Genomic DNA, 283,982 nt, shown 5'->3' on the forward strand with positions numbered 1-283,982 from the left:
TAACTTTTGTAACTAATGCAACAGATGAAGTTCGGGTATCTGGAAATAAGGGAGATTACTGATGAGCTTTCTCTTCAAGTTGGTCTGAGGAAGTGCTGAAGTATATAGGTAAGAGCTGTCCCTCAGCCCCATTCACAAGTACTGAGGACTTGCAGAAGTTACACAGCCTGTCCTCAGCACACAATTTCTTTGCATTCAGCTTCAGGAGGAACATGTATATGCATTGCAGAAAGGTATTTGGTTGCCTGAGCCATGACCAGTATTGTTTGTATACCAAGAACATCACTTTCTTACTATGAAGTCTTATGCTGTAATTACTGTGCTCTGTGACTGAAGGGGAAAAAAAGACCAAAAACCTAAAAGTCCACAGTGTGTCACTAAGGTCTGAAGTGGGGAATGCAAGTGTAATGTCTCTGAAGACAATGCTAAATGCTTTGGGATATGTTCTTTAAGTAGAAGCAACTGTTTCTGTTACTGTGTTGTGGGTTTCCTTTTTTTTTTTTTTTAATAATGTGGATTACTTTCCATGGTGAAGATGAAGGGGAACAATACAATCTGCAATATCTTTTCTATAAACCACCCCAAGAAAAATCAGAAAATGCTCCGTTGTGCTAGTAAGTTTTATTGTTTGCTATGTTGATACAATTAGTTAGGATTCTACTGGATAAAACGGTCTACAGAGAGAAAATAAGGCTTGCACTGTAAAGTTCCTTCATCATAAAACTTGAGATTGAACAACTGGGCTTCTTGGAAATATTCAATCTGTACACTTCCGAGAATAGCATTCACACTGAGAGGCAGAAGGGATGTAATGCTGCACCACCGTTCCATTGGCACACTGGAGGGGAATTGTGACTATGGTTGTTTGAGTGGCGGTACAGCAGCTGCACAGGTCTTCCCATTTCCCTGTCTGAACAGAGTATCTGGTATTGCTTCTGCACTTGCCCTAAATGGAAACAAGAGATACCAGTTTGAACAGTGCCAGACCTCAGTGCAATCAGAATCCAGGTTCTTCCCTTCAAAACATCCATGCACGACTTCGCCTGGAGTTCAGTGCTTTGCTGTAAACCACAAACTCAGAAACAGGTATCTGATTCCAGAGTGTGGGGTGCTGGTCAAAGAGTAATGTCTCATGAGCATAAGTATAGGAAAGGAGAGGTGAAGGAACCGGTCACACAAAAAAAGCCTATAATTTAAAATATCATAGGTGATGTCCAGGGCTATTGTGTTGGCTTCTAAGCACATATGGTCATTGTCTCAGCTGTATGAGATCATGCAGTCAGAAAGTGCTTTAGCACAAATGTTGCAAGCCACACATCCGCTGTTGTCCTGCTGGTTGCTATTTTTCCTTGTTCTACTTGTCTGTCTACTTTACTAATTTAGACCGAGCTGTCAATGCCTGTAGCTATATGCTTTCATGATGTAAGAACAAATGGCCCACATCAAACTCTGTCAGAGTCCATTTTTTTTTTTTGTGCCTCTGTGTTCTTATTTCCGAGATTAATTTTAAAAATTGCATAGCATTATCAGGGAGGACTTCAGAAAAAATGTACTCAATACCAACGATAGCAGGAGTATTTACTTTACTCAATATATGGCCAGATTCACAAAACAAAATCTGTACTTTTGCAGGGGAAACTTCAATACATATGACTTTATGGCTAAAGACCTGATTACCACTGACTTTGTGGACAGAACAAGCAGTCAAGAATTTGTTTTTATTTTTTCTTTAATGAAAAATAAGTGTTTTTGTTGTTGTTCTTAAAGCTTCCACTCTTATTAAGACTTATGTAGCAAATGAAGGTCCTTTGCCAGGTGGCTATCTGAAAAGCCTGGGCATGTATGCTCTTAATACTTTTCCTCCCTGTTCCCCTTCTTTTCCCAGTAGCTACGGGAAAGATAGAGACTCATTTTGCCTACTGCCTTAACTAAAGGGAATATTCAAGGGGCTGGGTGTAACCCATCTTCTTGACAGACATCCTTGTATGCCATAGTTTGGATTATGTACAAGGGTTGTATACAATCCTTGTATGAAACATGGTTATCTCAGATTGAGCAGTTGTCCTGCTATAATCCAGTCTGGGAAGAGAATGTCATCTTTGGTTCCCAATCTTAGAGAGATGGGAACATCCAGAAGGGAAGCTATGTTCCTGTTTCAAATGGAATTTGCTCTATAAGGTGTAAGCAGTGATGGGTAGGAAATTAAACTTTTAATCTGATTATGGAAGAAATGCACAAGACATGCAGAACACAACAGCTTAGTGAGCAGACTAATGGAGGAGTCATAGAGCTTATAGAACACAGAAGTCAAATCATAGCGCTCAAGTTTAAATGTCTGTTAAAGTATCATGCAGCTAAATAACTATTTACACTCTCGCAAATCAACTTCAGAGCCTGAAGAGGGATATGCTTCTGATGGAACCAAGGAAGAGTGGTATGAACAAAGCCTTTATGCCTTAGTGTATGTGTCTTTTTTCATGCTGGCTTGGATAGGGAAAATTCAGGATCACCAAATTACTTTAGGAAATAAGTGCCAATGAGGTTTACACTGTTTGGGTGAATCAATGAGAAGGACAGAAACTGATGTGTCACTTATTGAAGTGAAGCCATAGTGGAGGCAAAGGTTTCCCTTGTGGAAGAGAGAAAGGGGGCAAGGTCAGGTCTTGGGGCTGGGGGGTGCTTTTGTTATTTACCTCACAATGAGAAATAGGCACTTCCTTTTCAGCCATACATCCATTGATATTCCTATACTGCAGTCTGGTACTTACTGGTCGACATTCCACTTCCACACCTACCAAGTTAAAAAAAAAAGAAAAAAAAAGTGTTTGACAGTGCTGACAATTGCTTTTTTTAACTCCCTTCCCCTTATTACTGAAATTGCTGTTAGTGACATGTCATTACTGGTAAGATCCCTAGCATGAGAATTAGGTGTGTCTCCTTAGAGTAATTAATGTAGGGCTGTGTGACTATATCACACTACAGCCCTAAAATTCCACTGGAGAGCAGGATTTCCCTCATGTTTCTTTTCAATTGACTGCTTTGTTTTAAAGTCACCTTGCCACCTAACGTCTGCCTTTTACCTATTGGCTTCTGTGTTAAGATAACTCTCCCTCTAACGATAGCTCAATGGTACATCGGGCAAGCAGGTGCACAGGAAAAAAGATGACACACATGGGAACCCAAATAACCTGATCACAGAAACAGAGCACCCTGACCTGGCTATTCCGGGGGCTGTCACAGGAGACAGATCCCATTGTCTTGGGATGATGCCCTTCAAGATGAGTTAGTGGGAGCAGCTCTCCAGATCACTTTACAGACTGAGGTGGGTCACTGCCTTCAGGACTGTGTGGGGTGGGAGTCCTTATGCGATGGGGATAGGGAAGAACATTTTGGGATTCTACAAGACTTACTTATCATTGGATTTTTAGGGGAGGAACCAAAAGTAGGGGAAGAGAGGGATTAAGGCGGTTTGGTGAGGAACAAGCATGGGAAAATGGATGGATAAAGGCATAAAGGGGGCTGGTTGCATGTTAAACAGCCGCTGGTCCATACTTTTGTCTGATCTTGCCCTACGTTTGATCACTGCAGTCTGTCCTGTCTTCTTACTAAACTCCATTTCTAACTACTTGTCCTGCGTGATGGACTCTCTGTTCTGTGTGGATGTGTGTGTATGGAGGTGTAAGTGCCAGCAACTGGAATTGGACCACAGGTCATGGGGCCCATGAGTCTAGGTTAGCAGGGATGCAGGACCAGTTACTGGACAGATGTGAGTGCCTAAGACCACTAAGGGCCTTCATCCTGATCAGCCAGAGGGGAGATCTGGATGAGAATGTGGGTGCCGTTTGTGTTTGCCAGAGTACTCTGTGTTTCTGTGTGTGTACGTAAAGAATGGGTGTGTGCATGTTGTATACATGTGTTTGTGACTATTATACATGCTCAGCCTCACTGTTGCCTGGACCTGGGGACATGGAGCTGTGGCAGCCTCGCCTCTATCAGGCTCCTACATTTGACAACTTCTAATAGTCCTTGCACGTGTGGTGGATTTTGCAGAAAACTAACGTGGCAAAAAGAAAAACTAGGAAAAAAAAAATTAGAAAACTAATTCTGTGAAAATCTAACTTTGGGTCAATGGGAATTTTTCCATTGTCTTCAGTAAGTCATGAAATACTCTGATACTTGTTTTCCAATACTTTTTGCTCTTAGTGTTAGGTAAATTCTCCCTGGTTTTTTCCATCTAATGAGGAAGCCACACAAGAGGCAGTAGGTCTGGATTTGTTATGTGTGGAGGGTGCAAGCTGAAGGAATCTGCTGATGCCTCTTTGTGAAGTGAGGTTGGTTTGCTATGATCTGTTAACTGCGGTAGTCGACAGTGGCTCCGCTCCTCCGCTTTTGAAGGGAACCTCACCATTGACATGCTCAAATATAGATTAATCCAGAATGTTTTGTTCTGAACACTCTTGTTTGTTTTGGTCCACATCTAAAGACTTATGAAGGAGCTAATGCTTTAAGTGGATATTTTATGCATTGCAAACAACAGTTCTTTGTAGTGTTAATATAGTCCTATGACTCTGTGTAAAGACAGGCTCCTACTTTTACTCATTTCTAGCTAACCAATGGAATTTCTGTATTTCCCAGAATACTGGACTATTTTTTACGTACTACACAACAGCATTTCAGGAAGCTGAAGGAATTCAGCTGGCCAACTGCACAACTAAGTAGATACATAAATTGAAGAGAAATGTATCCATCTTCCTAGCAGCAAACATAGCTTTCAATACCTTTTCCATGGGAATGTTAGTACCAAATTGGCTCTGTGCCTTGCTAAGGCTTTACATTTACTTAAAAAAAAAAAAAAAAAAAAGCAGCTTGAAAAGTGTTTCTGGCTCCAGGGCTGGAACTGCCAGTTCTCTTTTAATGATTTCACCACTTCATTTGATAAAACTTGTCCACCTGGAAGGAATACACAATTGTGTCCGCTCAACTGAAAACCCCAAACAAAATAATTGTCATCAGACTCAACACACCTTCATCACCTTTTTGATCCTGAATTACCGACTTGTTCTTGAGTTACTTTACTACTCTCATTTATTTTTTTTGTAGACTCTGCCTCCTTTGCAAAGGCAAGTGCTTGTAACTTAACAAGACATATGTAATTGAGATCAACAGGGAAAAGAGTTAAGAAGCGGAGATGCCACTTTTTTGTTAAGTGGGAAAATAAGGAACATCCTTTGCAAATAATCAAGTCCTTTGCTAGTACCACAAAAATCTAATGAGAAAATAAGCCTGTTCACTTATGTGCTCCTACGTACTTAAAACCTGGAACAATGCCCTCAGACACACTAATGAACTCCAATTGCCAAGGCATAACATAGAAAGGGAAACTGGCTTCTTAAACAACCTTTGCTCAAAGCCACATAGGACTCTACTGAACCAAAGGCATCACCCTGAACTGTGCTTTGAACTTGAGAGAACAAGTTCTTGGCCCAATTCTTTATGGTACTGAGGTGTCTGAAAGACAAACTCTCTCAAGACCTAGGAAGGCAATGTAACCTATATCTGTCTCTGTGTCCATGAGAAACTGATTATTTTCTTATCTGACTTTTAAGAATAATTAAATTAGTCTGGTTTTACAGTAGCTTTGCCAAACCTTGGTGTTCCTTGTAGAGTATGTAACAGACTGCATGTTGCTACTGAGTGCCCTGGTGGAAAGATATAAATACAGAGGAGAGAGAAAGAGAGTTTGGTATCTAGAAGTATCTGTTTGATTCAAAGCTATGTGTTAATCACCGTCCTTCAATTGCTAACCCATGGTTAGTTGGCTAGATGCAGTGTGTTGGCTTTTTCCTTATGAAGGGTCCTGAATAGAGAAGCGACCAGGAATAGGACTGCACTGTAATACATGACTTCTCAGTTTTGAGCTATATCCAGGCAAACATCAATGGGAATAAGGATTTGAAGGCCCATACAATATGAACAGTTTTAAGCACGTGATATTTCACTTAGATCAGTTTGCTTTTGCTGCTGCAAGGAGGTATCACTTTTAGATCACTGTAACTGTTAAATAAATATATGTATTGAGCTGTGCTCATTTGGAACTGGGTTTCTCCTCTCAATTGCAGTGACAGGCGTTCTCAATTAGTAGAGCCTGCCCACCACCCTGTCTTTTAAATGTTAAAATCTGTTTTTGTTAATAAATAATTTTCAGTATTCCTTACTTGAGGTCTGGTAGATTAACGCTCTCTTAACTAAATTACCTGTTTCAGCCATTTGATGACAGTCTATCTCAACAGCTTTCTGACTTCTATTTCTCAAGCCAGAACTCAGTGATTATACAGACAGACAATGGTTGCAAACTCTCTAGGAGTTAACGTCCTTCATCAGGGGTATTATTACAGCAGTTACTGTGCCAGTATGGTGATGGGCTGCTATGCTGGCCATCTTTTATTTATTAGCACATACATAGAGGGAAAAAAAAAAAAAAAAAAGAGACAACGGAACACAGGCAAGATGTTGATATTCTGACCTTAAAAGAGAATATCAATCTTATTACTTTTTTTTTTATTTTAAATGAGCTACAGGATTATTAATTTTTTGCTTACGAAGGAGAAAACTGAGAAGTTGTCTGTTCACAAAAGCATCAGAGATTCATTTTAGAAATGAGAACCCAACCCTGCAATCCTTCCTCATGTAAGCAAACCCTTGCTACACTCACAGCCTGACTGACATTTGGATTATCTACACAATGATGCATGAAATTAAGAGTTGCAGGACTGACTCCTAAACTGCTGAATTTAAGATGCAGGCTGTTCAATAGGAATGCACCTTTGACAAGCATTTCCCCTACCATTTTTTGGTTATTACATTATCAAAAACCAATCAAAATTACATTACTGCCACCAGGGTTTTTTTGCTAAGTTCATTTTAAGTTGATTGATTATTCATTAAGTGGTTGCCTCACATATTCAGTATCAGGTTATGTGACTTGTCAACTGGTGTGTGCAATACTGTTTCTGTTATCTTTAGATGAACAATAAAATAAAACATTCATAATTAACACCTGCATAAAATGTGGAGAGTATCTATTTCTTTCTAAGCACTTGTGAATACTGTCAAAACATGTGTTCTAGTGGACAAAACATGACAGCAGTATCCCAATCAGAGGGCGGACTTGTTCAATGGTTTCTTTTAACCACATTGCTTACCTCTGTTTCATTAAACTGCATCTTATGCAAAAAGTAGCTCCTTACCCAATAGCTTACAGTGTCTGCAATTTCCATACAAGACTTTTGGCTTATTTACTTACATGTGTCACAGCAGGTATTGCCAATTTTTGCAATTCTGCCCTAAAACAATAAAAAAAACCTTCTGTTTTCGCACAAGTAATACACATTTGTTCTGCTGGAAGAATATAAAGGTATGTTTAAAACAGGTTATTAGGCAAGAAAATTGTATTTCTATATTGTACAAAAATATAAATCTACATTAGTAATCATCTCTTTATCCATTTTACGGTTTTGAACTTGTGATTGTATTTGTTGATAGCTGATTGGAAATAATTGACTATATTAGCAAGTTCAACACCTGAAAATATTGCTTTCACCTTATATTAGGAGATTTCTAAAGTAAGGACACTGAATACAAATAAATTTCTGGGAACCAGAGTGCTAAAGCCAATAGCATTCAAGTCTTATGTCTGTTTAAGAAAGGCAGTTAAACAGTCCCTCTTGATTTTTTTAGCAATATAGATGAAAGCATGCCTATTCCACAACAGCTGAAAATGTACAGGCAAATCGTCATACAATATCACATCTATCAAATAAGTTTTAACGGCCAAAAATTTTATTTTTCTTGTTCCATTACTACCATGTAGAAAATAATTCTCAGAAATACACGTATGGTGGAAAACTACTGAAAACCCATAGTGAAAGGAAAAATGGAGAAATATTTATACTGCAGGGTGATGCCATTGTTGCACTAAACACCTGAACTTACATGCAAAATTTTGGAGGCTTTTTTAATTAAAAACCCAAAACTTTCCATCTGTAACTAGATGAAAACCACTAATTTTATAGGTGAAATAGTTCATTTTTTTGATGGGAGGAGAATAAATGTGATTTGGGAAGTTCTGGTTAAAAAGTAAACTATTCTTCACTGATTTTCAAGGAAGACCTTTAGAATATGATAACAACCCGAAGCCTGTAACATAATCCAGCATTTTTCTAAATCTTTGTTTGCATAACAAAACTGTGTGTGCTATACTGATTTCACAAAGTGAGAAATGCAGTGTAGAAGCTTTATTCTTCCTGCATTATACAAATCAAATCCTCCATTTGCTTGATGTGTAGGTAGAGAGGTTTGGGCACAAGCTTTGTTAAAGATTTCCTGCTTCCTGTCGTGCCCAAGAAAATGGGGACAGGCAGATATAAATACCTGTGTGATGCTAGATGAGCAAAAGCAGGACCCTATATGTGCTACACCGCAACCTGCACTCTGTTCCTCAGTGTATGGCTAATCTCAAATCACAGGAAAGACAGGTGGACATGTTGAGCGGGGTTTTTATTATACTATTATACCAAACAACCGCAAATGTGGAAGTTTGAGCTCTTCCTACAGCATTGTGAAAATTCCTTTCCATAACCTCATACAAGGGTAGAGAAAAAATGTCTTAGCATTTCATATGCAAATTCATAGAAAAAAAAGGGCTGATCTGACTGTTTTCTCAGTTTGTGTAATTATCCACACAGTTTTGCTCTGGATACCAACCTGAAAACATTGTTAGAACAACAATTTTCTTATGTTTGCTGCTTCATATGGAACAGAATTACTGCAAGCTCAGCATCTCCCCTGCAGTATGGTCCCACATAAAACCAGCATTTAAAAATATATAAAATATATAAAATATATATAAAATAAAGAAAACTTAGATTTTTCTGAATTTCATAGAAAGTTCAAATTCAGTTTAGCCAAGGTGCTGGGAGAGGGTTGGGGTTTCCCACCCTAATACACATAAGGTACTTATATACAGAACCATAACAGAGTCTATTAGGAAACCTGGAAACAGGACCCATTTCACTACTTACTCCTTCAGCCAAACATCTTCTGGCATCAAATGGAGGACAGCCAGTGATTCTCCTTTCCCAGATAAATTCCCCTTTCTCATTTACTTTGCAGGAGTGACTATCACAGCCATCCTGAAGTGATTCATTTGGCTGTAAAGATTTAAGGGCTGTTAGCTTTACACAGAAACAACACGGGACAGTAAGTTTTCAGGATACTATACAACTTGACTATTCCTTTACTGATATTTCAATTAAAGTACCATGGTGGTGAAGTTTATAAAACAGGGAAATCTTTAGTAAACAGAATTATTTATCAGCAAAGTCATCATCTTCTATTTACTTCCATAGCCATATTGATTACAGCTCGGTCAAGACTGCCAAAACCTGACCTTTTTCAGCTCTTAACAGGGAAGACATTTCCATTAACTTAAAAGAAAAACTTGTCTAAGAGAGAGAGCTGGGATTTTGGCCTATGAACTGTCTTTTAAAGAGACATATATATGAATATTTAACTTCTGGCTGAGTTGGGAGCTTCTTTAAAAAAATACATAAAACCACTCCTCCACCCAGAATCATAGCATCATTTAGGTTGGAAAAAACCTTTAAGATCATCAAGTCCAACCATAAACCTAACACTGCCAAGTCCATCACTAAACCATGTCCCTAAATGCCACATCTACATGTCTTCTAAATACCTCCAGGGATGGTGACTCAACCACTTCCCTGGGCAGCCTGTTCCAATGCTTGCCAACTCTTTTGGTGAAGAAATTTTTCCTAATATCCAATCTAAACCTCTCCTGGTGCAACTTGAGGCCATTTCCTCTCGTCCTATCACTTGTTACTTGGGAAAAGAGACCAACACCCACCTCGCTACAACCTCCTTTCAGGTAGCTGTAGAGAGTGATAAGGTCTCCCCTGAGCCTCCTTTTCTCCAGACTAAACAACCCCAGTTCCCTCAGCTGCTCCTCATAAGACTTATGCTCTAGACCCTTCAACAGCTTTGTTGCTCTTCCCATACTCTCCCCATCTAAAACTTAGATCAGGAATGGAATAAAATAAAATGTTATATGCTGTTTCTTATGACAAGCTGATGGGTTTTAACCAGAAAAATACCCACTCCTGTTTAAGAACCTATCATGCTGGAGAAATTTTTCAAAATTCACATTTTCAACTTAAATTATCCATTTCTCATTTAAAATGAGAGGTTTTTAATTTCCTCTAAGTAGTTGTTTGAGCTCATATTCCAGTTAAAGTTCCTTAATAATAGTCATGCTTGCAGGTGTATCTAGAATGTCCCTCTAGAATTTTGCACTGTGGTATGAAGTTGCCTTTTTTTCATTTACAAACAACAACAAAAAAAGAACTTTCTTGAGAAACCATTCTGAGATAAAAAAGAAAAGGCACTAGTAATACCATGCTGCCTAACCAAAAAGGAGGAAAAAAAATCACTTTCCTTGGGTTCACCAGAAGTCTGTGCTACATTTACATTTAGTCATAAACAAATAAAAGAAAGAGTTCTTAAAACTTACCTGAAGGTATTTAAGCCTTCCGTCTCTCAGCCTGATGCCACATGAAGTTGGCACACATTTTCCACAGCAAGAGCCAGGGATTTCCTGCCTTCTGTAATTCTAGAAGGTAAAGGACATTTTTCTGGGTTTATTTTGTTTTAAGCATGCTTCCTACACTTATTTGTAGAGGGTTTTTTTTTTTTTTAAATTCAGTGGACAAAGTGATAGCCAGCAAAATGCTTTTTTAAACAGTAGGACTAGACTAGCTTAATCTAATTAGTTGCATACTTCTGATTTCTGTTTTATAAAGGCTGGCATTAATCCTTGTACTGATTTATTATTCAATAGGGAGAAAAGTTTATTTCTAAGTACAAAGCCTCCTGCATCCACTAAATTCAATATTCTTTGACTGTAACAGTTGCAAAGTCAGGTCCACTAAACAACACATGACAGTCAGAGAGGGTAAGAAACTTATTTAAATGTTTTGAGTGACATACAGTTCACATTTGTGGTGTGCAGGAGCTTCTCTGTAAAGCTAACTACACAGTTCAACTTGGAAAAGTAGTTTGAAGTGCTTAAACTAGGAGAAAAGGGCAAGATAACCAGTAAGCAGTGGGCAGGGAAAGGGGAGCATAAGGCTAAGGTGGAAAATTTGGACTATGGAAAAAAAAAGAAAATGACCTGATAAAACAAGAAAGTAAAAAAGAGCATCAGAGAGGGCATGATATAATAAAATGAAAAATGAGAGAAAGAAAGAAAGAAAAGAGGAATAATGGAGCCCCACAAATGGCACAGGAAGGAAAAAACAGTCGCAGGGAAAGGAGCATGGGAGAATGAGCAGCACTAGATGGAGAGGAAGAAAGGTATAGAGTGGGTAATGGAAATTAAAAAAAAAAAAAACAGAAAGGAACTGAGTTAACACATGAAGTGTCCCACAGTAACGTCTCCAGCTGCTATACATAACCAACAGCTGCTTATGATGAGCTGAACTTTTTTAAGACAACAAACACTTTCTGGTTGAGTGAAGGCATGCATGTTATCCATATGTTTTTTATAGAAAAAGAATTTGGGGAGGGTGGGGGGTTACTATTAAATCATTGGAAGAAAACATAGTTCATTGTTATTTAGGTGAACTTGCTCTACTAGCAAAAGTGTGAGCACCTGAAGTAGGTCATAAAATGACCAAAAAAAATGACCCTGATGAGCAGGATATGCTGCAGTTGGCTGCACTTCAATTACCAGTGCATTTACTTTCACAGCTTCAGCATCCAGCAGGTGCTCTTGAGAGAGTATATACTCTTAACTCATGATTTTATCCATTATGAAGGAATTGCTTTTAATCTGGGTATACCATGAAATCAATGACTCTGAGACAGGAAAGATCCCAAGTATGTGTGTGAATCCCACTGGCCTTAGGGGGATGAAGACATTCTGTATCTTATTTGATATTTTTTTCCCCTCAAGCTCCGCAGATTCATTACAATGGCTACAAAGGGATACATACACCTAGACCTGCAACCTCCCTTGGGTAGCTGCACATCTCCTAAACACAAGTTCATAGTGCTTAATAAGCCCAACTGGAAATTACCCTTTCTTCAGGGTTTTTTGTTTAGTCTGTACTTTTGGGTCAGGTGGGGGAAAGGAGCTGTTTGGGAATTGTGTGGGTGGTGAAAGAAGCAGGAGAGGAATGTTCCCCCATTTTTTTACCATGTATTTTAGTGATTCCTCTACCTTTAATTTCTACAGCTGGCTTCTTGCATTGAAAAGCAAGAATTGATGTTTGTGTATTTTTGTGTGGGAATATACATATGCACACATGTTTCTGGCCACAGATTCATTCTAGTGTATCTGGGTTTTTTTCATTGATCTGCCAGATTGTATTTTGTGGAAGTGAGGAAGATGCTCAGCATTGAGCTTGGCCATTTATTTTCCTTTCAGAAGCCTGTGTCTGTAATCATACCTTACAGAAGGGGTGATATTAGCATCCAGAACCACACGAAGTATTCCAGATTCTCCCTTTTGTCACAGGCTACATCCATACCAGCAAATAAAGGGAGTCAAGGCCAGTTTTGTGGCCCTGCAGACAAGTGGAACGCGTATGTATGTCTAAGCTGCATTCTCCCCACAAAACAGGCTGGCCTTGGGTTGTCCTAACCCCTGACTTGTGCCTGGGCATTATTTGGAAGTTTGCTAGTTAGAACAGGCCAGCTGAGACACTGCTGACAATTCTTCAAGATAAGTGGTTGCAGGACATAATTTGAGCCTGCAGTCTCACTCTGTTTAATTTATTAGTGCAGATGAAACCTCAGAAACTTGACTTACTACATTGTCCTTTCCAGTTCTTCTTAGGGAATGAAAACTGGACTTATCCAAAACTCTGTCCCTCTCTTTTGCAGGGACCCTATCAATGTATGCCTCTCCTCGATATCAGCCAGGAATCCCATATGATCATGTTAGAGATGTCGCTTTTTGGTGCAACGGCCACTGCTTGCACAGGCCCTGGGTTTGCTTGGGCCCATTGGGCTCCATCCATTATCCAGGGAAAGGCAGAAGAGGAAGGGGCATTTAAGCCTTTTTCTGTGAAACTTAGCTGCTGGTCTGTGCTCTTCAGACAGGGGGAGATTAAGCCAGCCTCTGCAACTTGCTTAGGTCTCCTTCTACTTGAGGTATTGGTGCTAAAAGAGAAAACTACATGACTGAACAGAACTAGTCCGGCACTTCGGTCACACTGTTGGTCAGTGGAGTAAAAATGGGAGCTATTTGCCTCTGGCTTTCCCAGCCAAGCTCATTCCTTGCAGATGATGGCAGCAAAGCAGCAGCAGAGACTTCAGAAAGGCTAGTGGAACTTATGGGGACAATCACCTCAAATCACCTAAGGCATGGCTGGGAACCAAACAGAAATATTATTGAGCCCGGCTATTAGACAGTTTGCAATAGTCATAGGAAAGCCCTGAAGCATGGAGATCTGGCTGAGCTGCTGGTCCCTGGAGGGACAGTAATACTGTAGGAAAGGAGACACAGCAGTTTCTGTTGTAAATGATTTGCCAAACCTTATTTTGCCCTAAAGGTAAGTAGTCTAAAATACACAATAAAATGTGCCTGTGGATCTGAGTACTATGAAAAGTTACCTTTCCTACACTGTGGATTTAGATCACATTTGGTATATTTCATCTAATTCAGGGAAAGAAGAACACACGGCCATGACTCCTCAGAAAAACTTGAAGAAATGCAACAGGTCCCAGAGTTGTACAGAACATAAATTGGTGTATACGATGAAGAACACAACCTTCTCATCAGACACATTCTTAACCAGAACATCCAGACCACTTGCACTTACTATTGGGCATGGTTCACAGCTTAATTTTGTACATGTCAGACTATATCTCTGAGAAGATGTTGACTGGAGGGAGCAGAAACATGTTGTGCATTGATCCACCATCAGGCGTCTCCATGGCTGAAACATTAGAACCAGTTTGTAAGTCAGTGACTGTCTCTTCAGCAAAACTGAAATAAATGAGCAATTTTATCTAGGTTAAATCTCTTTCTTCAAATCTTGCATTGCAATTCTTTGCAAGAGAAAACAGAAAACTGATGCCTCCACTTTCCAGAGACCCAAATTTTTGCATCTGTAATTCCACAACAAGCAGCATAGCGTGAGGTTATTTTTCAAGTAAGCCCTTTAGAATTCCTTAATCTGCGAAATGGCATTGGCATTTCTTACTTCGTTGCTTACAAAGCTGGCAAGCAAGCAAGAAACCCTTGAAAGTGATGAGGAAGATTTTGTCGTGAGCTATCCTGACTATGTGTTAGGTGGTTGCCACCAGTTCATTTTTCCTGAGTGTAATGCATGGGTTTGCCAACAAGTTTTTATTCTTGAGTCATCACAACCCACAGATCATAGGCAGAAATTACTTGTTATTGTTCTTGTAGTAATCCTGCTTAGAATCTCTAGAGGCCTAAAAGCTTAAAATTGAGAAAGGAGAAAGAAAAGCAAAACCAGCACCAGAATTACTGAGTGAAGAACAGGACTTGTCCATAGTTACAAGCAAATCAGTGGCTGAGCTGGCACACAATTCAAATTCCCTGAGCTCTTCACCAGCACCTTATTTGCTGGATCCCATCACCTTTTCAAAGCTAGCAAAAATGGCATTTAAAATGTAGAGCAAAAATGCCAAACTATTAAATGGGAAACAAAAGGATGTGGAGTTAGTAACTGGATTCCTAGCATTGAAAGGAATTCCAAATACAAAGTCTTTCTGCCTCCCAAGTGCACAGCCTTTCATTTCAACCCCAAAATAACAAACCACTATGGCTGAGGGGACAAAATGGGAGGAGTCTATTCAAGATTTTCACAAAGAACTTCTAAAACCTAATAAACAAAGTAAACAGACACTGAATATTGCTAGATTATAAAAGCTTTGAGTTGTGCTTCAAAAGTCAATGGAATGTCACTGTTCACTTCATTTGGAACTGGAATTTCCCATGCTACATACTATGCATAGCCTCAAATTCCATTTTTTTTTTTTTGTTGCACACTAGTAAACACTCATGGAACAAATGGAGCAAAACTAAGAAGCTAGCCAGAGTAACACTGTAAAGGTAATGTGTTTATGGGTAGTTCAGAGCCAATACTCCGACACATACACTGAAGGACAAATGTTCTGATTAAAGAATTCTAATTACATTGTTACTCTGCACCCCAGCACAACAGAGGTCCTCAGGCCTCAGTGGTTTTCTATAAAGCACCAGCAATAGCAATGACTTTTTTCTTGTTTTGTGGAGGTCTAGCAAAAAGATCCTCCACATACAGCATGATGGAGGTGGTAATAGCAATGGGGAGATCCCTGTCTTTTAACAACTCAGCCTGAGACCTCGACACGGGACTCTTCAGCTTTCTTGGTTTAACCTGTTATAGTGAATATTCGGTCATTAATCTGGAGGGTTAAAAGACCTCAATGGTTGCAGACACGAGGACACACTCATAACATTTTCCTATGGGAGAGGGACGGATAGCAAATGTCATATGAAAGTCCAGACTTCTTGTTTACTCTCAACATTGGAAAGCATTCAGGTACCAAAGTGATAGTTCTAGTACAGACTACATGGCCTCACAAGGGCATTCAATCCACTGACACTAGTATTGCTCTACTGGTTAGTAGCTCCACACAGGCATGTGCACGTACACACAAAAGCCTTGCAAATCCGGGAGATGTCCTCATCATGTTGACCTGTTTCAAAATACGTTAGGGTTTGTTCTGTTTACTATCATAATCATACTTAATTCAGGCCCTCTAGAAGTAAATGCTTATCACAGAATGCCTCAGTAGCTCTAGGCTTTCACATCATGAAGAATTGATATTACAATTGATATCCTCATTGGATCTTCTAATAGTTCTAACATTCCAATTAAATACAAAAAAGATAGATAAAGTTGAGTTTATACTAAAATCACTGTTACAGGCAGGAACATAGGGCTTACTAGAGACATATTGAAACAAAATCCTCACACACAAATGCCTTGAACTTTTGGCGGAAGGTCTTACCTTGATCCAAAGTTTGCATCACAGCTTAGTCCTATGATATTTATTTAATGTATTTAGGGATCAGCATGCAAATGGCTTTAACAATGGCTTTCTGCAAACAAACATAGCTTAACATGACAGAAATGAGTGAAATAATGGATTGATACATCTTTTTCCCTTTATATAATACACCTATCGTGTTTTCTTGGCTAACTTCGAATGAAATGTCAACATCTGCTAACCCAGTGTTAGTCAGTGAAACCAAAATAACCTGCATAAAGCCCAAATGCACTCAGATCTCCTTCAAAAATGCCACTCAGTAAAAGCCTGGGAAAACAGATGAGTGATATAGATAATCCTTTTGGTAAATACAGCCACCTGCTTGGAAGTCTGCAGTTAAAGCCCACAGCATTGTTAAGAACAGCAGGGTGAATGCAATACACCAAATTACTGGAATATAATATTGGTAACCAGATACAAGACAAAAATGTAAAGGGATTAAGGACACAGTCAGTTAACAGAACTGCAGTAAAAGACTCAAAACTTGGAACTATTCAGTGAATGAGTTAATGGAGCAACGTTTTCCCTTGATATAAAATGAAACTTGAAACCTATTCTTAAAGGACCCAGAATAAAGGTTTTGAAATCCAGGAAGTATAAACTTCTGTGGACACCACATCTTCCTTCCTGACCAGAACTCTGGAACAGTCATTGAAGTAGAGAATAGTGTAAGACAAAGCTGTAGTAACGCCAGCTGCTCAAAAGCTTTCAGACATATAGCTAATTAGCTTACAATAAGTCATTAAATGACGCTAGTTTAATTGAAAAGTTCATTAATTTAAGACAAGTTCTAATATAAACTCTAATTTTTTTTTTTTTTAAATCAAAATGGCCACTTTGTTTAGAAATCTTCCAAGATTATATCTCAACTTGAATTTCACACTCTCCATCCTGAGAAAATATTTTGGTAACTGTGTTGTTGAATGCTAACTTCAGTAATGCTTGACATTTGCAACAGCAAGAGCACAGAAGTAACGTAACAGCTGGGGCCTACCTACACCCTCAAATCTTGCACAGGCAGTGTTTGATAAAATGACCAATTGTCAGGAAGAAAAATAACACATTTTAAAAGTTGTATTAAAAGAAAAGAAAAAGAAAAACATTTTAAAGAAAGCTTTTATATATAGCCAGATGGCAAATAAGAATGAGTCAAAATGTAGTTTTGTGTCAGCTGAAACACTTTATGAATTCATTCCAAATTGGGAAAATTGTATTAAGAATTTTTTTCCAATATTGTAGAAGCTGAAATATACTTTATTTTTAAGTCTTCAAAATACAGATACTTCTCATTTTGCCTTTAACATGCCATTTTGTTTCAAAATTTGCTTATGCTTCATTTTAAAGTATTTTAAAATATTTTAAAATACTTGAAAATAGAACAAAGACTTTACTTGACAGGTCAGGTAGACATTTTGTTGGAAGAGAAAAAAATTAGTTGTTCATGAAAAGAACAGCATGCAACTGGAAAGACACCTTCTTTTTGCAACACAGAATATATATATATGCATATCCTATATAACAGAAGGTGGCAGGAGCTGGCAATTACTATACTGCATGACATTCTCTACAAGTATGGTCTTTATAAAATGCTACAACTAATTTTGACAACATAATATAGAGGAGACAAATAGAGGAATCAAAGAGAAAGCAGATTATTTCAGATTTTAGCACTTTAAAAGCCTTCTCCCAGTGTTCTGACAAGAAAGGCAGAGTTGTTCCTTGGATTTAATTCTACAGGGAAGTAATCCGCACACAGAATGATGGATCCTTGATGACAGGGCTTTAGCTCTAACAAACTGATAAACTTATGCCTATCAACTATGAAAAAAATCAAACCCAGAAGAAATAGGTGGAGAAAGGTTCTCTCTGCCACACCTCAAAAGTCCAAAGAAATTTGGGCAAACTTACCTTTTAAATAAATGAAAAAGAAAGACATACGTTGACAATGCAGGAATACATAGGTTAAAACTTAGGTTAAATGACTAAAGAGGACCTGTTTCCCTGGGGGATGATGAGAATATTTAGAGCTCTTTGACACCAGAGGTGCTGCCAGAATATGGATTTAGGGAAACAATGGACAATTGACAGAGCTCTCCAAAGATAAATTCGGCATAAATGAGATCAGATGCTTAACTCCCATCATTCCCACTGTCATGGGCTGGGTTAAACATGTCTTAATCTATCCATTAAATATGCAGTTGAGAAAAAATTTCCTCTGAGGGTATATCAGCAGGGATCTTGAAAGGGGACAGAGGTCAAACAGCGAGGAAGCTCAGCTTTCCTGTTCCTGCTAATAGCCAAGGAGGGATACCCCTCCATCCACACAGGTGGAGCAAGAGTCTCCATCCTCTTTTAATCTGCCTTATCCTCTAGGTAGAATACGGGAAGTTTTTGCTTCCCTGAAGTGGGCAAGGATCATTTCTGAGATTATCCCTCGCAGATAGTTTCCTGTGTGTTTGGTAGCCTGCAAGTCATTACACAACGCAGATTACCACAGTTTCTAAGCACTTTTCTCAAGCATCCTTTCAAGATAAGGAAACATTACTGTCCCCATTTTGCACAGACACTCATTGTCATATAGGAAGACTGTGGCAGGGTCATGAACTGGACCTACACGTGCTGAGCCCCTTGCCATTCCTTTTACCCCAAGGTCTCACTTGCAGAGATTCTGTCTGAACAAAGCTGCCCTGTATGCTTTTGTGTATTCTGGCAAGTTTGTGTTCTTCAAAAGCTCATTCATATATCTAAATATCTTACCATCACAGCAAATAAAAGGAATTGTGTCTTACCCCAATAACAGTGCCATTCAAAGGACAACCATTCAGGGGTACTGAAAAAGAAGATAATATTCCATTTAGCATTAGCATTATCATGACATTACCAAGATTTAATAAACCACAGGTATGCTTTTTTGACTTATTGGAGTTCCAACTGAGGACATTTAGATCCAGTTTCACTGTAAAGACGCATAATTGAGCCTTCTTACATTATACCTTGAAAGATAGCAATTTGCCAGTTACCCTGAATTCCACCTCCAAATATCTCTTGCTGAGCTGTTTTCTAACAAGTACGTGGCACAGTATAAATTTTCCCCTCCAGTTCAAGCCTCGCACTCTCAGAAGATGCACTCAGGTTTTCTGCAAGTTACAGTGCGTATTTCCCCTCCTCTCCCACTACTAGCTCCTCACCCTGTGGTTGTAACTTGTCAGTTAAACATGACTGGGAGACTTCCCAGACTGAGGCCAATTAGCCAAATCTTCTGATTTGGACTTTTGACCCAAGTCTATGCTAGGAAATGGCCACAGCCACAATGCTCAGAGACATGCAGAAGACAGCATGGCTGCATGCAAACTCCCTGTTCATAGCAGGCACTGGGGAGAGTGTTGAACCTTCCTAGGCCGACAGCATCTCAAGACCTCTTTTAAATGCTTAACAATGCAGGCTAGAGCTGTAGAAGTATAGCCTGGTCTGTCTCTCTGAAGCAATGCAAAATAGCTTCAACAGTACGTAGTTCAAGAGGCGACAGCGAACATCAGTTGGAAAGAGAAAGTAATAGCAACAGGTGCTATTGTACTCAATGTCTAAATTATACAGGAGAGCTTCAAAGTAGTACTATACTGGCATAACATGGACTTTTGAAATTGCTGTTGAAAAACAGGAGATCAACACTTGAAGTGATTCATTCTCTAGTGATTCCGTTTCTCATACACAAAACCTTACCACATCTGCAGGAAGGACAGCAGTCTATTATTTGGTCACAGCGTAGTTCAGTTCCCTCTGGACAGTCAGGCACATCCATTTGAGAGCAAGAAAGATTCTTTTGCTGCACGAAAACCTCATTGTTCACCTGGACACACTCATTGATAATGCAATGGTTGAAGGGGGATCGCCACTCTGTGCCGACCTGATGGGAAATTATAAAAGGATTATAGGCAGCAGTATTTGTGCCACTGGATAGAGGGAAGACCCCCACAGCCAGCATGCTGGTTTGTAAAAAGCACGTTCACTGCATCAGGAACAGTCTGTCACTCAACCGTTCTCCATAAATCCTTACCACAACAATCAGTTTATAGAACAGTCTGCTGCTTGGTGTGTAGAGTATAGGAGTTACAGGAGTATCCTTAAGGTGAAAAATAAAGGGGCAGGTGAAGAATAAAAAGCACTCTTAACTAGATTTAAGTCTACATTTGTTAGCCGGTAGCTGGCTGCACTGTATTGCGCTGTAGCCAAGCTGAACCTGTTTTTGCTGGAACCTGCTGCAAATCAGCTCTACTAAGCCCAAAGGAGGCTTTGGCAATAGGCTCTCGACCTGAAAATACTTGCTAATGTAGAAGAGATCGATTCTGTTGACAGTCCTACTGATTATAATCACCCATGGGTCAGAGAAGGTGGGAACTTCAAAAGCTATTATGGGAAGAGACATCACCACAGGCCAGAAAGAAGATGCTGTCACAGTTCAACGCTGGGAGGAGCTGATCACTGCTTTGAAGCTGTGTGCCTCCACTGTTAACACCCTTTGAATACACTTCAAGAACAGTGAAAGTGAAAATCAGATCCCCAACTCCAGTAAACTCAAACATCTTTGCTCAGAAAGTTAGGGAATACTTTCCTCTCATATGTTAAATACTTAGTTCTTTGTGAATGACAAGAGTTGAAAGACGACACAGCAAGAAAGAGACAGCAGAGTATAAGGATCTATTACTTCATTAGGACAACAGAAATCAGTAAGACATGGTGGGTCATTAAAATAGGCCTTCTGAAGGTTTGTTTTAGGAAGCAGAGAAGAATATTGATCCACATTAAGAAATACCCTTGGTAAAATCAGGGAAGAGGCAGGCTGCAAAATGATACATTAACATTTTTTAAGACAGCAGCAGACTGCCTTTGTAAAAGAAGCAATTAAAAAGTTAATATTAAATATGTGAACAGGAGATGTAGACGAAAATGCAGACACATTATAAAGAACAACACTTAGGGAAGAAAAGATGGGGAGAAGCTCTATTATTTTAAACATATTTAACTTACTGTTCATGCCTTTGTTGAATCCAAAGCTCTGCATAGGATTAAGCAATTTAATGCTACTGGGGCAGGCAAAGGCTTGCCAAGGGTGGTTGGGTTAGGGACAGAACAAACTGAATAGCCTGAAAGAATTAAAAATGTAGGCAAGAAAAGAAACAAATATCCACGTAGCTTTCCAGAGTGGTAGGGTATCTGCAGTGCATTTTACGTGGCTGTTGCATGCACTTACTTCCCGTTGGGTCTTTGAACCCAAAGGGGTTAGGGGTTCCCCTAAAGGAAGAGGTACACTGCTGAAAATAAGCTGTTATTCTGAGCAGAAAATAAGTGTGGCCTGGACTACTGCAGTCTGATCTGACATGCAGCAATCATCTTTAGCAAACAGAGAATAATTCATGTTTCTATCCTCATTTACTTCCTGATATTTCAGTGTGTACCAAATAGGATATGCTATTTGAAAAGGACTGTGAAATTCAAGCAATCCACTACCCCATCTGCCTGCTATCCAGAGAGTAATACAAATTAATTGGCATAATTTAAACAAATAGCCTACAGCCAGAGAAGCATTGTGTCCCATTAACATTCTTTTGAGCTACCATTTGTGAAATTACTAATTTTACACAAAAATATTGCTTCCTTACAGCCCGAAAAGGGTGGGGAGGGTTTGCTTCTTAGAACCAAGTAAGTCACGTGCCCCAAAAAAACATTTTTTTCAAGCGCTGCTTGATGTATAGAAGAAATAGCTCATATCTTCATCACCTTCTTCCGTGGAACACAAAATAATTCCAGGGCACTTCTGCTAGGAGAGGAAGTGTCCACGCCACCGCCACCTCACCTCATGCAAAAGAGGATCTGCATCACCCCGAGACCAGAATAGCTGCTCCTCACAGGCAGTCTTCTGGCATCTCCCACAACACTCCCCTTCTTGGACGATATACTTGTAACCCTGTAGGAGAAAAGAAAAGGACTGACTGATCCAGGAACAGGAGACAAATGAGAAGATTAATCTTAAAAGAAAACACTGGGATAAATGTTTAATGTTAGCAACTTTTTATGGAAAGGGGAGTTTGAAAACAGAACTGTAAGGCCACACACTGCTATTACAAAACAAACAAGTGGTCCACTCAGCTCAGCATCCTGTTAAATGGTTAACATTATCTGTCAGAAAAAATAAATTAAAATGCACACAATATTAAGAGCAGAAATTCTTATCTCATTAGTTCCTGCTTAATATATATTTTGAAGACATATTCACTTCAGCTACATGGACTAACTCTAGGTACTATCCTCACTCCGGTCATGCCAATCAGCTAATGGGCCTTGTGAGGATATCAGCTTCTCTAGTGTGGTATGGAGCACCCCTTCTTGGGGTACAGAAAATGTTGATGGTGCCTAACACTAAAAAAAAAAAAAAAAAAGAAAGAAAGAAATCTGAAATCACCCAGGAACATCTTCCTTTTGCTAGGATCTGCTCAAATACATAATAGCACAAAGATTTGCCACAAGACAGAAAAGAACAACGACATAAACAGGCAGAAATGGAAAGGGAAGAGGTAAAAGAAAAATGCTTTCAGAGGACCCTGAGCTATTTCAACAGCATTAAGCAGCAGTCATTTCCAAATATTAGTTTATTGTATGTGAGCAGTTTCTTTCATGCATTAGCAAATTGTAAAGAGCAAGTCTTTCCAATAATATGGCCCTACAGAGGAGTGCAAAAGGAAAAAGAAGTAAGTCCACTTCTAAGGGTCAGAATTGCCATGTTATTTGGTAGATTTTGAGAGAAAAATATATGTGAATGTTAAGAACCCCATTTAAAAAAGATCGTTACATTAAATCACCTGTTTTTACATATGAGTCATATATAAGAATTTTTCTTTGGTATTTAAAAAATCTTTTTTATATATAGAATACTATTTCACAAAAGAAAATGAAAGGTAAAAATTGTTCTAGTGGCATCTTGGACGTTAATCAGCACTCACAACTCCCCTTCCCACCCCTGAGATTTGAAGGTTAGGATTCAGTCTGAGCACATTCAGACATCTGACTGCCCTGTGCTGAAGCAGAGGGAAGGAGGTGGTCAGACATGTAGTCCAGGGACCAGTTTTGACTGATCATTTCATCTTTTCATCTCCTGAAGCAACTAGCCAAATATTCAAACATTGGAATATCTAAGTGAAAGAAAGCAAGGAGCTTTAATGTAACTAGAAATAATATATTCTACATTTAATAGCTAGGCAGTCTCCAAGGGGCAAAATGTAACTCCGATTTCAATACAGAGTTGAAGGAAAGATGTTTTGTCAAAGAAAATATAGTTCATGTGAAAAATGTCTATGAAAATAAGCACCATTTTATTTTGGTCAACCCCTTTGAAATGAATTGCTGAAGTATTCCCAGCTGCTCCCTCCCTTCATGAATTGTCCTTGATTTGCAATATGAAGCACATTAGCAAACCTCAATAATCAGCAGACTTTCACATGGAAGTGCATTTTGTATAATGTCATAAAATGTAATACCAGAGTTTGACCTAGCTTTGTGGGAAAAGTTGTGCTGTTGAGCATTTCATTTTATATGACTTTTATCTGCTAAAAACGTCTGAAGCATCTGAAGTATTGGATACAACTTTTCATTTGTGTGGCAAACTCAGAGAAGTAAAAATCCATGAGCTGTTTGTGCCCAGAATAAAGCAAAATCCAGCTGCAGGACCCAAATTTCACTAAGTTGGTTTGAACAGAGTCCTCTAAAGTGCAAACAAAAAGGTGCTATGCAGCAGACTCTAGGGGTGATTTGCACCCCTAAGGCACTGACAAAGATGTTGGTTTTGGACAGTTCAACCTGCCTGAGTCGCTCTTTTGGTGCTCAGCGCATTCAAAATCTGGGGGCTCTGACTCCTAAGGGAAAGAAACACAGGAGACCACAGCTCCCGACCGCAGCGCCTGCTGAGCTTCTCCTAACACAGCTCCTGAACCACCATAGACTACAAACCTGTCTCAGAAGACAGTCCTGCAGACTGCAGCAGTCTACGAGCTCCTCAAAAAGCAGAGCATCCATCTGTACTTGAGGAGTAAGGTGGACAGTGATTGCCCGCTGTCACAGATCCTCCACAGCATGAGAAATATTTCACCATCAGAAAATCCCACCTTTTATACCTCACACTATGGAAATTTGGGCCCACAGGAATAAAGAAAGTTTTATTTTATGTTTAATTCTAAAGGTGGTAATATTTAAGGTTACTTCTAAGAAAAGGAAAATGTATTGTGCATTTTGATGTGGTTTTTTATTGTGGGGTTGTTGGGGTTTTTTTCAAGTTAGATGACTCATGTACAAAGAGCATATGCTACCAGGATTATTCCTGAGCTACACAGTCTATGAACATGAACATCTGACAAGTCTCAGATACTGTGCTGTTGAAGGTTAATGTTAGACTTCCTTCATTATTTTTTCATTTTCTAGCGTATAGACACTAGCATATAGAGATGCCAGTGTTTCCCATGGTTTGTTCAAGAATCCACTTATAGTCAATATTCTGCTTGTCCCCTGCTTTTTCTGGGCTGGATCCGCTGCTTTATTCCTCCTCCGTATCTTGCCTTTTTTTTTTTTTTTTTTAAACACAGAGTTCTCAAACAGGGAATTAAAATTCAGAAGAAGCCCTCAGTAACTGTCTGACTGTCCATCACGCTGAGAGGCAGATCACAGTCTACAGGACTATAAAAATCCCCATGCCCCAGGAGGTAAGGGATAAGGCAACACAAGGCACCCCTCGCATTTGAACAGGTGCATGTGGCTGACTTGGGAGTGATAATCAGCAGCTGCAATGGAGAACCTGACAAGTGCTCAGTTATGCTGCCAGATCAGGCTGTTTTATCAAACACAAATGTGGAGATAAAGCTGATCTACTGCACGGAGGGTGAAAGCATACAGATTAAGACATTCTACTTGGGGGGGGGAAATTTTGCACGCTTTTGAACCGGAGCTTGGCTTGCGACAAACAAAAGAGGAATGCAGATTAATTCTGTAGCATTCAGAGAACGCACATTTTTATTTCATCACCTACTCAAGGCTACTGGAGGCATCTGCATAGGCTATGGCTTGGCATATCTGTGCATTCTCTCTTTTGTTCTAGTGTTGCTCAGGATACATAGTTCATCTTTTCACAGGTTTCACAGGTGCTAGGTTTTTGGCCAGAAAACCCTGACAGCTGCCTTTTGCCCACCAAAGCAGGAAAGAAAGAACAGAGATTATTCCTCAACATAGTATTTTTAAGAAGGCTCCAGTATTTGCCTTTTACATATTGAGATGATAGTATATAGAGAGGGTTGGAGGAACCAAAGAGAATGAAAATGGCAACAGTAGACCAAGAAAAACCCAGTAGGACGGATATATATCAACTTGAAATGCTGAAAGCAAAATCTTCAGTGGCGATGAATCAGCACAATTGTAGAGATTTCCCTGGAGCTGCACTCATTTACCCCAGGTGAGGACTTAATTCTCTGTTTGTAAGCCTCTAGAACATTTCCATAATAAACTATGCTTTAAAATGCAAGCAGGATGTTTGAAATTATCTCCTAACAAGACTTTCACAGTTTTTAAATGAGATCCTGCACATCTAATATTCAAACAGCAGCCTTCCTTTTACATTAGTTTCTTTGACCTCCTTAATACACACTATTAAGCCATTTACTACCATGCTTTACATGCTACTTCAAAGGAAAATTTCCGTTTGAAATATTGGAGATTAAAGGCATAGCTTTTGTAGTCAGCATCTATTACAACCATCATTCACTATGCTTTTGCATGTAGGGTGCAAACGTTCTTTATTTTAATTTAATTAATCAAGAGGCTTGAAAATCTAACCTAATTAATTTACACACACTTAGCCAAATGGCTTTGTCTTAAACACTCATCCCAGAAAATTATGCTTCATTCTTCTCATAATCATCTAATACTTTAAATTATCCAATACTTTAAACCACACTCTTTTATATCACTTACAAAGTACCTAACTCCAAGAACATTGACAGAAATTAAGCAAAGCAAGTGCTCCCTTCATATCAGTATATTAGTGATTTTAAGATGTTCTGAAAGCTGTTATCCATTTTATCATCACGATTCTCTGAAGGGATGTAGTCTGATGTACTCTCAGAGAAATAATTTCTGAAGAAGCTCCAGGAGGGAGACACCACTCCTCCTTGTGGCACATGCAATAATTGCAGCAACTACCTGCTTTCTCAAAACTTTGGTAAGAGAAAGATAAAAGAGGACAGAAAAAGTGAGGGGATTCTGCCATATAATGAAGGAAACCCACATCTGGTTTGCAAGTAAGAAGTCTGTATTTGCTGTTAACCTCCTCAGAGAACTGTGGGATTGGTTCATTTAAATGAAACATCCACTTTTTTTCCATAGCATTTCTTTACGTTCTAAAACTACAGATACAAATTGAGTTTGATTTTGCATGCTCAGGAGAACAGTAGCACCGTTCATTCATCAGTGTGAAGGAGCTAGTACATGTGTTATGGTTTTTTTCTCTTTTTGTGTAGCTAGATAAAAAAACTGTAAGCTGTTTTCACAGAAGTCAGATGACACAGTTGACAATGATACTGCACAACTTTAAGACCTGGCAATGGAATTAATAACCATGAGCAGCAGAGAGTTTAAACATCATCTTAGTAATGATCCATGATTAAAGTATGTCTTTAATGTCAATACAACTTTCAATGCCATCTCATATGAACTGAAAAATAAGCTTTAAGGCCAATTCAAACTGGATTACAGAACTTCTGCGATCCTTGATATGTATACCCATTGAATCAGGAATAAGCAAAGGAAAAAAGAAAATCTGAGCTATCCACGTTCTCCAATAGCTACGGTTTTGGTTGTACAACTTTGATAACCATTAAAGGCACAGAAGAAATGGCAGATTCCCAAAAAGAACTAGCATGGTTTCCACCAAGGCTTTTTGTTTGTTTTAAAAAAGCTTTTTGACACTGCAATGCTTAAGGCTGATTTGTCAAGAAACTGTAGCTCTGCATTAATGATACTTTATTAGAATAACAAATTATTGATAAAGTTATGGCTATGAGCCAAAACATAGCCAGATACTTTAGATCTAATATTTCATAATAATTGCCATACTAGAAACAAGTCTCTTCTACAAATGGAAATCGAAGGGATTCTCTTGCAACAGCTGAAAGCTCTCACATCTACCCTCATGGTTTTCACTGCATTGGGCATCCTCAAGCTTTCTCACCAAACTCTACACTTGCAGAAAGAGAACTAGTTAGGTTTGTTGGGTTTTTTAAAATTGATTGGTTTTTTGCTCTGGTCCTAGGGAATTATGCAGCTTTTAAGAAACAGCAGAGGAAAATATTATTAAAAAAAAGTTTATATTTTGTTCACACCTTCTCAAGTGCACACATATATATGCTGTCCAGGCTTGTTCTGATACAGAGGCTGTAAGCTAAATGATATTGAAATACAGTGGTATCAAGGCATTTGAAATTCTTTGAAAACCAAGGCACAATTAGCTTAAAAGAGTTCAGAAAAAAGAATTGCTTTTCAGATATTGGTTTGTTTAACTGAAACATTCATAGTCAAATTTTAATACATAGTTAACTGTTTTAAAATACATATTAGTGTAAATTCAAATGAGAATTTAAAACAAGTCAGACAATGCAGGGTTTCTACAACAACGTTAACTCAGCCATAAGGTGCTGCGCATATATGCTCTAAGCCCAAGGTCAGCCTTTGACTCCAGACACATTATTAATGATGTCTTTCCGAAAGCAAAAAGAACACCTTTAACTTCTCACAGTTGTATATACAAGGTTTGCTAACGAAGAGCTTTCTTCCAAATGGAACTGAACAAAAGCAAGGAGGAAGAAGAGATATCATGTGTTGATTTTTCTTACCCTCTGTTCTGAATTCAACTGCATAAATGGGACTCATTCCAAAAAAAAGGCAGACTTTAAAACCAGTTAAAAGGTTTAGGAAGAATAGTGGGAAACAGGCTGCAAAGATTTGGAGACTTGGTGGAGGAGGGGAATGTACATGACATATTTGTTTGGAGATTCACTGTATTTCCAGCAAGAAGAGAAAAACCTACTCCTGGAGCAGAAAAAAGCAAGTGAATCTGGTCTCACATGCAGCACTAGAAAACCCAGAACATCACAGTAGTATCCCAGTCAGCACAGTGAATCAAGTACAGAAGCAGCACGTGTCCCTCAGTTAAAGAAAGACTTTTGCAGTTATTGCTGTAGTATGCCCTCCTTTGCATTTCCCACTGACAAATTCCAGCTGGTCACCTGTAATGACACCAGGGCAGTCTGCTGAGTCACAGGCCAACATGCAGACTTTTATCAGCTATTGGACCACTGAAAGCACCGATGTTAAAACACACATTTGGAAACACTTGCTGCTTGGTCAACTGTTTGAATTTTGTGTGGGCTAATGCGATATATAGCCTAATATAAGCATTTAAAAAGCAACTTGGAGATTTGAATAGCATTAACTAGCTCATCCTTGCTTCTGCACTGAGGAAAAAAACAAATTGGCTTCTCCTGGGCTTCACTTCATGGTTCAGGGAAGAACAAACCCATGGGGAAAACTCTGGGTCAGCAAAAGACCTGCAGAGAATATTCTGAATCCCAGACAGCCACATCTAGTTGCTCCACATGGACCCCGCGCAGCCTACTGAACTTGCAGATTGTGCACACACCAGACCACGCACTAAGGAGGAGCTGCTTCAAGTCAGATGTGCCTTTTCCTGAATGGAATTGGCTAATACCATCAAGAACAATCTCAATTAATCCATGTATATACTGAAAGCTTTACAAAGAGGTAGCTTCTGATGTTTGCAGCACAACTTCTCTGGCCACATGGCAGTTGGTAAGGGCTGTGGGTTGTCAGCCCTTAGCTGGGCTGGGCAAACTCTTCTGCCATCTGCTTTTTCTGCAGACCCAAGCTGTGTGTTTCCACTGTCCTCACTGACTGACCCATCTATGCTAACCTCATGGAGCAAGGACATGGGAATGCTCAGGATTATGGGTACAAGGTGCTAGATACCAAAGCAAAATGCAACTCTAGGGCATCACATTTAATTTTACAGTGATTTTTTACTTCCTTATTCTCCACATTATGTTAAGGTGAGGAATGTTAGGGATGTAAATTGGGTAGTTTAAAGGAAGTATAAAAAACATTTGAACTTTTGTTTGCACAAATCATGTTATGGTCAAAGTCTTCTAATCTATGACACTGGCAAGTGCTGCTGACTTTTAACCAATTCCTTTGACCCTTCTAGAATTCTTCTACCAATTTTTTGTACCAAGTATCTGTCTCCTCCTGCTTGACCAGCTATGTCAATATAACAAAGCAGCTCATACTTCCTTTGCGGGCTTCCAAAAGTAGACCACATAATTTTATAGCATGTAGCAGATGTCTGAGCATAATAAAGGCCACAGCATGTGGTGTTATTACTGCTATAATGGGCAGAGCTGAGCAATAGACAGATCTGAAATGTTCTCTTCAGAAAGTGAACTTCAGCTAGAACAGTCATGTGAAATCAAACTTCAGACATCATGAGTACTTATTGTGCAAGTGCTGTAAATGATAGACACTTCAGGATGCAGTTCTCCTTTTATTGAAATATAAAATAAACTTGTCACTGATTTCCTTGGCAGCAGGATATGATCCTAAAACAATAACCCTAAAATAAAGTCAGTAATGCTTAGGCCCTCTTAGACTCTATTCCCAAGATAATTCGTTGCTACAACACTTATTTTCTATTTTTCTCTGGTTTCTCTAAACATGCAGGTTTAAAAGTAATCATTTCAGATCTCCATCAGGGCTCTGCTGGCTAATGCACTGGTTTAAATGTTACTCACCCGAGAGCAGAACGTGTCACATGCTTTGTCGTGACACTCCATCATCTGAAGTCCTGTAACATCATCCCTCATACTAGTGCAAGAGCATTCCCTGCAACCATCTTCCCAGGTTGTCCCAATGGGGTAGACAATGTTGTTGTGCACACACACCTATTGAATGCAACAATTAATACATGAAAGAGCGCGCTGCTGCTGTAAGGGCACACTGCTGGCTCCAAAAGGCTGCTTTTTAAGATGTGAAACCTACCATAAATTTTACAGAATATTTTGAACCCAGTATAATGCTACAGGTCTTAAAATTGTGGCCTCTCTGTTGAGGAAAGGAAAATAAGTGCAACCAAAGCTGCTGTTTTATAAAGAATAAATTGGAGAATTTTATCTGCAGTTGGTGGAATTGCCCAGGGTCTGACTCAGTCTCCCTGGAAGTATAATGTGACCCAATATTTAGAGATAATAAACAGTGACTCCTGTAGAAGGAGCTGTGCACGCAAAACTTCTTCCAGCTAAATCAGCTGATCTGAAAAGATCCTACTTTGAGCTACAAGCATTCATTCTCTTGTACCCTTAGGCCATCACAGCTACCACAAAAGTAGTGTCATCTCTTATATTGCACTTTCTATTAGTAAATTTTACAGCATGTTATTAAAGAGATGAACATCATTTATTTTTATAGATATAGCGACTAAGTCACAGAGGCATAAAATGACTTATGCAAGGTCATGAACTACTTTTAGCAACAGAAAATAAAGGCTAGATCTCCTGAGCTGCAAGACAGTGTAACCCTACGTTAAGCTGTTTGTTAGGTAAGGTTGCTTCAATGAAAAGGTTACATTGCCTTGCAACCTCTCCTCTAAGCAACCTTATCTTAAAGGTTAACATAATATAACAACTTAATAAAAGGTTGGCAAAATGAGGAAAAATATATCCTGGTGAAGCTTTAATAGACTCAGGTATTAATTTGGCAAAAATTTAAAAGTAGCAATATAGTTCGTATAAGATACAGTGCCTCCTCAGGCAGAGGCAAAGGTAATCAATGGGCACAAGGAGTTTAGGTCTAAGGTGTCCCAAATATTTCAATAAAGTTAGTACAGGATTGAAAGAATATATAGTAACTGTACTGACCCAAAAGCATGTACCTCTGTTATCCAGAAACAAATAAAAAATTTTAAAATTACCTCTGAAATTCCTAATGCCTGAATGACCTTGAAGTTTCAAATGGTTTTGGTGGTCTTTTTTATATATATATATATATATATATATATATATAAAAAATCTGATTATCTCAAAGTCAGAAAAAATGGGTTGGTTATGTCAGAATAAATGACTGTAATAAAGCAAGCAACAGTGCGATGCAACAGTGTATTTCTCTCAGACACATGTAAATTAAAAATGCCCTGGCATCACTATCTGGTAGTCTCGTGGGTTTGTTAATAACTAGCTACCCACTTACTTTGGTGCTGTCACTCCATGTATAAAAGATACCATCATCTGTGGAAATGACACTTCATTCCCCTTACCTTGCCTGGAACACAGGTGGTAGATACACAGCCGCAGTCATTGGTGAGAGATCTGGATAGATACCCCAGAGGGCAGCTCACTGTTGAGTTCATACAGCTGCAGGTACACTCATATTCATCACAGCACTCGGTCTTCTTAACAGTCAGCTCTCGATGCGGTGGGCAGGAAGGTCTTTGAACTAAGCTGCATGCCTCTCTGTTACACTCTAGCAGAAAAAGGTAGGTACTATGTCAAGCACACGGCATTTCAGAGTGCTGCAACTGAACAAGACAGTTCTCTGGCAGCAAGGCACTAATTGCTAATGCAAACTGTTATAAATCTACTTAAAGACTAAGAAGTAATGCAGATATAAAAGACCCAGGTCAAAGATTGTGCTGCAGGTTCAGGAAAAGTTCCTACCCTGCCAAAAAAATTCTTGTCTCATATACAAGCAAAAAGATTTATAAAATAAGCATAAGGGTCAGAGCACACACGTCCAAGAGCAAAGTGTTTCTCTTTTCCTTAATTCAAAAGTGTATTCAGGAAGTGCCAACAATACCCTTCTTCCAAGTCTGTGAAATCATTAAATGTCCGTTGGCTCCAAAATTAAACCTTTCAGAGGGAAAAAATAATGTCTAAAGGAAATTGTCAGTGTTGGTCAAATGCAATGTTCCAGTGTCACTCCCAGCTAAAAAAAAAAAATCTTACCACATGTGTAATTTGGTCTGCATTCTCCAGGGTTGGTCAGGGTAAGCTGCAGGCCAAACTCACAGACAGGGGCAGGAGGCAAATCACAGGAAACCAGATCACAGACTAAGAAGAGAAATCAAGAGAGTGTTTAAGACCATGCCTGACTAGTTAGTCCTCAAGAAAAGACGCACACGCATGCACGTCCCCATTAAACTTTTTTTCCCTACACTCAGTTGCTATCCTAAAATATGAAGTAAGTTAGAGTTCAGCAGGTCAGAGTTTGTTTTCAAAATAGCTTAGGGAACAGTTCAAGCTTGGGTTATGAGGATTAGGGTTCTACTGTTATATTTAATGTGCAAATATAGACCATGCACAAATAGATACTTGTGAAAAGACCATTCTAATGTCATTTAGACAAAAACAAATTGCTCCATTCCCTTCCTCATCTCTTACAGAAAGAGGGACAAAGTCAAGTTCAAAGTGAATGGAGACTCACATCCTCAGGAGCTGTTTGTGTTTCCACACAGATGACTGTATAGTCATTCAGTAGTTTCAAAAATGGAGCATTGCATTAAATAAAAAAAGGGATTGTATACCTTTGAAGCATCTGGTAAAAATATGGACCAAGAAGATTCCAACAGTTTATGAGAACCTACCACACTCATACTCGGTGCAGCATTGGCCGGGGTCCCTGCGCAGTTGAGGGACTTCACAGGGACCACACTGAACAGCTGGAGTAAGAAGAAAACATCCATAAAACAAGTTTGGATAAGAACTAGAAAACCAGGTAACAAAAACATCAATTCAAGTCCAATCATACTTAGAGCTAAACCGATTTACGTTTGGCAGTAGGGCAAGGTCGGACCGTGCAGTTTACTTTCTTGTTATCAAGACACGTGCAGATCTTGCAAGGCTCATTGGCTGGAATCCATGTTTCCATGTGCTGCATGAAAAAAACCCAGATTGTTAGAAAGAAATCAAATATTCTGGTCACGGGTATGTTAGTGATGGGACTGGGTGAGGGTGAGTAACAATTTGGAAAACCAGAAGACTCTATGCAGGATTGGTTGGTTGCTCCGTTAACAGTAAGAACCTAAGGAGACACATAATTCTGAAATGACTGTAGTGTACCAGTTTAGCAAAAGTTGTAAAGAATGCTTGAATAGGATGAGGAATTACTATTTTTTTAAGCATGAAAAATGCTCAGATGTTATAAATGCAATTGTAGGCTATTGTGAGTAACAGTGGACCCGTGCAACTACATACCATGATTGGATGTTCAGTGGTAATAAGGGAAACAACAATATTTTGGGAAATACATAGAAGTGGCTGCTTTCCCAAATTAGTAGTACATAAACACAGAGAAATAAACAGTGCATATTTTTTAAGAATATGTGGGGTGTCATCACTTGATTTCCCAGTGGACTGAAGACTGGAAAAGCACTCTAGCAACCCCAAATCTGAAACCATCACTGTGGTGATTACATGGAGGTAATAAGCACATTCAGAAACTGCCAGTAAAATGTATCATTATTCAACCACTGCTCCTTCTCATGAGAGAGAGGGAGATCATTGATGTTAAAGATGTAGTTACCTATAAAGAACTATCCACATTTAACACCCATGTGAATAGGGAGGTAAGAGTGAAAAGATGCACTATGGGACGATAACATTAATTTGCACAGTCTATCCAGGTTCTGGGTGAGAACATGTAGAGTAGGTTAGGATGCCACAAAGGGAAAAGGTGTCTTCCAGAAAACTCTGGAGTGCAGTCTAAAAATAACAGTCTGCCAAGGCCTTTAGTAATAAGAAGAAAGGAAGGAAATATCTAAGCATACTGCCACTGTACCCAGAGATATCTATGTATTTTAAGCCATCGCAAGAGTCTGAAAAGACATTTTACTTTCAAAGGTTAACAGCATGGCAAGGATAAGACACCAGACATGCTAGAACAAGCCAATCAGAGGTTTAACAAAGCTTAGGAACCAAATCGTGTAGGGTCAGCTAATCCATAGGAAATCTATTTTAGTCAAAGAAAGCTTGCATCGATGTATCGTTAGTAAAGAACATTATCTCAGAGCTTGGAAAAACAACTCGGAGCCCTCTGCCAGAGCATTCAATGGCCTCAGGATTAAAAAGTCCTGAGAAGGCAGCTGATAGAGAATGCCCACATTTGCAGGTGGTGATGTGAAAAGCATGTGCACATTTCAAGACACAGAGAAAGAGAATCACAACATTTGCTCTAACATTTTCAGCAGCCTTGATTTTCGCACAGGTTTTCTTCAGCATAAGTAGGAGCCTCTTTCTAATACCAGAAGAAATGACAAGAAATAGCACAGTGTTAGTAGAGCTCTATATGGGCATTGGTACTGAGAATACCATAAGCCCAAGCACGATCTGGGGTAGAAAGGAACAGAGGAACGAACACCAGAGGGAAAGAAGAGGGTTAAGGAAATCATAACCCACCACCAGTTGCACTGCCTGTTGTATTGCTCACACAGCTAATCCTGCAATGGTGGAGATGCAAAACGGCTGTGTGAGCTGATCCTCCCCTGCCCTCCACCTCCCCATCCACACAGCAGCTGCATCTAAGCCTTGCTATTGGCATACAGATGAGAGGTTTTCAGAGTTAAAACACCATTAAAGGGCATGCGACAACTCATGAATTTCAGAACTCCTCCAGAAACAAGGAGATATCACTGCAGACGTTATTCCCAAGATGTGCACTGAGCTTTTCTCCACGAGGGCTTGAAACAATCATTTAAATGGAAAATGCACTGCATTGCCTGAGAATTCAGGGATTTAAGGCACACAGATCCTAGACTTTAATCTGCATTTGCAATAACCATTTCATATAGCATCATAACACAATAACTAGAGTTGTCAGGGTCATCAAGAGTTGTGCACAATTGATCTGTGTTTAGGGCAGTGATTATATACATTGCAAGCTTTTTTTTCCTTCAAGAGAAATAATAAGATTTTTTTCTATTCCTTTTATTACAAAAATTACCGGGGCTTTTTTTCCTTCCATTTTACCAACTCTATAAGCACTACACAAATCCAATGATACTGTATTTAAAACAAAGACCCAAAATAGAACACAAAGAAAAAATCGTGGCCATATGTATGGAGGTACTCTAACCTTAAAATAAAAGCTAGTACAAGGTCCATGTGCTCAATCCTTCAGAAAACTCTAACTTTTTGTTTTGAAAAACTTTGTTTGGATAACGCAGTTGTGGAATGAAAGAACACACTTGCCCTGCGTCTTCCCTCTTGCTGCCAAAATCCATAGGGTATATACACCTGAGGAGGGGGCTTAATGCTGTTAGGCTCCTGTACCAGCCCCTTGGCCAGCAGTAGGAAACCCTCAAAATCGTATTGAGTGAATACTTTTTCAGTGCACTGTACTTTGACAGTATCAGCAGGCGGCACTAAGGCACAAGCCATGGCAAAGCGGGGTCCTCGGACCCGTGTGGACCTGTCCTGTGCGAGGGCAGGCTGCGCTGACACAGGCGGGGCTCCCGGCACAGACCTGCAGTCAGTACGACTCTTGCATTGGCGAAGCGGTGCCTGGAACGCTTGCTTCACTAAGTCAAGTGCATTGGTCGCTGGTACCCTATCACCTAAAGGAAGGTGTTCGCTCTGTTAAGTTTGATGCTTTTGTCATTATGTTAATCAATGCAAACAGTATTTAAAAGAGATGTTTCAGCCACAAACAGTTTTTGCTTCCTTTCAGTTTAACTGTAAATGTTTATAACACATTTCTTGCTGAACGAAATGTGAGTCTAAATTTGCATGTGTAAAATTAAGTTATTCAGAGTACATACATTCATTTACTGTTTTAAATCTACCTTTTTTCTTAAAGAATAGACTATCCACACACACATAGAGACTTCTGTTATTTACAGAAGATCTATGTTACAAAAACAATTGTGTCTTTGACAGCAGGTTTGGTGAGTATGATGAGATCATCCAAAAATCTCGTTAAGAATCTAAAGCCCATAAAATACTGAAATTAAAGCACCTTCTTCTTAAAGTCCTGTAACAAAACTGCAGATTTAAGAGGACTGGACAACTTAGGTAAAAATTTCCAGAGTTGAGTAGCTGGGGGTGAAGAGGAACAACCCCTGTTACTTGGAACAGGGGACACAGGGAGGAGCTTGCAAACCTGCTGTGTGATGCCGAAAGGGAAATCGACAGTCTCTTTCACTGCAGTCTGGCACCCAGCACCTGTAGCTCTTCCCAATCCCATTCTGCCACAGAGAGGTCTGACTTAGCCAAGGAAAGTGGATTTTCAGCAAAACTAAAATGATGAATTTCATCAAAGGAATAATTCTCGTCAAAAAAAAAGGATGTAGGCTAATATGACCTGACATAAGGTTGTCTTAGTTTCACTGCTCCCCACCAACTACTGAAAATATTTCAGTAAGCTTTGCAAAGACAATACAATACATTTTAAGTAAGCGTTCCAGATTTATGATTGAATTGTCATTACTGGTAAAAGCCTGCTGAATGGAGGTGTTTATCCTGGTAAATGTTGACTTACACCATCCCTCCTCTCTTCCCTCTAGACCTCCCTCCACACAAATTTGTCATGCATTTCCGGGTCTGTACAGTCCCAGCTGTGAATTTTATATCCATCCCAGCCAATTTCACACTAGGGGAGCTACATGGGGCTAACAGCCGGCCGGTTATGAGGAACTGAGCTAGAAAATAAAGTATCCAAAGGGGAAAATAGTTAGGCTTATAAGACAGATTTACTTGCAAAAGTACAAACCCCAACCACTCACAAAGGTAAGCTGCTAAGTATATTGTTACCTGATGGTGCATGCCATCCTCACTGATGCATTGTGTGCAGACTTCTTCATCAACACAGCTGTCATTAAAAATCACCTGTCTGTCTGGACAGAAGCAGCCTTCTGTGGGATAATCCTTGCAGACACTGAGTTTGGTACTATTCTCACAGTGCTTTATGCAGGCTTTGTGGCAATGATCATATGTCAAATATGTGGGACATTTCATTGCTGAGGAAGACAGAAAAAAACTCTTTAGATAAAGAGATCTGAAATGCAGATAAATGTTTCCATTCACACTTTCTTTAGAATTCTGTTCAGGTTTTGAAAGCCATCATCTGATGAACATATTTTGTCCTCTGCAGCCACTAACATCTTTGAAAATACATTTTTAAAACTAAGAAAATCCACAGTGGAAGGTGATTGAAGGCATATGCTTAAGTTACAGTCCATGCAGAAATCACCAAGCCACATTTTCAGGCCACATGAATCAGCAAAGTATGACTTTCCCTAATAATAATAATACAATGGCTTACATGAGCTGAACATCTTGTCTAACTTTGTTTTCAACACTGGGCAAGAGACGTAAGAATTTAGAACCACCTTTATGTGTATTAGAGAAGCACTGGTAACAGTGCATGGTTAGGAGATATCCAGGACAGACAAAAGTGTTGAACAAAGGGGTTTTTTGACAACCTGATAGGCGGCAGTGTTCCCAAGCAACTAAAGAAAGCTAACAAACAGAACACTTTGGTACTTCAAAACAACCTGCTGGATTTCTGTACCTTATTAACGGAATTAACTGAATCAAGGAAAGTTGCATTCCCCCCTAAGCCAACATATAAAATTTTTACTGATGAGTTCACAACACTGAGGGTATTGTCTCTAAAAGCAAACACAAAATTAAGGCTACAACTATTCAAGAAACCTATGGACACAGCTTCCATACTGTGTACTCCCTTAAGTCTACTTTATTTTTCTCTACAGCTTCAATTAGGAAAAGTGTTTCTTATTTCCCAGTTTGTGACTGCTGTGAGGTTTATAAAACTTTTTTTCAGTCCCCTGACAAAAAACACTGAAAGAAAATTACTGAATGAAGACCTGAGCTCCCAACCAACCAACCATTCATCAGCTGAACTGTCTACACACACCCTTCTTAGCAGCCAAAGGAAACAGAAAAGAAATGTCTTTAACGTTAACCCTTTTCAGTTTCAAGCCATGCTAAATCCAATTATTTCTGGTGTGTTGGAGTCTATGGTTGTATGTGTGGACAACCATCATAGTTCCGCAGATGCAGAGGAACTTGAAAAGCCACAGGAACTTGATGGGGAGTCCAATCCCACCATGAAATGCTTTGGCTGGATTCTGAAAACAGAAAAAGGTCTATCCGAGTAAAATAGGAGAAATCACCTGCTTATAAACTTGTACTAGCAGCTACCTGGACTATACTATGTTTTCCAGAAAAACTCATTTCCGGAAACAGTTCTGTAAACAAAGTGCCTAGAGTAAGCACCAGTGCTTATTGCCTGTGATGGTCTCACATCAGCTCTAATGAATATGTGAAAATACATCCACAGCACCTATTAAGGTAGTGTATCATTTACTTTTTTATTCCAATGTTAGTAAATATACTTAGCACACTGGCTTTCATCTTGCTTACCTACCACTAGCCCTAAAGAAAATCTAGTAAACTTTCTCTGCACAAAATTAGATTAATTTATTTTAGAGTTTAATGCTGATGCCCATCAGCACAGAACCTGGATGGCTCTCAAGCAGAGTGAGTACCAATGCTAAAGCCTCTAATGTACTTCCTGTAACATAGCCCCTTCTCCTTCCTCCTTTTTGGCTGGCATTAAGGAGCCAAGTGTGTGAAAAATGCAATGAAGAACTGTGCCCCAGACTCCAGATATGCTATCAAAAAGCCTGTGTGCCTGTGTAAAATGGCAGTTTTTTCAAGGAAGGAAGAAATGAGGTGGTTATGTTTTGCAAAAGAAATACAAATGAGCTCACATGAATGCCCTTGTTTGAAGTCATGTCTGTCCTTGGGGACATGAGAATGAGATGTGCATAAGCAGTGTCAAGAGATGGGATAAACTCCATCAGTGGCTGGAAAATCATCCTAACCATCCTTTCATCCTACTGGCACAATGACAACCAGGTGATTGTAGAAAGCCACCTTCAGACACATTACTGCCCTTATGCTCCAGAGATTTGGCCAGGTCCTACATGACTTCTTACAGGTAACTCTGCTTTTTGTATGGAAACTTCTGTCAGAGGTATGGAATGTGAGGAGGCATGAAGGACTCCCCACAGTCAGCCTCAGAAACAAGTATTTCAACAAGCCACACTCCTGGCTGGCTACTTCAGTGCTCACTTCAAATGCCTGTTGTCTCTGAATGAAAAGGAAAAGACTGCAGGTACTAGCAAAAGGGGAAAATAAGGCTGAAAACCGAGTAATAGAAGAGTAATTCTTCTGCCAAATTAGTTTCAAAAGAAATCTACCTCAAATACTACCCTGTATGATGCTACTATGATCATGTATTGATACTGTATTCTGTTTGTTGGCTCCATTAAAACATCGCCTTTTCTTTCAAACAGGGAAGAGAATAGTAAAAGAAAAGCTGGGGGAAAAAAAAACCAGTTTCCTGTAAACCTATGATTTCAAAGGGCCATCTGGCACATTTAAGTAGTGACATTTCTTCAGCTGCTTATTTTTCCTTTAAATTACAGTAGCTATTCCTAGTAGATACTGGTTGGGAGAAAATAACCTCTATGAGGATCTATAGAAGGTGCGAGTCCATCAAAATAAAACAAGCCACTCAACAAATTCAGAGTGAAAGATCTAGTGACAGTTTGCACTGGAATTCACTCTGACTTTGTGGCTCAAACAGATAAGACAGGACAGAGCATCCTGGGTTAAAGTACTAAATAAATACTTAGGGGAGGGGTGTTTTTCAAGCCTATGATACATGGAGAAAGGCACACATCCTTTCAGGCGACAATGCCACTCCTTTCTTATCAGTAGCTAGCTCCTGAGGTCACATACTGCTGGCTTGCCTTTTGCCTCACTGTACTGTCACGTGCAGCCAAAAGGACAGCTAAAACCCCAGTGCCGATGAAGCTGGAGTGAATAATGCACCAGGGCTAATAGCTCATCAGCTGCCAGTCAACCTCCCCGCATTGCTCAGGCAGTTTTCTTAAACCTCCCTTAATGGTCTTCTTTTTACCCAAAGGAATATGCTTAGAAGGGTTTTTCCAGTGTTCTTGATAGTGGTTTCAAGGCCACGTTAAACCAACTTAGCTCAGTGCTGCCATCAAAATGGGCAGTCCCCTCTCTTCCTTAATCTCCTCCCTCAGCTGCTCTTTCCTGCTGGCACTTTTTTCCCTTTTACAGCTAGTTTTCACAGCTCACCAAGCAGTATGTGAGGACTACTGCCAGCACAGCAAAAGGAGTGGGAATGCATGGCTGGAGGTGGAAGAGGAAGAGAAAAACTGTCCCAGATCAGCTGAAGGCAGTCGTAAAGCCACCCCCATACTGTTTTCCAAGTCATGGTTTAAATCCTTCAGCTGTTATGGTCCTCACCAGCATGCCTTGCTTACACAGCGAACAACCAGCAGCAGATAATCTCAGTGTATCTCCACTACACAAATCCTTCATTAGCAGAGGTGGTTTAAAGGTTTCTTGTATCCCATTGCTTCTCTCTCCTCCTCCTGACCCTCGTTCTTGCTTCTCTGCCAGATGTCACTGCCCCTCAGTTGAGCAGGCACAGCCTGTTATGCATTTACTTTCTAACCTAGGCCTGCAAAACAACCCAAAGAAAGACAAAACACAAACCCCTCCAACAACCAGAATGGCTCATGAAAAATGTTGTTTTCAAACAAAATATTTTTCCAGGAATCCCTGCAGCTGCTGAGTGCCACTAGCATCCTCCTCAAAGAACCACAGCTTTACTGAGCAGTACCAACTAGCAGTTTGTTTCATACGCCATGCAAGCATCAACTACCTATCTAAACTTAATTCATCTGCAAGCTAGTATTGGCAAGTACCTAGAGGGCATGTCCACATTGCACATAAATGAGCTTAAAGAGCTGCTGAGAAGCACTCATGGAAACATCAGCATATGAAGATTAACAACTGCTACTGCTGCTGCTGCCATTTATCTTCCAAGCATTTCTACTTTCTGAGCAAAATTTGCTGACTGCTACTGTTACTTGAGCTACACAGTTCAAAGCTGACTTGGTCACCTGCACATGAGCTGACATTTCTTTTGTAACTGCAGAATGAATATGTCAGTCCAATCACTATATAAACAATCCTATTTCCAGGTGAATAAAGCTTCCTCTCCACGCAAAGCTGAATTCCAACATGTGTCGATATTAGTAATGCAGTGATTTGTTAGAAATCCTTATGATCTTCACATTAAGATAAAATCCGTACTGCCATTGAAGTGGAAACCCTATTCAGCAGACATTCACTGCAAGGGTGAGCCTGCTCAAGAGGTGCATATTCTATGCCTCAGGGTTACATGGCTATCAGTGGAAGCTACAGGCTGCTGCAACCTAAGTCTACTAAGTGTGGGGTTGGGGGCAGGTATTAAAAAAAAAAAAAAAATCTTCCTCACTGTGCATTCCCACCTTGGAGTACAGTTTCCTTCCATCCATTGACACAAAGCTGGAGTCTACCAGATGCCACTCAACACATCTACCCTCCTGAAAAGGGCCAAGGAAAGCTCAGGCAGTGGAGCTGAACAAGCACAGGATGGAGAACAGGCCCTGTCTTTATCAGATATTCCAGCGAGTATATTCACCCATCCAGGCAGAGCAGTCAGGAAGAACTTCTACTGCTTGAAGTGTCTCAATATGACATGACAAAACCCCAAATCAAACTCTACAAAAATGACAGGGATTCACTGGAGTGGGGGGAGGGAAGCAAGGTATTCCAGAACCATGCCATTGTTACTACACGTGTAGTGGTAGAGTGATTAAGCTGCACTGTCTATTTAGTCATTAATGTAACCTGTATAATGCCCCTGTAATTGGCAATTTTATTTTTGGCAGTTGCACACATGCACCTGCTTGAAAGAAGATGATGCTATTGTTAGGACACTAACGACTGTTTTATGCAACTAGTGTTAAAATGGGCAACTCTTGTCTATCCTTGTACACGCTGTGTAACAAGATGGGAATTTGAAAACTGCAGAGAGTTATTAAGGTACTCCACTGACATTCAGCCTCGGACATTACAATTTGCAAAGTCTGACTGAAGCACTAAATTTGGAAAATGGCTGGCAATATTCTCCCTCTGTTTTCTAGGACTATACTCCAAACAGACTGTGTTGTTTCTTAAAAGATTCAGTCTGCAACAGTAACATGTTCTTCAATAACCTATCCTGTAAAGACATTTAAGACACTAACTGGAGGCTCAGACCAAATTCACATTCACATTCTTGACTTCCTATCCCATCGTTCCCTCAGTCTGAGTTTAAAACATGAACAAAACCAAAACATGTACTGAGTTTTTGTGGTATCATGCCTTTAGGATGCTGGTTCTCCACTTCTGAAATGAAAAGTATCTGGGCAGCAAGAGGGAAAGAAAGTAAGGCAACAAGAACTGACTAAACTGAAGAGGCAGGAGATGCGAAAAACAACCGGGATATTAAGACACTATATGAGGGGCTAGCTGGGAAAGAAAATGCCTACATACATACACATCTCAGATACTTGACTAAACCAGAAACACTGTGAGTGAATATCTGGATGTCTGTAACCATCACTGCAGACAGGCTAACAGGAGAAGTTGTAGCATAAGCCACCTCAAGAGTTACTTATTTGTACTTAATATGTTGCATTTTTGGCAGATCTTTAGGTACACCTCATAATAGGGCTGTCAGGAGAAAAAAAGAAGAAGAAAAAAAAGAAAAAAAACCAGGAAGATAGGGCAGAACTTCTTACGTCTATAAGAATTTAGGGGAGTAGATATACAAAGTGACAACCGTCTGAATATAGCACTAGCATGCTTGTCCTGCTTCTGTTGGGCTCTGGGCAATTTGCAAGACTCACATTCTGGTACACTGCTTTCTCACAGCACAAACTCTTCAACTCCAAAACACAAGCAAAACACAGCCAGAAGGAGAACCGGATTTGTAAAGTAAATTACAGCTGGTTTGATCAGTGTAGCTGGCATGTGCTGGCAAGAAAAGACATCACAGAGAGTGGCCGTTTACACATTTTTCACTGCAGTAGAAACTTAAAATCACACTGGCTCTTCCATCATGGTCTGGAAGGTTTAGGCTTTGGTTGGAATGTGGGGAATTTGTGAAACTATTACAGAGAAAAGTCTTATTTTGTGTCATTATGTGCAGCTACAACAGTGACAGGCTGGGAAGCAGTTCCACTAGTCCAAATTATGAGTTTCCCTGTGTGCCTCATACAGATCCTCCAATGTCTGTACCAAAGCAATGATTTCTGCAGCTAAAACTGCTTGGCAGAATCAGAGCAGATTCTCAGTCCAAACCTGGCCCCACAATGGTTCGGTGGCTGCAGTCAGGTACTGTCACATAGCTGTTTTTACCTGCGCACAGCTTTCACAGTATTTTTATTTCATAGGTTATCCCTTTAGACTTGCATAACTACCTTGCATTTTACTAGTTAACAGTTTACTAAGAAACGCTTTTTCCATAATATGCAACTTAGTGGATGACAAACCAGTTATCAGATCTGCAATACGACTTGTATGGGAAACTTGATCTGGAACTTCTGCCCCATTATACAGCATTCAAAAATTAATATTACACTGACAAGATGGTCATTGTCACCACCACCACCAAGTAAGACAGTTTCTATATCAGTTTTAACATAGAGTAAACCCCTTACGACAAAACTCGGGTGTTCGCCAGTCTATGCAGACCCCGTTTTCCCTGCAGATGTGAGCGTAGGAAGTTATCATCTCGCAGGCTTCATCCTCATAGCAGCTGCTCTCTGCGCAGGCCTCGTAGAACATGTTGGGGGAGATTAACCTGTGGCACTCTGCAAACCGATCGGAGAGCAGAAGGCGGCAGTGGCTTATTACGTGCTCAGAGCATTTGTCTTCTCTCCGGATTTCACAGATCTTCCCTGGCTCTTCCACTGTCCAGTCTTGGATAAACACGCTGCTGTCAGGAGTGACAGAGCCATCACGTAACGTGAAGTCATTGACGTGGTTCTGGTCACACACCCCTAGGAGCGTGAGTAAAAGGAAAAGAAAAAGTCTGAAGACAGTCAGCAATAAAATAAACCTAGAGAAAACAGGCACAGGACAGACAGAGCTGTTTGGGGCCTCTCAGTGAATGCCAAGGGGAAGAGGAATGAATGATATTCCTTGTAGCTATTATCCATAGAGGCATAAAAACCCTGGGTCTCGTTTCCCGTCCCTTATTACAGGAGGTATAGGGTACGCCACAAAGGTATAAGCTATACAATAGATTATGCCATTGAGGATACCATAGAATTAATTCTCCCAGGTAGTAGTAACCCTCACAAACCTTTCACCTTCACTGCAAGCATAGGTCGTGTCTCTCACATAAATGTATACGTAAGAACTGAAATTTAAACCCTCATCCAAAAAAAAAACCCAACTCCTTGAAAAGATAATGTGAAATAAGTAAAACATGAGAGATGTCTAGCCAGTTCTTTCTAAGGTATTACTAGGAGTCAATGAGCTGTTACACTGATGGCCATAGTAGAAAAACTTACATAGATTAGCAATGTACCAACAAAGGGGGATCAGTTCAGCCAGAGAGTTTACAGGTTCAGGGCCATACAAATTACAGTAACATAAATAGCAGTTCAAACCCAAGTAGGAAGCTGTTAAAATTACTAGCTTTCAAACTTACCACAAAGCCCTTGTGTTCCTGAAGAAAAGCTCTTTGAATTAAGTTTAAGAATAAATTCATTGTTTCTTGGAGTAAATGTGAGATTATGTCCAAGATGGGAGAACTTGATTTCATGCATTATTGCTCCATAGACAGTGATTTCAAACAAACTGCTAGAATAGGGGATATGAACCCTTTCACCATTAACAGCCACCTGTTTTCAAAAAGGCAAGATCATCACATCAGTTCTAGCAAGCAGTCAAAATCAACCCAATCTTACAGTTGAAACACATTTTGACTTCACAAATACTTGAAGATCCAGCTGAATCTGAACATAAGAATCAATTTTGCAGGCTGAAACTTTCTATTGAGTCTAAAAATGTACAGAACTAATCGACCTTCATTCTCTGTATTATATGAATAACTCTTTCAACATTTACCCATATGAGTGCTTTCCTTCAGCATCACATATTTACAGACTAGCAATCTAACGCCATGAAGTTAAAATGCTGCCTACAGACCCTGATTATCCATAAACTTCAGTGAAAGTCAAGGCTGTCCATCACCATGCAGAACTGGGTGCAGGTGTTTTGGTCCATCCTATTTTGCTACACGAGTCAGAAGAGATCACCTGTGCAGGCTAGCCAACTCCTGTATGTCTGAGGAACTCAGAGACTGAAAAATGTGTCATATTGAATTTGAATACTTCTCTGCCTATAAAATAGATGTAATGCATACGAAGCTGGCCTTTCGTCTAATGCTGAGGTCCATCTGCATACAAGGTAAGAACCAACTCCCTAGCTCTTCAACTAGCCAGTCATGCATAGATTTGTGAAGAACAGACTGCTCTCCTACGCACCAAATGATAGCATTGTGTAAAGGACCTCTGCCAAAAGAGGAGAATCAGAGTGCAGTATGTCCTGTCTATAATCCCTGCCTTACTGGCAGAAGTGTCAGGGAGACGTTGCCAAATCCCATGTTCTTGACATTGTCACACCAGCACAACGGGGAGAACAAGAGGAGAAACGTGTTTGGCTCGTTAAGTGAACATAGATTGTATCATGAAATTGAAATGAGACATTTGCTCAGAAGCCTAAGAATAGGCTGCCAGGGGAACAGAAATTGGATAAAGGGAACAAATTTGTCTCATAACCTGAATTCTATAGCATGAGCAGACAATGCACAGATCATATCATTGCATTTAGCTTACTGCCATGTCACTGAAGAGCTGAACAGATACATCACGATGTTTCACTTCAATGGAGTCCATACAGTTCATCTTCGGTGTTGCTCTGCACGGTCCTTCATGGAGAAGAACTTCAACGTCATGTTGCATGTCTCGAAATAAGGTGTAGGAGCAATTGCCGGTCAGCTTAAAATTCAGCCCATCGAAAGTGACAATATGTCGAGATGAACTTCCTATACAGACACCTGCAAATCAATTAAAAAAAAAAAAGCCATATAGGCATTTGCTTTTGTTCAGATTAGACTATTTCTTCACAATCGTTATGAGCATGTGGAACCAATTAATTGAGAAAGCTAGGAAGGTAATGAATTGCAAATGCTGCAGCAAATCATCAACAAGAACCTTTGGTAAATACTTCATCATGTGGTTTTTTTGAAGTATCTTTGTCTGGAGCAATAAGTATTACAAAAGATTTGGATAAACTCATAGAAAATCCCTTTGCATGAAATTTACTCACATTGAATGTGATTTATTAATAAATCCTATATGAAAAATAAAAGCAGGGAAAACCCCTTCCCTATTTGTAAAAAGACTGTAACATACTTATTTTTTAATTTTTGCATTGCATTTTTATTATGGTATTGCATTTTATTCTGTACAGTATTACATTTGAAACAAAATAACACTATTTCATTCTTATCAAACGCATGTCACAAGTTGATATCAGGCGACATTTTTTTTTTTTTCAGATGGGAAACAGGAAAAGGGCAGAGAAATAATGTGCATAGGATAAACCAGTGGTCAACTGACAGCTCAGTTTCCTGGTCATTAGGTGATAAACACTTCCCTGTCTTCACACACTGGAAAACAAGGAGGATTATAATCTCACAAGTACCAAAACAAAACCTGAGCAAAAGGATGCTTCTGACTCATGCGTTTTCAAATTTTTTCTTAAAGATAATACAGACAATAAAAGCAATGTCAGCTAAACACGCAGGAAGAAAATTCTCATTGTTAGTAATTCAGCTACTGGGCTTCTATTTGAGATTTGAGAATAATCTGTTTCCCGTTCATTGACCTTCAAACTTAACTTCCCAGGAAAAACAGCAAACAGCAACTTGTGATCCAAAAAAAAAAAAAGGCAAGCCTATCTTGTGTCAGGCACTGAATTGTCAAGAGATACATCCCTTTGGAGCTCTGGAACATCTTCAGATATTTTACTGTACCTGCTTATAAAGTTCACGTAAAAACAACAACGAAACAAGTTAGCAATAAAACAATGTTTCTCAACCTTTTTTTATTCATGGACATCTAAAAAAATTCTCAGGATAATGGGAATCCTTTTAAATTTCTCACAGGTATTCTGTAGCACAAAATGTATTAATGCAATCCATTTAAACATAGTCCAAAAACACCCAATAGCCATGAATTACACGTTGCAAATCATGTCACTATAAAATTTGTAACTAGTTCAGCAAGCAAGCACCTTTATGGTGTAACTCCTGATCTATTCTCTGAACTCAATTATATAACATAAGAAGAATACTTTTTCAAGTAATTCCTCTTTGTAAAAGCATTTGTCATATTGCCCGCACTGTCAAGCAATTGCTTGAAAGTGTGCTTTAGCTCTCTAAATAACTGAATGCTACTTCACTGAATCACGAGAGTCAATTAAGCATGCACTGCCATGCTCCTGCAGCACAGATTGCCTAACCAGCCTCCATCCATAACAACAAAGAGATGCTGAAGCACACTGACCTCCCACTAAGCACCTACTTTGCTATGCCCATCTCTAAAGTTTACTGATTGCTGTGAGTTTCGGCTCTGACTTCAGCACATACGGCATCAGAATCTGCCTTCCCGCCTGCTTTAGTTGACACAGCATCACCCTGGTTTCGCTAAGTAGTCATTGAAACAAGGGTACTTTACCCATGGGTTTTTGATCAGCTGGGTGGGGTTGGGGATTTTTTTATCCCCTCCTTCTCTAACATATGAAAACTACTACTTTTCCCTCACAAGCTGTACCACCTTGGGGAAGAAAAAATTAAATTTTGGGTATCATGGCTCATTAAATTCATAAAGAGTTAAACAATTGTTAGCTCATGTTAAACAGCAGCAATCTCAAGTTAACTATAGGTCTTTTCATGATAATCAGCTAACAGTACAAATGGAAATTTTCATTTCATCCTTTCAGAAATTCTTTATGAAGACATGCTTTGAATGCCAAAAGTAATGCCTTCATGTTGCTATCAATGTACTTAGGATTGAGAAAATTATTATAGATGCACTTTTTATGGGTAGATGTCACTAAGAACATCTTTCAAACATTATAAAATATTTATGATTATTCAACTGAAATCTTTCTGAAGTCAACTGAAACCTTTTTGAAATACTTATATCAAAACAGAAATCTTAGCTTTAAAGGGTTGGATAATCAAATGTGCTTTTAGGAAATGCTAAAGCTTGGGGCGTTAAAATTTTGGATGTCTAACAGTTCAGGGATCAAAATCTAGCTACCCAGCTCAGGTATTTCAAGCAGTGCCTTGAAGAAATTGTTCTTAAAACAGCCAGTTCAGCAGAGGACATTTTAAATTGAGATTATACGTTATAAAGAGAAGGTATATATGGTTCTGATTTACTTTTAAAAAGTAATCATATGACTTTAGACATAAGCCCAATTTTCAGAATTATATTGGGGAGTACAGTCCTCTAAGCTTCATCAAAGCCAAACAGGTTCAGGCTCTGAACAGGATTTAAATGCTATAACACCTACAGGTTCCTGTTTTGGAGATTTCTGCAAATTTTAGCTGTAGTAGCATGCATGACTGGGCTGTAGAAATGCATTCTTTTGTATAGTTACAACCTTTAAGAGTTACTGGAGCTGATCTTTTTGACATTTAATTCAAAATAAACATCTTGACTAATTTTTATGGAAATTGAGCATATGACTATAGTGCATTTCCCACGGAGAGGAGGTAAGGCTCAGTCCCCAAACTCAGGCTGAGGTGTACCAAAAGACCCAGTGGCTGAGCCTACTCCTCGTTCCACCATGAAGTGCTCTTCCCTGTGACAGCTGTGGAACGATGATGCCCTGTGCCACGCTGCATGCAGCCAGGCATCACTGCTGCCTTTATCCTGGACTGCCACCGTTTCACTGTTGTCAGAGCATCTGTGTGGGCACTGAGGCGATCTGGAGGCTCCAGCTTGTTTTTTTGCTTGAAATCATCATTCTTCCTCCCTCAAGTCTTCCCTTCACATATGTGGGATTTTCCTAAAGAATCTCTCTTTTTAATAATTGGATCACCACCCTCAGGGCTGAAGCCCTCCACCCTGTAAATGTGAGTGGGTGCGCTTAATTTCTGTTCCTGTCATCTCAGCCAAGGCACTAATCACGCAGTGTTCACTGTTTCTGCTCAGATACTCAGTGTGAGATTTTATGGAGGCAAGGAGCATTTTTTGTTGTTGTTTCTTTAATACATGTGCTTGATTGAGGTCAGGCCAAACCCTCAAGCCTAGAGGTGGACCAAGAAGACATCACTTGCTTACAGCTTCCCAAGATAAATTTCTATTTTCTTCCATACATCCTCCTTCCCAGTTCACACAGCTTTGGAAATCGAGTGTGAGATTCTCTGATAAAACACTGTAGCTATGCTAATGTAAAAAATAAGCTCTCAGTGGCCCTGAACGTGCAAATAGCATCACACATTCCAGGGATCAGTGAGACACTCACACTCCTAGCTGTTTGTTTAACCAGTGTACAGCGTCAATTCCTCCCACCTCAGTCATCTTTGATGTGTACGACGACTGAGCAGCTCCATTCAGCATTACATTTCTGATAAACATTTCAAATGACGGGGAGGGAGAGGCGTACATGCAAAGATAGATACTCACACGGACACATCCATCGGCAGCCACAAGTTTCTTCAATCTTAACAGCAGGAAGATTGCTGTGACATACTGGTTTTGGCATCCTCTCACAGTTAATTTGGTGACTCTCCAGAACTGTGTAATCTCCTGGAAAGCATGTCACAGTGTGGCACTGGTCCGGTAACGTCCATTTATCACCAGGCTAGATAGGGAGACATGGATATTTAACAATTGAAGAGAACATGGGTGGAGGGGAGAAAAATGCAAAACTTGGCTGCTGCCACAATCCTACAGCTAGCAAGTAAAGTGACACTGACAGCAGTGCTACTCAAATTAGCCTTGGATAATTAAATAATAGAATGCAGTGTATTAAGGACTTCATGAGGATGAGAAAGTTTAAATTAGCAACACTGTAAGAAATAGACTCCGAAATTCCAAGCAAAAGATAATAGTCTAGAACAGGAGATGTCTTGTTACAGCAGAATGAAGTATCTGGTACTCCATCTATTGTTAGCTTAGCCATCCTACAGCATGCATGGATAGCATAGTCAACAAAGAATTCCCCTTAGCTTTTCTTTAAATGTCAAAGTCTTTAGTTTTCATAAGCCATAAAATTATTTTAGAAAGAGCTCTAAGCACAGATGGTCATGGCACAGCAGGAATCAACAATATTTGTTCCAAGCTAGAAAGGCGTAGAACACTCTAGTTATTTTATCCACAACTCCAAAACTTTAAAACAGTTCCTCCCTTCCCGAAGGGAAATTGTTCCTTTACCAGATTAATGTTATTAGATATACATAGTGGTTTTGTAAAATTAAAAATAAAATGTCAAATATATTCTCATCTTCTAAAGCACAGTCTAAATTTTAAGGCGCCAGGATTACATACTACTAAATGACAGAGAAATAGATGCGGTCACAATCTGGAATATCTCAAGATTCATATCTGCAAAAAGCTGAGCTCTCTGGCCCCAGTCCCGCAGAGCTCTAAAGTCCATAAATAGGCTCAATGAATTTCAAAACAGAGTGCTCATCCCTGAGGTCTGCATTCCCAAAAATATCCCCAAATGTGGGAAACAGCCCTTTCCAGACCTGTCTCTACAGAGGTGAGTCCAGAAGCCCTAGTAACAAGTGAGACAGTGGTTCTATGAACTGGATAACATTTCTTGATATTCACAAGCAGAAACATGTGGCAAAGAAAAGATGATTGTTATTGGGCAAGGTCATCTCCCATCCTCTCCTTTTCAGCCTACCCATCATTCCCATGAAAGAGAAGAGCAAAGTGATAAAATACCTAAGTAACCACAACATAATTCACAGACTATTCTTGGCACTAAAGTGCAAACCAAGAACAGTGATGTGAAAGTATTGCTCTATATCTCTGAGCTATGTGATACCGTCAAGTCTAAAAGAGAACTGCCAGATTTGCAGCCATAAAAATTTACATATTAAATACGAGTTAATTTACGGGACCTGCTTTGTATGTTTCAGGACTTTGAGAAGGCAACTTGTCCTGAAAGTGGCTTAATACTTTTCAGGCTTGTGAGCCTAGAGGAAGCTGTGAAAAAAGTAACATGAGGAGCTTTAAGCATGGAAAAAATGTTTAGATAGAAAGAAAGGGAATGGTTTTTAATTATAGTTGTCTCGCCTACAACTCGCTGAACATGGAGCACCTGGAAGGGTACATATACAGCTGTGCAAGTCTGGCAAAGGACCTTCTGGCTTCCATACATATTTAATTGTTTTTATTTCACTCCTTAACAGGACATCTATTGGAAAACATCTAAGAGCTGGACAAGAAAAGCAAAGCACAGGACACTAAAACAAAAATATCAGTTGAAGGATCCAAAAAAGCCAAGAATCCTGATGCAGAGGAAAACACAGGGACTCTGAAGACAAAGAAAGCCTAAATCCCCATTGATATGAAATCGTAGGAGTAAAAATAGGACAGAAAGGAAAGCAAAAGCAGAGGTTACTAAATTGTGAAGGATAAGTCTGCTGAAGCCGATGAGCTTGCCAGCACACCGGAGGAAGCCTCAGACTTCCTCTCTGAGGGAGCTCTGAACCTACAGACCTGGACTTGCACACTCTTTCTCTTACTGTGCATCTGCAGGAGAGAGAGCCACATACCTTGACCAGCTTCATCAGCTGGCACCTTCTAATTTAGTCAGGGTTTTGTTTGTTTGTTTGTTCGTCTCTAAACCAAGTGCTGAACAATACTAGAAAAGTCGTGTTACAGAAACTGCTATTTTAGGAATGTGGTTTTTACCACCATACGTAGACTAGAAATGCAGAAGATCGCTATACAGATCACCTCATGATGAAGTGCTACCATTATAAGACAAGTACCTACACTTCTATTATCACTTTTATGCCTGCTTAAAAGCATCAAAACAAGACTATTGATGAAAATTAACTACATTATAAAAACCTTAATCTATCATAATCATTCACATATTCTGTTAGCTGGAAAGTTCAAATATTAAAACAGTAGTTCTTCACACAGCTTGTATTTAGCACTATTGGAACTCCTTGCCACTGGATATGATAAGTACTAAACACCTACATGGATTCAAAGAATGACTGAACAAATTAATGGACGAGAAAACTATTGAGCACTATCAAACACAAAAAGATGCCACTCGCAGCTCAGGGTGTCCCTGAGTCACAAATTCTTCAAGGCTAGGACAGTTCAGGGATTTTTCGTATATACTTACTTACATTCTTCCCTGACTTCTATTTTTGGCCACATAATACAGGGCGTTGGATGGATTTTTGGCCTGCCCTAGCAGATTTGATCTTCCATCGTTCTGCTACTAACAGTGACCTTAGCTGTGAATCTTCCTTCAACAGTCATTTCCAGGGCAGAGGTAATAACAAAAAAAATGTAACAAATCATATCACTCATGATACTGATAGGATTTACGCTGAGATTTTTGATCCTGAGAACTCTGATTTCCTTGCAAACTGCAAGAGATAAGTTCCCACAGTCTCCAGGTGCATGACAGACATCCTGCTTGGGGAACTGAGCCTTCTGCAGTAACTCTCTGAGTAACGTCTGAAATATTATGGATCCGATGTAAGAGCCTGTGTCTTGTGAATTAGGAAAGAGCCTTGATTCTTCATTCCTGTGGATCTGTGGACTATGCTGGAAGAGGGCAACAGGCCAATGATGGCACGTTACTGCCAGTGAGGCAGCAGAGGAGTTCAGAGTGTGGGTGCTGAACACCAGAGGCAGAATACTTCCACAGTGTCCTGTAGGCACCACAGGTTGCTCAACAGCCTGCTCCAAAAGGCAATGGCTACCATGTTGGCAGTGTCTTCTAAAACCCATTTTTTCTGGCTGACAGAAGAGGTAACACAAAAACCCCCTAGAGGCTACCATTTGAAAGTGTGGTTCATTTTTATACGGACTGGAGCCTGGCCTCTTTTCTTCCAAAAGCATTTTAGCCAGAATGGAAATTGTGCTTTAAGTTTTTCACCAAAAAAATGAAACTTGACATATCTGAAATTCAAATTTAGCATTCCCAGCACTTATCTACATGTACTTGTATCTGCTTCTAGGATCCCAGAGGCCTGGACACATGCAATTCAAATGAATAAACAACAAGAATCTGATTATTTTTTGTTTTTAATTAAGAAAGTTTTTCAAGTTTAGTTCTTGTTTGTTGTTTTTTTCTTAATTAGATTGTCAGCCTCAAAGCCACCAGGTTATACTTAGTGTCTGATCTAGCTAAAGCCTTTCTTTGTTCTGACCAGCTGACTGAGGCCAACCGTGTAAGGCAGCTTTGATATATTTCCTGTGTCTAGACAATTCATAAGCATTTCTTTATTAGCCACATCCTTCCTTACAGTCATGTCTTCACAAGGGAAAAATCAAAGGAATATTTTTAATGCATTGGAAATTCAAGATAAATCCTAGGGTAGAACTCATAACTGACCCCTACTAGAAAACATGTAACAAGCTTATGCTAATATTTTTAAATGCATGAGGTATCATATACACTCAAAAACCTTGGCATTTCACCTGAGATGAAGGAACTGACCCATTTATAACATCTACATCATTCCTTCTTAGAGCGGATCACTTTTGAGAGATCAGACAGGTTTACTAACATTTCTGAACATTGTCTCAGGATTAATAAAAGGTTTTCTGCAAACGAACACTAAGAACTTTGATTTCATTACTTAAGAGATGTTTTTCCCTAGAGAGGTGACTATCACACAATAATTATCTTCCTACAAAATTGTCATAGAACAAGGTATTTGTATTTTTAGCAGAACAAGAGGGTCTGGACAATGATGTTGCCTTCCCCTATACATGCACCTTTATTTTGGCCATGTCTAGCTTTCCCAGAAGTTTTTTCACCAGGATACGTAAATACATTTTTCTTTGTCAGGGAAGACACACACTGCCACAAGTTATGGCTCTGCACTGCCTTCAATAGTATTCAGTACACTGCAAGATCAGGTGTTGTTAGAGGAAGTCTCCTTTGTGTACAAAGTTATCCCATCAGTTCAAAAGCCAACATTTTCCTCCTCCAAAATAATTCTTAATACTTAATATTGTGCAACATTTTTTGTTTCAGATTATCTATGAAGATATTCATGGTCCTGCATGAACTTTGTAACTTGAAATCCAGATGGATGACCCAGCAATACACTTACTTTCTTTTTGTTTCCATCCTCATCTATACATTCTCTGACAGGGTCTGAAAGAGAAACAGACATCTTTTAGCCATCTCACTCCCTTATCCAGCCTTTTAAGTGGTGATCACCAAAATACAGATTGCTTACCTAAAAATGGGACTTGGACTGTAAGAAGTTTTTTTGTGTTAAAATGTGAGAATCCCTACCGGAAGACTGCAGGCATTTGTCCAAAGTGTACAACAGTAAGTCAAAGAATGCATAAACTTTGTTACTGCTAGTATTACCTGACTTCTGCCATAACGTTGGTCCCAAAATACCCTGTCAGCAATAGGTAGGCTGTAACTCTACAGCACTCCTTGTACTAACATACAGCTCTGCCCACATGGTACTTAAAAGAAGATCATGACTTTAGCTCTGAGGCATGGTCCAGCCTTACTTCTGAATCTTGTGATGAATTGAGAATATTTCTGGTAATTAGCAGGTAATGAGAATTTACACACCCATGCACACACACATTTATTAAATGCAGAAAGATGAATACAGCGAGTAACCCCAAGGTAAGATTTGTCAGCAACTAGCATAAGTATGAAAATAGCTGCAATAAGAATACTCAAATTCAGTTTCCTTACATTCAGGCATTACTGTGATGGGCAGTTTTTTATATAATCAGTTAGATGGTCACAAGGCACCCACTGAACTGCAGTTTCTATGTTTATGTGCCCTCATAACACACCCAAAGATACATGGAAAGTAATTTCATATAAGTACTATGGCATGACAACGTGATAAGCACGTGTCTAGGAAAGTAAAACACTGACTAGCAAGCTCTTTATATAATACTACACTATGCTAGCATATATATGCTATATGCTCTGACTTTTCCAGGACAAGTAATGCATTTTGAAAGCATTTAGGAAATCTTTTAAACCTTTTTAATAGTATTATTTTTGGTACACTTCCATACATAGAGTAAGACTCCCTCCGTACAAGAAATCCAACTGTATGAGTCTGGAGGGGAAAATTATACTTTACAGATTGTAAGAAATTTAAATAAAACAAAAAAACCACCCCAAAAAACAAACAAAAACCCCAAAACAACAAAAGAAAAAAAAGATCATTTCCCACCCCATAGCAAAGGCTTTACCATCAGCAAAAGGGAGAGCTAAATTTTTCAGATTTAGGTGTCTAATATAAGATACCTATCATTCAAGTTTTTGAGCATACACTTTGTGCTGTTGGAAAAGCTTTCTTACAAATACAAAGCTTTCACCTCTAGTACCAATAGGTTATAGCACAGATTGCAATAAGAAAATAGTTACTGGCTTCAAATTCCTGCTCCCCATCCTATAACTTGGATCAATGTAATTTAGGGCAAGAAAATCACATATTTTACAGTGTGAAGAGAGGAAATGCATCTTTAAAAGCTTATTTTAAAAGAAAAGAAAGAAAATGGCAGCTGTTTAAATCTAGAAAATGGCAGCTGTTTGATGCTCTGGAGAGAATTTAAAATGCCAGAAGTGATCCCAGTGGAGACTGATCGGATATCTCTAAGCTGGACTGTGCACACTCTGCAACTTCCTCATTCTTAGTGGTACTTGGCTCTGCAAAAAAGTCCACTTATTTCAATGGAGATGTAACTAAGCCCTAGTAATGCTGGTAAAAACCTGTGCAATGACTAACACGATGAGACAGTGGTTTGCAGAGAGGACACGCAGATGCTATTGTAATAGAAATAACAACAATATGAGTAATAAATATCTATATACACAGAGACCAAGGAGGCAAAAGAAGTAAAATACTGGCTAGAGTTGAAGCAAGTTTCCTTAGATGGGGGGCATTGCTATCTACAAATTAATGAATGTTTGTTTAAAATATTTTACACTTTTTTTCCCAGTATTTGTTTTCCTGGAAAAGTTAATTCTTTCTTATTCTTTTTTTTCTTACACTTCAGCTGAATTATTTGTAGACGTACACATAACAATGCTTAGGTCTGTGTAGAAAAATATGTAATTTGAAATCTTTACTCACAACTAACTGGCAACATTTCTGAAGCATGTCCCTATTCATTCATGACAGCTTGAGCTTTCCTGGTGTCCTTCAGTTAATGACCAGCCCTGATTATTAATACGATGATAGGTTGAAAGTTCAGGCCTAAGCAGTTTTAAAAATCTTGCTGAAAGTTGGTTGATTAGAATAGCAGTTGGTTACATGCTGAAAGGGCTCAGATTTTGTTTTACATCTAAGTGATGGTGGTGGTCTAGGTTAGCATTTGTGACGACTGTCGGTGAAACACTAACAAAGGAGCATTGGGTTGACTTCTCAAATCAAGAAAAAAATCATTCTGGTTTTGGCATTTCAATTTTTGGGTTGTGCTCCAGTTACGAGGCTACAACTATATTGGACTTACCCATGCACACTTTTTTGATAAATTCACTATTCAATGTGATCATAGTGGATAAGTCTTCAAAATTCTGAAGCTTCATGATTCTGTTAGCAGCTGATGGCCCAGTCAAAGTCCTTAGTTGCTCTTCATCGTATCTATTCCCAACTCCAATTGGAAACAGGGATACCCCTAGGAAAAGAGAAGAAAAGGTTTTAAACAGGCAATGCACAGGAGAAGGAGGTCTTTGGTGTTGTATTTTTTTCATTTGCTTCTTAAAAAAAAAGAACTGGGAAAAGTTTTTTTCCAACAGTTAATTTTCATGTATTACTTGCATCACTCCCTCTGCATACGCTAAAGGCAATTAAGGGCAGAAATGGTGATGCTTTAATCACAGTGTTAGCTAAGATGAGCTCTATTAGTCCCAAGCATAATAAGATCGTGCATCGTCAACAAAACACAGCTGCAGACTTAATGACAACATCTTCACTTTTTTTCAAATGTAAAAAATCTCAATACGTTGTTTTCTTTCTTCAGTTACATGGCAATTGGATTATTTTCAAACTATTTAATTAAAAAATAATAGTTGATAGTTGTTATTTAGTCCATGTCTTATTCAATAGCTCCCAAAGAAACCTACAAAGAAGTCAATGTTCCTCAGCTGGACACCTGAGGAAGCTGAGGTACAGATATTACAGCCAGAAAACTTGAAAAAACATCATGCAGCACACATTGATAGCAAAAGCATATTCCTGTGTAGGTCAGTGCAGAATCTGATCAAATCCTCTCTCTATTTATTATTATTACAGTGAACCTTTCAAGATTCACTGTACTGCAACAGTATTGAATTTATAATATTAGATCACATTTCTGTCATCTCTGTCCATCCACAGGACCTTGGAAAATGAAATGCCACTAATTTGTGAAGCCTATGGAAGCTGTTCAGCTTAAATTGCAGATTGGTCCTGAATTTACCAGCAATTCAAAGGCACCTTCATCAGGCATGTTTTGTTCAGGCCTGTTTCTTACCAGAACATTATGCATAGTAAATCCTGAACTTAGATGAACGTACCAGTGCCTTAATTTTTCATCCTTTGTTCTAGTGCATTACTTAAAAAGCAACAACTCTGCTTAAAAATAGTGACAGCAAAACGAAATTTACTGTTCATTCTTGCAGAAAGTGCAGCAGCCTCCACAGTGTCTTCTGATCTCCCCGACACGATGACTATCGCAACCTTTGATGCGCTGGGTCTCCCTCCGTGGGATTCCGACATTGCATTCTGAACTACAAAATCAATGGCTCTTCCTAAGAAGAAATTAAGAGATAAATGAGAGATATGATAGAAAAATCATAGGAGGCTATAAAACTAAATCTTACGTTGTATTAGTAGGTTATACAGTACTGGAAAATACTTATTCTTAAAGGACTTTTAATGCCTGCTTTATTGCCGCTACTTGAAAGATCTCAGCTATTAAGAACCTACCAGTACTAACTATTAATACGTTCCAACACAGGAGGACCATCCTTAGCTCCGCAGTCTCCGAAGTAATGGGAATTTTACTACCTTTCCTTAGCCATGAGGATAAAGTTATGCTCCTCACTTTAGTAGTTACCTTCTCCAGAAGTATTAACATTTCCAGAAGTATTACCATTGCGTTACACAAAAGGAAAGAAGATATTGTAGAAGAATATGTACTTATTTCCCAATTGCAGAACAACAGTGACATCCAGTGGCTATCTGTTCTACAACTTCACACCATCCTGAACTGTACATACAAGTTGCTCAGCTCCCAGAGATCTAGTCCTTCCATAATTTGGTCAACATTTTCTATGGGTGTGAAAAGCATGTCTTGCCTCCCTACTACCAGCAACCTCTCTGAAATCTAGACTTAGACTAACCCATACTATAACTGGGCGATTGTCCTGGTTTCAACTGGGATAGAGTTAATTTTCTTCCTAGTGTCTGGTATAGTATTATGTTTTGGATTTCGTATGAGAGCAATGTTAATAACACACCGATGTTTTTAGTTGTTGCTAAGTAGTGTTTATACTAAGTCAAGGATTTTTCAGCTTCTCATGCCCAGCCAGCAAGAAGGCTGGAGGGACACAAGAAGCTGGGAGGGGACACAGCCAGGACAGCTGACCCAAACTGGCCAAAGGAATATTCCATACCATATGACATCATGCCCAATATATAAAATGGGGGGAGTTGGCCGGGAGGGGTGGATCGCTGCTCGGGAACTAACTGGGCATCAATCGGCAAGTGGTGAGCAATTGCATTGTGCATCACTTGTTTTGTATATTCTAATTCTTTTAGTATTATTATTGTCATTTTATTATTATTATCATTATCATTATTTTCCTCCCTTTCTGTCCTATTAAACCGTCTTTATCTCAACCCATGAGGTTTTTTTTCCCATTCTCTCCCCCATCCCATTGGTTGGGGGGAGTGAGCAAGCGGCTGTGTGGTGCTTAGTTGCTGGCTGGGGTTAAACCACAACAGTGATCCATATTCAAAACAAAACAAAACAAAAAACCAAAAGAACAGACAAAACCCACCAAACCCCACAAAACACATGAAGAAATTCTACCTTAGCTACCAAATCACAAACTGGCTTAAATGGGTAGCTGCTGCCCTTTCATTTAACATCTGTGAACAGTCAGGCAAATTTTTGTTCAAAATCATGACCTCAGCAAGAGAGCACTTTGCTAGTACTTGTATTTAGATATGTATTTGCACAAATATTTATACTGGGACTCATGATATGCAGCTTTCTTAAAAGCTCCTTTGGGCTTGGAATTATCAGGTCAGGAAGTAGAAAAGATACCATGTGACTGATGTGACATTCAGGGCAAACAGTGAAGGTGAATAACAAATACTTGAAAGACTAGTTCCTCTGAGTAATCTGCAATAACTGTGGAGCAGAAATATGTTTGCCTGAGGAATTAACTGAACAATTTTAAATAACAAACACATTTGTAAAACACTGGAAGTCAGATCATAGATAATTCACCAGCACACCCCCAGAATACCTTAGCACACCTGAACACTTTGCACTTCATATCTTCTTTCATTGTGTCACCCACCCCTTTTCACTGGTAGAAGCAAAGATCCTTCTCCCAAGCTGTGGCAAGCATGGACAACCTCTAGGAAGCTCACTCAGCACATTGACTATTGATAACATGGCAACAGCAATTGGATATTCTACAAGGCTTTAATTAGGGTTTCAGGAAGAATTTACCCCTTGGAAAAATCTAGCCCAGAATAGGTATCTAGAAAAAGTCCAATGTTTCCCTTGCCACAGTACTGGTTTGGAGGTGATGTTCCCTTCTCAAATACTGTTGCTTTTCCCATCCTTTCCTGTTGTCTCACACACCTTACAGTCCCTGACTGACAGCCTCGTATCCCCTTCCCACCATATCCAGCCACCTCTTCTTCCCCATTAGTCCATTATCACTATTTCCTTCCCAGAGCCTTAGCTTCATCTTCATGTGTCATCTCTCCACACAAGTGCCCACAACAAATGCCCACAACTAAAGACAAGAGCTGGGACCCACTAGGAACTGCTGCCAGGCCCTGTCAGACCTACTGCAGGAATAGAATCCACATCAATTTCTCCTCCTATAAGCTTCTATCTATCATGTGCCATTACCTCCACTAGCAATCTCCTGTCTAGAGAGGGTCAAATATTTTCCCAAGAGCTAGTTTTCAAATAGAAAGATGCATGTTTGTTTAAATCAAAATGTTTTTTGGAAATGTCAGTTATGATCAGAAGAAAAAAAAAAAAAGAGAGAGAACAATCCACAGAAAGCTTTCAACAGTATTTAAGAACAAAATGGGATGTTTCTCTTCTCTTTCTTGCTATGCAATGATTATCTTTTATTTACTTCTTCCAACCGTGTAGATTCATTTCATTCCTATAATTTGATTTTCATTCCCATTATAATTCTGAATTATATTTTACATACAAAATGAAAACACCTTAGAGTTTCTGTTCAGTGAAAACCTCAAAATCTTGAATATTTTTCTACTTGCAACAAAACATATTTTAAAACATCATTATTAGGTGGGTGATCGTGATTCCATTTCACAAACTACTATTCCTGACCAGAAAAATTAACTAATCCCAGGTATCAACTCATGTCCTATACAGCTGTCTCACAATCATTGCTACAAATGGTTTTGTTGTCCGGTAGTTATTCTATATGTCTGTAGAGGTAGATGTTAGATGCAAAATGGCATGTTAGCTATAAATAACTAAGGGATAAAACAAAATACAGAAAATTCATATGACTATATTCCAGTCCCTGAGATTGCTTCAAGATGGTCACTGTGCCAGAAAATTGACTCATTTCCCTTTTGTCCTACAAATAATTACTAAAAAAGTATTTCAGGTTTTAACTTTCAAATATTTTAGGTTAAACTTTTGCACAGTAAGAATCACAAATGATTTCTCATTCATTTGTGGAAAGTACTTGGAATTTCTGTGTTTGTCTTTTTTTAATGACCCTTTGACTTTTGTGTGGTCGGTGTGGTCACCAGGTGCTCCAGCTCCATTTTTCTTTCTCCCATTAATTCTGAAAATTTTCAGAAACTTCTATACATATCTGTAAACTGGAAAATCCATTATTTTTATAATTTCTAATAAAGAAATCAAGTTCCACTGTAATAGAACCAGGGACTATTTCAAAGTCCCCCCAAAACAATTACCTAATTCAATGCATGGAAATTTTGTTTTAGTGTACTAAAAACTCTTTGGATTTCTCCCCTTTATATTGAAGCCAGTTCTAGAGAAAAGAGCCAGGTGTCTGAAGACATGATCAAATGAACACTTTTGTCCTGCTAGAGGGATTCAGAAAGTCACCATCTCAAGCTGGAAGCTGTCACTTCTCAGCTGTTTGTCTCTACATCTCACCAGGGAGGGAAATACCAAACCCCTCAGAGGCCATAATAAAAAATATTGACTGCTAATAAACCAACCAACATGAACATATTCTTACTACTAGACTGCAACCTAACAGTAATCTGCCACTTTCATACCAATAAAGGAAATTAAAATGTTTACACTGAAATAAATATCACCAAGCACAAGGCTATATTAAGACTGGAAAGAGAGTGCACAGCATCTTGGACATAATTAAACTAGCTTTAAAATGACCAGGTCTGAGCCACACAGGCTTCAGCCTTTGTGAGACCACCTTATGTCTTGTACACCCCTTCAGCGGCTGACATCTGGGCCACTGCTGCTGCTGGCTCCACTCCAGCTTGCTCTGACGTATCTACATACATTGCAAATGTGTCTCTGAGTGCATTAGTGCCGTAGCAAGCTGCTGGCAGAAGGAACAGTCCACCCTCCAGGTGCACCAGCTGGGCATGCTCTCCCAGTCCCCTGCAGTCAGCCCTGCTGCATACCTGGCCATGCAGCTAGCTGCCTTGGGCAACTCACCATGTCTGAAAAACAACCTTTCTAAAAAAGTGCATTGTTTTCAGCCATTTTGGCCCTTCCCTCAGCTCGCTGAAGGTCCAATGCACATCCCTTCCCACAGAAGAAAGACAGTGCAAGTGTGCAGCACGGAGGTGTCAGGGGGCTGGGGCCGGGCCCTTCTGCAGTAGCTAGTTCTTAAATCTGTTTAGTGGTATGGGACCATGCCATCAGCTATTTATTTCAGTGATGGACCCTAGAGAAAATCGAAATGCTAATAGAAAATACCCTAAATCCTGCTCCGTAAAACAACGAAACAATTTTTTTGTCTTTAAAGAAAATCTGACAGTGGCCAAAACATCATTTGGTAGCATTGACAAGCAGTATCATAAAAGCCCCAGTGAAGTGAATGGGAGGTTTGCTATGGGCTTTAAGGGTTACACGTTTTTAAGGATTTTCTCTGTGTGTGCATGTGACCCGAAGCCCGGACTAGCAGCCAACATGTTCGCACATACTGAACATAGGAGTAAATTATGTTAGTCTCATGTATCTTTGTTACAAATGGTTTCTGTTTCTCACATACACAATGTGCTATCAAAAAAAAAAGGCAACAAATGGGCTTTGGAAGCAGTAGGACTTCTATACTGACATGTATTTTAGGCATTAGACATATAACCCATAAGAAATCAAGATGGAAGTCTCAAAGCCAAAAGCCTTCATTGCATACAGGAGAATAACAGAGCTGAGAGCAGTGTGACACACAACAAAAAACCTGCTCCCAAAGGCAGTGGACGTGATGGGGAATGCATGTCTGGTTGTCTGTCCCTGACCTCCTGCCCCTTCTTCTCCTACTGCCTCTTAACACGTTACACTTATGTTGGTCCTGACAGGCATAATGGCCACAATTAATTTTACACATGCAGACACATACTCCCTTCCCAATTCAGAACATCTAAACATTTACCTGGATAACTGAACAAAAAGACCTAGCTTGCAGGAGCACTGAGCCCTCAGCAGCCTTTCAGCTCAGTCAGTAGGGCATTATTGTTAGTCATTGGGCATGTCCAGGGGAAAAAAACCCAAATAAATAAAAAGAAAAAACAAAAAAACATTGATCTATATGGGCTACTTTAGAAAGGGCGGGTCAGTCATTCCAAAGGCTGACACCACAGCACAGCACCTTCTCCCCATCTTTCAGTGCTGACACACTCCTGACTACAATATAGAGTACAAAACAAAATTCATGTTTGGAATAATCATTAAACCAAAACCAACAGAAGATATCCTACAAAGACGGAGGAAAAAATGGAGAAGGGATAGTATCACTGCACAGTCTTCTCCTCTCAGCTAAGACTATGAACATTTGATGCTGAACTTCCGACAGTCAGAAAAGGCTTTGTAAGAACCTTTTTCTGGTTGCCTTGAACAAGACTATTCAATAAAAGCTAATTAGCTGAATGATTTTTTTTATTTTTTTTAAATCACCTGATGCACATTCAAGCCAGACTAGTATTCTATAGTAATAATTCAGAATGGTTCATGTAGAGGTTCCTGCAAGGACTGAAAGCTGATTAAATGGACATAAACAAGCTTTAAGGACAAAAGACAATCTGTTGAGTAGGGTTGGAGGTGTTTACTGGGAGTCTACAGGGAATTACACTAGATTCTGCCTTATTGAATAATTTAATGATTTGGATAAAAGGAGGAAAAACATGTAAAATGGCATGCTAATCTGAATCACAGATACTAGATTGGGAGCAATTATGAACATCATGGAATGAACTGAAAGAGCACAAGGTGCCCTAGAAACATTTGAAATACATCCAAGAAATAAAAAAAAAAGATTCATCCCAGAATAAGCCAATCTGGAGGAAAATAAACCAACTTACAGACATTTAATGGTTTGGTGGATGCCTCAGGGAAAGCAGAAACTTCCTAAAAGCAACCTTTGCAATTATTTTCCTTAATTTTGTCTGAAATGGGGAATAAAATGTAAAGCCCCCGTGAGGGTCTGTGACAGACTGGGGATTCCAGTTAGGCGGAGGTTCCTGCTGGGAACTTGTGAATCAGTGCCTTAAGTGGCCTCAGTGGTTTCACTAACACTTCTGCAACATCTCGACCAAAAAAGAGAAAGTACTACAAGAGGTCTTAATCACTCACAAGTACTGAAAGCTGCCTGGGAAAGAAGCGAAAAAGAAATGGTTCCTCAGCACTTGAAGAGGTATAGAAAAAGCCAACACTATCTGGACTGTGGATAGTCCAGATTGCATCTATTTAACCAAGGACTTGTCTAATCAGGAACAACCCTCCATGACGATAATCCTGAAGCTGGTCTTTATATCTTAGTTTAGGGTCTTGACATTGAATTCTTTTTTTTTTAACTGAAAATAGCAGATTATTTTAATTTTGAAACAAATTAGCTATTGCAAACTGACCCCATAGATGGATGCTTTAAATAGTCAATCCTTAGCACATTGATATTCTGGCATTAACATGTGCCAATTAACAGAAAGGCTGAACTCTTCATGAACAGCACAGATCTGTCAGTCCAACAGCCCACCACCACTGAAAGGAGCAGGCTACGAGGTCCCAAACCCTCTCCTCTGCTTTCCTGGCTCTGCAGGTCACAAATCCTGCATTTCTCTTACCACCAAGGGGTTCTGATGATCCCAGGCTCCACCAGGACCACACTCAACTCACAAACCTTAGAAGAAATGTACTAAAAAAACAAGCAAGCAAACAAAAAAACCTGCCAGGACAGCGAATTAAAATAGCTCAGGGAAGAGACTAGTAGGCGCCCAAAGCTGGCTTCAGAAAGGAGCTGACACCACCAATTCAGAAACAGTAGTGGGGGAGCAAGTGAGGAAGATCTCTGTCTTTCAGTGGATGGGAACCCTCAGATCAGGGCAGCTCCTGGCAAAACCACAGCCTTGGGTGGGTGATGAGGGACAAGATTTTGAAAATACTTCATAGACTGCATCATTCAGGGCAGAGATCTGAATAAAGAAAAGTGCTATGGTGGGCCTTTGCTTCCTAAACCACACGGGGGGGTTAGAAAGGAAACATTTATACCTTCTTAATCACGACAGGCAAAGCTGAATGCTGCTATTCAAATATGTTAATAACTACAGAAAGTTTTAGTAAAAATATTTAAGATTTTTTTCCTAAAGGGCGGGGGGGAACACATTTCTTTCCCTAACAATGCTTTTAATACAGTTGAGCCACATACATCATACTTCCTCCATATTTTGAGTCTGAGGCAGGCAGTGGGCATGGAAAACGTCAGCCTAAATGAGCTACTTTTAGTAAAGGTATAAGCAAGCAAAATCATGTTTTTATAAAGTGTTAAGCAGTATTTACTGTAGGGATTGCTCAATGTGCTCCTTATGACTCTCCTAAATACCCATGAATGCTGAACAGAGGCATGTTTATGTGATTCTCAGTTCTCTTGCATAGATCACTCTTTGAGCTAAATGAAGGCTTATATAGTCAGCTCTTGCTTGCAGTTAGTTTTCTTTTTTTTTCAGTTATTTCTTATGTGAAGTTGTACACAATTTCATGATGTCTGAATATCCCCAGAGCTTCTTCTCAGTAGATTACTTGAGCCAAAATTTGCCTGATGTTATCTTATTGCATAAGCATAGGAAAGCTTTGTGGTATAGACTGCTCTTCTTTGTTCTGCCTATGCCCTCAAATACTCTGTAGTTTTTCATTATTTCTTACTAACAAAATGTATCTCTCTCTTGGAGTTTCCTTATGGTTAAATGAAACAGAAAAGGGAACGCTTTCTGCAGTAAAAGACATTGGCAGCGATAGCAACAGAGCCTACAGTTGCTCTCTGTACATACAGCTTTTTTGACCAAAATACCATGATTTACATCAGCAAAGATTGAATAAGGATTACACAGGATTGTGTTTCTACCACAGGGAAGCCAGGGCAAACGAGAAGAAACAGTGCTGGTCTGATGGTAACGATATTTTTGATAGGTAAATCCTGATGAAGCCCTCCATAGGCTAGAAAAGATTTCCAAGGCTACCCAGGGAACTGCAGCATCCAGATTGAGCCATCTATACTTTTTAAGCAGCCTCTGCGTTTCCAGAGGCCCGAGCACAGACAGAATGACATGAATGACCATGCGTTTCCCATGGATGCTGAGCCTCCTACACAGTCAGCCGAATTCACACACATTACAAGGTGCAGGACAGGACCACCGTGACTTATTTTCATTACTTCATTTGGGAGGAACTACTACTCTATTCCATTTTGGTTCATTATACCACATCCCTCATCGTGGTCTCTGAGCATTTTCCAATGAGACATAAACAAATCACTAACGAGTATGTCATGTGGCTGCCTCTCCCCTTTCATTTCCCAAAGGCCATGTTTTCTCTGTTTATCCTGTAGTTCAGTGTGGCTTACTATACACACTACATGGAAGGCTTCATGAAACTTATCTATTTGTACGTAACAATTTATCCCACAACGAGCCTATAGAAGTCTCATCAGCCATCTGGTATTTTTATTTCTCCAGGCTGAGAAAGCAATCATGGCTAATCCTCCTGCGAACTATGGAAGTCAGGTTTTATTTCTCACTTTTCTGTACCAATAACTCTTTACAGTCTGAAGTAGGCCAAAGACCCTAAAAATCTGTGTACTCCTCAACTCTTATAGGACCCTAATGCTAGGCAGCTGCCAGAGCAAATGTGGTTCCAGTCCAGAAGAATAAAATTCTCAGGGTATCTGGTGAAAGATCAGATATGCTGTAGGAGAATCATTTTTTGCTGAACCCTACAACTGATACATGTGTGTGCACTGAATTTCCACAGACCCAATGGGAAATCTGTGTTATGTTTTAGCACATGAAAATTGAAGTGGACATGTTTTTCAGGATGCAGTTGTCTGGAACAGAAGATGATGTTTCACAAGTAACTCTTCAGCTACGGTGCCGCCTTAGGCAATCCTTGCTCCCTGGCATCATCCTCAGCCTTGTGCCAGCCCAAGTCCTTGTGGGACCACCACGGCAACTTGGATGAGGGAACGGAACCACCCAGAATGTAACTACTGTTTTGCTAAGTTATTTTTCAACCAGATCAGTTACACTGGCTCAGCACAGAGTAACAAACATCTGGCGAGGGCAGCTACTGAAGTCAGCATAAGCAGTTCTGCTGCTAAATGTCTAATCAACTAATTGATGTTGAAAGGTTAATGATCAAAGTCTTTACTTCTTAATTATGTTTTGCTTGCTTGAAAGATAATGAATGCAAATCCTGAGAATTACTTCAAGGCTAAAAAGAAACCAATCGTCTTCTTTCCAATACATTAAGATAAACCTTAGTTCAAGTAACCTACGGATAAATTTTAATAGAAAAAAATGAAAATTGAACCTTTACCAAGAAATGTACACATAGTAAAGATATGAGTGAACTAAAAACTGACAGTCCTACTGCAGAACACTACCACAATAGCACTGACATAAATTGGTGATGGGAGCCAGGCTATATTTAGCATTTCTGGGTTTTTTTCCCCTCTTGTTTGAACATCAACATCCACATAATCACTCACCTAGTCTGGTAGGACCTTGCTCCCTTTGTTGAATTGAGTGCACCATCTCTACAAGCTTTTCAGTCTCTTGAGGCACGTTCCATGAAATTTCTAGATTATTTTCCCTGGCATACTGGAGAACTGACACATGAATTGAAGTATTGCCTGAAGCAGAAAGAAGAAAATAAACATTTTAAGCAGTGCATATGAATGTCTTAAAATAAATCTAATGGATACATCATGGTTGTGTTTTGCATTAAGCACAACTAGACAGTGATTTTCCATCAGAGTGTGAAGGCTGCATTTTCAATCAAAAGATCAAAACTGAACTATTCCCAGGTGAAAAAATATGCAAGTACTGCTGGAAACAGTTGCTTTTCTGTCAGGAATCAGCATGCAGTATTTTACCTCAGATCAATTTGACCATGATTGGAGAATTTCACTTTATTGATCTCCGAATATTATTCCTTTTCCATTTTAAAATTCTCTAAACATCACTTTTTTTATGTGCCCACTGTTTTGCAAGAGTGGTAATTTGATGCCCCATTTGTCTGATGGGCCAAGCTCCCCGGATGACTACATTTCATGCAAATTTCCCTCTGTCATACATCACTTGAGTGACATGCATCAGGCTGCAGCATGGGACATAGTGCACCCAGGGAGCATGACCTGCAAAGGGGAATGAAGAGAAATTCCAAGTTCTGCTATTCTCTGACATCCTGGTTCTGCTTATACAATATGTAACAAGTATGAATAAAACTATTAACAGACAGTTGATACGGATAGTTAATAAATATCAGACTTACAGAACTGAACTGGGCAATACATTGTTGATAATGATTGCCTGTACCTCTCCATGGTCTTAGAAGGACTTCTACTGTATACTGAAGATACTTATGTATATAGCATATTATTCTTTATCAATGCTTTGTAAAACATTTATGAATGAAGTTAATAATAATCGTGATTTCATGTACCCAAACGTTGCAGCCCTATATTGATCCGAATATTGTCTACTCACTACACTTTACAATTTTTCCACGGTCTTCTTAAAGATTTTAAAACAAAGTCTGTAGTGAGGAGTCATTTCACAGCTACATTATTATTGTCCTGTTGTTAATGATGTAATATTTGCTATTACAGGCTTCAAAGATAAGGAAAACAGCTAGGCTAAAATAAATGGTCTGTTGGTTTATTGTTTAGTTTGTGTTTATTTCACTTGGCTTGCTTCTCTATATCATGCATGTACACAATTTTCAGAAATAGACTGTCTTCCATGTACGATCTCTAAAAAATCTAAGTTATTCTAGACATACAGAAATGCTATACTTTTCCTCTGTGAGCTCTCTAATTAGTACAAGTGCTGGTAATCACCTCTTTTGGAAGCACAGGTATAATACAAACATGTCAACACCCAGTGGGAAACACCAGCAGCAACAGCAGTTGCTCCATGGAAATGGTTTAATGCTGAATTGAAAAAGTACAATTCTGATCAAAAAATCGAGGTTTGTTAAACAAATGCTACTGGGAAAACACAGGATCCTGTGCAGCCCCTGCCATGCAGCTGGACTTGGTGCAAGGGCACACGATGTCCTAACTTACTACATTTGCCACGTGGTCCCTTCATGTATGTGCAGGATTATGGCATTCCGCCAGGGTGGCTGCACTGATAATACCTGTGCTGAATGACCTAACTAGAGGTGTATCTCCCATCAGTACATACTCTGCAAGCTCAGTGAGTCTAGCACTCCCAAAAAGTGTCTGTCATCCAACACGGGTCAGGAAACAAATCTTAAAAAGTCAGTTCCAGCACCCTAGGTTAGCCAAAAAGGGCTGGTCAGAACCAGAAATGCCTGTTCCAAAGACCAAAACCTTGCAGTCGGACAAAACCCGAACCAAAAACCCTCTGAATTATCCATTCTTACTTGAACCAGAACTGAACTTGAACTATTATTTTCAAGTCTGTTGAACCTAATCCAGAACTGAACCAAAACCAAACATGTATTTTTGCTTTTCTGCCACAGAATAACAGTTCAGCTAAATCTCCATCCTGTGACAGGGACCTCTTTGCCTGTTTGGCACACACACTTCTTATGTCCAGTACAGTGTGAAGGGAAGTGTTCATCAGAGCTGCTGTCCAAGCTATTCCTCCTGACATGATTCCCTGAATTGGATGTCAAACCTTTATTCACCTGAACCAGAACAGCTTGGTTTGGGAGGAAACTGAACTGCATCTGAACCAAAGGCTTTACTAGCCTGATTTCGCCAATATAAACTTAAATGTTTTTGAGGGATTGGAATGAGTAATTTAAAAATAAAATTTAAAAAACCTATACTGAGAAGCTGTTTTGTCCTGTATAAGCAAAAGAATACAAAATGTCTTTATGTGTTTGAGTTAAAAGACAGATACATACTGATTTCAGCACTTTCAATAAAAGCCCGTACAAAGTTTTTCATTTCCTCGAACTCTGATGCTCCAATATTGGAACTTCCATCCAGAAGAAACATGACGTCCATTGGTTTGTTGCACAGCTCTGAGGGGGGGTGGGGAAAGGTTATTTATACATGATAACCAGAAGTAGCATCTTCTAATCTGTTAGTAGGAGTAGAAAGGGGAAACAAAGCAGGATAATGACCAGTTGAAACAATAAGTGATGCCTTTTTAATGAAAACCTTGAGATTTATATTCAGTGGGATACATGGGTATTTTAATTCCTGCTTTTCTATTAATGCTATTTTACTCTCAGGGGGCTACAACAAAAACAATAGTCAACAAAAAAACCCCAAAACCAACAACAAAAACAAAACCCCAACAACAAACACAAAATACACCCCCTCCAAAAAAAAAAAAAAAAAAAACACAAAAACAATGAAGTCTCTTCAGGAAAGAGGAAGTATAATTTTAACTTGCTTGGTAGGCAGGCAGATGAGAACAACTTTTTTTCTTCTGTCACCCTCCAACCTATCTGAAAGCTACTGTACTGACAAATGGAGCCAAGAACTTCTGAGCCTACAGAAGGCTGGCTGCAGGTCTGTGCTTGGTACTGCTGAACCTCAGCAGCATCCTCAGTTTCCAGTGAAGATAAATGGTCCTTCCTTGGCATTTGGACGACAAGATACCAAATGAGATATGGGAACCCTTCAAATTTCAGTGATGTGAGGGGAAAATGGAGGAGACAGGACAGAGGAAAGAGGAAATTACACAGAAAATACGTCCAACTTTACCTGGAATTTCTGTCCAAAGTTTACGAGAGCAGCATGACTGCAGCACTAATTCAGGTGCTTCTTCAATAAGTGTGTTATAACTATGCAAGATAATTGGGTTATTAGGCTGACTGATCCTTCTGAGCTCTTGGATATTTGCATTGGGGGTTATGCCTATGGGAATAACATTTATGCTCCTGGGAGGTCGTGTGATAACATCAGTGGAAGGACTGGATGACACCATATATACCAAATGAGGAACATCTTGCCTGCCCCCATTCACTAGCGTAAATGTGTGTTTGGAAATATAATCGAGGGCATTCCCAGTGTTGGTAGCCTTCCCTCCTTGGTAGGGTATGCTCCTCACCTTCTCAATAATACTTTCCTTTGACTGTATTTCCCTAAAGGAATACTCCAGAGTGACAGTCTCTGAATACTGCATGACTGTAACATGAATATCTTCCTGTCCTACATTCATTCCTGTGATCACCCTCTCAAGGAACTTCTTGACAATATTGAAATTTTCCTCCCCTACATTGTCAGATCCTTCCACAATAAAAGCAATGTCCAGCCTTTTGCGAGTGGGCTTTTCTGAAAAGGGCGGTGGTGCTGTGAGTCCCCAAGGAGGAAATAAGACACTGGATATTGTTGGAGTGGATGTAGCTTGTAACAGAGAACTTTCTTCAGGTCCAAGATCACATAGACGATCAATGAGGAGATCCCTATTATCCATTAGCTCTAACACGTTGTTCATTAGGAAGGCTCTATTATCTGGTGACTGCTTTTCAATGAACCTGATTTGCTCCACATTAACATACGGTCCAATCCCCACAGGTATTACTGTAATTTTTTTATTCTTCAAAGCTGTGAGGATGTTGCGGAGCTTTCCTGGAGACTTGCTTGCTATAAATAGCACTGCAATTCTGGCAGCATTGGTCCTTTCTGCTTTTCCAAACACATGAAACACAGTGTATTTAAGGACTTCAGCGGCTGACGCTACTTCATCACCTGTGTATTTTATGCTTTGGACAATTTTTCTCATCTGGGACTGTGTTTTGATATCTTTAAGGCCAAGATAGATTGTGGGGCCAGCCCTATACACTAGAATTGACACTCGGATTTTCTTTTGGGAGATGTGGAGTTTCTTCATCATGCCAGTTACGAAAGTCTTCAGCTGTTCAAAGTCCTCCTCTGACAGTTTATTGGAGCCATCCATTAGGAAGGCCAAGTCCATCATCTTGCTGCATGAGTATTCACTGGGCGGTAGTTCAATGTCTTCCTCTGGAATAGGTGTTGTCGGTGTTAGGGTGTTGTCCACTGGTTCACAGGCTACACAGGTTAAGTTCTTCCCTTCACACAGACTACAAAAATCACGAAATTTAACTGTAAAAAATCAACGCTTATAACAACACATCACCCACATATAATAAAAAAAGTCCATATAGAAACAGTTAAATATCTCAAAAACACAACAAAACCAAAACATGATGTGAATTATTTTTTTCCCTGCCCCATTTCCCCACAACTCCCCACAAGGTATTGTACAGCTAAATCCTGTGTGTTCACGCATGTTTGTTTAGATCCAGGAAACATGACGAACTATGATGTGTTTCTCAGAGAAAACTCTCCCTATAACAACCTTTGGCAGAATGTGTAAAATGTGTGTCTGGAAACTGTCTAGAAGCCCACTGAGCTTCAGCAATACAGCTACCTACAAGCCATTGGTGGACTGAACTGGCAGATCTGGTTTGCTTCACAAGGAAGCAAAACATGAGGCAAATTGGAGGCAGCTAACACAAAGTAAAACCCTAGAGTAGGAAAGATGCTTTTAGCTCTGAAATGACTTAGCAGATTCTGTGAGGAGGCTAGGTTTACATAGATTTCAACCTTAGTGAAAATAACAAACAGCCTTTTTTCTACCTCTGAAGTGCACTACTTTCCTTTTCTTTTTCCTGACTTCATTTTGTTTTGAATACAGCTTTGGCACATGTTCATCCTCCTTTTTTTTATGTCTCTGTTATCTTCCTCTTATTTACCATGTCCTCTTTTTCAGTCCCTTTTCTCCTATTAAATGATGTATTATTTCATCTATAGCTGTTATCTCTTTTCAGTCCTATGTCTTCCCTCACCATTTCTACTCACCTCCATTAGTACATTTTTCTCTTCCCCTTTCCATCTCAGCTCCCATTTTTCTTTTTCCCTCATCTCTGCCTTTTCCACTATTCATCCTTCTGTACCGCCATGAGATTTTTCACCTCTGTCACCCTCCACCTTTTAGGAACTTATTTATAATTCATCTCTTTCTATCTTTAGCAAGGCTTTAACACTTCTGCCCTTCTAATTCCTGGTTGCATGATTCTCTTCGCTTATCAGAGCAAAGAACATGACTGTACTCATGCACAGGGTGGTACAGACTCAGTCAATATATTTTCCTTGTCTTACTGGACAGTCCAAGAAACAGAATAGGAAAAGTTTATGAAAGAGCAAGGACCAAAAAATGCTTGTTTTCACTGCCAGAGAAAACCCAGGATATACAAACTAAATGAGTCAATACTGGAAGAAGGTGCCATTTTCCAGGAAAAGACTTCACTTTACTCGTGGCACTTTAGTTTAAGCGCTATGTTCTTTTCAAGCTGCTTTTAGTGTCTTCCTAATTGAAGAATGCACAGCTACGTTTGGCATTAACGTATAGCAACAGAAGATTTATTATTTTAATCCTAATATGAACGAGCCTCTTCTAGTTTCCAATTTCCTTTGGATATTTGCTATAAAATTCATTTTTGTGCAATATTTTCTATTGTTTGTACAGATGGTGTAGGCATCTAAATTAGGTGACAGCTATGCAAAAGGATGTTTCCCTAGTGAGGTAAGTTTTCCTAATGTTCTGAAATCTTTTGTGAGCAGCAGCCAGTGTATCAACATTTAAGATAAATTATTATTAAGGATTACAAAAACTAGGGAACAGAGATTCATTTATGAAGACTCTTTTTCGACCTTTCGATGGAATTCAAGGCTCTTCGTGTATACTGTTAAAAAAAAAATTAATTGATTAGCCTAACAGTCTCATGCCCTGGGTTTATAGCACAGACGTACGCTAGCCCTGGCAACAGGCCAGGAATTCAAAGTTCATACCCATTCAGAGCTTCTGTGAAGTTCAGACCATTTGGAGCTAAGGCGTTAGTCTGGGCTAATAGCTGCTGCAGTTTTACAACTCCGTTTCTATTAAATATGGTCATATTACAAGATGGAAAAATCTCTTGTATTCACAGTGTTATAAGTGACTAGTGAAAGTATCTATCGAGGATCTAGACATCCAGAGAATGCCAAACTTTCAGATACTACAGGCCATGGCACAATATGCCACTGGGCAGTATACAGAATGAAAATCAGTCTCTGCCGCATTGCAGCTGAAGGCCCTCATCCTGCATGGTGCACAGCATTGTGCACCCTGCCATTAATTTCATCGTATTTGGAAATGCATGCATGCAGGATCAGGCCATGGGATATCATCTTAAAATCTTGGGGAAATTGGTTTTCCAATAACAGTACACAATTCCAACTGCTAATAATCTTAGCGAGTTCTAGACTGAGTGCACGTTCAGATTTTGCACTATACGTAGGATTTTTTTAGTACTGGCAGAAAGAAAGAGTCTTATGGCTTTATTGATGTTGAATCACACCTTACACAAAAAGAAGTGGAACATCTGAAGCCAGCAGGGCCACCTACACATGGGAAAAGGCCTTTTTGAAAAGCAATTTATGAATTTTACTTGCTTAAATTCAGCTGACATCCTATAATCCCTACTGTCACTGAAAAAATTCAGCTTCAGATTGTATGTGAAGGATATTGACATAAAAGATGGTTTCCAAGCTTCATCTTCAGTGGTATATTTAAAGTTACATCCAAAAACTTACTCATGTGGATGTGCTTCATCTCTCTCCCTTCACCCTACTCAACAGGCATGCTATCTCACTGCATAAACCCATCATACCAAGACTGACAGCGCTGTGGATCATCTCTGTTCAAAACTATTCTCCTTCCATGCAGGATGTTGACATCTCCAACCGCACACATGGGACAGTCTTCTGGACTGACACAATCCAGGGACAGTTCATCAAGTATTTTCCCTGTTTCAGAACAGCACAGTAGTATAAAGATGCCAATTTTCATGAATTGCAAAACTAATCATTGCATTTACCCTGCTACAAAAAACATAACAAGGGTTCTGAGTTGGGCTCAAATGTTCTGAATACTGTGCTTGTGCTATGGCCACTGCCAGCTTGACACAGAGAAGTATTTCCTTCCTTCATAACCACTTTTATTTAGATATTGGAAGTACTTAACCCAGTCTATAACCTGCAACAGCCAGTACCATACAGAAGGTGAATATACCTTTAGAACAAAGCATTGAAGATGACAGGAGAAAACAGCGTTTTCCTTTTTACCTCTATATTATTTATTTCTCCCAGTATCCCCTACCTCACTCTGATCAGAGATACCAGGGTCTGGAATAGCTATTTTGGGTCTTAAAATACCTTCTTTCTTTGCCTTCAGGTATTCTCACTCTGTCTTTAGGAGCTATTTATTCATGTGAGTTTTCACTCTCCTTTTGGATCTTGCTTGTCTTTCACTCTTTCCCTTTCTGTCTGTCTTTCCTCTCCCCACCCCATATTTCCTATATTTTTTCCTTTCCTCTTTCTACGAAATAGTTGTTGGGAACAGTTAAGCTGAAAGCTCAGGCTCACAGGAGGATGCCTGCTGGGCACTCTCAGGAGCATCAGAGCCTTGGAGGTAGTAAGCAGGTCAAGGCAATGGGTTTCCCCTGCTGCAGTAGTTGTTCTGAAGGAGAGCATTTTATGAGTGTCCAGCTCAAATTCATACCCTACTTTAACCACATAGTCAACAATCTCTGTCGCTACAGAGCCCCTAATCCTCCTATCTTCCTTTCTTATCATCCCGTTTCCATCCTCTCTCATTCTTGCTGGCAGTGTTTCATTCTCCTCTTCTAGGCACCACTTCATGTCCTCCACACACTGTGCTCATTTCACAAACTCAGACCAGGGTGCCTAACCACCTTCCTCCTCATGCAGTAAGAAATTGTGGTGAAAACACATCAGTAAGCCTGTTAAGGAATTAACAACTCCTACATCTAAGTCTTTTGCAATCTCCAGCCTTACAAATCTGTGAGTATTTCTGGACTGTAAACCCTCTTTTCATGCAACAGGAACACTTAGGGGGTTAAAAAAAAAAAAAAAAAAAAAAAAGGCTCTACAGCAATACCTACAAGTACCAGAAGCACAGCAGAAGAAGGTAAGCAACTGCTTAAAGCAAAAGATGGACTTACCTGTAGGACAGTGTACATGGCATCCTTCCACACACTGTAGAGGGCACTCCAAAGGCTGTGGGTGCTGGCACGTTATAGGACAAGCAGGTCCACAGCTATTATATCGCCATTCACATTGATAATCTAATTCTTGTTTATTCAGGTCCTCGCAGCTTTGTGCTATGCAGTGAAAGAATCAGAGGTGAAAAAATCAAACCTGAGTGTATTCACCATGCCTCTCAGAACTATGACACCAAACTTGGTATAAAGTGGACCACATATACATAGAAAAAGGAAGATTTCCATCTTTAAATAAAAATATTTTTTTTTACTACATTATTTTTTTACTACATCCAGGGCAGGCCACTTCTTCACACTTACATCTTTTTTCACATAATGAGATACTTGCTCTAGACCAGAGATATTTGGTTTTGACAAAAACAATTAAAAAACAAACTTTAAGCTTTAATTAATATATATATATATTTTACAGGAACCATTTCTTTCTCTAGATTTGTTTGTACCACAGATTATTATAACCCCTAATTGACGGAATGGTTTTTCCATGTATGGCTCTGAACATAAACAGAAAAGGGAGTGGAAATGTCACTGTGAGCTGCTAGCCCAGCCCCATTAAAGCGAACTTCTCTGGACATCAGTGGGAGCAGAGCTGGATGAGCACAGTCTATCTATCTGAGCCAACAGCTTATTGACTAAAAGCTTGAACCTTTTCACCCAATTATTCCTCATCTACCCTGTACTTACGGCACAGAGATGGTGATCTCCAGTGAACAGCAACACCTTTTTGTGCACAGACATGTGCATAGGCCGCTATAGCATCACAGAAGCAAGCACAGTCCCCAATAGATTCGCAAGCACAAGTGTCATACATGCAAATATCTATGTAGGGCTCAGGATTCACCTACAAAAGAGAAATACGGGGTACAGAACACTCAATGATTCCCTTCATCTCCTTCTTGTAGGCATATTTAGCCTTCAGATGGTTTGGCTGCTCCATTTGCCAAGAGTTGAGGTGCCACATAAATCAGTGCAGATCTTTCTCCTGATGTCAGCACGGACTCAAATTGGGCCGCGTTCTCAAAGTTGCTATAGACATTGCAGTTTATTGTCCCTTAATACTCCCCATATGGAGTAACTTTATATGGGTTTGGGTCCTGTCCCTATACCCTCTTGTGCAGCAGCTTGGGTAGAATGCAATCTGAATGGCGTTACATTAGCTCAGCTCCCCCTCCCCTCAAATCTCAACCCTTGTGCTTGACTTCATGTGCCAGTCTCTGGGCTTTAGAGTAAAATATCACTCAAGCAGAAGTTATTCTATAGCTTACTACTAGGTGGTATCCTGCATTTTCCCATGAAGCATCGGCTACAGTACAGGGTCAGAGATGAGAACGCCAATTAGTCAGCCTCCTCCAAGTCCTGTGTGCTGTCAGCACAACCATACTTTTCCCCTCAGCTATAATCAGTGTCAGCACAGATCATGCAGAATTGAAGAATGTGAAACACATGACACAATACTCACAAGCTTTTTGCATTCTTCAAAGAGATCCCCAGACAAAATGCTGCATGACGTTTCTACCATCACCTGCTTCACTACGTTTCCATTACACAGTGGAGACATCAAGGTCTGTTCCCAGTTGGGCTTAATATTGTAAGAGACAAGCACACATTGCATTAGCCTTGCCTTCAGGACCTCAGGATTCTTCAAATTGAAGAGACTCACTAGCACTAGAAATTTTTCATGACAAAGGAAACAATTGTTTCTTTGAATAAAGTTTCAACCTGTTGTATGACAGGCACAGATCCTGCCACAGCAGAACGCAGAGTAGAGCAGGTCACTTCCTACATTTTCTCCAGCTCTTACTTGTATACAGCAGTTTTAACATAGACATTTTGATGACAGAAGTCCCACTGAACCAAACATCCATCCTGAAAAACGATCATTCACAGCTCTACAGAAGGCCCACGAGACTCACAAATATCATCAGTCTTCAGCAGACAATACCCAAGGCCACTGCTGAATAAGAATGGCTCAGTAGTCTGCCCCTCTCCTGTTTAATTTATCTAAGAACAAGGAGCACTAGTATTGACATGGCATTTATCACGGAGACAGTCTTCAGGTTCTGTCCTGTGCCTCTTACACTGAAACGAGAAGCTGCTCCTTCTCAGTCTTACCCTGCGGTCTTACTCCTCGTTATTGCAACTTCTTCTGTGCTCCAATCAAGTCATATCAAAAAAGTGACGTTCAGCAAGATAATACTGTGGCTGTGTCACACTTGCACATAATTAGTGAACTAACCCAAAAGATTTCATGTGATTAAAAATAAATGCTTCGGTTTATTTTCTGATAATTTAAATCTTTTAAGGAAAGATCTAAAAAAGGCCTTTTTTCCCCCCTCTCTCTGAAAATCTAGATGAATTTTCAAGAGAAAGTTTTCAGCCTTAGAAGCATCATCTGAATGAAATGCTTCATTTTACAAATGTCAAAACAAGTTGTATCAAGTTGTTTCCTCTCGCTTTTTGGTTTGGAAATACTTTCGGCCATAATTATTTGTCAGCTCAAGACAATTTTATTATTCAATTTCATTCTTTCAAAACTCTGTATTTGGAAAAGAGGAAGTATACTCTCATGTGTAGCATAATTAGTACCCCGTGAAATCACCTAATCTCTGGCACCATAGATAACACTTTCAGACAGCAGGTAACCTCCTCAAAATTCAGAAGCAGTGAGAGATGGCAATAAGGTCTTACATTCCCTCCTGTATCTTGCTTTTTCTGTTCAAGCCTCTCCAATCTGAAAATAATAACTGAATGCTCTTTAAAAAAGATCAAGAAGCATATAGAAAGAAATTAACCCATGCATTCAGTTGTTCATAAATGGACAGATTAAGATTTGGGATATAGAAGTTTGGATAGGAAAATACAAAATTTTTACCTGAACTCCCCCTGTCTGAAAATTAGAGCTGTTTTTTTTTAGATTAAGCTCTAAAATGAGATTTCCAGTTACACCTGGATTTCAAGCATCTGGGCTGGCAAACTCTATGAACAGCCTCTACCATACAGATTGGCTATTTTAACATTCATCTGAAGCCAAGCAGTGCAGAGGCCTTAAATAAGTTAATTGATCTTTTATCAGATTTCAAGAAATAATATTATTTGGCAAAAATATGGGGGAAGGAGTTCATTTCTATTTATTTTTATCCTTTCAAACCTCTTTGCCCACTCTTGAGTGATACTGTAACCCGTATTAATTAGTTTTCACAGTTCATTCACAATCACCTTTTCAACATCAGCACAGTATGGATTAACTTTCCAAGAATTCCCAAAGTCAACTGGATCTACTTCAAGATGTTCATTGCTGCTGGTCAAATCATTGTTTTGGATTCCATCAAAATTTCCACACAGACCACACACTTGATCCTTGCAGGGAAAGAAACACAAAATACATAAATCTTACATCTGTAGACTGGCTTAGGGTTTTGTTAAGAAGTCGTCTTAGCCTAGTGCTTTAATGGCACAAGGCTTAAAAACTGAATTATCCCTGGCCTTGCCAAGTTCACTAAAATAGACATAGTCTCTCACAGAGAATGTTTAGCTCCTATTCCCATTCTGCTTAGCTGAAAGTAGGACCATACTATCTCCAAGGACTCCAGGATGCAAGATGACAACTCTTACCAGTGGTGCCTGTTGGCTCTATTTGGAGTATGTCCCTACAATCCCATTTTATTTCTGGAGATGACTGTTGTATCACCATCACTAGTAAATCTGGCTCCTTACACTGGTCTTCTTGAATACAGAAGAAATCACTCAAGGCATAGTTATTCTGAGGCACCACAGCATTCATCCTTTCTGTCATAGCTCATCTCCAATGACCCAGAATTTACCCCTTACAGTTGAACTACCGGAAAGTAAGCAACTCTTATGGTATTACAAAAAAAACCCTTCATTTTCAAGCAAGTGCCTAATACTCCATCGAAATCTATCAGTATGTCTGCGTTAAAAAAATGGTATTCCCCAGAGACAGGGTAAGTGCATTCTTTAGTAAGAATAAGTAGTAAAGCAAAAAAACACTTACTTTGAAATTGCCTTTCAAGATAACTGAGACTCCCATGGCCAGATCCCAGGTCACACTGATGCTTTTGCCCAGTAAAATGATGTAATAACGGCCAGACCTCAGGATTTCTAAATCATTGTCATCTTTAGGAGGTACCTTGATGTTTACCTGAACAAGAAAAACACATTGTGCTATCAACCGTGCCTCTAATTACTATTTCATGTAGGTCACTTTCCCAGTGGGACATGTGCTCATAGGTTAACAGCTATTTTCAAACATACTGTTCTCCAGAGAACAGATAGTTCCCATACACTATAGAAATGCCCTGGAACACTTGCAAAACTGTAAGCAAGGTATGGGTAAGGGACTGATTACAGGCTTGTCTCTACACTGAAAAGTTGCTGTGGATAAATTATTGCCTTAGAAACAACACTTCTGAACAGCAAATTGGGAGACAAGTATGGTATCTCAATCTCATCACATTTCTATAATTTTGAATGTGGCAATGATGTCCCTTGTGCTCCCAGGGTATAACATATACTCACCACAAATGCTGACACACAAAGCAATGACTGCTGAACAGAAGGAGGGCTGATAAAGAGGACAGGGTATACCCAATTAACGATCAATTTAGTATTTGGCCAATGGTTCACTGAATAATTACATTTTATTTTTATTTCATCTTTTTAGGAAACTAACAATTCTGTGCTCCTGAGGCAGGTAGCAACAAAAGGGCTGGCTAGGTTTAAGTGTAATGTGAACTGGGAGAACCACATGGATCAGTGGCCTCTGAAGGACCAGAGCCTGATTCTAAATTCAGGAAGGACTTACTTCCCAACCAGCTACACCAACAGGAAAAATCCTGAGAGATTCCTTTCAGTGTCTCTTCATTTTTCCATCACTTTCACTTCCCTGTGTGCCTCTTTCTCTTTACATCTGGCTGCAAATTCACTGCCTCCAGCTACTAAGAACTTAAGAGATTAATTTAAAATGCTTTCTTTCACACCATAATCCCCTTTCAATGGGAACTCTAATAGGATTATTAACTACTTTTGGAGAGAAAGGTCTGGCATGGCTGTTACTTTGAGCACCATTAATGCATTAACTGAAAACTGCTTAATTGTGGAAGAGGCAGATGAAAACTTTCAATCAGTACAAGTAGTGATTAAAGCAAGGGAGAAAGAGGAGCCCACAAACCATTCACCCACTCCCTATTTTGAGGGCAAAATATTTCATTATCCCAACTATTCTTTCTTGCTCAATTCAGTAAAAGCTCAGCACCATAATTCAATTCTCTTCATCTCTGGGTTATTATCAGAAACATTTATCCCCAGAGAAGACAGTGCACATCCTCCAAGGATCTCCTAAAGAGGGCCTTCAGTGTCTTTAGGGAAGAATATGTTAAAAGATATTGTAGGAACTGGAAGCTTTTTCATCTTCTCCTATGCCCAATGTATTACTATACAGTCTACTCACACTTGGTCACTTAACTTCTAAATATAGCAGTCTCTATCTTTCCAAACTCAGGCAAAAAACAGAGGAGGACAAAGCTGAGCTGGGAGGTTGATCTAAATTACAGAATTTCTATGTTTATGGAGGCTTTTTGCCCAACCATGAAGTCATAAACTTTTGACCTTGCAAACTGGCAGACTTGTTTCAGAAAAGCAAAAATGATTTCACAATATTTTTTTCTTTTTAATGTGAGCCAGAACCGTAACATGCAGACACTTCAATTAAGCCCCCATTTACTTAAAACTAGAAGCTGCTCTCAAAACAATATAATCTTAAAGCAATGCTGCTTGGAAACATTTTAATGGCAAAAAAAGACTTGATTCTCCTGTTTGCTTCTAAGGATTCTTGTGGAAAAAGAGTGTAGGAAGTCATCACTGGGTGGGAATTTGCCTAAGAGTCTTCGTATCAGTTGTTTTTCCTTAATCTCTTGTTTGGTTGCTGTTATGTCTAAGAAAACCTACTCTAGCTATTATTACACTGAGCCTTAAACTCTCTAGAAAGACAGCTAAAAATTCAGTCAAGGTCATGTGGACAGTCTTGTGATACAGACCTAGTTCTTGCAAGGACATACTCTCTCAGGAACCAAACAGCCTCTGTTGCTGGAGTTGCATCCAGCCTAATCACCTCCTGTCTTTTCTGGCCCTTCCTTAGGTGTCCAAACGGAATCACAGCTTTTCTGAAAATCTGTCACTTAAAGAAGCTTTCAGACAAAGCCTGGCTCTGTGGAACGATCCCTGCACTACTATTCACCCGCACCCAGGTAGGGGATTCTTTAGCAGTAGAAATAAAGAATTGGTTGGGCGACCAATGTGTCCTATGTTCATTCCTCCAGCAACCAAAAGCCTACATGGATCATATGCTGTCAAGATGCACTGCACAGACACTATTAATAACGGTCATGTTTTACGTGTTCCTGTCAAGTATCAGTGGCACGCAGCAATTTGCAGGCAATTTGCAGGCTATGCAAAACCTGGTACAGCTCTGTCTGTTAACCCAAAACAAGGCAAATGTAGAGTGGTTTCATGTTTCACTGGGAACATTTTTGCAAATCTCTGGTCCAGATGCCAGTTCAGAGCATAGTACTTCTGAAAACTGAGCAACTGAAACACTATAATCTACTGTAGCTCTGTAATGTTTGAACACACAGACGGTCTTAATTGTTACAGTGCTCAAGGCAAAGAGCTGAACTCTGCCCTTTGGAAAGCTTGTTTCCTGCCGTGGAGGGACATGGGAGGTGGAAATGATTCTTGGTCAATTCTTCAGTGTTTGTTGGTAGGAAAGGGAGAAAAAAAGAAGAATCCAGTCATCTGGATTTTCCATCTGTCAATTTAACAGGGGAAAGGACAGTGATACTTGCTTCTGCAGTATCAACTTGTTTCAGCCACGACTTCTTCTTTTCCTGTGTGCTCAGTCCTTCAGATGGCTAAATTAGGTCTGAAGTTTTACTAGTCATGAGACAGTCACTTTTTAGCTCTTCCTTACACTTAACCTTGCTTGAAATAGACTTAGACCTCCCATGTTTAGAAAGGGCATTCCTCATATGAGCTTGCATTGAACAGCATTCTTATCAGAGATAAATTTATTGGCATCAACCAGAAATACCAAAATGGCATTATACCTCTGGGAGCAAAATGGATAATTATAATCCTGCTAATCTGTTCATTTTATGATCTAATTTTCAAGAACCACTGAGCATGAGGTCATTCATGCCTCATCTTACTAAACAACCTGAAATTCTTTTCCCCAAAAAAGGGAAAGAAAAAGAACAGAAGTGTACGTACGTTTCTATTAAACAACTCTATTTCCCCACTTTCATACAGAATGATAACCCTTTTGGTGCACTTTTCTCCAGTGAAGCCACAGCCTTCATTTGAAATTAGTATCCGGAATGTCCCAGAGTCATCCTTGCAGAAATCCTATCAGATGAAAATATATGAATTAATTCATTAATCCATTAATGTGGAACATTTGAAAAACACACATGGAGGAAAAGGCAGCCTCAAATAATACCCTGTGTAGTCTGTGGCCAGTAGGATATATGTTGGCATGCCAACTGTTCCCATATTAATTTATTTTGTGCTTAGCTTTGATATTCATGTGGTCCACCCCTTAAAGAATGAGGTACACTCTGCCAGTGACACACACACGTGCATATTTTGCAGAGTATTCTTTGGCAGGGAGAATCCATGCTATTACAGTATCTGTGATATTTTAAAGATGTACAATGGGCACAGTGTACATCTTAATACACAGGTATTACCTGATTTAACAGTGAAAACAAGACTCTGCAGCTGTAATGATAAAATAAAAAGATAAACCTAGAAGGTTAGGTTAGAAAGAAGGGTTAGAAAGAAATTCGCCGCACAGTTTTGAGCAAAATGTTTGATGCCCATGTTTTCCAACCTGTACATGAATAATCATTACAACAACATCAACTTATTTCTTGGGGAGCAAGTATGTAGTTTAATGTATGGATTTTCTTTTAAGTCAAATATTTCTGAGATGCATGGAGATTTAGTACTACATTTATATGATTACTCATGACTATCAGGCCTTTTAGGTTTTGGGGTTTTTTTTCAGTATACACCTTTTAAGAAAAAGACCCTGTCTATAGTTCTCTGTGTTTGTCACCTGAGGAAAACAGATCTCATTTTCATTTTAAATAGTTTTGTAGTACTGTATGTTATATAAGGTCCGTAAGACCTTTACACAGAGCTCTCACTAGTGTCAGAGTGATCAGTCTTCTAAGGTAATCCAGCTGGCATCAAGGTGGGAGCATATTTCAAAGACCTAGCCAGAGACAGGTTGATCACACTTTCCTGCCCAAGAACTGCAAGGAGGAATCTGCTTCATGAAAAGGGTCTGTGGGGAAAATAGTAGCCCACCCAAGAAACATATCACTTTTTGTTACTGCAGAAGACTGTTGTTATCAATTAGCAGTGGATCTATCTTGAGTTAGACCAAATTTTCAGAGGAATTCTTCTTTTGCACACACATTTTTAAATACACAATGATTTGCATCTGTAGATGAGCCTTGATCTTATTTAACTCTAAATTTCTGGCTGTTCCCACAAATCACGGGTTGATATTAGCATGCTATGCCTTTATCCACCTCTCCTCTTTGCTGCAAAGAAAATGGATATTGTCAATGTACTCAAAACAGGTTGGTGCATGGAACAGGACAATGACTTTGCCAAAGTGAACACGCAGAGTCTGTGCTCTGGATGCATTTAGAGAAGGTTCACCAAGCACTTCTTGTCTCAGTCAGTCAGACAGTAAGCCATCACTACAGGACAAAAAGGCTAGTGGAGAATGAGGAAAGATTGATTTATGGGTATCTACAATTCCTTGTTAGAGATGAGATTCAGACAGCTCCTCTCTGTACCATGCTGCTATCATATGTTTTATGACTGCCAGCTAGACACATGACAACCTAACTAATTTCTACAGAACACAATGCAATCTTCAAAGTTCTCAAGGCATCTTTGAAGTCATTAATAAGCTCTGCTCTCCTCTACATCTGGCTTACTAATTAAGAATACTTTACTGTGATTTATCCAAACGTTGGACTTCTCTCCCAGTATAAAACACTTTAGACAGCTTTGGTGTCTGACATGTTCTTACCTGAACTAATACATATTGACAGTTTCCTGGAAATTTGTACTTGAATCCATCAAATGTCAAATAATGAGCTGTACCAATAACAGTGCAGGTGCCATCACACATATTTTTGGTGCATTCCCACTTTCGACCATGGCACACACTGTAACAGAGAAAACGAGTCAGTGACAGTTATCGTTATTTCCAACGTATATGATGAGCGAGAGAATGCAAGGTGCTTTAGGCAAAATGAAAGAGCAAAAGTTTCTGCCTCCAGGAGCTCATGATCTGAAGACTCTCCAAAAGACACGCAAGTGGTAATAAGCTACTATTGTGCCTTGTTCTGCTCTTTTTCCTGGGCCTGGGTCAGGGAGTAACCTACTGCAGACCAAACAGAAGCATCGTTTCCCTGTGTGTCTTAACCCAGACATCAACTGCAGCTCTGTGAGGAACCTCTGCAGTTTTCTGTGCTGCTGTCCATCCTCAGGTATGTCCCCAGCAGATCCTCTCTGTGTTTGGCCTTGAGAAGGTACTCTTAGAGGGCTCCTTGCCTGGGCTGCTGGAATCCTTCTCTAGATAGACTTCCATTACTACATTACACTACTGTGCAGCAGATGACAATCTCTCTCATTAACATAAATTAGCATATGTTAACATTGGGTACATAAATCCATATAGTGCATTAACATGTTAAGTGAATAAGGAATATGTTTCCCTTTTTCTTACAAGCTGCATGTAGGAGTATATGCTTTTTGAACTTCCCTATTACAGAGAGTCCTGGACAGAGCCTGCTAGAATATTTCATAATACTATTAGTATTTTATTTTGGATATCCTGCTCTGCTCAGAGGTTCCTTTTAGAAAAACAAATTGATTACCCTCTAAGGACCATTACAGGTTAAACATGAAGTATAATATCAGTAACCCTGTTTTTATTTGCAGTACTGTCCATTTTTCCTCATTGAAGGCCAAAATAGCAGTAAATTTAATATCTAACTGATGCCAAAGGACATGCATTTATTCTAGTGACCAACTTTTGGGACCACGTAACCAGGACTGTAATTCAGTCTACCCAGTGGCTTTTGTTCAGATTATATACTTAAGTATAACACCACCCTTCTCCAAAGAGGTCTCTCTGTTCTTAAATTAAATTCATTCTTCATGATAGTTTATCTGACTTAGCAATTGGAGATATTACCTCACAGTCTGACAAGAACACATATTTGGATAGAAATATTTCTTTTTCTGTACATACATACATATATACATACACCTTCTGAGGAATGTCCTACAGTGTGATACTGTCCCCTGAGGTCTCCTGCGTTGACCAAACCAGAATGTCTGCCCTACAGGAGAATTCAAGTTTGGCGCCATACAAATAGGACTCCAAGCTAAATCTCAGGTTATGTGACAGGAGATGTGAAAAGACGTGACAAGACACCTGATCATGAAAGGAGATACACCAGTGGTTCCCTGCCTGTATAGTTTGCAAGTGATGTTGTCGAAGACACCTTCTAGACTTTCTCACAAGTACAGAATATGCAAGAAAAAAAAGGGGACATCCTGACATGCAGAGCAAAACAAGATGCTGCCTTGTTTTTTCAGGGGGAGGGGAATTCTGAAGAGCAATCAGACAGAGGGTTAAGATCTTGATATCATTATACCCACGTTGCTGTAGCAGCTGTACTGCACTGTCATTATCCTACAAAGCCAGTGATGCCATGGTGAAAGGGACAGTGTTCTTTTTTTTTTGTTTCACTCCTCCTTTTGCACTCTTTTTGCCCTTTGGGGTTTTTTTGTTGTTGTGGTTTTTGGTTTGTTTTAAAAAATAAAACAAAACAGAAAAAAACACATGGTGACTGTCTTCTGAGTGGATATTCAAAATGCAAAGAAAGCCATTTCTCTTATCTTGGTTTCAGTGTAACTATACCAGTGTAACAGACAGAAGAAAAAATAGTAGGGCTCCTAGTCTTCATGGTGACACCAAACCAGCCATATTCAACATCAAACATTATTAAACTTCTGAGAGTTTCCAAGAACATTTGTATCCTTTCATTGCTGTGATACATAATAATCTAAATCTTACGTGGTACCCTGATAAATAAGGCTCAAGGAGGTAAATACCATTATCCTCAAGTTAAAATGAGGGAAAGAGGAAAACTGTGAAACAAAGACAAGAAGAGACTTCAGAGCATCCACCCAGGCCTCTTGCCCTTTTCCAGAGGTATCCTGGAGAACCACAAGCCTTGCTACAGAAGCTGCAGGTATGAAAGGGGATCTTTCCCTTGGCATCCACAGGCTTTTGATCAGTGAAATAAATTGATTTGCTAACTAGCAAGAGACTGAGGAAACAAAATAAAAAACAAGGTCAATGAAGCACAAAATCTGCTCACTCTTTTGTTTGTTATTAATTTGGGGAGTTAGACTAGCATCTGACACCATATCTAATAATCTAATAATAATAATAATTTAAAAATCTAATAAGCAATAGCTTGCTTGAGGTTGGAGAAACATTCATCTACTAAATGCTATATGAATGCAGATGGACACCATCACCGCCCCAGGGATTTTCTAATCAAGCTCTACAAGGCCAGGGAAAGGGGAATTCTATCCCTGCTTTACAGATGTAAAAACTCAGGGATAAAAAACCTGAACTACTTTCCCAAGATCAAATTGCGAACCAAACAAAAACCAGGTACTTAACCGAGTTCTGTAGTAATGCCTTAACCCAAGCATAAGCATTGTTTAATCTTGATAACTCTTCACAGTATAATAAATACTGTGCAATACATTTTCTTCAAAGAATGAAATTTCAGTAACGTGAAACCTATTGCACCCTCTGCTATTAAATCTCTGCTAATAGGTAGAGCAAGACCAAGATTTTGTATATATGTGCATGGACAGATGATCAAGTATGTGGTGTAGCAAAATTCAGATTAGCAAATTTCTGCTGTGTACTGCTTCATAAATGTTATTCCAAAATTTTCACTGAGCTCTACAATGAACCACTAGCTTAGAGTTGGAGACATTCCGTTGTTCATGAATTAGGGTCTCCCATATGTCAAGTCGAATGTAAACGCCAAATCTGACACCTCTGGCTCATATATTGCGTTTGCAGGTGTTCACATCTGGCTAAGAACAAGTGAGAATGAGAACTCCTGCAACAGCAGTACAAAAAGCAAAAACAAAAGAAAAGGAAGATCTGACCTCCAAAATGCAGACTCTCAATTCTTGTTAATTCTCAAAGCAATAGTAATTTCCTATATCACTTTCTAAATGACATTTGACTTGATATTTGCTGAGAACTATCATGAAACTTTTAAAAGTCACATAGTTCAAAAAAGCTCTAGTGACATTTTTGAAGGGACCTTATTTCCAATTTTACTTTCACATTCAAGAAAAATACCTAAAATGAGAGGAAGAACTTTTTATCAATGAGAAAAAGCATGATTTCTAACATTTTCTTGACCCTGATATTGAAAAAATTCTATGTATTAGAGGAAATGTCCCTTACAATGGCATTGCCAGAAACAAAAGGGCAGTTACAAGAATGAAGTAACATGGTTATGACTATTTTAAGATTGAAGATTTTAAGAATAACTGAAAATGAAAAGACTGTACTTGGTTATTTTGAAGAATCTTGCAAATTTCACAACAACGCCTAGGAGTTTTACACCCTACTGTTCTTGTTTCAATAAAATTTTCATTGTGTCTGCTTTTCAGCTGAGTCACTTTTACCTAGATGCAATGTAAGCAGGTTATAGTATATGTATCTATATAAAAATATCAACTTCTCCTCCATCTTCCTCCCTTCAAACCTACTTTTCCCCAGGTCTAATTATAGTACATGATTCACAATGTAATATGTAGCTGGAAAGGAAAAAAATGAAACAAAACACTGGAAGGTCAATATTTCCATATAAAACCATAAAACCTTATATCCAAGTCTAACTTAAACTAGTTAGAAGCAGTCCCACTGGTTTAAAAATACAACACTTGAAATCACTGTTGCTCAGAGATCAATGCACAAAACAAAAACCAAACCAAATGACTCTTTAATGGTGCTGATCCTCTGATCCAACTCCACCCAGTCATACAGAGGGTAACAGAAACACAGCTCCTGGAAGTGCCACAGAGCTGGGCAGGGACATTTCTGGAAAAATGCACGAGAGATTCTGAAGTCTAAGTTCAAAGAGAACACAGTTCCCACACTGCTGGTGGCTGGATGTCCTACACCTTGGACTCTTGGAGCTCTGCAGGAAAGAGCCACCATTCCCTCCACAAGCACACATGGAGAGCAAAGCACCTCCAATGCAGCAAGCATGCTGTGCAGGCAGAAGCCAAGAATTGTCCAGCAGGCAAATGCCCTATACCTTACCCAAGGCTGTGTTGAAGGCTTCCCTCCATGCAAATCTCACAGCCCAGCACTTTCTTTTGAACCTACAAATTCTTTTTCAAGAACCAAACCAAAATAGATAGGGATGTAGGTGAAATACATGGAGCACTTACTCTTTTCTTCTAAGAAGATATCACCAACTCCCTCTTCTTTTTTTCTCTTTTTTTTTTTAAAAAAGATATCAATGGACTGAGCACTCATTTGAGATATAAGAGGTCAACTCTGTTTCTGCCTGATTCTTTAACATTTTCCTGAAGAGCTCCTGTCATATTATAGCTGGCTTGTCACACCCCTTCTGCTGATGCATGCTTCTGGCTGAAAAGGACTGATTTGAAGGGCCCCAGATGGCAAAAAAAGGGAAGCATGACAGCAGAGCTTAGCGACAAAGTGCAGGCTCCATTCCTCCCACCCCAGAGGAGCTCCTATATTGTTATCTTGTGTTGCAAAATCAAGGAGCAAATCCACTAGCTAGTGGCTACAGAGGACCTGCACAGACACATAGACTACTTATTTGTAAGGTACCAGGTACAGTTTGCCAGATATTGCACTGGTCTTTATGCAACATGTGAAGGGAATATGCTGGTCTGTGCAATATGTGCGTTACTACACTGCAAAACCTGACTTTACATAAAATAGATCTGTTAAGCAAACAATATTTCGTTTTATTAGAAATGTGTTAGGTGCCCCAGAGAAAAACAGAAAAATACAGTTCCAGTGGCTCACCAGGTGTTGCAGTCATCAGTCACTGTCTCTCCCTTGGCATATTCTCTTCCGTTGTGAAAACATGGGCATCTCTCAGGAGCAACACACTTGTTTTCATGTCGCACCTAAGCAAAACACAGTTTGTCAGCATGCAGGTCTGTCGGTATGTGCCAGTACGCAGAGGAGTAAGCACAAGAACATGTGGATAAAGAATAAAGGAAAGGATAGAGGAAATGGTTCAAGACTATCTAACGTAAGAAAAGTACAGCATTGCTAGTATTTTTTCCCATTAACATAAATAGAGCTATGAGTACATAAATCACAGTCTTGCTTCAGGGGCTGAACACCAGCTTAAGCTGCTGGGAGAATACATTAGATTATAGAAGAATGTCATGATGAGAAAGTCCAATTTGACCAAAACCAGGATGCAGTGAAGATAAAATAGGCTAACCTGAATATGGAGAGCAGGTGAATAGCACGTGCTTCTCACACACAACAAACTGAAGGATGGCCTACCAGAAAAGCAGCCAGACACAGGGCTCAGCTGGGCTAAAAACTGAAATATGAACACTGAGGAGGAGACAAGGAGCTGCAGTGCCAGAAGAACCCAAGTGCAAATGCAGATTCTGTTGTCACAGACAACAGCCCCCCAACAAAGCCCACCCCCTGTTGACTCGCCTCTGAAAATTGCAATAGTCATTCATTTTCTTTCAAATCCCTATTTATTTCCTAGAAGGCAGGATAAATATCAGTCCACTTGAGACATTATTCCACTCTCTCAGGCTCTGTTGCTGGGAAATAGGTCATTATGTTCTGCCTAAATTTTTTTCTTTTTCGGTTTTACCCTATTGATCTTAGTTTCTCTTCATATAACAACAAATCATTTGTCCCACTTAAATAAACAAAAAAACCCAAATAATGCCTTTAGACTATTCAGTTTTTTCCATTCCTTTTCCCCATTTTTTCTGTGATTACTCCCTTTCCATTTTGAAGATGGCCAGTTTTAGAGAATCAAACAAAACCAAGGCTGGCTATGCTGTTTTTCACTTGGTCGTGGTTCTGCAAAGCCAAAGGTAGGTTTGGCTATTGCTTCATGGAATACCGCAATTGAGAGCGCTTCCTCTCCCTCTCATTCAAAAGTCACAAAATATCACCTTCCCACTTTAAACTCTTTCTGTAAAATCATTAAAATAGTTTCTTTTTTACCATTAAATATGGGCCAATGAGATCAATGTAGTCTGAACGCCAGGTTAATAAAGTAGAATAGCTCTGCCTTTTCCTATAGGGACCTAGAACTGCCACAGGGAACTACTAATAAAAAGGATTTCACAGCCCGGAGACCCTTCATTCACATGCAGCTCCACATGCTCTGTGGCTTATGGAGAGCTATATTATGCCAAATAAACTCACACCGATAGAAGCAAGATGGAAACAAAGAAATGCTTTTCTAGATGATAGAGCTGGGGCTCTGCCTCAGACTTAATCTCCACAAAGGACAGGGAGAAAATAGGCCAGAGAAGACCATATGTTTCCAAGGGTGTTTAATTCCTTCCTTCCTTCCTTCCTCCTGGTGGCATTCAGGAAAAAAGCAATATGTAACTTCGCACTCATGGCTACATTTCTGAATTTTTCCACAGTGTTCAGCAACACAGTTCACAATAGAACTGAGGGCTAGCCTCTGGACACAAAACTTGGGATTAGACACGTGGTTAGTAAAAGGAGGATTAGGACCTCTTCTACTTGCTCCGTCACACATTGACATGAAGCTAGTCACAGCCTATCCCCAACTCTAAACACTTAATAGACTGGTATTAGTATTTCCATCACAAACATATGGCCACCATGAAGCTACAGCGCAGCAACTGTTAATCCACTGACAAAGAGGGAAGACTACCTTGTCTGAACACTGCAGACACTGGGTCAGTGTGATTTAGAAAGCTGGACATAATACCCAAAGTGGACTTTGACCAGAAGACTAATTATTTTTGCTGCAAAACTCAATGGATTATGATTTTGTTAATAGTAACACACAATCTACTGGTCATATTGACACCACATCCAAAAGCTGGTATATCTTGCAGCCCAAAGCCGTGCTGCATTACAAGTCCGTTGAGCACAGTACCATGTGGTACTACAAGGCCAGTGGCGTTACTCACAAACAGCTGGACTTTCTGTGTAAGTCTCTCAATCCATCAATAGACAGCATTTAATACAGGAGATCTAACAGTCCTGAGTGCCTGAGGTGATGGGAGGCATGAGTGTTGGGGAGGCAACCATAAGAAAAGACACAGGTTTGTCATGAGAACAGCTGCTGTTTGCACCGTCTCACACCCTTATGATGATGCTCCTGAGAGCACGTCTGTGGGATTATAAGTGGTTGACTAGCTGATGATCCCCCCCTACTTGGGGATCTGACAGAAGTGTCCATCGTTTCCTTGCACTGTCTTATTAATTGTTTAGCCTTGACAAATCTTGCAAAAGGAAGGACAATACTACAGATTTCAGAACCTTTAAGATTCTTCTCCCCTAAACTCTGCCTTGATGAGGCTGAATTTTAATCTCTTGGTCAACACAATTTTGATGAGTATCTCACTGTCAAGAGAAGCTCAGATTTTCACTCTGTTCCTCTTGATACACCTGAGGCCTTCAGCAGAAAGTCAGCCAAAGGTATAAAGGAGTATGGGATTAAGTGAAGGAAGTGGGTCAGATGAGAACACAATAGCTGATACATTTTAACTAAAACAGCCTGTCACCATTTCTGGGCAGACAAAGACAAGTCAAAAACATGTTAGGACAGACCACTCAACATGTGCTGGTTTACACTTGACTTGTCTTTCTTATGTTAGCTGTATGCTTCTTATGTTTCTTTTATGAAGCATTATCCTTGGGCAGATGCACATACCAGAAAGGTGGTAACCACCTCCTCATGAAGACTGTCATGTTGTTATATAGGATAAGCCTACACTGAAGAATATACAACAGAGCTAGCAGGAAAATCAAAATAGCACTCTATTAAGTTTCTGTTGAAAACAGTTTGGAAGAAAAAACCTTTTCAAACTTTTATGATTAAAATGTTTAGGTTTTTTTTTTTCCTTTTTCTACTAACATATCATAGTTTTAGAAATAGTTTTATTTCAGCCACCAGAATATAATAAAATGTTTCATTTCAATTTTAAACCTTAATTTTGCTTCAGTTGTTGGAAATTGAAAGAAATTAATTTTCTAGTTTTGAAGTGCCTGGATTTTGTGCTTTCTGATTGCTCTGCTCCTCTTGTTCCCCAGAAAGGTGGTTAACACTCCGTTTGTATATTTATTAATATTTTCCAATGGGAAAAACCTGCAGTGCAGTAAACTAATCTGAGAAAGCATATTTTTCCCCACACTTCTGCACATATGTTACGATTTATCTTTTCTGCTCTGCAAAAGGGTGACAAGTATGGAGAATTTCCCACCCTCCAGATGATCAAAGACAGAAAAAGAAGAATTACTTTTCATGACATATTGAACATTTTTATTTTCAAGAAATCAAAACAATGTAAAATATTAAGTCAAGATGAACTGGAAAACTTATTTTTCAGTTGAAAGAAATTAGGTTTTGCCTGCATTTTCTGACTGGGGAAATAATGAATTGATTGATTGGCAATTTCTCACCCGAGCAAATTTTCCAATTCAAATCTAGGCAACTGCAGCATCATGTTCATGAACAATCCTTGATTATTGTTTTTTATTATTTTTCAGATACGTAATTCAAAATTGGCAGGTAATTTGTCCATACAGATTTTAGACTACAGATTCCTCTGTTTAAGACTGATAACTCAGCTAACTGATCTGTAAACATCTCTTTATATACGTAGGGATAACATTGCACTTAATAATTACATATTAACTGCTATATATACTTGCAAATTGTACTGGAGAGTTGTTTATGTAAACTACATAACTTTGACTGTGTTTCCTGATGGTATGAACTGTTTTAGAGAAGTAAGAAGATGAATTTTTTTTTGCTAATAAGTTATCCACGACCATTCATAATTTTTATATGCTACTGTACCACAAAAGAAAAAAATCTTCAGTAAAATGGCACAATTTCTTCCAGAGTGATGACATGTGCAAATATTTATTCCCGTAAACGTTCAGTAATCTGTTACTTCCCACAGACATTCCCACAAACAGTAGCTCACCTCCGTGAGTGCTTGTAAATTAAGCAGGATTACAGAACACCAACAAGGGAGACTGACCGGTAAAAGAAATAGTAATATCTTCTTCCGGTTCCCTTATTGCTGAGCTCTGTTGGTACAAGTCTGGAAAACACAGACTTCATGACTTTGCAGCACTTTCCCTCAGTGTGCCCAGAGTCTTTAAGGCAGAGAGAGGCAGGATGGAAAGAAGAACCTGGTCACCATCCCAAATCCTTCCATCTTTGGCAACTGATACAGGGAGCACATTGCAGAATGCAGAAATAAGGAAAAAGCCTCCCCCAGACCATCCTGGTTAGGTACCTATTGGTGACGAGGAGGAAACTGCTCTTTGATGACAAGCGGGCAGGTCCCATGGAGCCACACGCCAGGAGTCTAACGCATGGCAAAGGGCACCCACATAATGAAAGCACCAAGCTTGATCCTGCCTTTGCATGGCCGTGCTCACAACAAAATCGTCGATATACTGGCTTCTCCTATCGTGGCTTTGAGAAATGCAAATCTCACAATTTTTATTCCCTGCCAGACGGGAAGCCAATGAAAACAAGGAGTTATAAACTGAGTTTACTGGAAGATTGAACCATACTGTCATCTAGCGGACAAAGAACTTATTTCACTAGTTTTTTTTAAAAAATATTGAGCCCGATTCTTCTATCCAAAACCTGACAAACCGTCTTGTTGAATTCAGGGGCATGTTTCACATCACTGCAGGGTCAACTGGAGTTTCCAATTCCAAAATGCCAGAGACTGCTTATCCTGGCAAGAATTTTATGAAACAATTGTTTGAATGATAGTTCCAGCCTACTGAAAAGGAATACAAAATTCTATACTAAACATGAAGGTTAAATACTAGGAAGTTGATTTTGGGGAGTTGGGGTGGGGAGGGGTGTCCCTTTTTTTTTTTTTTCCCTGTTGAGTAGTTATCATAATTTGTTTTCCATGATTATCTCTAAAGTGTCCTACTACCATATCCTGGAACTGAAACCAAATCTCAAGCCCTTTCACCAAATCAAAGAGGTCTGATTGTTATGTACAGAGAAAGACTTATTCACACTGGAGCTCTTGGAACTTTACAAGTACACAAACTTTTGTAAGTTTACTTATCACACTACTATTTAGGAATATTCTTCTTTAAAAGGAAAGACATTTAAAAACAGAAATGTGAAAAGAAGCAACGCTTGGTTTTAAAATTGTGGTAAAAATTTGCTCAATGTTGATATGGATACCTTCAAATTCTGTTCTATATTTTTCACTTTGTACCTACAAGACACTTCACAAGCCTGAGTTTTTGCCTACAGCTGGCATTTTATACTGGAGTAGCATCTATTTACATAAATGTGTGTTTATCAGCAAAATATGGTAGCAATGTTCAAAAAATACATTCATATTAATGCTAGAAATTACTGTATTATGAGAATTCTGAGTGGGGTGTTTTTTGTTTCTAGTAAGACAATGGAAGGAATCTGGGGGGAGAAAACACCTGTATTCATACAGAACAGGAAAAAACAACATACCTTTATAAAAATACATGGTTCCAAGCGACGTTAATTGCTTTTTTAAATGGAATTTAAACTAGTGGTTGAAGTAAATTCATTAGAGCTGAAGCCTAAACATAAACATGCATCTCAACCCTGGAAGTAATAACCCACACCTTCATTTGCTAACAGTCAACGTCCAGTGCATATTAATCGGAGCCTGAACCTTGAGCAGGTATAAAAGATTTAAAAAAAAAAAAAAAAAAAGTAATCTTTTGCATTTCTAGACTTCCTCAGTTGCAGCATTTGAAAACACCTTGCTTTACCATATGCCTCTCTGAGTAAGAAAACTGTACCAGCACATCTCTAAGTACCACAGGTATCAAATAAAGTCTCACAGTTGTAGAGTATTTTAGCCCTCAAACAAAATAAAGACACAATCTCAGCTCTCTTTTTCCAACATCTACTAGGTATGTTCATCTGCATTTCATGCATTGAACATTACGAACTTCTTAATCCCAGCAGTTGTCCTGGACAGAGAACTCAAAAGTGCCATTTACTTAACTTCATAAAGAGCGTACCATGTGCTCCACCTCTATTCTAGAGGTGTGAAACATGATGCCTGGGACTATACCCCCAGGCCCCAGTGAGATCCTGGGCACAACTCTTCACCTGCCCAGAGAGTGTTGCACAGCACTGAACACTGATGCTTTTTTCTATTGCTCAGAGAACAACCACAGCAATCTGCTGTCCATTCTACTCCATCTGCCTTTTACCAGGGCTCTAAATTGACATTGAGTTCACAGTCACTGGCTTAGCAAATAACTACTTGCTATTTGCTCTACTTAAAAATGACTAAACTACATTTACATTAAAAATTACATTTGAGGGTTGCAGGGGAACATAACCCTGGACTCCAGAAAGCATCTTACCAGTGAAAAAAGCATGCTCAGCACATCATCTGCAACTCCAGGACACTTCTCTGGCATCATCTTAGCAAGTTAAGTGTCCCACGTTCCTTCTCATGGGGAACTCTCAGTTTGGTACAACACACAGGAAGGCAGCAGCAGAGATGGAGACTTGACAAGGAGGCAACTAGTATCAGTAGGAGGGTTTGGCTGGATGTGGGGTGGGTATTTGGGGTACGGGTGCCTGTGTACTTCTGTGTCTCTGACTAGTTCAGCAAGACTGAGGAGGAGTTTGGGAGGGTAGTTGAAGGAAGACATAAATTGGTCTTAAAAAAAGTGGGTTTTGGCCTTTTGATTGTCAATTATTATTACAAGCTAAACTTCATCTTCTATGCAGATATACTAATATACATATTTTAAACCAGCTATAATTTGGCAGAGTCAATACTTCACAACCGCATATTTCCAAGCTGCAAGAAGACTGCTGGTAGGAAAAAATGAAGTTAAGAAAACAAAGAGGAGCCTGCTTACCATCCCTTTTGGACAGAGGCATCCAGATATGCAGCCATGGCTGATGCACTCCAAGTCGTAATTCTGGCAAGTCTTGGCACACTCCAACCCTTCAGCTCTTGGGTTATTTGCAGGACAGACAAGTCTTTCCATGGGGGATCTGCATGTCAAGCTCCTTTTTACTTTAAAAAATAAATGTACAAAAATTGCAATTAGAACTCAAGTGTTGTTAGCAAAGTATTTTTCTAAAGGATGGATCAACACTTTTATTAGAAAACTACTTTAGGATATAGAATGGAGCAACGCCACTACACCACTATGCATGACATCATAAAGGTAACAGTCCCCACTTCCCATGAAGTGACCTCAGTTAGGCTATCATAAAAGCATGTATTCTAATACGGAAGAAAAAGGAGCTGCCCAAGGGTTCAATTCCAGATTGCACTAGAGCTACAAGCACACTTTAGTGTGAAACGTATTTCAACGTTCACACTTCAACTTCAACTGAAGGCAGTGTACGCTAGCAATATCAGCACAAAATCGATGTTCTGAGAAGCAACAGCACCATATATTATTACGTTTAGCCTCACTTCCAACACGGGTATAACTACATGGGTGACTGTTAATAACAATGCCCTTAGCTTAAACAAAGTTTGCAAACTCTTTGAGAACTCAGGTTCTGATAGAAGATGAGGATTTCCCAAGAAACTCCAGGTTATTATTTCAAGTGATGCTAGAAATAGGCCTCTCTGAGGTTTTGTAAGTCTTAACACACTAGTATCAGGAAAATTATGTCTTAATAACATTACAGCAAGAGTTTGGTGAGATATACACCTAGAAGGCTTCACCTGAAGGACAATGGGGGCCAATCAGTGACACTGTTACTGGTGGTCTACCAAGACCCTCTCTCCCATCCCAATCCCATAAGCTCCATCCATATATCAGCAAGGAATCTCAAAAAATCCCAGACCACTGATGTCCTATTTTCCAATGCAGTGCCTAGCTCTGCAAGGCAGTTGTCAGTCTCCAGGAGGTTTTACGGTGAGATGCCTGGTGGCTGGAGGGCACACTCAGTGCCTGGCAGCACTCTAACCTTCAAGCCACAAAAAACTTCGTCTGCACCAGAAAGGAGAGCTTGTAACCTGCTAGTCAGAAGTAGGAGGTATAAAGCTGGCTAGTTACCGATGTTGTGTGATCCTCAAATAGCAGCTGGGGGCCTCAGATCTCTGCCAAGGGACCCCTTAACCTCTTCAACTAAAGAGAGACTGCAGTGGCTAACTATAATTTTGAGAGGTGGGACACAATGAGCCCTGCACCCTCCCACGCAAACATTTTGTTTCTATCCTGTAACAAAAAAAACATTAGAAAAAGACTCACAACATCACCAGCTACTGCAACCTCTGGTACTTCTTCCGTATTCTAGATTACCAAGAGACTGAAGAGGGAAAAAAAAATCAGAAAAATATTAACTTTTTAAGGCATACTAACTTCTGGCAGATGGCCTCTCATCAGCGAAAACATCTGGCAGGAAGGCACCAGGAACTCTGTTTGTACTGCAGTGCATGAAACCATTTTCACAATAGCTAAGAAAAACAAATAGAGCTTATATTTAACAAATTGACATTTAGCTTTCACTCACACTGTTGTTTTCAGACAGGCCCGCAGGGAACCTGTCACAGTACCAAAATTACACGTCTCATTGGGGCTGATCTGTTGCTCTCCATCCACTGTGCTTATCAACCTTAAAGGCAAACCTTCCTTAAGATAGTTGCAGTGATAGATTAGCATGGTAACCCAGCTGTATGCTAGCCCTGTCCCGCTGATTCCAATGCATCTGCACAGGCATAAAGCTGGGCAAGATAATAGTCAGGTCTGTTGTGGAGAGAGGTAAGGGACCACTTAGTGCCTGCAACTCATGACTTCTGTGGTAGAGGAGAAAAGGAGAAGACAGTGTTCCCACAACTGGGCTTGCCAGGAGCCACCCAGCAATTACATTCCTACTCTCAGTGTACCGCTACTCAATTTAACAATTAGAATATTCGTATCTTTGATAGAGGTAATTAGGTTTTAACATTTAAGAAATGTATCTCAGTACATTAAAGTGACATTTCAAAAGCCTACAAAGTAGCTATTGTCAGTAATTAAACTCCATTTCAAACTGGCAGGAACTGTTCATGGAACAGGGCTTAGCACTGTTTTCTAAGGTGGCATTTGAAATTATATGGATAGAGATGCAACAGCAAAACTCGCCATTTGGTTTGCTGGAGGCAAAATCGTGCCCTCTTTTAAACTAGTTTCAGTGGAGGCAAAGGAATTGAGGAGCTGAACCAGATAACCACTCGGGCTATCCAAAAATTTGAGTCATAGCGTGTAGGGATGACTTATGAACATTGCACTTACCACATGGTGTAATGATCCGAAAAGACGTCCTCTGGCTGGAAGATATCACCGTCATAGTAACAAGAGCAGTGGGACTTTGGCACACAGTGCTCACGCTCGTCCAAGTAGTGCCCAGGGGGACAGTAGCATCCTTCCACGCAGAGTTCATCACATTCCTCTTCCGGGTAGGACAAAGATCTGCAGGTCTGGTTGCATGGCATCCCACACTGCTGGTACACTTGGCCTTCAGGACAGGTCATTGCTGTTGAATGATGTGCACATCAGGGGGACTGGCATTTGATCCAAAGCTAACTAAAGGAAAAGCTGCCTAAACCAGACTGGAAAGCTGGGGATTAAAATGTATTTACTCAATTTACTCATCAATGGACGCCTGTATTACACCGTCTCTCCTTAACTCTGCAGCACCAGTGAAGCCTAGGGCACTGCTTATATATACACAAGAAAAACCTTACTATGTGCAGTTCCCAATAAATGTTGGGATTGGCTTGCAACCCCTGCGACGGAAATCCATCCACAAAATTTCATCCAGAACGAAAGACACAGGCTCTGTCCAACCTCTGTTATTACTTGCATCTACAAGTTAGGAGCATTAAAAGTGTCATGTACACACTCACACTTCTCTTCCTTTGCAACATGGTTAGGGACAATTTGGTCAAAATAAGCAGAAATGTAGGCTTCTGCCTTGAGAAGCAGGTGGTGCAATAGTTTACAGCCTCACATCCCAGAAGCTCTCAGTGATTTCTGTGGAAACAGGTGCAAATAATGAAGTCATTCAGTGATCGTGGAGCCAAACCGTGGGTAATAACGATTTTTGATGATGAATTCATTTTTATGGAGACCTAATTATGGCCTTTGAAGCCATTTTGGCTTCTTTGTTTATAAAACTTCCACTTAGTTCTACAGCGCCGATTTTGAGGCAATCATCTCCTCTGCATACATCAGCATCGGCAGTAGGTGGCGGCTATGACAACGCATTTCAGAAGACGACAAAACAAGTTAGTATTATCAAGGGCTTTTAACAGGCCTCCTGATAATCAGGATTTTAAAAAAACTGTCGTTTGTAGCAACCTTCCAAAGCAAATGGCCAGAGTTGTAAGGTGATGAGGTAGGATGTTCAGCGGGGTGAGGGAAGCAGCTGCAAATAAAAGTTGGCACATTTGTACTGTGCTAAAACCAAGATCAAGGGGTTACAGACAAAGCTCTTCCTCTTGTCATCCTTGCAGAATGATCCGATAATCCCTACCTTCTCTTCTGTGAGCGCACACCCCTGGGAACTGTAGCAGCACTGGCAGTAAAAGAAAAACTATAGCAAGGCTACAGCCCTGCAGCCTCACCCAGCTACTAGCAGGGCTGAACTAACACTGAGGCTAAAAAAGCAAGGCCTACATGCTAACCAACATCTAATGCTTACCTTCACAAAATTCTTCTGAAATGAAGAATTACTTCTACTTACTGAAAAGAGGCACAGTTGCACCAGCATCTCCCCAACTTCTGTTGAGGCACCTGAAGTCCCATACATGGGAGCGTAAGCCCCTAACTTGAGGATCCAGCCCAGAGGCATCTAAGGTGACTTGAAGCCTTCTTCAGAGCAAAGATCTCCCAAGTTTGGGATTTGTGTCCAAACTATTTAACATACCTTCCACAATGCAGCCCAAGAAATTTACGTGTGCTCGTCAACACAGTAGGCGGAGTAAATACCTCCTAACTCAGAAATAAGTAGATGATAGATTCACTCACAGTTATAGGAGTCTTTGGCAGCTATTCACAGAACAGTGCTTCTAATTTACATAAATATGATCTTTGCAGTAAATCAAATACTGAACAGGCACAGCCCAGGGCTGAGGACCATTTTAAAGGTAACTTTCATCACTAAAGACATGTGCAAGCAGGACAACCATGAAGCCTCAGCCAAAACTATGATTTGCTACACAGGAACCTCTGGAAACAAGGAACTGGCTTGGCAGATTTCAGGCGGGTACACCAGTTTACTAGAGTTTCAAGACTCAAAAAGGATAGGATAACTAAGCCCAACATCCTGCTCTACTTTCTAGTCAGTGTTAACACTCCCTGCCCACAGGGACAACTTTGCAGTGGATCCCTTTCTTAGCTAAAGCTTTGTAACTCACCTTATCTGCCCATGCACTTCCTAAGATTTTAGAAACATTCCATTTTTCCAGTTATGCTACCCAATTCCATGTTCACACTCCAAGTCCCAATACACTGCTCCATCACCTCCCAGCAACATCTGTTTTTAACAGCAAAAAGGCAAGACAACTGACCTGGGAGGGGACTGTTGTCTGTACATTTTGTAATACACTGCTACTAAAAAAAACCCATCCCATTATTGCCAGGAAAATGAGAGGAAAAGGCGAGGTGCATCTAGTCTCTACAGATGCCTGTTATAAAACTGAAACAGCTCAATGTTGTGCTCTGAAGCTCAGCCTGTCCCAGGGATAAGATGGGAAATAGTGGGAAAGCATTGGAAAAATGTGTATCCATCAGATAGTTCATCCAGCTTCTTGTGGGTGGGTTTTCAACGCAGAGTGAAAGAGGCATAAATCCTGACCAGTTTCTCGGGTAGCACACGGTGAAAACTCAATCACACCTAGGTTAGAGGCTCTGAGTGAAGACGCACCCTGTCAGGACTAGATTTAACACAGCTACTCCACCAGCACCAGCCGGCATGCTGAGCCCCATCATACAATGTAGGCATCTTCAAATGCTGCTCAGACCCTGCCTTTAATTCCCTACTCCCCACTCCAGCACTCTTGGATTTATCCCATACAAATCCTCTCACAGAAGCCATGCAAAGACAATAAACTACCCTAGCACCACCACATTAAGGAAAACAGTGGGCTTATCAACAGGTCCTAAAACCTGAAGAAAGACCTAGGGACCTGTTGACTGATTCCCCTTCGCCACAAAACAATACATACATACATACCTATATACACACACGAGACATAGAATCATAGAATCATTTAGGTCGGAAAAGACCTTTAAGATCATCAAGTCCAACCGTTAACGTAGCACTGCCAAGTCCACTACTAAACCATGTCCCTAAGCGTCACGTCTACACATCTTTTAAATACCTCCAGGGATGGTGACTCAACCACTTCCCTGGGCAGCCTGTTCCAATGCTTGACAGCCCTTTTGGTGAATAATTTTTTCCTAATATCCAATCTAAACCTCCCCTGGTGCAACTTGAGGCCATTTCCTCTTGTCCTATCACTTATTACCTGGGAAAAGAGATGGACACCCACCTCGCTACAACCTCCTTTCAGGTGGTTGTAGAGAGTGCTAAGGTCTCTCCTAGGCCTCCTTTTCTCCAGACTAAACAACCCCAGTTCCCTCAGCTGCTCTTCATAAGACTTGTGCTCTAGACCCTTCACGAGCTTTTTTACTGTTCTTTGGACACGCTCCAGCACCTCAATGTCTTTGTTGTAGTGAGGGGCCCAAACTGAATACAGTATTCAAGGTGTAGCCTCACCAGTGCCAAGTACAGGGGAACAATCACTGTCCTAGTCCTGCTGGCCATACTATTTCTGACACAAGCCAGGATGCTGTTGGCCTTCTTGGCCACCTGGGCACACTGCTGGCTCATATTCAGCCGGCTGTCAACTAATACCTCTAGGTCCTTTTCCATCAGGCAGCTTTCCAGCCACCCTTCCCCAAGCCTGTAGCATTACATGGTGGTGTTATGACCCAAGTGCAGGACTGGCACTTAGCCTTGTTGAACCTCATACAATTGGCCTCGGCCCATCCATCCAGCCTGTCCAGATCCCTCTGTAGCGCCTTTCTACCCTCAAGCAGATCAACACTCCTGCCCCACTTGGTGTCGTCTGCAAAATTCCTGAGGGTGCACTTGATCCCCTCATCCAGATCATTGATAAAGATATTAAAGAGAACTGGCCCCATACTGAGCCCTGGGGAACACCACTTGTGACTGGCTGCCAATTGGATTTAATTCCATTCTCCACAACTCTTTGGGCCTGGCCATCCAGCCAGTGTTTTTACCCAGGTTTTTACATGCATGTGCATGAGAGAGACAGCCCTTCACAGTACAGCCTATCTGCTCCTTCCATGCAGCATGAAGGGATTGGCTCTGTTGCTTATTCATGGTGGGCTGCAAGGGTATGAGTCAGCTCTTAAACAATCAAACTGCAACTAAAATAATTTCAAAGACATGGGAGATTAATGTGCTTGTTAGCTTGACACGCAGCAGAAATGCTGTGCTACACTAATGTCTTACATCCCTGCCACTTATTCACTCCTAATCAAGCAAACCGGTTCTGTCAAGTCATTTCCCAAGAAACTGAATCTCCGTTGACCAAGGCAGGAGCTGAGCACGTGTTCAGTGCACTAGGCCCTGAGCACAAATTACGTAACCTGCACATTCACGTCTCCAGCCCATTAAAAGAGGGATTGTTCTCCTTCATGTGACAGGAGATGTCTAGGGCATCAGGATTATTTAATGGGGGCTGATGGATCTGCAATCAGGGAAATCGTCACTTTATGAGAGCATAAAGCGCTCTGTAATGCACAGAAAGGAGGAAGCAGCTCTGCACTATTAAAGATTAATTGTGAAAATTGACTTGTTCAATTACAGAAAGAACGATGGTGCATTATCGCTGCTCTTTCTTTCAGCCTCCAGACCTGCACATTTTTAAAAGGATTTTTATTACATTACTGTTCCACTATCTGAACATTTACATAAATTAGGTAAAATATTATGAAACCATGCAGCAGTTTAACATAAACTGGTTTTGTTCTTATTCGCAGTAAATACTCTCCAGCCTGCAGAAGCTGTAGTCACTGACCTTACAGGTACAGACCCTACCAGGTGGAAGGCCAGTGACTCTTTTTCTCTCTCTCCCAGTTCTACACACTCAGTTTATAAATGTTTTTCCCACCCTCTGTTTGGGAAGAAGTAGCAGAACAGATCTGGAGGGCTGCCAAGCATACATGCTTTTCCCCAAAGTTTTCAATTGTCTTCTTTCCTTAATAGCAAAGTTGCTCAGGAAAATGGAAAAACATCCATTTCACAAATATTTATGGGGAAAAGTGTGTCCATGTTCCATCAAAATTCCATTGCAATGGATTTTTTCTTACCACATTGACCTAACAGAGAAAGAAAAGAAATAAAAGATGTTGGCTGCTTCTGCTCCAGCTTCTTAGTAGTTTGGCTATTAAACTTGCGCTGGACTGATCTATGCAAAAACATCCTATTCTTTCTGTTACCCCACCTCTGTAACCCAAACCTGCAGTCTGAATTTTCGTTCTATCCTCTTGCAACATCTCATCTTTTAGACTGCAAGCTTTTGAACCAGGGTTACCATTTATTACAGGTGGCATCCTGCAAACAATCCTCAGGGGAATTCAAAACTCAACTCTTGCTGACTCTCATAGGAGTTAAATCTCTACACAAAATGCCACAGACAAAGCTCTTGTTTGCCTAGCTCAGTGGTGCCACCCACGGCCTGTTGATCAAGGTTCAGGATCTCATCTTGAACCAGCTGCCACATCATACTAGAATCTACAAGGAGAAAGAAAGGAGCTCATATGTGGTTAGAAAAATGATGTTCACCCACTAGCTGAATGGTGTACACGAAATGAGACCTGACATAGATCTCAGACCTCTGCTCTGACAGGGTGATAATCAAACTGCTAAGAGAGATAGATGCCAGAGAGGTTGTGGGATCTCCATCCTTGGAGATATTCAAAACTTGTCTGGACAAAACCCCAGGCAATCTGCTGTAAATTAGCCCTGCTATGAGCCAGAGTGGTACCAGAAGACTGCCAGATGTCCCTTCTGATATAAGTTTGTCTATACTTGTACGGTTCTGTTCTATGATACCACTTGACCGAGTACCTGCCTTTGTGCTTCCTCCATACCTTCAACTTTGGCTAATGTCAGAAGTCACTGACGAGCTCAGGAGCTGGGAAGCTTGGGCCTTGAAAGAAGGAGGTATCAAAAAAGCAATTCATACGTTACTACAAGTTACTTGGAGATTCCTACCCTGGGATATTCAGAAAGTTTCCAGGTGAGTAGCTGAAACTTAAATACAGCTGAAAATGGAAATCCAGTTAAAAGCTCTGCTGAGGTATGTCAGATGACTGCTTCTCTCCCCCAGTGCTGAGCAGTCTCTGTGAACAGTTTTTGCATCCTTGCTAGAGTGGAGGAAAGATATACTCTCTCATCATTTGCCATAGGAAATATTTGGCACCTTGCAGAAATCATCTCATTCTAGATTTCTCATCTGACATTACCAAGAAATTCCTTGGAGACAAGGAAAATAAGCAGGTTTTAGGAGCATTTCACTTACGGCAGAAGTCAGGTTCTCTCCACGGGACCAGGATGCTCTTCCTAGCACAGGCTGCTGCGTAATTAGCAATAGCAGAGCACAGACAATCCTTGCCATTGGAGCAGGAGCAAACATCAAAGCGGCAGTTCTTCACATAGGGAGTGGGACTGACTTCACGGTGACAGGGTTCAAATGCAGAAGACATCAGAATTGAGCAGGACTCCTCAGCGTATTTGGCTAAAAAGAGAAAAATGACATACTTGCACTGAATCAACCAGTGGCTTTCAAGAAAAGCTAGAAGAGCCACAGTAAGCATTTTCTTTTTTTTGTTTGTAAAAAAACCAAAACACACAGGAGAATAAAATAGGATCAATTAGGCATAGATAGTATCATAGCTCATACGTCACGAGCTCCACTAAAAGAATAATGTTTCACTAGTAAAACAAATCAAGGAAAAGCAATGCTTTTATATTCTGTTACCACTATTTCTGGTGCTGTACTTGCTTTTACAGGGCCTCTGCTTTCTGCCGCTTTTTATATTTGCAAAACCTTCTAGGCTGCACTACACTCACGAATCACCAGTGCCTGCTCTGATCTACAGCCATAAAATTTTCTGTGTGCTTGCCCCTCCCAGAAATCAGAGGTTGCTGTAACACCTGGGACAAGAAAATTGCTCTGAGAATTTCTCCCTATGTCCAACCAGGACTGCCAAGCAGTATGGAGGGAAAGAGGAAGGTTGTCTGTTGGGATGCAGAAAAAGAAGGGAGACAAGGGATCACGAAAAGTGTATAAGGTGTAAGGACAGAGGGGTGAAGAAGACAGGTGTTTTGTCCACCCAGAGGATAAATATAGTATTGCTATCACTTGTAAGAGCAGTTTCAGTGGCACAAGTTTGTGCTGCGGCTGTGATGGACTAACTCTGACTGTGGTCCAAACTGAACAGGAGCATGATCCCACATTACTGATTTTTGTTTTCAATTCTCACATAACATTACATTTTCCTTAGGAAGCCTGCATCAATCAGTGTCTCTCTCTGTTTGTTTGGGTTTTTGGTTTTCGGTTTTTTTTAACAGAGATTACAGCCACCCCGCTGGCAACGTAAGCAACACTAGCTTCTTCTCTTTTTTGTTATTTTTCTTTTTATTTTTTTATTGTTATGTAAAATGGAAGATCACAGTTTGCTGCACATGTTAATTTTGGACAGAGTCTAGTACCTAAACGAGGATTGAGATTGCAGGGGTCGCTGTCTTGTTTTAACAAGTCTTGGCAGTCTGCGTTGAGCTTCCAGGAGTTTCCAAAATCTTCCAGAAGAGTTTCCACCATGCCAGAAGGTGTAAGAAAATCGTCCCCTTGGTTACCATTGTAATTTCCACATAGCCCGCACATCCTTTCGGAATAGACTGGAGACAGCTAAAGAACACAACATTAGCCTGGTCATCCTCCAGAATAGGTCACTACTGTATAGCAAGATTTTCTAAAGAATGAACCATACACAATTTAACAATCAAGGAAATTCTCAAATACAGATTAAAATACTATAGACACAATTTGATTGTACTACGTTTTTAAACTTCTAACAAAAATGCTACTATTAGTAGCAGCAGGACAATTTTTGCATGGTACAGTGATAATTTCAGATGGTAACTGAAGGTGACTAGGAGAAAAATGGCTTACTTTTGTGCCTTGATCAGCACTCCAGTTTAGTGTTTCCCTATTTTTCCCCTTCATTCATATAAATGAACAGGGCAACAGTGGGGGTTGCATTTTTTAATATAGTGAGATGATTATATTTCCAATGATAATTTGGGAAAAGATACTGCACCTGAAACCACTTCACATTTTAAAAGAAAATTTGAAGATTAAGAAAATTTAAACATATTTTTTGTCACAAAACAGAGGCAATGTTGGAGGAGTTGCTTCCCTCAACATTAAGGACCATTAATAAAATAAGGAAGAGACTACTACCCCTAAAACTACGTTACCTCACATTAGAGCTTCCTCCTGCCTAGAGAAATTTATGACGCACTAAAAGCAGCATTGCAAACAACCCACATCATAGCAGATATACTTTTCACCCTGCCTTATTCTTGCTGCAAATCAAGGGACAGCTGAATCAGGATCCTAAACTTAGACGTAAACAGGGAAATCTCCTAAGCATCACCTGCAACACAGAGGCACCAATATCTTTTATTCTAGTAGGAACTGTCAGTTTCTATTAGAAGTAAGGATCTGGTACATCACAAGTACTACCAACTGTCCTCGGGAGCTGACTCAGTGCTTTAATGCTACACTAGCTCTCTGTATGCATTTAGTAGAGTGCTACTTTAGTCAGATTGGCAGGACTAACCAGTGAAACAGAACCAAAAAAGCTAGAAAAACACATTTTTGAAGAAAACTGGTTTTCTGTATGATTAAAAATAAAAATAAAAACATCCTCCAAAATATAACCTAATACTACCCTCCCTTCGAACATAGTGGTCAGAGAGTAAATATGGAGCATCGAAAGGAACAACCATGAATTATTAGAGGATACGTATCCTTATTACTCCGATGGCCAAGGAAGCTACTTTTTCACGTACTCTGCAGATGGACAATGACTCATACAAATCCAAATTCTGACATATTTTTGAGTGGAAGCTCAAACCACAAATAGCAAGTGGTCACAGAAAGGGGAGCTTTCTTGAGGACCATAGAAAGAATTTTTACCAGAAGTCTGGCCAAGGTAATGGAAGTGTATCACTTCCCCCAATTGTCAGAAATACTTGGCAACAGGTCAGTCTACAAATCCAGCATGAATTAACTCTCCAAAAGCAATTAAAAAGATGCTTTAGATACCCAGCGAGGGAAGGAGCTCAGAGCAGAACTGAATAAATGCAGATGATTGGAGAAACTTCCATTGCTTTTATGGGTAGAGTATCTGGAGCAGAAAATTAGATTTGTTTTAACTGTAAGAAAGAATTTACCAGGCTATACAGGTCTCTGACCAGGCAGAAAAATACTTTGAATACTGAGGAAAGCCAAAACTTCTGAGATGTGCCAAGGGACTGAACTGAATTATTCTCAGCCCAAAAACAACTTCTAGGACCCTTGGAGCACAGAGATACAGGCTAGATCAAAACAACAACAACAACAAAACCACAGATGCTTTCTAAAGTTATTCTCGACCTTTTTTCTCTGTTGTCTTTTCAACTGTTGTACTCACTTCTGAACTAGCTTTCATGAACCTTTACGTTTAAGCCAGATTTTGGGGTAGGCGAGGAGAGTGCAAAAGCAATTCCATGGTTCAGAGAGGGCAGCGCTCGCTGCTCAGTAGAAAATCCCAGGAAAATTGGCTTTCTTGGCAAAACTCTTCTCAGTGAGCAAAAGCACCCCACATGGGGCCCAGCTGCAGATCCTCCATTACAAGTGGGGCTCAAAGGCAGCAGGGCTGTGGTTAAGCACCCGTCCATGCAAACACAGCAGGAGCACGCAAGTCTGCAGCTGCCCAGCACCACATGGGAGCACATCGCCCTGACTTAGCACCCATAGCCTGCAGGTCATCACACCAGGAAGCAACACTACAGGTGGACTTATGCTCTTGAGGGAGCAAATGCACCCTCAGGGACAACACTCACAGTCCCTGAGACCTACTGATTGAAAGAAAACAGCCTCTTGTATGAGCAAAGAGGGCGATAGATGGCTTAGCTGGAGAAGCTGTGATGGTTTATCAGCTATCAGGAGACTATTCCACAGTAAACAATCTTTTCCCCTTCCCTCACAGGCTTTTCTGCGCTGCAAATCATTCTGCAGCCTATAACACACACACACACAAAGTGGTTTACGTAAAGCTTTCTGTTGTTGCAGCTAGACTGCTTCCCTTACAGCTCATTTCTTTTAAGCCTGGTTTGGGTATTTCTACACTCCGCTGTGATCTGCAGCACAGACAAACACTAATTGTTAATCAAGGGTGACTTTAAACATTCCTCACAGTAGAAGGAACATGCAACTTATCTTCTATGAGTTAATTGATTTTTCCTGGAAATTATGAGTAACTGTGTCCCTGGAGCCATATTCTTCCCTTATTTTAAGTCATACAAATCCATTGCTTTAGACAGGACAGTCAAAGCAAATGAAAGCAAAAATCCAGTTTGGAGGGTATCTGCTGAACAAAACACAAAACTATTCATGGTTAATAATGGCTGTCATTGCACAAAAAAGAGAAAAAAAAGCTACCAAGCTGCTGTAGGATGAAAATGTTTGTTTCTGGAATACAAAAGGACCTGTATATCGCTCTGGGGGCAGCAAAAGAGAATGGAATTTCTAACATGCAACACAAAGCAATTTCTCACTTCAGACAAGAAAATCTTTGTACATGTTTGGGTGGGATGAGAGAGGGGGCAAAAAGGCAGAAATAAAACAAACAGAAAGAAAGAATACCTTCACTAGTAGTTCACCATTACCATCCCAGTCAATCTGCAAATCTTCCCCATACGTAAGGCGAACTGACGTCCTCACCATGCGCTGGATACGGAGGGCACCTTAAGACAACCACAAAATGTCAGTCAGTCAAGCCAGGATGTGGTGTTTCATTGCCTGGGACTGCTGTGTCGCGCTGAACAGGCCAACAGAGTGGCTGCCACAGAGCAGGGGGCATGCAGGTCTGCCAAAGCAAGTGGTGCCAGCAACGTCCACTTCACACTTCCCAAGCTTTGTGCCTGCTCAGCAGTTTACATCTGCGTGAACTTGTCCATAGGCTCTGCTTTAAAGCACTCAGGAGCCCTAGAAGAAGATATATGTGCATTCTGCAAAACCTCAGGCATTAACTGTGACATTTTGCAAGATAACTGGAGGGATTTCAAGCTTCTGGATAATAATAAAAGCATAGACCAACAGTGGTTTTCAAGATCACATCTCACAAATCCAGACCAGCTTAATTCTCCTGATTTTAGAGGAGCTGAGCCAAGATGTGTTGGCTGCATGGAGAGAAGCTGAAATGACAGAGCTTCTAGAAGAGGCTGCAAGTGAGAATTTGGTATTGAAAATACTTTTTGATTGAATGGGGCTAAGGCGTGCCACAAAACACTAGTAAGTAGGACCCCTTCAGTGGCTGGCCAGAGTTAGCCTATGCGAACACACCTTGTAGCAAAGGGATCTGTATGTCTTGTCCATTCAGTGAAATTCCTCCTCCATGTTTCATTTTAATGAGGCTGTTGTCCATATCCTGGATTCGGACAGAAGCTGAGCGAGTGCACACGGCATCAGGATCATCTGCACACTAGAGAAGGGAAAATTTGCCTCAAACGTCAAGATTTCACTTTATTGGTGACATAGCCCCAGGCCCCCAGAAGGCATTTCGGTATCTAATTCGGGAGGTGTTAAGTGTCAGGACGGTTTTATGGATCTAGTTTCTGCATCCCACAAACACCAGGCTGGCAGCCTTTCTTCCGTTATCCTGCTAATCACGCACCAGGGGGCTATGCGCAGCTCCTTTCTCAGAGCCTGGAAAGCAATCCACGGGCGTTACACCGGACCCCCGGGAGCGGCCCGTGCCGGTGACCGGTGTCCAGCCCCTCCCCGGCTGCGGCAGGGGCAGGAAGGGCACGCTGCCCCACACAGCCCGTCAGCCTGGGAAACAGCAGCACGGTTCGCACTGCCCGAGACTCTTGTGCTATTTATTTTCCCGGCTGTTGGTTGCGCAGATGAGGAACAGGGATTGCAGGCCCCAGGGGTCTCCTCCCTGGTTTCGAAAGGGAAGTTTCAGTAGAAACCTGTTCTGCAAGTTCCCAAGCACAGATGACCTCAGAGCTGCATTATCAGAGCTTTCTAATGAAGGATACAGACGTAGATGGTGTGTATGACCGTCACACCCCGTTTCTCCAAAGCTTGTGACTTCTCTGTTGCTTGTGTCCTGCAAGGCAGGCTGATACTCCCCTTCACTCCCGTCAGTCTCCTGACTCCATCATACCTCTCCCTGCCTTCAGTACCTCCATCCCCATCCCCTTTCTTCCCCTCTGCTTGATTCAGTAGCCTTTTCAGTCTCCAGGTTAGTTCACCTATTCCCATGCGCAACTGGTCGATTAATTTCACGACCGGGTTAACCTCCCTGTGACACCCCCTCCAGGGTCTCCTTTGCTCCCCGTGCTGGCCTGGCTCCCTTTCCTGCCTCTGTCCAGCTGTCTCCACTCGCTGACCTCCAGCTGCTTCTCTCTCACCCGTCAGGGGAGATGGCAAAGAAAGTCAGGAGCTGCCGACCAGCTAGTGAGCAACAGAAATCACCAGCCAGTATGACTTAATGGAAAGCAACCCAAGGCACTACTCTGCCAGTGCACCCTGCTCAGTGTCTGAGGAAATGTCTTTTCCCTGGGCATTAGCGAGGCATCGGCCTTCAGGGTGCTTTGCAAGGGGCGCACCCTTGTCTGCATTTGTTTGTTCAGCTGGCAAAGAGGTGGTGAGGGCTCGTTCTCCAAATCTCATTACGAATCTCAACCTCCAGGTAGGCTCCTGGGAATGGCAGTGAGGAGAAGCAAAACACTTATTAACTAAGGAGAAAGACTGCATCTGTTATTTAAACGAATTATTTCATAGGAAAATTACTTTTGTTGGCCTGTGCATCTGCAATTCATATCGTAATCCACAGCACAGCCCTTCCCACTCTCTCAAGAGCATGCGCAGAGGCGCACAGGTGCCAGCCAAGGCTGCTGTTACCTGCACGGTCTCGATGATCACAGAAAAGGAATTTTCCACGCAGTCCTTGGCAAGTAAGTACTGACAAATCCCGCTGAAGGTGAAATACTTGTTGTCAAAGCTTTTGAAATGGGACTGGCCGGTGACAGAGCATTCTCCTGAAAAATGCAGAGAGCCATTAATCACCCCAGTGCCAGTTCCGAGCAAAATCCTGCCCGTCCCCCCCAAGCCACTGAGGGGGAAGAGCAGCCCAGTGGAGCAGGTTGCACAAGGTCCAAGTTCCCTGCAGACCAGAAAGCACCAGTGAGATGCTTATCTCACTGTTTATTCCTGTAAGTCATTACCAGTAGTAACAGAGGCGCCGACAAAAGCTGGGGAATATGGTATAAATCGCACTCAAGAGCTGAAATTCATGCCTACGGAAAAGCCTATATAATGTTTCAAATGGAGAGTCATGAGGACATCAGCGAACGGCTCAGCTCTCTGCACTGAAGCGGATTTGAATCTTCTGTAGTATATACCTCAGTGGCCCTGGAAATTCAGCACAGTCACTCAAGCTGTCCGCAAGCTAGGTCATACCTAGTACCTAAGTGATGGGTGCTGGTGGCACTAACCAATTGTAAACAGCAACGCACACTCTCTTTTATGTAGGAACTAAGTTTCCCTCTTTATACAATGGAGAAACTGAGGCACAGAGAGTGGAAGTACTAATGCCTAAGAGTGGCAGAGCTGGGAAAGACACTCACGATTACCCAGCATTAGTCACACACTCCATACACTGGGACATGTTGCCTCTTTACCCCTATGCAGGAGCTTGCAACATCTTGACATAACACACTTTAAATCCACCTTTACTTAGCCCAGTGGAGCACATCTGCATCCATGGAGCTGGCTGCAGAATGCAGGTGTTTTTACAGAGCTGAAAATCAAAATTTGCAACAAGACTTGTTGGACTCTCACTGCTGCTCTGCTCTTCTTCTGCAGAGGTGCCTCATTCTCAGCCTGTTTCACAGTTGTGTCTTGGCAGATTGTGAGCCCCCTCTTTGTCTCTCTACTGGTGTTTTTAGAGCATTACAGTACAGTTTTATGAAGGCAACAGTGTCTGAAAGCCTTCTTCACAATGGCCTCCTTGAACACAGCCCCCAAAAAGTGTTGATTCCTTTGTTGGGCTGCCTTGAATACCAGTAAGTTATTCTAACATTAAAGTAAAAATACCTTATCAGAACAAAGAGCTGGAAGATAATCACTGTTGGAGTTCTTCCAAGGGTAGAATTTATGCTGGACTTTACTCGGAACCATTATCTTAATTAACTAGCATAAAGTTAAAAGTAATTCTATAGTTACAATAGCTACATCCTTACAGAATAATGTAAAAGTCTGGCTTGCCCACCCTTCTAGTACAAAAAGAGGCTATTTAAACTTATCAACATCTCAAAATGTTTTAGTAAGTTGTGGCTTTTCATTTGCAGGAAGGCAGTATTCAGATGCCACAACTGCAATTTAGTACCTACCCTGTTATGCTAGGGTCTCTGCAAACACAGAGGGAGGCTCCAACTCCACAGAGCTTGCAAAGAAATTCTTTCATGAGAAGACTATCACACTTAGAGATGGTCCTATGGCAAACAAGGTGGGCAGAGACCTCCTTGTCCAGAACAAAATTCAGGTGCTGAGCCTACATTGGCAATCCACTGACAAAGGATGGAGAAAGGTTAAATGTTACAAGCTGGCAGGTGAGTCCCATGAGTTATTCTCTCTTCACTGCCTCTGAGTCCCACATAAGATCCACCTAATGAACATCAAGTGGAAATTTCCCTCTTCAACATATTATCCACTGTTAACCGCCTTAAACCAGCCTGTGTACAACCTCACAGATCCTGAGGATTCTCAGCCTTGCACAGCTCTGATTTGCCCTAAGAAAAGTCCTCGCTGGATGTTTGTCATCCCATGGAGAATAAGGCGGCTTGGTATTTACTAGCTCACCCTGAAAATCCTACTTTCTGTTCAATTTAACCTGAACAAAGGTAAAACAAGTGTTATTGTACTCAACTTCAGAGTCAATTAACTGGCTATCAGATGTGGAGAACAGATTTAAAGAAAACTAGGCATAACCCACCATATTACACGCAGTTTGGTTTCCAGGGTGTTCTCTGCAACTAGGAACCAAGAGGACAGGTTTGCAGCATGGACAGCTAGGGACTGCTACCCAAGACAAGTCCCATCCCTTTGGCATTGCTCCTGGAAGGGAACTTTTTTTCCTGCGGCACAGTCTTTTCTTATGGGTCCCTCTATCTACTCCATTTGGTATAATGCATCCCATGAGATTTCCCAAAACCTACTGCCTTCATAATTAATTTAATTTTATGATATTAGCTTGAGAGCTTCTTGCTAGTGCTAGCCAGCTATTGCCAGTTGGCTGACACAGCACTGCCTTCTCAAGTGCTACCTCCAGCTGGGTACCCAGCTTTATCACCAAACTTACAGCTAGGCAATTCATTCCCACAATATAAAAGAAACCTTTCCTGACAAAGAGGTTGGTAAAAAAAATAATGGAACTACCTTGAGCTTACGTGAGGCTAAGTACATAAACTTCCTGTGACACATGATTTTTGAAATATTTGTTGCAAAAATAACCAACCAACAATAAAAATATGCTGCAAAATTGTTTCAAATAGAGACAAAACAGGACAGGTAACAATATAAACTTGGCTACTGTTCCTGTCAAGGAGTGCTACTTTGGGAGGCTTTGCTGCCCTCCCATACTGTCTCAGTACAGTTTGTAGATGTTAGCAGGTACATGTACAACAGCTGCACTTATACAACCTTCAGTCTTGCACAAGCCTAGCTGAAAAGGCGCAGGAGCAGGCCGTCCCCACGTGCCAAAAAGACGAGCCAGCAGGGAAGAAGACTGGCCTGGCTGAACAGAGAGCTTTGGCTGGAACTCAGGGAAAAAAAGAGAGTTTAAGACCTTTGGAGGAAGGGGCAGGCCAATCAGGAGGACTACAAGGATGTTGTGAGGTTATACAGGGAGAAAATTAGAAGGGCCAAAGCCCAACTAGAAATTAATCTAGCTACTGCCGTAAAAGACAATAAAAAATATCTCTATAAATACATTAACACCAGAAGGCAGGCTAAGGACAATCTCCATCCTTTATTGGATGCAGAGGGAAACATAGTGACAAAGGATGAGGAAAAGGCTGAGGTACTTAATGCCTTCTTGCCTCAGTCTTTAATGGTAAGACCAGTTGTTCTCAGGGTACCCAGCCCCCTGAGCTGGAAGACAGGGACAGGGAGCAGAATGAAGCCCCCATAATGCAAGGGGAAGTGGTTAGCCACCTGCTACACCACTTAGACACACACAAGTCTACGGGGCCGGATGGGATCCACCCAGGGGTACTGAGGGAGCTGGCAGAAGTGCTCACCAAGCCACTTTCAATCATTTATCAGCAGTCCTGGCTAACCGGGGAGGTCCCAGTTGAGGTTAGCAAATGTGATGCCCATCTACAAGAAGGGCTGGAAGGAGGATTCAGGGAACTACAGGCCTGTCAGTCTGACCTCAGTGCTGGGGAAGGTCATGGAGCAGATCATCTTGAGTGCCATCACACGGCATGTACAGGACAACCAGGTGATCAGGCCCAGTCAGCATGGGTTTATGAAAGGCAGGTCCTGCTTGACTACCTGATCTCCTTCTACGACAAGGTGACCCACTTAGTGGATGAGGGAAAGGCTGTGGATGTTGTTTACTTGGACTTCAGTAAAGCCTTTGACACTGTTTCCCACAGCATTCTCCTGGAGAAAATGGCTGCTCATGGCTTGGACAGGCATACTCTTCACTGGGGAAAACACTGGCTGGATGGCCGGGCCCAAAGAGTTGTGGAGAATGGAATTAAATCCAATTGGCAGCCAGTCACAAGTGGTGTTCCCCAGGGCTCAGTATTGGGGCCAGTTCTCTTTAATATCTTTATCAATGATCTGGATGAGGGGATCAAGTGCACCCTCAGGAATTGTGCAGATGACACCAAGTGGGGCAGGAGTGTTGATCTGCTTGAGGGTAGAAAGGCGCTACAGAGGGATCTGGACAGGCTGGATGGATGAGCCGAGGCCAATTGTATGAGGTTCAACAAGGCTAAGTGCCGGGTCCTGCACTTGGGTCATAACAACGCCATGCAATGCTACAGGCTTGCGGAAGAGTGGCTGGAAAGCTGCCCGGTGGAAAAGGACCTGGGGGTGTTGGTTGACAGCCGGCTGAATATGAGCCGGCAGTGTGCCCAGGTGGCCAAGAAGGCCAACAGCATCCTGGCTTGTATCAGAAATGGTGTGGCCAGTAGGACTAGGACAGTGATTATTCCCCTGTACTTGGCACTGGTGAGACCGCACCTCGAATACTGTGTTCAGTTTTGGGCCCCTCACTACAACAAAGATATTGAGGTGCCGGAGCATCTGCAAAGAAGGGCAACAAAGCTGGTGAAGGGTCTTATGAGGAGCGGCTGAGGGAACTGGGGTTGTTTAGTCTGGAGAAAAGGAGAGGAGACCTTATCACTCTCTACAGCTACCTGAAAGGAGGTTGTAGCAAGGTGGGTGTCCATCTCTTCTCCCAAGTAGCAAGCAATAGAACAAGAGGAAATGGCCTCAAGTTGCGCCAGGGGAGGTTTAGAGTGGGTATTAGGAAAAATTTCTTCACCAAAAAGGCTGTCAAGCATTGGAACAGGCTGCCCAGGGAAGTGGTTGAGTCACCATCCCTGGAGGTATTTAAAAGATGTGTAGACGTGGCACTTAGGGACATGGTTTAGTGGTGGACTTGGCAGTGTTAGGTTAACAGTTGGACTTGATGATCTTAAAGGTCTTTTCCAACCTAAACGACTCTATGATTCTATGAAAAGTGACTTGGATATGTTGGCGGAAGGTACAACTTCTGCTCATTCGGCATGGCTTCCCAAGTCAGAAAAAGGCAGCAATGCTATATTCCCTCTTGCACAAAGCTGTATATCAACATCTGTTTGCAAGCCTCAATACGAGGCTTATCTTCATTTCTATAATCACTATGAAGAAAACATGGCTGGAGTTGAGGATAAAAATTTAGCCCACGTATTATTCATAGTAGCCCAGAAAGCAAGGACATTAAGAGCTATAACCTAGGTAAAAACTGAAGTTAGAAAAAGACCTATTTCTTGTTTGTAAACATGTTGCTGCGGATTAGCTAAAAGACACAAATCAGCTGGGGCTGTGTCCTTGATTCTGCATTTTAGACAGTGAGATTCTCTGCACTTGGAGAGATCTCAAGAGAACACCTCAAGCATGGGGCTTCTCACAGTCCTGCTTGGCATAGCTCACTGAAAATGTCATTTCTATTTTGAACATTTGCATACTCCCCCCCCCTTTTTTTTTTTACTGCTGACACTTTGGGGCAAGTGCTCTTTCAGTCTAAAGCTGGAGGAAATGGAGCATTGATGGGTCAGGCAAGCTTAACGTTAATAGGAAGACAGACTTTTTGATAGACATTTTAAGACTGTTGTAATTCTCCTAATTTGTGAGGATTGCACAGTCTCATCTCAAAAAAACAACACAAAACACCAAACCCAAAAAACCTGCTCTCTCTTCTCCTGTCCTGCCATAACCCCAGTCTCCTTCTCATCCCTTCCACTCTCGGTTCCCAAAAGCAAGGAAAACAAACAAGATAAAGAGCCATGCTGTCTTCCTGCAGACTTCTGTGCACAATGCAAGCAGAGTCAAATACTGTTTCAGGTCAAGCAGGCCTTTCCATGGCTGAACATAGTGCAGGAACTGAGACAGGTAATGGGCCACAGAACTAGCAGAAGGAAATAAGGAAGGAGGCATTTTGCTGGCCAATGCAGAGCATGAAAAGTCACATTCCCCATGTAGGCAAAAAACTAGGACAGCAGCTACCAGTACCGGTGAGTTTGAAGGTAGAGTAGGAGGAAGGGGAGCAAGAACACCTGCAGAGCTGCCTCTCCCGTCTGCCACCACCCATGGAAGGCAGAGCAGCCACCTTCTCCCTGGGGCTCTAGCTCCTTCACCTGTAACATGACTGCTAGGGCCCAAACCCATGGGATATTAAGAGCGATCCAATCTACTCCCAGTACTTCAAAGTCCCATCAACAAAAGTATGCTGATTCAGACAATCAAATAGGGAACTTTACCTGGTCAAAGAAACCCAGCAGTGTTCCTCTACCTGAAAGCCAATCCTTTGAACATACAGACCCTTATATCTTGGTAAACTAAGTAATCAAAAGAGGAACCAATCTTCTCACCAAACAGCAATTTTCATTGCTACACGTAAACCATATAGCACAATGTCTGGCTTGTCTCACGAGAAGAACTTAGAAGTATGATCCCATCTGGATTGCACTGGAGCAAGCAAGTAAGAACAAAGACAGATTCACTTTTTGTGTGGAAAAAAAAAAAATGGGATGTAAGTGGGAGGGATGTAGGCAAGGCTTACTTGTCAAAACCTGAAAAGAGTAGAGCCAACATACCTGGGCATTCCCCGTTGCTGCAGATCCAGGTGCCATGTCGACAAATGCTAGGAAACATACCATGGCAAGTTAGGCAAGAGTACATTAATTCAAATCTTCTGTTGTAACTTTTTCCCAAATAATTGAAACATGGGCCCTTGTTTCAGGGAAATTAGACCAGTCCCCAACATCCTTTCCATCTCCCATAACCTCGTTCCTTAATATATTGATCCCCTCTTACCATCATTCGACAGCAGCTGCTGGTAATATGAGCTGGAATGGTTGCAAAACTCAAGAACTTCTGTTTTCCCCCACCAAAGCTCTGTGTTTAATAGTTTTCAAAATCAGAAAACTTCTGATTAACAGTGATGATACATAGACCATCTTTCTTCTGCATATAGTGGCCTTCATTGAGTCCTTCTTCTGTACTCTAATTGGAAACATCTGCGCACAGAGTTGTCTGAACTCCTTCCACAACTGTGTTCACACTTACAAAACCAGATCAGGAATATCTTACTCATTGCCCTTCCTTTCTTCAGACAGCTAGCCTTCCCCTTCAGGCTGCCATTCATGAGTGAAAGAAAAATCGTGAGCCATGCAGCTGGGAAGGTTCATTAGCTTTGCAAGCATTTCCAAGGACATGTCTGAGCTAACTCCTCTTGGAAAGAAACAGGGTTTAGAGGTTAAATAAATGTAGGAAGTCAAAACAAAGACACCACCGCTGACACTAACCAGACATGGGAACCTGCCAGTCTGTCTTATCCACAGGAAACAGGTAGTTCTCTACTGTTTGAAGGAGTATGACCCTCACATTGTTCTATCAGATCAAATATCCCTTTAAAAGCAGAGCTGATTTTGTCTTTGTGAACAGCTCACTTCTTGGAAGGGGCTGGCATTTCCAATAAGAGAGCAGGCCTTTGCCAATGAAAGGAAATTTTTAAAAAGTAGAGAGAGAGATTTCTAGAAAGATCATCTAAAACAGTCACTAACCAGTGTGCGGTACTTATCTAGAGCAACAGCAACCACACCAGAGCAACACAGAGTTTACCATGAGTTGCAGTCCTGGGAGATGGTGAAGCCAGGAGGATAATGTTTTCCAGAGTGGATGCAGGAGCACTCGGAGCTTTCAATGCAATGTTCACCATCAAGGAGCTTCCCCTCTGGATAGATCAGGTAGCAGCAGATACACATGCCACACACACACACAGGGACACAAATATAAATATGATTAGATTTTCTAGTTCTTCATATACTTTGGCAAGACTTCATATGCATTATTATCCATAGTTAGTCACAGACAGCAATAAAGAAGAATGAGGCTTGCCAAAAAGCCTCACAGGGGCTGGTGTCTACTTTCCTTCTAGTACTGCCTCTCCCTCAGATGTGCTGAACAGAGCATTTCTGGTGCTCCCAGAAGAGCTCTTTGCTTAGCGAGTCCCCAAGTCCAAAGCACACATATTGGAACACATATGAGTCAAACATGGGGAGCACGATCAAGGTTGATCAGAGCTGGGCTAGAAACTGACTGTTGGAAAAATACGTGCACCTCACTGACTGCAGTAAAGAGTGCCCAGACAGGTTTTGTATTTGTCATAAGAGGACAGAAGAGGAGACAAAGTAGGGAATGAAGAAACAAAGTTGGACACCATAAAAGTCTAGCAGACAGGGTCTAAGAGAAAGAAACATTATGTGGAGCTGTGGTTTCTCTTCTCAGCTTCTGCAGAAGCAAAAAGTGAAAGGGCCAACCTCCCAACTTGGATCCAACTGCTGACTTTTCCACATTACACAACTAGAATTATCTATTCTATATAGAGAGTATTTTACCTTACAAAGGTAAACAGAGGCACAGAAGACTTGTCCGAGATTGCACTATAAACTAGCAATAGAGGAAAGGACAAGTTTCTTTTTCTTAGATCCCCATGTTGAGAGATAGTTGATATTCCTCCATTTTTAAAAGAGCTACTGTAGCAAAACATTTTGTTTGCTGAAAACCCTTCTCCCTCCTCTTTGAGGGACTCCTTTCAATCGCCTGCAGACATTTTGGCCCTGTTCCCTGGCAGCAGCAGTCACCATGGACAGTGAGACACAGGTAAGTCCCCTTTCTCCCATTCTTCCCATAGAGCTGCCTGGAAAGATCCTTGCTGTTGAGAAAATCCTTCCAGTGAGAGATATTCAAAACAAGATCTGAGCATTTAAGAGTGGTGTGGCTCTCCAGAGAGCACAAGAAAACAGAACGTCTGCCTTTTTTCCTGGCAATAGTAATTCCATTTACAGCAATTAAAGTAACTGTGCGGTGCATTTAAGGAAAAAAAAAAGACACATTCATTGAACAGATCCTTTTTACTCTTGGAGCACTGGAGGGAAGCTAAGTGAAGGCATAATCCTCATCGTAAATCCCAAATCCCTCTATTCATCTGTCAGATCCTCCTGGTTCTCTATGAAACTCAAATCAAAGTTTTTCCCTGTTGACTGTGCACCAAATAACAGTAAAAGTTGTGAACTGCTGATTGTTATTTTTTTTCATGCAGTTCCTTCTACCCATCTACTTGTTCCTCATGCAGTACCCTTTCTGTTGAGCTCCTGTTTCTCTGCTCTTCAATTCCTGTCCCCTTAGACCTTCCCTGTGCTGAACTGACCAGTGCAGCTACCAAAGGAAGAATATAGCAAGAGTCCTTGTGCACCCAGTGGATTCATCTCCTTCAGCTTTTCCCAACACTCCCAGGATTGCACAAATATAATAGCTAGATCCTTCACAACAAAATAAGCTCCTGTGTCTAGTTACATCACCTGTCACCCTCCATGTGCACCTTCCTAGGTCCTTCCACAGAGTGACAGCTTTGAACCTCCAGTAAGAAAGATTGGCAGCTAAATGGGAAACTACTAAGCTCTGAATGCAGTAACGACTCCTCAAACAAGGTTGACATTGTCATCACTGCCTTGTTTTGGACACCAAATTATGTTCTCAGTAAACCTCCATCACGCTTGGTCTCCTGTACAGGGGGACAACAGTAAATGCCTCTGTGCATTCGCACAAAGTCCAGATTTGAAGGGTGAAATGCAGAGATAGTCCTATTAAAAACAAACAAACAAACAAACAAAAACACCAAAACACCCCAACAAAAAACAGCTAGAAATGGGAGCATATGGAGCTTTGCAGCCAGGAATAAAACTCTCCTCCTGCAGTTGTCTTAAGTACAATAGACAGAGGAGGAAGACTGTGGTGGTTGGGCTGCCCCCTTTTATGCCAATCAAATCTCCTGTACAAATGATTCACTAATAAGTGAAATCATTCATCTAAAATCATGGAGATCTTTGGAATTATAGGGCGAGCTCTACACATACTGTTTTTCTGTAAGAAACTCCTTCAGTATAATATCTGCTTTTTCTTTCTCTAACTGGATGCTCCTAACGAAAAGCAATTCAGAAGGAATCTAGACACATCAATGGTAAGCAGTCCCTCACCAAGAAAGAAAGGCAATCCTAGAGTATTAGATGGTGCTGATGTTCACAGAAACGTTTACTTTTTAGTTGGGTCTGAAAAATGGCCCTTTCATGGAGTGAGCGTACAGGCATTATAGAAACTGGTTTGTTCTAAGGCATGGTCCCAGAAAAGAGAAGTGTTTCTGATTTCAGGAAAATTTAAGGGAAGACACAGCTTTCCTTCTTCTAATAAAATAGGTTGCATCACTGCCAAATGTTTCTCTGTAAATAACCCAGTAAATAAATTACCAGGGCAGCTGCAGCCATCAACACATTGTCCATGACACACTTCATTGATATTCAGGCTCTGGCAGGTTTTGGCACAAGGGAATACACATTCCTTATACTCCATGCCAACTGGACATCTTGGCCCTGAAACAATTAAAAGAAATTAGAAATGCAAATTGCTCAATAACTCTTAAATAAATAAATCCCTTAATTATCAAAGGCTGAACCAGAGAGACACCAAAAAGGTCATATCCTCTCCAATCAATGATTTCTTTTTCAGAAGCAGAACATCTAAGAAACACTTGATTTTCAGTTTGCTGCAATATCATCATCTGTCAGGTTGTGTAGTAAACACTTAGAGGCTAAAGCCAATTTCTTTTCTAATAAATTGAGTCTTAATAACTAAAACCAACTGCATTAAGAACAATCAAACATGGGGAGAAGTTTTGCAATAATATCTAAGTAATTTGGATAGACAAGCATGTTCTGTACCTTTAAGCTATGCAGTTACTCTACTCATTTGTGAAATTACACTGTTTCGTGTTTCCAGAGAGAACTGGGAGACAGTTAAGACTCTGAAATCCCATCCTTCTTCTTCCAGAGAACAGCCAGCACAGGATAACACCCATGCCGTGGTATCTTCAGTGCTGTCATTATCTAGGCTAGGCCATTATGCAAGCACACACTGTAGCCATTCCTTCATTTTGATGCGTAGACATACCCCGCAAGACTGTGGGCATGGAGTGGGAATAAAAGATTAGAGCCTGCCCTTTCCCAGAAAACCCTCTGTTGAAGTAGGTGGGAGGGTAACGAAGGAGCGGTCTTGCCCTCTGTGGCTCCAGGGCTTGGGCACCAGCTCGCACTAGTACAATGTGCCCCGCACTAGAGCCCTTCGTATGCAGCAGAGCATTTCATGCCTCCAGTGCAACTATTATCATCATCTCCTGAGAAAGCATCATAGCACAGATGAAGGGTGATGGAAAATTAAGCTCCTGATGTGGCAGCAGGCCCCCTCTCTTTTTCCTGACTCAGAAAAATGTGGTTTGTGAAGTCAAGGGTTACAAACGAGCTCTAAAGCTCCTGGGAACAGAGAGGGGTTCATTTCACTCGTTGCTTTAGTTAGAAATGGGTTCTCTGGCTTGCACCCTGAGCAAGGAGACAAGTTTTCATCAGATCCCTTTTATGTCCCAATGGAGAGGTAACAAATTACTGCTAGAAATAAGACTCTCCTCCGGTATACAATCCCTTGAACAAGTGGTTGGCAGTATCTTCCTGCCTTAACCATAATTTGAAGGCACAGTTTTCTCCAGTGGTGGCCAACTGCAGAATATCTTTACCAGAGAAGAAAGTGTTGTCAGTACTAATCAGTCAGTTACCCCATGAAATCAATTTACATAAACATCCTGAGAAAATTGTCCTTCCTGTGTAACACAAAAATATGAGAAAAATCATTGAGAATATGATATTAGAGGATTGATTTATTTTTTTATTATTATTCATTTGTGTGCTTATGTATTTAACCGGGGTTCTCCAGTGGAGGTATATGTGTATATCAACAATGGGTGCAAACATGACCTTTCCTTTATAAACACAATCCATCCCAGTCAATCTATGCACTTCCTTGTTGCAAAATCTTAGCAGAGATGCAATCAGCACCTCTGACCTCAGCAAACTTGGGCTAATAAAGGCAGCATTTCAAGATGCAATCAGGATCTCTAACCTAGACAACAAAAAAGCTTTTTTTGGCTTAAAAAAGGCAACATCTCAATTTCAGTGTAATTGGTTCAAGCAAATAAAGGACGAAACAATTGTCTTCACGAAAAAATGTTAAGGAGAGCCTTTCAAGAGGATGCTGACTTACAAGTACAGGCTGGATAACGTCACACATCTGAACCGTATGTGAAATAGCTCCTAAACATCCTAGTCTATACCTTTGTGTATCAAATAAGTCTTCACTGACTTTGTATACCATGGTGGGACCTGTAATAGCTCAGGATCTTCTTCATATATGGGTCAAACAATCCTACCTTACGGACAACAACTTCTAGAAAAAGGTGGGTGATGAAGAGCTGAAAGGGGGAGCCAGCAAAGGCACTTCAGACAAATGGAAGTGACAGGCACTTCAGATTTTAACCTGCCATGCCTGAATCAACCTGAATCAACATCCTAAAAAAGCACCAGTTGCTTTTAGCTGCAGCATATAAATCTGCAAGACAGGCATGATCTCATTTGGGATAAGCAGCCTAGGAATAATCCTGTCAGCTTACTGCATGAGCTCTCTTCAGGCCACCCGTCCAAAATCACTCCTTCGTGAGCGCAGCTTCTCGCATAATCAAGGAACACCGAGCAGTGACAGTCCATGCCATGGGTACAGGCACAGATGTCTGTTTCACAGAGATCAATGTATGGCTCTGGATCAACTCGATGGTGGCACCGGGAGAAGGTCAAAGATGTTCTTAGCAGCTGGCAGGTTTCCATGATGCCCTGCATGACAAGTGAGGAGCACAGGTAGAAACAGAGAGAGAAAAAGGGACAAAATGAGTTACTATAGTCTCAGGAAGAAGGAACAAAACCCAACTTTTCCAAACACACTGTCACCACTGTTTTAAATAACATCAAGGTTATTATTTAACACCACCATGTAGTTAAATAACATCATAGTCGAGAGCTGGTAGTGAGCTACATCCATTTATTCACCACATCCATATATACACAGAGGTACATTATTATACTGATTATTATAAAATAGAATGTCATATAAGGGATGTTTCACGCAGAAACATGTCGGTCAGTCAGCAAATGGAGGGAAGCAAAGAACTGCTTCCTACCCAGTGAAGAACCAGATGGTGTCTGGAATACCAGGAAGACACGCACAGCAAGGGAGAGGAACTTATGATTGACGTACTTAGGAAGAAAAATGACCAGACCATCTTTTGGATAATGAGGGAACAGAGTAAGTTTCAGAGTGAAAGATCAAATCTGACTGGAATATGAGGAACCAAATTTGTTTCCCACTTCTGGCCACATGTTCTTTTTGCTCCTGCTGGCTTGTCCAATGCACGACAGGTCAATTTAACTCAGATAAATGGCAGAAAAATAACCCAGGGAAGAAATGCAATTTGTTCTGCTCTTCTCATGAGTTAAATCAGCATGGTGACAGCTAGTATAAGGAGAGGACTGCACAGTAAGATGCGGGGGAGGGTACCAAGACCTCTCCTTTCAGACGGCAGCAAGCTAAGATGAAACTTAGCTGTACGTGAAACAAAACCTAAGGAAAACTGAGTTATGGCTAAGTTCTCCAAGAAAGGCTCCCAAACAGACTTTCTCCTACATATGCATTATGTTACAGTTCAGTAAGTCTGAGGTCCTCAATGCAACTTTCTGAAAGGATGACACTGAGTTTAGTAAGTGGAAAAACGATTTTCTGATACAACCCTAGCACAAACAGTTGAAGCATAACTTTCTTCTACTTATTTGTCAGTGTTTTATATACGCAGATGTAACCATGCTGTATATTTCAGGTGTTATACATAGTGGTGGTGGTGGGGGGGGGGGGCATGTTCTTCAGAGTAGTTCACAGTAACGGTGCATTACTCCTGAATACCTTAAGCAGTACCTGAGGTAACAGCACAAAAAGTTACAAAAAAAAAAAAAAAAGTCTTGTTTTCATTTTTTGGGAGATGAAAAATGGGGAGCAAAAAAACCCACAGAGTTGAGCAGATGTCTACGTGTCTTCTCTGAATGGCAGATGGTATACCTGTATAGGAAAACTGCTGAGTAGAAAAGACTTTTTTTGCTAAAGGGTGTTTTGTCCAGGTAATCAGCTAAAGCTAGCACATGTCTGAACCGAGAGAGAACTTCTTGCTTATGAAAACAAACCAGCCAGAAATGTCTGGCCCATTGGGAATACATTCAGAGTTTAGCAAAGTGCTCAGTGAACAATCACATACACAAAGAGGTTTTGAGCTTTCTGAGAAAGGCCTCAGGGAACTTAAAGCAATGCTAACTGAGCGCCATTAGAGAGCTGAACATGATTGTCCTCCAGAAGAATCAGCTCCAGCCTGGAATAATTCTGATGCCCCGATAGCAGCTACCATGCTGAACCAGCTGGAAAAAAGATTAGAAGGAAGGGAGCAGGAACTACATAAATGGTGGCTGGTGCTGCTCTAAGACTACACAGAAGTACGAGAAAGCTGAAAAAGTGCCCTAAGGGTGGAAGTAACAACAACAGAAGCAGCCAAAAAAGCTATTAAAGCAGTGCTTCAAGATGAAACTGATATAACTGAAAGTGAGCTCAGTCATTCAAAGGATGAGCAGTGCAGCAACTCCTGGATCAAAGTCTTGATCCAGATACTATCAAATGCAACAGAAAACCAGTATATTGAATAAGCCCATTTAGGGGCTGTGTTAATAAGTGTTCTTAATAAGGTAATAGCATTGTTAAAAAGGTAATACAACTCAACTGTTATGTTGCAATAGAACTCAGACTCTGTGTATTCCACTAAACAGTAAAACTAGTAGAAACAATCTTTTATGACCATGTTTATGACATACCAGTAAATGTTACATGTGAAAACGACTTTAAAAATAAAGGAGATACCACACACACACACAAAAAAAAAATTAACCACCTTTTTTTTTCCCTATAGTATTCTTCGGTCTTGGTCTTGTTCAATAACAACAAATCTAATGACTGAGCTCTAGCTGATTATCAAGAAACCAAGTGATATACGTTAGAAAGCAACAAACAGTTCATTTTCTCTATGTAAAGGTTTTCTTGCCATTCAAATTGCTTCAGATTTTCCAGTGACTTTATGCAAGAAATTATAGCTGAAATTTTCCCATCTTTTAGACATATCTCAACTATTGTGATGAACTAACAGACATAAGCTGAAATATGGGTAAATCCAAACAGATACAAAACCAAAAAAAAATTTTCACCTTGAGGGTGGTCAAAGACTGGAACAAGTGTTCAGAGAGGCTGTGGAACCACCACCCTTGGAGATATTCGAAATGTGAGTGGACAAGGACCTGAGCAACCTGACCTAGGATGGCCCTGTTGCAAGCAGGGGGTTGGACTAGACAGCCTCCAATGGTCCCTTCCAACTTAAACCATTCTGCAAATTATTTGTATTTTCTCTCTTTTGTTTCTTTAAAACTCAGTGGTCAGGCTGAACTAAGAGACGTCCTTGTTCTTTAGTTTAGGGGACAATGCACATACGTGGTGAGCACCAGATGTTGGCAGTCTCACCCACCACTGTAGCATTCCTGCTTATGGAGCAACAGTCCTGGAAGTGGCTCCACACAGACAAACAAACATCTAAAACCAGCAGACCAGGGAGTGAAGCCTCAGGCTGAAACAGTGCTTAGAGTACAAGTGGCTGTAAGATTAAAACTAGCAGAACTGACTGCAGTATCCGAAATACAAGAGAAGGTCTTGAAACTTCTCCCTTGACTTCTGCATGAGTTCTACTTTAAGTGTTTCTTTAAATGGGTTGGCAGTGTCCTGGTACTGACAACCCTTAGCAACCGCAAACTTGCTGACCTTTCTTCCCTAGTCCCACCACACAGAGCTGTAGGTGGAATTTTGTACATTCTTCCAATTTCTGTGGCATTGCCTTCTGCTGCTGCATGAACTGCATTTGTCTATTGCTTAACAATTGCCTTTAAAGAGATATAACCTAAAAAGTAACAGAAGAAAGCAGAGACACCCTCTCGTTCCCTTGAGTTTAAACCCTATGGTATATAGATACACAGAAGTGTTCCAGATCATTCAGGAAGGGTATACTCTGATGCCATAATTGGGTATAGTTTTTCAGAATACATCTTCTTTTGGTTCACTCATCAAAGGGAGAATGATTTAGCCTCCCATCTTTCCAAGTAAAAAGCATCCAAAGCCAATGTGTTTAGTACACCAAATGCTGGCTGTATGTTTGAGCAAACATAAATAACAACTGACTGAAGTCACTTCACTTGAACGCCGATTCAGCTAACCTGTATATTTCAGGAACAGAAAAATGAGATTTTAGATATAGTGGGCCTCATTTTTACCCCTAAAATGTATTATAGTATTGTATGTCCATGTCTTTGCTGGACCTGCTTATGACCTCTACCATTACAAATTATGGTCCAAAAGTTGAAAACCTCTCCCACTTGCTTTCAGATCTGGGGATAAATGCTGTTTCTTTAATGCATATGGAAGTACTCCATGGGATATGAGTGGCACTATTTCTTACCAATCACAGCAAAAGCTGAATTTCAGCAAAGGCAGAAATGAGTTGAATTCTAGTTTCACTCATTTTCACATCTAACATGTTATAGGTATAGTTTCCTAATCAGAAAGAAAAAAAAAAGAAAGAATACAATGAACTGTGGCCTCCATGCGCCATTTCTATTAGAGGTGAAATCTAGAAAATAAAGGTAACATCTAAGAACGCATAAATCAATCGTAATGCTTTAAAACATATATATTTTTGTTTTCAAGGCTGCCTCATTACCACAGTTATCAACATCACTGCATTTATACTTCAAGATCCATGTTACCCATGCTGTTAGTCATCTGACAGGCTATTAGATTGCCGTACTTCATTGAACAGGTAGCCTAAATCATCACATTCGAGTGCTAAAAACATGGATCAGATAACGCAGAGAAGCTTTCTTTTTGGTAACTATTTAAACAGTAGCTGAAGAGGGCAGGGCTTGGTAGGGAGGCGGTAGCTCCCTCCAGCACTACCCAGTTTGGCATGCTCTCAGGATCACAAGACAAGGTAGCCAACAGGCAGCTCCACCCTGCAGATGCCAAGCTGCCTCCAGCCCTAGGAGGGGAATACATGTATCTGAGAAGAAACCGTATCTGCACGCAGAGCAGTAGTCAAACATGTGTAAGTGTATATGTATTTTGGAGGTGGAGGGCAGGGAGAGGCCCAGAGCAACAGTAGGGTAAGAGTGTGAGCTGGGTCAAGACCTTCAGCTGATACATGGCGCCATTAATCAAGACAAGAGCTTTTCCTTATTAAAGAACACAAAATTGTCCACATTTTCTATGATTTGAAGATAAAAGAGCAACAAGGCTCTCGATGCTGTTGGGGGGGGGGGGGGGGGCAGAGAGGGCAAAGGAAACTGCAGATCTACCCCGAGTGGGGGGACGAGGGCGGGAGGAGCGCACTGAACCAAAGCTGTTGTTTTCCTCACCTAGCAGCTGACCGCCTGGCAGGGAGGGAGGCTGGGAGATGGAGGAGATTTACATTCCTGAAGCTGAAGCAAGCAAACAAAGCACACTATTAAAAAGCCCTACATTCTTCAGCAGGCACTCGTTTGGCTGGACTTCTATTAATAGTGCTGTGTTTATTCTTGCACAGTGAATAAATTAAGCCAATGTTAAATGCTGTGAGCTCATGAACTCACACGAGAGAGAAGATAATTTCATCCAGTTTGGGGGAGAGCAAACTTTATCCAAAAAAGCATCAATATCTAACGTGATCTGTATAAAACTTGCATTAGTTGCAGTCTTCCCATCAGACAGGATTTTGCCCTGCATGCCACTCCCTGGCCTTAGTTGCCATGTTGACATTTTCTAAACATTAAACTTGCCTGAACAGATAAAATTCCAGTGGCCACAACCAGTCACAAGAACTCGCCCCGGTCTAGAGCTGTAACTGGGTTTAAAACTCAGTTCTGTCCCTCAGAAGACATCTCAGTCAGGGTGAAACCCCTCACGCTTTGTTCACACCCTTGACACCATGCACCATTACTCAAGTCAGGTGTTCAGTCAGTCCTGACCCTGACAGAAACACCCCGTGCACACTGGCACAGCTCAAGCAAGAAACATAGGCTGGAGATTTCCAACCTGAAATCACTGCTGTATTTTCTTAGCCAAGTTCGCAGGCTGCGAGGCTGAAGCTATAGTGCTAAAGGGCACGAGCATGCTTCACTGAATTTCAGAACATGTCTAATACAAGCGTCCCCATCCAAAACTTAGTGGAAGTATAAATAATCAGAACTTTGCAAGCTTGTCTGAGTCTTAGGTTTTTCCAGGTAACTAGGAAACCAGCACTCGAAGTAGCTGTAGAGCAGATATGTTTCAGGAAGTGCTACTATTCTTGAGAAATTATTTGAGCCTAGTTTAACAAGTATCGGTCTACAGGACTTGTATAGCAAGAAACTAACAGCTAAATTTTGGCCTCAGTTACTCTGGTATATATCTAAATCTGGCACCCACCAGATCATTCTGATTTACAACAGAGTACATGAGATCAGATGCAAACCCTCGATGGATGAAGGCTCAATTTACCATGACAGTCATAACCTGTAATACCACATGCAGTCAGTATATACTCAAAGCTACTTTCCTCCCTGAGCTGGTGACCATCTGCATGTGTCCGCCCTGTGTCTAAGGGAAACAAGGAACATGTTTATACTTATAAAAGAGGAGAAGAAAAAGGTTGATGCAGCAAAGGGGCTCACAGAGTTGGCTGAACAAGCAGTTCTGTGTTTCTTCAACAAATCAGAGCTACTATCTATATGCATAGCTGCAGGAACCTCCTCCTAGCAAGGGAAATAGCCTGGTGGCACAGAGCCTTTACAACACCTACAGAGAACATCTCCTCTGTCAAAAACAGCCCAGCTGAAGCATCTCCCCGCTATGGTGACTCCCACGTATATGAACTGCAACACATACACAAATACTATTTGTGATGGTGGTGCCCACAGAGGCTTCAGAACCGATGCTTCCCTGCTGGCAGAATCAGAGAGGGAATTAACTGCCTCATTCTACAGGCACCACTTAAACACACCTTTCCCAAGTAATACCAAAGTTTCTTTGGCAGCAACTCACACTTCAGGCTCAAATAAGCTGTTGGTTTCTTTGTTTGTGTGTTGGGTTTGGGAGTTTTGGGGGAGAGGAAGAAGGGATATATATGTACTACCGTTTTAGACAGAATAGCGACAGGCAGGGTGCAGTAGGAGAGAAAAATTGCATTCACTAACTAGCGAGTAAACTGTTCCTTTCTCAACACTGCATGTAAATAAGACATCGGGCATAACGTGCAGCCTCCGAGGTCACTTCTTTACAGCACCAGGCAGCCCAGTGCAGAAATCCTTTTGCTAGCACCAGCCAAAGTCTGCAGGGAGGGCACGTAGTTATCAGCTCAGGAACCACAAGCACACAGCTACATCCTGCGTCCAGCCCCACGCTGGCTCACAGAGAGGCTGGGAGTGCCCACAGACAGCACAGGCACGCACTGTGGATGTGTCACTTCCACCTTCTGCCTGCACCTGACCCTGCTGCACCACAGCAGGGACTTACATAAGGCCACTGCCAGCCCCGTGGTTAACTCCTGGCAGGCTGGACGAGAAGCCACGCACCTTGTTCCAGTGCAGCGGCAAGATCAGTGCCCAGTATAGCTATCTCAGACCACACTGCACCTCAGAAACCCAAAACGGGTATCTCCTGCACCTTGCATCCTAACCACTTGCCGAGGGAGGACTACATTAGGTACAGACATGGATTCAAGGAAGCATTTGTGTTCTGCCAAAGGGCAGGCAAGCTGTTTTCAGGTAGGAGAGGACCAAAACCAGAATAGTATGTTGTGGCACCAACCTTCTCTGCAATATCAGATGAAATGTTGCAGGTGTTGCTTGGAGTCTGCACTCTCTTGCACTGCTTGTTTTCACTGTGCAAAGCCCAGGAGTTTGCAAAATCGTAACTGTTTCCCACAAGGGTCCCTGTGAATGAAGAAGAGGAGAAGCACATGGTTGTTCAGGGGTTTGAGCAGCAAGTGGTCATTATTGGCTACTATCAATGTGATAGTCTACTGAAAGCTGTTTTTAAAAATAAAAACTGTGGTATCAAATGAATTTCTATTCCAAATAGATTGACTGTAGAAAAGCCACTTTCAGTGATCTGAACTGACTCCTGTAGAGGACCTCTCTGAGCTCAAGGACAGACTAAAGCCTGCGGAAGGCAGCTCCCAGCACTTCTCACACCTGCATGAACATGGTAGGAGTTATTTGCTGGTCAGCTATAATCTGCAGAAGCCTAAGCATGCCTACACATTTTCCTACTATTTAAAAGTTGTCAATAAAACACAAGACATATTAGAGCAGCAAACAAAATGAAGCTGCTCTCCCTAACCAAAGAAAGCATTAGCATTCCTGATCCCAGCTAGCCTTGATTTTCTCCTTCTGTCTGAAACTAAATCTTGTGTGCAAAGAAACTTAACACACACCATAATTGCTTGGGCCCATGATCTTACTGTGCAAGCTGTCCTGAAACATGCTCCTCTGTCCTATTACAAGCAGCTCCTGGCCCAGGCTTGGCAAGATTTGCACCCACTTTGCATAAAAGCAAAACTGAAGGAGTTAATCTGTATGGCTGCCGCTTCGTGGGAGATGCAAGCCACGTCTCTGCTTCTCTTGCTCCATCCTTCTGAGAAGGGGGATCCTCCCAGAAAGGGAATGTTCCCTCCTCCCCCTTTTGCCTCCCATGGCCTGGCTGATTCGAGGACTACCTCCACTTCCTTCTGTGGGTACCTGCTACAAAATAGTTAATTTCATGACTCTTTCCCAGTTCTGTAACTTTGCTTTTTAAAACCCTACTGTGTTGCATGTGACAATATCAGTTGCCACCGTTAACGCATTCCCAAGACCTTATGCAGAGAATATGTTGAAATATGACCCTGGCTGTATCTGGAAAACAAAAGAAGTGCTTCCCAAATATATCTATATAATATATTTTTGTTTTTATAATATATATGTGTACATAATAAAAATTTCATTGAGCTACCTGCTGTACATTAAGTACAAACACACATAATATACTGAACACTAAAACTGTTCCTAAACTAAAGGGTAGTCGTGAAATCTACACTGAGAATGCTAAGGCAGATGTAATAAAGCCAGTAGCCTTTAGTAGACTTTTTTTTGTAAACTAGAAATTAGGGGCTTATAAATGTAGCATATGTTAGGCTCACAGGAGATGTCAAAGGAGGAAGACTCCGAGGAAAGGATGACAGGGAAAGGTGGTAAAATGCATGAAATTTTCATCTATGCAGCCAGAGCTCAGCACAGGAAAAGAAAAACAGCAACAAGAAGAATGCAACCCTTTAGTTTACCACAGATTGTAAAGATTAGAGTAACGATAAAATCTAGTCTGATGAGAAGCAAGGTGCCAAATTAAATACATCCCCTTTTATTTGCACTAGTGTAGCCTTACACTAACAGTTATATAACAGGAGATAGGCTCCGCTCTGAAGTGGTGTTCCTCTGGCTCTGAATGCACGTTCATGTTGAGCTTCCTACTGGCAGGTACCACCAGATCCTCATTTACCCACACGTTAAGATTTGAAGGTTGGCCCTGAAATGCTGGTCACCTGTTCTTTCATTTCTCCCCCTCCATGAGATTTTTTCTTCTGTGGTGCTTGTAAATTTATACCTCTTATGTAGTTCTTTTATGCAACGTTTGCATTATACTATTTTAACTCTTTTGCTCTATTCTATGATTAATACTTTCAAGTAAATTTTTTTCAAAATAAATAATTTCAAAACTTTTGTGGGGTTGTTTGGGCTTTTTTTGGAACCTGCTCTTCAAACCCTCTTGTTGCCAGCGCCTGTCTGTATATTAGCAGACCATTCCACAGGCACAAGCGATTTGCCAACAACTTGCCAGAACAGTTCTTCCTCCTTGCAAAGTCCTAGGGCCCTTAAACTAAGCTACAAGCTGTTTGGATCAGGCAATACTTGATCAATTTGGGTTTGTTCAATAGCTCAAAGTCCTGCCCCAGGTAAGCATCCTCAACATACGACAGTAAAAATCTAGGATAATAATGAATTAAGAGAGATCAGTTGACAGTGTATTTTGCCTGTGATTTGTCCAGTGTAGCCTTAAGTGACCTGTGGCAACAGATAAAGGGCTGGAGAGGCACTATGACTTTAAAATGAGAGTGCTGCAAAACTTTGCATGCATGTTTGTCAGCCTGCTCTTCCCCAGAAACTTTGTCCTCAATGGTAAACAATGCAGCCACTAAAGATGCACAGTATTTCACCGGATATCATTAGTTATTACTTCCAATAATACAAATTCAATAGAACCTGTATTTTCAGAGTACTTGCATTTTCGTTGAATGAGCAGCTTTACAAACACACAGTAAGATGCAATCCATACTCCTGGAAAGGTGAAAAGCGGCTGGACATGAAGTTTTCACTGACCATCAGAAGAGCTCTAACATGAAACTATGAAGTGACTGTGGGGCCACGGAGCTGCTTAACAAATTGGGGTCATGGGGATAAGTTATTTCTGCAGAGGGTAACTTTGGAGAGGACTCTTCAACCCATACTCTGTGCTACATGCCCTGTCGATCAGTGTGGTGATTCTCAAATACTTCATCTACTTGATGAGGCTTCAGGAAGAAAAGCAGGGAGGGAGAATTGTCCCTGGTATGTCTGACTGCTCTGGGCAGAAGGAAGAGGGAAGAGCAGCCACCACAGCTGCCTTTCACCCAACACCTCTATTTCCTTCTGCTGAAGGACTTGAGGGGGCAGGAAAGAAAAGGTGGTGGAAGGGACAACACAACAAAAACAGCCTAAAAAACCTGGGATTTCTTAAGTGTGCAGGTGATACTATTAACAGAGCAGCCAGGCAGCTCAGCTGCCTACTCTGGCACTGCACCCACCATGCAGCACGACTGCCCTCCTCTCCTACACAGCAGAATTTTGTTTTCCTTCTGTTCCTTCCACGTTCGTTTTTTCTTCTTTCTCTAAGCAGCCAAGATTCTGGAGAAACAGCTCCTAGCCAGGGCTCATCAGAGCCCTACACCCAGACACCCTCCGTACAGCCTGGGTGGGATTTTTGCTAAAGCACTTGTTTTGTCTAAGTCTTGAAAATAGATGCTGTCACAAAATGTAATGAAAACAAAGCATTTGGACACAAGACAAGTGCTTGAAAAAACAGTGCCTGATGTGGACCATAGTACAGACTGATACCGGCATGCAAACTGGCTGCTTAACAGCCGAGACCCCCAGGCATCTAGTTGGCATGCAGTCTCCTTTTAGGATGCAAGATGGGTTAGGAGGTAGCTGTTAAAGCACAACCCAAATCTCACCTTCTCCCTACATACCAGCAACATCCCACCACTTTGATGACCCTGCTAAGGTCCTCCAGGAGAGGGCCACGCACCAACCACCTGAGCAGCAGGTGGGGCCTCCAGGGGTGTTGTGTTGGACTATGACTTTAGTGCTCTAATTGCTGCCCTCACGTCTCTGTCTCTTTGGAGAGAAAAAAACAAAAACAAAACCAAAAACAAAACCACGCACCACACTGACATGTTTTGGGCAAGACTTCCCCCCCTCCCTTTTTTTTCTTTTGTCAGAACAGTTGCTTTCACTTATCTGATTTTCAGATAGATGATGTTCACTCTTGACAGAAATATCAGTGTTCACCAAGATATCTTGGTCTCAAAATCACCAGAGACTTTTGAAATCTGAAATTGGTGTGCTGCTTGTTTACTTTGAGACTGATGGTCAGGCAAGGCAAAGCATTAGCAATAACCACCTCATGCTCAAGGCACGTGAGTGGGAGGCAGGAACCCTGACCTCCCTCCCTGGACCTCCTGCACATTTTCCATATGGCCACAGGCCCATCAGGTTAACTCTCCCAGAGCCTGTTAACTCATCTGTAAAAATATATGCAAGAATTTGTTCAAGACACTACAATACTGTGAGTAGAGGTGTGTAAACTTTCATGTTTGTTATTTACCAAGCAATGGGGTTTTTTTTGTTTGTGAGGGTTTTGTTTGTTTTTTTTTTTTTACAGTTTTACATGGTTTACTACCTGGTTCCAGACAAGCAAAACTATTGGCAAGGTTGACCAAAAATTGATCCATAGTTTGGACCAAATTAATGGTATGAAATATTGAATTCATGGGCTATAAAGTCTTTCCTGCCCTCTCTGGTTCAATGAATATAAAATTAATAATATTAAACACAAGAGAGGGAAAGAGCCATCTCCAAAACTCTACAGCCCAGTGATGAAGGCACACTCCTCACAACAAAAATGTCTAACTTTGATTCCAAACTCCAAATAAAGCAGAGTGGGTTATGAATGCAGGTTTCTGGCATCTCAGACAAATGCCATATAATGAAAACAGGTACAAGGCAAGTCTTCTTCACCTGTACTGTTTGCAAATGACAGCTAAATTCCCTTGTGAATCTATCCCTTTTACTTTCAAATTAAAATGCAAGAAAGAAAATAAGATTATTTACTTAGGCCAAACAAAAACTTTAAACTTGCCTAAAATCAAATTACTGATATCCTTTAAAATGCCAAGAAATTTAGATTTCAGAATGACCAAAACTTTTATTTATTTTTTTAGGGGAAAAAAAAAAATTATATCTGCACTACCATCACTGTGAGTTTGGAACATGCTTTAAAAGCTTCTGATAACAGGTACCACACACAGGGAAGTTGCATATTCAGTCATATGCATTTATACTACTTCTGGAATGAAAACATTACCTGAAACATCAGATTGTTCCTTGCAGATACTGTCTGCTTCTACCTGTTTAAGCTATGTTCACTCTCCAGTGGCATCATATATTCTGTGTTTCAGCAGCTTAAAAGGCTGGAACATGTTGCTGACAGCCTCAGAATATCAAGCCTTTATCCAAAATTAGCCATGAGTATTGTTTTATCATTAATGTCTTTGTAATTTGGAGACAGATTCCCAGAACCACGCTTCCTGCCAGTGCCAAGAAAAGCATAATGGGATGCTGGATTAATTTGAGTTGGTTTTTTTTTTTTTCCTTCCGTAATGCTACGAGTGTGTAACATGCACAAATAACAAAATGATGGATTAATATCCGTGTTGGACTTGAATGAGCTCTTTTGCACAAATAAACTTCAATGATGACCTAGATAACCAAGTGCCTATCGCAGCAATATCACTGTGAGACAGCTCAATGATAACAGTACTACTAGGCAAAGACTGAGGCTACGGGCACACAAATAAGGTCCGTGAGCTTGCGGTACAGCCTCTCTCATTGGGAGAAATGACCTTACACTTTCTGCAATGTGAGAGCATGCCCTTCGACCACTAACATGCTGCAAGGCTATGGGGTTTTGGTGACTTGCTCATGTGTGCATGCCCTGAGATTTCAGGATCAAGTTGCCTGTGTTGTGTCAGATTTCCTCTGTAGTATTATGTAAGTCAGTCATCTCTTCTGGCCTGTACTTTGGATCCCCAATTGTAAAATGCTCATGACAATGATCACGAGACACTCAAATGCCATGGGCTGAAGGCTGCCAAATAGATATCTGAGCATCTAGAAAGGACTCCACTTCATGTTTCTGATATAAGCAAAGACTGGCAACTGGTTAGAAGTGTATGATGATGTCAGAAAGCAGAGCCTGTTCAATTACCACGTCTTGGAAGCATTCACAGCATGGCTATAAAGGACCAGAGGCTAGCTGGCAAGAAAAAGCAGAGGAGACTAACTCCTTCATTAGGATCTAGGGGAAAAACAAACAAACAAAAAACCAAACAAAAAAACCCTGGAAAGCTTCCGAGAACTTTCTTTTTATATTTTAGTTATGCTTAAAGTGTAAGAACAAACTCTCAAGGGGCAGATGGCTTGTTTTTACTGCCATATCGAATAAACAAGCAACCATGTACAATATAATCAATCAATCTTGTTTGTAGGTCTCGACAGGACATGAGCACTTCTCTGCAGGGTGAACTAGTTTAGTAACCAACTATGTCAATGAGAGTGACTCAGCACCTCATCCTCTGTCTGAATGACAGTGTGTGTCTGCAACTCTGAAACCTACTGGGGATACTTTCTTTTTTTTTTTGAGATTCAATAGCTACTGCCTAAGGCCACTACCTTCAAAGCTGGGTCCTAGCAATGTTAATTTGCTAGGGTATCATAGCTTGAGTCATATCACTTTGACCTCCAGGACCTCAAGAACTGAGCATCAAAAGTGTATATAGAAGCAATGTGTGTTATCCTCTCATCAGACTATCAGTTCTCAGTTTCTACACCAAAACACAGTGAGGAGTCATAAGAGTGCCATGACAATAGCACATGATTGGATAGATTATAGAACATGAGTATAAATATATCAAGAGAAAAAAAAAACAATTACACACTGTTCACTAAATTTAAACACCCTTTCCTTAATGCCTCCTTTATTTACTTGCTGCAAGTGGTAATGTCCAGTAATATAGCAGGTGCTTCACCTCTTATTTCACCACCACCCTAAAACAATCCAAATATAATTAATGAAGTTCTATATCATAATCCACTTTCTTAGGAGCAAACCAAACTAACCCTCTGTGTTATTATCCACAATATATTTTTTTCCTAAAATACAGAAAAATCATGTTTTCATTTGTTTACAACATAAACATTGCCATTTTATTGAAATTGTGACAAAACCTGTGTTGCTACATGAAAGACAGTGTTTATGGGCTAGATTCTATCTGTGACAGCTCTGACTTCTGCACAAATTTGGGATCAGGTCCTCTGGTGCCACAAAGAAGCCCTAGAAATGGGCCATCAAATCACATGAGTTTCCTCCTATGCAGGCAGATATGAAGATGATACAAAAGTACTGCATTAGCTTTTAAACCATGTGAGCTACAGTCTGTGAGAGACAGAAGAAAACATTTCAGCTGCAGACCTCTTTCCTTCACAGTGGTTCTTATAGGCTTTACTCCTACCAGGCAAGGACTACTAGCAACCAGACAGGTTACGATTTCAGTGTAAATCAAAGCAGTTTAAAGGCTAGTACATCTTGAGGTGCCTGCTCAGCCTTTAAAAAACCTGGAGGAAGGTTTAACACATCTCAGCTATCTGACAACCTCATTGGCTATAGCACAATACCTGATGCATAACCTCTAGCATCATCTCTCTTTTTTTGCCTCTGACATTCAGATCTGGGTAGTGCTCCCCAGAGGTTTCCAGGTGAGAGCCCGTAATCTTGGCAACATTAGATTGTTGTCTTTTTCCTTTGCGCACTGTGCTTCCATTGCATATTATTCTGAAGCTCAAAGATCTTATTGTATTTATTATCAATACAAATCCAGCCCAGAAATATATCTAGTGGATTAAAACTGAGGGCCCAATCTCATAAATCAAAATACGCCCAGATTTTAATAGGAAGCAATGGACACATCAACAGGAGAGTTCAGTCTGCTAGCAACCTTAAGGCTGCCCTTAAGACTTCAGTGCCCTCAGATCGCTAAGTCATTACACCAAGCTCACATCCTCAGTTGGGTTGACCTTTATGAGATCTAATCAGGCTAAAACTAGAGCAAATAAAAACTGCAGTGGAAAGAAAAGGGTAAACTGCTTCATAGACTACCAATAGGCTGCCTAGATCTTTCATTTAAAGAATATTACTTATATACAAGCAATGGCTTGTGTTGCCCCTCACCTAGAAGTTAGGTTCAACAGTTTTAAAAAAATGGTCTGAATTAATCAAAAGCTGGTTTTACTTGGAGCAAGTTAAGAAATGCTCATATGAACCACCTCACCAGCAGAGCTGCCAAGGAGACAAACAAAGTGTGGGCGTAGTGACGTCCCTCACTGATACAACAAAATAATTAATAAATTAATAAAATATTAATAAATACAATTCAAACACAATTAATTCTAATTCCTTCTAAATTAGTTTAAATGAAAGGTCTATTGTATCAGAGTAAAAAACTGGCAGAATTCCTGAGATACGATTCTATTCTTCAGGCTAAAATCACAGATCTGTATGTCCATGCAGGTTACAGAAGTCAGGGCCTTCCTCATACGGTAAGAGCTATGCATGTTCTCTGTCACCTTCTCTATTATTTTTCAGCTCTTCCAAGCAGTCACCCTGTTATATGTACTTCATTAGCTTCAGAAACCTGTGGTTGTGAAAGCACTGCTTTTTTTAAGAGGGAGGATACAGTCTCCAGCGTGTTAAACAAATACACCATGAAACACATTTAAACATGAGCAGCAGAAGGGAATCTTCTACATTTGAACAGTCCAAGGCAATACAGTCTCCTTTTCTGCTCCTGCTTTTTATAATAGCCTCACTCCTATTTATTGTCTTGAGAAAAAGATGTAAACTTTAGATCTCAACACATTCAGACATCAAGGTATCCAAGCCCTGCCAAGCAATCCTGTAAGCTGAGTTTGTTTCTTATTATTTGCATTGCTGAAGGACTGATCAATCATTTTAACATACTATGAAATCAGTTTTTTTCTGTACATTGAAGCTATGCTTATGTATCCCAAGTGTCAGTAAGACACATCTCTGGAGCACTGCCAGGCTCTTCTCCAAGTTGCTTTGTCTCCCTTTCTGTTTTCTGTATCGTTTATTTTTAATACATACTTTACATTATCAATTTAACATATTAATGTATTAACTAACTTCACTCTAAACCTCTCCTCTTCAGGGAAGTGCTAAGAATTAAAAGAAGACACTCTGAAATACCACAAATCAAGATCAGTCCTTCAAAGTCATATTCAGGGCTTTTCCAAAACTCTTAGTCTTCACCCACACTGGCAGACTTCGCATAAAGGTGTATAGAGCAGCAAAAGTAGTCTCGTCTCTCCCTCTCATTAGGAACTGGTGTGATATAAGGTGCACCTCCAATCCAACAGCCCATATAGACAAGGAAATGTCATTAAAAGGTAACCACTTTACAGAACAGCATCCCATGCCAAATCCAAGTACAAATCTGCCAGTAGCAACCCCCAGGATTTAATATTCTGCTATTGCAACACTATTTGTTCTTACTCCCACTTGTCTAACTCATTAAAAATTAAAAGTTGAATCAGCAAGTATTCCTCACATCTTTTTTGCTGGGTCTTCTCTTAGTCGGTCTCCCCACACACTATATTGTACATTGTCTAGCCCGTAGCTTTATCTTTCTATTTCAAGATTCAAGATTTCTAAAAGTGTTAAATTCAGGCTTCTGGGGTTTGCTCAGGAATGAGATACAACAGCAGTTTCCTTTCAGGAGAAAGGAAGATGAAAGAACTTAGTCAGACAGCTTTTCGGCGCATCAAGATGAGGTACCTGACAGCTTTTGTAGAAACATTTTGCTGGATCAGCGAAATCTTTGTTGAATCATCCATCAGGAAAAGTGTGCAGAGTGTATGTTAAAATACAGTCAGTTAGTTGTAGTCTTACCTTCCTGAGTTCTGAAGTCATCTTCAGCAAATTTATTAAAGTTGCCACACAACCCACAGGTCTTATTGTAGTGCTTTTCTTGAAGGAGTATCTGAATATTCCCACTGATATCAATCTTCACCACAAAGCCATGCTCATCGCTGGATATTTTATAATAACCTGCCTCCTTCTCTATAAATATGCCATTGGAGGCAAAAGGTATGGAAACCCTATGAAGAAAAATAGGAATTTCTCAGAATATGACACACAAAAAACATCGGGTTTTTTTCTACTAGAATACTTGTTTCCACAGGTACCTTTTGTCTTCCTGCATCACACCTCCATCTAAAGAGAAGCGAAGATTGAAATATTCTCCGAGATACACAGAGAAACCAATTTTCTCCCCATCCTGGTAGTCACCTGAAGAGATGAGACATAAGTAAATATTGTTAGTTCTGGGACTCAGGAGGACAACTTGTAAGAACACATTGCAGGGTTGGGAGCGTATCATCTAACATTTTCAAGAGCCATCCATCTATTTCATCCCATAGTTGTTTAACGTGAAATGGACAGATAGTTCCAGGATGAGAGCTGGCATCAACCACTGGCAGGCACATGACCTGGCACTGGCTGTGGACTCACGGTCTCCCCGTTACTGTCTCTAGCCAGTGAATTCTCCATCCTACCATGCACACTGGAGGAGTTTCCACAGGAGATGTGCTCAATGATCTGCCTTGCTCTTTCCCTTCCTAGTTTCCTCCCAAGAACAGTCCATAGCTCAGTGGTAAGAGAAGGGGGTTGAATCCATTGAATTGATGGAAGAACTGAGCCTGGATATCTTCGTTCTTGATAAGCCCTCTAACCATCTCAACTGGTCTTTAAGGGGTGGATGCCAATATTGGCTATCCAACTGGGGGGCAACTCACTCTGAATTTTTCAAAAGGAGAAGCACATAGAGATGGAGACAACTTTCTTAGGCTCTGAGAGAGAAGGGGGGGGGGGTTAGACATAGACCTTTCTCTGCTTTTGCCTGTTGTCTAGCTTTGACTTTAGAGCAGCTCTTTGTGCAATACACTGCCTGTTTTGGACCTCCTGCTCTGAGGTAGCCAGCTCTGCCCAGACCTAGACGCTTTACTCAGCAATGCAGATGATTGCACTTCAAAGCCAGGTAGCCAAAACCAAAACAAACCCACACATGTATACTAAGATAGGAATAAAAAATAGATTATGCCATGCTTATATGTCCAGTATAAACATAAAGTCTCCACTCATGGGGTTTTTTTAAGATTTAATTGATCACATAAAATACTGCAATCAATTCATACTTCACATATGCTGATGGGTTCTTCTACATACAAAAAATTTGTACCAAGTTGTTCAAGTTGAAGAAGAAAATTATTTAAATTGGTATATAGTTCCTTTTCAGAGTGATGGGTTCCATTTATTTCAATTTACTTGTAGTCAGTAAAAAGTCATCTTAAACTATGACTAATACAGAACAGTTATTAGTGAATATAAGACTATCAGCTACCAGAAGAGTTTGGTATGAAAGTAATATACAGTTTTGGTTCTCATATCATCTCTTGCCCGTCCCCAAGAATAACGCAGCAGAGGCTCATGCTAATTCAAAGGCCTTTTGTCCTGCAGGATGGGATTTTTCTTACTGGGGGGATTTAGCGTACAGGTAAAATTAGTTCTGCAGGGTCGTGTAGTTCCTATTCCTCTACTCAGCTTTAACAGCCACATTCCCCTAGCAAATTCAAAATTAAAAAAGGTCTCACTTTCCCTCTTTAGAACAGCCAGTAAGAAAATCTCCATTCCTTGGCAGCTTAGTTATGTGTGAGCTATATTACCAAGGGATAACAGAAGCCAAAGTGACAGAATTTCCTCAGAAGTAATCCTACTTTCAAAAAAACAAAAACCAAATCCTTTTATGCAGTGGTCCATCCTGTCTGACAAAGGGCAACTATTTGTCTTTTCTTCTCAGTAATGGAACCCGGCACAAGTGCAATGCCACATCCCTACAACATTTTGCATTTGTTACTCCTTGGTATCTTGCTCAGACTCACCTAAGAGTGTGAAGGAGCGCTTGTGACAGTCCCCAGCAAGGAGGTAACTGCAGTCCCCAGCAAAACTGTAGAATGAACCATCAAAAGTTTTGATGTGATCATTCCCAAAAAGGCTGCAACGGGAAACTGGTGACTCCTGAAGCAAAGAACCTGATGATCCTGGATATCAAAACACAACATAACTTGCAATGTAATGTAAAACAATCACTTTGTAGTTCAGGAATTTATCACCATTGATCATTGCGTGCCCTGGACCTTTAGCTCTAGCTTCTAGGCAGACTGTATGCCTGGCATGACAGTCCATAGGATTAAGCATTAGTGAAATGGCTTTTTTTGCTTTATTTCTACTGGCGCAAACTTTGCATGGCTAATTTCAGTCCTGATCCTTTGAGGAATGCCATGCGTTCGTTCATTTGTGCCTGCCTGCAATCCCATTAAAATCAATAGGGCAGTAACAAAGCCCCATAGTTTCTTCAGCCAAACATCACCGACTGCAGGGAGTCTTTGTGACTCAATACAGTGCTTGTTGCAAGGTAAAGAGCCAAAAGGAGTAACTTTAGCGATGTCTCCAGCATGATGAGAATATTGCCTGAACCAGGATTGCAGGATTAGATGGGCAAAAAGGGGGGATGGGGGGGGCAGAGGGGGGCAATCTCACAGAAGAAACAGTGAAAAAGTATTATAATTCCTAGACATCAGAAAATAAACGTTTCCTTACCTGATATTACAGTGGCCAGCAGTAGGTTTGTTAGCAGCACTGCCAAGAGGAGCATCTGTCAAAAATCAAAAAGAGAGAGATTAGAATATTCTTAGTTTGGGGTGTTTAGTCTGTTTCACAACAACTCACCATTTTCTATCCTTTCTTTATAAAGTAATTTTTGAGGTTCTACCTCATTTCAGAAAGCCATAATCCATGCAGACTTTCACAGTAATTCAGTTACCCACCCATGCCTCTTTAAATAGGTAATCTAGGAGAATAACTATTCTTTGTTCCCATTTTCACTTCTCATTGCAGGGAAATGTGGGCTACCTCCCCAGGAAATGCAACCCAACATACACACATATTCCGATTTACCCAGGTTAATACATGGCACACACAAAGCCCTTCAATACACAGCATTATTTATCAGACAACCTGACATGAAGAAGCACACCAGACTGGATCAGCCATCTTGGCTCCAGTAGAAGTCACCTCTGCTGCACAAGATTTGCATCCTGCCCAAATATCCATGAAGAGAAAGAATATATAGGTTTTGCACCAGCCAACAGGTCTGGCTGGCAGACCATTATAACCACATGCTTATAATCCACTGATTTCAGGATGATAACATGCTTGAGATAAGGGGCAAGAAGTAAAGGGGGGAAATTGTGCAGAGGTTAGAAACCCAGGGTGAAAACTTCCATTCACCAAAATCAGTTTTATCATTGCCTCCTGCTTTCTACAATCAAAACATCAGCCTTTGTTCTCCATATGTCTATAAACCACCTCCTGTACTGCCAGGCCTTTAAAAATAATAATGGGATACAAGTGTCATGCAGATGGTGAACTACAGATGCGTTCTGTGGCAAGACATTAGCAGTTAATGGATGAAAGCTGTAGGGAGCTCCATCTAAGTGAGTTGATTTTAGTGATCATATAAGCAACTAGAGAGGCTTAAATATACCATACTTAATATATTAATGCCAGGAGACCAGACACACTTTTCCCTAAAAGAAAGCTCCAATTAAAGACTAGAATACACTTTGCAAAGACAAATTCTGATTTCAGTTTACAGACGCACACTTCTTATTGATGTCAATTATGTAGGTCCAATTCACAGCCACATAAATAAACGCTGAGTTTGCCTTATTTACAAAAGATGGGAAAAGAAAGATCTATTATAAAACTCAGCCTAATATAATGTTGCAAATGCCAGTCTGACATAAGGCTGTTACTGCTGCAAGATAGCTAAGAAGTGGCAACCGCATGGGAATGCAACTACAAAGTAATGGTAAAGAAAACCAGGCGTTATTCTCAGATTACACACTTGCTAGTGTATTTTTAGTGCATGCACTGTGTTATTGTGACCAAATCAGATGTTGCTTTTCTTTGTTAATCCTTCAGTTTTACAAAGCAGGCAAAGAAAAAAGACAGGGTATAAAACCTTTCTCTTCAGCCCCCTTCTACCTCCCAGTCTGTTCTAAGCTGCAGACTTTGAAGTTTCCCCCAATTTTAATAGAGCAGGTGCCACTAACAAATCAGAATGCAATCAAGTAAGATCTGCCAGTATATAACCCTCTATAATTTTATCACTGGCTTAATTAGAAATTAATGTACCTTCTTCTGTGAGAGATTCGTCTTGCACATGAACAAGAAGCTCCTCCAGTTGCCAGCTATAGCCTACAACACCATTGTTCCTGTGTTCCTTCAGAAGACAGGACTGGAATGGCTTTGGTCTGAAATTTCTTGTTTTTGTACAAGCCAGGAACTCTTGTTCATTTAAAAGGAAAGATAAAGACCAAACGTCACATCCGTCTGATTCTCAGGACAATAGATTAAATTGCTATCGTGTAAATCAGTAGCCTTAATTGCCAGAAAGTTACAATGAGGGGAAATAGTTTTAAAAACTTACATGACAGATAAGTCTTGAAATATATTTTGCATGTGTATGTGTGACAAATCTCACTGGCTGAGCCAATAGGCAGCATATTTATTTGAAAGACTATTGTTAAAGAGGAGTAGTAGGATGCTCCATCCCTCAAAGACCACAGAGCCATGTAGTATTTTTTCCTGCAAACAACTGCTTTAAAGGAGAACACAGAAAAAAATTCAGAGCTAGTAGTGACCTGTTTTTGTTCTCCAGGTACAAACACATTTGAATTTTGTCATATTCTATTAGATCAACACATTCGGTCCTTGAATTTGCAAATGTTTATAGAGGTACTCTCTGGAACAACGCATGGTAACAAGTTAATCATGCACATACTTGTTTACAGAGGTGGACACAAGTTTTATGGGCATATGTACGGCATTGAGAAAAAATGCAGAGCAGATGACATCTTACTTTACTTTCAATATCCCATGCTTCATATTTTCAATAGCTACTAGTAATAACAAAGGGGTTAGGAGGCAACACGTTTCCCTGTAAATCATATTTTGCTACTAGTTCACAGAATCAGGTCCTTACTTTAAACCAAGAAAAACAATGCAAAACAATAAAAATATGCCTCCCAAGAGTCCCCAGCAGGCACGTCTGTCTTGTGCACAAGCAATTCTGAGAATGAAGTGAGTATAATCCATGCACACAGTTCTCAGAAAAGAAAAAAAACCAAAAAAACAACAAAAAAACCCCACAACATTAAAAAAAACCCACATTGTAATATCATCATTTCTTCCTGCAGGCAATTTCCCTTATGATTTCTACACATGACTAGGTTGATACTTGCAGAATGGCGATGGATTATTTTTGAGACAATTTAGGTGATGAGTCTGCTTAGGTTGAGGAGTCAAAAATAATACAAATAACAAATTGTTAGCCATACTTACTTTGTCTTGTATGAACTCTTCATGATATCTGCATGTTAAAATGCTACAGAGCTGCGCTACAGCTACCGAGTGACAGAAGGAAACACAGACCAAATTGTTTCTTTCCATGTGAAAAGCCAGAGAACAAGATTTTAAAGTGAACACTTTCTGTCAGGATCTTCTCAGCCAGATGCTCCTGCCTTTTCTCTAGCAGCAGTAAGGTTTGCCCCACTCACATTCATGGCCATGCAAGGCCCACACCTGACAGCAGCTGGGAGGATCCTGGGGAACATACAAGAAAAAGCCCCAGATGTGCAGAAACTTGGCGTCCACTACAGTCATGGCCTTTGCTGTGCTCCACAGACATCCCACCAGCGTGGGGCAATCCTAGCAATCCCTGCTGCTGCAATAAAGTACCAGTAAAGGACAATAACATATCCCCCCGGCTTCTGCCCAAAGTGCTCCTCTGCATTTGCAAAGGAGTAACATCTATGGGAAAAAATATGCATGTCAAAGCTTTAAAAACTGTTTCTTTGGCATTTTTGCATTAGAGGGTGCAACAGCAAAAGCTGGGAACCTCTAAATAGAGGAACCAGTAAGTATGGAGGCTCTTATCCTGCTGAAATCTGCAGGCCAGGGTTTTTACCCAGTCTAAACCTGACACGACTCTATAGAGAAGGGCTAAAAACCTTTCATGTGAAACTGCCTTCAAGGCTGAAGTTACAGCTGAACAACAAGCAGAAATGGGGCAACAGCAGAGACAACAGGCAAGATGCCTCTTGTTTTTCCCTTAGTCTCACTTCTGCTTCTGGTTTCATATGAAGACAGAGGAATAGCGTTGACTGGGAATCAGTCTCTCCTTTTGGATCCAGCTGCCAACTCTCAGCAGGTCCTTCATACCTCCAAGAGCCTGGGCATTAGTGATCACAGAGAGATGTTCTCAAAACCTTTCATTAATCCCAGTATTATTCATTATATGGAGAATAAGATCTCATATCACCATGGTCTTTTGCCGCCTTCTCAGTGTTAATCCTTTCAGTGCCTGAGCCCCAAATAAGTCACTTCATTTGGTAACTTCCTCTTGCAAATCTAAATCTAACAGGTAGCTTCAATTCATGCTTTTTTGCTTGGCACATACAGAAGATAGAGTGAGAGTCCCTTAAAATATTCCTTAAAAACAGAAACATTGCTGGTTTTGGTCAGGAGTGATTTCTTTATCGTTATTATGAAAAGGGGCCAGTTCTTCAACAATACAGGATTGTTTAGTCTAACCGTGATGGATGGCCAAGGTCTTCCTTTATTAGCTTTTGTGCTTCTGCCTTCACACCCTGACAAGCTTTATCTGGAGCACCAGCAAGGGAGAGAGCAAACCGCACGAAAATCTGAGCCCATTGAAAGGTGCTTCGGAGAGGAGCAGGCTGCAGGCGGGCAGGTTACCGAACTTGAACTGAGCCTCTGAAATCCACAGGCACTCATCTGCATGATCGGAGCGTTGGTCTACACCGGGGGACGTTTTGTGACTCGCACTGCCAACGTTTAATAGATGGTTCAGATAAGCCAGACATCATGACACCTCTTAAGTGTCTTAGGGACCCTGAGGGACATAAAGAAAATTAATTACAATAGACACCCAAAGAACAAACTTCCTTTTTCCCTCCTGGCTCTGTTTTCTCCCAACAAAAGGAAATGGTAATTAAAGAGCGCATTTATTGGCTGATATTGTACATTGTTCCAATACAAAGCTTAGCGATGCTTGGGTAGATCTGACATGTAGTGTTACAAATAATACACCCGAGACACAGGAGGAAATATATAAAGGACTATGCGCTGTTGCTGGAAAGTCCCCTATAGCCAGTTTCTGGAACAGAATAGGAAGGACTTCTCAGAAAAATTATCCATAATACTGCTTTTCGTTGCTTTGTTCAAATACTAGGTCACAAGCAACAAATCCAATGTTTCCTAACAGTTATATGGTAACATGTACTGAGGCATTAGACAGCATGCCATGTTTGTCGTCAAGTTTGTTACACAGACAAATACGTATGCAAAGTGCCCATATTATGAAACCTGCAATGCTGAGTGTAGGAACAGTGGTGAAACATACAGGGCCTGAACAACAAAAAACAGCCAAAATATCTTGATGTAGGTAAACTGGAAAACTAAAGCCTAGCAATACTGAATTTTGATTCTGCGCTTAGGAATTGGCAAATTAGATTAGGCTATGGAAGCAACACACGATGTCACTTTAAGACCATTTGAAAGATGCAAGCATCTGCTGTAAGTGAAATTCATCTTACTTAACGAAATATACCAATGAGGTTCAGTAACAAAATTTTCTTTAAAATTGTTTTTTAAGATGGAAGCAAGCCAATCTAGGATGTCAACACCTAGATCTTAATAGAGCCAAGTAATCTGAAGATTTCAGCCTGATTCTGGCCCTGCTGTAAGCATGTTGAGTTGAAATACTCTATTCTGGACAAAAAGTGTGTTTCCGTAAGCATCACTTCATTTCTGCAGGCAAAGGCATTGATTGATTTTCTGAGGTCTAAAAAGCATTCTTAGCATCTTGAGTAAACTGAAATCCCAAATGCCACATCCTCAGATGCCACACAAAAATTAAATGAAGGATGGTGTACTTCTTTGAAATGTAGGAAATGTTGGAACAGAAGACATGCCTCGTGAATCAGTAGGAAGTTCTTAAGCAGAGACTCATGGGGAAGGAAGCCATGCTGCTTCGTTGCTTAGAAGTAGTCAAAAAAGTGAAAGAATTACAGGACATGGGTAAGGAAAAAAAAAACCAAACATCATTGTGCAATCATAAATACAAAGTATACATAAATACAAAGTACTTGGCCAATCTATCTCAAAAACAGTGAAATTCTTAAGGATAGAAAAAGAAAAGATACAATTGTGATTAGAAGTAGGAAGCAACTTCTCTGCAAGGGAAGGAAATTTCCAATCTTAGAAAATCAGAGAAGGAAGGCATGAGGAGCATCTACCATACCACAAATGGCCCAGAGAAGGTAAATAAGAAATACGTATTCATCGTTTCTCCCAGTGTAAAGGCTGGGAGCAGTCAATTAAATTCTCAGGGAATTGCCTTTAAAGCGTGTAACTGGAAGGCCTCAGCACAGGTTACTGTGTCAAAAAGGAGTCAGACAAATTAATGAAGGGCTGGTCCATCATAGGGATGGATCAAATCACAGGGATCAAATGATGAATCAGATGATAGAGCTTGTGGCTTAGAAAGTCTTTACCCTGTTGAGTGCTGGAAGCAGAAATCCCATCCTTTAATGTTACACTTCATCTCTTACAACTCTTTTCCTAAGTAACAGCTGTTAGCTACCAGAATCCTACTTTTTGGTCAAAAAAAACCCCAAAAACAAACAACCCCAAACAAGACAGCTTTCTTTATCCCAGTCTGCGGGAAGGTATGTCTCAGTGGTTTTCACAACTGAGATTCATATTAACTTTTCTATTAGTGACCCAATAGTGAAACTCAGCATAAGCAACAATGAATAAGCTAAAATAAGAATCATTGCAAATAGTTCTGAAAATAAGAACACCCCGTGACAGTTCCTGAAAGCCCAGAGCAGCAGGCCCGAAATAACACAGGGCACAGGCTTAGCGAAGTTACTTCTGCATCCCCTCCTACCTTCCCCATGCCCAAGAGAAAAAAAAAAAAGGCCACAAAAAAACCCTCAAAAAACCCCCACACATGAGAATATCAGCTGGCAAAGCCACAGAACCCTGTATTTGAAACTTTCCCTTTGGAATATTTAGGCTACTGTACTCCTTCGAAGAAAAGGCTGAGGTAGATGAACCAAGTACACTAGTACTGAAACGGAGTATTGACCTTCCCCATGCAGAAGAGCCTTGAATGAGATTTATACTGCATAATTATTCATTGACACATTTGAAGGGCATAAGTAAGGGTAGGGAAAATAAGCCAGTTAGTTACAGATATTCAAGAGAAAGGAGGACATGCAGACAGCTGCAATGGCCGAAAGAGCGAACTAGACATGCACTAGCAGCGCAGTACAGTACCAGAAGCAAGGGATACTCATTGGGGCTGCCCAGAAGGCTGCATCATGTCCCTGAGCAGGGCAGTAGCGGTGCTTGCTTGCCCTTGGAGCTGCACGTCACTCCTCTGCTGCTTGTCTGCCGTGCTGAGGGACTCCTCAGCAAGGCAAGACGGATGGCTAAGCTGCGTTGCAACAAGGAAGCTGGAGCCACGATCTGTCCCCATGGCAGCTGCCCGAACAGGACTATATCTGTCGTACACAGCAGTGTAAAATACATTTCAGCAAGAAGTAGCAGAATACATTTCTTTGAAACACCCAGAAAGCCCATTTGGAAAACTAAACAGTGCCATTGACTCTAGTCCCATATGAATTGCAGGGGCTTCAGTGTATTTTTGGGGTCATCAGTGCTCAGTTCCTTCTCCTGGCACAGTTAATGATAGATGGTTTAAAGAAAGACACTCCTCAGAGAGGACAGGAGGCACGAACCACCCACATTTTGTATTTGTAACCCCTCAGCCTCCAGACATCCTTCCGCATGCTGGAAAGTTCACAAGGCAAAACGAACACTTTGGCGCTCTCCCTCCTAACTATGCAACCCCTCAGAGAAGGGCATTATTAAAGATAATCCTTCTTACTACCAGTTGAACTCCTTCCCTGGTCGCAAGTTCATGGGGTTTCCAATTTCACAGCCTTCCCCGAGGTTATCTTTTGAGTCATCCGAGCCAAAAGGACCTCAGGCTGTAGCAAGTGAAGCAAGGCTCTTCAGTGCTACCCTGTATAACGCTCTTCAGTGTAGCTGCCAGACCAGCAGACTACAAACCTGCCACGTAGCAGCCTGACACAGGGGCTTACGAGCTGAGGTGCATCCTGTAAGCCCAGCGATCTGCAGCACAGCGTCAGAGCAAAACATCCCCTCTCCTGTACAATGACCCTATAATGTCTCTAGGAAGTAAGAATACTATAGCTGAAGGACGATATCTTCAGCTGGTGCCAACTGGCACTGCTCTGCTCAAGTCAGTGGCACGACTCTAGCCTGTGCTAGCTGAAGAGCCAAAAGCCTCATAAATTTGCATTACATTACAAAGAGTTACCAGAAACTGAATGAAAGGGCAGGGGAGAGATTATTTTTCTCCTGGTCTATGGACAATTTATCCCTTATGTAAGTTAGGTATCACCTTGAGGATATACGCCTGACTGTACCTTCTAGACACTAACACAAGTCTCAGCATTCCCAGGAAAGGGATGTTCCTATGGCAGAACAGCACAGCCTGGGAGGGGATCACTCGCTTTCAGTCTCCTCCTGTAAGAGTTTGGAAGCAGTTGCTCACTGCTCTTTCTCTTTTGCTTGTTAATGTCTTAAGCCTCCACACCTGGGTTGAAATTCCCTGCATACAGGGAGTCAGCCAAGGCCAATTCAACCATTTCCCCCCTCCCCTGGAATTGCGTTTTTCATATTCTGATTTTTTTTTTTCCAACTAGTCAAAACTCTAGCCTTATTAGTTTACACAGTGTATTTACAGGCATAAGATTTTCTAAGCAGGGTACTCAATGCATACATGCTATTCACTTTAGTAAGTCCACAATTACCCTGTGGGATGCTTTCTATTCATCTAGCCTGTTCCAGTTAGATAGAGCAAACATTTCAGCATCCTCATCATACCTTAACATCAGCACTGACATCAGACACTAGCCAGTCAACCACCACAATATCATCATTAGGCTGCTGAAGGAAAAAAAATACATACAATGCAAGGGAATTTTTCCATTAAGATGATAAGAGAAAATGAGAGTCTGAATTCTGCATGACGTCATGCCAGTTTTCAAAACCCATGCTTTAAAAGCAGTTACTCCCTCCCTCTGGGATTAAATTTGTCCAAATGCCTGGCTGCTAAAATGCCTTTAAATGAAACCATGAAAAATATGACTAGCTAACACTTCTGGGCTGTGGGCCTGTAAAACAGTTGCAATAACAATTCACCTTGTAACACCATATACATGGTAGAGTAATTCATTACTGAATTAGCCAAAGTCACCCTCAGATACACACCGAGATCTCCAAATCTCATTTATATGGAAAATGTCCTCAGCTGGTCTTTTAATTGGAATATCTGGGGTTTGGTAAGCTTGTAAGATTTCCAGTTAAAAAAAAAAATAAAAATAAAATCACTCTTGATTGATGATCCTGGAGCAAAGGCAGGAGGAGGCCAACAGAACAGAAATGTAGTTTTGAGTGGACATCAGACAAAATAGCCCCACCACTGTGCTCTCCATTCAGGCAGGAAGGGGGAGAATCAAACTCTATTGTTAACCCCAAAGTGATTAAGCACCATGAATGCATGCATGTACAAACACCAATATATGCACCCACTTGCATATATCCACCAATTACATCTGTTCTGACAGGAAAACATTAATGTACTGAGAAAGGAGCAGAAGTAAACAGGAACAGCCAAAAGATGGGAAACACTCTCTTAAGGTGGGTAGACAGTTGCAAAAAAAAAAAAGGAGGAAAGCCATCTTTCTCGTGTCGGTGTGTTCTTACAACTAATGTCTTGATTTGTTAGTTCTTACAGCTAATGTCTTGATTTTGAATCACCTATCTTGTAAGTGTCCATGCTTTTGTTCCTAAAACCCAATGATCTATCAGTATAAATCCACTTATTTCAGCAGTTATGACAATAGAAACAAGAGCCATAGTTTGCCAGATGAGATTCAAATAGCATAAGTGGTTATTTTTGCAGAGTGCGGCCTTGCCTTTACAGAAGGGAGCAAACACAGACACTGTGCTGCTGCTTTACAGTTTGAGAAGCAATTTCATCCCTCTCCCCTTCTGTAATAAGACAGAAACAATACTTTCTGTATTTGCATCACAAGTGTGTAAGCAAGGATAAATTAATTAATGTCTTCTGCTCCATGCACAGGGCTGGTCTAAGGCCCTAGGAGGTTTACTAATGATGGAGTTTACTAATGACAGACTTCCTGAAATGCTCTTGCAAGAGCACAAGTTTCCGTCCAGGGTCGCAACTGTTAAACATCTTTCCACTGCCCAACTGAGACAGCATCCAGAGCCAGCTGGAGCTTCTGTGTTCAAGGCTGACCCCTGTAGGATTGTCCTAAACTAATTATTTTTCAAACTAGAATACCACCAGGGTGCATTTAACGTTTCAACCTGATACAACTGTTAGTAAACTGTTCCAACAATTAATGCCACACCATGTTAGAAATACACGCCGTAACTCAGGTTTCAGCTAGCCCAGATGCAGTCTTCAGACAGTGGATTATATGAAAACTTAAGAAACATCTATTACCACGTTTTCTCCACATACCTGTCCTGACAGTGAGTTCAAGCCAGTTCTCTACCATCCACTTACTAAGTTAAATCAGCTGAGCTCCCAGACTGTCTCCCTAAAGCACATTTCTCCCCATTTTAAATGGTTTTCATGGCTCATCTCTCACTCTCTCCAGAGACCAGAACTAGAGCCAGGTTTAAATATCTAACACTGCTGCTATCCCTACAAATACAACATTGCCTTTCTGGTCCATATCCCTCCCTCCCCTCACCAGCATCTTCTACCAGATCACCATGTTAAATAGCATAAGACAGAGATAAATGCTATCAAGACTCTACCAGAAACAAATGTTCTCAGAAGGATGATTATCATTTGGCCACATATAATCAATGCGATGAGCACTCAGTTGTTGGGGGTTTTTTTTGCATCATTCCAGGTTTTCTAGTCACCCAAATGATCTTATGGCAAATCTTAAAGGTGCCTAAATATGTTGTATTAATACTATTTGCCAAAGTTTATAAGATTTGTTAGACATGATCTGTTTTTCATAAAACCACCAAAATTCATAAAAAGCTCAAGTAGCATAATGTAACTACTAATCTATCCAGATCCTTCCACACTTTTAAGTATAAATTATTTGGCCTTGTTGGTTTAAAATATCTAACTTGAATTTACAACGACATTTAGGAAGAGAATGCTAGATGTTGTCTGCCCTTGTAAATAATGAAAAAAAAAATCACATTGTAATTTCCTAATGAAAACTCTTCATATTCAGAACAAGTTATTTTGACATCAAAAAAGGTTATATTAGTGCAGTCAAAGTACAGATGACCAGAAATATCAATCAGCAAGGGGGATCTTATCCATTAAAATATTTTTTTCCATTTACTTCAACTTTGCTGGGACTTCAACTTTCATATCTCTACCAGAGATTGAATCACTATATTCATATTGGCCTTCACTTAATAAAATATTTATACATGCTTTCAGGTTCACTGACTTAATTCTCTTTTGAATATGGGCTACAAAAAGGAAATTTCTCTGACTAAATGCTACTATACCCTTTCTAGTGTCAGGAAACTTCTGCACACAAACAAAACAGTTGTAAAAGATTGGGAAGAGTGCTATGAACTAAACCAAATTGCGTAGAGATGCCAGTTCCCATTGAAGAAGAGGGAGTTTCTGAAAGTCTCCACTAGGAAGAGTAGTCCCCAAAATTGAAGTCTGGGCTCATGGAGGTTCATTACACTGCACCAAGGGGAGCCAGGATTTTACCTTAAATGTTTATTCCATTTTCTTAATCACTTTTGAAAAAGAAAGGCTGTGTATGGATGTGACTTCTATTTAGCTCATTTTTCTAATGCCAAGCAAGAAACAACTCTAATAATAAGCAGATCGTTAAGACAAAGTCACATGTTTCTCTTTCTGAAACGCTGATTTACCCTAGTACAAGACAGAGCATGTTACTCATTGTGGAGGACAATTAAGTCGCAGAAACATTCACTGCTCACTGGGAACAATTGGCACCATTATGTGATCAACAAATCTATGTCTTATGCGCATTCCCCACCACCACCCTTTTTTTCCTGCAGTCATCTAATATAAGCACAGGGGATGGGGGAAAAAAAAAAAAGCTCAGATTGTGAAATTTGCCTCTAGCTCCTGGTTTTTCCTCACATATTGGGATACAGTACATATCCTAATCACAAGACTAATACAAGAACTATGAAATTCTAGAATAATAATTGGTTCTCATATGCCTTTTGATATTTTTCTAACATCCAAGATTAGCATTTACAAGATTTTCTTCAGAAACATGAAGCGTAGAGATTTACTTCAGGATGAAAAACAAAGCTGAGATATTCACAAGAACTCCCAATCCCCATATTTGGCATTCAAATAAAAGATAAAACCCTCCAAATGCTTTAAGATTCCAAAATATCATCAGGCAAGTTGACAATGCAGATGCAGGGATTGGGGGGGTGGGGACTGTCTCCCACTGGATTGTTCCAAAAATTCTGGAATTTTACATAAATTGCATTAAAAATTAAAAATACCCTCTAAGTTTAACTTGAGCACTCTGTTTTAACGAAGACATGGGTCAAGCAGTCCAATTTTTTTCCACTTGGAGTGGGACAAAAACTGCGCAAAAATTGCATTCTAATAAAAGTTTAGTTTTTGAACAGCCTCAAAGTTGAGAGCTACCTTTTAGAACAACAACAACAACAAAAAGACTGTATCTTGCTTATCTATGTTTGATTGCTTGACATAATACTGGTCATAAATGGTTCTGAAAACATGAAACGGTTAAATATTATGCTTACTTTCTGTATCAAACAAAAGTAATCAGAATATATTCTTTTTTCCTTCCCTTGCTTAGCAGAAAAATGCATGGTATTTAGAAGGAACAGCGCCTGAGGATTTATGCAAGCATGGATATATCTGTATTTTTTGTTTATTTGCTTTTTACTTTTGTTCACATCCTTCTTCTGTTCCATTTTTCCCTATTCACAGCACAGGCTCAGCACCCTCCTTGCTGGTTTTGAAGATACGCATAGAAACAGTTCTGGAAATACTCAGGTCCCAACGCACATACAAAAGTGAGCTATTGATCCCAGCAGTCTGACATGCTTTCTGGAAGGTGAGATTCAAGCATGTATATATAGAGATCTCAGGAAGGTTAGGGCAGATTTTATAGCATATATGAAATTGGCAAAAGTCAAGTTTAATTTGAACCTAGTGGGCTCAGAGAAGACTACACTCACCTTTCGGACTTGGTGTTCAGGTTAATTACTGTGGTGCTTGCAATGTCTTTCTCACTCTTTCCCATTTCACCTTTCAACACAGGGCATGAAATCATCTTCCCTCAAATTTCAATCGGAAAATGAATGCCAAAGGTTTCCAAAAGTTAACTCACCTTCGGCCATTTTACTTTAATGCAGACTATTTAATTAACCTGCTGTGACACACATTCTTCTACATCCATTCATCGTTCCTGTATTACTCTCTTTATTTTTTCTCTCCTCCTTCCCCCGAGTTGAGAAATACCCCCCAGGTCATGTCATCACTCTCAGACTCTCAGGAGGACAGAAAGGCAGAGACATGCAGTAGGTATTGTTATAACAGGTGCCACTACTAATTGCATAAAGATAATTTTATAGCAATTACAGTGATGGCAGAAGTGCCAAAACTGATTCCAGGGAGCTTTTTTCCTCATTTATAAGTAGTAAACATCCACTACTTTAATTAACACTGTAAGCCAAATAAATTAATTGCTTCTTTAACATATAGAACCATCAATTACGCTATATAGGATAGTGGCAAAAATGGAATAACTTCTCTAAGTAAAAAAAATTGAAAACATTTTTTGTCTATTTTAAACATAGTACAGGCATTTATTTGGGGAAACAAAAAAAAAAAGAAAAAATACATTTAAATTATCTAAAACACTGCATTTTAAATCAGGAGCACAGCCACATCTCATTTATTAAAAGACAACATGAAACTTAGTTCTTATAAGCACATACTGATTTTCTTCCAGACTCAAAAGCATTGAGCCAATTACATATAACTAGAAGTGGAAACACATCCCGCAGCAAGTGTTTTATTTATAAAGAGGAAAGAAAAAGACTTCCATTATAGACCCCCTAGGAGTACCTACGAGACCACTCACAGACCAACGTCCCATTATGATAAGTGCTGTACAAACACAGGACAAAAAAATCTGTCCAAACCCAAAGCATCAGTAGGAAGACCACAGAAAGAACACTTGAGCGAGGTAGTTATGCTGAAAAAGTTTTACAGATCATTGAGTAGACCTTAGCATGGTTTGGGAATTTACTAGCTTTACAAGTAAATTAAGCTTTAAATATTTTAACACTACTTTTAGCTATTTGTAGCTTCACAGTCTAAAATCTGTAACTCGAGTTAGAGCAAAAAAGCCTGTTTAGAGAAGACAGACCAAAGAAAACGTTCCTCAAAGAAAAGCTGAAAAGCACTGAAGCCTGAATTTCCAATAACTAGAACTAGCGAGAATCAGACTAGCATCAGTAACTACAAAATCACAAACATGGGCTAAAACTCAGATTTAGTCCCTCCAGAGACTTAAAATTAAAAACATCTGCCTGCCATATTTGTTAAGCAACAGAAAGCAACTTGTGTGCTCTATGTTACCATTAAACTGCAGAAGGGCTCTGTCCTGAAGCGGTGGTTCTCAGGCACTGAACTGAAGTTCATGCTGAGCTCCAGTCCATGGGACCAGGCTCTTCCAAATCTCTTGGCTCCTAGTTGATGGCTGGGGATTAACAGCACTGGAAACTAAAATTCAAAATTTCCTAAAGGGATGTACTTTGAACTTGGTTTTCAGCCTGGTTTAAACTTTATATATATACATATTTTAATATACATCTAATTCTTTGGCCAGTTTTAACCAAATCATGTTCTTATGTGTTTAATGAGTATCAGCAACCTCACATGGGAGGCGGGGGGAATATTGTCCCCAGCAAAGGAAAAACTGGAGCACCCGCTCAGCAGTTATCAGCATTGCCTCCACTACAAACCAGTCGGTGCTTTTTCCCTGATGGCAGTTTGTAAACAGAGGAGGGAGCGGGAAGTCCCTGCTCTGTGGGGTGGCTTAAGTGACAGCAGGAGGGGTGAAATGCGGAGGTCAGAGAGGGGAGAGGGGGGAAGAGAAGCCGTGGTTATTACAGTGGAAATGAGACACAGGGGCAGAGGGTACAGATCTGTAGGATATTGAACTCCGCTACTCCCGCTATTCCCAAAACTGTTTATATATGTATAAACGTATTTTTTTAATGTTCCAGCTGGAAAATCTGACCTGGTATTTGCAAAGTTCCTGTCCTGCCTCCTGATTGAAAGGACAGCGCAGAAGCTCGAAGCCTGGAAATTCCTGTTAGACTTGTAAAACACCGCAATCTGGTGATAACTGAGCTAACTGGGAAACAACATTTTTGCCATTTAGAAAATTCTTCATTTCCAAAAAGTTTTCTTCCCAGTCTGGAAGGCTTCCTAGATGCCTTAGATCCCCCCACTCCACAACAGCCTAATCAAGCAGTGTGCTGAAAACCAAGGGAATCAGGCAACAGGACAAATTGATACCTAAACCAAAGGTGCCACAGGCAGAACACATCTTCCGATGAACTAGCATTTTCCAATGACAATGCTAGAAAGTGTCTGACCAGCTGTACTGAAAACTCAGGAACCACAGCTCCTGTCAAACAGTACCACAGTGCCCCTCCCCATCAATTAATTTGCTTAACGGGTAACGCACCAGGAGAACAAGGAGGCTGTTTGAAAGAGTCTTGGTGGGGACAAAAGAAGACTTGTGAACTTACCCAGAAATGTCACTCGGCCACACAGGAAGATAAATCTGACAAGGATGCTCTGGGCAGAATAATGCTCAAAACAGTTCACATTCTGGTTTTATCTGGTCGTTGCTGAACAGTACAGCAGCTGAGCAGTTCAGTGGCATAAAAGAACGTATATACTAGTCACATCATTTATCCTGATAAAGATTAAAAAGTGTGATGGCAGGCTGATCTGCTACAGACCTTATCAGGGTGCCTGTAAAGAGCAGAAGAGGACCTTGATGGTGGCTTGGCTGCAGGAACTGCCAAGGGTATGGCCAAGGATGCTGACCAATATTGCTTCACTAATTTTTGTGCTCCTCCTGTCTACAGGTAACTTTTGTCTCATCTTTTACATACACTGTAAACTATTTGGAGCTGGCATCTTGTTGCTATTCTCAATTTGTACAGCACTTAGCAAAGTGGGGACCGGGTCCACTACTCCGCATTACAAACAGCATCAGCACCACACCAGAAAAAAAAAAAAAAAGGCAAAACTGAGCTCTACCACATGCACTGAACTCATTGAGTTTAATCCCATGGAATGGAGGGAAGGTAAAGCCTTTGCAAGTGATGAAACACACATTCATATCTAGGCTAGAGTTTACAGCCATCAAGGAGCTAATCACACAACTGACATAAATCCTAGTCTAGACAAAGCTTTGTACACTGAAAGGGGTAAAAATACAGTGCAATGGCACGGAAGACAGCTTCACACCCTTCTATAGTGAAGAGTTGTGATCATTTCAGCTAAGGCTAGAGAAGATTTTAAGCACCGGAGATTCATGCTGACTTCCACTGTCTTAACATTTTACTGTGCCTTTTAAGCACACAAGTCTAAGTTCAAAGCCCCTCAGATATGGATCTACCAAACCCACACCAGTTATTTACAAAGGTCATTTTGCATATTTGGGTCCCGACTGATGCCAGCGTTTGTTAGCTACTGCACAACAGTGAAAACATGATGGTCCTCAACCCTGTTTTCTAGAAATCCTTCGCAACCTCGTGCACCAGGTTGGCCAGTCCTCTGATTCTTGCTCCCTCCATTTTAACCAATATGCACATCCTACCATGCCTGGTGGAAAATAACAGAAACAGTGTTGCACTAGGTGAGCAGAGGGAGAGTAGGAGATTATGAGATGGGGAAAGAACGAGCCTGCAGCCAAGGCACTGCGTGTCCCACACAGCCACTGCCAGGAAGCCAGAGACTCCAAAATCTTCAGTCAGGGTTAAACGTACATCCTGAAAAATTACTTTAGAAAACACACACATCTGTACAAAATAGCAATTTTACTAAATCATTGTTCACTGAAAGGTAAGGATGTGCAGCAATAACTTGTTCTCAGTGCTAACCGTGGTTAAAGAAATCTCCAGAAACCAGGAACTGACGAGGTAATAAATGCAAACTGCTGAGAAGTCAGAAATGCAGGAGTTAAAGACTGCTTTGTGAGGAGGTGGATATCTTAAATCCGTCCTGCTCGATGCGAGGCAGGAATAAATCTAAACTTCTATTGCTGTTGTTATACAGGCTGCCTAGCAATTATTTCTGGCCTTCCGAATAGACCATTTCTACCACAATAAGAGAGGAGGACAGAGCAGGAGGCAGCGTGGTCAGCACCGCGGTGAGTCCAGCCCCAAGCTCCTCAGCTGCCCCGCAAGCTGGGTCCAGCTGTATTTACCAGCAGAGGGAATAAGGACAGGAGGCTGGCGAGGAGAAACAGGGGGGTGTGTATCTTCCAAAAAGCAAACACGCTGTGTTTCAGTGGGGAGCTATATTCTGAGCCCTTTCATCTGTCAGATGCCATGACTTTTCTCCCTGCCTCCCTGGCTTTCCTACTCCTCAGCATGTGTATTACTCTTCTGCAACTTCTGCTGCCATAAAAACAGTCTTGCTGTGGTAAGTATCTTGGTAGGTCTTCACATACAAGGAAAACATCCTTTCTGGCAGGCACAAGCCCCTGCAACATCATGAGACCAACTACAGCAAGGCCCAGATTAAATCTGAAGTTTATTAATACCGATTTTGGGCAAAGCCTCTACCCAATATACAATACTAACTTTTCCAGCTCAGGATGTGTCAGGGTGGGGTTGCTCTGAAGCACAACTATATTTGCTATAATCCTAGATCAGATGCCAGTGTACTAAAATAAAAATGTCTTTGAACTTTTAAATTTATTTCCCTAGATTTATTTTCAGTACTGATTCAACACTGATACTAGTATCAATGTGATATGAGAAGGCAAGTTACAATATTCTAACTGTGCAAATACAATTCAAGCTGTTGTCTCTGGGAAATTTTTTCTATGTACTTTTAAGAATGGAGACTCAAAATGACAAGAACACACCTGGATTTGCATCCAGTGGGAAAGTACCTACTGGGCTGCTGCTATCTGTGCTGAGGAGCTCTTGAAATGAAAACAAACCAACTGCAAATCACACTAATGGGAAGGCTGTCACTTCTGGATTCAACCATAGAAATGAAATATAATAGGGGAAAAGAAATATTGGCTTTATTCCCAGACACAAAAAGTAAATAATCTGCAGAGAGAATGACATTCCTTTCCTCCCCTTCATCCCAAACCAGATATCAGAACTATGGAAGTGAGTATACAGAAACTTTCCCACCTTTTGACAATCCAACTTAAAAAAGAAAGAAAAGAGAAAAAAAACCCCAAACAAACAGAACAGCTGTATATGCTTTGGAGACTATACATATCTATTAAATACATGATAAAATTATCTACAAAATTTAACAGCTTCCTGAAGTTAAACAACAAAATACGTTATCTCAGCAATACCAGGAATCTCAGTTCAACTGTAAATTTCCACAGGTTCCTTGAAGAAACTGGGGGGGTCCACATAGAAGGTATTTAGTGAAATTATAGAGATATATATAAAGGTCTGAGAACTGAAATATTCTCAGTTTTCTGACCTGGTATCTCATGCTGGACACCTAAAATATTAAGACTCATTACCCCTTAAGTCTCCCACCCTGGGCTCAGTGGCTCCTCGGGAAGCACAGTCCCCCCACTCCGTCCCCCTGACTGACACAGGTCGCAGCAGCCAAGGCAAGGCAAAGAGTTGCCCCCTCTCAGATGCATGGCCACAGACTTTTAAAGGACCAGAACATATTAAACAGCAAACAAACTAGTAATATCATCCATCACAGATATAATTATGTGGGGTTTTTTAGGTTTGTTTTTGTATCACGTAATCCCAGGCTTGAGCCCATGTTCTGTGAAGCCTAGGGAGAATCAAGCACTTGAACAACATGTATTTGCAAGTGTCCATTCCTATTTAGACACCAAAATGAATGACCTCAAATTAGAAGTGGACACTTTTTGAAATATGCATTTCTAATCGAGGTACTCAAATGGGATGTGGGACTTTCCTAAAAGCTTTACTACCAAGTGGCAGCTGAGCAGTGGAAAACCCAGCTTTCACACGTTCATTACCTCTGTGGTCAGGAAAGAATAGTTGTGTACTCAGCTCTCACAGCCTTCTGAAGAATATATTCCAGTCCTCCAGAGCTCTGGTATCTGGCAAATTTTCAATATTGCATACTTGCTGACTGTCCTAGTGTGCTCCAGGATAATGCCGAATTATGAACCCAGCCCTTTGCACAAAGTGTTCCCATATTCTTTTCAAAAGACTTCCTTCCTCCACCCAGAAAGTTAAAGAAGCAATTCAAGCCCCTCTGTGGAAATACCAAATTTGTGTTTTAGCTAAGAGGAGCACAAAGCAGGGAGAACAGAGGTTTACAGAGAAAGAAGGGACAAGCCATCAGCCCTGATGAGAAGTTAGAGCGGGGAGGGTGCTGAGGCCACATGGAAAAAAGCTGTGCCTCTCATCCTTTCCGTGTAAAGAATTGAAAGCAAAATGATCAGGAAACGACAGTGCTCGGGTCAGAGATGAGCAAGAGAAGCATGAGTCTGGAGGAAGCAAAACAACTCGAGGTAAGTAAGTATGCAACAATTAGGTTAAAAAATAGATTAAAAAAATCAAATGGATCAACTATCAGATGGACATTTACCGCAGTGCTGCCTCTTACAGGCTGAGTGATACTTGCTATGCCCTAAACTGCAATCTCAAGCCATTAACAGTTTGGGATGAACACGGGGGATATTTTTTTAATCTCAGAAGATACCTAGTAGCCACCTGCTAGCTGGGCTAGCCCATTCTTCTCTGGCATCTCTGCACAGGAGATAATTTGAAGGATGCGATGGGTGGTTAAGTCAAGAGCGTGAGCAAGAAAAGGTTTTCCTAAGGAAATTATTCAGCTGGAAGGGAGAGGGGGCAGCCTTCCGCAAGCCCCCCCCAGCCCTTGCAGGCCAGCCGGCGCAAGGAAGCAAGGCACCGCACAGAGCCAGCCTCAGACGCCAGCATGTGACGGAGCAGTGTCTTGCACGGCATCAGGCCATTCATGCAGGATAAAAGCGTGCCATTCTGCAGGGTAAATATATATATAGGTGGTCTCTTCAGTTCAAGGTTGAGCCATGGTAATTCCACTGTTACTGCTCATGCCACACTTGCTAGATCAGAAACCAATTTCCATTCCTGTCTGTCTAGCATCTTTTATGATTATTGAAGGCACAAAGCTAATTTTAAAGAAAATGAAACACCCCTTTCTGATAATTTTCTGTGACTTGCTTTGGAATAAAGATACTTGGCAAAATCTTCAAGCTTAGCAATTTAAGTTAAGCACTTAATTCCAAGTTTAGCAACTTAAATACAGATATCCACAGACCTGACTCACTGCTGAGCATTTATAAAAGAGCCCTACTTTTAACGAGAACAAAGCCCTGGGAGTTGAGGACACCGAGAACATCTGAGAATTACAGCTTAAGTCAATACTAGACTCCAAGACTGAACAAAATCAACCTTTTCTCGCTGACTGGTTAGCAATTCCAGCCAAACAGTTTCTCAAGTTTCCATGATGAGTCATACCAAACATTGGTTAGATTCATGCCAACAAGTTTGTATGCAAGTAATGGAAGGTAAAAATAAAATACTAAAAAAAAAGTAAATCTGCAGTATTTATGTAAGATCTGTATCCGCACTTAATATTAACTAGACATGGCAGATTTTATACCCCGTTAGAGAGCATACCTAGACAAGCAGAATTGAGGTTTATTTCGTGTATAGTTGTGTTCAGGTTCAGATACCTGATAGGTTATTAGCAATTTTTAGGAACAAGTTGACTCACTATAAATCAAACTCTAATATCAATGCAGCTAGCAAGGAACCATACAAAGCACACATAAAAGCAAGATCATAGTATTCTATTAGGAAGGTGATTTATTGCTTGGCATTTCTTGAAGTTTTGGGGCCATCAGTAGACTAGAATCACATGCCAATTTTGAGACACACCTCACAGTCTGCCTCTGCCTACTTGGCATTTGAAGACTGGTTGTTAAAGTTAAAAACTCCACTCCTCTTTTCCCCGAGACACTCTAAAAGGTCTACTGCTTCAGGTTTTTTTTCTAGCTATGTATTATCCAGGTTTGGGTCTCATTTACTTCAATCTCCTATCCTCCATGTAGTCTGGAGAGACTACTCCTCTTTCCTCCAGAAAGAGTCTTCACAGGTTTTGTTAAGCAGCTATAATCTTTTGGGAAAATAAGAATACTTAGTCTAGTCCTGAGAAAGCATGCCTTCAGTTATCTCAGAAGATTTCTGAAGAGTGCATAATTCCCCCTTAGTTCAATTATGCTGATTATTAACATTTTTCCTCTTCAATTTGGAGTCAGAATCAATTGTCTTCTAAAGAGACTTCTGCAGAGTCAGGTCTTCCTTATACGCTTCGGCTTCAGAGCACTGTGCTCTAAAGTGCACAAGAAGTTGGAAGGTGACACAGCTGGGACAGCTGACCCCAACTGACCAAAGGGATATTCCATACCATATGACATCATGCTCAGCATATAAAGCTGGGGGAAGAAGAAGGAAGGGGGGGACATTCGGAGTGATGGCATTTGTCTTCCCAAGTGACCATTACGCATGATGGAGCCCTGCTTTCCTGGAGATGGCTGAACACCTGCCTGCCGATGGGAAGTGGTGAAGGAATTCCTTGCTTTGCTTTGCTTTGCTTGCGTGTGGGGCTTTTGCTTTACCTGTTAAACTGTCTTTATCTCAACCCATGAGTTTTCTCACTTTCACCCTTCCGAGTCTCTCCCCTATCCCGACGTGGGGGGAGTGAGCGAGCGGCTGTGTGAGGCTTAGTTGCCAGCTGGGGTTAAATCACGACAGTCCTTTTGGGCACCCATTGTGGGGCTCAAAGGGTTCAAGATGATAGTGACAGATTTGATTGGAATGTGCTAGATGATTGAATTTATAGCTGTTATTGCTGTTTAGCTCTTAATTGGCAGGCTCCTGTGCTTGCCATGGGGCTTGCTTGCCTTACTGTATATTAGAGTCTAGTGCTCGTTCGTGGCTGCTTTTTGCTTTCGCTGCTTGCTGTAATGCTTATCATCTTACTCTGCTGTGCCTGGGAACATTCTGATAACAGCAATGGTGATGTGCCTGGGCTGGCAGATGGCCAGGGCATTGCTGCTGTTTCTGTGCCACTGTATTGGACAGGCTGGAACTCCAGTGTGAACTCAAGTCGAAGGGACTGTGACCTGTGGATGAGTCCATGTGGGAGCAGGACAGCCCAAAGCATCTTATTCTGTGGCCATGAATAAGTCCACACCAAAGCAGGTACATCTTGAAGTGTCTGCAGCCATGGTTACGTCTGTGCTGCAGCAGATATACCTCTGAAGGGATTGTGGCTCAAGGATAAGTCCATGCTGGAAAGGCACACCTCGAAGCATTTATGGCTGTGGATAAGTCCATGCTGCAGCAGGTACACCTTGAAGAATCAGTGGCTGTGCATGAGGTCATGCTGGAGCACCTCAAAGCATGTGGCCATGGAAAGCCCACGACAGAGCAGGTACAACCCTGGAGAGACTGCAGCCATGGATAAGGCCATATTGGAGCAGGTTTACTTCTGAAGGGACTGTGGCTGTGGGTAAGGCCATGCTGGAGCAGGTATATCTCTGAAGGTGGTGTGGCCCATGGATAAGGCCACGCTGGAGCAGCTGCACCGCAAAGCGACTGTGGCTGTGCATAAGTCTATGCCGCAGCAGGTATACCCCTGAAGAGACTGTGGCTAACAGATAAGGCTCCACTTGGAGCACGTACACCCCGAAGGGACTGCAGTCTGTGGATAAGTCCAAGCCGGAGCAGGGCCAAGGGGAGGAGTTCATTGCAATGTTAAACGCTATGATCTGGTCCAAAGGGACCAGGAGTGGAGATTGTAATGCAAATACCTTTTAAATTGTTGTAAGCCTGGATTTGAGTTGCATGTTACGGGAATTACTACAGCAGAAACCCCTTGTTGCTAGCCAGGATAGGAGCAAGGGGAGGAGTTCATTAGAACATTAAACCCTATAACCTGGCCCAAAGTGACCAGGGGTGGAGACTGTAGAGGAAATACCTTTAAATTGTTGTAACCACGATTTGAGTTGCATGTTACAGGAATTACTGTAGCGGGAACCGCCTGAACCAATGGAGGACAAGCCTTACAAGAAGCAGTGCAAATGCAGCAGTAACCTGACCTCAGCTGGCTTTGGTGCCCAGTAACTCCACGCAACACACCACCTCTCCTGTCCTGAGTGACAGGATGTCACTGTAACAGATGGAGCCCAAAGTCATGGACTAAATGAACTCAATGGACATTTTGTGCACATTTGTGGACTTTTTACAGACATTTTATAGGGGTGGTCCATAGACTAAGGGAATGATATCTGTGTATTGTATCAAAGGATGGGAAGGGTGGTGGTAGTTAATGAGGTTGTATTGGATAGTGTGAGCATGACGTAAATGGTATGGAATAAGGGGTGGAGAATGTGCTGGTTTTGGCTGGGATAGAGTTAATTTTCTTCATAGTAGCTGGTATGGGGCTATGTTTTGGATTTGTGCTGAAAACAGTGTGGATAATACAGGGGCGTTTTCCTTATCGCTGAGCAGTGCTTACACAGAGTCAAGACCTTCTCTGCTTCTCACGCCACCCCACCAGCGAGGAGGCTGGGGGTGCACAAGAAGCTGGGGGGGACACAGCTGGGACAGCTGGCCCCAACTGACCAAAGTTGGTCAAAGACTTGAACATTGTTACAGGTCTGCAGGAAATATTTTGTGAAGTAAAAAAAAGAGATGCTGATGGAAAGGGGAAGTGATTTTTCACGGGCTTTCCAAGCTATGAAGCAATCTGCAGCGTGATCAGTAGGAAATGACCACAGACCTCATGACGACACTAAGAGTCTGTAACCAGAAATATTTGAGAAACCCTATTCTTGCTCATTTGACCATCTCACAGAAACTATTAAAGTCAATGACTTCACTAGAGTGGAAAAAATAAACAGTTCATTTTGAAATACATTTCCATAACACTTTGTCTCAGAGACTTCAAGTGACTTCTTCCGAGCTGAAAGGTTCAAGGGAGCAATATTCACCACTCCTGCAACTTCTCCTATTCAACACTGTCCTCCTCAGTTCTCAAGACAGAGTTAGAAGAAACTGAAGGGAGAAAAGGAAAAGAACCAAGAAAATATGAGAAGAATTTGAGAACTGGAGTGAGGAGGGGAGGATAAGGCATAAGAGAAAGAAAAGAAATTAATAGAATAAAACATAAATCTCAATCCTAGAAACAGCTTTTTTTGATCCACAAACTCAAAGCTATGCATAGTTGCTTTAGTTACCAAAGAGTGGTTTGCAAGCTTAAAATCAATTCCATGTGTTTGTAAAATGAGGAAGTTGAGATCAGTCCTGGAAAACAGTCAGCCTTATTTAGTCCATCATTAATTAAACCTGTGCTGCAATATCTATTTAGATCAGATCCCTCAGATGAGTGCTATTTCAGAATTAAAAAAGAAGATTTAACTTCACCTGCAAGTGCTGTGCAGTTACTAAGAAATAAAACCTTCTCCCTTTCAGGAGGTTATTCTACAATAGCTAATCTAGAATAGCCACTAGAAAATTAAGTCATGCTAATTTTCAGTGAGGATAGAGTTTATGGAGCCTTTTTGTGTACCATAACAGTTCCTAATTCTAAACCTCTACCGCTAAAAATGAAAGGCATCTTCTGATATTTTTTATTATTTTCACGTATGATTTTTTTGTTGTTTTGGATATAATTTTTTTGTTCTTGGCACTTGCATAAAGAAAGCTTATTTTCTTTCTGAGAAGACAGTGGGAAGAATCTCCTGGAACACTTCTGCATAACTGAAAAATCGCAGGAAAATACCCCACTTTCTCCATTGTTAAACATTACTTTTCCTGCTTTCTTAAATTGAATGAAAGTTAAAAACCCAGCATTTAAAAGCTCAGCCACATAACTCTAATGTTCCTAGTCAGGTGTGAAAAATATTTATACTTATACATACAAAAGGATTTATAAACATGGTTAATTGAGATTCTGCCAGAGTGTTCAGACTGCTTTGCATCAGAAATTTAAATTGTAAAATTCTTAATGTAACCATGAATCTCAGATTAAAAATAATGTCTTGACAATTGCCCAATCAGCCACCTAGCAGCACCAAGAAGAAAAGCCCGAGTATCTCCCTAACCCATGCTGTGTGGCTCTCCATGAGCTGGATCATGTGTGAGAGGGACACCGGGACTGCCAGGGGAATTTGCGGAAAACACCTGGAAATCCACCTCTGGCTGCTCCAGCAGAGCATCCCAGCAGCCCTCCCATGGAGTGGGCACAGGGGAAACCCAGGGAAATTTGCACCGCAGTGTGTGGGATGCCAACACCTAGGAAAGGGGCAGAAAGGAAGAACGGAGAGAAAGGAAGAAGCAGAGGGAGTGTGGGGACCAACAGACCCGACAAGAGCATTGGGAGCCCTACATGACAAAACGTGAACCAAACACCTTCTCTGCGGCGCCACCACCGCCTCCCCATCCACATCCCCTGAACTTTCTCCTCTCGACTTCGTCAAACAAATAGATGTAGCCAACAGGTGCAGCTCAAGCCAAGCGGACGCAGTGAACGTGTTGACTGCCACGAAGAGACCCATGAAAGATTATGGAGCTCCTCATGGGAACAGAATAAGGATGAGAAATATTTTCAGAATTGGGACCATAGCTAGTAATCATGTTTAAGAGGCATTTGGACAATGCCCTTAATACCATGCTTTAACTTTTGGTCAGCCCTGAAGTGGTCAGGCAGTTGGACTAGATGATCGTTGTAGGTCCCTTCCAAATGAACTATTCTATTCTGTTCTATTCTGTTCTATTCTATTCTATTCTATTCTATTCTATTCTATTCTAATCACTTTATTTTGAAGGGGGGGGGAGGGGGGGGAAGCCTCCAGAAAGACTATTAAAGACAGGCAACTGTTAGCTCTTGGTAAAGCACTAGTTTGAGTAGCTATGCCATTGGGGCTGCTGCACAACACTGAGTAAATCACTTTCTGATCCATTCTGCTAATAGACTATTTGAGATGGTACACAGTAGTACCTGATACATAGAGTAATTTTCACATTTAAACTGAAATACTTTGTTAAACATATGCAGGTAGTTCCTTGTCACTCCAGCAGTGTAAAAGTGCTAGAGAGTAGCCCTGGGGCAGCAGCACTTGGAAGAAATCCTGGATGTTTTAAAAGCTGCATGTATATGACTTATTTCTTCCACTGGACATACAGATGAAAACCAGGGACAGCTTAGCATGAAGTGCAGAATAAAAATGCAAGAGAGTGGATATCACCAGTTTATGCCAACCACTCACACAAGGGGAAACTTTTCTGGTTAGAGCAAAAATTTAATTTATTCTAAATGGCATCTTGTCAGACTTCCAGTCAAGGGGTACGATTTAGAGTCAGTCACCTTGGCTGGACATTGGCACCTGCCCATCAGAATAATGAGAAAACACACTGTGGTCTTTGTTTTCTTGGTGTCATGGTTTAACCCCAGCCAGCAACTAAGCACCGCACAACCGCTCGCTCACTCCCCCCACTTTGGGATGGGGGAGACAATTGGAAGAGTAAAAGTGAGAAAACTCATGGGTTGAGATAAAGACAGTTTAACAGGCAAAGGAAAAGCCACACACACAGGCAAAGCAAAAGAAGGAATTCATTCACCACTTCCCAGCAGCAGGCAGGTGTTCAGCCATCTCCAGGAAAGCAGGGCTCCATCACGTGTAATTGTTACTTGGGAAGACAAACGCCATCACTCCAAACGTCCCCCCCTTCCTTCTTCTTCCCCCAGCTTTATATGCTGAGCATGACATCATATGGTATGGGATGTCCCTTTGGCCAGTTGGGGTCAGCTGTCCCAGCTGTGTCCCCTCGCAACTTCTTGTGCACCCCCAGCCTCCTCGCTGGTGGGGTGGTGTGAGAAGCAGAAAAGGCCTTGACTCTGTGTAAGCACTGCTCAGCAGTATCGAAAACATCCCTGTATTATTGTCCTGGTTTTGACTGGGACAGAGTTAACTCTCTTCTTAGTTGCTGGTACAGTGCTATGTTTTGGATTTAGTGTGAGAATAATGTTGATAACATGACCGATGTTTTAGTTGTTGCTAAGTAGTGCTTATCTTAAATTAAGGATTTTTTTCAGTTTCCCACAGTCTGCCAGCAAGCAGGTGTACAAGAAGCTGGGAGGGAGCATAGCCCAGACAGCTGACCCAAACTAGCCAAAGGGATATTTCATACCATAGAACATCACGCCCAGTATATAAACAGGGGGGAGTTGGCCGGGAGGGGCAGATTGCGGCTCTGGCATCGGTCAGCGGGTGGTGAGCAATTGCATTGTGCATCACTGGGTTTTTTTTCCTTTTTTTCCCCTCTTCCTTTTTTTTGTTATATTCCTTTTCATTACTATTATTATTATTATATTTCATTATTATTATTGTTAGTATTATATTTTACTTCAGTTATTAAACCGTCCTTGTCTCAACCCGTGAGTTTTACCTTCTTTCTCGATTCTCCTCCCCATCCCACTGGGAGCTGGGGGGGCAGGGAGTGAGGGAGCGCCTGCGTAGTGCTTAGCTGCTGACTGGGTTAAACCACGACAATTATCAACACTGTTTTCAGCACAAATCCACAACATAGCCCCATACTAGCTACTATGAAGAAAATTAACTCTGTCCCAGCCAAAACCAGCACACTTGTCTATGAGACACAAACCTTGAGCCATTTCACTCTTTTCTGAAGCTACCTGTATTTCTCTCTCATGCACTTGAAAAGCCAGGATTTTTTTCCAGTGCGTTCCACAAAAGTCCTAGATGATCCTCAGTGGCCTGATTTTTAATCTGACATCTAGAAAGGTTTGCCCTATGTCACCACACACGCTACAGTGCCATGTTGTAGCAAGGGAGATGTGGCACATCCTGGGTCCCTGTGCTCAAGAACCCACCTAACTGCATGCACCTCGATAGCAGCCGCAGCCTGTGGCCCCACTTCGGTCCTCTGGTCTTAAAATAACCTCATCTATACCAAGAGGTCTGACACATACAAACATCAAAAATAGTAGTTAGATGAATCACACTTAAAGCTGTATACATGTTACAGTCAGGATTTCCAAAAAGGCATTTTGCAACCCTTCATAGTCACAGCATTTGTCACTACCAACAGCCTACTGCTTATTAAAGCTTTGGGTTCCCATCCTGCAGACATGAGTCTGCTCACATACTGAAAGCCAGATACAGGTACTACTATCTGCAGCATAAGGGTCTTAAATGATAATTTTGCTTGAAAAGGAGTTAAACTGTAGGCTACATATTCAATGGTGTCAAATTGCTTGTATGAAAAATTAAGGGGCATCAAGACTATTTTTCGTATTCCATGACAATTAAAAAAGCAGGTGTGTTTTCTTTTCCCTAAGTAAAACTATGACATTTTCCACCTCCTTCCTTCCTGAAATGACCTACTTTCATCATTAGTAGTAGTAAGAGAGAGTCTGAATTATTTGGAACTGATGCTGATACTTTGACTAAAAGTTTAAATTTAAACAACTAAGAACAAAATATTTTTGCTTTTTATCCCATGCAATTTATCTCAGAGTTTGAAAGTGATAACTGATTATGAAACAATTTTATAAGGGTTCCTAAGTTCACACTGAGATTTTTCCAGTTGCTCTCCTGGCATTATCAGTACTAATGTATTGTACACAAAGGTCTTATGCCAAATATTTGCAAGGATGTGCCTAAATCTCTTCTAATCTTCTTCAAATCTCGGTTTAAAAAAGTGAATTAAAAATACAGAAAATTAAGAGGTCTGGCTTCAGGTCTTTACTTCCAGCTACACTTCCAGTTATAGAGGAAGATCTAATTTCTAGTGAAATCCCACGGGGCTTTGTGGATTCTTCAAAGCCTTTCTCTCGTGGCAGAAGGCAGACAAACTTCCAGGGTGCACAGACTTACTCACAGCATAAGGTCTTCCAGAATTTATCTGTTATGGATACCAAACGCCAAACACTTTTCCTCCAGCAGTGGAAAAAGGTCAGTGCCTTTGACACAGTGTTGTCAGCGTGACTGATCCTATGAGTCATATTTGCAATGGAATGAAAATCTTGACTCTCCAGCTCCAAGACCAGCCTCTCCCTCCAGCCCCAGATACGAAAGCCTGCAGGAACCACTTACCCATCATGGCTCTCTCCCATGTATCATGCCATTCCCGATTATTGCTGCATTTAAAAGAACCAAAGTAAGTACCTGTAAAATTTGCTTGAAAAGGTTAGGCCAGAAGAAGTAAGGCACTTAACCTGAAGTTTCACGGATGAACTCAGGGATGGATTTTGAGAAGTAAGACGAAACAGGAAGCCACAGACCCTACACCGGTGTCATCTGGGTCATCCTAAACTCTCAACTCCCCGACAGCAATGTGGTCGTACAGCCCCCTCCCTCACTGGACGGCCACATCCAGCCCAGACATAGTGTACCAGAGTCACCACTTACACAGCAAAAAAAATTCACTGAAGCTAAAAAGCAAGGCAAACAACCTTTTGGGTTTTTTTCTTTGTGACTGGCTTGTACAGTCAGAGATGTTATTTCTCTACAAAGAAGAAAATTGTTATTATTTTTCTCTTCTAATCCACACTTCTCAAGAAACTCTGTTAATCGCTTTCCTTCACTGGGGAAAGCTTTGTACTTTCTCTCTCTGCAGTTCGCATCACTTATGCCTGACTGTTTAAGGGAGCTGAAAGAAACATTTTAAAAGACCTGAAATTGTTTATGCAAAGAAGGCTAAAGGCATCAAGCTAGTTGACACTAGTCCTTCTGCATATTCGTAATGGTAGAGATATGGGGAAAATGGGTCAAGGAGGCTGTGAACCTCAGTAGATCTGCAGTACTTACCAGTGGTTCCCACCATCCTTTAATAAAGTTAGGAGAGAAACCTCCTCTCTCCTTTGCCTTGCTATATTAATCAAAGGATCAAGGTCCTTTGGATAGTGCAGTCTGAGGGGAAAACCCTTCCTGGTGAGAAGCAAACACCTCACCTCTTCACTATTGGCCCAAACAAGACATTTAGTTTCACATTAAAATAGGAGAAAATAGTTCAGCTTATCTGTACATGAAAACTAAGTCAGTGTCTTGTCTAGATGATGAGAAAGGTAATTTTAAGAGGCTTCTGGTAAACCCAGATTTCTTCTTATCAGCAATATCCCGAGTTTGCTCTTCTCTGTTGCAGTAGGACAAAATAACACTTTAACTATCCAGTACAATTTTAAGTGCAGATAATAAATATTTCATGCAAAATATTTTGGCCTATTATCCCATGTAAATACAAGGTTTTAAAATAATAAAACATTCTGAAGTACTTCTACAAGGGTCATGAATTTCCATTAGTGATTTCTGTTATGCAGAAATTCAGTTGATTACTATCTCATTCCAATAGTCCGAAAAGTTCAGGTATGTTCAGAGAGATGCATCTACCAGATCATCAGACTCTCAAAGACTGAAACATGAATGTTCTCTCTGGACCCTTCATATGGAATGAAAAAAAGCCAGATAAGCACAAATTCTAACTATTTTCATTCCACATTCTTGAGAATGCTAAAAATGCACAAATGGGTTTCACTTGTTCATGAATTAATTTGCCGGGTGAATGGAGAGAGTTTAGTTTTAAGTAAGTACAAACTCACAGGAGGTTTTGATCCTACAGGTCCATTTCTTGCCGCTGATCAAAAGGCTACCACCCAATAGCTTTAATGGGAGTTGCTTTAACACAGCGTAAGCGTGAAAAGCTTAATAATACAAGGGCAGGAGCAGGGGTACCCAAAGTTTTTCTTTTATTCTTAACTTTAGAAAGTTAAGGAAAGCCATATTACTAATATTAACTAACAGGCAGAAATTCTTAATGGCAAAGTTACCAAAAAACCCCAAAAGCCATACAGAAAATCAGTCCCAGATCAAGAGTGATACACAGGACTTACTTGCTCAGTTTACAGTTACCACAAGAGTTTAGTCACATGCATTTACTAATTTCAGCCTTGCTGGATCTATATTGCTGTGGCCAGCCTCCAACCCTCCGGTTCCCTTTACTGACTTACATAACAAACCAAAAGGCTTGAAGTAGAGTTTGCTTCGAGTTAAGTGCGTTCGCCCGCCTTTGTGGAGTCAGGCTCATCTACTACCAGCCCGTTTAGAGACCCCAAAGCAAGAGCAGCAGAAAACTTCCGACAGCATCATTTAACATGCTGCGGCTCCCCCCTCTTCTGCTTTCGGACACTCAGACCGTCAGGCCACTTGCATGCTTGGCTGCAGCCAGGCACCATTCACAAACAGCAACGCAGCAGCCAGCCACCCTTCCCAAACTCTCCATTTCTACCTGTGGTGCAGCAGCAGCAGAGGCCTCTCGGTTTGGCTACGCTTGTGCGCTCACAATCGTCTTTGAATTTTTCCTAGCTCTTTATTTTTCTGCCTTGCTTTCTACTGGAAATATATTAACGTTTTGCTACCTGCTCTGGGAAACAGCTGCCCAATTCAACGTCTCCTCCACCATATTAGCTCTGGAATGTGCTCTATCTTATCATTTATTTTGGCAACAATAACTCCAACATGTTTTTATTTGCATTTTAGTAAGTCTTTTCTGTTCTTTCTGTTCTGCTCGGGGCTTTTTTGACTTTCAATAACTGCTGAATTTCTAGTCATAAATGTACTAAAGATAAATTAAGGTACAAGCCCTCAGTTTTCATTCCTGAGCTAACAGACTCAGAAGTTGAGTGCTGAACTTCCCATTGAAATCAAAGGGAGATTCTTCACTTAAATTTAACATGTTTTGTCTCACAACTGGGGTGACCTAAGGGCATGTGCGCAACCAGTTACCGTGGATCAGTTGGCGGGCTGAAACTTATCCCACCTGATTTTTCTAAATTGCATGCTTATAATTTTGTACAGACGTATCTGAACTATTAAAGCAGTTGAACTATGCTGCAAGTTTATCTTGTACGGGAAAGCACCCGTTTAAGCTAGACCGATGCATTTAAGTTAAACTAAATCTGGGCAAGAGCAGGCAAAGTATTGGCCCGCACGCAGCCGCAATCTATCCATTTTTTTGCACAGTACACAGTTACAGCGCTGAATTATTTCTCCCGGACGACGGCAGCTCGGCGCCGACAGCGACGCCCGTGCCCGGGACGCGCGGGGCCGTGGGTGGAAGAACCCCCCCGGGTCTCCCTCCCCTCCCCCCCGCACCCCCTCTTCCCCCCCCCCCCCCGCCCCCCGCGCAGACCCCGGCGGAGGTGGGGGAGGGGAGAGGAGGGCGCTCCCGGGGCGGGGCGGCGGCAGGTGCGGGGCGGTGGCAGGAGCAGGTCATTGGGCGGCCGGTCCGGGGCGCGGTCCGGGGGCGGGGAGGGGGCCGGGCAGGGGGCCGGGCAGCCTCGGGGAGGGGGGAGCCCGGGAGAGACCGGGGGGAGAGCCGGATTTAAGGAGTGTCGCGGGCGGAGGTGTCCTCGCTGCCACCGTCCCTGCCCGCCGCGCGCCCGACGCCGCCGCCATGCCCGTCAAAGGAGGCACCAAGTGCATCAAGTACCTGCTCTTCGGCTTCAACTTCATTTTCTGGGTGAGGGACCCGCGCCCGGCCTCGGGGGAGACCCCGCTGCGGAGCCCGGGGCGCGGCGAGGCTGTGCCCCCCTCGCCGGCTCCTTCCTTCCCTCCCTCCCTGCCCGGCGCTCCCCGACGGGGCTGCCCGGGAGGGAGCCCACGGGGAGGGGGTGGGGGGGGGCAAAGTGCCGGCAGCGGTGGCTTTATTTGTGGGTGTTTTGTTGTTTGTTTTTGGTTTGGCCGTTTTTCTTACTTTTTGTTTTCCCCCACCCCGCCCAGGAGGAGAGGGCTGGGTGCCCAGCCCTGCTCCCCCCACCTTCCCTTACGCTGCGGGGGTTTCCCCTGCCGCTCCCGCGGCCGCCGCGGTACTCGGGCGGGGCGGTGGCAGCGGCGGCGGCGGCGTCTCCGTTCCGTTCCGCTCTGCCGGCGGCCGTGCGGGGCGCCCCGGCGCTCTCGCCCCGTGGGGGCGGCCCCGGGTGGGCGCCTTTTCCCCCGCGGGGCCCGGAGCTGCCTCGCCGTGGCGAGCGTGTCCCCGGCCGGTCGCGGAGGGGGAGCGGCGCCCGGTTACCTGTTGCGGCACTAAGCGTGCTGCGTGCCGTATGCTCGGCAGGACGTATCCGAATATGATATATACTCGGCTCATTACTTTTTTTTTCTTTTTTTTTTCTCTTTTTTTGGTAGGACCGTGGTTAGCATAGGTGTGTCAGACTGTGTGTCCTGCCTGTTAACGTGTGCGGGGGATGCTAGGTGTGAAGGTAGCTCTTCCCCCCAGCAGTACATACAATGCTTGCCCAGAAACTTTGCGGGTTGTACTTCTCAGTAGCCTTTGCAGTGTGCGAAGGCTGTAGCGAGGGGTGGTGAGCCCGTTCCTTGCCAGTTAGCGCTTGTGGTTGTGATCGTCGTGTATGTGAACTCATCTTGGTGGAAGCCTCGGCTGACGCTGTGGCTTCTGCCTCAGATCTTTGGGGCAGCGCCTTGTAAACAAAATCCTAAATTAGTTTAATCTGTAGCATCACACCACCACAAGTGGGAATCGTATCTCCAGTGCAGTTTCTGGCACGACTAACTCTTGTTTGCCAGGTAGTGTCAGAAAGCATGGCTTAACTGAGAGGTTACGGCTGCTTCTCAAGCACTTGGCATGTGGATATCTGAATTTAGCATCATCTGCCTTATGGAAAAGTACACAGGGAACACAGTACATCTGCCTGTGTGCTTAATGTATTAGGTGTGAATGTGAGGTTCAAAAAATGAATTTTTCTCTTGGCTATCTGCTACAGTGGAGACATGCGTGTGTGACTCCTTTTCACCCTCTGATGTGGAGAAATTAAGTTGGAGCTGTGGAAGGAAACCACTTCTGGAGTCAGTTACAGTATTGCGTGTGGGATGACTGGAAGATGCAATGCTAATGGATAAAATACTTGTGATCTCCCAACTTAAAAATGGGTTTCAGCAAAGTAAGAAAAAGGAACTAGGCTGCAATTAAGGAAAAAGCTTGGGAAAACCAGCTTCAGAAGTGAAGGACCTAGAGAAGAGGAAGGATAGTGCCACTGCATAAATCCATGGTGTGCTGGTGTCCTGCAGTGCTGTGGGCTGCTCTGGTCTTCTGCCTACCTTGAGAGGAACATAGTGGAGCTTGGTAATGTTTGGGAAAGGAAGAGGAGGGTTTCTGCTATCAGGAACTGTGGGTGAATTGGGATTCTTCAGCCTGGAAACAGATGAGGGAAATGCACTAGAGGTCTGTGCGTTTGGCCAGGTAGTAGGTAAGGCCTGACTGTATCAATACAATCAGTGAGCAAGAAATGAGGGGTATTAAGTCTCAAAAGAGGAAATTTCAGAAGAAAAGTGTATGGCTGTGGGGATGGTGGTGGTGCTTTTTCCCCAGCAGGTGTGGTGGAGTATGTGGTTCAGGGGGTACCTAGCTAACATGATGTTCAGCAGCCTTCAGTTAATTTTTCTTCTCTAGAGGTACCGTCGGTGTCTTTGCACAAGCTGTAAATGGGGAGGTTAGTCCTGGGAAATGCTACTCTCCACCCTGTTTTGATAATGCTTCCTGAGGAGCTCCCTTGTAGGGTGCTGTGCTAGATTATGATAACTGGTCTGATAGGTTTTCTCCAGTTGGTAAGGCCGGGCCAGGCATATCTCTCACTAGTGTGATGTTCTCTGAAACCTTTGGGACTCCAGAGCTTTGCTTAAGACGTGCTTGTTGCCTGAATGGAAGGGGGGCAGGGGGCAACTTGTGAATGGTTGTTACAAATGCTTCTGAAGTCTGGTTAACCATTGCATTTGTAGGGAATAGTTTTTACCTTTGTGCTTGAATAGATCAGTAAGTTAGGTGATCCAGTACCGTCTCGGAGGTGTGGGAATGAGGAGCGGCTGCATTTTCCCTTCGGTTCAAGTATTGCTGCACACACCAGGCTCCTTGCTGCTGTTGTTGCTGCTCTTGTTAGGGCTCGTGTACTCCCACCTGGGTTTGTGTACAGCTCTTCTGCCTCAGCGTTGCTGGTGCTGGCCCTGGCATCTTTGATTGGGTCTGGTCTGTAATGAAAGCTGTACCAGTTCAGGTCTTTGGAAGTTTCGGGTTTGATTTGGGGTGGGGGAGGGCAGTGTTGAGGCTGATCAGAACTAATATGAAGATTTTTTTTTCCACCAGGCTGGCTCAAGCTTGGCAAGAAGTCAATGGAAACATCACATTATGTGCCTTAAACCCGAGTGGTGGAGTGGTCTTACCAAAGCTGGTTTTGAACAACCTTAGTGTGAGCATATGCTTGATTCCCTTGAGTTGTGTAATGAGTGACTACCTCTAGCTGAGCTCCCTTAACTCGCAGGATTTGCTTAGGCTTGTTGGCCCTGGTGACAAAGTCTTTTCCTAGTAAAACTGTTGGCTCCTCTGAGCAGCTCAGCGCATGTCAGGCGAGTGCCTGGCATGGCTGCACATGTGGAGTGTGTGCCTGCGTTTTCTGCCACTGGCTTTCTGCTGCTGAACAAAAGCAAGGGCTTGCATCATTAAACTTAAATGCTGGGTTTTTCCCTTGTGAATTTTGTGGAATACAAAGACATCTGCTGCTAATATTTATAATTTAATCTATTATAGGCAAAGAAGTGCTGTAGCACACAGTCAGAGTTCACGTTGAGTGTTTGAGCAATTATTTTTTTTTGCTCCCTTACACTATAAGGTAACTGTCTTTTCCTGACTCTCTGGTCTTCAGAGTGTTTTGTGTTATATAAACAAATGCATTTGTCTATGGGAGTACCTGCTAAAGTAAGATTAGGCCTGGAGGGCTCTTTTCTTTCTATAACTTGAAGATAACCTGTGACTTTGTTCTGAGCCATAATCTCTTCTGTTCATGCTGCACCAGGAACAGCTGGTAGCAATTTGGTGCACTGACTTCTGCAGAGGCTCTTCCCTGCTCAAGTGGAGAAGAGGACTTGTAGGATGGGCAGGGGAATATGTATGTGTGTTTTGTATATGCACACACATACAAAGGAGCAGAAATTAGTTGCTTCTGCTTTATGTAATCAACTGATTTAGTTGCTGACTGCAGCGTATGAATCAAAATGCTGCTTGGGCTCAGCTCAATGTGTTTTAACTCTAGTAAGTGCTGTGAAGTCAGGAATGGAGTTGGAGGGTGTTGCCTTGAGAAACCTGATGTGAAGCTACTTGTACTTGGTGTTCTAGCAGTCCTAGCTCCTATTTGCAATTTAAATTGCAAATATAGTAGATTGGCTTCTGAATAGGAACTTGTATGAAATGGGCACTGGTCTTGGCAGTGGTTCAGGAATTCTGTAATGCTGCTCCTACTGTACTGGAGCACCATTTTATTGCAATAAATGCTGTGACATTAACTTAGCCCACAACATTCTTGAAACTAGCTTAAGCAGAAAGAAAATACTTCCTTTCCAATCTACTTCTTTTTTTTTTTTCAAAGGAGTTTGGAAATAGCTGCAGTTTTTTATATAACTGCTAGCACTCATTGCACATCTGTTAAGAAAGGGTTTTTTTCAGAAGTTTGAAAACCTGTGCTGTTGTGGATAACACTAATCCTGTAATTAAGGGTTTAGAGTGATGTTGAGCCTCATCTGTACTTACTGTTTATGGGGTTTTATTTATAGAGTACCAGCAAGTAACAGGACAGAAACAGACAGTTCATTACTGATCTTAATGTTCTCAATTTCTTTGCCTATGTGCTTTGCAACATTGTATATCTGGTCCTGGCTTAGTTAATCCACTGTCTGCACAGTGAGGAAAAAGTTAGTTGTCTGTTCTATGCAGAGGAAGATCAGAGTCAGATTTTTAGCTAAAAACCTGCATATGAGATGAAGGGAAGAGAGTGGCTTTTTCACTGTACTCTTGGCACACTCTGGGTAAAAACCTATGTAAGGAAAAGTCATGTAGAGCCTGACATGCCTTCTTACTTCAAGAAAAAAATAACAATATTCTATTAGATGCAATGCTGAGCTGACAACACTGAAAGTAGTAGTTATTTTTGACTGACTCTACTGTATTTCCACATATTGACTTACTTTCTGCTAGAGGTAATGCCACCAACTTGATAGAAGTTGCATATAAGCTTGGCCTGAATGTGCAAAAATAGCAGAACCCATAGTTCCCTGTACAAACGCTTTTTTTACAGCCTTTGATCCATATATTGGGAGTTCTTGCAGTGTCTCACTTCTTCCCTATACCTGCTTCCATGTTGTAGAAGTGGAGGAAAGGCTGGTAGTAACCTGGTGGATGCTGGGTATGGTGACCACCTGCCAAAGCTTTATCTGTGAGCTCTAAGGACTTGATAACTGCTTGGACCCTGAGCCCCTTGAGAGGCAGTTCTGTCTGTGGAAAGGTAAGGTGTTGTAAGGTGTCTGCAGCAAGTGGGGTGCTTGCCTGGGAATTGTCCTTTCTTGAGATGGATCAGGATGGCAAGGTCAGAAGGGACTGAACAAAATGGTCCTTGCAAAATAGTGGTTAAACCTAAAATAAACTTTCCAGCTTCCCAAAGTAGTGTCATGCATTGCTGTATCATGGGATATGTTAATGACAATTGGAATTTCTAGTTCGAAAAGCTCAAGTTTTTAATGTGTGTTTACACCAGTATCATTAAATCTAATGATTTCCTATGCAAGCCTCCTGCTAGGAGACTGTATCTGTGAAACCTCAGGTGTTAAAGGACAAAAAATGCAGTGGAAATTGCTTGATAGCATGCCTCAGCACTGAATGCTCCAAGTTCATGCTGAAGTTAGCCAAATATGGTGGGGGGAGGAAGGCAGAGTGTTCTGTATGGCTTCTGCCTCCAGGATGGACTGGTTGTTTCTCATCTCAAGTATATAGCGACTGTCCTCTGCAGTGGTACAGATCCTTCGTCAGTTATCTCTTGTCACATGGAAGGCTAAGAGAAAGCAGGATGTCACTGGGACACATCCTTAGATACGCTCAGAGGCAAAACCGTGTAGTTTGCAAGGGGGAAACCAGAGCAATGGAAAGGGCTGATTTTGGAGAAGGCACTTGTCAGAGTGTGGGGCTGGATGGGTGGGAGGAGGGAATTCCTGCACAGGAGGCTCACTAGAGAAGGTGCAGGGCTGTGTAAGAAAGGCAGACAGACCAAAAAAGCTGTTTTTTTGTGTTGCAACAGGCAGAAAGATGCATGCAGGACTAGAGCCTTTGAGGCAATGGGGGTACATTTGCATGTGATGCAAAAAATCCAAGGAGCCTCCATAGGACTAGAGGAGGAATGGCCAGGTACTTTTATCCTTGCTTACATATGTACATTGCAGCTATAGAATAGTGATAAGTCAAGCAGAAATGAGCTGGGAGCTCTAAGATGCTTAGTAGCAGTTAGGGGAGACACAAGGAAGCTTTGTTAGCTTGAGCAGGGACGTCGGTAGCAGACTTGTGCCAGGACATGCTGTTGTGGCAGTGATTCTCCAGTAACAAAACTTTTCCAATGCAGTGAGTGAGTAGTACCCCTTTAACTTCACATTTTGGTCAGATTGGTAAAAAGAAAAAACAAACCTGTCTTGAGTGCCCTTTCCTATACTTGTTACTACAGAAACATACTACTTACATGTTTCATAAGCACACAAACCTGCTCTTTTCTTAGTTTTATAGGTTTTTGCACACAAAGTGACTGGCTTCAGGAAAACAGGCGGTTTTGTTCTTTTTCTGTTAAATTTCTTTTTCAGCACAGGATAGATCTACTTAGAAATATCCTGTATTACTCAACTCCTATGACAAAACATGGTCTGTTGGTCTGTTAGATTGGGAAAACACTTGGATTAAAAACCCAACAACCAGCTCTTCAGGGGATCTGCTTCCTTGCAGCCCAGGTGGGGGGGCTTGCACCCCTTTCCCGGCGAGGAAAAACACAGCTATCAAAACCACCCCAACACGGCTGCCAAAACCTACTGGCATAGCATCGGTGAGCAGAGAGGTGGCTGCATACCAGCCTCTGGTGTGCCAGATTGGTCTGAGATACTGCCAAGTGCAGCGGGTGCCCGTGGGGCTGTGCTTGCCTCTTCCTCTGAGGCCATCATTGGTGCCCTCGTCTCTTGTTGTTTTGATGGAAACTTGAAGCTTCAAATTACTTTTTTGCCTTCTGCTTTAAAACTGCCTTTTTTAGTTCAGTGGTCATTGTGGGTAGGAAGAGCACAAACTGAGAACACAAGTCTGCTTTCCTTAAGAAACCAAGACAAAAAGTCACTTTCTTGCAAGAAGGAGCTGCATTCTTTTTTTCCTAGTCCACCATGGAGAGAATTATCACTTTATTTAATCATACCATTTTTTAGTGATAGGGAGCTGTTCACTGGCATTAAGTATTATCACTGTTCTGTGATCCCATAATAAGTCTGTTGCCTCCTTGTGATCATCTTAACTTTTTAATGGGATGACTGCTTTCCCCAGGAGAAAACATGCCACTTAACCCTTCCCTACCACCACCCAGAGTTAAGTTTGTTTTTTGAAAGGAGCCATATTAGGTATGTCAGCTCTCCCTAATGTTAACCAACCAGTTTGTTTCTGAAGAGATCATTAACTGAGCCTTCTGCTTTGCTTGGACTTGTGAGATTATCTACACGGTTGTAGTATGGCTTAGAGTTTCTTCACAATTTGAATACTTTGGCCTTAAAGGTCTGCTGGGGGATCAGCTCTGGGTTTTAGTTTTACAGTCCTTTGCTGGGCCCTCCTCCACTTGCAGCACTGCCCCTGAGCTCTCTACTCGAACACTGAGACTTGTCAAACCACAAACATGGGTAGGTGCAGATAGCTGGGTGTACTCAGGCTCATGGCTTTGCAATTCATGCGTTCCTAGCAAAACAAGCAGGGGCTGTAGGTTTCTTCTCCTAATGCTGCAGATCTGGATGCCTATAAAAGCTGAAGACTGTTTGACCCAGGAAAGTGGGTCTTAGACAGAGTATTATTAAGTACTGGGTGACTTCACTAAGCCCTCCTGGCTTTTGAACTGAAGTGAGATGAGATTGCAAAGGCTTTTTTCAAGTGATACTGCAGCAGTGAGTGCAAGTAGAGCAGCGACCCTTCTCTCTGACAGTCCCCCTCTTGCACCTCTCCCTTCCCCTGGGGTGCTGCTGTGGCACAATAAGTTGAAATAATAACGCTGTTGTGACATACTGTGTACTACCAAGGTTCTTTGGCATAACTTAAAATTGTTTTGTCAGCATAGCCCTAACAAGGAAAGCGGCAGGTATGTGCAGGCTTTCTTCTTGCTGTGCACTTTGTGAGTAAGCCTGTGCCTACGCACCCCTGACACCAGCAAAGTGCCTTTTGCATAGGTCTGGAAACCTCTGTTTGGGTTTGGCTCTTTCTGCATTGTGTATCACTTCATCTTTTTCCCAGCTAAAACCCTGCAGCTCCTCTTTGAGGCAGGCTTGGGAGTCAGGTGACTGCCGTACAAGAAATGCTGGTCTTTCTGGCATGGCTGGCCTCTCGCTTTTCTTCACTGATACTTGAGCCATTTAGCACTTCAGTTGGGATGCTTTCTGCTGAGAAGCTACAAGGGATATTCCTTCCCTTAAACCCTCTCTTAGCTCCATCCTCTTTGTCCTGTGTGAATCTTCAAAGCTCTCCCTATATTTTTTGGAAGAGCAAGCCTAGGAGGCTAGAGAAGACAGCCATGGGCAGCCAAGCTGTGCATGCCTTTGAACATGAACACTCCCATAGCAGGGAGAAAGGGCTCTTGGGCTCCTCATGGGGAGAACATGGGGCTGGGGGAGTTGGGCTTGGTGTGGAAGGAGTATACCCATGGGTGCTTTCTGTGGGAATGCCTTCCATATCCTCACGGAAAATTGACATTAGTAAACACTTCCCAGTTCCTTGGAGGCGAATCAAGAATGTTGTTCCCTTCTAGAAGGAAATTCTTATCAGAGATAAGGCTTTGGGTTTTTTCTTTTCATGCATGCTTCACCCAACCAAAGCTCCAGACTTTCTAAGCTTATTGCTCACACTTAAGTTTAAATTTCTAATGTCTGCTTCAATATGTGGTATTTCTGTCCTCATCTCACTTTTGTAGAGCTTCTTTCGATAGTTAAATGGTCTTTAAAGGGGAGAAGGAAGAGCTGAGAAGCACACTCTCCAGCTTTCTAGTTTGTCCTGGTTTCTTTTTCTTTTTGGCATGCAAGACGACTCCAGTTTTCTCTTTTCAAAGTGGGGAGGATTCAGTCTGTTCAAAGCAAACTGTTAGCGTTTGCCTTACCAGAGTGCAATTCCCTCTTTCTTGCAACACTTCTCTGATGCCTTCTGCCAGATGTTTCATCCAGAAGCTAATTTATACACACAACGACTTGCTGCAAACACAGGCACCAATATTATGAGGAACCTGGAGGCAAACAGGCAGCTATGATAATAAAATAAAACTAAATATTATCTAAAATTTGATTTCATTGTTCCAGATCAGCACACATCAACGTTGCTATTTCAGCAGCCTGTATTTTCCTCTTCCTGTCAGTGCGGTAACTTATTGGATTGGTTTTATCCTGTTTTGCAAGAAAGAGCAGTCTTTCTAAACTCTATACTGTGGTACACTGAACTCTTACCAGTCTGTTTAATATGCTAAAACTTTTAGCTGGCCTTAGAAGGCTCTTCTTGTGATGCACTTGTCCTTCAGTGTGAGGATTTAAGATCACTAAATCATGCAATGTCATTGCAGTCACTCAGAATAAAACAATGGGTGGAGGGGTCAGTGGAAATACTGACACTTGGCACTTTGGTAAACCTCAGGTATTTTCAGTAACAACAAGAATGGCATTGTTCTCATGTGGCATTGTATTTTAATATGTAAACGCATCTGTCAACGAGATGCCTCATGTCAGGAACTAGGTTTGTTCTTGTTTTGGTATCCCTATCCTTTTATGCTGGTTCTTTGTCACCACCTCTTTAAATAACAGAGCTGTATCCTGTATTTACTTCTGATGTTGTTACTAATGCAAGGGTGAATGTATTAATTTATATTATTTAACAAGGCTTACTTGTTCTTACAGCTTGCAGGGACAGCAGTTCTTGCAATTGGACTATGGCTTCGGTTTGATTCGCAGACCAAAAGCATCTTTGAACTGGAATCCAACAACACGACATTTTACACAGGTAAGCTAGGAGATGGTTTGGGGTGGTAGATCACACTTTTGTGCCCTGATTTCCAGGCTGCTTAGAAACCTTCGTCTTCCTCAAAGGCTAAAGACAAAACAGTCCTAAACAGCCTTGGTGGGCAGAGAGCAGCTTCCCCTGGCTGGTGCAGGGGACCAGCCTCTGTTGTGAGCTCTCATGCAGACAGCAGCAGTGTCACGCTAGCGGTTTCTTGGCTCTTTATGCATTGTATATCACTTCATCTTTTTCCCAGCTTAAACCCTTCAGTTCCTCTTTGGGTGCTGTTGGTAGGCATTTTGTAATCCCAGGGACTCCTGGTAGACACGGAGGATGTCTCTTCCTGATGCTTCTCACAATGACTCAGCAAAGTTTCACTCTAAACTAAATGAGTAGTCGCAGATGAAATCAATACCTAATATTTTTCCTCCAAAGTGACCAACCTAAGCTACCCAAATCCACAACTCTATTGCCTCATCTCTCAGGAGGAGCATATGTACTATTGTTTAACTCTTTACAGCCCTAGGTATACTAATTTATACTGAACATAATGGACAGGACGCACAAATCTTGGTCTATATGAGCGACTATTACAGGCAACCTAGATCAATAGTAGGTTTAGTTAGCTAGGTGGAAGTTATTCCTTGATATTCTATTTTGCAGGGTTACCAGTTAGGGGGCAAACACGCATGTTTTCAGTTTGTTATTCTAATGTCGTAGGAGTTCCTAACTGAGTCGGATTTTATCCTAACTGTAAGATTTTGATCTCTACAGTGACTTTAGGCTTGGGCAGAGGAACACATGCTTCTTTGGTTGTTGTCACCTGTAGGTGCTCAAACCCTTTTTGAAACCAAGTAGCTGTGTTTGAAGACCTCTAACAATTGGGAAGAAAACAAATTCAAATATGTTCCTTTCTTAAATACATGTCTGTCATCATTGATTTGGACAATCCTTACACATATATTTCACATCCCTGTAGCACCTGGATTTGCCATGTCTTGTAATAGCATCACTCGTTAGCCATCCACAGCGTGGTTAGCTTGGTCTTTCCCTTGCCGAGAAAACTGGCTGGTGTGGTGAGCTACTGAACCTGTCACGACACCCAAACTGGTGTCTAGAGGGTCAGTAAAGACTGTGTAAGGCATGCTGGGAGGTGCAACTCACGTTGCAGCCTTATAGTACCAGGGTAGCCTGTGCCTACAGGGAGTACTGTCAGGAATGATGAGTTAGGCTTCTTAGAGACCGTAGTTGGGAATATTGAAATGCTTGTGTGACTTCATGAAGAGGTCACAGGCATGCAGATGGCTTATCTGTGAGAAAGCTGGTATTTCACCCTTGATATGCTGGCATGGTAGCAAGCTGGGTGGCTCTTGCAGCTGCCAGGAAGATTTCCAGATGCTTTTAACTGGACCTTGGAAAGGAAACAGAAATCTAAACTTAGCCACTGAGCTGAATATTTAACAAGTCTTATTTTGGGTAGTCTAAAACAACTCTTTCACCTCCTAAAACATAAAAGCTTTATGATGTGATACTTAAGCTACTGGCTGAATGTAGCCAGTGAAACCTACTTGAAATCTGTGTAGGTTAAACTGAGTTTTCGAAAAGTTTAATAGGAATTACTGTTTTAACATACTTCTCTGGGAGTAGTTACTAACTGCAGGTTCCAATAGGAAATAGAAAGAATCTGTCAATTTGCATCTAGTAACAAAGCAAGTTACCTCAGACTTTCTATACTACTGAAAATAAACTGAAATAAGAGATTCTTTCAAAATGGAAAAAGTTTAAGCTGGGGTAAAAAACTTGGTGCTGGAATTTCCTGCTGATAAGAAATGTCAGGCTTAATCACTCACATGTGCTTAATCAAGTAGATGTTTATTTTGGCAGCTAAACTTACCGGTTTGCATCTAGAAAATATCATTTGCAAATGCTTATGTATGGCTTTCTTTAAATAGTATTGACTGATTCTCTGAAGGCCAGAACTGTATGTTTGTCTATATTGATAGAAGTGTCATACTAATTCTACATGCTTTGCGCTGATTCTTTGTCTCATGTTTCACCACCCCAATAATATTTTCTTGCCATCCTTTGGGAGTTGTGTTGCTCGCTACACCTTGCTGCTCTCACCAGCTAGCAGCTGTAATGCTTAAGCTGGCAATTCCCAAGCTTAGGAGGAGAGGATTGGGCATAAATGGAGTATTTTAGCCCAGAAATGTTTGCCCTGTATGCTCCAACATACTCACTACCTAAATTCTGGGCAGAATGGTCGACAGACTCAGCCACTTGATATGGTTTGAAGAAGTATCTGCTTTTGCAAAAGCAGAAAATGCTGAGTTTCTTGTAGTTAGAGAGGCTGTCAAGTTAGGCAGCTGAAGTGTAGACTTGTACCACCATGACTGGTGGAATAATTCAGTGTTTCCTGATGGAAAAGTAGGGTAGGAAGGCATTTAAAGCCTTATGACAGATAATTATGATGCCTTTTAATACCCATTCTCCTAGAGGTAGTGTGCTTCAAGAAATCTCAGATGTTGATAAATCACTAGTTCCAGCTGTCTCTAATTGCAACATGCTCTTCATCTGAAGATAAGTTGATAACTCTGGCTCTAAGCCAGTTTTAAAATGTGTCTTAGGTGGCTTTATCTTGCCCATTTTCTAAAACTTGTGAAACTGCAGTAGTGGTACACATTAATTGTTATAAGTTGAAGGTTTTATTTATAAATTTCCCCACAAGTTTTGATGTGTTTGCTTTGAAAATTAAGCGCAGCTCTTTTTTTGCTTGGAACACCTCAGTAAAGAAACTTAAACCTTGGCAAAAGCTACAAATGCTGCTTGTGGAGCAACTAATTTTATACCTTGCTGGTGAGGTCTCAACTAGCCTGTATACATGTCCCTGTTTTTCTCCTCCCTAGGAGTTTACATCCTTATTGGAGCTGGTGCACTTATGATGCTGGTTGGTTTCTTGGGATGCTGTGGTGCATTGCAGGAATCTCAATGTATGCTTGGCCTGGTAAGTGTTCACAGTAGTGTTTAAATTTTTAGCAGCACAGTGAGAAAGGAAGGGAAATATTACTGTGCAGTTAAAGGGCAGCAGATGCTGATTGTTTAGGCTCCACAACGTTTAAACTTATGGTCACCTGCATAATGCTACAATGTTAAATATAGTTTCCATTTCTGGCCCTAAATCCAAATGTCCATGTTGTATTTGAATACAGGATGACTTCAGGAGTTAGTGACATACTCAGACATTGAAGTGTCCAGACTGGGAGTATGTGTGGACACAGAACTAAAATGTTGATAAGAGTAATGCTATTTATTAAACAGTTTGTCCTGAACTCTGAAGGCTGTGCTATCTTTAATCTTTGAGACCAGAACTGTGGTATTTGATCCTTGAAACAACAAGCCTCTACTGTTCATAATCACAAGATGAGCTCTTCTAGTTGACAAATGCTCTGCAAGCCAATTATTGGAGAGCAACTTCATTGTTTTCAGACTGGAGGGGCCAGTAGAGCTTACTGGGTTCATGCACATCTGTACACTTGTGGAACTACTCATCCAAATAACGAGAGGACTTAGTTAATAAAAGACTACTACTGTAGCCGGTGAAAGAACAATTCCCCTTCTGTGTCACAGAAGAAGTTAATTTCATATATTTCTTGCAAAATGATGCCTCCAGCCCTTTGTTGTAATTCTGAACATGTCTCTTTAAAGTGCTTTTAAATGGCAGTGGTGTTTTGGACCTGGTAGTAAATTAAACAGAGATGATACTTTCATTTCTATTTTATGGGATACCCAACAAAGTGACCATTAGCTCTCTGGGAGTTGGTGGCAAGCTGAGTATTAAGTAATGACTCCTAAAGCAATAGGAGTGACAAACAAGAGAAAAGAATTGGTGTCAGCTGTTGTGATGTGTCTCAGTGACCTGGGCAACTTCAAAGTCTGAGTTAACAGATGATTGATTTTAATTAACACTGATCAAAAAGGAGGACTTCTGCTAGGAAGACACTGCCAGGATTTCTGACACTCCTGGTAAGAAGTGCTGACCCAGTGCAGTGTGTCCTCTTTCCTAGTCTTACCAGCATTTCAGACCTCCAACTGGAACCTGGTTGAGTGATAGTTCCCACAAGGCTGGATGCTGGACAAGCTTGCAGTATATGTGTGATGCTGTTTTGTGGTGCTGTGGTCTTAATTAATGATGTGGCCTTTCTTTTCTAGTTCTTCCTCTTCCTTTTTGTGATTTTTGCCCTTGAAATTGCTGCTGCGATCTGGGGATTTGCAAATAAAGAAAAGGTAGGTTGCTCTTAGAAGTTGGCAGTGTGGTGAGATGCTGGGACAGGTTGCCCAGAGAAGTTGCGGATGCCCCATCCCTGGAAGCATTCAAGGTCAGGTTGGATGGGGCTTTGAGTGACCTGATCTAGTGAAAGATGTTCCTGCCCATGGCAGGGGGGCTGGACTAGATGATCTTTAAAGGTCCCTTCTGACCCAAACTGTTCTGTGATTCTATGACTGTGCCCACAGAATCTTAGCTGTCTACTGAAATCTATACCACTACTAGTCAAATCCTGATTACCCAGGGAATTTACAGGGGAGGAAGAAGATGCATTCTAGCAAAACAATACAAGAAATTAAACTCTAATACTTAAAAATTAGCCTGTGGCAGAGAAGCCAGAATCCAAGATGTTGTTGCATGCTAGAGACGCCCTCCAGGCAGTAGCTGGCTGAGCTGTGAAGCGAAGCAGGCCATCAGTGAAGCTTTACCACTTCTAGATATGAGCTGGGTCAGCTATGGGCTGAATGTTTCTGCATCTAAAACATGACTGCTTGTGAGGAGACAGCCCAGATCAGTCAAGATTCTCTCGTTTCAAAATAAGGTGCTTGGTGATCAGGGTGGCTTTTCTGCTTGTATTATACAACAGGGGAATATAGCAACTTCTGGGGTACAGAAATGAACAGGGAATATTTTTTGTAACCAGTGGACAAAGACTTGGTTCTCTCGCTCCTAGAAGCTCAGAGCTTTGGAAGGGAAACTGAATCTTATCTGTTTAGGTGTGGCTTTTAAGGTGAGTGTACCAGTTAGGCTCACCTGTTCCAGATGAGAAATGCTGTCCACCCTCTGTTTCCACCCTCTATTTCTACATGTCAAGAGGATGGGTATTGTAGGTGGCAGAATTTTTAATGACTGACTCAAAACAAGTTTTCCATAGTTAGTATTAAGGTAAGACAGTAATACACCACAACTCTTTGCTATCCTGTAGGTTATTGAAGAGTTAAAGGACTTCTACAAGGAAACCTATGGAAAGAGATCTCAAGCAGCTGCCAGAGAGACCCTGAAAGCATTTCAGTTAGCTGTAAGTATGTGGTTATACTTAAACTAGACAGTAATACAGCTTGTTCACACTGTTCTCTGTCATCCAGTCCCCTGTGCAAGTCTAGTACCTTACTAACTAGAAGAAACCAAAAAAACTATTAGTAACAAATTGCAGAGAAGATCTTTTTGTATAGTATCAGTGAATTCAGTATGCCTGTTTGTCCCTCTGAAATGCATAGAACTAGTTCTTGTTTTCCTAAACAAACTCAGAAGCAAGCTGGGAAGCTTTACATCTGTGGTATTGATCTAGAGGCACCATAGTATGCATACCTGCATGTCTATGAGGAGTTCATCTTAGTGTCTGTAAGGAGTACAAGCTGTCACCAAAATTAATGTGTGTATACTTAATGAGCTCTAGCTTTTCCTCTCAGAATCTTGCCCTTTAATGCAATAAAGGCTTTTTAAAATCAGGTTTATAGCAGTCACTTCTACGCAAATGGCAGGACTTCTACGCAAATTTGCATAAGGTCTGTAATAAAACCTAATGTAATCTATTTCTCCTTTTTACCGAATACAGAGCAAAAATAAGGATTATTTAACCTGGTTCTCTTTTCCTGTTTTCTCTTGTAGCTAGACTGCTGTGGTCTTACAGGAGCTCTTGAGCAGCAGTTCATGGACACCTGTCCGAAGAAGACCATGCTCGAGTCGCTTTCTGTAATGGTAAAGCATGACTTAATTCATCAACAGCTCTGCCCAATTTGTAGAATGAGGAATGCATTTCTGGATAAACCCTTCCAGTCCATGGGGAATTCCCACGTCACACTTAGCAACCTACCTCTATAATCAGTCTGGTTGTGGAAAATCAACGTACTGTTACTGTGGAAAGAACAAACAGGGTCAGCAGGAAGCCTGAACTTGCACAGGAAATGTGCAGTCTGTGTGTCACTAGACTCACTGGCACGACGGACAGCATAAGGCTGAAACTTCACCTAAAAAAGAATGCTAGAGAGCTCTGTTCTCCTGGCTGCTCCTAGCGCCAGAGCACCTTCCTGGTGCTGTGTGGGAGCTGTCGCCTCCCCTCTTGGTTATGGAGAAGTAGAGCATGGGTTGGGAGCTGGTCTGAAGTTTTAGCGAGGAAAAGGAGAGGGGGGTAGTGCATTGGTGGCCTGTTTAGGGTGAGTATGTCACTGTGAAGCCAATTCTCTGAATCAATTCCCCCGTTGAAATATTGCTGTAAAGGTGCTTGTATGCCACAGAAGCAGGAGAGGCGTCTTGTATAGTTCTTAAGTGCCCCTCTTCCTCTTTCTTACAACTGTCTTGTGTTCTTGCTTCATGCTCCAAGACAGCATCTAGGAGTCTTCCCATAAAAAAAAGGTTCTTATTTTGCAGAAATTCAGTTAATGACTTGATTATTTTCACATTACTTGTGCTCTTCCTTTCACTACAGATGATTTATATCTGACTGCATGAGACACTTCAGTCTGTATTTAGACTGTATCTTTAGTCCTGTCCATACAATCTGCTATGAGTTAGAGTATATGGGAGTAGCTGAGATAGCATGCAGGTTTTGTTGTTTGCTTTTATTCTGCTGAGTGTGTTCTACCTTCATCTGACTTCATCTTGTGATGTGTTTATGGCCTAGTCCCAACTGTAGAAAAGCAGTAGATAAGACTGCAAGATTAAAGGGATGTAGTGGTGTGGCTGATCTGTGTGCCTCTAAGAAGCAGTGCTGTATTGATACTCTGATTTAACTGATTAATTCTTGCCAGTATATCCCTCTAATCCTCAATTCATTCTTTCCTTCTGGACTGGATAAGGAACAACTAAAGAAAAAAGTAGTTTTCAGCAGCTCACTGTAGTCTGCTGCTGGAATAAGTAGGACAGGAGTTGAGATGAGACTTTGACCAGCTACCAGGCTCTTAAAGATTTATACTGTAAAAGTTCCTTGTTCTTGGCTACCATATGTCTTTGGGGAAAGGACTGTACTTAAACTTCTCTTTAGTTGCAATGGTAATTCATTGTCCTGGGAGCGTTAAACTGGCACCTCTATGAATCTACCCATAGCCTAGCATGTATGCATGCAGCTCAAGAAATCCTGCCATTCCCATGCACCATGTGTTCATAAGGTGTCTTCAAAATTACAATAGCAATTGGAAATATCAAGAGTGGCTTCAAATCTATTTTGAGAGGGGCTGAGCAATACAGCAACTTAAATGCTGACAGCCATTAGTAACAAGTCAAGTCTAGTACAATTGCTATTGGTCCTGATCTACCTGATCAAATGCAGGTGTTGAAAAGGGAATCCTACTGTGGCCAAGGTGCAGTTAAGAGGTTTAGATACTTGAAGAGTAGATTTAAACTTCTCCACCAACTTTTGTGTTGGAACATCCCTGGCTCTCTGTAAAGATGTGAAAATAAAGGCCAGTTCAAAGCAGCTTTCAAAAGATGAGTCTTCATCTCTAGTGCAAGCAGACTTGGTCAAAAGTGTAGCATCATTTGGCAGACTTGAGCTCAAACAAGCAAGCAGAAACAAACCTTTCATATGTATGAAACACTAATGAACAGTCTGTTTCTTTTCAGTCATGCCCTGCTGCCATTGATGATGTCTTCAATTCAAAATTGAATGTGATTGGAGCAGTTGGCCTTGGCATTGCTGTAATAATGGTGAGTTTCCAGATTATTTAGAAGGTAGCTCTATGGCCAACGGATACTTAGAGCAGAAGTCTGAACAGTGCCTGGCACGGCAGTCTACAAGCCCCTTCCACTAATGACAAGTACTGGCAGGATCAGGGTGTGTGCTGCGGGGCCTTGAGGCAGTGCAGAGGGTGGGGTGTCTTGGACCTCCCTGCTTCTGCTTTGGATTAGGATCTGCCTCCTTGTAGTTTTAGCAGTGGTGAAGTTGTATCGGTAATGTGTGTATTTATAGGGCGAAGATGTATTGGTCATGTTGCCAGCCTACTTCTTAATCCTAATATCTCTTGGGGATCCTTGCTTTTGTTTCCTTTATAACAATTAAAGACTCTGCTAGAGAACTGAAATAACAGTGCCAGTAAGAAAACTTGCACTTTTTTTTGTTTCATTTCTCTGGAGGAAAGTACGACATGGATGCAAATATGCTGGGATGATTAACGATTTCTTAGGACATATGGCAGTGGTTTATAGCTGATCTATTTTGAAGTATTGAGGGTGAAGGGCATTCATGAGAATGGACTGAAATTTGGGGGTGGAGGGGAAGGGAGGGGCAGGGACATGAACTGCAGAATAAAGTGTTAATATGGCCTCTGGGCTGGGAAAAGCAGCTATGCTTGTCCCTGTGTTGGTAGAAGAATGTGCTTTGGTCCCATGATTTCTAATGCGTTTGTTTTCTTTACAGGTTTTCGGCATGATATTCAGTATGGTTCTCTGCTGTGCTATCCGCAAAAACAGAGAAATGGTCTAAGAGCTAAAAACCCAAGACTGCTGCACTATAAAATCTTTGTCATTAACTTTAGCGTTCTGAAAGCATTTCTAAAAAGTTATATATTTGTTACCTTTTTAATGCTTTATTTGGTACTGATGTAGGTTTGCTTTTTATGTTATAGGTTAAAATGATAAAGGTATATCTGACTCAAGACATTGTACATAAAATATCTGACTTTCTTGAAACTTACGTAATTTGGATGTAATTTATGTTGGAGACAATTTGATACTTAATAAAGAGTAAGATGTATTGTATGTTTGTGGGGAAGAGGAGATTTTACTATGTTTATTAATCATACTGTTTGATGCACAGCGTGGTGTTGAACTTGCATAACATGTTCAGTGTTAAATCACTAGGGCTTTAGTACAAAGCAGGAAATAACTTGTATGCCAATGCCATATTTGAAGGGAATTCCAAGGAATGGAAAAGAACTGTCAGAGCATGTTAGGGAAGGTGTTGCCATTCCTCCTTTCCTTGGTATGTGTGAACAAAAGCAGTTCTTAATTATATTCCTAAAATGTTACTACTGTAACACTTTTACTGTCACCTTCGTACAGGATGGGAAAGGATGATTGTCATCCTGGTGACATGCCTGGTGATATGCAGGCAGTGGCACTTTGATGCAAACAGGCTGGGCTCTACCCTGGAGCCAGCTGGGCTTTCTTATATCAGCCTGTCTGCTAACATAACTCTGTACCCTGGCATCTGACATGGCCTCAGTCCCTTGACAAGGCAGATTCCCATAGTGTATGCTCAGGATTTTTCCCAGTGGCTGGCTTTGTGCTTTGTTTCTCCAAAGCTAGCAAAGTACAATTTCAAGGGCTTACAGCATGTGTGCCAAATCTCAGGTTTCCAACTGGAAAAAACAAAAGCTGCATGAGAAGTTACTGTACAGCTCTGCAGTTGCTGCTCACAGCAGCAGCTAGAGCTGTGGCTATCCTGTTTCAGTTTAAAAATGGATATGGGAGGGAGCAGAGATATTAGTGTGGAACCCTTAGCCTAAAGAATTACCAATTTGTCCTGTACTTCTACTCTAAATGGCTTTTCAAGTGGTTTTTTTCCCTCTAAAATATCTTCTGATGGGGGCTGCCTATGGACTTGGATCCTTACCAGCAAGTTGATGTGCTATACCTACATCTGGTGTTCCCCTACTGTAGTATCTCAGCTGTGTTCCTAGGAGCTTCTGGTCTTTGTCCTCTAGGTACTACAAATGTCTCTTAGTAGTCCTTGCTTTTTCCCACCTTTCTCTTGAAAGGAGGTTGGTAATTATTATAAGAAATATCAGAATTGTTGAGGGTCAGGCTCTGGACTAATGCACGAATGTATTGCCCACCTTTGTTACACATTGTCACTTGTCTAAGGGATTATGCAAACCATACAGCTCTCCTCTGTAACATGTTGCACTTCTGTGTTAATGGGGCCTTCTTAAAAGTCTGGATTTCAAAAAAGTCAAATGGTAATCATGCTTTTGTGTGTCTTACAGAGACTGGAATAACTCCAGAAAGGGGTTGATCTAATTTTCCTCTTTGGATATATGAGAGAGCCTGGAGGGAAAAATCTAATCTCATATGGGAATTTGAGACCTACCCTGTCAGCTGTGCAATTCAGTGCATGAGACTGAACCTGGCACCTGAAAGAGCTGGGGTGAATTGCTGTCAGCCATAATGAAAGTTTACTGCTGACTTCAACTGCCATTGGTTTTATTGCTCCATGTTGGTGTCTGTGTTCAGGTTGCCAACATCCAACATGGCTGTAGTCCAACACTGGCAGTATTTGTCAACGTCCAAGAAAATGCAGTGGGTTGTAATGGTGATGGTAAAGGTGGTGAGAACTAAGCTGTAGGCTCAGCACCTCAGCTCATGAGATGGGTTTGGTTGATGGTGGCTGTGGAGGAAGCTCTCAAACTGGCATCCAGGTCAAATGAATATCCAGAAGACTTAAGTTTATACCTTCCACTGTTGCTGCCTTCTACAGAAGCTGAATGGGAGCTTCCTGTGAGTTAGTCTTTACCTTGCAATGCTGCTGCCTTAACCACATTGTTTACTGCAACACTTCATGCCTCTGCCTGCCCCCTTCCCCCCATATTTAAGTCCTACAGCCCAATCTTGGGTCCTTTTTGAACATCCTATGTGTGTAGGTTGGTGTTTTCTGAGTAATCACTAGATGGGTAAGTCTTCTTTTATCAGAGAAGAGCAAGCTACTGTTTATTACTTGATTACTTTCCTTTTAGCAAGAAGATGAACTACAGATGCAAAACCTGGTTGCAGTCATCCTAAGATCTACAAGCTAGCCTGGAGTGAATACTTCTCAGTAATGAATATTGATAAGTTATATGATGAGAAGTTTACTTTACAAGTAGCAGTTGTGACCGAATTTCCTGAAGAATTTGCTTCTAAGCCATGGCAGCCCTAAAAGGCTGTGTTTGTAGAACTGACTGTCCAAGGAGGGAGTGAGTTCCCATCTTCAAGTCAGGTCAGGATTGTCTTGAGGAAGCTAGAGCAGAATGATTTGTGAAGTAATATGTAGATGCTCAGGTGTGCAAAAGGGATAACAGATTTTTCTGGGAAGCAGGAATGGGGGAATTACAATACTGAAGAGGAAACACTGTATTTGGGACAATGTCGGAGTGAGATTTTTTTTCCATGCACGTGCTGTGGCAGAAGTGACTCACAGCGGTGTAATGCTTGTGAAGGGAGGGAGAGCGAAGTGAGTCAGGACACAGCAAGGATCCCTGTTAGGAAGAGATCTGTCCTGGTTCAGTGCGTCAGCAGAGAAGCAAGTACTGATGCCTGGAAAAAATTAGGAGTAGGAAAAAATTATCCTAGAGGTGGGATGTAATGTCTATTGGGAGGAATAGATAGGATGAAGGAAAACGTACAAAAGTAAAATACTTCTTTATCTTTCCTTATGCCATCCTAACTTCCCCATTAGTAAACAGAAAGGTGTAACTATGTTAAGACCTTAAGGCCTGCCTGGAATGTGAGAAACCACTCCAGAAAGGAAAAGGGCTTAAGCAGCTTTATTTCCAAACACAAGCAGATTTCTTCATTAAACACAGGTGCTGCTAATCCTTTGCACTGAATTTGCTTGATGGAGCTATGTTTGTGGGCAAACATGATACTATATATTGTACATCTATGGGAATTGCTTATGAATAGCAAAGAGCTGTGGTATCAGAGCAGTCCTGGTCTAGAGACTTGTTTGGATTGGGATAGTAGAAGAGATAACTGGTAATGGGAATAAGGCCCATGTTAGGCACTAATATGAAACACTGCCTGTAACGCTCTTAGATGGATAATGTTACGCAAAGATTGTACGAGCTGATGAAATGCATGTGGCAGAGCACAGGTTGCTGCTGGGTTTTGGCTTGTGTAGATGGGGAAATATTGGTGGGCTCTGCACCATATTGCTCCAAGGCTGCTGTCGGCTGTGCCCTTGTCTGCTGCTGTGAGGAAAACAAGGGAAGATAAAGCCAAACCAGTAAAGGATATGGTTATTTATATGTTGTAAGCTAGCCAAGGACAGTAGGGAAAAATAATAGAGCGCAGGCAGAATATGGGAATTTGCACCAGGAAACAGCGTATCTGCTGTTGCAAGCTTAAGAAGATAAATGTTTGACTAAGGGGCAAGAACTTTGAAGTCCTGAGGAAGGCTGGATTTGGTGATCTACAAAGTAATTATGCCAGAAGAAAGATTTTTAGACTTACTTTAGAAAATCAGAGCTAGCCTGCCTCGGGAACAGAGAGAGTCTCAAGCTAGCTGCATGGTCAGCAGTGTCAGAAGACAGTGCACCAAGGCAGGGAGAGCCTGGTTTTCCACAGGGACAGGATTTATTGCTGGAAAATAGCTTCCTCCTTTACAGTGGAGCTGGGAAAGTCGTCTGTGGTACAGCCTGCTGTCATTTTACAGGAATCCTAGCACACCAGCACCATAATTGAGTACAAGGAAAAAATGACAGCAGGTGCCTGAAATGCGGGAAGGGTGTGGGATGTGGGAAGAAGCTGGCAATAGTGGAAACAAAGGTGTGAGCCTAACACATTTGTGGGGGGGAATAAATCCTATCCTCTCAGACACTCTAAAAATTTAAATCCATCATACCACATACTGACCACGTTTCAGCAATTAATAGGCTTACTCATAAAGGGTGTAGAGAAGGTGTATTTGCAGAAGGGGAGGATGTAGTTACCTGCGGGGTGACTTTGAAAAGAGCTCCTAAAGGAATTGCTCCAGTAGACAGAAAAGCCTGGAATTATTTTGACAGGCTATCCCAGTCAGGACTACACTTCACCCTCTCCACCCTTCAGGAGAGAATATGAAGTGTTTGTAGACAGTTTTTAGGAACTGCCTGTACATCTCCACGATTTTTGTTTTTTCAGCTGAATTCAGTAGTAGTAGTAGTATTAGCAGCAAGCAATTGCTTGGGGGGGGGGGGGGGGGGGGGAGAGGAGAAAAAATGGTGGGGACTAAAAATCCCAGTGATAAATGTGAGTCAGATGCAGTTTCCATGGGGGATGTGTTGTGAAGTTCAAGCTGAGCCCTGCCCTGTTTTCTTACAAGGTCTGAAGGCAGGCACTTGCAAGCCTTTGCAGAGACAGCTTGCCTAGCAAGCCTCCAGCTCTAGGCAATGATACAAGCAATGCAGGAGCTCTCTAAGTACTACAGCACCTTTTTTCATCCTGTTTTCTTTATTTTTCACTTCCAGCCTGCTGCTGGCAGGAAGCTGATAACATGAAGGCAGGCGGGGATCTGATCACCCTGGGAGGACACAGGGGTGCTGTGTAGCCCTGGAAGCTATGCCGGGAGCCAGATGCTTTGCTGTTGAGTAATGAAGTCCATGCAGCAGCTGCTGCTGCTGCCTATGGGGGACACCCTGTGGGCCCCAGGGGGGCTGGGGGCTGCTGCCCCTGGGTGAGAGTTGCTACTCCAACTAAGGAGCACAAGCACTAACTTAGGGCAGCCCAAGCGGGATTTTGGTGGGTTTCTATGTTTAGAGGGTGGTTTATGCCTATGCCCACTGTATAATTATGATGATTATAAAATGGCCACCTCTTCAGTTTCTGCCTGTTGGCAGCTCTGAGGGAACGACCTAATTTGAACTGCCAGCAGTGAGGACCTTGAACCCTATCAAAAGTCACTTTTAAATGAACCTAGGACATCTAGACAGTTGCCAGACTTTGCTGACAATGATAAAAATAGGTTAGTGAGATTTTTCCACTGCTGGACACAGGCTTCCACATGCGTGGCTCCTACAAAATGAATCCACAAGGCAGCTATTCATGGCATGTTGAATGCTTCTCTTCTCCAGCTGCCTATTTCTTGTTCAATAGATATTCAGGCTGTGGCTGAGAAGTGACCTTTTATGCCTTGTTCTTAACGCTGGCATTTAGTCCCTAACTTGCCACACACTGGACTACTGCGCTTCTGCTGCTGTGTCCCACCAGCAAAATTGCTCCCTTTGAAACACTAACATGGCAGGTCCTGCTGGATAAAAGGAGTTTGCGTCTGAAGATGCTGCTCTGTGGCCATGTATGAGGAAGGAATAGGGTGGAGGAGAGCTGGGGAAGTTGTGCTGCACGACAAGTTTTTCTACTTTGTGCTGGTACAGCCTGATGCAAGCTGCACCTTCAGCTTATGCTGGCGCTGCCTCCTCTCGTGGAAAGATGGGGGAGTAGTCAGCAGCCCTTTCCAAACCCACAGTCTCACCTCAGCTTGGGGTTTGTAATTAAAAGAATAGTTTTAAATATCCTTGACGCTCCTCTGTTGCTGGGATTTCTTGGTCTGTCTCCTTGCCTCAGTACCCTGGTGCGTGGTTATCCTCACAGCAGAGACACAGGGCAGAGCGAGTTCCCAGGAGGGAGGCAGCTATCTCAATATTTCGGGTTACATCCCACCCTCAGCAACACAACAGGGGCAGAGAAGAGACGGGGCCAGTGTTCAGCAAGTCATGATTCATGACTTGGTCTACTTGCAGGCTATTCAGGGCACTGTGTAAATACAGACAGATGTTAAAAGTGGCAGTGGGTGTTCAATAAAGTTACTGTTTTGCCTCTTCATGTATGGGACTAGCCACTCCCTTGCAGTTCTCTGTGACTTTTTTCTGCATGAGAGCGAAGACAGAAAAATCTTTATTGTTCAGCGATGCCAGTGGGGTCTGTCTCTGTTTTCAGACGGAGTCCAGTCCCATAAAGCCACGCAGCCGTTCTGCGCTATGGGGCAGGTTGGTTGCGCTACAGCACTGTGGCTGCCTTTGCTGGGCGTATGAGGAGGGAGAGGAGAGAAGGGGCAAAGCCTATGTTAGCCGCTACCGTGTGCCTTTCTTTGACTGGCTTTTAGTACAGTGAATTTGCAAATATTTTCATATCACAAGGGTGAGCAGGGGCCTATCTCATGTTTCACCAGCCAAGATGAAAAACCCAGCTGCCCTTCTGTGTCCAGTCACACTCTTACCGCAGCCATCATTGTATCTGTTTTAGATGAGAAACTACTTTATTTGCAACATGAGTCCTAGGGGCAGCTTCTCATCGTGCTTTACAGTACCAAGAGACAGCCCCCCAGGGAACTTCTGCTCTTACAGGGTGGCTGCTTTGTAGTGTGGGAACATTGTGATTTGTAGATCCTCAACCATTAACACCATTAACACCACCAAACCACCAACTGAAGAAAACTATTTTCATTGTGGTTTTACTTCTATTTTCCTTCTTTTTAAAATTTTCCTAGAAGTCATGTAAGCATTCAACTTTTATGTGTGGCACAGAAAGGGACTTTTTCCCCTCTCTCGCACAGTCTGTGGCTGCAGCCTTTGTCCTCTGCATTGAGCTGAAGGTGTTTGTGTGGTGTGCACACCAAAAATGCTCTTGAAAAGAAACCAGGGTGGCAAATATGGTGTAAATGATAGATAGAAGAGGGAAGACTGAGTCAAGTCCCACCCTCCTGATGATGCAAATCATGCTTTAATGGCAAGTGTGTGAGGTGAATGAGTGAGGCCTTTCCCTGTAGAAGCAGAAAGGATGACACACTGCATGCTTTAATTTTTACACCGGAGGCTGTAAAAATCTCCAGGATATGAGGACAGTAAAGCTTAAAGAGAATTAGGATCACAGGATCACAGAAGTTCAATTTGGAAGGGACCTCAGGAGGTCCAACCTCCTGTTCAAAGCAGAGTCAGCCATGAGGTCAGACCAGGTTACTCAGGGTTTCACCTAACCTGATCTTGAAAACCTCCAAGGATGGAAACTGCGCAGTCTCTTAGGGCAACCTGGTCCACGAGGAGCGAGAAAGTTTTTCCTTATGAGTTTGAACTTCTCTTGTTTCAACCTATGCCTGTTGTCTCACCACGCACCATGGTGCGGAGACTAGCTCTGTCTTTTTGGTCAACTCCTCACAGATACTGGAAGGCTGCCATGAGCCCCCACCAAAGTCTTCTCTTCTCCAGGTCAAACAAGCTCTGTAACCCCAGCGTCTTCTCACAGGGCACATGCTCCATCCAGCATGCTGACCATCTTGGTTGTCCTCCACCGAGCTCGCTCCAGTTTGTCAGTGCCTTTCACTGACATTGGGGGGGACAAAACGGGACACAATGTTTTGGATGCAGTGTGATGAGTGCTGAGAAGCTGGAGGTAATCACTTCCCTTGATCCACTGATTATGCTCCTGTTAATGCAGCCCAGGATGCTGTTGGCCTTCATCATTGCCAGGGGACACTCCCAGCTCATATTCAGCTTGATGTCTACACAGCCCCCAGTCCAACTCTCCCCCAAGGGTCTTTTCAGCAGAGCTGCTCCCCAGCGTGGCAGTCCCCAGCCTGTGCTGTTGCCATGGGGTTACTTCTTCCCAGATGCAGGACTTTTTGCAATAATCTGTGTTGAATTTCATAAGGTCTCTGTTGGCCCATTCCTCCAGCCTGTCTAGCTCTCTGGATGACAGCCCTGCTCTCAAGCGTATTGACTGGTCCCCCTGCAAATGTGAAGAGAGTGCATTCTGTCACCTCCTTGAGATTATTGACAAAGATGTTAAACACTGCAGACATCTGCAGTGCCCCCCTCATTATTGGCCTCCTTTAAAATGAATGTCTCTTTTTGCACACCTGGAAACTTGTCCTGGTTGTGGACTACCCGAAGGTCCATTTCTGACAGAAGCAAGTACACTAAATGTAGGGAAAATAACTCACCACCATTCTGGGAAAATCTTCAAGACTTATATTCCACATAGGGCAGTTGCCTGAAAAAAGTCATCACAGCCATGGCTTTTGTTCTGCTGCTTTCTGGGAAGAGTCTGTGCCCTTTGGCTCGCCCTTGGGACCCTCCGTCCCATTAGTAGCCAAGGTTAGAAGAACTATACTGATGAAAAACAGTAAGCAGTTTCTTTGGTACTTTATGGGTTTGTGAAGGATAGCATGTCCCTGCTCAAGGACTTTATTGTGGAAAAAGGAACAAAACTAAAGGTGGAAACGGGGCAGAAAGCTGAGCAACCAGTAAACATGCCACTTGGCAAGTCATTCCCGTCAAGGACTGCTAATCCAACATGCCAAGGTCCTCTAGAAAGAGTAAGCTTCTCCTCTTTGCAAGGACCAGCTTGGCTCCACCCTTGACTTGGCACTGCAATTAGTAAAAGCTGATTTTTGCTGCCATCAATTCCCCTTCCTGAGCCTGTCAGCATATCTTGTGAGCTGCTTCCTCTGTTTTTCCAGCCATGTGGACACAAGCGACTGCATCCCTCCCCAGAACAGCGAGCCCCTTGCTTGCTGCTGGCGGCATCTCGTTACACTGTGAGAGGAGCTCTCCTCCCTCTGGCTTGCTGGCAAAGGTCCCATCTTACTCCCAGGGAAGATTTCTATTAAAAAGTTTAGTTTTCCCTTCTATAAGCATTTTGGTTTACAACGCGTGTCACATTTATCTGTAAAATTAGCCCTGCAGCTGGTACTAGCTATTCCTCCATGCTTTTTGTGATCGGACCCTGTTATCAGCACCTTATCATTGCCAGAGTTCAAGTGTCTGGGCTAAAACTTTCTATGTCGCCTGCCTCAAGTTGAATGGGTTTTTTGTACGTACCAAAGTATCAGCAAACGGAGTTCAGTTATTGCCAACAATGAGCTTAGAGGAAAAAATGTTGTTTTGCCAATGTTTAAAAAAAAAAAATCTAGCAACCATTTAACTGAAGTACAGCCTCTGTTTTGGAGGCAGTGCCTGAGAGTTGTGGAAGGTTTCTGCTTTTTGTTAGAGATGGCTATGGCTTTTTAGAAAGGAAAAGAGCACCAAAGTGTAAGCTTCTGGGAGACGCCTTCATCTGTATAGTCCTGCTAGACCTGGAGGTGAAGCCACCAAAATACTTGGGCACCTAAGCGTGTCCCTGGGACTACCAATGCAAAGCTCAAAAGCTTTGTCTACACTTAGCCCCACATGCACCTAAATTCTGTAGATAGTCATCAGGCTTTTCCTGGGAACAAGAGCTGTGCTGTAATGCAAACCAAATTTTCTCAGCCTGGTCAGAGCTGAGTTGGGTGGCTCTTGCCTCGGGCTGCCCCCAGGAAGAGATGGCCTCACCTGCCTCCCTGGGAAGGTCTCTCCTGTGTGGGAAGGTCTTTCCTAGATGCTTACGGACATCTATGGCACACCTGGAGGATGGGACACAGTGTAAATACTCCAGAGGCAAATTTTCTCAAGGACGCAGGAGGAAGGGCCCTTTTATACAATAGACTCCCCCAGGAGCCCCTTCTCTGCCCTGGGAATGCAAGCCACCAACCCATCTCTCTAGATGAGTGCCCAAATTACTTCTCCATTTGCTATCAGTTGCGCGCTGGGTGGAGGAGACCAGGCTTTCTCAGCCCGCTTGAGGCTTTGGTTCTCCCAGGCCCACGGCACACCTCTGCCATCAGCTTCGTGCAGGGGGAACACATACTCTTCTGGAGGGAAACCATGATGAGCTAAAACCTGAGCATCAGACCTGGCACAGCCCAACTGTAGGCTGCCACGAAGCACCCAGGCTACTGAAACGTGTCCTGAGGTACCAGTCTTTCAGGCACGCCTGCAAATAGCCCTCTGCTCCAGTTTGCTGCCTCTGGCGGGACAACACCCTGCAAATTTGCTGGTTTCATTCAGATTCACCTAGTCTTTTCCCCTGCCACCCCCAGGCTTCGCAATGAAACACAAACAGAATGTATCTAGCAAGACTTAAAGCAAGGCTTGTCCTTAGGGGGAGTGTGGGAACACGAGGTTGCAAGTGAAGAAAACATAAAAGGCAATCCTGGTTGGTGGTTAACCTGCCTTAACCTCCCACAGTGCTCCCAGCCTCTCCTGGCTGATAGTCATCCAGTGCCCAGGCATTGCCCTAACCCAGGGTGCCTCACTCTGGGGTCTTTCGGAGCTAGGGTCATCAAGGGAGACAGGCCTTTTGGATCCTTACTGGTATCCCAAGCGCCCAGCTATTCATCTCAGGAGGTGTATCTGCTGCATAAAACCAATTGATCTGGTTTCGGGGCCCTGGCAGGCAGCTTTTAAGTTTTATCTCTAGTCAGCCCTCCTGGTTAACTGGTTCATGTTAATTCTCTCAGCGTGATACTAAATACTGCGCAGCAGACTTCACAGGACCACGTCGTAAAACTCGCTGTCTTCGGTGTGTTGCCAGGTTCCTGTAGAAACTGCACATGACACTACAGTGAAATGTGCCAGATGATGCAGGAACATCTTGCTGTGCTGCAGCTATGAGAGCAGGTTTTCTCATGCCCACGCTTTCATTACTGTCCTGGTGTTGCAATATGCAGGTCAGCTTGATGCTCGGTGAGACACATGACTTTGCAGCTCAGTAGTTGTGGCACTTCTTGGAGCTGGGAGAAGAGAGAGAGCAGTTCCAAGAGCATTCGTGCATTTTACACAATGACCTCTTTTATAAGGAAATACTTAGCACAGCCAGGCCTCTGCGTCCCCAGGATGGTACAGGAAGGGTTATGCTCCTCCCTTTGGGACCTTTTTGATTTTTCTTGCTTTGTTTCAACAGAAAAATGAAAAATCCCAGAGTAGCCAGTGACCTCTTTCTTTGTGCCAGTCCTCAAAGCTACCAGGCACCAATGGAGCAGCAGGCACTTCTCCAAAATCCTGGGGGAGGGCCCTAGCTACTGTAAACCTAAAAGTGAATGAGTAGGGGCCAAGGGCACCACATTCTCCTTCCACCTCCACTCCTTTCTCTGGCATCATTTTAAAATAAAGCAATAAGTCATTCCTCATGTTTGCTAGAAGCAGCATGGAAAGCTTCCCCCAGGTGTCCTGAGCTATGACCTGGAGCAGGATGACTGCAGCACAGAGAACAAGGTGAGGCTTGCATCAGGGGAAACGAAGCTGGAGAAAGGGGCTGGGAAAGTAAGGGAAGGGAGAAAAACTAGGGATGGAGGAAAGGGTCAGTGCTAGAAACAGAGTGGGGAAGGCAAATGCAGAGCATAGGTATAAGGATAAAGATAAGCAAGAAAAACAAGTTGTGGGGAATGACAGGAACAGGTAATATCTGGGAGAAAATGTAATGGCCTGGGTATACAGGAGATATATAAAAGCTATAAAGGGCTCTTCTAGCTTGAAATGCTGGCACTACAAAAGGGTCTATCAGCTGGCTCTTTAGCTCAAATGATGAAATTGAATACTCCAACCTTCTGATGATCATTATGTGGCAGTATGACCCCTGTCCTGGTTTTGACTGGGATAGAGTTAATTTTTTCCATAGCAACTTGTATGGGGCTATGTTTTGGTTTTGTGCTGAAAACAGTGTGGATAATACAGGGATGTTTTCCGTATCACTGAGCAGTGCTTACACACAGTCAAGGCATTTTCTGCTTCTCACACCACCCCACCAGCGAGGAGGCTGGGGGTGCACAAGAAGTTGGGAGGGGACACAGCCGGGACAGCTGACCCCAACTGACCAAAGGGATATTCCATACCATATGATGTCATGCTCAGCATATAAAGCTGGTGGAAGAAGAAGGAAAGAGGGGGACGTTCAAAGTGACGGTGTTTGTCTTCCCAAGTAACTGTTACGTGTGATGGAGCCCTGCTTTCCTAGGGATGGCTGAACACCTGCCTGCCGATGGGAAGTGGTGAAGGAATTCCTTGCTTTGCTTTGCTTGCGTGCGCAGCTTTTGCTTTACCTGTTAAACTGTCTTTATCTCAACCCACGAGTTTTCTCACTTTTACCCTTCTGATTCTCTCTCCCATCCCAGCAGGGGGAGTGAGCGAGCAGCTGTGTGAGGCTTAGTTGCCGGCAAGGGTTAAACCATGACACCCCGCACCATGAACTGTAGCTTTTCCTGTTTATTTAAGAGAAAAAACCAACAAACAATCAAGAGCAGAGAATAAATGACATTAAGACTGCAATCTCGGGTGATGCTAGTATGAAGATGTTGTAGTTTAACCCCAGCTGTCCCAGCTGTGTCCCCTCCCAACTTCTTGTGCACCCCCAGCCTCCTCGCTGGTGGGGTGGGGTGAGAAGCAGAAAAGGCCTTGACTGTGTGTAAGCACTGCTCAGTGATAAGGAAAACATCCCTGTATTATCCACACTGTTTTCAGCACAAATGAAAACATAGCCCCATACAAGCTACTATGAAAAAATTAACTCTATCCCAGCCAAAACCAGCACATTCTCCACCCCTTATTCCATACCATTTACGTCATGCTCAGGTCCCACACTATCCAATACATTCTCGTTACCCACCACGACCCTTCCCATCCTTTGATACAATACACAGATATCATTCCCTTAGTCTATGGACCACCCCTGTGAAATGTCTGTAAAATGTCCATAAATGTCCACAAATGTCCACAAAATGTCCATTGAGTTCATTTAGTCCATGACTTTGGGCTCCATCTGTTATGGTGGTCACTCAGGACAGGAGAGGTGGTGTGTTGCGTGGAGTTACTGGGCACCAAAGCCAGCTGAGGTCAGGTCACTGCTGCATTTGCACTGCTTCTTGTAAGGCTTGTCCTCCATTGGTTCAGGCGGTTCCTGCTACAGTAATTCCTGTAACATGCAACTCAAATCATGAGTTACAACAATTTAAAGGTATTTCCTTTACAATCTCCACCCCGGTCACTTTGGGCCAGGTTATAGGGTTTAATATTGCAATGAACTCGCCCCTTGCTCCTAGTCTGCCTAGCAACAAGGGGTTTCTGCTGTAGTAATTCCCATAACATGCAACTCAAATCCAGGCTTACAACAATTTAAAAGGTATTTGCATTACAATCTCTACTCCTGGTCCCTTTGGACCAGATCATAGCGTTTAACATTGCAATGAACTCCTCCCCTTGGCCCTGCTCCGGCTTGGACTTATCCACAGACTGCAGTCCCTTCGGGGTGTACGTGCTCTAAGTGGAGCCTTATCTGTTAGCCACAGTCTCTTCAGGGGTATACCTGCTGCGGCATAGACTTATGCACAGCCACAGTCGCTTTGAGGTGCAGCTGCTCCAGCGTGGCCTTATCCATGGGCCACACCACCTTCAGAGATATACCTGCTCCAGCATGGCCTTACCCACAGCCACAGTCCCTTCAGAAGTAAACCTGCTCCAATATGGCCTTACCCATGGCTGCAGTCTCTCCAGGGTTGTACCTGCTCTGTCGTGGGCTTATCCATGGCCACATGCTTTGAGGTGCTCCAGCATGACCTCATGCACAGCCACTGATTCTTCAAGGTGTACCTGCTGCAGCATGGACTTATACTTGGGCCACAATCCCTTCAGAGGTATATCTGCTGCAGCACAGACGTAACCACAGACACAGATGCTTCGAGATGTACCTGCACTGGCATGGGCTTATCCATGGCCACAAACGCTTCAGGGTGTCCTGCTCCCACATGGACTCATCCACAGGTCACAGTCCCTTCAACTTGAGTTCACACTGGAGTTCCAGCCTGTCCAGTACAGCGGCACAGAAACAGCAGCAATGCCCTGGCCATCTGCCAGCCCAGGCACATCACCATTGCTGTTATCAGAATGTTCCCAGGCACAGCAGAGTAAGATGATAAGCATTACAGCAAGCAGCGAAAGCAAAAAGCAGCCACGAACGAGCACTAGACTCTAATATACAGTAAGGCAAGCAAGCCCCATGGCAAGCACAGGAGCCTGCCAATTAAGAGCTAAACAGCAATAACAGCTATAAATTCAATCATCTAGCACATTCCAATCAAATCTGTCACTATCATCTTGAACCCTTTGAGCCCCACAATGGGTGCCCAAAAGGACTGTCGTGATTTAACCCCAGCTGGCAACTAAGCCTCACACAGCCGCTCGCTCACTCCCCCCACGTCGGGATAGGGGAGAGACTCGGAAGGGTGAAAGTGAGAAAACTCATGGGTTGAGATAAAGACAGTTTAACAGGTAAAGCAAAAGCCCCACACGCAAGCAAAGCAAAGCAAAGCAAGGAATTCCTTCACCACTTCCCATCGGCAGGCAGGTGTTCAGCCATCTCCAGGAAAGCAGGGCTCCATCACACGTAACAGTTACTTGGGAAGACAAACGCCGTCACTTCGAAGGTCCCCCCCTTCCTTCTTCTTCCCCCAGCTTTATATGCTGAGCATGATGTCATATGGTATGGAATATCCCTTTGGTCAGTTGGGGTCAGCTGTCCCAGCTGTGTCCCCTCCCAACTTCCTGTGCACCCCCAGCCTCCTCGCTGGTGGGGTGGTGTGAGAAGCAGAAAATGCCTTGACTGTGTGTAAGCACTGCTCAGTGATAAGGAAAACATCCCTGTATTATCAACACTGTTTTCAGCACAAATTGAAAACATAGCCCATACTAGCTACTATGAAGAAAATTAACTCTATCCCAGCCAAAACCAGCACAGAAGCGCACGGAGGAAACCTCTAATTCATGTGCGCATGCATTGTGATATAGATCTGCAAGATCTGTGCTTCTCTTTTGGCAGGAGCTTGGAGGCTCTAATGAATAAATGAAGGAGCTCAAGGAAGAGAAAGAATGGTCTTGTGGTGAAGATACACTGATGTCCTGCTTCAGGCCCAAAGTGATGTGGGGCAAGTCACACAGGCTCTTTCTGTATTCCTCATTTTCTGAGTTTACTAGGTAAAGTACTTTTAGTTTTGCTGGGGTGCTGGGCCCACATGGCAACAGCTGGAGTCTGTACGAGCCATGCACTACAAAACATTGTGCCTCCTGAAGAATTATGCCTCTGTTGTCTCAGTCCATTGCCAGTACCTATTTCTGAACTTAAACATTTTTGTGCCTGAGCTCCCAAGCTGTAAAGCGAGGATGTAGAAGAGAATTGTAATAACGCCTCCTATTCCTGCAGGGTGTTACGTGAATACTTTCATGTTTGTGGGACACTAACAAACAATACTGATGAGCATCATCAAAATGCCACATGGAAATTATTAACTACTCAGTGAGGAATTAAGATTATATGAAGTAAATATGGCCTCAGTCACACACTGGCTGAAAAGACTAAAAAAATCCAAATTGCTACATACCTACTCACTGGCTGAGACAGAGGTTCTGAGCTAAAAATAGTCTTTAATTACAAGATCATGTATGCATAGGCACAGAAGGGGCTGAATAGAAGTTGCACCTTCATAGCAGCATTTCCTAATTTTTGAATGCTCAGCTGTATTAACTGAAATAATTTTCTGCATTTTTTTGAGGTGAAAAATTTACGCTCTTTAAAGTGCTGTTCTACGCTCTAAAAAGTGACTATGCAAGGCCCTGTTACTGCTGCTTGTCACTGGCTGCACATCAGCTACGCTCTGTGTAAAGTCTGTAAGTTGGGTTTTGTTTTCTGCCTGCCAGATCTGTTTCAAGCAGGATATTTTCCATTTTGTACGCAATTGCCAGTAAAAAAGTCCTAGCGAATTCCACGCGTGCCTCTGCACCCTCTCCAGATAGCAGCTCCTTTTTATGTTAGTGAAACTATGTTGTGGCTAATTTTATGTAAATACCTTTGAGGGCAAAAGGTGCTCCTGAACCAGGAACTTAATTTAGCCGATGATGTGTGGGCTCAGAACACCTCGCTCGTTTTCCCCTGGCTAGGCTGGGTTTTGCAGATCCAATAAGTTAAACAGAAACAATTCTTATTTTAGTGTTTTATTCGGCAGTGACACATTTATACAGTCATTTTTCAGAGCAGAACAGGGAGTTCCCTCTCCTCCTCCTCCTCCTCCTCTTTTTTGTTTCAATTTTTTTCTGTGCTTACAGTCCCTCAGCCTGGAGGGGACAGGGAGAGGGCGTCAGCAAGCTCATGTCCAGCACACTTATTTACCAAGAGCTTTGCCTGCGGGAGGAGTCTTGCCCAGCAGATTCGAACCTGCACAGGCTCCAGAGCAAATGCTCCTAAAAACAGCTTTCGCTAAAGCCAAGCCTGCTGAATAGGCCATTGCCAAAATCAGCAAAAGGATGCTTTAAATCCCCATAGGGCGTGGCAACCTTCCTCCAGGCTGGAGGGAAGCACCTCTCCTCCTGGTTTTCACAGATGCGATCACCTTCCTCTCAAAATGCCAGCAATACTGCTGGTGATAAATAATATTAAAATGATATTAAAATAGCCAAGCATCCTCTAGCAGAGGAACGATGTTGCTGTATCTCCTGCGGAGTCTGCACCCACACCTCTGGGCTGCGTGCCCCATCCACCCAACCAGGCTGGCTCAGGCTTGGGGCAGAAACTATTTCATTTCACAAGGAATTAAGTCAGAGAGGAATTAAGCCCGTTTCTCACTGCACTCCTAATTTGTAGCCACTTTGACCAGCCAAGTGCTGCGATGGGATGCAGCTGGGCTTGCACAGCAGGCACTGACAGCCCTAACACAACCCCGGCGGTCTCACCAGCCTTTCCCCCTGCCCACGCAGCGTCCTGCTACATGTTGGACCAGGCAGCACTGGCTCCCCTCCTGCTGCATACCCGTGCCTCATGTCTCCCCACTTCACCCTCTCTTTTCCACCTTTATTCAGTCACTTTGTACCCACAGTAGAGAGAGACGCATATTCCTGCAAGTATTACTCACTCTTCCCCCCACGCAGAGGCTCTCCTGGGGGAGCAGCCCGCCACTGCAGGACAAGCCTCCCCTCTAGGGAGGCAGGGAGAGGGGGATTCCCTTTCCATTTCCTCCCTTTGTGTAGACAAAGTTTAAAACAGTGTTTTAAATCAGTGGAATGACTCAGTAAAGCAGCTCTGGCAGGGTGGGGAGCCTAGTTTGGAAAAAAAGAAAAGAAAAGGCAATGACTTTTGCTTTATGATACATTGGCTGCTATTCAGTCATCAGTACACAAAGGGCTTTTCTTCCTGAGCCATTAATTAAATGAATCAGCAGAGAGCATGCCTCCAGATGCGTCGGACAGTGTTTCTGCGGAGTCACATCTCGCCTGTACTCCTCAAGCTGGGAGGGCATGTATTCCTCTACCACTGCAGGAACATTACACAAACAGGAAGGCGCTTTTCCAAATTGAAGGTTGCTGTAAAAATAAACCATGACTCTTCTGCAGAGAACAGCAAACAGAAATTATAGGAAATATTTTCAGCCTTTGTTGTTGCAAACGGAGTGAGGGTAAACAACCCAAGCTGCAACACAGGCTGCCACCGTGTGTGGGATGGCTGGTGGCAGCAGCCTGCAGCTTCCCTGCACGCAGCCCCAAAGCTGCAGCAGCGGCTGTGCGAGCTGTCGGCTTTCACGGAGTATTTGTGCTGTAGTGATGAGAGGACATCAGCCCTGGCAGGTGGAGCTGGTGGGCGTTGGGGCGCAGCTCCTCGCAACAGCCTCGCAAGCTCCCCGGGGATGTGCTCCAGCCAGCCCACCACCCCCACACTGGAGCACAGCGCCTGGACTTGGGGTGGGGACCCCCTCTCAGTAAGGGTCTTGGAGTAACCTTTATTTCGGTTCCCTCTTCCCCAACAGAGGCTCAAATTAAGCAGGTGCCCAGAAGCTGTCGACTTACAAGAAGGGCTCCCGTGGCGTTGGTACAGTTGGTACAGTTTCAGGCAGACCAAAGCGCTCCTCAGCGAAATGCAAAGATGACCTCAGAGGGCGAGTGTGTCATATCTCAGCATGCCGATCCCGGTGTGAAAATCCAAAGGCGAGATTAGAAAAAGTGGCTGGCAGCCTCCTGGCCCCCACTCGCCCTTCTGCCAGCGCAGACTGCTGCAGGACCGCCAGGTAGCCCAAAGTCCACAGGTCACTCGTGGAATGAAAGCTGCAGGGGCGTGGCTGGAGGAGATGCCAGGCAGCAGCAGCACCGGCAGCAGGGATGTTGCATGGACACAAACACATTTATAACGAACTGGAGTTGTTTGTGGGCTCAGGATTCCCATCACCGCCTGAACACGGTCACACAACATGCCTTCCACACCTGTTTCTCCTCCCCCTCCTTCTTATTATTCTCTCCCCTTGGTGCTCTCTTTTCTTCTCTGACCTTCTACCACCAATGCACTCCTCAGAGATTTACAGGAGCTCAAAACAAGAGGCTCTCGCCACCCCTGATCACCACGGATCACGATGTTTTGATTTTACACCTTCTGGAGCCGCGTGTGGCGCAAGGAAGAGCCTGGGCACAAACGGAGAGTGCTGAGCCTTCCCCTGAGCCCGCAGGCAGGCAGGGTGGGACTTCATGTGGGAACACGCAGGGCTGCCTGGCCTGCAAAAAGAAACAAAGCAAAAAAAAAAAAAACCCACCCTGCTTCTCCAAGCAGCTGGGTTGAGGAGAAGTGGCCGTGTGATTTCCCTGTTAAGGGAGAAAGGCAAGGATGAAATCACCTTCCCACAGAAGAAGAAAGGGAGACCAGTTCCCCTCCCCAAAAACTACACAGAGGCTTGTGGCTCAGCCCCTCTGTTGCAGCAGGGAGTGCTGGAGGAGCTGGGCTCCCTCTCTGCCCCAGGACCAGAAGGCGAGGTGGACCCGAGAGGTACACTTTGCAGGTAAAACAGGCTGCAGCTTTCTCTCTTGTTCACACTTTGCTCCAAATTCCTGAAAAGAAGCCACGGGAGAGGAACTTCACCCCCTTGTTCTAGATGCTGTAAAAAATATATAGTAAGCACAGAGGACACAAGAAGTGTCCCAAGAGGGTGGCAACATATGCCTGTATATAACTGGAACCTTTACGCTTCTGGCTATTTACAGCCGCCTTGCTGTAAAATCAAACACTTTTCCGCAGTTTGTTTCTCCAACAACAACCCTTAGCAGGCTGCTATCACAACCCTGTTCTCTGCGAAGCTGTTGGCTTAATGTTCAAGATTTACGAACCCTTGTCTGATGGCATCACACACATGTGGGCATGTGGGACACGCAAGACGACTAAGCAATGTGACCTGGAGTCCCTCAGTGTTGTTTTTGATGACTTATGCTGTGCGTCTTACGCTGTGCAGTCTCACGCTGTGCAGTCTCATCTGGCAGATTTATTATCAGTTCTGAAGGTATGATTATCATTAAGCTAAATGAGGTATCACAGGTGTTGCCATGCTTGTCAGCATTTAGTTATGAAGACGCATGGCACTGTCAGATAATGGATTTGTTTGTTTTGGGTTTTTTAATGTATTGTTCTTGTGCTTAGCACAGCTACGTGAAGAAAAATCAACATTTACCATTCATCAATACATTATTTTCTCATGCGATTTGTAGCAATCTTTATAATAAGCAATGCAAAAAACACCTTGGGAATTTCAACTGCTAAACTGAATAAATGTTGATACTTTCTAATGTATCCTGCTTTACAGAAACTAAGAAGCCTGTAAGAAAAGATTTCTCTTTTTGACTAAAACAGAAGAGTTAGTTCATGAGGTTTTATGTGTTCTTACCACATAAAACAGGAGCTGTTTGTAGAAAATAATGTCTACTTGCTGGCTAAGGCACATAGGAAAAGGTTAATATACCAAATTTACCTGTTTGTACATCAGCTATTTAGAAGTAGCAGAAGGTTAACAATTCAATTAGGTTAAAAAATGCAATATAGAGGCTAGATATGCATATGTGAGTGTGTGTGTGCGCGCACTGTTCAGCTGAACAGCCACGCTTTGGGTAACTGGACAAAACCTTACAGTCGCTTTCATTCTGTGGAAACATGCTTGCAACAATATCCTCGCTCTCATTTCCAGTCTTACAACAATGGTACTGAATTAGTCCAATACAAATACACATATCCACAATTTGGCTTTCCACCCCATAAAATCTCTTCATTAATTAAGAAAAAAACACGGTAATACTTGATAACGCACACAGCTGTATCCGTTTGCATCAAGTCTGACTCGCTTTGAAATTCTGACTACTTGGCTTGGCGGTTCCAGTTTAAATCACGATACAGAGGCAAAACAATTCACTTCAAAAGAGGAGATGCCACCGTCAGAAGGCCATGGCGTTTTGAGTTTTGATCCTGTCACCCTAACAAAGTGAGCCCTCTTGAGACTTAACATGCAAAGGAAATACCTAATAAAAGCACACAGGGGCCTACACCCAAGGTGTCTGTGCAACGTGTACCTAATTCCACTAAAAGTAAATTGCAGCAGGGAGAACGGCACAAGGAGACTAAGGAGTGATGCGATTCCAAGATATTAGTGCAGTGCGTACTGCAGGCGTAACAGAGAGGCTCACACAACTATGCAAGCCTCTTCACCTTGGTGGGTGACCTGGCACATGGTCAAGGGCTGTCGCTGCTTCTGCCAGTGGCAGCACCGGGCAAAAAAAAAAAAGTCTGTGTACCTGTGGAGTAGATTACCTTGGTTTAGCTCCAGCGAAGTCAGTGGAACCACAGAAGGGATGAATGTGGCCATCTGTGGACTCTCAGGTACCCGCCCCTTCCTCCAGCTGTTAACCATGATATGAAACAAATCTCAATTCAAAACTTCAAGCCCAACTGAACCTGGCAAGTTTAAGGTACAAGCATGGAAATGAATCAAACCATTCCGCTCAAACCATTCCCAGAGAAGCCTACACTTTATCCAAAAGCTTGAACGCAAAAGATTTTCCATTTCAAAAATTTGACCGTGCTCACTCAATCCCCAAACTTTCTGAGATTGTATCACATAGCACTTAGTGATCCTGAATGTCCAAATGACATTTTTATGGGAAATGTCATGGGCAGAATATGCAAGCTGGCTGCACGACTCTGCCACCAGACAACATCCAAAGGCATATTTCTGAAAAATAGAAGTTTCTCAAAAAACACCTGAAATTATTTTTTTGTTTACTGTAAGAGAAGGGGCAGGTGGGGCAGACAAGCTGGCATTCTGTTATTGGTTTTGTCCTCTTCATCTCCTGGAAGGGTTGGTTTTGCATCCAGGCAAGATTCATAGCCAGCCCTAGCTATGAAGAATTCTGCCGTCGTCACCACTAACAGTTTTCAGAGCGCACTTGTAATTGCAATGAAAACTCCTATTTGCACCTCTTGGAAATACTGGTTTAGGCTGTTCAGCTGTGGATGAGTGAAACCAGTGTGAACTAATGCACATTCCCCACCAATTCTCAGCTTGTTACAGACAAGAATAAACTTTTGCTCTAGGAAATGGAAATTCCAGAATCTCGACACAAATCTGTAGATTCACGATATAAATCTGTCGCTGACTATACTGCTTAGTCTTCAGCAGTCTTCAGCCACTGCCAGACATAAAAGTGTTTTTTAAGACACAGGAGAAAGAAAAAGGAGAGGAGCAGCAGCATTCAACTCCTGCCAGACACTCTTTATGAGCAGACTACAGAGAAATTGAAACAAAAGACCTGGTAACGCTTAATTTCACGAGGTACAAGAGGGGCACCCAGATCACTGTAAATAAAAAAATTATTCAGGCCTTGCCTGTGTCCAAAAGACAGTGGAAAGACTCAGGGTTAAACACAGAAAGTATCAAAGGAAATGCACCTCCAGCTTCCTACAACACAATGGTCTTTCCTCACAAGGACACAGCGAGAGCCTGACGTACATTTTAACAGCTCATATTATATATCCCACATATTCAGGTGGTTAAAGCTCATTTGGGAACCACGGTTCCTAGGGACTGCAGCCATTTGCTCGTGTACCAAACAAGCTCTTTGCTTGAGTCCTCTGCTACTGCTGCTGACTGATTTCAGAGATATTTTATCTACTTCCCAGGCTGACAGTCGCAGGTAAAGCAGAAGCTAAGACTATCAAGCAAAGATCGCTTCCTCTACTAAACTACTGCTAACACTGCAGCGTGATATTGCCACAGTAAGATTTGAGAAATGCGAGAGAAAAGCCACAGTTATGAAACATCCTATCAGATTAAACTGCAACACATTCTAACAGGATGCAGATGTAAACGCGAAGCATACCCACATAAACTGCCCACAGTTCCTGTTAACCAAAAAAGAGAGCTTAACCCCTTTTGAAATAACTGAGCCACCTCAGCAATAAACTGTTGGGTCAGCCCCAGAGATGATGACCAAGTAACTCAAGAAAGTGGCACCCACCAAATACTTAAGCTATCAACTAATTTGTGAAAAACTTTTAACACAATCCTCAGACATTCAAACCCACCTACAATTCAAATGGGATGCTAAACCAATTAATAACTGATAGGCAACTGGTTACACTGCTAGCATTTATAGTTACAGTTTTGCTGCCATTTATTGTTATAGTTTTCTATTGAAAATAATTTTTTTTAAAAGTAATTCAAGGCTAGCAAACACCAAACCAATGGTGGACTTCCAACGACACTTCTTTCACTGTCTGGAGTCCCTAAAATTAGGTGTAGTTGCTGAGTTCCTCCCCGTTTTGCATACGTCTTATTCTTCCTGGGCTCTCTTCCCACGTGTTCCAGGATACCCGCCATACCTTCTGACTCTTGCGTGATCTGAAATTTCCACCTACGCATGGGACTCTGGTGCCTGTATCAGCTCTTTCCTGTCTGTGTGCACCTCAAGATTAGAATTCATTAAGAAGAATAAAGTCAGGAGATTTGCAAAAAACACAGACCAGAAGCTTTTATTGATTGAAATTTCCCTGCTTCTTTCCTCAGCGGGAAAATAATCATGGCAACAAGAAAAAAAATACAACCCAAAAAAAGAAACAAAAAAGTGCTTCTGTTGCAAATATTATTGTTCTCGTCTCTTTTTGTCTCTTCTTATTTTGCAGAGTTTAAAATGGCAATGTTTCCTCTTCCTTTTTTTTTTTTCCTAAGGGTGCAGCATCAGTCATTAGTTTCTTTAATATCTGAAGAAAAAACAGATTCATAAGAAAATGTGATCTCACATGACACAGAATACCTTGAATTTTTTCAAATGTTTTATATTTCAAAATTAGACACACCCCCCCCAACAATATTTAAGGCGTATGACACCTTTCAACAAATCTAGAGTAAGGTAATTTTGTTTCCAAAATAAAAGTCTGAAAATGGAAATCCAAACAGAAAGCTCTCCCTTCTCCTTCCCCTCTTTTTGCTCAAGAAGTTGTTCCTTGAAGAGAGGTATCTATGCCTCTGCAATCTTAGAAATAATCAGTCCTGTGTAGCCATTCAGCTCACGACAGACAATGTCTGACAGAGGACAGAACTTTGCCATCTATTTGAGTGACCTGTAAGTCCCCATTTCTAAAAACAGATGCATCTAAGAACTATATATAGGATAACTGGACCTGTCTTGGACAGCAAGCCAGAAAAAAAAAAGTTCCATTCCCATTCATGCCACAGTTTTGATCCTACATTCAGAGGAGCTACTGCTGTCTTGGAACTCTTTCCTTATCCCCCCACTTCCCAAAAAAATCAGCTGGCCTTTCAGTTACCAACAATAGTCTCTCCTTTCTTGCTGCTACTCTCTACTTCCTCTCTTTCAGCAAGTGATGTCAACTCTGGCTCTGTTTGGTGGTTCTGGTATGAACTCTGGTCTGGTGGTGTCACTCCCTTTTGTCTTCCAGTATGTGGTATGGATTCCAGTGTTGTTCCATTGGGCACTTGAAGGAAATATGGAGAGGAGGGCAGGCAAGGTGGCTGAGTGCAGGAAACCTGCTCTGTGAAGTACTGTCCTCCTGCTGTGCTAGAAAATGGCATTCGTGAGCGAAACTGATTCGAGAATGGAGCTCCCTGCATGTAGAAATCATTCCAGGGGACAGCTTGATAGGCAGTGATGCCTGCTGAGGAAAAAGCAACAAAGAAAGGACAGAATAATGAAAATAAGGAAAGGAGGATTAAAACCATGTATATGTAAAAACATGTATGTTGTGCGTAAGAGAGCACACTCAGTGCAAATACAGTATTACACTTATGCCTTAATGGTTACTGCAATAGAGCAGACATCATGCACATATGAAGGTTAACTTTGTTGTTTACTCTGCAGTGTATTTATCCAAAACATAGTTATTAGGATGAAAAACTTAGGAAGTTCATAGCATTGTTATAATCTAAAAAACATGATGTCATTTCAGCACAGATCCTGAGTGTATGTAATGATATCAGAGACACACACCCCCAATTTTTTTTCCTCCACTCCTATGTTCCAAGTTAGCTCTGCAAAGCATAAGCTGGATGCTTAATCTTCACTTTCATTTATAAAAGCTGCAATCCAGAAAGCAGGAATGTTTTTTAATTAATATCTACAATTCAACCAAACTGCTCACTTGCTTACATGCTGAAGTAAAAATTATGGGTGTCTACACTGACAGATTGGTTCCCTCCCCATTGCACTTCTGGAACCCCAGGCCCTGGTCGTCCACACTGCGTAACAGTCATAGGATCCCTTCCTTGAACAGAAGAGCCATGCACTGCTGATTGTGCTCCAGACAGAAGTATGGAATAAGAGAACATCAACTCTGCCTCTGTTCTTTCAACAATCCTCCAACTTTATCAGTCCTAACAAGGCTTGCACCTTTACACATCCCTTTATGCTTGCACGACATGCCCCAAGGCATGCAACACACACTTCTGGCATCACGCTATAAAAACATTAATTTGGTGTGCTGGGACACAGCCCTCTCATTACTTCTGGCACTTTGAACTGAAAAACCACGGAAAATAATAATTATGCCTTGCAACCAGAGAGGAGAAACAGGCCAAGTGCGCTAGATAGCATGGGTGCTGCCAACCTGTTCTGGACAGTGTTAGCCATGAACAGTGTGAACATGAGCCAGCTTGCACCCATCAGCCTGTGAATCAGACTTCTCCCCCTGACAAGGTCCACAAAAATGGTACAAAAACAGGAGCAGCATCTGTGGTCTGGAAACTCTTTATTCTCTTATGTGATAAGAGGAGAGATGTATTTTTTGGACTGTGAGCTTAATTTAACAAACCTGACAGTCCAAACAAATAAACTGCAATAGTTTATCTTTTGGTTGTACTTGGGCTTGAACAACTTCAAAATACAAATCCCTGACACAAAACAAGGAGACCGACAATGTCATTTTTACCTAGTTACGTTTTGGAAAATTACGCTGAAGTGCTTTAATCTAAGTGGTGTTGCAAATTCATGTCAGAGGAAGAAAAAGAAAGAAGCTATATCCATACTCTGTTGGCCCCTGTCTCTGACTCTCTTCTTTTGCACTACCCTAAGATACATAACATTCTTTCAAAATGGTTTCTGCAGAAGCCCAGCAGTTAGAAGCCTGTTTTTCTTGCTGTTTCCAACTATTCCATTTGCTGTGGCACCTTTTTCACTTTGCACCCTTCACCCCCACCCACATACATCGAAGGCATGTTAGTTTGCGCAACAGTACACTCCTGAAAAAGTGAGCTCTCCATTCCAGACAAAACCGTTGCACTACCTGACATATTCACATGGTACTGCTCTCTCTACATGCAGCCTACATAGTAACTTTTGATTCAAACTAATGGGTCACTCAGCACTTTTAAAAAAAGCATACAAGGAAATTAAAAAAAAACAGATGGGCAGCATATATATATTTGTGCATGTATATGCACATTCCTTCTTTCTGTCACAGTCATCAGTAAAACCACTGATCATCCTGAATGTTTCAGGGTATTGTTTAGTTACTCCAGAGGAGCGGGATGGCAAAGATTTCAGAAATTTACCCGAGTTTCCACTTGGCTGCTGTAACAAGAGCTGTCCCCCCATCGGGTTTTGTATGTAGCCTTGTGCGGCTCCTGCTGCCCCATAGGTTACGACTCCACTGTTACCAGGTAAGGCGAGGAAAGCTGTATGGGACTCAGTGGGTGTTGTAGGAGTGAGGCGGACACTGGAGAGCACATTGCTGGCCAGGTGACCCGGCAGATGGTGGAACTGGGAGAGCTGGTGCTGCTGGGGATATTGGGGCAGCTGGTAAATTCCACCCTGGCTGCTGTACTGACAGTACGTGGTCTCTAGGTTGCCTGCTGACTCCAGCTGCTCAGGGTAATTGCAGGAAACTGGTGAACTCAAGCTGCAGAGAGCAAGGAGAGAGGTAATTCAGAGATTAAAGTAGGGTCAACAGCTACAGCAACCTGTACAATAAACAATTGTTGTATCTTCCCCTTGAAAGCTGCTCCAACCCTGATCTGACTCCAACCCTTCCTCCCAAATGCCAGGCACAGGGCAAGGGCAACAGAAACCACTTGAGCCAAGTGCTTTCACAGCAGGATTCTTTAACAATGCGTGTTATTTGGGATTACCTTTCCTTCAGTTCTTCCCACTCTCCAAAGCACACCGCAATGCTTAAAACATCCTCTCTCAAAGATTCTTTTTCACTGTGCTTTTGAACCCCAGTTTCACTGGACAGGCATGCAATTCTGAAAGCACTCTGATTAAAGGTATCACTCTCCTGACAGCAGGTGCTCTGTCCTACTATGCACATTATACATATTTTCATACTCCATTTAAAAGGCATCCTCGCTCCCATGTCTAACTTTTCACTTATGCTCCCACCTATTTCCTTGTCCTATGTTCCACCTTCACCCTCCCAAGGCTTCTCCCAGGGTTCACTTTTTTCATCTCCCTCAAAGACAATCTCATCTGTTCCTACCCTTGATTCTGGATGCTGTAAGTGAAGGCCTCCCTGGAGCCATTCTCCTGACTGGACAAGATGCATTCACTGTTGGGAGTGTCCAGCATCAAGGGAACAATATGACTGGGGGGGTTGAAGGACAGACTGAGAGGTAGGCTGGCCCTGCGGATGGGTGGAGGGCTGGGAAGACTAGGCAAGCACTCCGTTCTGCTGGAACTGAAGTTGAGCTGTGGTAATGCCTTTGTCTGAACTGCTTCACAAGATGCCACCATTCCTGCCGTTGAAGAGACTGTGAATAAAAAGAGAGACTGTCATACTATGCTGTCATACCAAAAATTAAAAGGAGCAAGCAGAGGGAATGACAAGAGTGGCAGAACAGAAAAGCAAGATGCCGGTGAAAGAGCGGAGGTTAACTGATGGGAATAAAAGTAAACAAGTACTAGCATTGCTGCTGGGAAGCAAAAGGGAGTAGTAGCAAGCTCTCTGGAACAGAAGATGATGTTTATTGGTTAAATAAAATTACCTTCATGATTTCAGTCTCTGCATACTGGATTTATTCAGCTCTCAAGAAGGCAGCCAAATGAAGCAAAGTACTTCCTGGAAAAAAGCCAGGAACAATCCCCCAGCCATCTTCCATCTCTACTGTCCTCTGGGAAGAGTGTGCTGCACAGATTACCCTTTTGAAAAATTTAACTGTGGTTTGAAAGAAACAAAAATGTGCCTTTAGAGATCCACTGTCCAGGCCATTTTTTAACCAGATTTTCACTCCTGGTTTGGCCTCTGATGAGTCATGCAAAAAAAAAAAAAAAATTCAAAAAAGCAGAGGTCAGCTGAAGGGCCTTGGGAAAAAGAAGCTGGGAGATGGAAAAGGAAACCAACACCATTTGGTTGCTAGAATCTTGTTTGGTGACCTGTCTCCTCAGTCACTGCTGGAAAAGGGGAGAGGACCAGTTTCCTACAAAACAGCCTCTGTGGAAAGGGGACAATATAGGAAATGAAAAGGTCAGAATCATGTATGCTGGTGATCCAGATTAACAAGTATACACAGAAGTTCAAGAAGCTTGCACATGGTGCAAGAGAACAAGATACTCTTTCAGTATGCCAAATAGCAAATGATTTCTCTCTTGAGAAGTGTAACCATCAGGTGCGCATGACACAATTTGAAATGAGTTTTCAAGTCTAGCTAGGCTGAACCAGCACAAGGATGAGGCAGATATGAGAAAATATCACTGACTGTTCAGGTGAAGTTGGTCTACTCCCACACATTGTAAAGCATTCAGGGAAAGCTAGTAGTATGGATAGTTTACAGCTGTACTTCACCCTTGCAGGCATACAGAGTAACATCAAATGCACTCCACCAGGTGTGAATCAAAGGCCTTAAACATAAAACCTAAATATAAAGCTGCCATAGCAAGCACGAGCAACCTTTAGAGAATTTTGGAATGCATGCCCAGAGAGCTGGTAAGGAGATTCCACTTCAACACCTTGTAGCACCATTTCTCAGATTCCCCAGTGTGCTGTGCAGTTGTGTCTTACTGCATCTTCCCACATCAAATTCTTTTCAACTCTCTGCAACTATGGAGAGAGGGAGTCATGATGTTTCAATGAAAACTTGAATAGCCCTGATTTTGGGCTCATTTAGAAAACTAGAGCAAGATCTAGGATGGCATCTCTAAAGCATTCACATGCCCAGGCAATTTTTTCTATTTGAAAATACTATTTCTCTATGTCAGGCAGCATCTATCATGCACCTGTCACATTCCTGTTTTTTGACACAGCACAGATCTAGTCGCACACAATGAAGCACTAGTCAAGACAACATTTAGTTTCCTCATAAGTCAAAATGGCTTAGCCAGAAATGAAGCTGAAGATCTCTTCTGATTTTTTAAAACCTTCATTTGCACTGGTTCTCCTAACCATTCTGTCCCAGAATGTAGCAGTTCACACAAACATTATGAAACAGCAGCCATGTGGTGCACAACTTACCTGAAAAACAGTCTATATCCAGATAAAGCTTCAGTTCATTAATGACAGCAGGATTAGCTATTCTGCAGATGGCTTTAGTCTCACTCAGGATGAATACAAGCAGTGTTAACAGTATAGCTCAGGAGATCACTTCTAAACCCACTTTCACACCTACTAAGAATTAAGTTCTGTTTTTTGAAATATTTGCAACACTTAGTGCAGATAATCTTTGCGGATCATGGCAATAAGACCCACAGGCAATGAGATCGTGAAGACAGCACACTCAGACTCCAAAGAGCTGGTTCAGCCTTTTCTAAAGTTTCCTCTACTTCTCTGTCCTTTCAAAGAAAGAAACTGAATTTGTACCTTCTGAATGAAGTCACAAATGCAGTAAGAATAAACAATTCCCAGAGAAGTAATATCTGCTAAATCTGACACTATATTTACAGAAGATTCCAACATCTTGTTCAATGATGATTTCTGATCACTGGCTTGAGATAATACTTACATTTTACAATTCCGCTGCTTTTCCTGACATTGATGTAGAGAGATAGATAACCTCAGGCGGCTTTCCAGTGAACATGGGAATGTAACAGTAGGATTTTTGTTTATCACTTCCATTATTTCTGGGGTTTCAGTCCATGAGACAACCTTGGGAATTTTTGGAGAGCAATTTAATAATTTGCAGCTTCAGATCTCTGAACCAGTCCTGGCGCTACAGTTGTCTTAACTCAAGAATGCCTATTCTAAGTCTTTAGCTACACAGCTGTCCTCCCTCTAGTATAGCTGCTTCCTCAACATCCTAGCAGAGTTGAGACCCATTCTTTAATGCAAATAGCTTCCAATGAATGGGACAGAGTCTTAAATTAACAAAAATGGATGTGTGTATTTCTGTCAGGATGACTGTGATTTCAGTCTTTCAGCAGTCTTGAAGGAGATTGAGGCCTATTCTAGAGAGGTGTCCGTGAACTTACAACAGGGCATGGTTTCAACTGTGAGACTACATTGTAGGAAGCTCCTTTCACTGCTGTTAACAGACCAGATCATGTGCACGAGATTTGTTACCTGAGTGACATCTATCTGCACTGGAGCCCTTCCTCTTGACATCAGCCATACATGACTTTCTTAGTCAAGCACTTATTATGTTGACTCCAAAAGGCCTTGGCATGAGACATCTGCAATGATTCTGGCCGTTAACTATGCAGCTGCTTGCAGACTGTTTGGGAGGCCAGAGACCATGATTGTACCTGTTTAACAAAGCCCAGTGTTGGGCACAATGCAGCTGATGCTGTTTACAGGTGAGCAACCAGTCTAACCTCAGATGGTCTACTTGCTAGGGCTGCTTTCTCAAGCATCAAATCAAGAGTTCAGCAAAAGGCACTATTACTATGAGTCTCTGTCATACACTATCCGATCCAGTTTCTTTTAATGAAACATGCCTGTCTAATTGCAGCATTTACTGGAACATTAAGGGCCATCACAAAGCTTTTCATAGATACATCCTCTTCTTGAAATTATGAGAAAATATATTTCTCTTGTAAATGACATCTTGAAAGTAGACAAAATATTAATCAAACTTAGGAGCAACGGCATTCTTCATTTAATGGACTGAAGATCAGTAAACCAACTTCAGTCTCTTAACTGCATTGCTTTGAGAAGTGTGTCAGTCTGATCCTCTTCTGGATTTTCAGTAGGCCAGAACCTACCACTTGTTTAAAAGGTATGACTCTTGCTTGCCGTGTCAGCTACACATCATCAGCTTTAAAGTAAGCTGTTCAACAACCAGAATCCTATATGTGAAATCATTAGAGCTTATCATTTATTTACTGTTCTTTGACAGATCATATCCAACCTCATCCAATTGCTCCCAAGACTTCCACTGCAATCTCATCTCTGCCACTGAATAATCATCTTGCTACTTGCATAAGAGATACCAGCATAGGCTGGGCTCCTGACACGTGTCCTCAGCAAGACAGACACATGAAACAAAATATTTCCTGAAAAAGCACCAGTGGGGCAGAAAAATCTCCTCCCACAAACCAGGGGCATAGAAAGTAACTTTTCTTTCTAAAGGGCCAACTCTAAATAAAACATAAGCCACTGTTTTAAGTCAATGAATCACAGATATATCCATAAGAAATCTCAGACAAACAAGAAAAACTTCAAATAACTTCAAATGTCAAAAAACCCTCCATTAATTTAAAGTAAGCTATCTGTGTAGAAAAAGTAGTAAAAAACAATTCTAAGATCAAAGCAAGCTCAAGATTGAATTTTTGAAGCACAAAAGGCTCTTACGGCAAGTAGTGTAGCTAATATCAAAATCAGAAGCTGTAACTGCCAGCAAGGTAGAGCACATCTCAAATACAACTTGCTGGCATTTTTAATCAGCTTGTTTGGAGAACTGTACAAAACAGTGGGACATGAAAAAACCCCAAACCAACAGACAGTCAGAACTACTGGCTAGAGCAAGTAAAAACAATGGAAAAGGCAGCACTGAACACTCTCCAAAGGTGTCGGGTAACAGATTGTACTGTTCTCATGCACTTAAGTCATTTGCTTGTCCTGCTGAAAGTGGTTAAACACACTGCTACCAAGGAAAGCACCTGAATAGCCACTCCATTAGGCCATAGTCTCTGAGTACAACTGCACTACTGCACACAGGTCACAGATTATTTTGCTGAAACCTGCCATGAGCTGTTTCCACAAGGGCTACTTTTACTAAGCAATTGCTTTTGCCTTGTAAATTGATGACTTTTTTATTCATTTGTTCCCGCTTTTATTTTGCTTCTGTTACTTTGGATTTTATCCTATCCAAGTTTTATCTCCTTCATCTTCTGAGATTCTAATAAAGAAAACAGGTGGACCCTGGATGGCCCTATTTATTGACAAGCTTTTTTTCTGAACAAGGAGGCTGACTGAATTCGAAAGTCACGTTTTCTTTCATTTTTTTTCCATTTCATTTTCTGCTTTCATTCTTAGAGAAAAGTCTGCTTATGCAATGCTAGATAACAAAAAAAGCAAGTTTCATTCCCCATGGCTGTGCACCCCACATCTAGTAAGGCAAAACTGCGACTGAAGCTTTTCGTGCGATTGTGCGATGCAGATCTCTTCTATGAGGACTCTCTACACCTAGTAAGTCTTTGCCCTCAGGGGGAGCACTAACTTAGGCCTCTACTCTGCCCAGGAACCAATTCTCCCATGACCTGCAGGAACATAATTTTTAAGACTTCCACCTTCCATCAAATTTGATTAAACAAATTTGGGGGCCAGGGTGGGTTTCATAAACAAAGAGAGTGTGTGGCTCATTACACACACCATATTCCTTTCTTCCCTCAGGCAACCAGGTTAAAAACCAATCACCAAACCTCAACCAATGTTTGCGTGCTTAGCAAAGTATGCCTCTTTTCTGAACAGTCATTTAGAAAAGGTACTTTTTTTTTCCAAACAGATCTGTATCTGGAAAGTATTTACCAGCCTTAGATGACACAAATAGATTTCATTACTTCTTGCCCAGCATGATTTAAAGAGAACAAGAGGAGGCTTGTTCCCTCACATAGATCTAACACAATGAAGTACATTCTCATCTTCACATGTCCTTAACCCTGAAGATATAGGGGTTTGAGACAAGCAAAGGAAGCATGTGTTTCATAAAAGCTAGATGCATACATAGTACATGCAATAGGTGGCAGTCAGCAGCAAGTTCAAAGGATTCAAGGAGCAAAAACCCAGCTATCTTTATTGCTCATTTTCTCACATACCCAGTCCGCTCTAAGGGACATTCACTTGCCCTTTTTCTTCCTTACACATTGCACAAAGAATTCAAACAGGACGTTTCTTTCCTATCAGAAAGATTGCTTGTGTTTCCCACATGGAGAATTGCATCCAAGCGTGCAGATTCCCCATAAAGAAATTGTTCAATATAGACAGATGACAAGATCACATCCCTGAATGAAACTATTTCTCTAACAGACATATTTTCTCTTGACTAAACAGCGTGTCTGCAGATGTACTTTAGGAACCAGAAGAGTTCTGAATACAAGTGTAGAAACACGAGGATGTTTGGTTCGTTTCCTTTAAACAAATTATTTTGCAAAATCTTGGTCCTTATCTAATTAAATACAGGACTCAACAGACTGCACCACTTCATCATTCTGGGAAGCAGTGAATTATTCAAACACTTTGACCATATTTACTCTGCTGCAAGAAGAAGTTGAAAAACTGGAACTAACTGAATTACAGTTATATTGGTTAAACAGCTCATAGCATTGACGAAAGTAGTCCTTGCCTTGAACCATGACAGGCAAATTTAAATGACAGAAGTGCTGAATTACAGTACCAAGAAAGTATCTCAATTAAGTACTTTTAGCATACATATCTATTTATTAGTATTCTAAGCTTATTGACACAATCTTATAGTTGTTTTCTACAGTGCCAAAATGCTTTTAAGGTATCAGCACTATTAAAAATACATTGAAGTCTTTGGGTCATTATTCAAAAATGACTTGCACGGAACTGCCCTTAATACTGATAACCCTGTATATTTAGAATACAATGAGGGGGCAGAAATGATGGCATGAAATTCAGAAGAATCAATTACACTGGGAAGCAGGAAAATATGCACAACAGTACCATGTCAGCACATCTATTGCTTGGGATTCCATCCCTAAAGAAAGCGGTGAAATCCTCACTGTTTTGGCAATATTTTCAAGTTGTGCCAACTTGGAAAAGTAAACATACATAGGAAATGCTTTAGGGAACATTCCTGACTCTAGGGAATGAGCTGATACTCCACACATGAATACACAATTGAACAAATCCTCTCTTTTTGGTTGCCATCAATCTTTAAAGTCTAAATGCAGCTCAGGTAGAAAACTGGTCCAACAGCACACCCCACTGACTTTCAACAACACTGCAACAGCAATTAAATTAGGCTGTATGCTTAAGAACTCAACTAGTCTCACTCCCTCAAGGTCTTGCACAAAATGGAAAATTGCACTGGCTGGAGAAGTAAAGGAACCTCCTTTTGAGTACGTGAGGGAGGCTCTACAACCCCAACAGTTTATACAATGCACCTGCCTCAAACAGCTCACTTGACTACAGGTTGTAGCCAGAAAGTTAGTTTAAACCAGAACATGGGATGTGTGTATCTGCCATGAAGAGCATAATAGCCAGAATAGTACTTTCATCATTCAGAAAACAGTACCAGTGCCAAAAACCTATTACGGAAGGATGCCCCAATCATGTATCCACATGAAGTCATGTGCAGAATTCCTTGCTGGCTTGTGCTAGGACATGAATAAGGACTGCAAATTTGGCTCTAGCATTAGCACAGAGGCACCACCATGCTGGTACATAGCTGACAGATGCTTGATTAGCAGAGACCTGTTAAACCTGGTGTCACTTTTTGGACTGACGGCGTAGGGCTCCCACATGACCTTCCCTAAAGCGTTTGGGAACCTACCAGCACCACCAGCTAATGCTGCAGCTATGCAAAATACTTGTGCTGACAGGGGTCTCACCTGAGGAGGCGGCAAGTGGTGCAGGATGTCCACTGAGCAGGCTGGAGTAGTTCCCAGCCGTAGTGTCTACGCTCAGCATGGCAGACTGGTCATGAGCAATGTCAGGCAATGGAGGCATGGGCAGAAGGGGTGCCCTGGAGGTATACATAAAGGGTATGAGCATGGACCACAGGACAAGACAAGACATTACAACAAAATATACACGCTCTTCTAACTATTCTACAATGGGCAAACCCTAGATCACGAGCAGGTGGAAAGGCGGGCTGACTTATGAGTGCAAGGAGAAACAATGCAAGGGATGCTGTACAAACATTATTTGGGGAAGTGACCCCAGGTCACTAGTGTGGAAAGGACGTGCAGCAGGGACAGTGCAATGAAATCAGTCAGGTGATCTCCAATCTTTCACTTAATTTTTCTCTTTTCATTCTGTTTTCTTCACAGGAAGACTCTCGCTCCAGACTGCCATAAATGCTTCCCTCTGGAGACTAATTTCTTCCCTCCCTCCCTCCCCCTTGAAAGACCATCTATCCTCTCACATAGTCCCTTCCCCCACTCCCCAATAAATGTCCCCTGCTCACCTATGAAAGGTGCTAGCTTCTATTTCTTCAAAGCAGCCCATGACTTTGTAAGACTGATCTACACAAGCAGCATTTCCATCACCAAGTGAAAATCCATGGAAATGGAAAGCGACAGTGGGAGAAGGACTGGGATAAAAGAATTCCTAAGTGCAAACAAAGTACCTGGCCAACACATTCACAGAAACCAAAAGTGGAGGGGTGACTCCACAGACCTTTTCTATCTCATCCCCTGCTCTCTACATGAGTTCAGCAAGAGGGATTTCAACAGCTTCATTTCAAAACAGTGCTACAGGTTAATCAAAAGCGCTCTTAAGAGGGCCCACTACAATTTGCCCAGAAAACCGTCAGGTTGGAGAACAGAGGACAGGCTACCGAGGTCTAACTCAATGGTCAGCTCTCCATAGCTTAAATGTAAAGGGGAAATGGGAAAGGAAAAGATTTAATGTATTAGGAATCTATTGTGGAGAAATCAGAAGACAAAGTCCCTCACCCATAACCATCTGACGCAAAGGGGACTGACAAAGCTGATGATGTTGGATATTTTTTGTGGCCTTTCACACTCAACTTCTCCGATTTTCGCCACTTTGCCCTGCGATTCTGAAACCAGACCTGATAAAAGAAAGGATACATTCAGAGAGGAAACCATCTACACATGGGGACACAGGCAACGAATCAGCAATGACTGTCTCCACATATCACCAGGTGAGGCCAGAAACCTTTCTTCCAGAGAAAGGAACCTCAAGAAACCTTTCTTCCAGAGAATCTGCAAGATTCATTGCAACCAGAAAGAGAAGAATAACAGCAGAAAGATACCCTCAATCACCAGTTTCCTTTGTTGCCCATGATCTTCAAGATAAAGATATTAACTCCAATCTCCTTAGCCTCTTTTACCTACCCATTATGTATCTCATGTTAGGAAATGGGAAGAGATGGAGTACGCAACGGCAGACTCTACTGCCATTTTGGGTGGGGTGGTTGGTTGTGCAGTGTCCATCCTTGTGAGCTCTCTTCCTTCTCTTGTCACCAGTGGCAGGTGCAGTCTCTATCCCATTACTCATAAGCTCCTCTCTCCTTCCTACTCAAGCTCCTCCTCCCTGCCCCAGTCCCTCTCCTTGTCATTTTTCTGCACAGAACCCACGGTCAGCACTGTTACCCACACAGGCGTTACCATGATACGCTGTGGCGTTACACCAACCACAGCAGCGATCTCCCTCCTCTTCTCATTGTCGGGGTAGTGGTCTTCTTGGAACATCTTCTCCAACTCTTCTAGCTGCTCTAGAAATGATGGATTGTTCAAAGAGAGAGAGATGGGGAGTATGCGATAAGAAAACAAACAAAGAAAAACAAAAAAAACAAGACGGGAAAAACAAAACAGAACATTTTTACTATACTTAGAAATATATGAAAAACATAAAAGATTTTTTTTTAAAGTAAACCACAAAAACAAACAAAAATCTTCTTCCACAGTAAAACAAAGAGCATCGCTAGCGATATTTCAAATATAAGGCACTCAGCAACCTTTATTTGAAGAAGTTTTCACAGATCTAATAGTGTAGAATGCATTGCAGTAACAGTTAGAGCAGTTCAGCACCTCCATGCTGTGCCTTCAGTATGGTGAAAGAAACATCAGTGCCATTGGCACTACAAGTGTCACTGTCTGCCAGTGGGCTCCCCATTATCTACCTGCACTATAGAAGGTGCGTGACTTCTTCCTGACCGGTGGCAGTATTTCTGGATTCTCAAGTAACTCTTTTTTTCCCTTGGTCCCATCATGGCTACTTCCGGATTCCAGGAGTGATGACACCTTGTAGGATTGCTGAGCTGCAGCGCTAGCTGAAGTGCATTTGGATGACTGGCAAGTAGCTGGGCCACACACATCCTGCCTGCAGAGGTCTCCAGAGATTCCACTAGATGCCTTCTCAGTGCACATTCCACTTTTATCGTTACTTTTTTTCTTCTTTGTCTCCTTTTCAATCCGATCAGAATAATAACCCTCACACTCTTCATGTGACCCTGACTGACCTGTGGGCTCCTGTGCAAATTCAGCCACAGAAAGTGGGGGCACAGCCTTCAGGTCACTGAGGAAATTTGACAGCCGCCCACACACTGAGGCAAGGTCGAGCTGGCTGTCAAGGGCCACTGAGTCTTGGGAAGTTGACCCAGTTGCCTGCAGGGTGCAATATCTTCCATCTTCCTCCACCTTCTTTACAGGGCTGATCCTATCTTCTCTTCCCAAGGTATCCTCAACTTCTTCCTTTATAGCTGTGCTTTGGAATGCAGATAGCACACTGCTCCTTGTACCATGCCCACCGACAGCATCAGCATCTACCACGAAGTGCTCAGTATTCAGTGGTATGTCCTCCTTCTCCTCCTTGCACCCTACAAGGAAAAAATGAAAAACAACACCCCCCCACCCCACATGCACATTGTCTAAGCCAGATGTGCCTGGATGGCATGAGAAAAAGAAAAACCTCCTATGCCTGGATAGGAGGTTTCAGTTATGGGAGAAGGAAAACACTACACAATGAAACTCAACAGTGAAAAGAACTAGAGAGTTCAAAATAAAGACTGTCACCAGGACAGAGTGCTGCCAGGAAAGCAACAGCAAAGAATGCGATATAGTCAGTAAGGAGATATTCAAACATCTGAGATGAGAAAGGCCTCATTTTGAGTGTGAAGAAGCCTGCAAAAACAACCAACTGTAAACTACAGGAACAATTAATTCCAGACACAGAGAATAAAGGGAAGGTTGCATACTACAAATACAGTAGTGGGAAAACAGCACTGGGGATAACAAAAGTCTTTGGAATAAGGAACAGAACAAAAATCAGTGACTTACCAAGACACCAAGTGTCACCTTATTAAAATGAGCAAAAGAAAAATACAAACAAAATTCTGGTCTACTGTGTCAGCAGTGATTATCTGACAAATGACATCACTTTTTGATTTATAGAGGTTTCTGTTTCTATCATACTCAAGCTGACCAAGTAAAAAAAACAATTAACTGTACAAACTTCTAATAACTGCCTTCTAATAACTGAAGCTGCAGTTTTCTGCAGCTTAAGCCACAACACTTATGAATAACAGACTTACAAGATAGGTAATGAAATAGCTGGCTGAGGACAAAAATAAGTGAAGAGATCTGACCAAGTTTAACAAAAAGCACAAAATGCATTACACTAAGAGAGACTGAATAGTAGAAGACAGGTCAGAAAGAACACAGCAAGAGAAATAATTAAAATAGGCAACAGAATAATAAAGAAGCATTATACTTTCCCAGCTGAGATACACATTTCCAAAACAAGAAAACCTGCTGATTGTCTCAGAATGTGTGTGTCTGTGTGATTTCTGCTACTTAAAAAAAAAAAAGATGAAAAAAAAAGTTACTGTTTCTTAAGAATAGAAAGTAGAATAATAAAACCAAAACCATCTATCTGCCTCTGTCTGGAAAGAGGAAAGTTTGAGCAGACTGTTCGCAGTATTTCAGTTGTATGTGCCTACAGAGAAATGTGGTTGTTTAATTTTGGGGGAAAAAGATCTAAAATTATTTCATTTCACTCTGTCCTATGTTTGATATATATTAGTGCAATGCCAAAATAAAGGACTTGCTTTCTGCCTCAATGTTTCTTTCTTAAACAATTGTTAGTCAAGAAGGAACCCCACACCACCAGTCAGATGGGAGAATCTTCATGGAAGTACAAGGGGACGCCAGGCTGCCTCCAAGGCCTTCTAATTTGCCTTTTTACAGGATTAAGAGAACCAAATTAGTTGCACGGGAAGGAGACAGAAGCAGGAAACTATGCAACTATAATAATTTGATCTTGTTAAGCAGCAACAGTTTCCACTGCTGTTAAATGACATGAAATATCCTGATGGGGAGGGTCAAGAACTGAGTGAGGCAGAAGCTTGCTATGTTCTATATAATTCCTTTTTCCACTGTCCTCCTCAATGCCGCTGAGCTCGCCTCGCTCATTATGTGAAAAAGCTAATATTTTCATGTGGCATCCATTCTGTCACTCACTCTCTGCCGCAAATCAGGAAAAGAATTTTCAGCTCAGTGCTTTGATTTGAGAAGGCTTTTTACTTATTTTTACTTTTATGCAAACACCAGTGTGTGCTTACATCACAAAATACATTTTAAAGTCTTGTGCATGTACCTTGTATCTGCAGCAGAGAAAGAGATTGACACCTGGGAGTTTTATATCATCTACAGGAATATTCCTCCCAGAAAAAGTAAATTGCTGTCTCTATTTCTAAAACATATAGCAAAGGCCTGACAACAACTTGAGATTGCTAAAGAAAAGACCTGAAATGAAAATAAAGTTTGGAGAGAAAGATAGGCCTTAATAGTAACAACTAGGGAGTTGCCAACCCAGTCCTTTCTCTCATCGTTCATATGACAAGACACCAGACTGAACACCACTTTGTCCCACTTTCAGATAAACATAACCTTAAACAAAAAGAATTTTAACTGACTGGGAACATCATATAGAGTATGGGACGCCTGAGCTGCTGAAGGTGCACAAGCAAGAAGCAAAGTCCTCTTTCTTCTCACAACCGCCTCCTTAGATGTTTCTTGGAACAAGGTAACCACACGCACAGTGACAGCAAGATTTTTAAGGTTGTTTCGAGCATTTGGTACAAAGCAACCTGAACACACACACAGGGAGAAACATCAGCTTCACAGGTCCACCCACGCAAGCTCAGACAAGGAGGAGGAAAACTGGACAGTGGGTGAAGGTGGTTAAGTGCCAGCAGCCTAGAAACCCAGAGGCAGCAGGAACCCCTCAGTATGATAGGAAGGGAAGACCGCCTGCCCCCAACCCTCACACCAGCTTGCCAGGAGCTTTTACAAGCCAGGTGACACGAAGGCCATGCAGGCACCGGGCCGAGCAGCAGCCCATTGCCGCAAATCCCCCAAGGCCCTCCGGGCAAAACGGCGGCTTCCCCCAGGGCCAGGGTAACGCGGGGCCGCCAGCCCAAGGCGACGAGGGGAGGTGGGGGCTAATGGCTGCCGGCCCTCGCCGCCACAGCCCGCGCGGCGGGCTCGCCCACAGATAATAGTCTGGAGGAGGCGACAGGGTCGTTATCCTCCACCGGGGCTGCTCATTAGGCTCATTGCTGGGTGCCTCCCCCCCGGTCATTAATGAGAGCCGGCGCCCCGGCTCCGCTGCCCGGCCCTTACCCAGCCCTTTGGGCGCCCGCTCCTCCTCCGCGCCCGCCCCGTCCATGCTGGCTCGGCAGCGGCGCGTCCGGCCCTGCCCGGTTAATGCCCCGCCCGGCGGCGAACCCCACAGGGACTGCGGCCGCCAGCCGGCTCATCAAGGCCACCTGGGCCGCCAGCCACCCTCGGGGGAGAGCGGGGCCGAGGCTACCTGACCAACCTACCTCAGCCGCCCGGGCAGGCGGGGAGCGGCAGAGGCGGGCTCCCCTCAGCAGCAGGAGCGCCGGCGCCCAACCGCACCCGCAGGTAACGGGGCCGTAGCCCCGGGAGCCCTACCGCCGCAGCGGAGGCGGGCCGGCGGCTGGGGCGGGTCCCCCGCTTCGGCGCCTGTTGCGGCGGCTGGGGGCTCTCGCCGCCCGCCTTCCTTCTGCCCCCTCAGGCGTCCCGGGCGGGGGGGAGCCATCTTCCGCGGGCCGCCGTGCGGTAAGGCGCCTGTCCTCCCTCGCAGCGTGGGGGTGGGGGGCAGGGGGGCGGCCTCCGAGGGGGGAGAAACCTGGCCTCCGCACGTAGGGTACAGAAATGTTTGTGGCACATCTGAGAGCACCTGAAAGACCGTGCTTCATGAGCTCCCATGAGAAGCCAGGCTTAAATATCGCTAAGAGCATGCCTTGGAAACGCAGATGTTACAAAATTGGATTGTGTAATATGAATGAGATGAACCTCATTATCTTTCCTTGTGGGCTGGCAGGAAGACAGATCCATTTTTTTTATGTACTCTGGCTGCAGTTGTTTAGCAGTGCTTCTGATTCTCCATAAACTAGTGGTTACAAGAAATAAATGGCACTTCTTGACTTTTAGGCACTGTAATTTTGCATCCTTGCAATACTTAACAATTATGAAAAAAAAACAAGGCTCCTAACAGAGTGATACCAGGTGGTTAGTGATCTCGCACGACTACAAGTGTTGTCATCTGCTCAGGTAACATTTAAACCAGCTGTGTGCACTTGCAGGTGTTTACACGAGATGAAGAGCAGGAGTGAACTATGCCTGGCTTTTCTGACCTTTCTTCTTGCATGCAGTTGATGGAGACACCTATGCTGCAACTTAGGTTGCGATAGTTCCAGAAACCAAGCCCTCCACTCTTGTGTTCTCTGTGTACAGCTTTCCTAGCCACCAAGTGAAGTGCAGCCAGCTGTAACCACAACTTGCGTGTCTGCAAACAGCAAAGACAGTGCTTGCTTGAAGAATGTGATTTGCTTAATTGTGTTCTGCTGCACCAAGACAGAACATCCTTCATCCTCATCTTGGTTATTGGCTCAGTATCTCATTGCTGGCATGGCACCATTCTCTTACTGTGCATTTCCCCGTATGCCCTGTCTTTGTCTCAAGGTTCGCTCTGGCATCAAAGGTCCTGCTTCTGCAGATGCTTTCACCTGAGAGCAGTTTAATGAGTGTAACCTGAAACGTGTGCCAGCATTTTGGAGACAGTATAATTCGTCTAACAGTGCATGTGGTTCAGTCACCGAATGCAAGACATGCTGGCTGGAATGTTAGTGCAGCTAAAATGGCATTTAATTTGTTAGTAGCATTCAGCTGACAAAACAGAACTCTGGTCTTAGAGGGGATGGGGCCTCTTCAATATTAGATAAAAGTGCAAAGATAAAAATCACTAACTGCTTTAGAGGCTCCTGTTTCTGAGCAAGGTTGTGTTTATTTACTGGTCCTAATGTCAGCTTTTTCTAGTGTTGTGAAAGGGAATAAGAACTGTGGAGAATGCTTTAATTTATTTTCCTTTAGGAGGGACCAACATAGGTCTCCAGGGCTGTGAGCTTTTTTTTTTTTTAGAGCCACATATATATTTATATATATTTTATACTTTTTTATATGAAAAAATGACAGCAGTCATAACATTTGATTTTCAGACATAAACCATGAATTTCTCAGATTGTCAACAAAACTTTTTAAATGTAGTTCATGCTTGTATTTCATTGCTGTTCTTACTGCAAAAAGAAATGAGTGTAACTGCCCTCTAAAGGTTGTCTTTAATTTTTTTTTCAGTATAGAAATACTGAATTTCTTTTGTCCAGATACGCTATGTATCAGTCTCCAAAGGTTCCTGTGGAAGATGATGGTTTCTTCATGCTTCAGTTTACAGCCAGCTGTTTAAGATACACTCTCATACAGTGTTTCTATTCTGTGGACCTTCTTTGGCGATCTTACTAGAAAAGTATAGGGATTTGGCTGACAAACTCTACACTTCTATTTCTGTTTAATACTGATTTTCTGGGAAATCAGGCTATCCACATTAGATAATGTAGGAAGAGATCCTGACTCATAATTAAGATTTTAATAGGATGCAGCAGATACTGTCAATTTGATTCCTGCCTCCTGAATGTGCAGTTGTAAGTGATATTGTACTAGTCTAAGTCTGTGCAAACCAAGGAGATCTTAATCAGTTTCAAAAACCATGAAGCAATTAATTGCAAATTTGTTTATGGATTTTGGTGGCAGGATGGTGCTGGGGCTAAAAAATTTAACTAAATAGTGAGGAGTTGAGGCCTATCTGAAATATAAGAAATCAAAGTAACCCAGCACTTATTCTTAGAAGCATAAGCTGACCTTTAAATGTTCCTAAACATAGGAAAACCTGACAACAGGAAATAAAGGCTGTACCTGTGACAGGGAGAAGTTAACCTTTGATCCAACTAGTTAAACAGTATAGAAGTCCTGTCAGTTACAACAACAGTGGCCTTGAAATTTCCTATCTCAACAAGAATTTTAACAAGAATATGCAGAATTTAACATAGAAATCACCTTGGGAGACTCTAATGAACAATATGTCTGCTTGGTTTTCAGAGCAGAAGTTGAAAGAGTAAAGAATTCTTGACTTTTAAAATGTTTAAACAAGATGACTTCTGATTTAGAATGGCAGTATCTATGGCTTGCCTCCTCATTATATAAGTAGCAAAGATGAAGCCGATATGGGATGCCTCAGACTACCTTACACAGGCACATACTGAATTGATCCCGTGGCAGTGTTCTGTATCCCAACTGAGACACTGGTGATCCTGATGACTTGGGTATTGCATAAATTCATGACAGCCTAGGACAGGCAAGTATTTTGGGTCTCTGAATGTTCATGGATCTCATTGAGGATTGTAACTCTTCTTATGTCGCTTGTTTTAGTTTGAGGTAGGGCTTTGCTTTTGTTCTTAGCTAGGGACCAGCTTCGGTTCTTCTAGGGAAAAAAAAGTGTAGGCAGATTGTAGTCTGGACCATAGATTAAAAGACAATCTAATAATTGCATGCTGTCTTACTGGTATAATGGACTGGACTCCACTGGGTCCATCTTCTGTAGGTCATCCCTTTAGCTTACCTTGATATACCAATGACTAACACCACTATGGAACCTGCAGCAGCAGTCACTTCAGGGCTGGTGATAACGCTCTGAAGAATCTTAGGGTGTGGCTGGTAAAGCAAGCTTTCCTCACTGACTCTGCTAAGTATAACTATTTGTACTTAATACTCACTCAGAAAGGAGGGTTATATGGAAAAAATAATGAAAATACTGAATGTATATTCAGTAAATATTGAATTACTTTCATTTGAGATGAAAACCTAAGTAACAAGGAAAGCAGGAAGTTGTTTAACTGGAGAAGTGCATGAGTTTATTAGGACTAAAAGCAACTTTTTTTTTTTAATCCAGCTAAAATTATTGATATAAATAGGCTGTAATAAGCTATACTAGATACAACGTAAATGGGAATTAAAGGCAGAATGTTACCACGACAGAAAGCTGGAGAAATGAAGATAACTAATTCTTCAAATATATTAAATGCAAGAAGGCTACACATTGCTTTCTTTGGTGTATTGATTCTTATACTTGATCTTGCATTGACTGAACTGAACGCAAACACTTTAACACAGAAACAGTATTTTACAGTTGAAGGCATATCCTCAAATAGACAGGTTCTGCACAAAAGCAGGACTGCATGTAAACTGGACTTAAAACCAGAGAGTTCTAAAAAAGAACAAAGTCCCTGGTACGTATTTTGACTTTATCTACAGTGGCTAAATATCTCAGTGTTTTCTCTAAGTGTGCAAAATGGTGCATGCAATACCACATCAGCTAACAGATTAAGAGCAGCAGGAAAGTGCCACTTCATTGCATATGCCTAGTCATGGTTATTTTGTACAGGGCATGTACCAACACGTAATAAAAATCTTTGTCAAAAGTCACTGTTCTACTTTGAGTGGGAAGCAGAGTAAAAAAGGGTCATTTCAGATGGCTTATTGGGACACTTGTTCAGAAGAGAGGTGACCTTTGTGAAACAGATTCTTCAGCTTGATACCTCTTAAGGTGGGGGAAATCATCACAGTGGCTTCTGAAAACTTCACTTAACTCCAGTGGATTTTCTAGTGCTGTCAAGGACTCTTAACAGTATGCCGAGACTGAGTTAAATTTAGGTACAATGAAATATTTGCCTATCTAAAAACCAGTAGACTTGCACGATCAAATAGATAAATTGTTCTAAGTGGAGATTACACTATGGAGATCAATACCATCAAGATATCAAGAGGATATTCAAGTGGAAAACCCTCCTCAACTCTATTGTGCTTTGCACCTTCCTTCTCAGGAACTCAAAGCTCTTAGTATGCTAATACTAGTGAATTTAGCCTCACAACATCCAGTGAGGTAGGTAAGTTTACCCCCATTTCACAGATGGGAAAACTGAGGCAGAATTCTGAAGTGACTCGCCCAAGGTCCTGCAACTTGTCAGTGGCAAAACCAGGAATATATTTTCAGAAGTCCAGATCCCATACCTCTGTCCAATTAAAGTCCCTCCCTACTACCACAAAGCAAGCAACACATGCAACTTTTTTTCCTCCTCCTGCTGCCATAGTCCTGGTGACACAGAGGAAGTGAATGATTTTTCCTGATTGAATTCCCGCTTTCTTTGGCAAAAAGCACCTGGTTCTGTCAAAGTGCTGTATTATGCTCTTCGCAGAGGCGTTTCTTCTGAGGCACAATAGAAAAAAAGATGGTTTCCCCATGGCAGGGAGACTGTACAGGTCCAAACAGAGTCTTATTTCTTGCAGAAGACCTGCTGCTTGGCATTCTTCACACGCTGTTCCTCCTTCAGGTTCTTCTGCCGCGCTTGTTTGCTGGAGATGAGTTCCACGTGTTCTGAGGGGAACCAGCCTCTCTCCCGGTCTGAAAGTTTTACTCCTTCCATCCATCCTGTGGTGTGGGGAAAAGCACAACATGAGGCAGAATAGTCAAATGTTTTTTTCATTCTTCCCAAAAAGCCCCCTCCAAAAAGGCCCTAAGATTAAAAAAAAAAAAAAAAAGAGATATCCCCTTTCAGCTTCCAAATAAAATGTCTTAATGAAGAGTCTCTTCATCCTCTCAATCCAATGATCGCGAATGAGAGGCTCCTTCTGAAGCCTGATTGTGTTGTTAAAGCTTTGCACTACTAGAGTAACTTCCTACCCGTAATTTAAGATAGCCATTATTCATTCTGCTCACCATCATTGCTGTACTGCATAACCATGATGATATCTGCTTTCTCCAAAGCCAGTTCATCATTTTCCCGAGCCTTGTAAGTCTTTATGCATTGAACCTGTGGTGCATCTAAAGGGGAGGAAAGATCATAATGGTATACTAGAAAGCAACAGTAAACCTGTGTGCGTCACCCTCAGAAGAGGTAGGGGATAAGGGACTGCCCAAACAGAGCAGAGAACTAGAAGGGAGACTACAGGTCTTCTACCTAATATGAGGAGTAAAAATAGGTAAAATAACTGGCAGAACCTGGCACTGAGGGAAAGCCCATAAGTATCATCATCTTTATTTACAAAAAGGCAAGTATTCTGCCTTGGAGTCATTTCTGGGATGTTCTACCTCACAGTGACTCCAACTCCTCTGAGCCAGCCCACCCTCATTGCTGTAGTAGCAGAGCAGTCTCACCAGGGCATTCCAGGAGGTCCAGTTCTCCTCGCGGAGGAGCCAAAGCAGAGATCCACCTCAGCTTCTCACTGCTGGAAAACATCACCAGGTAGGTGTCAGGATTCAATTTGAGGGATAGCAGTCTAATGACAGGAATGGGGGGGTGTGTGTGTACAGGTTTGCTCACAGGAGGGGTCAGGGAGGGGGTACTTAGGGGAAGCAGAGAAAGTGGAAGTGGAGAAAGGGGATGGGAAAAGGCAATCACTCCCATTTTTGGAGGCTGATGGTATGACATAACGTGGTAGTATTGTATAAGCAGCTATGATGAGAGAGGAGCAAGGTGGTTCATCAGGGGCTTGTTATGGCAAGAGGATGTTTTTCAAGTCCTCTGCTCAGCAGCTGTATTTGATATGTCAGCATTTGGGTAGCTGAGGGACAACCATCAGGCTCCTAGGAGGTGTCTGGCTATGGTAACGGGATATACTGAGGGTAACCTTGAGCTCTTACTGTGTCTCTGTACGAAATAAAAACTCCACTCTCTTTCCCTGGTAATTCTGAAGTAGAAAGAGACGGAAAACATTTTTGTTTGTTCCATGCAGTTTCATCTCACACTTCTCCCCACGCACATCTGAGAAAGCAGCATGATCAAACACAACAAAACGTCCACCCCTGCAGGTAAAGAGGAGGAACAAAACAAGTTGTGAGTTTTAAGATGATGAGGGTTACACAAAGTGAGTCCATGTTGTTTTCTGATGTCAGGAAGGCAAAAGGCTTTTCATGAGTCTTCATCTGCTTCAGGCACCTTAAGCTTTGTTCTTGCTAGAAGTCTCAGAAGGCCAGAGAAGAGAGAGGGGACTTAATGAAAAGGGTAGAAATACTAAGCTCCGTCCCATCAGAATTTTATTTGATAGGTTACAGCTTAAACAAAACCATCCCCCCAAAATTCCAATGCAACTAACCAACAACTCTCTTAGTTTCTTGACGAACCAGTGATTTGCACATTCACTAATCTTCATACTGTCCTTTAGGGAGAAATTATTTACCAAGTAAAACTAGAATAAATGGTTATTATTAAAGCGTTTCACATTCTAGAGATGAAAAGGCAGAATAGAAGTGTTGCACTAGGGACCAGAAGATATCTTGTTATATTATCATATGTTGTAATTAAGAGTTGGGACTATCAGATTTCCCAAACTTGCATGATACTCACATAATGTAGGGTTAGGAGAGTGACTTGACAAATGCTGCCACTTGCTGGCAGGCAGAGGGAAAGGACTCTTTCACCAAAGCACAGACCCAGAAAGAGACAGGTATTTTAGAAGGGGCAGCAAGAATTGTGTTGAAGCACTCACTCCTTCGGCCGAGACAGGAGCAGACAGTCATTGAAAAGATGCAGGTAGATGGGACGGGTGGTGACTTTCCATTTTGGACTCAGGGTGTTGAAGTCCAGTGCTGTCAACTCACCACACTTCACAAGTCGCCTCGACTGTGAGATGAGTGGGAATATCTGCAAGACAGAAATAAACATTTATGTCAAGCGTGTACAAGGAAGTCAGTATCCATGAGTTTTGGATCTGTGTTTTCGCCTTTCTCTAGAGGCAGTGTGCTTTCACCTCTCCAGCTGGACAGGCGTAAGTCACGGTAGGCACCTTCAGCTGAAGGCTGACACAAACGATTGTGCAAGGGATGCACTGACGAAGAGCTGACCTGTGTATGATATTCTGGTTCAACAGTTCTGTGTATATTGGAAAGGAGAACAAAAAGTAAGCTCAAGTGACTTTGTGAGGAAAGAGAGAAAATACATTAGGCTAGAGCAAGGCCCAGGGAATGGATGAGCTCACCTTGCACTCAAATTCAATCTTCTGGCTGAGGTAGATCAGCTCTTCAGTGCTCTTCATGCGCTGCACATTTTCATTGCAATCCTTGATGAGCTACAGAGGAAAACAGACAATCAGTGAGGTGAGAGCAGAACTGCTTGGTTGGATCAGTACTACTCCCAGGAGCCCCTCAAGAGTCAGTGTAAGTGACAATTCCTGTAGGCATCCTCCTGCAAAAAAACTATTTTTCCAGGCAAGCATACTAAACTTCTCCATACCTACAGTGATCATCCTTCTTTCTTAAGGAAGGTATTCTTTAGATGAAGCCTCTGTGATAAGTATTGTTTTAACTTTGGGATACTGAGGGGAATACTAGAGACATCTCTCTCAGGTGAAAAAGGTTGAATTCCTGGTCAGTTGGAAGCAGCTCTTATTAGATGCTCCACTGTAAACACAGGAGGCTGATTAGATAAACATCAGCCCTGATTTTCCACAACCCAGAGCTTGTTGCCAGTACTTGTGAGGACAGGACACAATGAAATAGAGGTACTTCAGCCTGTAAGCTCCCTGTGTAGCTGCGTGAGGTGATACAGGGCAGCTGCATAACAGTGTCACAGCGATAACACTGGCTTGAACACAGCTGGAGTCTAAGGATTTCAGGGTATGACATCTTGCCCACCCACCTCACACTGCAGTGCTTTGGGAGCTGTGCAGCACGCAGGTGCAGTCCTAAGAGCTTTAAGGAGGTACGCATCATGTTGAACTGGTCTTCAGGTTTGTGGTGGAGAACGGGAGAGATTGTAAGGAAGGGAGTGACACTCCAAATCATCACTAGACAGAACAGGAGCTAGCTAGGAACAAGTCTACCTTATGCTGCTGTACAAATTTTAGATAAGTTGTCCCAGAAGACTTTAAATGTTGTCTCTGTAATAAACAGCATAGAGGCAGGGATGCAAGAGTAGAGTAATGTCTTGCCATGTTTTTTTTTTTTAAAGCAAGATTTTCTTGTGGGGGCTAGGGTGGGAGTTGATCGCTAATTAGAGACAAAGGTAAGGAACAAAGGGGGAATGGTGGTTAGGAGACTGGAAAGAGCAAGTCCTCAGAAAAGTAGTTTGATATCATTGGTGCAGGTTCAGTCGCATCCCAGCTGGCTCCTGCTTTAGTGTTTTCTGCTCACAGCTACCACTGCACACGCAGGAGAGTCACATGAACATACTAATTTGTTACTTGTGAGGATCAATGACAAGGGCCCTCGACAAGAGTGAGGATCAGTGAAAAGGACTGGGCCACTTTGGTGCCCTGCAGCTGTGTGATGCAACATGGCTGTGGAGAATCACAGAATATCCTGAGTTGGAAGGGACCCATGAGGATCACAGAGTCCAACTCCTGACTCCACACAGGGCAAACTAGAAGGTAAACCATATATCTAAGAGTGTTGTCCAAACACTTCTTGAACACCATCAGGCTTGGGGCCATGACCACTTTCCTGGGGAGCTCATTCCAGTGCTTGACCACCCTCTCAGTGAAGAACTTTTTCCTAATATTCAACCTGAACTTCCCCTGACACAGCTTTAAGCCATTCCCTTGTGTCCAGAGAGAAGAGATCAGCACCTCCCTCTCTGCTCCCCCTCATGAGGAAGTTCTAAGACAGCAATGAGGTCACCCCCTCAGTCTCCTCTAAGCTGAACAAACCTGGTATCCCCAGCCGCTCCTCGTAAGTCTTGCCCTCTAGTCCTTTCACCACCTTTGTTGCCCTCCTTTGGACACAATCTAGTATTTTTACATCCTTCTTATACTGTGGAGCCCAAAACTGCACACAGTACTCAAGGTGAGGCATCACCAATGCTGAGTATAGTGGGATAATCACTTCTTTCAACCGGTTAATGCACCCCAGGTTACAGTTGGCCCTTTTAGCTGCCAGGGCACATTGTTGACTTGTATTGAGGGTGCCGTCAATCAAAACCCCCAGATCCCTTTCTGCAGGGCTGCAGAACAGGTTGACAGCCTTACCTTTTCCAGTGCATCGTAGGCCTGTGTTGCTTGCACTTCCTCCTCAGACCCAGGCCGAGTTCTCTTCAGGATATTCTGTGTGAGAAAAGATGGGTTTCATAATGCAAACAGGGAAAGCTGGACATGTATCTGGGAGGGGTAGGAGAAACAAGGAGACACCAAGATGCCAGCCTCAAGGGAAACTAAAGCAGTGGTAGGTGATGATAAGTGGAGATAACAAGGCCAGAAATTTGAGATGCAGAATGTCACTGATAAGCTGCATTGAACACGGCATCCTTGAAAATCTAAACCGTATTAACTATCACGTACAAGTTACATGGCATAGGAAGCAACCGCTAATCCATGCACAAATGGCCTTACGCACAGAATTGTTCTTTCCCTGATACTCCTTTTCTCCTGTTAAAAAAAGCTCAAATAATCAAAAAGAAGGATTTCATAGAAAGAGCTTAAAATTAATTCATTAGGAACTTGCTGGTTCCCTGTCTGGAAGGCTCCTATTAGTCAATGTTGCAGGCAAAGAGTAGACAGGCTGCCTTCCAGAGGGCAGCCAAGGAACCCTTGCTTTGTTTTCCTAGCAGGAAGCCAAAAAAGTTCAATAAAATGTAAATCAACATGTTCTGAGAAGACTCCATAAATTATTTATTGGAGTACAATTGAAGTAGTGTTGCAAAAAAGTCCTAACCAGCATACAAACTGCATTGCCTCACACAGGCTATCATATCCAACTGATGGTGCTAGTCTAATGCACAGCAGGCATTTGTATGATGACTGATGGGTTGTTTTGCAAAGGCATATTCACAATATACGCAACAGAGTGGCTTTAGACCATCTTGCCAAACTTGTCACAAATGCAACATGAAGGATGCAGTCCTTCCACCCAGTGCTTGGAGCTAGCTTGTATTTATATGACTTTCAGACTTGAAGAAGGGTCAGCTTGAGAGAAACTGTAGGAAAACAGAATCACAGTTACCTGTAGGAGGAGTTTGAGTCGAGTGATGCGCTGGAAAGGGAGGATGAGGAAGGATTTAAGTGAGAGGCGCTGGCACACTGGATCACTTTCCAGTCTCTCCAGGACTTGCTGGAACCCTGCGTTTCCATTTCTGTGGGAGTGGTAAAGAAAGATGTCGTCCAGGCATCAGAGCAAATAAATAGTCTTCCTAGTATCAGATTTCAGTGAGTGTTGGAGTACTCCCAACAGTCAGGTTTTGTCCCTGGGGCAAGAGATGTCAAGAAACTGCACCACTCTGCTAATGAAGAGCAAGTATGGGTTTCTAACAGCTATAGGACAGCAGTACAACTGTTATTATATCTTTCCTCTTTCTGCCACAGCCCTCTGGAATAAAAGCCAGAAGTAACATCCACATTTCAATTCCCCTCTATCAGTAGGGCACCTTTCACAGAAACAGTGGTGGTTTGTATTCTTCCCTTACACTGAATGGTCCAGGTTCTGGGGCTGTGTTCAGGGTCTGGAAACAGCTGCTTCCCCTCTCTTGCTGCTCCTGAGAGGAGCTGCCTTCCCCCCTAATGTCTCTCTTACCCTCTTAGACACAGCCACTGCCATCCAGTTTTCCATGTTGGGCAGTAGCGGATAAAAGGCTAATGGTATGAGTGGCACTGGCCACCAGAATAGCCAATCCCATATCCTTGAAGAGACAGGGAAGAAGATTGTAGGCCCAGTAGACATTGCCCTAGACAATATCCTGGAGGTCCTTTCTGCGTGGAACTGAGCCTTCCCTGAAGGGAATCAATTGCAAGACTAGATCAGCAGCACCCAGAGACAGTGCTTGAATAGCCTGGTGGGAACAGTGTCTTCTCCTGGAATCACTGTAGCTTCACTGGAATTGGGATGTTACGAAGGGAGGCAGTGCAGAAGTGGCAAGGAAACCTTGCTCAGGACTGGGCCCATGCCTGATTAATGCTTGGTTGTGCCACTGGGTACAGAAGAGGAGGGCAAGAGATGTTCCACTCCACCACGCAGAGCAAGAAAGACTGATGGTGTTGTCTGGCCCCAGGATTTTCAATCCATTTTAAAGACTCCTGGATAGCCAGTTTAAGCTTACTGACAGCAGCCATATTTTTCTTAATTACAGAATCACAAAATGGTTGAGGTTGGAAGTTTCACTTGAAATGATCACTTTGCAGTTCTTAGTAGTCTAAAAACCACAGACTGAAAACCACTATCTGGGACAGTCCTTTTTGCCCTCTTCAGTAGAGGGCAGACAGAGAGAATAGCCTGCAATAGAATCAGATATTAATTATTCTTTCTCTTTCCAATGCTATGGGAGAGGAGCCTGCAGCAGCTCTGTCCTGCTGTTCTGAATGCCATTGAATTGAAGAAGGTTCCTGCCTGTTCTTCTAGGGGTGTAGCAAGAGCACTGGCCAACAGCCTGTACCTGCAGCATTCCCCATCGTTCAAAAGAGCGAATATTCGAGGTGCAGCAAGGAAGTAAGGGGGGAAGAAGGGGTGCAGCAAAGGAGAAAACTTACAGTAACCGCTGGAAGGTCTGCTCCTGATATGTCTGGTTTGTTACATATGGTAGATACACCCTGCGGAACTCGGGGGCATGTTTCAGAGCCACATCGCACACATGGAAGGTGAACATGTCCTCCTCAAATTTCTCCTCCAAGTCAAAGAGGAAACTGCAGCACATGGTTGCGGTGCCATAAAAGAAGAGGGAAATATCAGTGTCATTTAGTAAAGCAGGAACGGCCTCAGTCCTCTAAAATCCTGACAGCCCACATATAAGCACAAGACAGTGCTTCACTTCTAGAGAGAGCATAATGCCTGTACAATGACAATTTAGGGCTGGATATCAGCAAGAAAGAAGCAGAGGCAAAAGACCTCTGTTCTTGAGAGGTCATACTTCTAAAGGCATGGTCAGGAAACAACTGAAAATTAAGACATCACCAGAATAATCCCAGTAGTAGAAATGGAAGAGGTAGCAGCACAACTTACTAGCTTAGTGGTATGTGCAGCCAAGCCTTGCAGGAGAAAACCAGAACAGAATCCTACAACATACAGGATTCCTTGCATGTGGGGTCATGTCTACATTTTATGACTTATGCTCAATTGATTCACATTAGGTTCTGTCAACTGATGGCTGTAACTTAATTTTTTTTTTTCCCCTCTTTTTCTTTTTTGGTCAGGGCTTGTGCAGCTGCTTCTTTTGTCTTGTATTTGGCAGGAGCTGCATTTGGTTTGGGCTGAGGTCTAGTTAGTCAGGTTTAGTTGTAGTTAAAGCCAATAGCACATGGCTACAGTAGCATTTTGAACATTTTGATCTCCTGCGATGAGTTCTGTGTACAATTGCACCATAAAATCTGGGACTTAACACCAAGTTTTACATCGCCCTGTCACCTAAAAAGGTGAATGTTCCTTTCAGGGCAGTGTTAGTATGCAATCACAAAGTCCTATGTGTGTGTATCTACCGTGAAGGTCAGTGAACACGCAGAACAGGAGTGAGAGATGTTATTGATGGAAATGATGGGCTGTGTCTGTGCTTCATGGAGGGTGTTAGTCCTGGAAGCAAAGGGCCATATCTCACCTGGCGCTGACATCGCGTACATCATGAAGGCGGGAGAAAAGCCACTGACGCTCTTGATTGGTGAGCATTGCCTGGAGCTCTGCTGATCGCTGGAAGTGATCCACTGCCACATTTAAACTGCGCAGGTATGAAGCCTCAGACATTATCAACTCAAACTTGGCCTTGAGAGGTGAAATAAGGGAGCACAGCATCAGTAGACTACGCAAGTCTACGAGGAATCTTACGGAGAGGAGACAGGGGCAAAGCAAGAAAACCTCCCAGTACATGATGTAAGTAGTGTGTAATTACAGAAGAGAGGCTTTAGGAATGAAGGGCGGGCATGCCATTATATATAGTCTGTCTTTCTTTAGAAGACAGACTTGTGGTATGACTTAAAAGAAAAATAGCTACCTGCTCTCATTTTACTTTTTATTCCCCCTCAACTCCACTTTCACTAGGTTCCCTGTTTTACATGCTCCCGTAAATTTTCCAGCATCTGCATCACCCACGTTTTTCTCCTTCATTACGTTTCCCATGCTGTTGTTTTCACCTCTTTCCCTGGGTCCTCCCATCCACTTCTCAGTTCCTCTCATTTTCCTTACCCAGTTTCTCTGCGGACCATTTTGCTGAACCCATACATCCTCCTGTTTCCGTTCAGCCCTGCAGCTCACACAGGTCAATTTGGTAAACTCACACTCTACCACAGGAATGACAATTCACTGTGGTTTTATTAGCATCTCTTGTAAGCTTATGTGTGGGAGAATGCTGGAAGTCTTCTACTTTAATATTCTCTTTTGCATTGAACATGCTCAAAATTCCTTGTTTTATCCCATTCCAATTTCCCCATGTCTGTTTTCATGAAGTTACTGATATGGTCCAGAGTCCATCCTTCAGTGCTCCTTTTCTCTACAATTCAGCACTGTACTACTTCACAAGCACTGGTACCACATCCCCATACTGCTTACATGGGTAGAGGTGACCTCTGGATTCAACCACCTGCACTCCCACATCAGAGTTTTTGCTCTCCACTTTAACCACCCTTCTGGGGACTCTTTCTTGACTACAGACCACCCATCTACCTTGTTACATCTGTCCATTACCTCTTGCAGCTTCTGCTCATCACGGGACATATTGAGTAGTATTCTGCTGCCCCGTATCATGGGGATGTCCTGCCAGAGGGATGCATTAGATGAGACTGACAGACGTTGCAAATATGAGTCCTGGGGAGACAGCACTTTCCTCCGTAGCCTTGGGGAACTTGGGAAACTCGACTCTATATCCTCTGTGAAAGAATCCACTCTCTTCTGGCTTTGAATGGCCTTGTTCAGAACCACGTCACTGTACTCCTGATACAACAATCTTGCTGTGAAGAGAGGCATATACATTTATACTTTCTATAGCAGCTACTCACCCTCTGCTTCAATCTGGAGAAAACTCTGTTACTGTCTCAGATTAGGATAACTGAATACATTAGACCACATGCACCTGCTATAAGCAAAGCTCACCAGCTGCCTGAGTGTACTGCAGGACTCTGGTTTCACTGCCTCCACTGAACACCACTCTCTAACGCTCCCTCCTTGCTACCCTGTGGCAGGAGCCCCTCTCCTTTGTGCTCCCTGCAAGGGTGAGAGATGATGGAGGAGAGGGGTCTGCCGCAGCACTTCAGGCAGAAGGTACTTACAGGAGTTGATCAGTTTGGAGTGTCGGCGTTTGAAGTTCTCCATTGTGTCTGCAGGTTTCTTCTCTCTGTCAGGGAATAAGGATTTGGAAACAAAGAGTGAATGAAGAGGACAGCACCAGAGATGGCTTACCCAAATCTTAGTAACAGATCTGTCACAGCAAAGACCTCTTTCCAACAAGCTCAAGCTCCACATGCTTTACTTAACAAAGAACAAAGTTTGGCTTAGTGGAAACACTGTCCTAAAGGGACAGAAATACTTCTGCTGCAATGGGGTCCTCTCCCAGAGGGCACAGACTGAAACACAGGCCTAAGTCATTTTATTATAGTTTTCTACTTATCATCATCTTTGGTCCCTCAGGAACAATGGAGAGCATCAGGTGTCTGTGCTACACAACGATGGGGGCAAATTCTAAGGGGCCTTTGAGAGACTTACCGCAATATAACTGTTTCTGAACTGACTGGTGGTTCCCTGTATGCCTTGTGAGCTTCTTCCTCTGAAGGAACAGATGGAATTTCTGCATGCAAGACAATTAGGAAGTAAACACATAAGTCCATTTTTGGAGTCGAGCTACAATCCAAGTGATACACAGATACCATTTACCTACACCCCATCTAAGTGGTGGTCTTGTGTTGGAGTGCAGGTGCCCTCCTAACCTTTAATTGTGGATCAGAAACATTCTGGTTTTAATAATCCGTGACATTACTTACACTTTACATCTGTTACTTAGCCACATTTGCTTTTCATACAAAGAAAAAGGCTGACACTTTCAGTGATGACAGTAACTCTAAGATCTTCCCTCTCCAGTTGCCCAAGCAAAGACACTGCCTGTGGGCCCTATTTGGTGCTGCCTTTCCCCTTTCAGCAACGTGGGCCAGGCATCGGAGGATCAATGGACCCAAAGTCACTAGTCATGCCTGAAAGTCTTAGACTTTCTTTTGTGGACGTTGAGCCCCAAAAAACTCTCAGTGACTTCTGGGGCAGAAATGCTGGACATCTAACAAAGTCACTCCTGTGAAGAGTCTTAGAAGGGATGCGGCCTGAGAATGAATGCTGTAATCCAATTCTCACATTTATGTGCTATGTGAGCATTCACAAACTGCTGCTTGAGTCATTTTCTGTTTATATAAAATGGGGAAAGAGTGGATTTTCCTTTTGTTTTGTGAGGGATTTAATTAAAGAAGGTGTGGTGAAATTCTATGTCAAATTCATTGGAAGCAGGAGGAGGAAGAAAGCCCAAAGACTGAACTGCAAGTATGGGTCAGGGGAAGGACAGTACTGTTGCCCTGAATGTTTTAAAATTTGGAACCAAGAATTTACAGGTCAAACACATGAACAAATCTTGATTCAAGTGCTGCCAAACCTTTTACACCCCTCTACGCTCCCCTCCTTTTCCTCTGTGCCAAAAATCCAGTATGTTGTGGAGCCTGGAAAATAAACTAAGAGCTGAGAAGAAGCAAGTATGTTTAAAGATCATGTAAGATATAATAAAGGACAGACATGCATCTTGACAGTAAGTACTGTCTGAATGAGCTGCATTACAGAAGATGCACGTTTTCCATTCGTGACATCAGTGATTTGGCTTCTATACAAGTGGGGACCTTGGATTTGACAAATTTGCATTCTTATCTGTAATCTCAAATCCTACGTTCTCAGGAAGATAATCTCTTTCAGAAGGTCAAATTGGAACCTAAAGGTGTCAGCTGCAAAATAAAGGGAGGTAGCAAATAAACAAGGAACTAGAACATGCGGTAACAGATACGGGCTACTGAGGGTGTGTGCATGCATTTTCCTTACTGCTTGGAAACGGGCTGCTACAAGTGCAGCAAAATGCAATGGCCATGTGATGGCAGCAGAGATGACGAGCAGAAGCTCTGAACTGAGCCCCATCAAGCAGCAGGGAGGCCAAAATAGCCCCTGTTACTGAGTAAGGGTGACAGATCATTAAACATGGAGAAGGGACAAGAAGAGAAACTGGATGCGAAGTTGAGGGGTGAGTGATCCGTGAAGTGAGCTAAGCTCACTTTGTTGCAGGTGTTAGTGTGAAATGAGGGGACTGAGCCCCAGAGTGCAGCCCTACTCAAGAGAACAAGCAGGATGTACTGGTTACAGGGCAGCAGAGAGGAGCTAGGGGAGAGCTGGGAGGGGGGAGCTTGGGGCAGGACAGCAAGGGGGCTACAGGGCTGGAGTGAGGAGTATTACCAGAAAGGCACAAGAGCAACGCTGAGCTGTCAGCTCTCATGCCTCTCTATCACATTGCCTATTTAATTTAATCCTACGTTTTTGGTATCTGCAATAAGTTGGGGGAGGGGGGAGAGGGGGGCAGGGAGGGAAATGGAGGGGAGGACTCACCCTGCAAGATGTCTGGTGGTACTGACATCCTCTTCAGGCCCTGACGGTGCCAGTCCTTGCTTTTTACTCGGCGTTTAATTGGGTTTTCTTGATTGGCTGCTGGCTCCTGTGCAACTACCCTGATCGTTTTTTTGTCTGGCCAACTTGATGATTTTTCCAAGGGTGAATGTCTGGGCATTTCCTCCTTTGGCTGAGCTACCAAGTGGTATTCTCCTCCTTCTCCTTCCAGCCTTTGCTTGACCCTCCTCTCACCTTCTGTTTTCTCTGTGATTGCCAATGGAGCTTGGATGTTCTTTGTATCCACACCAAAGATGCCTGCCTGTTGCTCCCATCGCAGCTCCCCTGAGACGTCCTCCTCTTGGCAGGTTTTTCTGGTGGTTGGCGGTGATGGAGGGCTGAGCTGGAGGAAGTGAATTGGATTGGTGAATGCTAGCATTGGAAGTGGCTGTGCAGAGTCTCTGCTCTTGGCATCTGTGGATGTTATCAGGCCTTCCAGTGAGGGCCAAGAAGGGTGGTCAGGTGAGGATTTTCCACACTGTATATCCATGTGCTGGTCTGCTGTTTGAGGGCTGGTGTCAGAGCAGCCAGCCAACACTTCATTTCCAACAGCAGAAAAGCTTTTGGCCAACAAACTGACCCCTGAGTCATCAGAATTCTCTGTATCATGGGTACCTGAGTCACTGAGATCCCACTCTCTAGTTACTGAAACAAGGTCATCTTTCTCTGCTACATCTTGTCCATCAGAAGCAGAGGCCACAGTGTTAGAATCAGACAGAGAGGTGGCAGTCTGGAGAGGATGGCTAGTAGTAGGGTGAATGGCTAGTAACTTGTTATCATCCATACCACAGCTGAGATGTGGCCTGGAGTAGGGTACAGGAGCCAGCGGCTGGTAACTTTCAAGGGCTGGAGGTTGAGCAAGGTGATTTGCATTAAGTGCAGGGGCCTGAGCTTGACTGGGGCTTTGAATGTGGGAAGGAGGATGAGGAAGCTGTTTGGCATCAGGCTCAGACACCAGAGGTAGGCTTGAGTGGGACACAGGGGACAGAGGTTGTTCTTGCTCGTTCACGGCAAGGACCATATCTTCTTCAGAGGGCCAAGTCAGGGTGCTCAGGACACTGGAGATTCTGGATCCAGGCTCTTTTTGGTTTAAACTGCCGTCAGACTGATCAAGTAAAGGCATTTGTTGTGCTTCATGATCCACATTTGCTCCTGTTTCTTTTCCTTGGATAATGGCACTTTTTTCTGGGGGGTTTTGCTGAATTGTCTCTGGGTGGTTCAGGGGAGTGGAAGTCCTACTTGGTGTTTGGGGTGGTTCCAGAGGCCCTGCAATGATAGCCACAGTCCTCCTATCCTCAGGAAGGCTCCCCTCTAGAGGAAGACAGCTCGTGTATATTACAGAGAAAGAAGACGGGCCACTAAGGTCTTCATGAAAGCCTTCCTCAGAAGTAAGGAGTTCATGGGGAGTGTTGGCCTCCCTTGGATCAGTACTTACAACAGCAGTTTCCCCTGATGTTGAGTCCTGCACTTGTACAGAAGCAGCTTGGTTGGCTGGCTTCTTTACAGAGTCTAGCAGTTTGTTCAGGTTGGCGCCAGGACAGTCCTCAGCGGTCACAGAGGCTGTTCCACTAGCACCCTCTTGCTGTGAGCCAGACGTTGAAGCCACAGAGGTGAGCTCTGAGGGTAAAGCTGGAATGAAGTCCTGAAGCTCAGCTTTTCCCAAATCTTCTGTAATGGAATGAGGATCTATGGGATCAGGTGGCTCCAAGTTCTTGGTACCAGAGGAAGGGTGTGGTGGAACAGAAGCCTCTGGGTTCTCTGTGCTAGAAGGTGCTGCCACTCCTCCACGGAGTGGTGCACCTCTTTTATCAAACCTCTGGAGAGCCTTTCCATGCCCATCACTGTGCTCATCCTCCCTGCCCAGTCTTGTCCTGTCATCCCAGTCAGCTTCTCTAATATCCTGACCACCGATGGAAAAGCGGCCAGAGTCTTCTAGGTCTTCTGCCTGGTCAGAGATATGGCACGTGTGTGGAGGCACCATTGGAGTTTCACCCACTGGGTTCAGGTTATTTGAGGACAGAGGGCTGACAGCAGGTGGCTGACATCCACAACCTGCTTCTGTGACATGAGCTTTCAGCAGTACATCCTCACCAGGATGCTGATCCACAGAGACAGGTTCCCCAGGAGGAAATGCTGATCCTGTTTGCTCAGCCAAAAAAACATTCTCCAAATCACACAAGTCCACATTATGCCTGGGAACAGAAGATATCTCTGACCTGAAAGCTGATGCTAGAGCCTCCAGTTTGAGCTCTTCCTTCTGCAGTTGTTGTTTCTGCTCATTTCGTTCCTTGTTTTTGTGATCTTTGGGCTCCGAAGGTTTTCCTTCTTCTGGCAGATTCTGCTCTTTGCACTCTTTCTTCTCTTCCTGCTGAAGTTCAGACACTGCCTCCTCCTGTGCTGGTTCCTTATGCTGTGAAGTATTCACTTCCTCAATTTTTTTAGCAGTATCCTTTACTTGGAAGGCACTCTCTGCTGGAGAGGCAGGTCTGCCCTCTGTTCTTCTGTAATCATCTTCAAGATGAAGGCATTTGGAAGTGGATGAGTTTTCTTTAGGAACCATTACTGTTCCCTGGTCTTTGACCATGCTGCTATTCCTTGTTTCACCAGCTGAGATATTTCCTTCTGCTTGTTGTGAACTTATTTGGCTGTTACCTGTTAAGGTGGAAGACAGTTGATGGGAAGAGGAAGACTCTATATTCTCTTCCAAACCCTGGAGTGCTCTTATGCTTTCCTTAGCATCTTCAGAAGTGTAAGGTTTAGCCATGTGCTCTACTGCTTCCTCTGAGGTAGGCTGCTCATCAGTTGCTGGTGCCACTTTTTTGCTGCTTTGCTTCTGCTCTGCACCAGCATCAACCTCCTGCAAAGAATCCATGGAGTTCTTATCCAGAAACGGTTCAGCCTTATAATGCCCCTCTGAAACGGTTTTACACACCAAGAAGCACTTAGGTGTCTCTCTCTGAGAGGAAATGGCATCAGCCAAAGGAGATTTTGGATGCTGGGCCTGAGGGTCTGAGCCATGAAAATCCAGTTCTGCCTGGCACTGAGGAAACTCAGTGCTGAGGTCCACAGCCTGCAGGATGGCATTGCCAGGGGCTGGCCCATCCTGGGCTGTGCTGTGAGAGGAAGAGTCCTGGTTGCTTTCCAGGTCAACCAGCTCTACTTGCTTAAGTTTCAGAGAACAATCCAGTCCACTCTCCTCTAAAAACATTTCTCCTTCTAATTCTGAGAGTCCCTTTTGAGGTTCTGCATCACCTTGCTCTTGTTCCAGTCCTGCTGGCACTTTTTGCACAGGGTTAGAGGGTCTGCCTAGCATCTCTGCTGCTTTCCCTGGAGCAGAAAGGCAGTCCTCGGGAGTGCTGAGTTCTGCTCCCTTTGCAGAGTCAGACGGGCTGGTGCTCATTTCGGCTGATTGGTGAGGGGCATGATGCTCTCTTTTGACTGCTGTAGGATCGCAGGCTTCCCCAGTGGTGCTGCTGGCTTCTGGGGGAGTGGTACCTCCCTCAGTGGTTTCTTCAGACTCCATCAGTGACACATCCTGCTAAAGAAAAATGCATTTTTCTGTTACTACTGCAGAATGATACAGTAGATCTAATTGGCTTAAGAGACTTTTAAAAACAGGTACTAATGCAACTGAGAAAAAAAAAAAAAACAAAAATACATACTTAGTGGGTGATAAGAGTTGGGAAACAAATACCAAGACTGAGAGTAGCCAAACAGCCAACATAAGCTTGCAGTATGAGAGTAACGCCAAGATAAAACTACTAGTGTCTTTTTAGTTTTACGTGCAAATCCAGAAAGTGACTTTGGTCAAAGAGCAGAGATGCTGATCTCTCTGTAATGGCTGCAGTGCAACTTATGAAAAGTGTTGGCCATGGCTAGCTATCTCAAACCCAAAAGGGGATACCAGAAGGCATTCAGAGAACAAGAAAATCATCAAAATCACCATTAATTCTTGTGGGGCATGGTGGGTGAATACTCATGACCTTTTCAGTGGCTAGCTGAGTCTTAAAGATCTCTTTGATTTCAACAGGGAAAGGCCTGTACTTTGGACCTGATGGCTCTCTTTACAGATCTCTGTGTATGTATGTGCACCACAGGGCCTTATTGCAACTGATCACAGGAATTGATTAACAAGACATAGGAATGTAAGAATTTGATTAACAGATAACTAGGACATGACACAAGACATGAGATATTTGAAGGCTGTAAACCACATGCGTTGAGAGGAGTACCTCTGGTGTGTGTGGACATAACTACAGACTACAAAGAGAAACTATATCATCATTTAGTCTACTCTTTGGGGGGGGGGAAGTAATCTCAGGATTGTTGGACAGTTTCCCAAAGGATATAGTGGAATTTCCCATCCATTATTGCATTTGAAGTTCAGACATGACAAAGCACTAGGGAATGTACATTTGGGAAATGTCTGTGAAAAGGATGGTTGAATCTGAATCACCGCTTTTATCTTTCTGGCTTCTACCTATCCCATGACCCACAATCCCTACCTTAAAAGACATGAGAAAGAGACAAACCTTAGTGGCTCCCCTCCCTTTTCTTCTGCCTTTGGGACACTTTCTCTAGTGTTCCAGCCTGTCTTCTCTATTCCCTATCCCCTGCTTATCAGAAATGGCTTATAAATTGCTGCTTTGGGCTGCTTCACATACACTGGGTACCCTTGCAGTCATGCCAGAGCTTGTAATTTAGCCCTGAAGGATCTGCTGCAATGTGCAGCCACAGTTAGACTTCCCCCTGAATAAAGCTTCAGCGTTCTCCTCCTTTATCTTGTCTTACAGATGTCGAAGTTTCCAGACACGAATGCGTAGTCCTGCATCTTTTGGTCAGAGAAACCATTGCACATTTCTTCAGGTAAAAGCCCACTAGCTGTTTAGTGACAAAAAAAGCCCTAAGGCCAGGCTCTGGACTGTTTGCAAAGCTCACGCAAAAAAAATTCCTTTTCTTGCTCAAAACAGACAACCAAATCTATATGCTTTTTCTTTCTCTGGCATTACTAATTTTCTACAATTTTAAGAACAGCATTTCTTCCAGAGTTTCAACTGCTGTTGGGGGGCGTGTGTGACAATTTCAACTTCAGAGACTCACAAACAGAGAAAGGAAAGTTTCTGCATGGAAAGAGAAATCTTTGAGATCAATGGTGATTTCCTCGTGCTGGAGTGGCTCTATAGTCACAAGTAACTTTTTCTGATCCCACACAGAAAGTAAAAGCAATAAGGGCATGATTACATCTGGACTAATTGTCCCAGTTAACTCCATTTCAGGGCATGCCTGACCTGAAAGCTGGTTTAGCTTATATTTTCCCTTATGTCAAGTAAAACAGAACACCTGCTCTGAAAGCAATGAGCCCATGCTCTGGAGTTAGAACTGAAGCATTATATACACTTTAATCATGGGGATTGTCATCATCTTATAGCTTTTTAAAAAATGGGGAAAAACATTGAGTTAACTAATTGAGTTAACTCATCAGTTAACTTTGTTCCTGCATATTTTTTCTCATGTAATCTTTAATTTTTGTTTATATTGAAAAGATAATCTTTCTTACAAAACCAGGCCAAAACTGGGATTATTGAGCAATTTGGACTTCCCCCCCCCCCAAGTAGCAAGTAGTTGTAAATAGTTATAATTTCAACAAGCAATACTGTTTCAAAGAGATATGTCCATTCAGAAAGTTCCCACGGGGCTTGTGCCACGTCTTACTGCTGTCAGCTAATAGTAAACTACTTTGGTGCTGCTAAACCGTCTTTTGAGACTGTTGCACATGGGAAGGTACAGGACTGTCAGGAATAACCTCCAGGACAGAAACAAGAGAGCTCGGCAGAGCACAGAAAGTAGCAGGGTCATAAACTTGTAAGCAGCCACCTTGTCCAAGGCAGGATCAACTTTACTTATGTTGTTCCCGACAGGTACGTCTACCCCTCCTTTAACAAAGGTTCCATGATCACATCAGATCACTCTTGTGCTACACTGCTCTTAGCTCTTCTGGCTACCTAACTTGAGTCTCTGCTACTACATGACTAGAAAAGTACTACTTCTCACACCTAATACAGACAGTTTTCAAAAACGGGCTCCCCTGGAGCAGAGAGACTGTTTAGGGAGACGGGTGGTCTTGGACACAAGCTGATGGCTAAGGAAGGTTTACTACTCCTGAAGACAGGATGGCCTATAAAGGTCTGAATAGCAAGATTCTCAAGCACACACTCTGTGAGGGGAAGAACTCTTGGTCACTGTGCTGTTACAGATGTACACAACACTGCATTTCCTCTTATTAAGCTGAAAGACCCAGTTTCTACTTCCCTGGCTCTGTTACAAGGGATTTGGACAGGTGAAAGGACAAGTTTGAATCTGCATTTGGAGCAGCTCCACAATGATACTGGGAGACTGGGTAGAGGGAGGTACACAGCAGATCAACACTGGAAGCTGCCAAGTGAGATTTGTCTCATCATATTACTGCCAGGTGTTTTGCACACCTCAGGGAGAGCAAGAGAGAAGCTTTGGGAAGTGAGGCAAGAGAAGAGACAGGCAAACTTTCTGCTGAGGCAGTCGGGGAGGACTTAAGTGTCTAGTCAGGGAAACAGTTAAGCTCCTGCTTGAAGGCTGTTGCACTGTAGTGAAAGTCACAGATGTCTCTGCAATAAGGATTTCATGCAGATGGGAGAGGAAATAATAAAACAAGACTGACTATACCTGTAGCTTTCACATACAGGGGAGCTACGTACAAAAGCCCAGTAGTTACCAGAAGAGATTGCCTGCAGAGCACTGCCATGTTATGCTCCCACTGCAGGTCAGCTTGGTCCTCCACCAGAGGAGGGCCCAGGAGACCCCCAGGAGCTGGGCTAGCCAAAGCAAACTTTCAATTAGCATTTGCAGTAGGGCCAATAACATGACAGACAAGCATACAGGAGCCTGTCTGGCACCTGCCAGCTTCTAGCAGGCTACACAGACTCTCCCAGAAACCTCACTGTTACCACTGTTGGGGCTCACTGGTCCTTCACATCTCTCTGGATCAGATGTTGAGCTTGCCCTCACTCTGTCACATGCTCTGACTCTGTCAAATGAGGTGATCTGATGGCCCCTGTTGAGGGGGGGGCCCACACTCTTCTCCCAAGAGGGCCTGGAAATCCAGGACTTCAGCTCACATGCAGCTAACTCATAGGTGACTCTGGGTGCACAAATTCACTGCAAGCTGGAATCGTGAGAGGGTGCAGCTGGCCGCATGCCAGCATGAAAACAAAGGGGCAATGCTTGGTCATATTGCAGTAGGGAGCACAAAATTTGAGAGGGAAGGGTGCAGAAGGTAGTCAGCTAAGCAAAACTGGACAGCAGTGAAAGCACTAGTGGACAAAGCAATTCATGCGATGATGCATGTATCCATCCACAGCTTTCCCAGATTACAAAAGGCAATGTGAATGTCATACTTCCTTCCAGTGTGGGTTAATTCATCTGGATGGAGATGACAAACACTTCTGGTTTTAAATAGAAAGTACCTCACCTTCCCTCCCCCCCTCCTCCAACAAACAAGAAAGGAGAAATAACAAGTGCTATCAAGCACAGACAAGCCCTTCAGCTAGCCAGGAAACAAGGCAACACAGAATTAAGTGGAGCCCCGAGATCCTCCTCCTCCAAAACAGGGGAGAGACCTAGCTTTCAGTGTGCCATTTTCACCCTCCCCGCGTGGTGCTGGGTGCCTCCCAGCCTGCCTTGGCGCCCGCAGCAGGGCGGGCCGCGCTCCCCATCCCGCTCCCCCTGCTCTAGGCGCCGGGGCGGCCCACACGCTCAGGCTGCTGCAAACACACTCCCAGCAGAGAAAGCCCTGCCCTGCAATGCCGGAGCTGCACCGGCAGCCAGAGACGCTCCACAGCCCACTGGGCTGCTGGTTGGTACACCAGGGGCTCCTCTCCCCAGCTCTCTCCTTCTCACTGACGCAGCAGCGAGAGCTTCTGGCCGTGAGAGGAGAAAGCCATTCACAACAACCTTTGAGCAGCGTGGAGAAGGACACCGATTTTCTTATTAAAACAAAGGCTTTCCCAAGCAATCCATCACTTGGGCATATCCTTGCTGGCATGGCCACAGCTTGGTGTAGAAATGCCAAAGCCAGCTTTAAGTGCTGCAGCTCCGGCAGGAAAGAGCTCTGTGCAGGCTGTAGCACCCACCTGAAGGGCAACAAGGCTGCTCTGAGCCCCTTCGTGCTATTTCAGCTCGGCTTAATCATCTCAGTCGCATAGTTCAGATACACTTTAAAAGGAGTTGGGTCAGTGGGGGCTAGCTCAGAGCCTGCCTTTGAGCTCACCGTGCAGAACTGCCACCAGACTTACCATCTCTCCCAGGAGGCCACGCTTTCTTTCAGTTTGGTGAGACACTCAGGAAAGGGGTTGGTGCAACTGCTCTAACACAAAGCCTGCCCTACCACAAGTCTCAATTTTTATTTTGATACAGCCACTGATGCCATGCTTAGGCCTGCTTTCTCAGCTGGATGCCCCCTCCACGCGAGAGATGCCCACTGCATGTATTCGTCTGCAAAGAAACGGTTACCGATCTTCATGCACCACCCCTGGGCTGCTCTATCACCATACAGCCCATCGAGAGAGGTGAAGGAGTGGGGTCAAAACTCTTGAGCTTTGGAAGAGATTACACAGGGCGCTAGAGATAAGAATGAAGGAGGGAAATAATGTTATGTGGAGACAGCTTTGAGGGTATGGAGAGCAGACAGAGGTTGCTGAGGGAAAGAACGTATAGAATAAGAAAAGCAATCCAAAAAGGTATGTGCCAAAATAATGTAGAGTCTACTGCGGTGCTAAACAGTCTATGTGCTGTTAGTATTCTGGGAGCTAGGAGCTGCCTCAAGTGCCGTCGGCAGGGGAGAAAAAACCAAACCTATCAATATTACTTGATCTCCTGGAAAATGCATCTGAGCTGCTACTGAAGCTTGGGAAAACTGAATGAGACTTCCCGGTCACACCGGTGCAGACAGTCTGCCTAAGTTTTAACACTCCCTGTAGCATCTCACTAGCTTTCACTCATGGTAGGCACACTCAAGATATACTGAGCCTATTAATTATCTAATGAGTCACTAATTGAGAAAAAAAAATAAAGATACCTTACTTACATGTGTTTCCATTTAAGTAGATTATAATACTTAATGCTAACAAAACAAAAAAAGCACCAAAGAAACAATATTTTGGGTAGAACAAAATTTTACCTTGGAAATTGCTACTGAACATTTGCCAAACAGCGAGTGAAGAACGTGGCTTGGCTTGCACGTTGCACTTCCCAGAGATGCAATAAAAATGATTCAGCCTTAAGATAAAATGGGGTCACCTATATATCAACAAACCTGGTTCACTTTAAGCAGAGCTTAAGTTTTATATTCATAAAAGCAATGGATAAGCCTTGATATTCTGCAGTCTTCTAGTATGGGAACAAACAAGAATGGTGTATGGTTCTCACTGCTGTAGCTTAGTAGAAAGACTACTGACACTACTGGGCGGACAGAGGAAGAATTCCCACAGTGAAAGCAATGTACAGTCACTGCAAGTTGCTCTGTTGAGGTCTCTCTACAAACTCTGGGGATGGAGAGATGACTGACAGAAACATCTGGGGCACAAAAGGAGGCAAGGACTTCTGAGATGTACACTATGACTTTATGCAGTGTTGGCTGCTAGCAGCATGCTATACACATTCCTAGATAGCAGGTTTGCTATCAACTAGAGGAGTTCCCAGTTTCTCTTTGAACAGAGTGATTCAGAACCTCGATGGGAGAGATTCTCCAGTTAGCAGCAGAAATTTCGTAGTCTCTTACTATGCTACAGAAGCATGAGCCAGAATCCCACGCTGCTGTTTTTGAGTCTCAGATTAAAGAATGCTAATGTTTGCACCAAACCATTTTGACAGATGCAAATGCCATTAAAACATCAAAGGGCTTGGAAGCACACTTGAAAACTTGGCCTTGCCCAGACTGCACAGTGGAACCATTGCTGAGCACAGTTGTTGTCACGTTACCTGTAGCAGTCCTGAGCACAGTTAAGCTACTGACAGATAAGGATGAACAATATTCAGCAAACTGAACTGGGACAAACTGTCCTTCCCTGCAGAAAGGGCCTCCAAAGTTATCCTGTCTGATGTTCTTGGCAAACATGTAATATAACCTCTTTCACAGCCGGATCAAGTTCCACCTTGAAAACTGTAAGATTTCTTGCTGCCATTACTGATAGCTGTCAGAGCCCTACAGGACAGAAGATACAAAGTTGGGACATTTTAGCAGTATGGGACGACTGATAACCTATACAGCAAAATATACTCAGCCATAAATATACTGGCAAAATGCTGCTTTTGTATTAATAGGTAAAGCATATCCTATGCAATCAAAGCAATTCCTAAAATACCAACAAAACTGCACTTGTATGTCATACCATGCTCATGACTTCTACCAGCACAACTTCATCAGCCATAACAGCTAAGCTACAACAAAAACCTGTACCATGTATCTGGCTTCAATATTGTTAGTACCATCAACTGGAGATAACAATAAAAAATTGTTGGTATCAACATACCATGAGATAGCAACAACAAAAAAATAAAAATCTTGAACACATTTGTCCTTATTTTGTGCTTTTAGAATGCATGTTTTCAGCCGTAGCTCCCCATAGCATTAATTACCTTATGACTCCAGTAATGAGATTTATAAAAAAAAGTGAAAAAAAATTTTGAGACTTGTATGATAATCAAAAATACTTGGCAATACTGTAACAGTGATGCAGCTTTGTACTGAAAACTGCAGCTAAAGCGAAAAAAAAAAAGTCCATCCAAAAGGGATGTAGGGATGCGTGTGGGAAAGACAGATTTTGGTATAACCCTCCCCTAACCCAGCTTTTCAGGGAACAAACCATTCTTCCTTGGAAATTTAATTGGTGCACTTAGATCGAAGAAGCTAACAAGCAATGAGACGTGTTTGCTATTGGGAGCAAAAAGTATTAGATATAAATAAAATGTTATAAGAAATGTAAATGTGGGAAAGCACCAGCGAGGACCCCTTCCCTCTCCCCGTGGAAAAATAGCTTCACACACCCAAAGCCACAGGAATTGTGTGGGTGCTGAATAGGAAGGTACTAATGCAAACACATGGAAAACTTGTTGTTACTCACGGTGTAACGCCTGCATGGCCAACTGGCATAGGTTTATTGTGCACATCACAATATTTTCTGTTTTTCATATAGTCCCACTTCCTAGAATCATGTGGTTATGTGAGAGTTTTGGCTTACAATTAAGAAAAACGCATGTCTGGCCTTTAATGGGTGTGGAAAAGGCCTGAAAAACAAAGTATGGCTCAAAAATTAGATCTTGCTGTCTGTGTTTATCTTCATTTTTTTTACACCAAAATGTTAAGCCTTAACTTGTGACTAACGAGAGCAAGGGCAACTCCCCCTTCCCCCTCTACCTGATTACTGTTTTTCAGCAGTTGGGACTGATGACACTGAACTTGCTTGCAGAGCATTTAGACCAGATCCAGTGAGCTACACGAGCTACCAGAAACTGAAAGACTGGCAGAGAAATATGCTGTGGTATAACTGGGTTACAAAGATGAATAATCAAATTCATCAGGCCCAATTTAGGTATTTGCGGATATTCTGCAAAGTTCATCTATTTATGGTCCAGTCCTAAAAAGATGTAGAGCTCCTTCAATTCCTTCTGCTGCTGCTGACTGTACAAACCATCCAACACCACCTGGAATCAGGTCCTAATAAATTTCGATTAAGACTTGATGTGGTGCCCTGAAATCCAGAACAGATTAAGGCAATGCACATCCAGGTTGCTGCCATAGTCTCCCATGTACCAGCGCGCACGTGACCATATGTGAGCCAGCTCAGGAAGTTATCTAGCCAAAAAAACAACCCAGAAGCAGAGTGACGTGAGCAGCCATAAAGGTGTGACACAGGAGAAAAAAAAAAAAATAAAGGTAAATCTGACAGCTCCCTGCAGTAGCTGTACATGCAGATGTACAAGCCGTAGCAGCAACTGCAAGGAGTGGACAGGAACAAGAGGCTGGGTGATGGGCTGGCGAGCGGGAAAGCAGAAACCTGGACTTAGACCTAAGTTATGGTGAAACCACACCCATGATCTACAAGCAAGTCCCTGACACTCCAGCGTAGGTGTCTGGCCGCGTGTGACTGCCAAGCGCTTCAAACGCAGAAACAGGTGCACCCTCGCCAGCCCACGCAGAACAGAAGCAGCAGAGCAGGGAAATTTTACATTTTCAGTACTGGCCCTCTGCTAGTAACATGTTTGCTACCCTTCCAGGTTAGAAGCAGACACTACGGGAAGCGGGATACTCTAATTGGATTTACAACCATTTCCAAAGGAGCCATTATTTTATGGTTTAATGTTTCCTTGTCTCATTATTGCCACTGACTCTACCGTTCCCATGAACCCAAACGCAGCTTTCTCTCCTCAGCAAAGGACTGGGTCTAAGAGGACATTGCATGGCAGCCAGATGAACTCGAAGGAGCCAGCCCCCTGCGAGCAACCCTGAAAACAAGTAACAACATGTAGGAGATGCTAGGGAAAGCCCTGGAAACCTCCTCAAACCCTCTGCAAAGTCTAGCGTGGAAATATTCCAAATGGAAGGGGAGGGGAAGGCATTTTTGTGACCTTGTCTTTCAGAACGAGCGGTGAAAAGTTGTATAAATCAGGGTTTTAAATGGTGTAACTGATATACATCAATCTTATGAAATGCTTTTTATAACTAGCTTCACCAATTACCACTACCTTATTTCAAAGTTTATAGTAGTAATTACAGCTCATAGATGTTGTAGTTAAGATTTAGCAGTAGTTCCTAATACTGTAATTAACACAGCATATTATAAAAGTTAAAAAAAGAAAAAAGTACAACCCTACAGGTACAACCTTAAAAAAAATTAAGAAATAGCACAGCCAGATCAACAATACTGATATTCTCTGTCTCAGCAATATTTCCCCTTATTTGTCAATGGGCAAAAATTATGCCCACATACTTTCACGTGCAGTACAGCTCCAAGTCTGTATTAATTTAAAGCATAGATTTTATACCAGCTTTGAAATACCACTAGCATTTCTATGATGTACTAATTACAGTATTTTTCCCATTTTAATAATTAAATGAGTTTCAATGAATAAGGAACGATTACAGATATTTTAATCCTTCCTCCCTCCATTTTCATTTTTCTGTATATGAATGAGGGGGCAGAGTCTGCTTCCCACCATCACCCTTCAAGATTTCCTAAAGTAGTACTCCTTGGTGGCTCCATGGCTCTTCAGATATTACCTGAGCAATTAAAATCCTGAGATTGCCCTTTGGCAGTCTTTGAAGACATCGACTCTGACTTGACTGGCCTACGGCTTCCTTTTCCTCAACCCTGTGGCATGTAAAACTACCTCTCTCTTTCCTCTCCCAGGTCCCACCCTATCAGATGGCGATGCAGAGGAGTAAAATAAGGTCTGTGTGCCTTAAATTCACCCCAAGCTCATGACTTCAGTGTGCTAGTGAGAAATTAGAACATGAGGCAATTTAACTCCTAACAGTCACCGTGACTAATAGTGTAATACAGACCCGATACAATTTCCTTTACCTCTTTTATGACACGATCACAAAGTAATGCCAGCTCTGGCTGAGGAATGCAAAGTCCTCGGTACAGTTGCATCCACCAACCTACGCAAGCGTGCATGCTATATTCTAATTGAAGTTGTGCATACTTTAGCATGAATGAGAAACTTCCCCTGGGAAGCTATAGGCACCAGTTAAATGAAATCTAAGACGCGGCTCGCTTTCTTTCCCATTACCTGCAACATGCTTTGATCAGTGGGGCATAAATAAACACATAACTATCCCATCTCTCCCAAGTTCAATGAGATATAGCAGATTTCCTCCAGTTCAGCCTCATAGGCAGCTCTCAGTTGTAACTTCTGACACTGCCCATCAAACTCACCTAAACAAGTTTATTGGACTTGGCACATGGCAAAATGCTTTGCTGCACTTAAAAAAAATCACTACAGGCAACAGCAAAGAGTACAATCTGGCATGATTGCTGTAGTTCGGGAAAGCTAAGAGCAACAGAGGTGCTTGAAGGGGAAAGGATTGGGAGGGTACCAGGAAAGGGGGTGGGGGTGTCAGTGGACCATACCCAAGAGGGAAGGAAGAGTCAGAGCTCTCCTTCTTAGATTGTTCTTCCCAAATGCCCTCCTGTATGGAAAATGGGTCTTCAGTCTTGCCTCTGCCAGACTGACGCACTTGAGGAACCCAGCTTTCAGCACAAATGTTTGCTGACTGTTACTGAACCCAGCACCTCGCCTCTTCCACGTGTGACAGCCAGCTGGTCAGCACATTAGCAGACAGGCAGGGGCACAAAGTGAGCAACTTTTGCAAGTCCCCAGCTCAACAGGACAGAAGAACTGCAAGCAAGGCAGAGAGCTGAGGACAAGACAAGCGAGGTCCCACCCTTGCAGCAGGCTGAGCGAGAGGCTGAGGCAGTGGTCCTTACCTAGGAGGGGCAGCAAAGCAGGGTTTAACAACCCGAGTCCAGCTACTGTTTTATGAGCAACAGCTCTGCCTTTGCTTGGTGGCAGATCCTGCAGCGCTGACAGTTGTATCTGGCTACGACTCACTGCCACGAGGCTGTTGAACTGAAGAACAGCGACACACATCTTGATGTGACAAGTCTACTCTGTCACCCTTGGCAGCACTTTACACAGCAGGTATGACACAGATCATGGTAGATCGGCTCCCAAGAAGCAATTGCATTAAAGAAGGTGCAATTACAGCTATACCCACAGCAGGAGATATCAGCATTACTGCTTTTGTCACACACAAAGGAAACACCCTGCACTCCGAACTTTTGGCTATTCCTGCTCTACTAGCATTTACCCTAACAGAAGGTGATTAAGATGCACCCATAGCACTGCTGTTTCAAGTCTTGCCTCTCCTAACAGCTACAGCTTATGAACAGTTAAACACAGTTGCAGTCACCTAGAAATTTCAAGCTAGTCCACAAGGATACTTGAAGTCCACAAGGACTTCAAGGTCCACAAAGGATAACTGTTACCATCAGTAACATAATACAGGCTGAAATGGGAACATGCATGTTAGGATACTAGGAGCTCTCCTTCCTTCAATTTCCCACTGCAGTCATTCATTAAAAGAAGGATCTACAGAAGGCTTAGATTCTAACTAGTTTTTTTCAAGGCAACCAAGAACTGTGCCTTCATCCCCAGACCTCATCCAGAAGAATCTGGCAGTTTCCAGCCATTTCTGCCCATCTGAGGGTCATCTGTGTAACTGAGGCAATACTAACCCCTCCTACCTCACAGACATACTCTGAGGATTAGTCAGGGAGTGGCTGCTCAGTGCACTGAATATGCAAAGCTCTGTTATAAACTCTGTATCTGATTGCAACTGTAAGCAAACTCTTATTTAAGCAATCCCTTCACCAACAAAAATATATTGACTGCTCAGTCTGTTCTTTCCTTCTGTGTCTTTTGCCTCCAAGCTCTTTGATACAAAACACATTACTAACATATTTTTCTTTTGTGCTGCAGAGTTGTTTAGTACAAATAATAGACACATTTTTCACACAAAGTAGTGTCCATAATTAGTTGTTTCAGCTCATTCTGGACCAGTGTTACTCTGGTATCATACTTGGTGTACTGTAGGGATCTCACTGCCCAGTCAATGAAAGCCCCCGCCCCATAACCTCACATACGTCAGATATTCACAGTTGTCTATTTCTCACTGTGTCCACATTCAGGTGAGATCCTTTCTGCAGTTCCATCAATTTTATGAGTTTAGGACATACAGCTTTGGTTATTTCTTGCTACCTCTAAGCACAAAACTGTCTCTCTCTACCAAACCATTCTTTGAAGCCAAGTTAGTGTTTTTGCACATGCTTACCTCAACACTTCTGTATTTGGCTCCTGCATCTGTTAGTACCTTTCTTTTTTTCTTTAAAAGGAGTTTGTTCACTCTTTTCCATTGTCACAACCAAACTTTGTACAATGCCATCTTTTAGATTAACTTTTCAAAGGCAACATTCTAGTAAGACATAATACATTTCAGGGCAGATTTTCTTCCACATTGCCTTGCTGAACTTGAGGTTTCTGTTCATGCCAGTTTTCATTTCACATGCAATGCAGCACATCTCATCTTTTCTTGTTCTGTTCTTTTTTAAAGTCATTTTGCCATGACTGTCAGAGTCAGTCCATTTTTCCCCTTTTACACCGAGATGTCTATTTTCATGCCTTTGATATCACTCTTATTACATACTCAGCAGCTGCATAGGTAAAAACGATGCTGAACAGAACAAAGGAAAAATGGCTCTGGTATGTCCGATAACACCCACTGGGCAACTCAGCTGTCATGATTGTTCTATACACGCAGCCACAATTTTAGGCTGCTTTTTACGGCCCTGACCCTCCCTTGTGACTGGTCAGAGCACACGCTACAATGACATAACTGGCATGCCTGGCCTTGCTGTTCCAGGATAAGGCACATTTCATTGCTCCAGCATACGTCCAAATTGCTCATCTTCCTTTCTCTGCACCTCTCTGAAATGAAACAGCTCGGTTTACTCATTGCGCAGGGGCAGGAAGATAAGTTGGACCACACGAGCAATGTCAGAGGAAGACTGCCTTCCCACATGGCACACGACTCGGACCGAAATGAGCAGTGCTGACCCTGTGCCTACAGGAACACGTCATAGCTTCCCTTTCAGTCTCTGCCATGTGCGCTAAGAGAACATCCCCTCTTCACAGTGGTGCCCAGGGATGAGGACAAGAGCAACAGTGCAGTAATGTATTTCCCATCCTTCAACACAGCACCAGATGTCGTTAAGAAATTACTGGGTGACTTGAGGGGTAAACCCGTCTCTCTCAATCACTTGCACATTTAGGCAAACACGCCATGACCCATAATTTGCTATAAAAATAGGGATACTCCCACCTCTCTTTGCCTGTCTCCCCACAGCATCCTCTCTCTGCCCTGAGGTTTGTCACATTGTAGAGTCTTCACAGGGTTGTGTGCTGTATTACAGCCTTTTCAGTGCTACCTCCACTGCCCATCCTGAGCCTCTTCTTGCCTATACCTGAAACATGCCTTTCCAGGAGAAAACACCTCTCCTGGGGAGGGGTAGTGACGGGAGAGGGAAGTGCATCATTCTAAAAACACCCCTAAGATCCATCAGCTGTATTGTACTCAGACTCAAGCCTGAAATATCTCCATGTGCAAAGAAAAAGAGAGATGCAGAGAAGTGACATACAACAGGAAGAGTTATTTGAGCCATCTGCAATACCAACAATCAGGACCAAATCCTCACTGTTCTAAAAACTGTGCAGTGAGACACTGTCCCTGTCCTGCAGGGCTGGCAGTACACTCAGAGCATCTCTTCTCCTATAAATCCAGCAACAGAGGGGAAATAGATACACACTGCACCTTCTCAACTTCATTGCTATCAACCTGACAGTCCTCACCTGTAAAAACAGATAGTGATCTCAGAGTACTTCAGAAAGGAGATCGACTCAAATGTTGCGGCTAGATTACATTTCATAGGTCTAGAGTTACCCTCAGATGCCTGCATTATGGAATACCTACAGTAAAATTTCTGTATCTAAAGAGAAGCTCAGGCTTAATCCATGCCAAAAGGATTTTGCCTAGAGACTAGACCCACTAAAGACACAGCTACAGCATCAGAGCTTTGCTAGGCACTGGTATGGCTATGGCGTCCTTCCTTCTCCTATGAAATGAAGTATACCAGCAAAGCGATACTCTTACTGGTGTACTCTTACAAAGTTTCCACCAGCACCGCCTCACAGGACAGGAATCTGTAGTAAAGACATAAGGGCCCAGTTAAGATTTATGCTATTCAAAGAATACATGTAGGCACTTTTGATCATTACACCTGTAAATTTTTGTGAGTATAAAGCGTACATACCATAAAGCTCACACATGCTTATTTTTTGTAGCTGCCCAGCAACGCTGTGGGCAAAGCATCTTCTTCTTGCCATCCCTCCTCCCACTAATGGTGTATGTGTTAGTTTAACACTGATCTGGGCATCTATTTCTATTATTAAATGAATATGCAAGTGTAGCCATTGCAGCCACCTTGTGGCAGCTGTGAACAATGACCACGTCCAACAGGTTACAGGTCTACTTGTAACCCAGACGCGTGCCTTGCACCCCATGTCCCCTGATTACCTCAGGGCTTCTGCGATCTGAACGAATCATTTTGGATCCATAAACTCTACTGTTGGATTAGTCAGTGAAGCAGCAGCTGTTCTTCACCTCTCCTCCTCCAGACACACCCTGTGCAAGGCTGGGTCTGCTCACCAGCGTATGACTCTGCTCTGCCCATGGGTGGCACATGCAGGGGACCACCAAGCTTGTGGATCCCACTGGGCACCACCTCAGCCTGACCCAGGTAAGGATTTGGGAAGTTTTGTGTATGATCAGTGGCAGGAACTCCAGTGCTGAATGCACTCTGAGAACCAGCAAGGCCACGGGCAGTGGACCTCACACACTGAGCACCTGCATGCAGCTAGATGTTCAATTTGAGACTACAAAGAGGTAGTTTGACGTCTGAATGTCACACACTTCTACGTGACTTACTGCAAATAGGATACGTTCTCAGGGAGCTAATTTATGGCCAGCTCTGCTTTAATGCAGTATTCTCTGAGCAGCAGGTTCATGCACTTCCTCCCACTTTGGTTCACTTCTTGTATGCTATCCAATTACAGTTTCTATAGCCACTCCTCCTCAACCCCTTCTAGCATCAGAACACCCTCTATTTTGCATACATTTACATATGTGTGTCTATTTACATACGTACATTTGTACACGTCATGGTAATCACGTTCCCCCCTTCTAAATTTTTCCCACTATCAAAACCAATAGCCCTCCCCTTGACCTTGCACTGAACTTGTACTGAAGTCATGGGAATTTCTTCTTTGACTTCATCTAGCTGTAATCCAACCCCCAAACTGTGAGCTCAAAATGAGTCTCCACCACAGGCTCAGTTCCATGTCCCCTGCAGTGTTCAGCGTTGCACTTGAAGGAATGGCGTTTAAAACGATAGATGGGGAATGAATTTTGTCCCAGCAAACTAATTCCTCTAGAAGAGCAAGAAAGCTGGAGTCGCTTGTTAATGGAAGAGACAAGATTAACGAAGCTTTCCCAAAAGGGTACCCCACCTTGCTCAGGCACTGAAAACCACTGAGAACCTCACATCTAGAATGCATGAATACATTAGCTTGCAACTTTTCTGCACTGATGAACCTTTCACAGGTATCAGTACGTAACAGCCAAGGCACAGACCTTCTTCTTTGTACATTAAATGCTCTTTCCCACAGAAAGTCTAACTCCAACACACACTTCCTGACCAAAGACATAAATGCAGCTGACCTAAACCCAGTCTTGGCTAAACCCAGTTCTCCCAAGTCACGCAACAGAGTTAACCTGGGCTACTGAGCAAATCAGGGCAGCTATTCTCACACACCTGCTGCAAAAGGAAGGTGAAAAAATACATTAGCTTCCATTAAGATTTAAGGTAAGGTGCGCTTGTGACAATTCCTGTATCTCAAGCCTTAGTTTCACAAGCTCTTCAGCTTGCCAAAAGCAGTCCCATCCTCTGCCCTCCTTATTCCCACCCCCACACTGCCCGTTCTCTTCTGGCGGTATAGGCATGCGTGTGGTCTCACAACGAACCAGAGCAGGGAACTGACGTGGATGACAACAGGTAGGCACGACGGCTTCTTTCAACGGCAGTGCCAGCTGAGAGGATTTGTGCAACCATAGCCTGTTTATCCAAGTGCAGAAATGTAGGAACTAAATGTATGATTCCCTCTTGCATCTAATCTGGCACAGGCATGGGGCTGCTATTGAAAGAGGTAGTCCCTCTCCACGTTTCTCATGCCCAGTGGCACGCTACCCTTCTGCATCAGATCTAGCACAATCTGGCCACAGAGCAGGCTGATCCAACTTCCAGATCCAAAAGTCACATTTTTTGTTTAGGGAAGGAGGTTAATTTTCAGTTGGAGCAGTGGCTGAACTGATTTGAGGCCACTTGGTCACCAGATCCAATCCAAGGGAAGCAGCAGGAGCTTGCAGTCAGGGCTGGATGAGAACTGGGTCATTCCTTGAGCAGCAGCCTGTAGTTACACTGGATTAACCATCACATGAAGCCGTACTCCAACCAACACAAGTTATTCAATTACATTTCTCTGAAAGCCCTGTCTGCACAGAGACACCACAGCCTGGTGCACTTAGCCGCTGCTCTAAATCATACCAGTCACCCTATGACTACAGCTCCACGAGCACCTCTTCCCAGAAGCAAGAGGATAGCACGGATAACAGCTGTAAGCTTGCGGTACAATAGGCCATCTTTTTGCTGGAATGTGTCATCCTGGCAGCAACAGGCTCTGTAATCTGGCATGAAAATTTGTAGCAAGACTTTGCGGTTAGGAACCAGGTTGGACAGATTGAGATAAGAAATTAGCGAGTGTAATCAGCCATTGGAATAATTTACCTGGGGAACCAGTGCAGCCTATCACTTGATATCTTGAAATCAAGACTGGGTACTTTTCTAATAGAATTTTGGATTCAATGCAGCGATAACCAGCTGGGAATGTAAATACCTGCCAGGGGTCAGAATAAGGCATCTGTCCCCAAACGGCTGATATCAGGAACATCAACTGTACGATCACCTCACAGAAGAGGGAGACAATTCTCTCTGTACAGCCCAAGTGCCGAAACAATAGAGCACAACTACACTTGCACTGAAGACACTTCTAAGCACTTCATTAAAAGATATAACGGGAGTTCAGCAGGGAGCTGCAAAGCTGAAAGAAGTACAAAACTTATCAGGCATGACTACTGAAATAAGCTAGCTATGTATAATTTAGCTAAACAGTAACTATGTAGCTAACATGAAACTGGAAAGATACCAGATGACAGAAAGCATAATAATTCTTAGAATCAAATATTCATGGGAAAAAAAAAATTGATTCCAATTATGAATATGAAATCCCTTGCAGGTTGTTTGTTAAATTTTGCCTGGAATAACCATGGAGAGTGAATATAATTTGCATGAATACAAACTAATTAAATAAAACAGCCCACTTTAAACCAGTCTCCAAAGTAGAGTACGTTAAAAAAAACACACAAAAAACCTATAGTAACATTTGGCTCTTTACCTCTAGAAAGCCCTTGAAAGAAGTGACTGTAAGAAAGGAGAAGACTCAATAGAACAGGAGCAAGAACATCTATCTAAAGTTAACAGGATTAAATAAAAGTCCCAGGGAACAGACTCTTACCGGCAAAATCTATCAGGATGCACAAGAGGTTCCCAGAGGAAGCATTCAAGTCCCGCCATTTCAGACAGCAGAAACAGGGGGCTTCAGCAAGAGCACCAAGCTCAAGCCTAGTTGCCTGTTGTCACTAGCAATTGCACCGTGTAACCCCACTCACAGGTTTATCAAGATCACTAGACTACTGTACAGACAGCACAGTACAAATGATACCCTCAATCACGAGCTGGCAAAATGAGGTTCTACGGGGAAGCCAGCTGAGCTTTCTAAGTATTAACAGTAATTGAGCATTAAGAACAATTTGGGTTTGTTACAACTTCAAGCCTGATTTACAGATGCCTCCTCCTCACCCAATTCAGTTGCAGTTCTGAAATCTGGGTCATCCATACATTATTCCTCCAAACCAAGCCACCTCCCTCCCGTGCAACCCTTTAAAAGGACTCTGCCCTTATCCAAGCCATCTCCAACAAGCCATTTAGGTTACGAGAAACTCCAAAACACCAGAGGATCAGGTCACAGAACTTCAACAACACGTTACGGACGTGGCTTGGTCAGAGAGGAATGGGCCCGCAGCTCAAGAAGCCAACGGCATCCACATGCAGCAGCTCCTTGGCAAAGTCTGCAACACGGCAACACAGACGAGTTGAGCTCAGATCTCCTTTCCTGCCCCTGTATCCCCTACCAGGTTTGATCCAGGTCTTATCCAACCTCTGGGATATAAATGAAGCATCAAGCGCAAGGATAACACGGGCGCTGGGGGGAGGATGGGTCAGGCCAGAGCCATGGGAGCATAAAAGCCCCCACCGGCAGGTTGTTTGGGGCGCTGAGGTTGCCATCAGAGCTGCTGCCAGTGGCTGGGGCTCTGAAGCAGCTGCGGGAAGGAGATGGGAAGCAAGCAGCAGGCAGGTATCTCGCCTTTCGTTCCTCTGCCTTCCCTCCGTGACAGGCCATAAAAGTCACGAGGCGCCAGCCAGCAGAGCAAAGAGGAAAACAACAAGGTGTCCAGAGTTCAAGCACTGCCCCGACGAGACTCCCGGGCCCCGGCCACGGGCAGCCCGGCTGGAGCTGAAAACCCAGCGAACACCGTGGGATCTCGCTCCTGCGTGGGAGGCACCATTTCTGCGCGAAGAGGCTCCGGCTGCTGGCAGCTGAGCCTGGGACCGGGCCTGTGCTCCGGGCCCTACCTGCTGCCGGCAGCAGGAGGAGGAGCGCGAGGGGGAACGGGCGCTGCTGGCGGGGCGCGGAGCCTCGCCGTCCCGCACAGGCCGCCGCGAAGGCTGCGGCCCCCCGGGGCCTGCCCCGGGGCCGGCGAAGAGGCTCCCCCTTCGCCGCCCCCTCTGGAGGCAGCGGCCCGCCGGGGCTCACGCCCCGCAACCCCGGCGGAGCAGCTCCCCGGTGCTCGGGGTCCCGACGGCGGCCCTCCCCGCGCACCCACACCTGTGCGCCGCGGCCCCGGCCCCGCGGAGGAGCGCAGCAGGCCCGCCGTCCCGCCTCGGGAGGGGCGAGCGCTCCCTTCCCCGGAGACCCCTCCTCCCCGTCCCCCTCGGGTCCTAAAATGGTGGGCCGCCCTCCCCTTCTTCCCCCCCTCGCTCCCCGAGCCTGCCCGCCACCCCGGCGGGCAGCCACCCCTCCGGCCCGGCCCGGGCTCCGCGGGCTCCGGCGCCAGGCCCGCACCTCACCCCGCCTCTCCCGGGAACACGGCAACGCCGCTCCCGCCGGGCCGGGCCGCGCCGCCCCCGCCGGCCGCCCTTACCTGCGCCCGCCTCACATCGCCGGGCCGGGGCCAGCGCTGCCCCCGCCGGCGCCGCTGCCTCCGCGGCCCCCCGCTCTCGGCAGCCGGCCGCCGTCTCCCCGCCGCCCGCGGGGCCGCAGGTATGTCATGAGTGCCGAGGCTCCCAGGTGAGCCGGGCACACCTACAGGAAGGCAGGCGGGCCGCCCTGATTGGCGTGCGGGGCGCAGCCCGGCCGGCAGCGGGCCGCCACTCCGCCGGCGCGGGGCAGGGCGCCGCCGCCGAAGGGCCAGCGCGGGACGCGGCGGCTCCGGTCCCCGGCCGGGCGCAGCCCTCCGCGCCTCCCTGTCCGCCCCAGCGTAAGGTATTTGGCCTTTTTAATTTTTTTTTTTTTTTTAATTGCAATGACTGCGTCTCCCCTGCGTTTGGGGGGCGGAAAAGGCGCTCTGCCTTTTCTGCCTCCAGAGCAAAAGCAGAGGGGGTACACCTGACCCACTGAGCCCAGCTACCCGGACTGGCTCAAGAACCAGAGGAGTTTTTTATTATTTTTTTAAAATTTTTCTTCATTACCTGAGTCTCTTGTTTTCCCGCTCCCTAAGGTCACTCCTTAACTTTGCATGCGTGAACCCTCCTGCTTTGTATTATTTCCTCCCAACAGGCAGCCGGGGTTTTAAGGAAAAGCGCCTGGTGTCGGGAGAGGCGTCCTCGCTACACGTGGCGGGGCTTTACCTTTGCAGCAGCAGACCTCAGAGATCCCAGGATTACGTCCGAGATCGTCAATTAAACGTGAATGAATTAAACACCTGGATTTAGAAGAAACTGAGCAGAATGTGGGTAGAAAAACTCTGTAGGTTGTATTAAAAATCTGAATCCACAGCTACCGTTCTCGGGCATCCTGACTCTCCTAGGTACACAGGTAAATACCTTGAGGAGCCATACCTGCATCCAAGCTTTCTCTGGTTGCTGTGCTCAGCTGTGGACTGAAAGGGGACAGCATATCCGTTCCCAATAAAGGAAATTCTGTCCTTGTCTGCAGCTTGACTGTGGTGATAGGGGCAGACAGTCTGTAGGGAGACTTCCCCCACGTAGGAGAGTGGAACACAGCTTGGCAGAAAAGGCATGAATAAAGGCAAAGAAGAAAAGGGGAGTATGTCTAGATACAAGACAACATGTGTTTGGGAGTAGCAGGGAAAAGGGAAACCCTGACACAGCTGATTATTGTGATCATAAAAGAAGAGGCAAATTTAGAAATTTTGGGGTTTTCATTCAATGGCAAAATAAACAGAGTAGGTTGCTTGGTTCTCCACTGTGCCAGTTTTATTATTTGCTGCATAGATGCCTGGGTTTGCTTAAAGGAGTACAGGATTTATTTGAGAATGCACTTTACTGCAGTATAGATCTTTGCTCACAAAGAATGCAAGCTGACCAAAGAATTATGCTAGACAGGTGACTGAGGAAGGCATTACCTATATTATATTTTCTGTCTCCTCAAATTGATACCCAGTGCCATCTCTTTGCTGAGTCTTTTTTTCCTAATCATTTCATGACGCTTGCAGGTGTGTATCCCACAGGACATGCTCTGAAGAGTTCAGCAAAAGAGAAGAGGGAGCTTGACCCAGCCACCAGAGCGCCAAGCACTGTAGCCCACACCCAGGCAATCCTCAACCCTCCCTTCCCTGCATGACCTGTGCGGGGTCTCCCAGGCAGGAAAACTCCCTCCAGAAGCGGCACACTGAAAGCTCTACCCAGCGACAAAATCGTACTCGTGCTTGCTACTGCTTTCTGATTCAATTAATGCTTTCATTCTTGTGGATGAATTATTTCATCATAGTGGATCAGCTTCTGCAGTTGAGATTCCTGTTCCACATCACTGCGTTTACAGTCAACGGAGAGGAAAAGGATGCTTCAAATTCCCACAAGTCAAGAGACTGGGGAAATCAACTGTGGATCATGTCTCTCGTGGGTTGGTGCTCAGACCTCTGGGACATTACAGAAATAAGCGATGCCTCTTCCTACTGCATTTCATGAGTTCCTAGTAGCTGGCAGCAGGCTGGAGTTGGGCATCCTGACTGGAAAACGGCACCTCTGTTGTCCCGAAAAGGATAACATTGTCTAAAAAGGGCTTAACATTTACCCCATTCCTTGGCACCGCCAGCAGCTGCAGAGGCAGTTTTCTGTTTGCTTTTGTGAATCATATCCTGAGGTACCTTGCTTTCCCTGCCCGTTGCACAGAGTTTGAGCGCCTGACTTTTCTTCATGCATTACATAGGGTGAAGAAGTGCCTAAAAGTCATAACGTGCAGCTCTCGGTATCACAGTATCTACATCCTTCTGTGGGCCAAGCTCTCCTTCCCTAACTCGGTGGGCTCCTAACTTCTGTGTGGACCCATGCAAAATTACTGCAGTGCCATTCAGGTACTTCTTCTGCCAGTGGCATGGAGGAAAGGCCAATGAAGAATAGGTGCGCTATAGAATCACTGAGGCTGGCTGGCACCTCTGGAGATCGTCTAGCCCACCCTCTGGCTCAGAGCAGGGTCAGCTGGAGCAGGCTGCGCAGGACTGTGTCCACTTGGGTCTTTAATACCTCCACAGACGGAGACCTCACAATCTTCCTGGGATACCTGGGCCAGTTTAACGACCCTCGTGGTAAAAGAAAGGGGTTTCTTATGTTTAGAACATCTGCACATCTGGAGCGCTGCACAGTGTGAGCAGGAGAGGTCCTGTCCCATGCTGGGAATACCCCCCCTTCTCCTTTAGGAAGGTGAGCTATAGTGAGTCAATGTTTTTTGGCCAGTAGATCCCACAGCGCGGGGGTCCTCTCCCAGCAAGTCGAGAGCCAGCATTAGTGGGAAGCAGGACAAAGAGCAGCACAGAGGTGTCCCAGGTGGATTGGGCTGCACTGTCTCCTATCTCAGCCCACCAAACGCTGGGCTGCACCAACTGAGTACCCGGCGTGTCCCTTTCCCTCCAAGGAAACACTCGTACTCCAAGGCCCAGCAGCACCACAAGCAGGGTCCTCTTGTACCCTGATGTGCTCCTGCTTCCTGCAGTGCCCTGTGCTATCTGAGCACACCGTGACCTTGGCGGGTGGAGAGGCAGTTTGAACACTAACCTCCCACTCACACATCCTCCTTGTAAACATCCTGTGCAGCTAAAGTCCTGTGTTGTCCCATCCTCGCCGCTCCATAGCAGACATTATTCTGCGTTTAACTTCTATAAAAAGCCAGGCAGACAACAGGACAGAACCTGGCAGTTTTAGTAACTCTTAGTTAAGCTGCTGACATGTCAGAAGTACTGCGGGGGGAGGCGGGGGGTGTCTAAGGGTCTTCTTAAAATTAACTAAAATCATCTGCTTGAGCCCTCACTCCTTGGAAAACCAAATAAGTTCCCTGGGCGTGTTTAGTAGCTATACCTTCCTCCAAGCAGATGCAAACCTGTGTATATGGCAAGAAAAACCCTCATAAGAATGGAAAGAAAACAGAACACTGAGCTTGGAAACTGAACCAAAGTAAGTTTATACAAGCAGCAAGTAAAACACCCATCCCCAGTGAGTCAGGTCCTGGCTGTTTCCTTCATTTCCTCCAAGGCTTGCTGTGAACATCCAGCGGTAACGGTCCTTCTGAAATTCAGTCATCTCCTTTCCTGCCCCTTATTTACAGCTTGCTCTCAGCAGTTAGCAGAGTCCCGGCATCCAGCACTGCATTTCCACAGGCTCCTCTCCAGCACACCGAGAGAAGTGCAGACTCTCCCAGACCTCAGCTTAGCTTTGGTACCACGGGTCCCGCACTCTTGTTGGATTTGTAGGTGCTAGTGCCTTGTTGAGCTACAGCAGATGCTGGAGTAAAAGAGGAAAAAACCATCAGATTTGCACAGTTCACTCAAGTTTTTTGTTTTTATCTTGAATACAGCCCTATTATTGACAGAGGTTATATATTCCTATAACCAACCCTTTGGATTCAGTGTGGTAGGGCAGAAAGGATGCAGTGGAATATTAAGGTGTTTCAGTGTGCAAACCGTCTTTCAGAGATTCGGGTTTGAGCCTCCCCGGTTCAGATTACGGTGTGTCTCATGCTCTGATTTCCCCGCGTGACAGCAGCTAGGAAGGAGCAGTATTTTTAGCTTTTGTTTCTTTGTTTAATTATAGTAGTTCTTCATTTGTGGAAGTGAGCTTGGGCCTGTCTTAGTCTGAGAATCTGCTTCAGTGACAGTCGTGGATGCAGTTATAATGGTGAACTCCTACTGTTGTCTGGCAGAGCCATCACTTACCCCAGGCGTTCAAGAAACTATGGACTTCACCTGGACAAGTACTGATTTCTGGAATCTTTCCTGAAATTTGTTCCAGTATATGTCCAGAAATAGGTGGCCATGACAGAAAGGATTAGGAAAATGCAGAACTGGGAAAGTCCTTCAGGTAGATATGGCTAGAGATGCTTTCCTATGCGAAACTAGGTATAAACCCGTATTGCTGACATAATCTGAGTGAATAACAGTAGCTCTGAGACAAAACCCCATGTTGTCAAGGAGCATGTACATCCCGAGAAGAGCAATCGCAGACTGAAATGCGTTTCCCCCATTTCGTTCTCACGTGCTTTCTTTCCTGGGAATCCCAACTAGCCTGCAGCCAACAAGTGACTTTTAGACACCACACTGCGTTTGCTCTTACAGAATAAAACCGGGAGCAAAATAATCCACTTAAATTACATATCTTTATAATCCTTATTCAACCTCATCCATTTTTTTTTATACAAAAAAGCAGTAAGGACTCTTTGTCCAAATGGATACCTACATATGTGCCATGGAGTGATAGTTTTATGTCGTGATGAACCAGTTACTATGAAGGTCTACATTGGCAGGATGGATCAAGAATGAACGGCCCATTTAGTGTGTTGTACAAATTTCTTCCAAAATAATAGCAGTGGTCTTGCCTGATGTGCAAATTGGGCCACTGTCCTAAATGGGTTGCTTGCTAAACCCCACTTTCTTACAGGTGCTGCCAGGAAGATTCAAACAAATGGACAAGACTTCAGACTGACAGTCAGAGACAAAGGCTGCTGTTAGAGGCACGAGGGTAAGGGCTTGTCTGGAGAGTCCCTGCCTGTCAGCCACATAAGGTGGCAAAAGCTTATTTTTATTTGCATACATCCATTTAGCCTGACATTGCACAACAATTCACTTGATTATAAGCTACTGCCTGTTTTAAAAGGCAAGAAGGTTGTTCTTATTTTGTGGATGTGGGCCTGGCGGAGGCTGATGGGCTTTCCCAGTTACAACCACAGCCACAGCTCTTTCACTGTAATCTGGACTGGTGTCAAGGAAAATGACTGCTCATGCCAGGGCTTCAGAAATGTGTGGGCTTCACACATGCAAATGCTGGTGTCCTTGACCTTTCCTGATTTTGATTGAATTGGAGCTAGGAAGGTACAATCTCCAATAGCAAAAGCAGGCAGAATAGCCTCAGATGTTATTTTTTTTGCTGAGGGTGCAAATATTGACAACTGAGTAGAAGGCAAGACAAACTACTGTGAACTGCTCATAGCATCAGGTACAAACCAAAGAAAGAAGAAGAAGAAAAAAAAATCCCCACAATGTATCTCCTACGCAGGATTTCACATGATTAGCTATAGCAAAACACAACCCAAAACTTCACATCTATTTCCTTATATACTGTTTTAAAAGACAGAAGGGAATAGCTTAAAGCTTAGTCCAATTCAATTAAAGATCCTTTTATAAAATATGGACTTCTTGCACAAGCAAGAAGCTCCTTTGCATAAATATTGGGGGAAAAAAGGAGCTATAACTAAATGGGGTATATTCTCTGAAGCAGTTACCCAACCTTTAACAATACATACTGTGGTCAAAGCGACCTGTTTCCTGCTCACCAATAGTATTTGGCAACTCAGTGACTGAATTTTCAGTGAAATAGTAGTAAGCTTTTACATTTTTAGGAAGATTTTCCTCAGCCAAAATTGCAAAAATTACATTTGATATACCTAATGCAATATGACATCACACTCCTTCCTGTTGAATATATGACTTTTCAAGCCCTGTTCCCACCTGATTAATATACGGAGATCTATATGGAAGTGTCCCTGCAGCTAAATAACATGAGCTTGAGATATACTTTTTTCCCAAAATGTAAAGCTTGAACTAGTGCAGGGAAAAGATGGTTTATGACCAAGAACAGCAATGAGGGCGTTCCTTGGTACTTTACACTGAATGTTGGTATAGCTGTCTTTCACTAAGTAAGACTATTGCAGTAGTTTCTGGCCTGTTGTCCAGACACATCAGGAGGTCCGTGGGCTACCTGAAGAGGATTGACAAAAGGTAACTAGAAATAAAAGGCAATATCTGTAAACAAGGATCCTAAAAACAAAAACAGGTTAAAAAATGGTGCTACATATTATTAAGATGCCGCCAAAAGGACAAAAACACATTATGGAGAAAAAACATTTGTATTGAGGAATAAGCAGTCAGACAAGGGGAAAGACAGGAAAGCTTTTAATGGGCTTTGCCTCTACTCCATCATCAAAAGTGTTAATTCCTGGTCATCCAGAATACGCAACATTGGTCTTACTATCCAGAAATACCACAAACAGATTTTGAAAGATCTTAATGAAAGCTAGTTATGCAAACATTTCCAAACAGCTGTTCTTTTACACCAATTGACAGAGGCAATTTCTAGCTCAGTTACAATTTTAAGGAAATCTTTGGGCTTACGCTTTCTCCCCGCTGAGATGCTACATGCAAAGGATACTCCGGTTATTGCTTATTCCTGGCGGGTGCCTCTCACAGACTGAAATCCTCCATTGCAGCTCCCAGGGAGGCTTTGGGAGGCCAACGGTGCAGCTCTCTGTTTCCTGCAGCACTCTTTGATTTCTGTGTTTGTGATTCTGAACGCTGCAAGAGGAATGCAAAAAGCTATTTTTTTCCCCAAATCCTTTGGTGATCTCACAGATCAAAGATCTGCGAGAACAGCTGAGAACATTGTGGACTGCAGCGCAGGGGAGCAGCAGCTTCCTGAGGATATTGCAAAGTCTGGTCCAGGCAGTGAGGCTGCCGCGATGCCTCTGCAGCTGTCTGACTGGGATCCAGTTCTTAAGAGCCCCATCTCGAGCGTTGCCTCCCCTGAACAGGAGACTAATTTGCAAACAATTTTGCTCTTATGTGCTCGTTTTCTTCTGGGGCTCTGTCCAGCCCTCAGGCTACATGGCTGTAATTCATAGCCTCAATACTTTAAAGCTATAGTTTCCTCTCTTTACTCCTGCAGGAGTCTTGATCCTACGGACGTTTAAGAATCAAATTCTCCCTGCAGACTGGTGGGGTGGATGGCCTGTGAACTTGGCCTCTGG

General features: G+C 42.4%; 4 protein-coding genes across 6 annotated transcripts; 1 reads left to right on the forward strand and 3 right to left on the reverse strand.

Annotated features, from left to right (window-relative positions):
• Positions 1 to 606: 606 nt before the first annotated feature.
• Positions 607 to 145,355, reverse strand: VWF (von Willebrand factor). Its single transcript, XM_050915926.1, has 51 exons — positions 145,301 to 145,355; positions 144,583 to 144,741; positions 142,831 to 142,933; positions 142,535 to 142,743; positions 132,962 to 133,086; positions 125,631 to 125,847; positions 123,385 to 123,507; positions 120,704 to 120,815; positions 119,677 to 119,723; positions 113,207 to 113,343; positions 111,638 to 111,776; positions 110,939 to 111,039; positions 107,737 to 107,932; positions 106,544 to 106,759; positions 100,218 to 100,458; positions 99,306 to 99,400; positions 97,839 to 97,999; positions 90,750 to 90,853; positions 85,656 to 85,794; positions 83,813 to 83,947; positions 80,541 to 80,687; positions 79,745 to 79,885; positions 77,988 to 78,107; positions 77,213 to 77,369; positions 76,469 to 76,627; positions 75,116 to 75,251; positions 71,145 to 72,484; positions 70,334 to 70,453; positions 67,941 to 68,084; positions 58,116 to 58,259; positions 56,981 to 57,145; positions 54,592 to 54,635; positions 49,949 to 50,126; positions 46,082 to 46,302; positions 44,893 to 45,085; positions 43,895 to 44,236; positions 37,047 to 37,252; positions 33,069 to 33,171; positions 32,885 to 32,959; positions 32,247 to 32,351; positions 31,559 to 31,764; positions 30,042 to 30,191; positions 22,001 to 22,111; positions 19,870 to 20,053; positions 18,939 to 18,979; positions 13,905 to 14,021; positions 10,589 to 10,687; positions 9,081 to 9,209; positions 7,304 to 7,343; positions 2,694 to 2,791; positions 607 to 946 (listed from the first exon to the last, which is right to left on the reverse strand). The coding sequence occupies exons 1-51, from the start codon at positions 145,353 to 145,355 to the stop codon at positions 758 to 760; spliced, it is 8,418 nt and encodes a 2,805-aa protein (XP_050771883.1). The 3' UTR covers positions 607 to 757.
• Positions 145,356 to 177,686: 32,331 nt separating this feature from the next.
• CD9 (CD9 molecule) lies at positions 177,687 to 196,382 on the forward strand. 2 transcript variants are annotated; one of them, XM_050908931.1, is made up of 8 exons: positions 177,687 to 177,805; positions 187,267 to 187,369; positions 190,273 to 190,370; positions 191,576 to 191,650; positions 192,616 to 192,712; positions 193,303 to 193,388; positions 195,249 to 195,332; positions 196,042 to 196,382. In XM_050908931.1, the coding sequence occupies exons 1-8, from the start codon at positions 177,740 to 177,742 to the stop codon at positions 196,105 to 196,107; spliced, it is 675 nt and encodes a 224-aa protein (XP_050764888.1). In that variant the 5' UTR covers positions 177,687 to 177,739; the 3' UTR covers positions 196,108 to 196,382. The 2 variants fall into 2 exon arrangements, with proteins under 2 accessions (XP_050764888.1, XP_050764879.1); XM_050908922.1 differs by having other exon boundaries at positions 192,616 to 192,708; positions 193,299 to 193,388.
• Positions 196,383 to 219,014: 22,632 nt separating this feature from the next.
• Positions 219,015 to 236,443, reverse strand: NOBOX (NOBOX oogenesis homeobox). Of its 2 annotated transcripts, none has more exons than XM_050908277.1 (9): positions 236,410 to 236,443; positions 232,705 to 233,400; positions 232,190 to 232,296; positions 231,512 to 231,630; positions 230,444 to 230,577; positions 222,978 to 223,248; positions 222,052 to 222,398; positions 219,813 to 220,157; positions 219,015 to 219,245 (listed from the first exon to the last, which is right to left on the reverse strand). In XM_050908277.1, the coding sequence occupies exons 2-9, from the start codon at positions 232,949 to 232,951 to the stop codon at positions 219,223 to 219,225; spliced, it is 1,593 nt and encodes a 530-aa protein (XP_050764234.1). In that variant the 5' UTR covers positions 232,952 to 233,400; positions 236,410 to 236,443; the 3' UTR covers positions 219,015 to 219,222. The 2 variants fall into 2 exon arrangements, with proteins under 2 accessions (XP_050764234.1, XP_050764225.1); XM_050908268.1 differs by having other exon boundaries at positions 219,813 to 220,160.
• A 3,394-nt stretch (positions 236,444 to 239,837) lies between these two features.
• Positions 239,838 to 276,704, reverse strand: ARHGEF5 (Rho guanine nucleotide exchange factor 5). The gene is made up of 15 exons (XM_050908287.1): positions 276,658 to 276,704; positions 253,515 to 257,109; positions 251,598 to 251,679; positions 251,165 to 251,229; positions 250,584 to 250,846; positions 249,505 to 249,665; positions 248,447 to 248,599; positions 246,930 to 247,059; positions 245,960 to 246,034; positions 243,974 to 244,063; positions 243,485 to 243,639; positions 242,640 to 242,801; positions 242,154 to 242,224; positions 241,716 to 241,820; positions 239,838 to 241,427 (listed from the first exon to the last, which is right to left on the reverse strand). The coding sequence occupies exons 2-15, from the start codon at positions 257,092 to 257,094 to the stop codon at positions 241,273 to 241,275; spliced, it is 5,247 nt and encodes a 1,748-aa protein (XP_050764244.1). The 5' UTR covers positions 257,095 to 257,109; positions 276,658 to 276,704; the 3' UTR covers positions 239,838 to 241,272.
• Between the last annotated feature and the right edge of the window lie 7,278 nt (positions 276,705 to 283,982).

Source organism: Gymnogyps californianus, chromosome 1 (genome assembly GCF_018139145.2).
Source record: "Gymnogyps californianus isolate 813 chromosome 1, ASM1813914v2, whole genome shotgun sequence".
Classification (NCBI taxonomy): Eukaryota; Metazoa; Chordata; class Aves; order Accipitriformes; family Cathartidae; genus Gymnogyps; species Gymnogyps californianus.

Coding starts and splice junctions, on each gene's coding strand:
- VWF (XM_050915926.1), bottom strand. CDS start 145,355: ATGCTCCTCTTGGCAGTGCTGCTAACAAACCTACTGCTGGCCACTGTA. Junction 72,485..75,115: donor CCACAGCGCTGTCAGTCTTG/GTATGATGGGTT, acceptor TGATTTTTGTAG/TCTGTGTGAAGGGAAGAACT. Junction 22,112..30,041: donor GTGACACGTTCTGCTCTCGG/GTGAGTAACATT, acceptor TTTCTCCTACAG/GGTTACAAGTATATCGTCCA.
- CD9 (XM_050908931.1), top strand. CDS start 177,740: ATGCCCGTCAAAGGAGGCACCAAGTGCATCAAGTACCTGCTCTTCGGC. Junction 177,806..187,266: donor GCTTCAACTTCATTTTCTGG/GTGAGGGACCCG, acceptor TTGTTCTTACAG/CTTGCAGGGACAGCAGTTCT. Junction 192,713..193,302: donor AGCATTTCAGTTAGCTGTAA/GTATGTGGTTAT, acceptor TCTTGTAGCTAG/ACTGCTGTGGTCTTACAGGA.
- NOBOX (XM_050908268.1), bottom strand. CDS start 232,951: ATGTGCACTGAGAAGGCATCTAGTGGAATCTCTGGAGACCTCTGCAGG. Junction 230,578..231,511: donor TTTGCGTCAGATGGTTATGG/GTGAGGGACTTT, acceptor GTATACCTCCAG/GGCACCCCTTCTGCCCATGC. Junction 220,161..222,051: donor GCAGCCAAGTGGAAACTCGG/GTAAATTTCTGA, acceptor CTTTTTCCTCAG/CAGGCATCACTGCCTATCAA.
- ARHGEF5 (XM_050908287.1), bottom strand. CDS start 257,094: ATGGAGTCTGAAGAAACCACTGAGGGAGGTACCACTCCCCCAGAAGCC. Junction 248,600..249,504: donor GTACGCGATGTCAGCGCCAG/GTGAGATATGGC, acceptor CATGTGCTGCAG/TTTCCTCTTTGACTTGGAGG. Junction 242,802..243,484: donor CTCCTGTCTCGGCCGAAGGA/GTGAGTGCTTCA, acceptor CTTTACCTGCAG/GGGTGGACGTTTTGTTGTGT.